The 288,358-nt window shown below is 46.6% G+C and overlaps 2 protein-coding genes and 2 long non-coding RNA genes across 20 annotated transcripts; 3 read left to right on the top strand and 1 right to left on the bottom strand.

Moving 5' to 3' along the window:
* Positions 1 to 52,447: 52,447 nt before the first annotated feature.
* LOC122465427 lies at positions 52,448 to 59,660 on the bottom strand. Its single transcript, XR_006290279.1, has 4 exons — positions 58,633 to 59,660; positions 58,418 to 58,467; positions 58,134 to 58,302; positions 52,448 to 52,500 (listed from the first exon to the last, which is right to left on the bottom strand). It is a non-coding gene; the product is annotated as an uncharacterized LOC122465427 (long non-coding RNA).
* A 568-nt stretch (positions 59,661 to 60,228) lies between these two features.
* Positions 60,229 to 193,680, top strand: ALMS1 (ALMS1 centrosome and basal body associated protein). 13 transcript variants are annotated; one of them, XM_043544932.1, is made up of 21 exons: positions 60,246 to 60,503; positions 96,382 to 96,516; positions 101,535 to 101,730; positions 117,463 to 117,583; positions 122,699 to 124,994; positions 128,277 to 128,436; positions 129,556 to 130,821; positions 132,502 to 132,632; positions 149,423 to 151,184; positions 152,621 to 152,746; positions 154,892 to 155,062; positions 160,087 to 161,276; positions 164,013 to 164,096; positions 165,968 to 166,085; positions 167,823 to 167,873; positions 169,354 to 169,517; positions 170,760 to 170,940; positions 172,383 to 172,446; positions 179,161 to 179,247; positions 184,822 to 184,921; positions 193,180 to 193,680. In XM_043544932.1, exons 1-21 carry the CDS (start codon positions 60,456 to 60,458, stop codon positions 193,222 to 193,224), a joined length of 8,496 nt encoding a protein of 2,831 aa, XP_043400867.1. In that variant the 5' UTR covers positions 60,246 to 60,455; the 3' UTR covers positions 193,225 to 193,680. The 13 variants fall into 13 exon arrangements, with proteins under 13 accessions (XP_037754305.1, XP_043400867.1, XP_037754300.1 ...); XM_037898377.2 differs by lacking the exon at positions 164,013 to 164,096 and having other exon boundaries at positions 60,229 to 60,503; positions 167,823 to 167,939; XM_037898372.2 differs by lacking the exon at positions 164,013 to 164,096 and having other exon boundaries at positions 167,823 to 168,071.
* Positions 60,812 to 75,657, top strand: LOC122465428. The gene is made up of 3 exons (XR_006290280.1): positions 60,812 to 61,664; positions 68,794 to 69,598; positions 70,685 to 75,657. It is a non-coding gene; the product is annotated as an uncharacterized LOC122465428 (long non-coding RNA).
* A 10,470-nt stretch (positions 193,681 to 204,150) lies between the features above and the next one.
* ADAM33 (ADAM metallopeptidase domain 33) lies at positions 204,151 to 280,801 on the top strand. 5 transcript variants are annotated; one of them, XM_037898363.2, is made up of 23 exons: positions 204,151 to 204,539; positions 209,197 to 209,279; positions 226,208 to 226,284; positions 242,701 to 242,779; positions 247,780 to 247,856; positions 250,483 to 250,669; positions 251,292 to 251,357; positions 260,533 to 260,604; positions 261,198 to 261,364; positions 261,481 to 261,565; positions 262,325 to 262,467; positions 264,307 to 264,484; positions 265,072 to 265,161; positions 265,725 to 265,920; positions 267,316 to 267,424; positions 270,089 to 270,293; positions 271,183 to 271,260; positions 272,280 to 272,388; positions 273,062 to 273,209; positions 274,128 to 274,230; positions 276,552 to 276,785; positions 277,471 to 277,625; positions 279,645 to 280,801. In XM_037898363.2, the coding sequence occupies exons 1-23, from the start codon at positions 204,419 to 204,421 to the stop codon at positions 279,694 to 279,696; spliced, it is 2,814 nt and encodes a 937-aa protein (XP_037754291.1). In that variant the 5' UTR covers positions 204,151 to 204,418; the 3' UTR covers positions 279,697 to 280,801. The 5 variants fall into 5 exon arrangements, with proteins under 5 accessions (XP_037754291.1, XP_037754292.1, XP_043400863.1 ...); XM_037898364.2 differs by having other exon boundaries at positions 204,372 to 204,539; positions 242,704 to 242,779; XM_043544928.1 differs by lacking the exons at positions 204,151 to 204,539; positions 226,208 to 226,284 and having other exon boundaries at positions 209,262 to 209,279.
* Positions 280,802 to 288,358: the final 7,557 nt, after the last annotated feature.

The raw sequence follows: 288,358 nt of genomic DNA, 5'->3' as shown, positions 1-288,358 counted from the left end.
TGAAGAAGCAGGAAGGCTTAGCAGTCTGAGAGCTTGATCAGTCTCTGCAGACGCTCTGTCACATCCTGAATTCTAGCTCCAGGCAAGCAGCACACTTCTCGAGTTTCCCGGTGTGGGTGATAGATGGATGACTCTGTCCCCCTTAGGAGGGAGTCTCCGACCACCATCACCCATCTCCTCCTCCTAGGAGTGGTGGTCGTGGAACCCCCATCCCTAGGACAATGCATCCCATGCCTTCCGGTCAATGGGGTCTCCTTCTGATCCCTTCCCTAAGATGGCTCTTCCAAATCATTCTCCACAGTAGTACCTGTGCAGAGAGCCTGAAAATGGTTTCTAACCTTTATCTGTATAATGTATGTAGATCTTTCAGGATGGAGGAGGCTAGAGAAACTAAGGGCTAAACCTTGCGCATTCTAAAACCCAGCTGTGATAAGGGAAATTTGGTGGCTTACTTCTAAAACCGAAGTCCTCCAACCTTCTCAGCCTGTGGAGTATTGCATAGATTGTATCCTCACACAGAATCTCCTCCCTGAGCATTCACCGCATCTCCTTTATTGTGTTTTCTCTCTATTCATTGATGGTCTTGTGGTCCAATAGCATGGACTCCCTGGGTGTCAGTAGACCATGTTTTGAGAACCACTGTTCTAGGAGTTTAATCCTAAGACATTCAAGAGCGTAGTGACTATCTGGTTTACCCACTTTGTTGTTGTTGGGGCATTTGAGGAAGTACATCACATGTTGTGATAAGGATGTGTAGGATCCACAGATCTTGAAAGGTGTATTGTGAGTGGTATTTATCATCGTATCAAGGTTCTCGATTTGCCAAATATTCCAAGAAAATTCGCTTCAGATTGACTTGAAACAAATTTCTTTTTCTGTGTGTGTTTTTTTTTTGAACTGCCAGAGAGATGAAAGATCGGTTATTTGCACAGCTCTATTCCAAAAGTCAGTTGGAACATTTCGAATGTTTTCAATGGGTTTTGGATTCAGACCACTGAGACAACCCATATTCTCATGCAAACGAAGAGCCTGGAGTCTGAACAACTGCTTTCCTTTCTCACTCTATTTTCCTGTTTTAAAAACATCAGGGATCCAGTCATGGAGCAGAAACAATAACACGTAACTGAGGCTATGTCCACACTTAAAACATTACAGTGGCCCAGCTGTGCCGCTGTCGCACTCCAGTGTAGACACTCAGCGAAGGGAGGAGTTCTCACGTTGCTGTAGATAATCCACCTCCCCGAGAGGCAGTAGCTAAGTTGACGGAATAATTCTTTCACAGACCTAGCACTGTCTACATGGGGCCGGGGGTTAGTTTGGCTTATCTACACCCCTGAGACGTAGTTTTTTCACACCCACGAGAGAGGTAGCTATGCTGCTGTAACTTTTCAGTGTAGCCCAGCCCCTAGGTAGGCCTTGACTGCATGGAAAATGTTACCAGACATACAGGTATAGTTACACAGGTGTAGTCATACCATGTGGACCACTTCCTAAGCAACCTAAATTATAGCAAGGCCCTCTTATGCCAGAAGACTATACCAGTGAGGGGTAGCCATGTCAGTCTGTAGCCACAAAAACAACGAGGAGTCCGGTGGCACCTTAAAGACTAACAGATTTATTTTTGTATAAGCTTTCGTGGGTAAAAAACCCACTTCTTCAGATGCATGGAGTGAAAATTACAGATACAGGCATAAATATATATTGGCACATGAAGAGAAGGGAGTTACCTCACAAGTGGAGACAAACTTTCCCATGTAGACAAAGTCCTAGGTGATGATATGCGGTAAATCTGCCACTTTCAAACCCACTTGCAGGGTCTCCATAGTGCTATTCATTTCACAGCTTTAGAATAGAGATTAGTTTAGTGGCTGAATGAGTCACCCAGATAAGGGGGTCTGTGCTTGTTTCAGTTTAGAAATCGTGACCCTTCCTTCTCCTAGGGACTCAGCACAGATTAACGCAATGATCTCCCAGCCTGGCTAGAAATCTCTGTCATCGGCTTCTGCCGGAGAGCAAAGGGAGAGGGAGGGAGGGAGCAGCCTTCAGCAGACTGGAAGCCTGGAAGAGGCTTGCTAAAAGAGACAATCAGAGCCACCTGATGCAGGGAAGGAGCCTCAAGCTGCTGGTTCCTTATAAGAGAGCTGAAGTGGGTCCAGGGGGGTGGGGAAGGGGCTGGTTCCGAGAAGCTGTAAGGGAGTTAGCTTGAGGGAAGGCACCTGCAAGCTGCCAAGAGAGGGTCTGTGGAGGGACTTTTTTCAGCTTCCCCCAGGGTCTGAGGTCTGAGCCAGGCCCTGGGACTGATTTTTGGGAACTCTGGGTGATGGAAGTTCCTTCTTTGGAACTTTGTAAATGAAGACAAGCAGATGCCAAGAAGGGCTGTGGTTGAAGGAGAAAGGCTGTGGGGTTTGTGTAAGGAGCCCCGAAGAACGGGGAAAACAGGGGTGGGGTGCTGCAAAGGCCCCCCATGCCATGTGGGGGTGCTTGGGTGATAGCCACCCCGTTACAGTTGCCCCTGCGTTACCAGGAGCATGGACAAAGGATGGGTTCTGGTTCCTGTGGGTCACATTGTTTTAGCCATTTGTAGCAACCTGTGTGAGGTAGTCGGAAGAAAACGTGGACAGGAAGTTTCCTGTTGATCACAGCCAGGCTCTGCTGTAGCTCAGTGGTGCAGGTTCTCACCAAGGGCACTTGGCTTACTAATGCCTGGGGTATCCTTCCAAGGGCCAAACAGGTCCTAAAAATAAGAGAGAAACTTGTACTCAGGGCTGGATTCTGCCCCCTGTGAGCCCACGCAACCCTAGAGACGCCCAGGATTTTGCCCTGGGTTTTTTGTACTCTCCTGGCCTGTCCTTAGAACACTGCAGTATCTCTGTCTGTCACCTTTAAAGTCCAAATATGGAAATATATCTACATGAAGAGACGGCCTGGAAAACCCTCAGTAAAGCTCTAGGCATTTCTAATGTGCCAGGCCAGAAAACAGATGCACTAGTGAGCACCTGGGATTTCATAGATTCTGATGCCGGAAACAACCTTTGTGATCATTTAGTCTGACCTCCTATATAACGCAGGCCAGAGAAATTCCCCAAAGGGACTTCCCATGGATGCAGGTCTTCTCACTAGTGCACGTGGGCGTGACTGAGACTCAGACTACACACTGCACTGCAGAGTAAGAACCACCCTCTTATATCCCCAAGTGGGCTACCCAGCCCTTGAATCCAGGAATCAGGCAGGTGACTCACCCACTTAGGCGATGACTGTCTTGCACGCTGCTGGCGGTGGTGCCTAGGGTATGTGTAGCTACATGTGGTGAAAACCAGGCTGTGACCACCACACTACAGTCTGCAGCCGCGCGTGGCAGTGAAAGGCTCTGGCTGGGAGAGGCAGTGTGGAAAGGCACCGGTAGCACCCTGCAGCGGGGAGAAGCACCGGCAGGGTGGAGCTGCTGGAGCCTTTCCCCACTGCTTCCCCCCCGCCAGAGCCTTTCCACACTGCTGGAGCCTTTCCCCACTGCTTCCCCCCCGCCAGAGCCTTTCCACACTGCTGGAGTCTTTCCCGGTGGCAGGGAAAGACTCTGTTGGCAGGACACTGCACTCCTAAAAGCAGTGTTGCAGGGCAGGCACAGCTTGGGTGCACAGGGAGCCGTTTAGGGTACATGCCCTAAAAGTTCAGGTGTGTCTTCACTCACCGAACCCATGCATCAGTATCTACACTGCAATTTATGCCCGTGGGCGGTGCAGTGTATGTACGTTACATGCCGCCGTAAGAAGTGTGCAGTGTAGACACACCCTGAGCCCCTCTCTGGAGCAGGCCTGGGCGCTGGGTTCCCCTATTTGCTGGCCAGAGTAGCTGAACCTGTGGTGGTGGGAAGTAATTTACTGATGTTCTAGGCTAGTAGTAAATTACAGCACTCCAGGAACAAGCAGGGAGCAGAGACAGCCTTGTGAGTTCAAATGGCGTCCCTGAAACCCCTGCCTCCTGGTCCTACCCTTGGGTTGGTGCAGTTTACACACCACCCCTTGCTTGGGCCTGTGCCCAGTGTCACAATCTATCCCTCTGTGTGCAGGACTAGGAGCCAAGACTGTTGCAATCCCGAATCAGTAACCAGGCAGCTGTCATCTGGAATTGGCTCGCAAGATCTCAGCCCCTAGGAGGTTTCCTATTTCCTCCATAAAACACAATCAAGGCATCCTTGTGGCACCTTAGAGACTAACACATTTATTTGGGCATAAGCTTTTGTGGGCTAAAACCCACTTCATCAGATGCATGCAGTGGAAAATACAGTAGGCAGGTGTAAATACACAGCACATAGTAAGCCATGCTGTAGTAAGTGTTCACTTGGTCCACCTACTTTCTGGACACTTGCCAAACTGCCCAGCTGTTCAAATTGCATTGCCAGCAACCTGCCGAAGTGGCTGGAGAAGGGCAGCCCCTGGGAGATGGGGGATTCCCACAAGCTGGGAGAATGCTAGTTAATGCAGCTTATCTTCTCCGTTGAAAGAAAGCATTGCATGAGTTCTGCTCATTGCTTCTTGGGTCTGGGCAACAACTTAAGTGAGACTCAGCTGAGGGGGTTTGTCGCTCTGTCTCTCTCTCTCTGTGGAGATGCTGATGTGACTCCCATTGCTGGACTATCTGAGCACCCCACGAACATTTCTGCCTATACCCTCATGCTCTTACAGGAAAGGTGGGTTTGGGATTAAGGCCCTAGCCTGGGACTCAGGAGGTCTGGGTTCAGCTTTTCTGTCCTGGTGATCAAAACCTTCCCGCAAGGTGATGGGAAATGCTTCAGAAAGGACTCCCTGCCGGTCATGCGAAAATCTTCCAGGAGCCCTCTCACACGCAAGACAGTGGCTACATCTGCTCTGATCTCCCAGGCCTAAATAGTCAAGAAGACACTTCTGTGATTCAAACTCACTTTTAATTGGGGGAAACACTAGCTACAATAGGGAATGCAGTTCTTGATCATCTTGTTTCTTCTGGGAATTTTGCTTCATTGTCTCAGAACATCAGCTTCCGTCCTTGATTTTTCTGCTTGGGGGTCATGTTTACTGCACAGGGCAGTCACTGGAATGTCAGATCAATTGGGACATGTCCATAAATGTCTCAATAGGCAGCACTGGGAATGCTACAGGAAGAAGTGAGTGTGGACAGTAGATACCTGAAGGTCTGATCATCATCCCACTTTGCATTTACACAGCAATTTTCATCCAAAGATCTCAAAGCACTTTGCAAAGGTAGGACATACAGGCATAATTCCATGCCCAAGGGCCCACCGAGTCATGAACAGAGCCAAGCTCCCTGACTCTCAGCCTCTGTCTCCTTAATCACAGTCATTTGCAGAAGGCAAACAGCGTACATCGCAAGAGGCACTAAAGGAGGTTTGTTTGCAGATGTGCAGCTATTCTGCATGTGTATGCGGCTAGACAGGCTCCTGTCTGGCAATCTGCATGTGAACTGGGGATTGGCATGCACACATCTGTTAGTGCATATCTAGCTGGCTCACTGAGTGCCAATGTGCAGAAATCATAGACATGTAGGACTTGAAGGACCCTCAAAGAGGTCCTCTAGCCCAGCCCCCAGGGCTGAGGCAGGCCCCAAGTAAACCTAGACCACCTCTGACTGGTGTTTGTTTAGCCTGTTCTTAACTTCCAAAGACGGGGGTTCCACAACCTCCTTTGGAAGCCTATTCCAGAGTTTAGCTACCCTGAGAGTTAGAAAGTTTTCCCTAATATCCAACGTGCACCTCGCTGCCGATTAAGCCCATTACTTCTTAACTTGTATTCAGTGGACAAAGTGAGAGGTTGATCACCATCCCCCTCATAACAGTCCTTAACATATTTGAAGACTTGTCAGGTCCCCCCGTTGGCCTTCTCTTTGCAAGACGAAATGTGCACCTTTTTTTAACCTTTCCTCAGAGGTGAGGTTGTCTAAAACTTTTATCATGTTTGTTGCTTCCTCAGGACATGAAGAAATTGGAGAGAGTCCATCTTAAAAGATAGCACCCAAAACTTGACACAGTACTCCAGCTGGGGCCTCACCAATGCCAAGCAAGGCATAACACTATGAATAATGATTTTGGCCACTGGAGAACCGGCTGTTTTAAAAGGGCTAGTCAATGAGATGGAGGAGGCCGGAAGAATTTACTTGAGAACTGGTGCTGCAGCAGATGCTTCATAGACCTTTGAAAACACATTCTGTTCAGATCCAAGCTGCTTTTGTGGCTAGACGGGGTAGAAAACAAACCCAGATCCAGTCTGCAAGGGCTTTTCCTCGGAGGCCAGTGCTTGGTGTGAGCTAGGAACGGAAGTTGAGATACTCTGAAGAACTCCCCAGGCTGAGGATCTACTCAAATGAAGGAGCCCATTGTGATAGGACACAGGAAGGAATGTGGTCTCTAAGGTACCTGATCCCAGACTGCTGAGGTCATGACCTGGCCAATCCAGCTAGTTCACCTGGAACTGAATTGAACTGATGAAGAGCCCTGAGTACAGAAGTTACCTTATACAGCATAAGTATAATGATACGCTTTATTTTAGCAGAGCTAGGGGTTAACTCCCGGGATACTGTGAACACTGAGAATTGAGCTGGGAAGACATTAAGACTCCTTTTCCACCTTGACTAGATTACTGTTATTTTAACTCTATTAGTCTCCACCAGCGAACACAGAAGAAATGTATGTATAGGGTTGAATATGAGTAACTGGCAAATCTAAAAGGACACAAGCCAGAAAGAATAAAAGAAATAATCACAAGGATAGGCGTAGTCGGTCCATGATTTAGTTGACGTTGGACCTGCTTTGAGCAGGGGATTGGACTAGATGACCTCCTGAGGTATCTACCAACCCTAATCCTCTATGATTCTACATTGGCTCCAGTTGTTCCTCTCCTGCACAACTCAGAGAGGGGGGATGGGGAACTGCTCCTCTTCTCCAAATGCCCACACCTGTGGGGTCCCCCATACTATCCCTGTCTCTGTACATTTCTCCATAGGACCCCTGGGAGAGATGGTGAGACCCAGGTCAGGGGGCACAGCCTAGGCTAACGAGTTCCTATGGACTCAGCCAGCACTAATCAAACACACCTGCCAGGCTTCCTCTGCTTGGAGGAAGGAAGTGTAGAAAGGAAAAGTCCCCACGCAGGAGTGGGTGGTAACTAGGGTGAGGCTGCTCTACCTGGGAGACAGCAGGCTACAGGGAGAGATCAGCAAAGAGGAACATTGTTGCAGCCCCGATGCCCCGAGACTGTATGGACCAGGTACAGAACGGGGGTTACCAACAGGAGGAGACCTCAAGACACACCCTAATCCTGATCAAGGACACTAAAGCCTGCCGATAAGCAGGGCCCCAACAGGGTCCTCAAGAGACTGCTGAAGAGACTGACCATCTTTGTCTTTTTTTTTTCCTTGACTCTGATTTTCTGTCTCCCAGGAAGGGGAAAGAATCTTTTCTTTTTTTCCTGTTGTTTGGAGAATCCTTTGTGTGCCACAAGCAGGGGAAGGACTCTGCAAGCAGCCCAAATCATGGTCTGGTGGGGACGCAAGACAGTCCCCACCCACTGCAACCCTGCAAGGGCTTATCAACAGGGTGCTGATAACATTCAATTGTATATCTCGTTCTACGACCATGACTACTTGTAGCAAGGTGGAGTGCCCTCCCTCTGACACTGACAGGAAGGAACCACTCCCCGTCCCCAGCGGGCAGAGTCAGGCCCAGCCCGAAGTGCAGGGTCGGAACAGGAAGTATAAGAGGTGGGTGGCGCCTCCAGCTCAGATGAGAGAGAGCCAGGGACAGAGTTAGATGCCGCTGCCTTGCTGCTGGGCCCTGAACCAGGGAATGAGATGCACCAACCCCTGCTTCTTGGAGGAAAAACAACAAGGAGTTCGGTGGCACCTCAAAGACTAATATCCCGAGGAACTGCTGGAACTGCTGGCTGCCGAGTACCCCGAGGAGCCTGAGGGCCTGTGAGCGACAAAGCCCTAGGAACAGGTAGGGGTAGGAAGTAGCCCAGGGAAACCAGACATTAGTCTGATTGTGTTGCTGAAACCACACTCCAAAGTCAGTGTCTACAGGATATTAGCTCTTAGATGAAAAGCAGCTGGCTCAGGCTGGGCCCAGGCAAGACTGAAGTGATGCTGGTTGAAAAGGGGAAACGCTTTGAAGAACTGGCAAAGATGTTTGTCTTCACCTTCTAGCTAAGTCTCACAGCCCTCGTGTGTCAAAGTGGGGTGAAGCCTCAGGGATCTGACTCCTCATTAAGCCTGGATAATTAGGTAGCTTCCATTTTCCAAAATCCCTTTTATCTCCAGCTAATGAAAAAGCTTTGTTCCTTCCTCCTGGATGAGGACCTGGACCCAGTGATCCATGTATTTGTCACCTCCAGGCAGGATTACTGTATTGTATTTGGAAGTTGAATAAGACAATGAACAAGCTCCAGATAGCAAAGAATGCACCTGTCTGCCTTCTCCCTGGTTCAGGCCACTGTGTGCACATGACGTCTGGGCTCAAATCCTTCTACTGGCTCCCAATCAACTTCTGATGCCAGTTTAAGGCCTTGAACCTAATTTTCAAAGCAATTCATGGATCCAGCCCTGGCACACTCTTGACAGCTAAGGTCATGATATTTCACTCTTTCTTCCAGTGGTCCCATGCAGATATTGAAGAGAAGCTGAGCTAGTGGGGATCCCTGTGGGACCCTGTAGATGAGGGTCTTTGGAGAGGAGGAGCAATTACCTATCACCTCTCTCTCTGAGTTCTGCTAGACAGGAATGAATTTTGATCTAGGAACCACTGCAACACTTGCGGTCCTGGAGGGTACTGCAGAGCAGAAAGACCAGGATGAAGCATCTGAAGGTTGGGGGCAAACATTTTCTGTCGACAGGCCCCAGCTACGGAGCGATCTTCCAGAGATCAGGCAAACCCAGAGACTGACCATCTTTAGGAAATGTTGCAAAGCCTTCCTCTTTAAGAAAACTTTTCCACTGTGACAGTTGCAATCCAAGCAATCCTTTTATTCCTACCCACCTCAAACTCCCCTGCCGCCCCACAAAACCCAACCAACCAACAAAAAAGAGCAAAAAAAACCCCCTACCATGACCAGAGTTTTGACCCCCAAAAGAGAGAAGTGCCAGAGACTCCATGAAGTCCACTAGAGAGTTGACTATTGCTATTGACTTGACATGAAAAGCGCCCAGATACCATGGTGATGGGCAGCAGTATAACATTCTAAGGTAGACAGATAACAATTCCATCTCTGATAAAGCCTTTGAAATTGACTCTCAACCCCACAGGTCACTCGCCAGCCTGGGATTTCACTTCAGCTCCCAACAAATGATTCCCCCCACCTGACTGCACAACTCCTCAGGAAAACTTCTAGAATGTACATCCTGTGAGTTGCCATGACAACTGGCATGTGGCCAGCCTAGCATTCTCTGGTGTGTGCTTATTCACAGCATCACAAGGAGAATTCTGATTTCTGGGGGGAGTGAAACAGGAGAAAGCGATAAACAAATAAATTCAGGTTTTTTGTCTGTGTCTCCAGCCCCTGTTAAAGTTAAGGAATGCGACACCCAGAAAACTGATGCCAGGGTAGAATTGTTTCTGAATAGAAGCTTTTCCCAAAGTTGTCCATGAGGTGTCAGCAGATTTAAGAATCACTTGTGTCTAGATGAACTGTCTTTTTAAAAGCTCTGATCTAGTTCAACTACACGTTATTGGACTTGGTGGAAGAATCACTAAGTGAAACTTTATGACCTGTGTTCTGCAAAAGGTCAGACTGTCAGTGGTTCTCAACCTATTTACCATTGTGGGCCACATATGCACCTTTCTATGTGTAATGTGGGCTGCATCCACACAATATACACACTACCTGTATGGCCCTGAGGATGTCACGTGGGCCACAGCTGTGTGCTGATTGGGCTGTGGGTTGAGAACCACTGGACTAGATTTCAGAGTAGCAGCCGTGTTAGTCTGTATTCACAAAAAGAAAAGGAGGACTTGTGGCACCTTAGAGACTAACAAATTTATTTGAGCATAAGCGTTCGTGAGCTACAGCTCACTTCATCGGATGCATTCAGTGGAAAATACAGTGGGGAGATTTATATACATAGAGAACATGAAACAATGGATGTTACCATACCCACTGTAAGGAGAGTAATCACTTAAGATGAGCTATTACCATCAGGAGAGCGGGGGGCGGGGGGGAGGAGGTGGGGGGGAGAAAACCTTTTGTAGTGATAATCAAGGTGGGCCATTTCCAGCAGTTAACGAGAATGTCTGAGGAACAGTGGGGGGTGTGGTGGGGGGAATAAACATGGGGAAATAGTTTTACTTTACTTTGTGTAATGACCCATCCACTCCCAGTCTCTATTCAAACCTAAGTTAATTGTATCCAGTTTGCAAATTAATTCCAATTCAGCAGTCTCTCGTTGGAGTCTGTTTTTAAAGTTTTTTTGTTGAAGAATTGCCACTTTTAGGCCTGTAATCGAGTGACCAGAGAGATTGAAGTGTTCTCTGACTGGTTTTTGAATGTTATAATTCTTGACATCTGATTTGTGTCCATTTATTCTTTTACGTAGAGACTGTCCAGTTTGACCAATGTACATGGCAGAGGGGCATTGCTGGCACATGATGGCATATATCACATTGGTAGATGTGCAGGTGAATGAGACTCTGATAGTGTGGCTGATGTGATTAGGCCTTATGATGGTGTCCCCTGAATAGATATGTGGACACAGTTGGCAAAGGGCTTTGTTGCAAGGATAGGTTCCTGGGTTAGTGGTTCTGTTGTGTGGTTGCTGGTGAGTATTTGCTTCAGGTTGGGGGGCTGTCTGTAAGCAAGGACTGGCCTGTCTCCCAAGATCTGTGAAAGTGATGGGTCGTCCTTCAGGATAGGTTGTAGATCCTTGATGATGTGATGGAGAGGTTTGAGTCGGGGGCTGAAGGTGATGGCTAGTGGCGTTCTGTTATTTTCTTTGTTGGGCCTGTCCTGTAGTAGGTGACTTCTGGGTACTCTTCTGGCTCTGTCAATCTGGACTAGATGATCATCTATTTTAGGGTCAGCTATTTCCACCCATCACCCTAGTATCTCAGTCCTCAGATTATTATAATCGATGGATCTGTTCTTCTGTGTCTCTTTTCTACCCCAGATGGCAGCATGAGTCATATGCTATTCAGGGAGGAGTAAAATACACTGGATTCACACTCACCCTCATGCTCATGCTCTGGTCCTTTGGCTACTAACTGTAATTTAGCCAAGGAAAACGGCCGTCTGAAAGCCATTGCATAATAGGATGGAAGTCAGGCTTGCCTCACATCCTGGCTTGTGTGACCATATTGAACCCTAAAAATAGGCCCAACCGGAAATCTATTTCTGGGCTCTTTTCTCTCCCTTCCCACAATAATCAAATCAATAATAAAGACAAAGTGCTAATGTAACAAGGGCTCAGAGGAGCCAACAGAGGACAGAAGAAGCATTTCTATTCCCCCCTTAATTACCACCTCTGTTCTCAACATTCTTAGCATGTACTTTTTGCATTTAATGGGCAGAGGCAGAAAAATTAATCGGGGCCATTATAAGCATAGACTCAGCACACAATTACCAGTAACGAAATTGTTCTGTGGTGCAGCGTGTGGGCATTTTTTCCTTAACGAGCTGGGCGGAGAGGTTGGTCTCCAGGGGCAGTGTGGTAGATTTCGTTTTAAAATAATATTTTTTTTAAGGGCTATATTTTGAAAGATTACATTTTATTTAAAGGGACAGAGCCGACGGTACCCTCTGGCATCTCAGAGCCGGCAATAACTTGGCTTAACCAGCCTGTTACACTGAGTTGATGGGTGCTTTGCATTGCCAGAGTGCCACAAAGCAGCTGGAATGGACTGGTGAATCTGGCCCAATGTGCAGGGAGCCCGAAGTCACTGGGGACTTTCAATGGACCCTTAGGCTGCGTGTATTCTGCAATTAACCAACTCACGGCACCAATTCTCAGAACCCAGGGCAGCTGACTTGGGCTCGCGGGGCTTGGGCTCCAGGGCTATCAAATTGCAGTGTAGACATATGGACGTGGGCTGGAGCCCGGGGTTTGAGACCCTCCCCGCCCTCAGGATCTCAGAGCCTGAATGTCTACATTGAAATTTGTTAGCCCTGCAGCCTGAGCCCTGAGAGCCCGAGTCAGCTGCCCTGGGCCAGCCCCAGCTTGTCGCAGTTCTTTTATTGAAATGTAGACATAACCTTAGACTCTGAATGTGTCTCCGCAAGAATGGCATCATTGGGCTCCATAAAAAGAACAGGAGTATTTGTGGCATCTTAGAGACTAACAAATTTATTAGAGCATAAGCTTTCGTGGGTTACAGCCCACTTCATCGGATGCATAGAATGGAACATATAGTAAGAAGATATATATATATACATACAGAGAAGGTGGAAGTTGCCATACAAACTGTAACTGTAACTGTAATTAAGATGAGCTATTATCAGCAGGAGAAAAAAACTTTAGTACTGATAATCAAGATGGACCATTTAGACAGTTGACAAGAAGGTGTCAGGATACTTAACATAGGGAAATAGATTCAATACATGTAATGACCCAGCCTCTCCCAGTCTCTATTCAAACCCAAGTTAATGGTATCTAGTTTGCATATTAATTCAAGCTCAGCAGTTTCTCGTTGGACTCTGTTTTTGAAGCTTTTCTGTTGCAAAATTGCCACCCTTAAATCTTTTACTGGGTGGCCGAAAAGGTTGAAGTGTTCTCCTACCGGTTTTTGAATGTTATGATTCCTGATGTCAGATTTGTGTCCATTTATTCTTTTGCGTAGAGACTGTCCAGTTTGGCCAATGTACATGGCAGAGGGGCATTGCTGGCACATGATGGCATATATCACATTGGTAGATGTGCAGGTGAACGAGCCCCTGATGGCGTGGCTAATGTGATTAGGGTGGCAATTTTTAAAAAATTTAAAAAAATTTTTAGCACCTGTTTTGCTAAAAACCAGTACCTTAGAAAGAATAAGCAGGCTCGCGGGGATGGGGACCTTGACCATAATTGATATCAAGCAGGGTTCCCTTGGTAAAACTCTTGTCCTAGCCTATATGAATATGTCAAACTCAGCACCAGGCAAGGGGAGAAGGCCGACCTGGTGCCATCACATTGTGCTTTGGCTAGACTCACCTCTTGTTTTCATTGGGCACCAGAGGGTCGTTATCTGCCAACTTCCATTAATGGCAGCAAAGCCTAAGAGCTTGATCCTATGCCAGGCAGGTGCGGAGAGCTGCACGATAAATTCCAGATGCAACCTGATAGGCAAGGGAACTAGGTCCTGCACTAGTGAGGCTCTGCTGGGCAGACACCGAGCGCTCTGGCCATATGGCAGGAATGAAGGCTAAGAAGAGAGCATGGAGGTGTTTAATCATCTCATCAGCATAAAGATAACTGTCTGAAATCCCATACACCCTGAGACACACCCATGCTCCAATCCTTTGTTACCCTGTGAATTTGCAAATAACAGTGCAGGTGTATAAGTGGCCGGAGACTTACTACTCAGTGTATGTAAATAGCGACTCCTCTTACTAAATCTAAGGTACTTATCTGGTGCCCCTCATTGTAGTGTCTGAGCGCCTCACAATCTTTAATGCATTTATTCTCACAGTGCCTTTGTGAGATGGGGCGGTTCTATTATCCCCATTGTGCAGATGGGGGACTGAGGCATAGAGGGCTGCATGCTCGGAAGGAGTTAGGCCCCTAACGACTATCGAAATCCTGCTGAGCATTCAGCCCAGAGAGACTAAGGCCCAGAGACCCAAAGATGAAATCAGTGGAAGTTAAGAGCCTAAATAATTCTGAGCATAGGCGCCGACTTCCCCTCTGCCCGGTGGATGCTCAACTCACCCTCTGCCACTGGCCCAGTCCCTGCCCCGCCTCGTCCCGCCCCTGCACCGTCCTCGCCCCACTCCCATTCCATCCCTTCCCCAAAGTCTCCGCCCCACCCCACCTTTTCCTACCCCAGTCCCGCTCCCTTCCCACCCCCTTTCCTCAAGTCCCTGCCCCTGCCCTGCCTCTTCTCCGCCTCCACCCCTGAGCGCGCCGCGTCCTTGCTCTGCCCCCTCCTTCCTGGAAAGTCCTAAGCACCACCAAACAGCTGTTAGGCGGAGTGGGGGTGGGAAGCACTGGGAGGGAGGGGCAGGAGCAGGGACGCGGTGCGCTGCGGGGGGCGGAGAAGGAGGCGAGGAGCGGGAGCTTGGCTGCTGGTGGGTGCAGAGCACCCACTAATTTTTCCCCGTGGGTGCTCCAGCCCCGGAGCACCCATGGAATCGGCGCCTATGCTTCTGAGGACCTTGGCATAATGCCTTTTCCTAGGTAGCACAGTAAGCCTGTTGGAAAGCAGCGAATTGAACCAGGTTCACCCATGTCTTAAGCCAGTGGCCTAACCGCTGAACCATCTTTCCTCTGCAGTCCCATGCCTCTTCTCCACTTGTACTTGCCCACAGCAACTTCACCCTGCTGCTGCAGAGGTCTCAGGGAAGGGGACTTGCAAGATCGAGGCATTGACCAACACCTGATCCCAGATAAAGGTTATCAGTCGACTGAGTTCTGAGCATCCCGTGCTTCCTTTCCCAGCTTACTGCTCCTTTTCAGGCGTGCTTCCAAGATTCTGGAGAGACGCTCTCCAGAGCCATTCATCAGAAGAGCATGAAGATTTATTCACTCTCCTTTCACAGAAATAAAACCATCAGCCTCCAAAGTTCATTTCTATGCTATCAATTCTTCCTCCCCAGTAAATGTAAAGGCTATCATTGTTAGCTGCTACCTGAGACAAATCCATCCATCAAGTTCTGATTTGTTCCATATAGTAACAGTAGTCAAGATTCAGATCTAAAAATAAAATTTAAATTATAGTTATTAATGCTTGTCATTAGTATTAATTATATTAATAAAAGATAAGCATATTCCTGCCTCTGGTGCTTTCACCAGAGGGCTAAAGTGCATGGGAATTCATGGATCTCTTCTGGTTAAGTAGTCTGTTTCCTTTGCACACGGTGAGACAAAAAGTTTGATTTTAATCTAATAAGGCTGTGTCTACACTACGGGGTAAGTCAACCTAAGTTACGCTACTCCAGTTACGTGAATAACGTAGCTGGAGTTGACATAGCTTAGGTAGACTTACTGCAGTGTACTTGCCTTCATCTTGATGTGCCAGTGAAGTACCGGAGTTGACCGGAGAGTGCTCCGAGGTCAATTTAGCGGGTCTTCACTAGATCCACTAAATCGACCCCCGCTGCATTGGATCACAGCAGTGTCAATCTCCAGTAAGTGTAGACATGGCCTAAGGTGTAATTTAATTATGGTCCCTTTAATTCCAGACTTAGAATAGCAAAATTCAAATGCTCAAGGTTATGTGCTGCCCTAGCCTCTCCCCGAAAGCCATACTTGTAAATTCAGCGGCTTACCCTTTTTATAACCCGCCTTCTCTCTCTCCCCATAGCATGCCCGGTGGTCCAAGGTATTGGGCTAACGGGAGCCAGGGCCTCTAGCCTGAGTGCCCCGCCGTGCTGTGTGCGGGAAGGAGGGGTGCCTGGGCCCTTCTTTGAAGAGTGTGGGGGAGTGTTGGGGTATGTAAGGGTTAAGTAGAGACCTAGGAAACCGCTGGTGTGCTGGCATGGTATTAGGGACTAAAAGCAGTTTTTGTGCTTGATAAATAAAGTGCTACCCCTCTCCCTTCCCTTCTCCTTGTTAAGGATTGATAAGCATTGCCGCTGCATAAGGAATGTGGGGATCTTTGTGTAGAGCAGTGTTATCTCCCCCTCCCTTCCTTTCCCAGCTACATAAACGAGCTCGGGATCATGGCCCCTTCCTCCCTCCCCTGAGAATTGCTGATTAAGGGAACTTGAGTCAACGATTACTGCAAAGAAATGTATTTTCAAGGTAAAAATGTGTGTATAATATGTGTAATGCTGTAATCAGTCAATAGAAGTGGGTATAATCATAGTGTGGGTGTTTGTATTACTTAATAAGGGTTTTGGGGGTGTTGTAGCGGATGTAGGCATTTACATACTAACTTAGATAAAAGGAGTGTGCTGAAACTAATCCAGTGCTTACTTGACAATGGGGTCGAGGGGAACAAGAAGCCCGTTTATGCAATCCATCTCTGGGTCCCCCTGCTCCTCTGCTAACAGGCTCCCTAGCCGGACTACATCTCTCATAGCGTGTCCAATGTTTTCTTTTGACAATTGTGGAACTTTTTGTTCTATGAAAAATGCTGAGATTTCAACTTTTCATCCCTAATCAAGAGGAAAACACAGGTTTTCAAGAGAAAATATTGGAAGTGGAATTGGAAAACAGGTTTTCAAGAGGAAATATTGGAATTTCCCATAGAATGGAAATTCTGATTTGTGCAATTCTGTTTTTTTACTCTGTGTGTGTGCGTAAACCTGCTAGAGCTGGTTGGGAAATTCCTGTTGGAATGATTTTCTGATGCAATATGCTGTTTTCACATAATTGAAATTTTCTGCAGGAAAATTTTGATTTTGTCATACATTTTTGATTTTCCATTGAGAAAATCAAGATTCTTTTTGGGTCAGTTCAACCCAAATTGGAATATTTCGTTTTTTGAACTGACCTGAAACTTTTAGTTTCTAATCAGTTTAAACAAAACAGTAAACTGCTTTTGTTATAAGCACATTGCCTTATGGGAGTTGTAGTTTGGGTCCCCAGTCCCTCCTATGGATGGGGCTCCCTGGAGGACTACATCTTCCTAAAATGCAATGCAGCTTGCCCTTTGACCTAGCTACTTGGGTGCATCATGGAAATCAGATGGCTCTGGGTGCATTATGGGAGATGTAGTCAGGCCAGGGAGCCTGGCCCATGAGGGAGAATGGAGGCGTCAGGTTCCTGAACTACAGCTCCCATGAGACAATGCAGTTATGGAAAAATGCAGTTTGATATTGAACTGACTCAAAACAAAGATATGCCTTCCTCTGAAGCATCTGGTGCTGGCCAATGTCATAGAGAGAACTCTTAATCCAGCCTGACGGTGTTATGTTTTGCCACACACAAAGAGCCACCATATATACTTCCAGTCAGAATGACCTTTGTTTCACACTACAAGAAAGACGAGACAAATCTTATGGAGAGAAAACTCAGTGTGTTTCTCTTCTGTAACAGGCTGCATCAATCTCAGGGCAGCTGTTTCCAGTTAAACAGGAGATCTCTGGAAATGGAAAGGTACAGCACACAGAAAACAAAGTCTCACCAGCTCCAGGCAGCTCACTCTCTGGGTCTGTGGGATCACAGCTTTACGGGGATTAACTAGAGATGGGAGCAGATACTACGGTGACAGGTGGGATTTAAAAAAACTTAAAATAGATGGGATTGAGTTGCAAAGGGAGGATAGGGATCTAAACTTTCAAGGATGTTCAGATACCCATCTTTGGTTTTGGCTCATCTCTAAAGTTAACCAAGTTTTCATCCCTCTGCGTCTGCTCAATCAGGCGTCTTATTCTATCAGGACTGGGTGACGTGTCCCTCAAAAGGCACGTGTTTGCAGGATGGTAACTTCACAATGAACCTCTTGCAAATTCACCTGAATCCTGCAGTCCAGGTATTGCTTGCTAGGGGACTAGTCTCTTCCCTGACTCCTGGGGATTCTATTCATTATGGCTCCACCCTGACTCCAGTGCTCATGTCCGCCCTGGCCTCTTTTCTTGTCTCTCTGGCCTGGCAGGTTTTTTCAGACTTTTCAGTTGTCAGCAGCAGAGGGATCTGGAGGAGGAAGGCAGCTGTCAGTAATGCACTCCCAGCGTTCGGCTAGTAAATATCAGTGTGGCTCCTACTGGGATGCTGGCATGAGCAGTCCTGCAATTTATTCTCTCTCCACCTTAAGCAGACCCAGTACTGCAGATTTGCATGGTAAATGATCCTATGTTGGTACTCTGCAGTGCTAGCTTTTTGCTCTAGCCTCCGGATTATGATTATATTGCACTTCTCAGCTGTGTCAAGGCAATTTGCTCTCACATACCCTTGGTCTACTCCCCATCCTCTGTATTTTCCTCTGTCTCAAGCTGGGCTGATACCTTCAGGTCTCTGGGTTTCCTCTGCTTCCTGTCTCACCTGACCTGCCGATATGTACAGTAGCTTCTCTGCCCGCGAGCACTCTCTACTCTTTATTCTCCTTTCTTCCAACCATCATCCATTACCTTCTCTCCAGTTTCCCAAAGCTTCCCCACCATCATATAGCTTTTCCTGCTCCTAGATCTCATAGAATCATAGAGTCATAGAAGAATAGGGTTGGAAGGGACCTCAGGAGGTCATCTAGTCCAACCCCCTGCTCAAAGCAGGACCAACAGCAACTAAATCATCCCCACCAGGGTTTTGTCAAGCCAGGCCTTAAAAACCTCTAAGGATGCAGATTCCACCACCGCCCTAGGTAACCCATTCCAGTGCTTCACTACCTTCCTAATGAAATAGTGCCTCCTAATATCCAACCTAGACCTCCCCCACTGCAACTTGAGACCATTGCTTCTTGTTCTGTCATCTGCCATCACTGAGAATCATAGAATATCAGGGTTGGAAGGGACCTCAGGAGGTCATCTAGTCCAACCCCCTGCTCAAAGCAGGACCAATCCCCAACTAAATCATCCCAGCCAGGGCTTTGTCAAGCCTGACCTTAAAAACTTCAAGGGAAGGAGATTCCACCACCTCCCTAGGTAACGCATTCCAGTGCTTTTCCACCCTCCTAGTGAAAAAGTTTTTCCTAATATCCAAGCTAAACCTCCCCCACTGCAACTTGAGAGCATTACTCCTTGTTCTGTCATCTGCTACCACTGAGAACAGTCAAGATCCATCCTCTTTGGAACCCCCTTTCAGGTAGTTGAAAGCAGCTATCAAATCCCCCCTCATTCATCTCTTCCGCAGACTAAACAATCCCAGTTCCCTCAGCCTCTCCTCATAAGTCATGTGTTCCAGTCCCCTAATCATTTTTGTTGCCCTCTGCTGGACACTTTCCAATTTTTTCACATCCTTCTTGTAGTGTGGGGCCCAAAACTGGACACAGTACTCCAGATGAGGCCTCACCAATGTCGAATAGAGGGGAACAATCACGTCCCTCAATCTGCTGGCAATGCCCCTACTTATACATCCCAAAATGCCATTGGCCTTCTTGGCAACAAGGGCACACTGTTGACTCATATCCAGCTTCTCATCCACTGTAACCCCAGGTCCTTCTCTGCAGAACTGCTGCCTAGCCATTCGGTCCCTAGTCTGTAGCAGTGCATGGGATTCTTCCGTCCTAAGCGGAAGACTCTGCACAAGTCCTTGTTGAACCTCATCAGATTTCTTTTGGCCCAATCCTCTAATTGTCTAGGGCCCTCTGTATCCTATCCCTACCCTCCAGCGTACCTACCTCCCCTCCCAGTTTAGTGTCATCTGCAAACTTGCTGAGGGTGCAATCCACACCATCCTCCAGATCATTAATGAAGAAATTGAACAAAACCGGCCCCAGGACCGACCCCTGGGGCACTCCACTTGATACCGCCTGCCAATTAGACATGGAGCCATTGATCACTACCAGTTGAGCCCGACAATCTAGCCAGCTTTCTATCCACCTGATAGTCCATTCATCCAGCCCATACTTCTGTAACTTGCTGGCAAGAATACTGTAGGAGACCGTGTCAAAAGCTTTGCTCAAGTCAAGGAATAACACGTCCACTTCTTTCCCCTCATCCACAGAGCCAGTTATCTCATCATAGAAGGCAATTAGATTAATCAGGCACGACTTGCCCTTGGTGAATCCATGCTGACTGTTCCTGATCACTTTCCTCTCCGCTAAGTGCTTCAGAATTGATTCCTTGAGGACCTGCTCCATGATTTTTCCAGGGACTGAGGTGAGGCTGACTGGCCTGTAGTTCCCCGGATCCTCCTCCTTCCCTTTTTTAAAGATGGGCAATACATTAGCGTTTTTCCAGTCATCCGGGACCTCCCCCGATCGCCATGAGTTTTCAAAGATAATGGCCAATAGCTCTGCAACCGCATCCGCCAACTCCTGTAGCACTCTCGGATGCAGCACATCTGGCCCCATGGACTTGTACTCGTCCAGCTTTATTAAATAGTCCCGAACCACTTCTTTCTCCACCGAGGGCTGGTCACCTCCTCCCCATGCTGTGCTGCCCAGTGCAGTAGTCTGGGAGCTGACCTTGTTCGTGAAGACAGAGGCAAAAAAACCATTGAGTACATGAGCTTTTTCCATATCCTCTGTCACTAGGTTGCCTCCCTCATTCAGTAAGGGGCCCACACTTTCCTTGACTTTCTTCTTGTTGCTAACATACCTGAAGAAACCCTTCTTGTTACTCTTAACATCTCTTGCTAGCTGCAATCCAAGTGTGATTTGGCCTTCCTGATTTCACTCCTGCATCCCCGAGCAATATTTTTATACTCTTCCCTGGTCATTTGTCCAATCTTCCACTTCTTGAACACTTCTTTTTTGTGTTGAAGATCAGCAAGGATTTCACTGTTAAGCCAAGCTGGTCGCCTGCCATATTTACTATTCTTTCTATACATCCGGATGGTTTGTCCCTGTAACCTCAATAAGGATTCTTTAAAATACAGCCAGCTCTCCTGGACTCTTTTCCCCCTCATGTTATTCTCCCAGGGGATCCTGCCCATCAGTTCCCTGGGGGAGTCAAAGTCTGCTTTTCTGAAGTCCAGGGTCCGTATTCTGCTGCTCTCCTTTCTTCCCTGTGTCAGGATCCTGAACTCAACCAACTCATGGTCACTGCCTCCCAGGTTCCCATCCACTTTTGCTTCCCCTACTAATTCTTCCCAGTTTGTGAGCAGCAGGTCAAGAAGAGCTCTGCCCCTAGTTGGTTCCTCCAGCACTTGCCCCAGGAAATTGTCCCCTACACTTTCCAAAAACTTCCTGGATTTTCTGTGCACCGCTGTATTGCTCTCCCAGCAGATATCAGGGTGATTGAAGTCTCCCATGAGAACCGGGGCCTGCGATCTAGTAACTTCCGTGAGTTGCCAGAAGAAAGCCTCGTCCACCTCATCCCCCTGGTCCGGTGGTCTATAGCAGACTCCCACCATGACATCACCCTTGTTGCTCATGCTTCTAAACTTAATCCAGAGACACTCAGGTTTTTCTGCAGTTTCATACCGGAGCTCTGAGCAGTCATACTGCTCCCTTACATACAATGCAACTCCCCCACCTTTTCTGCCCTGCCTGTCCTTTCTGAACAGTTTATATCCATCCATGACAGTACTCCAGTCATGTGAGTTATCCCACCAGGTCTCTGTTATTCCAATCACATCATAATTCCTTGACTGTGCCAGGACTTCCAGTTCTCCCTGCTTGTTTCCCAGGCTTCTTGCATTTGTGTATAAGCACTTGAGATAACTCGCTGATTGTCCCCCTTTCTCAGTCTAGATCCATCTTCTTTGGAACCCCCTTTCAGATAGTTGAAAGCAGCTATCTCCCCTTGATCTGTTGGTGCTGTAGCTGGCTGACTGTAGTTCTTTGTAGACGTCAACCCCCAATTAATGACTTGGGGCGATAGCGTAAGTTACTTGGCTTAAACACAGGTATAAAGAAGTATGATAGTTTAGAAATTAATAATAATATAATCTTAGGCACATAACAGTGTGGTCTGCAGGCTCCTACTGGGAATGCATAGCACTTTGCATCAGTAGATCCCAAAGTACCTCACAAAGGGGAGAATGGATCAGCGTCCTCTTTGGAAAGATGGGGAAACTGAGGCACTGGTGCTTACCCAAACTCATAGAGCGAGTCAGTGGCGGCGTGAGAAACAGAATCCAGGTCTCATGATCCCCAAGTCTATGAACTACACACGTGGCCACGCTCCCGTCGTGATTTACAGCCCTGCGGTGGGTTGCTCAACATGTTTTGGCCTCCTGCGTGTCGTTGTCAAAGGCTGCTTGTGCAGCCATCTCATAGCAGAGAGAATCCTAACAGTGGGGAAAAGTTGCCTGGAGCTTACAGAGAGTTAAACAAAACCCTGGTGCTCGCTGATGCAGCACGAATAGGAAACTGAAGAGCACCCCTTCCTCTATGCCCATACCTGGTTTTGAGGCAGAAACAGCAGGCCAGGGGGGTCAATGGGATTCCAGATTTGCACCAAAGCATAATTTGGCCCACTGTGTCTCAATGAAATATTAAAAAAAAAAAAAAACTGGCATAAAGGATAAACCACCTGCCAGGAGAGTGCACTGTTTCCATAGAAACCCCTGACAATAGAATCTGACGCTAATCTAACAATCACTGGAATAATTCTGTAGCCTCTGTGTTATAAATGGGCTCAGCCTCTCTTTCTCTTTCTCTTTCTCTTTTTAAAGAGTAGAATGTAATAGCCTGAGACAATGCAGAACCCAAGGGCCAGGGATGGATGGCTGTCTCGTCACAGGCTGTATGAGAGCCAGCGATGACAGATGCATGTTTGGCTTTCACAGGTCTCTCCTTCACTGCTCCACTTCAGGACTAAAAATAAACAGAAAACTGAGCTTAGGCTGGTTCAAGGCTTCCTGGGGAAAAATTGTTTGTTCCTGAACTCAGATAGTTCCAAAATTAGTTAAACTCTTTCTGCCCTAGCCTTTTAAAATTCCTCCTGCCCTGCATAGGGACTTCCACTGAAATAACACAGCTCCTGCTAAAAAATGAACTCTCCCTTCCGGTATGGGCAGGAGGAATTGAAAAGGGCAAGGACAAAACCCATATTACCAATCCCAAGTGTTTAAAAATCCTATAATGAGACCCCCAAAAATCACGAGATTGGCTTAAACATCACTCCATTTTTATAAACAATTTTTAGTTGCCTTCTGCTTTTTGAGCTGTTAGGATTCATATTTCACTCTGCAGCCATGAGAGCTAGAAAGTTACCTTTAAAATGAAAGCTGATATTATCCTGTAATCACAGGATTCCAGGAGTTTGGACTTTATGAAAAACAAATATAGTGAGACTCACCATAAAAATCACAGGAGTTGACAAGAAGGAACTGGGTGATTCTCAGGAGTGGGAAGGGGCTAGAGAGCCCTTCATACCTGGGTGATCACTCAAACCCAGGCCACGGCAGTAGGCCCTCCGCTATTGCAGTGTTGGGTGTGGTATAAAAGCCTATACAGATAGTGACTGAAAGTTATGACCATCCATGACTGTTCAGTGCATAGACACCGACTCCGTGGGTGCTCTGGGGCTGAAGCACCCACGGAAAAAAAAACAGTGGGTGCTCAGCACCCACCGGCAGCCTCCCCCCACCCAGCACCTCCTGCCTGCTGGCGGGCCGCACCAATCAGCTCCTCCCGCTCCTTCCCAGCACCTCCCTCCCACCGCAATCAGCTGTTCAGCGGTGTGCCGAAGGGGGAGGAGCGAGGGCGGGATGCTCGGGGGAGGGGTGGAACGGGGAGGAGCAGGGGTGGGAAGAGGCACGGCAGAGGCAGAGTGGGGGCGAGAAGAGGCGGGGTGGGGGGTAGGGAGAATAAGTGGAGTGGGGGCGGGGCCTGGGGCAGAGCAGGGGTCGAGCACCCCCCAGCAACTCAGAAAGATGGCGCTTCTGGTTCAGTGAGCCCCTGTATGCCGTGAGTTTGGTGATCTCAGTCCATTTCCAAATGGACAGGTAGCCAGGTTCCTGGAGACAAAGGCTGACCATAAGTTAAGGCACTTGACTGGGATGCAGGACAGCCAGGTTCACTTCCCATTTTAGCCAGAGGCTCCCTACCAGCCTCTGAGCAAGTCATTTAATCTCTCTGTGCTTTAGCTCCCCCTCTCCCACCCTATGTTGTCTCGGCTGTGTAGGCTCCAAACTCTTCTGGGCAGGGGCTGTCTCTACAGCACTCAGCACGTCGGTGCCCTGATCTTGGTTCAGGCCTCTAGCTGCTACTGTAATACAGACAATAACGGTAGCGCCCAAGGACCAACTGAGAATGGGCCCCATTGTGTGGAAGCCCACGGCTGAATAGTTATGGCAATAACTAAGTGGCTGTCTTCTGCCCTAAAACAGGAGGGATTATAGCCCTTATTTTTTTTAAAGAAAAACGTAATGTAATGTGACTCTGGATGGTCTCGTTATCTACATCAACATCTAATCGTTTTCTGAGTCCTCCAAAGCTCTGTGACATCCTGTGGCAATGAATTCCATGGCTTAATAATGTACTGAATATAAAAAAGTGTTTTCAGGGTATCAGTTGGAACTGTGATGCCTTTCAGTGTGCCCTTGTTCTCATATATTGGGGAGGAACAACAGGGCCATCCCACAACATTTTGGCACCTGAGGCAGGGAGCTCAAATGACGCCCCCATGCCCCCTCACTTGAGTCAAAACTTTGAAAGGTCTCAATTCTGCCTTCTTCCTGTTCTGCTCCTCTCATGGTACTGCTCTGCTACCTACCCCAATAAAGGTGAACTAATAACTTAAAATGCCTTGTTCAAAAATTTTAAGTAACACTTAACTTTCAAACATCCGAACAGCAAATGTAACTTTTCTTGTCTGCATGGTAAACACTGGCATTTTTATCTGTTTGAATAATCAAAGTGGTGCTTTCCATGCCTTCTTGGTTGCAAAGATTGAACTGCTTCCTGAAGGTCCACAGTCTGGGCCAGCTCATGCTCTACTGAGGTGGTTGCAAGGCTGACCAGCCTCTCCTGTGTCATTGTGGAGCATAGATGTGTTTTTATTAACTTCAGCTTGGAGAAGCTGCGTTCTCCACTGGCAACTGTTACAGGAAGCATTAGACATGCGCAGAGCAACAAAAGCATTTGGAAAGAGGGTGGTCATCTTATTTGTGCACATATATTCCAGAACAGCCTTTGGAGTTGATCCTGCTAAAATGTTTCTTGAAAGGGCTTTCAGTTCATCACCTAAATCACTCCCATCAATATTGCGCATGTCATCATGTGTCAGCACTGTCTCTAGTGCCCTGCATTGCTGGTGTAGGTCTTCTTCAGGTATAGTGAGGAGTTTTGGAATAATCATACAACAACCCGAATATACTGCTGTGTTCCTTGAGCTGCATGAAACGTTCTTCAGCTGACTGTATTGCACAATCTAGCACCTAAATCTAGCAATCTAGAATTCAACTTTGAATTGTTGTTTGGGGTCTCTTATGGGATTATCCTGTGCCTCGTAATCAAAATGTCTTCTTCTTTGGTGACTGTTGTATTCTTGAATGGGTGGGAAAATAGCTTCAGTGTGAAGTTCCTCTGCCAACTTCTATGCACTCTTCAGAACATTTTGAAATCCCTCATCTGACCGGTAAGACTGTAAGTATGACTTCGCTTTGTCCAGTTGTTCCATTGCTCCAGATATATCACCTTGGAGTCTCTTGCTTACAACATTTATTTCAGACAGTGCGTCATGCCACAACACTAAGCCACACAGAAATTTGAAGTTATGTATGGTTCTGGTGATTCCATTTCCCTCTGCCACTGTTCTCCCATGAACAGTTCCTGTCATAGCATTATCCTCCATAATGGCAACTATGGCATCATCTATCTTCCCAATTTGGTGTTTGATAGGCTTTATCGCCTCCACTCGACTTTCCCATCATGTGGCACTCAGTGGTTTCAGTGTCAGAGAGGATGTTCCCAGATGTTGCTTCAGAATTTGCCATCGATGAGTTGATGCAGAGAAAAATACATAGATGCTTTGAATTACATTAAAAAATTCAGCAGCCTCACTAGAAGCTGATGTTGCATCACTGACCACCAAGTTCAATGAATGAGAACTGCATGGGACAAAAAAAGCTCGAGGGTTTAACTCTCAGATCCGTGTCTGCACTCCTCTGTTTTTTCCCCTCATGTTGGCACCATCATCGTAGCCCTGACCTCTTATGTCAGCTATCGTGATTCCCGTATCTTCCAGCTTTTTAAGAAGCACATTTGTCATACCAGCTCCTGTAGTATCATCAATGTCAATAAATTCTAGAAAATGCTCTGACAGTCACCATTGCAGGGACATTTTCACTAGGTTCTGTTGTTGTTACAAAATGCACCATTAAAGTCATTTGTTCCGTATGGCTGATGTCAGGTGTGCAGTCCAGATAACAGAGTAATATCTTGCTGACTTCCGATCTGCCACAATCTTCTGTTTGACTTTTGTTGCCAGGAACTGTATGATCTCATTTTGAATTGTTTTTCCAAGGGAGTGGTGTGTGTACATTTCTTGGGTGGTGACTCTTCTTAGATGCTCCTGGAGCACAGCATCAAAGTCAGGCATCAGCTCCACAGTTTTAAGGAAGTTTCCACTGTCTGGCACATACAGCTGATCTGAAGTGCCACGCAGTGCTAGGTTTTGGGTAGCAAGCATTCTCACCATGGCCATGAGCCTTTTCAGAACATTTTGCCAGTAAAGAGACTCTGATGCAATCTTCTCTTGATGCTGATCCTCTATGGTGGCCTTTAACCTTAGTCTCATCTCAAGCTCTTTCCACCTATGGAAAGCTCTCTGGTGATTTGCTACTTCTCATGGCATGCCAGATTTCTAGCCAGATTTTTCCAGTCCTTTGTTCCTGTAGAACCCAATGTGGTGGGAACATTAGACTGGAAGAGTTTGCAACAAAAACAGTATGCAGCATTCTGGGTTTTTGAGTACATAAGCCATGGCCTCTGCACTTTGTCCCCATTGGGGAATTTCACACCAGTAACGTGTTGGATGGAAACTTCTATTTTCATTGTCTTTTTGGGAACATGAAGTTTTTCACTTGCTGTGGCCCATGCAGTACAAGGAAGTCCCTCAGGCTACTGCTCAAGTGGGTCCACAGTCCTGGATCATCTAGACTTAAGGAACTAAACTCAGCAGCAGCTGTTTCTTCCGCCTCCACCACACTCGTCTCTGATCTACACTTTTCTTCAGGAATGTGCCTGGTTACATCCATTGGAGATGGAGATACGGATGCTGCAGTAGCTGCCAGGTCACCTGCCCTCTGACTGACTGGAAGATCAGGCATCGGGGGGGAGGGATAGCTCAGTTATTTGAGCTTTGGCCTGCTAAACCCAGGGTTGTGAGTTCAATCCTTGAGGGGGCCATTTAGGGATCCAGGGCAAAAATTGGGGATTGGTCCTGCTTTGAGCAGGGGGTTGGACTAGATGACCTCCTCAGGTCCCTTCCAACCCTGGTATTCTATGATTCTATGATCCACTCACATCCTCACTGGGGCCAGAAGGCTTACTGTGAACATTTGTGTCTATGTATCTTGGGAGAGCTCCTTCCTGCTTAGATAGAAAAGCTTCCTTTGCTTGCTTTCTTTTTCTGAATGCTGCCCCAGAGGGGCGTTTTCTTCTTTCACTCACGGCTGCTGTTCTGTGCCCGCTAGAGTGGCTCTCAACACTCAGTTCAAATAAGCAGGCTGGTAGCAGGGCCTGAGTGAGGGAAGAGATCAGCGTCCTAAGGGCCTGACTGGCTCCTACTACTTCAATTGACGGCCTGCTCTCCTCAAGTGGGTTCCGGGAAGCAGCAGGAAACAGGAAGCTCCCTGTGAAGCAGGCTCCTGGGGGTGCTAAAGGGGTACATAAGAGGCTCCTCCTCTCTCTCTCTCCCTGCAGCTCCTACTGCTTTCTGTGATTCCCTCTCCCCTTTTCTCCTGCCTGCCTGTTAGGTCTCTTGTGCCCTCCTTCCTCCAGCACAGCACTCCCCCGTCTCTGTGCGTCTAGAGCAGAGAGGATACAGATGCACCAGCAGCAGACACAATTTTCTACACTCTGGGTCCTAGTGGCGCCCCCCCCCGCCCCCCAACAGTCTGGCGCCTGAGGCGGCCGCCTCAGTTCGCCTCATGGTAAGGCCAGCCCTGAGGAACAAACAGGTGTCCGTTGTCCCTTCTCTGGCCTGTTCATTATTTTGTAGGCCTCTATCAGTCCTCTCCTCTCTAAACAGGTTCAGTCTTTTTCAGCCTCTCAGCACTTGGTCGTTTTTCCAGGCTCACTTTGACGGGCCCATTCTGAATTCCTTCCACATCTGCTATATCTTTTTCGCAGCAGGGTGAACAGACCTGCACACAGTGTTCGGGGGGAGGCACCCTCGGGAGTTATATTTTAGGTATTGTTTCCAACACGCCTTTCTTTAGACGCCTCGTCGGACACACTTTGGCTTCCCGGAGGATCACAGCAAGCAGCAGGGTTTTGAGCGGAGCGCTCGGCTGCCCGTCTGTCTTCCTTCGTACAGAAAGGAGGCTGTGGTGGCTCTGAGGTCCTGCCATGAGTTCGGCATGGGCAAATCTATGCACAGCCCCCCCCACCCCGCCCTGGTTTTTTTAGTGTGCCCAAACGGAGCTCCTGGCAGGATTGGGACCTTTGTGGGGGGCCAAGCACGGAGAAAGTGGCCGATCAAGCAGCTCCCAGGTTGGCAGCAGGAGTCAGTCGTTGCGGCAGCAGGGCACCCGTTGGAAGTTAGATACGTGGCGCGTCTTGTGTATGGGTTGGCAGAACAGCCAGGTCTGTCAGTTACCGCCAATGGAATCCTCTGGTTAGCGTGTTACAGCACCTGCTCCACAGAGGACGGGAGTCGGTTACAGCCTCAGCTAGGAAACACTGGAGCTTTAGCAGCTCCTGCTTTTAGCTCTGGAGGCCCCTGGTTCAATTCCTGGTGGACATCTGGTACATATTTACAGGCCACTGGAGCAAGGACTGTATGGCGTGGTGTGCATTACGGTTTTTATGCACCTTTCCCTTATTGAGTCAATGGTGGGTGGTTATAGTTGGCTTTATGAGGTCTTGAAGTGACAGGGAGGATGTGTCATTGGCCAAGTCTCCAGCCTCTTTCTCTGGGCGTGTTGGGTGTTCTTGCTCTATTAGACAGTGGCGGGATTGTGCTGTTAATAGATGGCGTTATGTGCAGAAGAACCTCAGAGTTACGAACACTTCGGGAATGGAGGTTGTTCATGAATCTGAACAACGTGTTCTGGTGGTTCTTTCAAAAGCTTACAACTGAACATTGACTTACTACGGCTTTGAAACTTTGCAGAACAAAAACGCTGCTTTTAACCATCTTAACTGAAATGAAACTAGCAGAGAAGCAGTTTCCTTACCTTGTGAAAACTTTTTTTTAAAAGCTTTCCCTTTATTTTTTAATACTTTTCGTTTAACACAGCGCTGTACTGTATTTGCTGTTTTGTGTGTGTGTGTGTGTGTGTGTGTGTCTGCTGCTGCCTGATTGCGTACTTCCACTTCCAAATGAGGTGTGTGGTTGACTGGTCAGTTTATAACTCTGGTGTTCGTAACTCTTGTTAGGATATAGATATTCAGGCCTGTCTGTAAAGGCCTGTACTTTAAGAATTTAGGGGTATTCTTATTACTTGGCTAGTTAGAGGTATAAAAGAAAGAATCAAAATCACTGTCTGCCAGTGTAAGGTCCTTCTTTTACTGTGACCGTCTGAGGCCCTGTTCTTAGGCTAAGGCCTTTGGCTAAGCGCCAGAGACAGCCATAAGCTAGGAAGCGAACAGTCACATCCTCACATTCCAAACTAGTCACATTGAAAGAAGGTGCTATTGGGCTGTCAGGCACTATCAGGACAGGATTGTATTCCTATCACCTCCAGAGAAAGGGAAGTGCCTAGAAAATGTAAAAGGAAACTTAGTGTGATAGCATCCTGTCTGGCAAGAACTCACTTATCAATAGCTGGGATGTGAAATCCTCACTTCTGTATTGTTTTGTCATTAGAGTTCCCACTTTGCTCATGCTCAAATAAACTGGTTAGTCTCTAAGGTGCCACAAGTACTCCTTTTCTTTTTACGAATACAGACTAACACGGCTGTTACTCTGAAACCTGTCACTTTGCTATTGTTTGTCTGTATAATCTCTGTCTGGTTCTGTGATTGTTTCTGTCTGCTGTATAATTAATTTTGCTGGGTGTAATCTAATTATTGTGGTGGGATATAATTGGTTAGCTAATCATGTTACAATATGTTAGGATTGGTTAGTTAAATTTCAGTAGAATGATTGGTTAAGGTATAGCTAAGAATATTACTATATAAATTAGGGGCAAACAGGAAGTAAGTTGGGATTCGAAAATAAGGAAAAAGGAACTTGTATTTAAGCTTGCTGGAAGTTCACCCCAATAAACATCGAATTGTTTGCACCTTTGGACTTCGGGTATTGTTGCTCTCTGTTCATGCGAGAAGGACCAGGGAAGTGGGAGAGTGAAGGAATAAGCTCTCTAACAACTCTGAGGTTCTATTGTACCTGCAAACTTACGGGGGTCAAGGAAGGTCTTGTGGCTAAACCGCTAAACAGGGAACTCAGCGACCTTTATCCTCTTCCTGGCTTTCCCAGTGACTTCCTGTGCGACCTTTTAACTGCTGTGTGCTCCAGTTTCCCTACTGGCGCAAAGGGATAGTTACACAGCAACGCAATTGCATATGGAGCTTGATCCAAAGCTCACTGAAGTCAATGAAAAGACTCTCGTTGGCTTCAATGGCCTGTAGAGCAGGCCCATGGGTATTTAGGGACCAATACCGCAGCGTGCTGAGAGCTCTGGCTCAGCTTCAGCAAAGCACCTAAGCATGGGCTTAAAACCCTAAAGGGACTTGGCATATGCTTTAGTGCTTTGCTGGAGCCCTCAGCACCTTGCAGGAGCAAGCCCATACACAGCAAATGAAGGACACAGTCCCTTCACTGAAGAACTAACCAAAGTTTAGACATACACACTGACCACAGAGAGGATGGAGAAAGGGAGGGCAACAGACTGGAAGTGTTCTTCTAGGAACCCATCCTGTTGTCAGGCTTGGCCAGTCCTGTGAGGAGATGCTAAATGAGTCTTGGTGACTCACTGTTTGCAGCTGGGGCTCACTAACCCCACCAGAGCTACAACAGAAGTGAAAGTAATCCTTGAGCTGGAGAGATCTTGGATCGGAGGCAGAGAGGACCCCAAGTCTGGTCCTGAGTAAACCGGAGGAGGGAACTCTAAAAGCCACCAAGACCACAGAGAAGGTTTGGGCTGACCGTTGTCTGCTTGTTAATTTCTTTGTTAATAAAGCCAAACCCCACGAAGAGAGTGGGCCAGGGCTTGGGCTTGGCACAGTGTTTTAAACTGGGTTGGGAAAAGCACCTGCTCATACTAACGAAAATAAAACGATGTGATTGGTTGGGTTTGCTAGGTAAGCACCTTGAGGCTGGGGTTAGATCTGGTATTAGCGTAATACTGACCCGCTCCAGAGAGACACTGTGTGGTTTAATTCATTAATGGTGGAGAAGCACTGTGAGGTGAAGTGGCTTGGCCGAGGTCACACACACGGTTAGGGCTTGTCTACACCAGCATTAAGCTTGCAGCAAGCTGGGGTGTGAATCTACCCTGCCACAGACAAACGTATGGACCCTGCTGGTGTATGTTAACAGTCTATTAATGCGCTTTGATCTAGTCCTCTTTGAAACATGACTGAATCAAAGCGCATAACTAGCTGTTAATGCACATCAGTAGGGTGCAGGCTGGTGGGGGGTAGATTCACTAGCACCCAAGCTTGCTGCCAACTAAATGTTCCTGTAGACAAGCCCTTAGTCATCTCCAGAGCTGACAATACAACCTAGAGGTGAAATCCTGCCTCCGCTGAAGTCAATGGGAGCTTTAATATTGATTTTAACGGGGTCAGGATTTCACCCCAGGTCTCCTGTGTCCCACTGTTGTACATGGTTGTTGTGTAAAGCTACTGTGTGGTTATTTTGATAACTACCTGGTCTGATAGTAATAATCTTTATGCATCTACCTATATCGCTATCATCTAGAAGGCTACAAAAGAGCTTTGCAGGTTATAGGTTACATTCTGTGCTGCTATGGACCCAGCGTGACCTGATTCATGACTGCCTTTCAGCCTCTGGGGGGGGGTGTGTGTGTGTGTGCAACCAGCTCTATTGTGGAGCATGTTAGGTTTTCTTCAATCTAAACAGTGCACAGTGATTTTTTTTTCTTTTGTGAAGATCTATTCAATTGGTTATAATATAAGTTGTAATAAACATACACACACAAAATCTCTGCAACTGTGCATTTCAGAGCACAATGACATTTATTGGAGGGAGGGAATCGGTAAATTTTTGAAAAGCGTCTGAAAGGAGATTACGTTTTGCTGCTGTTGTTGTGACTTTTCAGGGTGATAATTCAGGCAATGCCCAGAACATACATTGCATCAGCAAATGTGGCTCCCCGCCTTCTTTTTATTCTTCTCTGTGATTATAACCTCTCATTGGAACTGCTCCAGCTTCCTTGGTATTCATTGTACACGGTGATTAATATTATTTGATACTTTTCTGATGTGTGAAAAAACAATCCATTTTGTAAATGCCAAACTCTTGCCTGAGCTGAGTTGGGAATATTTTCCTCCATTTGTCAGATTTCACCATATACATTATCATGATCGCCACAGAATAATTTTCTTTCCTTCTGCAACCATGAATTAAACTCTGGAGCCATGAAGTAAACTGCATTTCATTTGCACCTTTGACTTCCTCACTTGCACTTTGACTATTAAACCAGATCTGCTGGACTATTTTTTTCCTTGTAAAATGTTACCCCACAAAAATATGTCCTACTTAATCCCCAGAGTATGGAATCCTCCCACCCTGTTTCTGAAAATTATATTGGCCCAAGGTCTAGGGCTGACAAATTTCAACCCTAGATACTGACCTGATTTAAGATCCTGTAGCCCACAAACCAGACATTTTTGTTTTATCCTACTAGAGAGCTGGGATTCCATTTTTTCTAGGGGTTTTGTGTTTAGCTGCGACATCCTGCAGTACCAAACCTTAAAATCTTGATACGTTAATATACAGAGACGCTATTTCAGATCAATCTAGAGGTTTTAAAATATCAGTATGATGTGCAGGCCTCTGGGTGACATCTTTGAACCAAGGGAATCCTGCTTCACCAGGTAGAGGGATACAAGAAATAGTGCTGTTCAAATGACTTAAAATTCTAAGGGCAAAGTCCAAGTTAATGGAAAGGCTCCTACTGGCATCAGTGGGGTTTGAATCAAGCCCCCTAAAACACGGGCAAATATGGGCTATCATTTTTCAGCTGCATGGTAATCCCGTAGCCAGCAAATGTACCTGGAAAAGCTGTCTCTTGCTACAACCTCAGAGGAGGCAAACCCTTCATATAACTTTGAATCGAAAAATAATGAAGTGTGTCAGCACCATAGATATGTGCTGAATCAGCCAAAATGACTCAGAACCGTTGGCAAAAGGGAGGTGTTAGTTACTATGAAAGATCGAGAAGTGAATGTTGTCATACTGTGGGCATGTCAAGGAGAAATGGAGACCACCTAAGGAAGAGGGTGATGCCATAGAAGAGCAGCAAAGAAGGGGGCGGAAGTGAATGGAGAAGCTGCTTAGATAATGATAAAGTAGAGTCTGGACTATACATGATTGCAGGCAACACAAACAAGTCACTGGTACTGGCAGATCAGGGCGTGACATTGTCTCTGCTCAGAGGACAGGGGCAGGTGACAAGGACATGCTGGCTAACAAGGATGCATGCTCCTATGTGTCACAGGGCCCCTACAGGGGTCTTACTCTATGAGAACTGAACCCGGGACTTCGGGATCTAAAAGCCTGAGCATCTCACTGCTTGACTTAAAAGAACAGCTGTGGTAGCTTTGGAGACGGTAGCACTCTCAGGCCTGGTCTACACTGAGGGGGAATCGATCTAAGATACTAAACTTCAGCTGCGTGAATAACGTCGCTGAAGTCAACGTACTTAGATCTACTCACCGCGGTGTCTTCACTGCGGTGAGTCGACTGCTGCCACTCCCCCGTCGACTCAGCCTGTGCCTCTTGCCCTGGTGGAGTACCGGAGTCGGTGGGAGAGCTCTCGGCAGTCGATTTATTGCGTCTAGACTAAATCGACCCCCACTGGGTCAATCACTGCCCATTGATCCCGCGCATAATGTAGACAAGTCCTAAACCTCTGTATCCTAGCCACTAGAGGGGGACAAAGAACCACACGGCATTAGCGTGGATCACATTTGCACACCACACTCGTTGACTTTTCTACTTAGTAGGGTGAGTTGATTGCTGTGCAGAGGGCCAGCACTTGGCCAAATGGACCCCTTAAGTCCTGTTTGAAGACTTAAGTGCTGCACAGGTATTGCCCTCTACATGGGGATGAATTTTACCTTCTAGACACTTCTACCTAATAAAGAAAAACACTCAGTGGATGGCTTGGGGGACTGCCAGGACAGCTGTCACTTTTAGGTTGCTGATTCATATCCAGTCCATATTGAGAGTGACCTGTAGGGCACGTGTCATAATCAAGACTGGTACATTTGTGAAAAGATTTCTCTTTCGTGGACTACGGCCATGACTATGTGTTGGGGGTGGGGGAAGGCCTGGCAACAACAAAATACTAATGAGTTGACAATAAAATGTACTTTTACTTACTCATCTTGTTGTATTTTTTCTGTAATAGAAAGAGGAGGGGAAATGGGGGAGGAAGCAAAGCGGTTAAGAAGAAAAAAGAAAACAAAAATGAATCACTCCCCAAATGTGTGTCATTAGCTGGGGGTGGGCTCCACCTTTGCTCCTGAACTTCTCCTGACATTTTACCCAGCACCTGGCTGGGATTCTGGGGATGGCATCGTTAAGTAGCCAACCATCTTCTGGCACTTCTGGATGCTACAGCCACAAAGGCTATGTTGTGGGGTTTTATTTTGTTCTGGCAACCAAAAACTCCGTAATGATTCAGCTTTAAAACAATCAACATCAACAACATTTGAGAACAAACAGATTAGAGATATTTGGCACAGCAAATAGAACAGATGAGCTGGGTTTTTTCAAAGACATAACTGCGCCAGGTTCTGTGCTGATGTAAATTGGCAAAGTTCCATTAAAGTCAATAGAAGTGTCACCAAAACACGATCAGAGAATTTGGACCAGAATTTTTTAAAGGCCTGATCTTGCAAACACTCCTTGTTGTATAGCTTCATAGATAGAGCGGTAAGCACTATGGCCAGAAGCCAGCATGCACAGGGTGTAGCCCCGAATTGGTAGCAGTTAACTCTGAAATGATGGCTCAAGCCAGCTGCGTACTATGATCCATGCGGTGTAAAGCTATTTAATATTTTATTTGGAGGGCTTTGCAAGTCCTGTGCAAGGGAGAAGTGGTAAATTGCAAAAGCTGAAGAGAAGGATGGTCTTGGGGTTAACTGTTAAAGCCTGGGCAGCTGTGTTAGAGGACTGGGTTCTCTTCCTGGTGATGTTGCAGATTTGCTGTGTGGCCTTAGACAAGTCATTTCACCTCTGTTGCTCCATCTCTGAAAAGGTGATGAGGCTAGTAATAGTCTATCTAAGTTCTTACCTGCCTCACGGGGCTGTTAGGTTTAATTTATTCATATTTGTAAAGATCCACAGATGGAAGGTGCTAGACATGTGAAATTATTATATCATATTATATAATATGAGTCAACAGTGTGCCCTTGTTGCCAAGAAGGCTAACGGCATTTTGGGATGTATAAGTAGGAGCATTGCCAGCAGATCGAGGGATGTGATCATTCCCCTCTATTCGGCATTGGTGAGGCCTCATCTGGAGTACTGTGTCCAGTTTTGGGCCCCCCACTACAAGAAGAATGTGGAAAAATTAGAAAGAGTCCAGCGGAGGGCAACAAAAATGATTAGGGGTCTGGAACACATGACTTATGAGTAGAGGCTGAGGGAACTGGGATTGTTTAGTCTGCGGAAGAGAAGAGTGAGGGGGGATTTGATAGCTGCTTTCAACTACCTGAAAGGGGGTTCCAAAGAGGTTGGATCTAGACTGTTCTCAGTGGTAGCAGATGGCAGAGCAAGGTCTCAAGTTGCAGTGTGGGAGGTTTAGCTTGGATATTAGGAAAAACTTTTTCACTCAGAGGGTGGTGAAGCACTGGAATGGGTTACCTAGGGAAGTGGTGGAATCTCCTTCCTTAGAGGTTTTTAAGGTCAGGCTTGACAAAGCCCTGCCTGGGAAGATTTAGCTGGTGTTGGTCCTGCTTTGAGCAGGGGGTTGGACTAGATGACCTCCTGAGGTCTCTTTCAACCCTGATATTCTATGATTCTATGATTATTTTTATTAAAAGATTTCAAGAGGGTTACTGGGTGGCACAAGAGATTGTTAACGGGCTATAGCATATTTTACTTCTTGTGTGGTAGTCTTACTCCAGCCCTAATGGATAACATATCTGAAGGGTATATCATCCGATGGCTATCAGTGACCTAAGAAGGGGACAAAGTTTGATGGTCTCTGTCCAGACAAGCATCCATATTGCAAAACCTACCAGAACTCATTGATGACCTGGAGTGAAGAGGACTGGCTGATTTAGGACTGAATGTAAATGGAGTCTGCTTCCCATTAGTGAATGTGTTCACATCAGGGGTTAGGCGCTTTGGTGAGGCAACATGTGGAAAGCTTGCATGGCAGCGCTGCCTATGACTGGACTTGTTGTGGAGAGCTCTAGTCTTCAGGGCTGTCACTTGGCACCTAAAATCACCTAATGTTTTTACAGAAAATGAGAGGCAAACTGCATGCAAGTTTCTCTGGGAAAAAGACCCCAAAGTTGTCATGCTGGGGATTCAACAGGAAGCCCTCTTCCCTGGGTCAGTGCTAAGCCAATGCCTCAGCCTATGGCTGGTGATCAGTAGTGCCCCAATGACACTGTTTGCAAGGGAAGGCATGTCCCAGCCAAACTGCAACATGGATAATTATATTTTGCCTCCTTTAGACTGTAATGCCCTCAGGGCAGGTGATGTCTCTTTTCTGTGTTTATACAGCATCAAGCATACTGGGCCCTAGATCCTGACTGGGTCTTTGAGCGTTACCAAAGTTACTGTTACTGCTAAAATCCCCTCCTGTGTGTTTCAGCTGGATAAAGTGTTCTTTTCACTCCCTGCCATAAACTGTCCTGTCATGTTTCTGTGCTCTGTTAAAAGGCTGCTACACTGCACTCCAGAGGTGGCTGCATTTCTGCGGTGGGGCGGAGTGATTATCTAGTACTTGAAAAGAACTTTGGGATATATACAGGAGTAGAATGAAAGGATTTGCATAGAAAGCACCCATTGATAATAAAACAATCACAACCTCTCTTCAAGGAGAGTCCATTTTTCTGCTTAATAATGTGGAACTGACCAACAAGGAGAGTGGGATGCTACAAAAAAATACACCTGCTTTTGATAGTCATCTGTTGCTTTGACAATATCCTTCAAATCTCGTTGAAATTCTTCAGATGTCTGTTATTTGTTACACACTTCAATTTAATTGCTCTGTTTAATTTATTATGCTATTCCATTCTAAAATAGATAACCTGTTTGGCAGAATTTATTCTTAAAATAATCAGGGTTGGTAACATGATTAAGAGCAAAATCAATTAATGCTTCTGCTACTAGACAGTCAACTGAAGAATGTGTGTTTAAATAGACAGCTTCTCCTGTGTCTCTGATTTTTGCAAAGCATTAAAACAGATCATTTAAATAAATCCATCCAAATATAGGAATGTTTATAAAAAAAACTTCCATAAAATAGGAAGAAACAGAACATAAGAAACGCAAATTCATAGATATTCATTATGTGACTAATGCAGTAGTGATCAATTAGTCTGTTCAGAAGCCAAATATCAAGGATTCTATGTAATATCAGACTATTGGTGATCATGCAATAAACATGAGTGATGGTTATGATGAGTAGGATTTTGCTAAGATGTTAAACTTATATTACTAAGTTTAGATCTTTCCTTTCTTAAAATACAAAAATTGCTCTGTCCAATTAACACAGTTACCTAGCCAACTCTGAAAATGGGCTACCCTGCTATGTCATTAATCTAAGTTTGGAGCTTTTTAATTGTACCTATAAATCATATAAGGATGCTCAGCCAATTAAAATTGAGAATACCGGTATGGATTTTAAACCTCCCACCACCTAGTGAAAAAGGCTTTGCGAATGGTTTTAGAATAATTATCACGATTAACACTTGCATAAGGCCCATTCACATTCTCATTGATGTCAATGGCCAGACTTTCAATGACGTCAGTGGTGCAGGATTGGGCCTTAGTGGTTTACATCTTCAGAGTGCTTTACACTAAAGCCTCGATCCTGAAACAGGATCCGTGCAGGGGGATCCTTGCACCTGCATGGAGTCCCATAGATTTTCATAGATTTCAAGGCCAGAAGGGACCATTGTGATCCTCTAGTCTGAGCTCCTGTCTAACACAGGCCAGAGAACTGCCCCGCAATAATTCCTAGAGCAGAGCTTTTAGAACAATGTCCAATCTTGATTTAAACATTGCCCGTGATGGAGAATCCACCACCAACCTTGGCAAATTCTTCCAGTGGTTATTTACTCTCACCGTGAAAAATTGACATCTTATTTCCAGTATGAATTTGTCTAGCTTCAACTTCCAGCCATTGGATCATGTTATACCTTTCTCCACTAAATTGAAGAGCCCATTGTTAATTGTTTGTTCTCTATGTAGATACTTACAGACAGTGATCAAGTCACCTCTTAACCTTCTCTTTGTTAAGATAAATAGATTGAGCTCTTTAAGCCTATCACTATAAGGCATGTTTCAGAGTAGCAGCCGTGTTAGTCTGTATCTGCAAAAAGAAAAGGAGTACTTGTGGCACCTTAGAGACTAACAAATTTATTTGAGCATAAGCTTTCGTGAGCTACAGCTCACTTCATCGGATGTTTTCCAATCCTTTAATGATTCTCGTGGCTCTTCTCTGAACCCTCTCCAATTTGTTAGCATGTTTCAAGAATTATGAGCACCAGAACTGGACATAGTATTCCAGCGGCAGTTGCACCAATGCCAAATATTGAGATAAAACAATCTCTCTTTTCTTACTTGAGATTCCCCTGTTTATAAATCCCAGGATCACATCAGCTCAGGGGTTCTCAAACTGGGGGTTGTGACCCCTCAGGAGGTTGCAAGATGATTATATGGGGGGGTCGCGAGCTGTCAGCCTGCACCCCAAACCCTGCTTTGCAGCCAGCATTTATAATGGTATTAAATGTATAAAAAAAGTGTTTTTAATTTATAAGGGGGAGTTGCACTCAGAGGCTTGCTGTGTGAAAGGAGTCACCAGTACAAAAGTTTGAGAACCACTGCATTAGCTCTTTTGGCCACAGAGTCACACTGGGAGCTCATAAGAATGGCTATATTGGGTCAGACCAATGGTCCATCGAGCCCAATATCTGCGGAAAGTGGCCAATGCCAGACGCTTCAGAGGGAATGAACAGAACAGGGCAATTATCAAGTGATCAGTCCCCTGTCATTCAGTCCCAGGTTCTGGCAGTCAGAGGTTTAGGGACTTTTGGGGACACCCAGAGCATAAGGTTGCATTCCTGACTATCTTGGCTAATAACCATTGATGGACCTATCCTCTATGAACTTATCTAATTCTTTTTGGAACCCAGTTATACTTTTGACCTTCACAACATCTCCTACATAAGAACATAAAAACATAAGAACAACCATACTGGGTCAAACCAAAGGTCCATCTAGCCCAGTATCCTGTCTTCTGACAGTGGCCAGTGCCAGGTGCCCCAGAGGGAATGAACAGAACAGGTTATCATCAAGTGATCCATCCCCTGTCTCCCATTCCCAGCTTCTGTCAAACAGAGGTTAGGGACACCATCCCTGCCCATCCTGGCTAATAGCCATTGATGAATTCCACAGGTCGACAGTGTGTTGTGTGAAGAAGTACTTTCTTATGTTTGTTTTCAAACATGCTGTCTATAAATTTTATTGGGTGACCCCTGGTTCTTGTGTTATGTGAAGGGATAAATAACGCTTCCTTATTTACTTTCTCCACACCAGTCATGATTGCATAGACCTCTATCATATCCCCACTTAGTTATCTCTTTTTTAAGCTGAAAATCCAGGTCTTTTTAATCTCTTCTCATATGGAAACTGTTCCATATGCCTCATCACTTTTGTTGCCCTTTTCTGTACCTTTTCCAATTCTTTTATGTAAAATAATATATATATATATTATTCCCCCATCTCAAATATATATATGTATCTTTTGTTGCCCTATATATATACTGTACTTTTTCTGTACTTTTTCCAATTCTTTTCTATCTATCTATCTATCTATCTATCTATCTATCTATCTATCTATCTATCCACAAAAGAATTGGAAAAAGTACAGAAAAGGGCAACAAGAGATAGATAGATAGATAGATAGATATATTTGAGATGGGGGACCAGAACTATATGCAGTAGGCAGAGTATGGGCATACAATGGATTTATGTAGTGGATCTATGATATGTTCGGCTGATTACCCACCACAACCCCAAAATCTTTTTCGGTATCACTGCTTCCCAGGATAAAGTCCCCCATCAAATAAGTATGGCCAATATTCTTTGTTCTTAGACATATATATTTACATTAGCTATATTAAAAACATTGTTTGCTCATGTCCAGTTTACTAAGCAATCCAGATCACACTGAACCAGTGACCTGTCCTCTTCATTATTTACCACTCCCCTAATTTGTGTCATCTGCAAACTTTATCAGTGATAGTTTTATGTTTTCTGCCAGATCATAGATAACATTAAATGGTGTAGATCCAAGAGCCAATCCTTATGGGACCCCCTGAGAAACATACTGTTTGATAATGATTCCCTATTTACAATTACACTGTGAAGCCTATCAGTTAGCCAGTTTTTAATCCAGTTAATGTGTGACTTCTTAATTTTATATCTGTCTAGTGTTTTAATCAAAATGTTCTGTTGTACCAAGTCAAATGCCTTAGAGAAGTCTAAGTATGTAACATCAACACTATTATGTTTATTCCCCACCCCACCCCCCACCAAACTTGTAGTCTCATCAGAAAAAAATATCAAATTAGTTTTACAGGTTCTATTTTCCATACATCCATGTTGGTTTGCATTAATTACATTACCCTCCTTCAATTCTTTATTAATCAAGTATCAGCACCTCCATTATCTTGTCTGAGCTCAATGTCAGTCTGACAGGCCTATAATTATCCAGGTGTACCCGTTTGCCCATTTTAATAATTGGCACATTAGTTTTCTTCCAGTCTTCTGAAACTTCCCTAGTGCTCTAAGACTTATTGAAAATCAGCATTAATGGTCCAGTGAGCTTCTCAGCCAGCTCTTTAAAACTCTCTGATGCAAGTTATTTGGACCTGCTGATTTAAAAATATCTAACTTTAGTAGCTTCTGTTTTCCATTCCACTAGTATCTCTGGAATATGTTAGAGTGTTATCATAATCATAGGATGAGACTATAACATCTGTTTTTTCCTCAGATACAGAAAAGAAATATTTATTTCACACTTCTGCTTTTTCTGCATTATTATCGATAATTCTACCAATTTCATCTAGTAAAGGACCAATGCCATTGTCAGAACTCTTTTTGTTCCTAATATACTTTAAAAACTCCTTCTTATTGTCCTTAACTCTGCTGGCCATAGATTTTTCCTTGTGTCCCTTTGCTTCTCTTATCAATTTTCTACAATTCCTATCAACTTCCCCTTTCTTCCATTTGTTATATATATTCTTTTTTACAGGTGCCATCACTTCCCGTCTAAATCAGGTCAATGCAAGGTAGATTGATATAAATCAAAGTGATTTTAATCATAATTTAAATTAGCAAGGAGGAAAGCTTGATTTAAATAATTGCTTTTAATCTCATTCTTTGGTAACCATTAAAACATGTTAATTTGCAACTAAATACAGGTTTTACACTAAATTTCATTCTTTTTGCTAAGCAGGAGGATTCACTGTATCTATACACATTTATTTAAGCAATTATATAGATTAACATACACTTATCCAGACTATTTTTTCTACATTTTGTATTATGTTAGAAAATGGCGAATGATACGTTTCTTATTTACTAGATGATTAATTTTTTACTCATGATTTGTGTCAGACTGTTTGTATGGAAATTGGAATTCAATTAAAACTGCACAAAACAGCATTTTAAAATTGTTTTTTATTAGTTAAATAACTCTACTTGAAATGTGTTGGAAGCATAAGGAAAACATTTGTCAACCCTGATTTGCATTTAAAACAAATTGATTTATCAGGCAAAGAAAGTAGTATCTGAGTTAGTGAATTGAGCTGTTGTTTCTGGTCACCATGTCCTTCAAGATATTGGAACCTGTAGATCTCATGCTCTTTCACCTAGTTTTATTGATAGATTTGGAAGAAGAAAACAAGCGTTTCCTATTCCCAATTGATTTCTTAACTTTGAACTAGTCATTGAACTGAACTAGTTGAATAAACTGAACTGAACCTGCAGAATATGCTACTGCTGTCAAAAGCTAGTTTAACACTTCAACAAAGGCCATGTCTACACTTACTGAGGATTGACGCTGCTGCGATCGATGCAGCGGGTTCGATGCAGCGGGGTTGATTTAGCGGGTCTAGTGAAGACCCACTAAATCAATGGCAGAGCGCTCTCCAGTCAACTCTGGTACTCCACCAGAACAAAAAGAGTAAGGTAAGTTGACGGGAGCGCATCTCCCATCAACGCAGCGCAGTATAGACACCGCAGTAAGTCTACCTAAGCTACGTTGACTCCAGCTATGTTATTCAAGTAGCTGGAGTAGCGTAACTTAGATTGACTTACCGCGGTAGTGCAGACAAGGCCAAACTCTGGTTGCAAGTGCTTACCTAGTGACTTCCAGCAGGTCAGTAGCTTGACTTTCTTTAAAATTTTGGCAGCAAACACTTACTGCTTAATATTATTTTTTTATTTAATTCAAATTAAATTTAGGCATTATCATAGGTTGTCATAAACCTATTTAAAATTAAATTTGAAATTATTTTTAACAAGAAATATGTATTTCATTTCAATTTAAAAACATTCAAATTAAATAAAAATATGATTTTTTAAATGATTTTTTTTATCCATCATGCTTCAAGGCCTGCAAAGCTTGAAAACTGTTATCATGTCCCCTCTCAGTCTTCTCTTCTCCAGACTAAACAAACCCAATTTTTTCAATCTTCCCTCATAGGTCATGTTTTCTAGACCTATAATCATTTTTGTTGCTCTTCTATGGATTTTCTCCAATTTGTCCACATCCTTCCTAAAATGTGGCTCCCAGAACTGGACACAATACTCCAGCTGAGGCCTAATCAGAGCGGAGTGGAGCAGAAGAATTACTTCTCGTGTCTTGCTTACAACACTCCTCCTAATACATCCCAGAATGATGTTCGCTTTTTTTGCAACAGCATTACACTGTTGACTCATATTTAGCTTGTGATCCACTATGAACCTCAGATCCCTTTCCACAGTACTCCTTCCTAGGCAATCATTTCCCGTTTTGTATGTGTGCAACTGATTGTTCCTTCCTAAGTGGCGGACTTTGCATTTGTCCTTATTGAATTTCATCCTATTTACTTCAGACCATTTCTCCATTCAGACCATTTCTCCAGTTCCAGATCATTTTGAATTTTAATCCTATCATCCAAAGCACTTGCAGTCCCTCCCAGCTTGGTATCATCTGCAAACTTTATAAGTGTACTCTCTATGCCATTATCTAAATCATTGATGAAGATATTGAACAAAACCGGACTCAGAACTGATCCCTGTGGGACCTCACTCATTATTGCCTTCCAGCATGACTGTGAACCACTGATCACTACTCTCTGGGAACAGTTTTCCAACCAGCTTTGCACCCACCTTATAGGAGCTCCATCCAAGTTGCATTTCCTTAGTTTGTTTATGAGAAGGTCATGCGAGACAGTATCAAAACCTTTACTAAAGTCAAGATATACCACATCTACCGCTTCCCCCCATCCACAAGGCTTGTTACCCTGTCAAAGAAAACTATCAGGTTGGTTTGACGTGATTTGTTTTTGACAAATCCATGCTGACTGTCACTTATCACCTTATTATCTTCTAGATGTTTGCAAATTGATTGTTTAATTATTTGCTCCATTATCTTTCTGGGGAAAAAGTAGTTAAGCTGACTGGTAGATCATGGCAGATGCTTGCACTGCTGTTGCTATCCTTATTCTCTGGGTAAAGGAATGACTTCATCTTCCAGACCTGCCAATCAGACAGCTTTCACCTCCACTAAATTCACTTATTTTTTCTTTTTTTAAACTTAGTGCATAACCCAAAGAATACCATGTTTTAGCTTGACAGGAGGTTTAGTAAGGCAACTGATTTACCAATTCACAGGCTATTCCCTAGAGACGCTTGCCAGAAATGTCAGTTTTGAGTTGTGAACCTCTGATTTCATTCCGGAAAAACTTATATCTTTAAATATTATCTCAGCAGGAAAATCCACAATTAGTTTTACATTTTCTATACAGAACTTTCTCCAATTCATGTGAAATCTGGAGAAAAGCTCTATAAATCTATCATAATTTCCTAACACTTTCTGCTTAAGCATTAGACATGTTGTGTGGGCAGATTTAATAGGCTCTTACTAGCATCCTGCTGAGGATAAAGATTGCATAATGTGTGACTCAAGATATCTGGCTTGAATCTGTCATTGGAACAGTCACTGGAGCTGTGTTATCAGATGTTGGTTTAATGTCAATGAAGAAATAGCAAGCCTTTGGAGCCAGGATATTGGCATGCATATTTGGTCACCGGGAAAAACCTCTATAGAATCTCTTTTGCACGCAATCAGGGGTCAACATTTTCAATTCTAAGTATTATGCCAGCATTCATGATCATGGCCTGAGAATTCATCCCTCCAGTCATGAAGAAATCCAAAGCTTTGCAAATGTTAATTCTCATAGTATGAATGTGAGGGAGAGATTAGTCCTCCCTACATACAGGGAACTGAGACACAGATTCATGAAGTGAATTACTTAATTCCCCATAGTGAATCATGAATAAATCTCAGAATAGAGCCTAGGAGTTTTGGCCCCTGCCCTGTGCTGTGATCGCTAGACTACACTACTGCAGTACAGTTTCACTTATACTGGACAATCCTTTTTTGTACGTGTCTGAGAATAAAGGAAAACTCTTCAGAGAGCAAATTGTCTGCCATGATTTGTAAATACAGGAGATGCTTTGACCAATTTTGAGATGGAAGGTAACTTTACTTCTAAGAAATTCTGCTAAATTCCCACGTGAGGTTTTTATTTTATTTTTTTATGAGCACAATAAAAGCAAGAAAATGTGTGAGAATCAAGTGTCCAGCATTCAAGCCCTCCCTTTTGTCTTGACAGGTATCTTTGACCACTGTTAAAACAGGTTTCAGAGTAGCAGCTGTGTTAGTCTGTATTTGCAAAAAGAAAAGGAGTACTTGTGGCACCTTAGAGACTAACAAATTTATTTGTTAAAACAGTAAGTCAGTATTCTATGGTAATGTCCCAAAACAATTACCTCTTGGTTGCATACCTCACATGAATTAACAAGGCCTTTGTCACCTTCTGACTGGATTGCTGCAGTGTGTTCAAGATTATTCAGAAACTTCATCTTGTGCTCACTAAGGCTGTCTGCTTGCTTAGCATGTTTTTTCTCATATGGAGCAAATTGTGCCTGTGCTCTGTTGATTGCATTGGCTTCCAATTTGTTTATAGCTGTAATTTCAGTTGTTGACATTGCTCTATTAAGCCCTATATGGGCTTTGGGTCTGGCTATCTTGTGCATTGAGCGCCATCTTTCATAGATTCAAGGCCATTGTGATCGTCTAGTCTGACCTGCTGTATAACACAGACCATAGAAGTTCACCAAAATAATTCCTAGAGCAGATCTTTTAGAATGACAATCAATCTTGATTTGTAAATTGTCCGTAATGGAGACTTCACCTCGACCCTTGGTAAATTGTTCCAATGGTTAATTGTTCTCACCATTAAAAATATATGCCATAGTTCTAGTCTGATTTGTCTAGATTCAGCTTCCAGCCACTGGATTGTGTTATACCTGTCTCTGCTAGATTGAAGAGCCTTTTATTAAATATTTGTTCTCCATGTAGGGGTACTTATAGACTGTGATCAAGTCACATCTTAACCTTCTCTTTAAATTAAATAGATTGAGCTCCTTGAGTCTATCACTATAAGGCATGTTTTCTAATCTTCTAATCATTCTCATGGACTTTTCTTGAACACTCTCCAATTTATCAACATCCTTCTTGAATTGTGGACACCAGAACTGGACACAGTATTCCAGCAGTGGTCACACTGGTGACAAATACAGAGGTAAAACAGCCTCTCTGCTCCTACTTGAGATTCCCCTTGTTACATACTATACCTTGGGGGAGCATCTTGTCACCCCCATATTCCTCATTTGTATATAATTGTGATATTGCATATAAAGCATGCCATGTGAGATATCAGAGAAAAGATTATGATCAGCTGAAAGTCACTGTTCTTTCTAAATATGTATATCATTAATGCACATGAAGTTATGAGAATTTTGTTGTTTGGTTGTCACCAAAACATGCTGTAAATTGGGGAATTAGCCAGATATTAGCTCCCCAGAGGCAACAACAAGGAAAGTAACCAACACCCAGGTGGGGTGTCAAACAACCCATCCACAGCCATTGTCCAGCAAGGGAGTTACAACTTAATGACTCACCTGCATAAGGCCACACCAGGGGAATTGCTCAACCTTGCCTTGGGATTCAGCAATGCCCACCAGACCTGCCTAGACATGTGTTCTCCAAGCACATGGGACTGAGGATATAAAACAGAACACGGGGCCCAACCTTGGCCTTTCTCATGCCTCCACCTATGCTGCAAGCAACAAGGACACTGAGAAGACTTAAGACTCCAACAGATGGTATTGGCCCAGATTTCAAGGGTGAAACCTGTATACTATGAACTGCAATTTCCAGTGGGGTGAGAAAAACTGCTTAATCTAGATATTGCCCAGTCTAATAGGGTTGAAAATTTAGACTGCATGCTTTATGTTTTCTTTTGGTAACTAACGCTGACTTTTTGCCTATCACTTAAAATCTATCTTTTGTAGTCGATAAATTTGTTTAACTGTTTATCTTTACCAGTGAGTTTGCCAGAAGCGTGTGGTAAATCTGCTCAGGTTTGCAAAGGCTGCTGTATATCCACTTTCCATTGATGAAGTGGTGAACCAATTAATTAATTTGTGCAAGATGGTATATTCCTAAGGTACAGCGATAGAAAGTGGGGGGATTTGGCTGGTGCCCTTCTCTATGTGATTCATGAGTGGCTCTGGGAGCATTCATGCAAACTAGCTGGGCGTGGGGCTCAACATGCTGTGGTGCTGAATGATCACAAGGCCTGGATGGGTTTGCTGCTTGTCACTAGCAAGGCATTGTGAGAGACAGCCCAGGCAGGAGAGAGTTAAGGGGAAACAGTGGTCCCATGGTCCCACACTGCACCCTTGGGATCCCGTCACACCCCTGTTTTTGCATATAAGGATTGTGTTAGACCTTTTGGCTACACTGTTGCACTAGGAGCTCATATTCAGCTGATTATCCACCACAATCCCCAAATCTTTTTCAGAGTCACTTCTTTCCCATAGAAGGTGGTCCAATGTTCCATGAAAAGATGAAACCAAAACTCTCCACCACTTACCTAGCCAGCAGTTCACTTCCAGAATCTTCTGCCTTCTGTCTTCCTTTGCTTGTGGGATAGGAGGATCTCAGAGAAGGTCGCTTAGACATTCTTCTTCTTCAGCACACTTCAAAATTCTCTGAAGTCCGCTACTAGCTGTGAGATATCCCACAATGTAGCATCTTAAGTGTCGATATGAACCATCACCCCTGGCTCCTTTTGCATCAACTTCAAAAGCCTATCCAATCTTTGAATGATGTCTCATGTCTTGGTTCCGGGGGTGAGTGGAGAGTTGAGATGAGATGGCATTGTTCTTGCTGGCAGTCCACAGATTAGTATCGTCAGGGACAGGGTCAGGGGCTTCAGTTCTGGAATATGCGTCCTCTGTTTTTTCCTGCAGGCTCTTTTTTTCTTCTTCTTTTTCTTCCTCTCTAGGACACATTGGAGAGCACTCGGATCACTCAGGCTCTCTCCCAAATGGCTAGATTGCAGGGGAAGATTTAGTGACTGCTGTGGGTTGGGGAATTCGTTTTGCTTACTCGCTCCTTTGCAAACTTCAGTACAGTAAAAGCTGTGTTATCTGGCACTTTACTAACCGGAAAGCTCTATAAACTGGCATTTCTGATTGTCACCATGCATCCCATGCGTCACCTAATTCAGGACAAACTGCTGAGAAACTGGCGGTTATTCTCCCATAAGATATACCAAACCAGCAACAAAAGTAAACTTCTATTTCACCACACTGCCTAACAAGAAGTCAGAAAAGCAGTCTCCTTAGGCATTCCACTCTTGTATCACCACCAAAAAACACTAGACTTAATGATGAGTGGTTATTTAAAACCAATTTAATCAAATAAAAGGGTTCTTCTGATCAGCCACATACCCAGGTCAGTATATAACTCAGGTCTTACTCAATAATCAGGCTGTTGCCAATCCTTTAGTATCTAAAATCTAAAGGTTTATTTGTAAAAAGAAAGAAAGAAAGGTGAAAGTTAAAATTGGTTAAAGGAATCAAATACATACAACAATTGCAAAGTTCTTGGTTCAGACTTGTAGCAGTGATGGAATAAACTGCTGGCTTGTTAAGTCTTTGGTTGCTTCCAAATCATTGGAAGGTCCTCAGTCCCTTGGTTCGAATGCTCCCATTAGTGTAAGTCCATAGTCCAGAGGTTTGAGCAGGAAAGAGGCAAAATGGAGATGTTTCAAGGGCCTTTTATAGCTTCTGCCAAGTGAAGGGAATCCCACTGTTCTCACTGTGGAAAATTACAGGTAACAAGGTGGTGTTTGAAGTCACATGGGCAAGTCACATGTCCATGCATGATTTTGCTTAGTCATAGCAGAAGCCATTACCCGTACTCCAATTAGAACGTTCATAGGAAAGTCAATTAAGTGTAGATAGGCGTCTTCCATGGTCCCCTGAGAGTCAAGTGTTTTTTGATGGGCCATTCAACTTGCATAGTTCCTTCACAATGTGCTGGCTAAACACCTTGTTGGTGTTTCCACATGAGCAAACATTTGAAATACAGGTACATAGTTAATACTCATAACTTCAGATACAAAAATGGTACAGGCATAGAAATAGCATAAACATATTCAGCAAATCATAACCTTTCCATAGACACCTTACGTGACACACTTTGTATAAGATTTGTTGCAATTATATAACAGGGGTAGCAACAGTGATCTACATGGCCATATTTTAATCAGATAATGTCATAATGATCTTCGCTGAAAGTCCAGTTTAAAGTCTGGGTGCCGCGGGGCTGGCAGGCTGCCTACCTGGTTCCGTGTGGCTCCCGGGAAGCGGCGACATGTCCCTGCTGCTCCTAGGTGGCAGAGCGGACACCAGGGTTTTGGAATGCGGGAGTGGGTGTGGGGCATGGGCTCTGGGAGAGAGTTTGGGTGTGGGAGGGGGCTCAGGGCAGGGGGTTGGGGTGCAGGAGCCGGTGTGGGATGCCGGATCCGGGCGGCACTCACCACGGGATTTGAAATAGGTTATTTAATTTACCATGGAAACTTAGTAATTTGCACTAATCACGTCAATGAAAAGTTCTGCTTCAAAATCAATGGCACAGTAAGGAGACGCATTTCAAATGACAGTAAAAGCTTTCTTATTTGGCATGTTGGGGAAATGTGGGGTGCCGATTAATAAAAAAATTCTGATTTACTAAGAGGGAGTGAGTTTGGGTGCGGGAGAGGACTCAGGGCTGGGCCACGGGAGGGGGAGCAGGCTCTGGGAGGGAGTTTAGGAGCAAAGTGGGCTCAGTGAATGATCCCAATGAAATATATGTTGGCGTCTCCTGGAGACAGAGGCTGGTTCCCAACGCCTGTGATGACTTTGCCCGTCTCTTGCACCCAGCAGCAGAGCCCCTGGGTCCCCGCAGGATCAAGCCCTTAATACAGTGCATGACCTATTGTGCCACATTTATTAAGCATGACCTCAAAAATTAGATTTTACCCTGATTCTTTCTTTATATACAAAGGGCAGGGGGCCAATGCCCCCTGTGCTCCTGCTGCGGGTTACCCCCCAATGCTGCAGATGATCTGGCACCCATGTCCCCAGGCCATACTCACCATGCCGGGTACAGCAAGCTGGCTCAATGAATACCTTGTATAAATGTTCTGCCTTGTACTTCAGTGGAGTAAGGGGAGTGATTTTTATATATCAACTGTGCACTAGACCTTGGTTATGCACTGACAATGATTGCTTTGTGCTTTCCATGTTTTATAGCTGACAGTGTGGCCTTCACCTCATCCTCCACATCAGTGGAGAGGCTGTCCCAGATTAGAAGAAGACAAAGGAGAACATGTGATGACACGTTTAATGAGATTATGAAGGCCTCCGGGACAGCCAACACCAAGCAGAGAGTGTGAAGGATTTCTCTCTCTGAAAAACTGGACATGGATACTGCAAGCAGGAGAGAAGCCCAGGAGCAGGAGCATGGCCTGCAGCAGGAGATGCTGGGGATCCTGAAGGAACAAACAAGACATGTTGAGGCGTCTGGTCAACCTTCAGGAGAAACCACTTGAGACTAGACTCCCTCTGCAGCCCCTCAACAACAGCTTTCCTGCATCACCATATTCCCCCTCTGAAGGAGGTATTTTGCTTTGAATGTTTTGAGATACCTTAATAGAGGCTCACAGAAAAACCTCACACAGCAGTGTGACTACCTGACAGATCAGAAGGACCACAGATGAAACAAAAACTGAGTGCGAGTGGTAGATATAATTTTCTATCCATTACAGGGTGCCTGAGTTTGTTTGTAAATAAAGCTTGATGCCTGTATTTGAGTGAGATCCACCCCACACATCCTACAACCGCTCGGCCAGCGTTTACAGGATGTTAAATACTGAGTGTTTGATATTAAATGTTAATTGTGTGATGGTTTTGGGGATGATGTGTATAAACAGGGACTAGGATAGGATGGACCAGCAAATTTATTTTCACTTGTTAAAAGAAACAGGTTCAACTGTAAAGATGAAATGTCATGTCAGCTAGTTCTATCTTTGTAATTCTTTTAAGGAATGTTGTCCTGTATAAAACTTGGTGTTTTTGGTCTACCCACTGTAGAATAATAGTAATGTCCAACTTATTCTAGGACATACATAAATAAAATGGACACATATTGCATTGGCAGGCATATCATATACTCAGATGCCAACACATACCAAGGGGAAATGAGATGACTCAGAAGACAGGAAGTGGGACTGGGAGCCTTTCACCTTTAAACTTTCTAGTTTAAGTCCAGTTTCTAGTGGACAGTTGCACACGTCACTTACATCAACATCACAGCCGGCTGCATAGGAAAAAAAGGCATGAATGCAATTATCTTGGAGAGTATGAACCTGATTCACAGCTCATTGAAGTCAATGGAAAGACTCCCATTACATTCAACAGGCTTTGAATCAGGCCTAAACTACAGCCCCATACCTAGAAGAGATCCCTAGATCAGAGCTGAAGCACATTGGCAGAGTAGTACGAGCAAAGCATGCATTGCTATTTCCTGTGATGTACAAGCTCTATGGATAAAAAGAGGACTTAATTCTCCAGGGCTGTCAGGATAGAATCATAGGACTGGAAGGGACCTTGAGAGGTCATCTAGTCCAGTCCCCTGCACTCATGGCAGGACTAAGTATTATCTAGACCATCCCTGACAGGTGTTTGTCTAACCCACTCTGAAAAATCTCCAATGGTGAAGATTCCAAAACCTCGCTAGGCAATTTATTCCAGTGCTTAACCACCCTGACAGTTAGGAAGTTTTTCCTAATGTCCAACCTAAACTGCCCTTGCTGCAATTTAAGCCCATTGCTTCTTGTCCTATCCTCAGAGGTTAGGGAGAACAATTTTTCTCCCTCCTCCTTGTAACAACCTTTTACGTAATTGAAAACTCTTATCATGTCCCCCCTCAGTCTTTTCTTTTCCAGACTAAACAAACCCAGTTTTTTCAATCTTCCCTCATAGGTCATGTTTTCTAGACCTTTAATCATTTTTGTTGCTCTTCTCTGGATTCTCTCCAATTTGTCCACATCCTTCCTGAAATGTGATGCCCAGAACTGGACACAATACTCCAGCTGAGGCCTAATCAGAGCGGAGTGGAACAGAAGAATTACTTCTCGTGTCTTGCTTACAACACGCCTGTTAGTACATCCCAGAATGATGTTTGGTTTTTTTGCTACAGCGTTACACTGTTGACTCATATTTAGCTTGTGGTCCATGAAGGACATAAATCCACACCGTGTAGAGGTCAAGCACAGGAGTTTATTACGTACAGCGCTGACGGAGTGTCACCTTGCTTATTAGGCTCAGAGACACTGTCAATCAATTGATTACAATGGAACATATGGATTTTCCATGGGTGGGGGAAAGTGATGGGGTAGGCAGTCCCACAACCCCGGATAGGTCTACCAGCAAGACATGATAGCACAGTAGCCAATGGTCAAAGGTTACATAATGTCTCCGTCCATGGTCTCAAGTTGACAATTTAACATTTAACTAGTACTTTAATAAATGTATTAGTATAACATATATATGTTGAATTCTGATTTGGGGTCCATAGGAATGAAGTAGCTCCTTTGATTGTCCAACAGATACATATCTAGGGGTAAAAGCAAAGAAACAGTAAAAGTATATGGCAATAAAGATTGTCTTTCAAGTTGTTCATTTGTGTTTTAAGGCATGCATTGGTCTCTGGGAAAGGGAGATGGGAGGAGGTCATATCTTATACTGACATGCTTGAACCTTTCATAAACTCAAGGTTGGATGTGTGGGAAGAACATCTCCTTACAGAAGAAACTAACACAACAGAAACAGGGCTTCTTTGTTCTATTTGCAACTTTGAATAAGGCACAATTATTGCCCCCAACATCTGGTGTTTTGCTGACCAGCCATATTTTAGCAAAAGCAAAATTATCTTTGTTTATTCTGCTTTCTCTTAGCTATTGCTAGTCTTCTGACCTCTTGCCCAAACTCTGGACTTTGGGCCTGTACACAAATCCATATACCAGGTTATTACATCAGCAATGGATTTTAACCCTTCAGTCCACTATGACACCCAGATCCCTTTCCGCTATGTCTTCCTAGGCAGTCATTTCCCATTTTGTATATGTGCAACTGATTGTTCCTTCCTAAGTGGAAGACTTTGCATTTGTCCTTATTGAATTTCATCCTATTTACTTCAGACCATTTCTCCAGTTTGTCCAGATCATTTTGAATTTTAATCCTATCCTCCAAAGCACTTGCAGTCCCTCCCAGCTTGGTATCATCTGCAAACTTTATAAGTGTACTCTGTATGCCATTATCTGAATCATTGATGAAGATATTGAACAGAACCAGACCCAGAACTGATCCCTGCGGGACCTCACTCATTATTGCCTTCCAGCATGACTGTGAACCACTGATAACTACCCTCTGAGAATGGTTTTCCAACCAGTTTTGCACCCACCTTATAGTAGCTCCATCCAAGTTGCATTTCCCTTGTTTGTTTATAAGATCATGCGAGACAGTATTAAAAGCTTTACTAAAGTAAAGATATACCATGTCTACTGCTTCCCCCTATCCACAAGGCTTGTTACTCTATCAAAGAAAGCTATCAGGTTGGTATGACACGATTTGTTTTTGACAAATCCATGCTGTCACTTATCACCTTATTATCTTCTAGATGTTTGCAAATTGATTGCTTAATTATTTGCTCCATTATCTTTCCAGGTACAGAAGTTAAACTGACTGGTCTGTAATTCCAGGGGTTGTTCTTATTTCCCTTTTTATAGATTGGCACTCTATTTGCCTTTTTCCAGTCTTCTGGAATCTCTCCAGTTTTCCATGACTTTTCAAAGATAATCACTAATGACTCAGATATCTCCTCAGTCAGCTCCTTGAATATTCTAGGATGCATTTAATCAGGCCCTGGTGACTTGAAGACATCTAATTTGTCTAAGTAATTTTTAACTTGTTCTTTCCCTATTTTAGCCTCTTTCGATCCTATCTCATTTTCACTGGTATTCACTATGTTAGATGTCCAGTCACCACCAACCTTCTTGGTGAAAACCAAAGGAAAGAAGTCATTAAGCACCTCTGTCATTTCCACATTTTCTGTTGTTATTTCCCCCCACCCCCTCATTGAGTAGCAGGTCTACCCTGTCCTTGGTCTTCCTCTTGCTTCTAATGTATTTGTAGAATGTTTTCTTGTTACTCTTTATGTCTCTAGCTAGTTTGATCTCATTTTGTGCCTTGGCTTTTCTAATTTTGTCCATACATACTTGTGTTAGTTGTGTATATTCATCCTTTGTAATTTGACCTAATTTCTACTTTTTGTAGGACTCTTTTTTTTGATTTTTAGATCATTGAAGATCTCCTGGTTAAGTCAGGGTGGTCTCTTTCCATACTTCCTATCATTCCTACGCAGTGGAATAGTTTGTTCTTGTGCTCTTAATAATGTCTCTTTGGAAAACTGCCAACTGTCTTCATTTGTTTTTCCCCTTGGACTTGCTTCCCATGGGATCTTACCTACCAACTCCCTGAGTTTGCTAAAGTCTGCCTTCTTAAAATCCATTGTCTTTATTTTGCTGTTCTCCCTTCTACCATTCCTTAGAATCAGGAACTCTATCATTTCATGATCACTTTCACCCAAACTGCCTTCCACTTTCAAATTCTCAACCAGTTCCTTCCTATTTGTCAAAATCAAATCTAGAAAAGCCTCTCCCCCAGTAACTTTCTCCACCTTCTGAAACAAAAAATGGTCTCCAACACATTCCAAGAACTTGTTGGATAATTTGTGCCCTGCTGTGTTATTTTCCCAACAGATGTCTGACTAGTTAAAGTCCCCCATCACCACCAAGTCGTGTGCTTTGGATGATTTTGTAGTTGTTTAAAAAAAGCCTCATCCACCTCTTCTTCCTGGTTAGGTGGTCTGTAGTAGACCCCCTACCATTACATCACACTTGTTTTTTACCCCTTTTATCCTTACCCAGAGACTTTCAACAAGTCTATCTCCTATTTCCATCTCAATCTCAGTCCAAGTGTATACATTTTTAATAAATAAGGCAACACTTCCTTCCTTTTTCCCCCGCCTGACTTTCCTGAGCAAGCTGTACCCTTCTATATCAATATTCCAGTCATGCATATTATCCTACCAAGTGTCTGTGATGCCAACTATGTCATAGTTGTGTTTATTTACTAGCATTTTGAGTTCTTCCTGCTTATTCCCCATACTTCTCACATTAGTATACAGACATCTAAGATACTGATTTGATTCCCCCCCCCAACAAGTTCTGTCTTGTCTCTCCTTTTTACCTGCTATAACAGCCTATGCTCCCCTCAAATTCTGAAATTTCTCCCAGGTTTCCATGTTCTTAACTTACCAGTGGGCTTTGGTCACCTGCCCCCTTCTAACCTAGTTTAAAGCCCTCCTCACTACATTAGCCAGTCTGTATCCAAATACGCTCTTCCCCTTCCTAAATAGGTGGACCCCATCTCTATTTAGCAATCCTTCTTCCTGGAACAGCATCCCCTGGTCCAGGAAGCTGAAGCCCTCCTGGTGACACCATCTTCACAGCCAGGCATTCACCTCCAGGATGCATCTGTCTCTGCCTGGGCCCCTACCCTTGACTGGAAGGATTGAAGAGAACACCACCTGTGCTTCCAACTCCGTCACCCTTAGTCCCAGAGCTTTGTAGTCACTTCTGATCTGCTGGGGGTCATACCTCACATGATCATTAGTGGACATGTGGATCAGTAGCATGGGGTAGTAGTCAGAGGGCCAGATGATCCTCGACAATCCCTCCGTAATGTCTTGGATACGGGCCCCTGGCAGGCAGCATACCTCCTGGGATGCCATGTCAGGGTGACAGATTGATGCCTCCGTCCCCCTCAGGAGACAGTCACCAACCACCACTACCTTACATTTCCTCCTGGGAGTGGTGGCTGTGATCCTCCCAGCCTTGGGGGTACATGACTTCTCCTTCTCCACCTTTGGGGGTGATTCCATATTGCTTGTCACCAGGGCAGTATATCAGTTTTCCACCATCATGGTGGGTGGGTTGGGAGTAGGGGTGGAGCACTGTCTGCTGCCAGAAGTAACCAGCTGCCAGTGTCCTCCGTGTGACAGAGCTATATCCTCCTCCCCGGTGCTGTGACTGCAATCCTCTGCAGCTGGATAGATTCCTCAGCCTTGGACGTCTCCATATGAATATTCTTGAGGAATTCCTCATGGGCACGGATGCTCCTCAGCCGAGCCACCTCCTCCTGTAGCTCTCCCACCTGCTTCCTGAGAGATTCCACCAGCAGGCACCTTTCACACTGGATGGTCCCCCCAGCCTGGCTTTCTGTGAGTGGGAATTATAGGCCACAGTCTCTGCAAATACATACCAGGGTAGAGGCATCCATGGTTATGTTGTCTGTCTGGATACAGGTGCAGGTGGAGGAGACAGGAGCAGTGCTGGCACGGGCAATGCTGCCCTTCCTAACCAGAGCGATTATATTATGTCTCCCTTCCACAAGCTCCCCTGTTTCTGGTCCCCTATTCGCTAGCTCCCCTTGGTCACTTAGCCTCTGGCTTTTAAGGCCTTCTCTCTTAGGTCAGCCCTACCCCCTCATTAATCACACAGGGGTAGAGTGATCACTAGGCTGATTGAGGCTGATCAAAGATGATGGAGGATTATCCAGGGAACAAAGGCTCAAACAGTCCCTAGGCACACATTCCCAACTGACCAGTAACTGAAATAACTGAAAATAACTAAAATAACCTGAAAGAGAAGGAAAAACACAAACAGTCAAACAAACTCATTCACATGTCACTGTTCACTAAGTTCACCTCTACTTTTTTTTAAAAGGTTATTAATAGGGATATTTGGAAGGAAAAACAGGGACTCCACTAAGGTTTGACAGGTTTCAGAGTAACAGCCGTGTTAGTCTGTATTCGCAAAAAGAAAAGGAGGACTTGTGGCACCTTAGAGACTAACCAATTTATTTGAGCATGAGCTCACGAAAGCTCACGCTCAAATAAATTGGTTAGTCTCTAAGGTGCCACAAGTCCTCCTTTTCTTTTTACTAAGGTTTGAGTTTGCTTAGAGGGGCATTCCCATGTTTTTCACCCAATATTGGTATATCACAACGAAGTGCGACTTTTTAGTGCAACATTGTCATGTAATGTCAGAACACCCCACAGAGATGTAACATGTGGGCTTCCTGGCAGAATTTTGCCACACTGCATCCTGGCATTATCTTGTTACATGATAGTAGTACAAAATGAATGAGTTATATCAAAACATCATCAGATAGCATGAGGTAGTGTCTCTGGGGGCAATGAACTGTTATTTACTGTATCTTTGTACAGTGTCTAGCACACCAGGGCACCAATCCATGTTTCTGATTCTGAAACATCACCACAAAGCAATAATAGCAGTATGAGAAGACCATGTTGGCAATGCCAATATGCAAAGTGTTGCCAAAAATTGTGATTTTATCATTGTGACAATCAGGATCGAGACACCCCAAGGGGAGAACAGGAGATCTGAATCCTAAAGAATAAGCAATTGACTCTCAACTGGTTTTATACAATGTTATCATGTATAATTATGTCAGGTAAGGTCTTTTATGAAAGCTTGTAATGTTCTGATAGGTTATGTTTATGAATGTATGTGTAGAAAATTGTAATTGTAACTGTGGTGCAACTACAGCATCACCTCTCAACTGGGAGGAGGAGCGAGTGAAGTAATCAGGCAGGGAGGGGCACCGCTCAGGCTAGCTGTTTGCAGGAAACTAACTGCAAGCAACTAGCATTGTAACCTAAGGAAAGACCATGGTGGACCATTAAAGATAATGAAAAGATGTTAAAACAGAAAAGAAAACCCCAGTCTTGGAGAATTAAGACTGCGTAACCATGAATTACCAGTGTGAGAAAAAGGGGAGGGGGAAACAAACTGGAAACCGTGTTAAAAGGGAAGAGGGTTTGTTGCATGTTTTTTTGTTCATTTCATGCTCAATATAGTCCTTATGATGTTTATCACAATGTTCTATGCACTTTTAGCTGTTTGTTATTACATTTACTGTTATTAGTACATTTTAGACAGGTTACCGCATTTTCCAAAACGGAGTTCAGGTGTCCATCATGGCATCCGAGGCAAAGGATAACTCAGATGCCACACTGGGGAAGCTTCTTTATGGAACTTTGGCATGAAAGAAGCCAATGGACATTTGGAATTAGTTCCAACTGGCTCCTGTAGAGCTACTTACCTCAGAATGATCTAGGCGTGTGCGTCTTTAAAAAAATTAAATTAGTCTGAGCACCCGTTGCTAGGGAGCTATCTGTTATAGAGACAGTCAAGGTGCAGTCTTTTTGTGCGGTGTCGGATCTCCGGATCAAGACCACTGGATGAGGCAATCGAATCAAGATCACCAGCAGCTGTAAAGACATTTAAGACTGTTAACAGCTAGTCACTTACCTTAAACATCGTGGTGTTCCTGAGTTCCAACATCTTCCCTTTGGGACCAGTCGCCAGGATCCTGAGGGCTCTCACCTTCGGGCCCCACTACTTCAGCTTCTAGATCCTGTGAGCCCGTGGATCACCTGTGAAGACAAATGCATCTTAACCTCATTCCTGCTGGTTAAGAAAACCTAGAGACAGGAAAGTATCTTGGGGTATTCTTTTATTCTCTTTTGTTTAGTTGTTGCCACAGTTTGGGTTAGTTGGGACCTGAGTTTTATACTCACCTCCGTTAAACCACAACTCACTTGTTATCTGGTTATAGTTCATGATTCTTCCCTGTTCCTGGTGTTACTTCTCTTAAATAAATCTTCTGTTTTTGTTTTGGAAAAATCCTCTATCTCTTTTGTCCACTACACACACAAGGGAGGTGGGAGGCACACCAACTTCTATCTAACCCCAGATGATAGATCCTGAGGGATGAAAAGATCCTGCTGCTGAAACCAGAATTGTAGCTGGCCTATTTACTCTGAGTTTCAGGTTAACAGGTTTGGAGTGATGGCTGTCTAGAAACTGAGGGCCAGCATCTACGCAGACTGCTGTTTGTGAAACACTGGATCCCCCTTAAGGACAGAGGGCACACAGGGAAACTGTTCAGAGGCAATAGGCAACTTGTATTAGAAAAGAGAATTTAGCTACTATAGAAATGTGAAGCTGAGATTGCATCTTTGTTTATTTTCTGTGTATCTTGTATGTTTGCTCTTCCTTACTATTTCGTCTTTGAATCTGTGATTTTTTCATTAAATTTTTTATTTTTTCCCTAAGCAGGCCACTGGTGTGCAAACTGTGGGAGTGTGTCCTCCAAAGTGAATTGATAATTGGTGCCAGGTTTTACTCCTTCGGGGGTGAGGATCCAGAAAGAAAAATTCTGTATCTGGCAGTTGAGAACTCAGGGTGATGGATTTTGGGGGGGGACTCAGGACCAAAGGGGCTGTGGGGTCACCCTGCAAGGAGCAACTAGGCTGCTGGAAGTTAGGGTTGAGAGACATTTATGCTTGTAGGCTGGCTACAAGGATGTGAACATCAGGACATCCAAAGTTACAAGGCAGATGGTGCCAGAACCTCTTAGTGGTCTGGGTGATCCCAAAAATGTCAGTCACGAGTCTCACGCTATTTACTGCTTTTCTTAAAGGTCAAGCACCTAGCGCTGAGAATTTCAGCTATTGCTTTTTGGAGTAATATTTTAGTTCTAACACTTCTGGAACAAGGCCTGCCCATGTGACCTGAGAGCACCCTAACGGCTCAGAAACCAAAGACTCCAACAGTTACTCTTATTATTAAAATCTTATCATTTTTCTGCTGGCTCTCATGATTTTTTGAAGGTGTGGGGTTAGCCCGGCTGCACAGAATGTCGACAACCCCAAATTAGCCGGAGCTTGGGTGGAAAACGGTGACGTTCCTTTGTGATTTTTTTTTTTTTTAAATTTCTGTGGAGAAAAAAATAGTTGACATTTCAAATTTTGTTGGCCTCCTTGGAGTCGCCCCATGGCGCCAGGTTAAGAAGCGCCACCATATGGCACCCTCATAACCCAGGGCGAGGGCAGGCCGTGTCGCTGCCAGGGCGGCACTGGGCACGACACGCAGTCCCCAGGCTGGGTGCCCCAGGGCTTTGCGAAGGGGACAGATGCTCATTGGCAAGCAGCTGGAGAGGCCGACGGGGCGAGCGCCCTTGTGTCAGCAGGGCCATGGGCCCTGCCACTGCGCGCGGCCGCCACTGACATCCGGGCATTTCAACAGCAGCGCCAGCCACCGCCGCCTCCGCACCTCGACCCTCTCAGCGGCGCGCGCACGCTCAGTCCACTGCAGGGACGGAACCCTCGCGCGCGCCCAACGGCTCTTCCTCGCGCTGTTGACGGAATCGCGCGCTCTTCTCTCTCTCTCTCTCTCTCTCTTCAACTGCTCCCGCGCTGACGCCGGCGCTCGCGCCGGTCGTCCCCGCTCTCCCCTTTTGCTTTGAGCGAGTCCCTAACAACGGGCTGGGGAGGTGGCCGCGCATGCGCAGCTGGTTGCCGCCTGCTTGCCTGTGTGTGGCCCGAGTAGCGGGCCGCTGCGTGAGGGAGCACGGAGCAGCATGGAGCCGGGCGAGGAGGAGGGGACGGAGCGGCCGGGCCAGGCTCCTGTGAGTACACGGCGAGCCAGGCTCGGCCCTGCTGGCCTGGGGGCAGGGCAGTGGTCTCTGGGCTGCGGGTCATGGCTTGGGTGGGTGGGGGGTGCACACAACACACAACACAACAACCAGCGTCGCTGCCAACCGTCCCCTGCAAACGCTTGGGGCTCCTGTGTAACAGGGCAGCCTACAGCACTGACCCATGGCCTGAGCACTGGCCTCATGCTGCCCCTGCGAGGTGCCCCCCTGCTCGGCGAGGCTGCTGGGATCTGGGCCGCTGTGGTGGTGTGGAGCCTCCTGGCCCAGCACGAGGTGGCGGGCTCCCGGGTGGTGCCCAGACGCCGTGAGGATGGGCCTGTGGGAAGTGCGGCACCTGCAGCCTCAAGGCGGGTGGATCTGGGAGGCCGTCCTTGCAACAGCATTTTAACCAGCGGCTGCAGCGTGGCCAAAATGCGGCTGCTGGTTTGGGGCGCCTCCGTCTTTGGGCACCCAACTTGCGACATCTGAGGCCTGGTTTCCAGAGGTGCAGAGCACCCACGACTCAAGCTGAAGTCAGTGGGGTTCAGAACCACAGCAAATCGGGCCCAAGGTGTCTCAGATTGGGCACCCATAATCCATAGCTGCTGTTGGAAACGTCAGCATCTGTGTTTGTGGATGGGTATATCCACATTTATTACTGTATGGGATTGTTATTGTACAGAAACTTAGCCTGCAAAGAAGAGATTTAAATGACACCTTAGGTTGCTACAATCCAAGGAACTTTTAAAAATCTAATTTACTTTTCACTGTCATGGTGTTTTACTTTTGATGTTCCTTTCAGCTTGGCCAGTGCAAATAGATATGTGAATTTCACTTTCTGTCTCTCATGCACATAAGAGGATCACATAGGGCCCTGTTCTGCAAAAACTTCAAACATTTATGCACCTGAGTAGTTGCATGCTTTTGCAGGCTCAAGAACCCTCAGTGTTTGGGCTGCAGATTCTGCAGGGTGATGTTTAAATCCTGAAGAAAACATTTTCTCTTAATGTTTGGTTTTGTAACTTTTTAAAAACAAAATCTAAATTTGGGTCCTAAGGTATCTGACCAATGTTCCTTTAATTTTAATCCCAGTGTAAACTTTGGGTCTGGGGGAGAGAGGAATGAGCATTTGCCCAAAGGAAGAGGGCAACTAGGGTAGGATGACCAGCATTATTTTTTAGTTTAAGTGTGAGTGATATAAATAAACTAAAGAAGTTATAGGCTTGTTTCATTATGTAAAAAGGACAATGAACTCCAAGCATGTCGGTATTTGTTGTTGGAGTTTGTTGTTGTTGGAGTTGTGATCTGAAGGACAAGCAATTAGAGGCTCTCTGAATGGGAGTAAAAATAACCAGCTATATCTGTCTGTCTGAAACAGGTAGTTTTAAAGTCCTAGGCAGTTTCTTTTGTTAAGTTTGCTTGTATCTGGAACAAGCAGAGATAAAAATAGGTAAACAGTTGGTTCTGGTTACCCACTGTTATACTATAGGATTGTGGCAGTTATGCCAGTGATGAGCAGTAGGGTTTCTAGAAAACTGTAGTAGATCTTCTAAAAGTGGAGAAAAGAATGCTTGGGCTTGGATTAGTACAGCAGCAATCCATGCTCTAGACTGAGAGCTCAGTGCTAAACACCTATGGTTCATTTATTCAGAACTCCTTATTCAGTCAACTTTTTTTTTTTTTTTTTTTTTAAGGTAGAGCGTTTTGAAATCGGTGAGTATGGAGCATTGAATAAAGCTTCTGGTCATACTTTGAGCATCAGGGCATATTACAGCAGTCAGCCATAGACAACCACAGAGTGAAGTAGACCAGGGATCTGGCAAAGAACAGAGGCCAGTAAAGATAGGTAAAATTGTTGTGGGGCAGAAATATGTAGCTTTTCGCCTGTTACTTTGGGAGCTTTCCCTAAACTATTCCTCCTAGAATGGATAGTGGGTTGTAATCTTAACTGTAGAAGCTAAGGCTGCTGCATATTTTTCTTTTAAGGTATGAAATGATGCTCTTACAGCAGTTAGAATGTCAGTGTATATTGAATAACTATATGGATCTCTTTTCTGGCACTGAATAAATATTTGGTATATGTGTTAAGCTGTTGGGGGCATGCTGACTATGGCTTAATACATTATGAATTATCTTTTGTTTCACTTGAGACATGATACAGGGACCTTGGGTTAACTGATTAATTGACAGCTCTAATAGTAATATTTCACAATTTATGTAATGCTTAATCCACTTGTTGGCCATAGTCTTCATGCCATAAGCAAAGGTGAAGGGGAACGAACTCATATACATAAATACTTAATAATAATAATAAATAATAATTAATAAAAAAAAACTTGCTTAAGCAGTGTCTCCTAACATCTCTGAGTAGTAAAGAACAGAGTTCACTATGATTCTGTTTGCGGCTTTATGAAGTTACTGTATCAAGAGGTTAGAGGCTGTGGTGATGGGTTATTTAGAGCAGCAGTTCTCAAATTGTGGGGCGGGCAATGCAAGGAAGGTGCAGGAATGTGTCAAGGAGGCGTGAGCTTTGTGCTTTTTTTTTTTTTATTTAAAAGCTCTGGTTGTCAGCCCTGGATCACTGGGACTCGCGCAGAGTGGCTGTGCACACCCAGGAGGTGAGCATAAAGGCGACAGCCAGAGCCCCACTTCCCTGGGGCTGACAGCCGGAGCCCCGCCACCCAGGCTCCCCACTCTTCCCCCAGTCCATCACCTGGAGGCAGCAGGGCTCTGGCTGTTAGCCCCGGGTGGCAGCAGCAGCACAGAAGTAAGGATGGCAATGGGGCACTAAATCTTCTGTGAAAAGTGATATTGACAAATACCACTTTTCACATTGCCACCCTTATTTCTGTACTGCTGCGTTACACTGCAGTGCAGCCATTTAGGTGGAAGCAAAGTGATTTCTCTGCATATGTATAATCTGCATAATGTTTTTGGGTGAAAGGTATCCCTAAGAAACTGACTGCTAGCAGGCCTTTAGCACCTATAACAAGACGGGATAGGAAGAAAAGGAGTACTTGTGGCACCTTAGAGACTAACAAATTTATCCAATGAAGTGAGCTGTAGCTCACGAAAGCTTATGCGCAAATAAATTTGTTAGTCTTTAAGGTGCCACAAGTCCTCCTTTTCTTTTTGTAGACACAGATTAACACAGCTGTTGCTCTGAAGACAGGATAGGTAAAGCACTGTTGTAAAGATTTGATTTAAACATTTATTTTAAGTTTAATTATAAATATATATACATTCATAAAATATCTATAATAAATTTTTAAAAAGTAAGCTATTTTCAGTAATAAATGTTATAAAAAGGTGCAACTAACTTCTTCTGTTACCCCAAAGGACAGTTATTACCATCTTTCATACCATCTAAGAGACTGCCAAACAAGGTTTCCCCCCCCCTCTAAATAGTCTCTCCAGCTAAAGGGAAAGACTAACTTCTTCTGGAAAAGGAGGGATGATTCCGGAGGGATTGCCTGCAACCTGATGAGGGCCCTCATCCTTCCTCAATCTTCTGAGGCCTGTTTGCCAGTCCTAAATTTTCTTGAGAGTTAACAGCTGCCTGCTCCTTCATGTTCGTTCTTCAGAAAGGGGCTGTTCTCCCATATCCACAAAGATCTTTTTCCTGTGGCAGTGGGATTCTGACCTAGTCTATTACTTAAATTAGATCCATGCTCAGGGGTGTGAAAACTTTCGCACCCTGAGTGTTGTGGTTAGGTCGACCTAACCCCTGGTGTAGGTGCAGCTTCTATTGATCTAGCTCAGGGGTCGGCAACCTATGGCACGCGTGCCAATTTTTAATGGCACTCTGCTGTCTGCTGGACCCGGGCAGACAGCAGCGTGCCACTAAAAATCCTGCCTGGCCCGGCCCGCTTTTTTCCGCCCCCCGCCCACTGCTCTCTCCTTGCAGGGCAGGCAAGCTTCCCCCTCCCCCCGCCTCTTCCCCCAGCATGCTGGGTTCCTGCCCCTCCTCCGCTCCCTCCCTGTGGTCGATCAGCTGACGACCCTTGATACGGAGGGGGAGAGGTAAGAGCGGAGCCGCAGCGTGCTCTCTGCTCCGGGGACCTTGGGGAAGGGGCTGGAATCAGGCATATCCCCTCCAGTCCCCTGCTGTGAGCCGCTCAGGGCAGGGGGCTTGGAGCACCCCCACAACCCCCGCCCTCTGCCCTGACCCCTGCACCGCCTCACACAGCCCCGGCCCTCTGCCCTCACCCCTGCAGTCCCCTCACACGTCCTCAGCCCTCACCCCTGAACCCTTCTCACACACCCCCTGCCCTGACTCCTGCACCCCCCACACATACCCAGCCCCCCCCACACCCCATGCCCTGACTCTTGCACCCCCCACATCCCCACTCCCACCCTGAGCACCAAACGGGAGCTCCTGCACATCTTCCCCCTCCCCACACGCATTCCCACCTGCACCCCTCGCACCAAATGGGAGCTGCCCAGGTAAGCGCTCCACACCCAAACCTCCTGCCCCAACCCTGAGTCCCCTCCCTCATTCTAGCTCCTGGCCAGACCCTGCACCCCAACCCCCAGCCTGCTCCTTCACCCCCAGCCCTGTTCTCAGCACACTCCCACCCTCACCTCAGTGCAGAGAGAGGAAGAGAATGGCTAGAACCAGGGAGAAGGTAGGTACCTACTCTATGTGGAAAGGGCCGGGACTCCAGACCGGCAGCGGGCTGAGCGGGGCCGGCAGCCGGGACCCTGGCTGGCAGGAGCCGGCAGACGGAATCCCAGACCGACAGCGGGCTGAGCCGCTCAGCTCGCTGCCAGTCTGGGGTCCCGGCCGCCGGCCCTGCTCAGCCTACTGCCAGTCTGGGGTTCTGGCTGCCTGCCCCTTGCCAGCCGGGGTCCCGGCCACAGGCCCTGCTCAGCCCGCTGCCGGCCTAGGTGAACGGAACCCCAGGCTGGCAACGGGCTGAGCGGGCCGGCGGCGTAAGATCAGCATTTTAATTTAATTTTAAATGAAGCTTCTTAAACATTTTGAAAACCTTGTTTACATGCGACAATAGTTTAGTTATATAATATATAGACTTATAGAGAGAGACCTTCTAAAAAACGTTAAAATGTATGACTGGCACGCGAAACCTTAAAGTGAGTAAATGAAGACTCAGCACACCACTTCTAAAAGGTTGCCAACCCCTGATCTAGCTACTGCCTCCTGGAGAAGTGAGTTTACTAAAGTGACAGAAAAATCCCTTTCATTGATGTAGGATGTCTCTCCAGTATGGCACTGTGGTAGCACAGATGCACCGCTGTGCTGTAGTGTAGACATACCCTCTGCCTCGAAGTGATGTGAGTTCTGTATTTCACTTCTATATATATGCCGGTTTTCCCAGAACACTGCCAATCAGCTCTTCCCTATTCAGCAGGATTTTCCACAGCCGAGCTGAAGCACTGTCATATTTAGAAAGTTTAATAAAATTTTTGAGTATGGCAACTTTTGTTTTTTTTTTTTTAAAGCCTTAAATAGAGTAGCAGTTAAGAAAAGTTCTGTTTTATGCTCAGATATAAATGGGCTTCTTTTTAAACTGCAGACTTCTGATAGGTTCAGTCCTCATTGAGGACAAGTGTCTGATGTACTGTAAATTGAAATCAGGTAAATGGAAATGAATCACATTCACTCAGTGATCTCACATTCAAAAACATACATGCTGGGTGTCTGTTTGAATTGAATTAAACATGAAAAGATATGTGCATATGCACGGCTTGCAAGATTGGTCCCTCCCTGTATCTGTGTTCAAATCTGACATTCCACATACATATATTTGCAGTAAATGCTCAAAATTTGCATTTATCTGAATGTGATTGTGATGTCACAATTAATATGTCCTTACATAGTACATGAATTCATTCTCCTCTCCCTCCCCCACGCCTAAGGAAATAAAACACAAAATATTACGTGAATGCATATTTCATTATAATAAAGCATAAAATTAACCCCATCTCAGTAATGCAATAAAATCAAGGGACATAATTCCATATTTTATAGGAATGATAACTTTGGATTTCTAGATGTGGTTTTAAAATCCAACCATAGCACTATGCATTTCATAAAGACAAACTAAATTGAGTTCTTTTAGAGTCTTTCCTGATTTTTGATGTTCTGGGAGATGCACTTGTTTACTGTTTGAAATTTGAACACTTCACCTGGGAACTGTATTCTGGCTAGGTCCCTCTAGCTTTCTCTCTTTGTTGTGCTCTTTTCTGTTTACTTTTCTGTTTGTGATTCATTCAGTAGACTCTGGTTCAGAACAAGGATATATACAATTTGTTTTATTACCTAACCAAATTGAAATAGTTTCCTTGGTGCCATTTTTCCTTTTACAAAATATAGCAGACACTACAGATTTCCAACAGAAGTTGGTATATAAATCTCCCCACTGTATTTTCCACTGAATGCATCCAATGAAGTGAGGTGTAGCTCATGAAAGCGTATGCTCAAATAAATTTGTTAGTCTCTCAGGTGCCACAAGTCCTCGTTTTCTTTCAACAGAAGTTACTCTCCCTAGCAAACAAATCATCACAGATGTGATGCGTTAGTTCAGTTACTGAGCCCTTTCTTTTTTTTTTTCAATGTGGAGAGAAAGAAAAATCATGAAAACTTGGCAATTTTTCTCCTCCACCCTTGATCTGAACAAACCCTCAGATAACTATTCTAGTCTAAATTTATTTTCTGCTTGTAATTGTTTTGTGCATCACAGCTAAGATGACATTAGCTTTACACATAACTGGTATCAAATGGTAGAGCTTCTTGATCGCTTTATTGTTGCTCTCTGGTATCTGGTATTTTTTGAAACAACCAGAATGTTATCTTGCCTGTTTCTTTTGATTTCTCCAGCTGCTACCCTATGAGACTATTTAATTAGCCTACTAGGCTGGGAGGCTTCTCAGGAAAAGCCTAATGCTGCAGGAAGTAGTAGTGATCAGTAGGCGGCGCTCTTCTCTGAGTCAGTATTAATTCAATTCCCCAAATCTGATGACTCTATTTTTTTAAAGGTTTCAGAGTAGCAGCCGTGTTAGTCTGTATTCGCAAAAAGAAAAGGAGTACTTGTGGCACCTTAGAGACTAACAAATCTATTTTTTAAAGCGTCCCTGTCTCAGTGTGATGTGGCTTTATTCTCTTCTCATTGAAGTCCTTCCTTAAAGCACATTTTTCAAGAAGAGCTGTGGTTTATGGGCCTTCTGCAGAAAAGTGTTACCAAACAGGTAACTGGAAATCATAAACATTGAAATTAAAGTGGAAGGGGATCGGAGCAGGAAATCCAAACAGAAACTGTGGAATTAGCAAGATGGGTGGAGGATGCCATTGTACTGTCAATTTTTTTTTTTTTTTTTTTTTTGCTGCTCCCTTCCCTCCCCCTCCTCCTTTTTGTATGTTTTGTATTTAAATTGGGAATTTTCAAATTGTTTCACAATGTGGATCATATCTTAATAGAGAATCATAGAGTCACAGAATCACAGAACTAGAAGGGACTTTGAGAGGTCATCTAGACCAGTCCCCTGCACAGATGGCAGGATTAAGTATTATCTGTAGTTCCCCAGGCTGTCCTTATTTCCCTTTTTATAGATTGGCACTATATTTTCCAGTCCTATGGAATCTCTCCCATCTTCCATGAGTTTTCGAAGATAATCGCTAATGGCTCAGATATCTCCTCAGTCAGCTCCTTGAGTATTCTAGGATGTATTTCATCAGGCCCTGGTGACTTGAAGACATCTAACTTGTTTAAGTAATTTTTAACGTGTTCTTTCCCTATTTTAACCTCTAATCTTACCTCATTTTCACTGCCATTCACTATGTTTGACATCCAGTGAAAGTTTGACTTGTGAACACCTTTTCTCCTATTCATCATTGAGAAGACCACTTCTCCTCCCATTCATAATCGCATAACATCATGGTTACATATACAGTTATATATACAGCAATTGGGACATGCAATATTAAAGTTAAGGAACTGTTTTGTACACTTCAGCTATCTTTAATTCAATAAGTATTTTGTTCTTTTTGGAAAAAAAATAATCACATTGTCTTCTGCTCATTTGATCTCCTCTTCCCATCTTATCCTTTCATCTCTTTTTGCCTGCTCCCAGGCTTCTCTACTGGCTTGTCCCCCTCTCCTGGACACCTAAGGCAAAAGGACAGACCACTTTTTAGAAATGCAAATAAGGAATACAGTACTATCTAATAGTTAGACCAGGGTACTGAAAGTCAAGAGAACTAGTTTCTAATACTGGCTCACATAGTGTCACATTAGGCAAGTCATTTACCTCCTTTGTGCCTCAGTTTCCTGATCCGTAAGATGAGGATGATAATACTCATATACCCCACAAAGTGTATTGTGAAGCCTAATGTCTGTGAAACCCTTTGAGATCCTTGGATGTAAGGCTCCGTGTAAGTATTCTTTATTATTAATGTCTTGTCTTAATGTATTACTAATCTCATTCCTCAAGTTAAAGTTTCTAAAATTATCGCCTTCCTTAGTTTTGGGCCCAGTTGTGACTCTTATAGGCTACTATGGGTATTTGTAGTAAGCAAATAATAATTCACTGAGCTTTCTCCTCTATTTCCACTTCCATGAGGAAGCAGCATGTATAAATTTTGAGTATCAAAGTAAACAATATGATATCTGATATTAGCTGACAAACATGTCAGTTTTCCATGGTGCATCTATCTCTGATTCAGCTTCACTCTATTTTTCCCCACTGTACAGGATCAGACTAACCTATTCCAAGTTCCATACCATTCATTTGAGATTAGTATGTCTCAGGGGAATAATGTACCTTGGGAATAAAAATTTCAGGTACTTTGGTTTTTGCTCCAAATGGAGAACTCGGATATGCTTCATCTTTCTATATTCTCTTTGTTTTTTATGTTGTTTTTGCATTATTTTGGGGCTGTCACAGTTTTGGGGTAATTGTACCTTTGACCCTCCTATTGTCTCCCTATTTGGTCTGTGCAAAGAATGCCCTTTCAGGCCTCCTACCCACATCCCTCTCCCTCCTGACCACAAGTTTAGGCTTGAAGTCCCTTTGCATGTTGCTGTGATTCTCCCAGCAGGTCTGACTAAGGCCTGGTCTACACTAACAAGGTAAGTGGATCTAAGTTACCCTAGTTAAGTTACATAAAATACATAACTTAAGTCGATGTAGCTTAGATTGACTGACAGCGGTGTCTGCACTGCGCTATGTCGACGGGAGACGCTCTCCCATCGACTTACTGCGTCTTCACCAGACCCGCTAAATCGATGCCTGCTGCATTGATTGCAGCAGGGCTGATTTAGCCCGTAGTGAAGACAAGCCCCAAAGTCCAGCACCTGTGCTTTGTTTTCTGTCCCTGGGCTATGAACAGTGTATGCCAACAATTACAAATAACCAAACACCTCTTTCAAAACAGAATACATTTATATTAGGATAAAAGCCTTACAGAGAAAACATATAAAAAAATAAAAAGGTCTAATCGTGTATTTGAACTTACCAGTGGCATACGTTGCCAGGGTTAATTGATTTAAATTGTGATTGAAATCACAAAGTGGAAAACCTCGATTTTTAATGAACTTTTCCATTAGTACTTCAGTTATTTTCTCTGAAAGATGCATTCTCATTGGTTCATCTAATCATTAAAACTTGTTGATTTACTAAATATAGCCTTTATACAAGATTTGGTAATCTTTTTGCTACATAGGTGGGCACACTGTAACTATATATATTTATATAAGCAATTATATAGCTTAATATTTTCAGATTCTTGTACATTTTTAGTGGGTTAGAAAATGGTGAATGATACATTGCTTATTTATTACATTTGTGTCAAGCTACATTAGGATAGTTACTGAAATTTAATTAAACACAAAACAACATGTAACGTTTATTTATATAAAGCAAAACCTTAAATGTTTTGAATACATAAACATCTCTTATCAAAACATTTTTCATATTCACAACTAAATAATTTATTAAAGAAACAGAGTAGTCAATTGTAGTCAGTGAATTAAACTGATTTCAGGTCAGCGTGGAAAAATATTCAAATATGCCTAAGTGAAAGTGACTGGAGCTTACTATGGTCCTACTCACCTCAGTCTCTTGAAAATGAGACAGTATTCTAAGTTACTTAGGCTGTTCTTCAAATTTTTAAACCTAGTAGATCTCATCCCCTCCTTCCTCCTTTTTATTCATAGACTGGAAGAGAGAGACAAGTTCTTCTTTGAGTGCTGGTCCCTATGTGTATTACACTGTGGGTACACGTGTGCTCCACGCACCTGGAGTGAAAGAATTCCTGAAAGCCGTGTATGTTGGTCTGCACATGTGCCCCTGCTCTCCTCATGCCTGCAATTGAGGAAATAAAGGGTGGAGTGGACCGACCACCTGTCCAGTTCCTTCTTACCACAGCTTGACCTGTGTCAGAGCTTTGTCTTAATTTATTCTTCTGTCTGTAAATACATGTGTACATATTTTGTAAATAGTTTTAGAATTTTATCTGATAATTTTTAGCTAAGTTTTTCTGGTTGGATGGATAGATAAATAGTTTTCCTATCCAGGGGAATCCCTGTGTTCTCCTCCTCCTCCTCCTCCTCCTCCCCGGTACACTGTTATGGTTATTGGACTATGCCCAGGACTAGGCTTCAAAATCTGTGCTTCTTGTCCATGCTCCTTGGTCAGCGACCATCAGCGCTATCTGTACTGCCTCTGGAAAGTGCATGTCATGCCAAGGTGCATGTTCTTTACCCAGCCATATCTGTGAAGGGTGGGAACTTTGCCTCAAGAAGCACTTGATAAGACTATGAATCTGCATTTGGCTTCAGGCCAGGGGATGACACCTCCCTTCCCCTTCCCTCCTTTACCCCCTGCCCCTAGCTCCAGTATGTCAGCCTGACTCAGGAGTGCATCTCCTGCCATGCGGTCCAACTTAAGAGTGAGGGAACCTACCCCCCACAAATCCCCCTTTGGGGTTTTGTTGGGAGGGTAGGGAGCATTTTCATAAACATGATAGCAAATCCTCCTCTAAATCCACTTCAAAAAAGTTGTATTTAGCCCTGCCTAAGTCAAACAAGTCTTCCTGCTCAGCCCATGAGCACTTGGAATGTCCCAAGTCTCAGGGTCACAACAAGAAAACCCACAGGGCTCTGTCAGTACTATACTGTGCTCTGGTTGCAGCACTACCTCTGGCACCCACTGAGCCTAAGCTCCGAGAACCAACAGCACTGACAAAAAGGCAACCATCAAGAGCCTCAGCCATTGATGGTACTGGGTCTGCCTTGCCCTAGTGTGGTACAAACAGTAACTGATCCACTCCCTTCCGTTCAGGCAGACAGGATCTCTTGCACTCCATGGAGAACAGAATGTGATGCTCCACCTGATGACATTTTTGTTCTCCTGGATCCCCAATCTCCACTTTCATCCGTTCCGTCCCTTACAAGAGAGCTCCTGACCACACTAGAAGATTCAACTTTTGGAAGGAGTCTGGCTCCTAGTCAATTATTGAGCATTGGTTTCCCTCCAGTGTGACTATTGGTAATGTCGATGGATACAGCATTGGGGACTATGGGACCCGTACCACCTTGCAGAGTTGGCATGATCTACTAGGGGGTCAGCCCACCTTTCCTCTCCAAGAGGACAGCCAGAGCTTCCTCCTGACCCCATGGAAGGTGAAGAGTATGAGTCAGATCTGGCAGTTTTGCTAGTACTGGTGAGAGTGTCTTTGTCATCTCCTGATGAAGCAGTTGCCCCAGTGTCTCCATCTCCCCCTGATCACCCAAGACAATTCCAGGAACTGTTACATGGGATTGCAGAGGAGCTACAGATCCCCCTTGAGGAAGTTCAGGATCCCAAACACAAACACACAGATGTCCTCCATTCCTGTGTTTCCAGCCAAGTAGCACTTCTTGTTAGTGATGCCATTTTGGAACAAGCTAGAACAGTCTGACATTCCCCTGCTGCTTGTGCCACTACCCATAAGGGGGTGAAAAAATGCTATTTTGTCTCAGCCAAAGGGGTGGAATTTCTTTTTTTTTTTTTTCCATCTTGCTCTGAATTTTTTGGTCATCCAGGCTGCTGTTGAGAGATTTAGACACCAGCACCCTAGTTCTGCTCAGTCAATAAAGAAGGTAAATGACTTGACTTATTGAGGAGGAAAATACTCACTTTTACTTGCCTTCAGTTTTGAATAGCCAGTCACCAAGCACTGATGGCTAAATATGACTGCCTGAACTATTCTAAATTAACAGACTTTGTTCCACAAGAGGATAGAGCCCAGTTTCAGGCTCTCATTGAGGAAGGCAAGTTGGCTGCCAAGACGGCTTTTCTATCAGTGGTGGATGCAGCAGATACATCTTCTAGGGCAATGTCTACTGCTATTGTGCTGTGAATCATCTCTTTATCCTTCAGGGTTTATCAGGGAGGTCAAGAACCACTCTGGAGGACCTGCCTTTCGATGAAACTCATCTGTTCAACCAGAAGACAGAGAGAATCTGTACATACTTTAAAAGACTCCAGGGCTACTCTCTGCTCCCTGGGAATATATACACCTTCCCTGAAGAGAGTTCCACAGGCAATTATACAAAGCTAGGCTAATGGCTCAACAATTTTTACCACAAATGATCTTATGAGGCACCTGTAAAAGGCAAATGGTTCAGAAGTCCCATTTCCCTGTACCTTCTGTGGCAACATTATCATCCTGATCCCAGCCTCCATCAAAATGATGATGTCAGTGCCTTCTGATTTGTGCATATCCTTTGAGAGTCATCTAGCACTCTTTCCACCTCTGGAAGTAACAATAGTCAAGTGGGTACTAATCATCATCTATTCTGGCTATGCAATTGAATTACCTCCCTGGCTCCTCTAAATTCCCAACTCCACTCCTTTTCAGGGGCTATTCTCATGAGGAAATTCTCAAACAAGAAGTAGAATCCCTCTTGCAGGAAGGAACAATAGAACAGATACCTCTTCAGTGCTAACCTTCGATATGAAGGATGAGTATTTTTCATGTGGACATTCATCTCACTCATAAACACTTCTTCAGATTCATGGTGGGCCCAGACCATTTTCAATACAGAGTGCTCCCATTCAGCCCCCCCCAGGGTCTTTGCAGTAGTAGCAGCTTGTATCAGACATGGTGGCTTCACAGTCTTTCCCTATCTTGGTGACTGGCTTCTTGTTGCCAGGACATATCAAGAAGCTCACAAAGCCATTTCGTCAGCACTCCAAGTCCTCTCTTCCCTAGGAATCAGCATAAATTTGGAAAAGTCTGTACTCCAGTGCAGACTTTAGAATTCATGGTGTATCCCTAAATTAAATCATGGCAGGGGCCTATCTGCCCAGGAACAGATTCCACATGATGAACGCCTTCATAGATCAGATCATGAGTCCTCGAACTCCAATTAGAATTTCTCTCTCTCCTGGGACATATGGCTTCAAGTACTTATGTCATGCTATTTGCCAGACTGTCTTTGTTGTCTGGAAGCATGGCTTCAGGCAGTGTACTCACCAAGCAAACAGTCCAGGAATGCTATAGTAACTGTGTCCAGCAAAGTAACCTCATCTGTACTATGGTATGCAATCTTTATGGATTCGTCCCGTTTAGCACAGGGCATTTGGACTTCCTGAGAGACCAGGATGCACATCAACATTCTGGAATGATAGTCTGGGAAGCTTGCAAAGCCTTTCTCCCATTAATTCAAGGTCACCATGTCTTCATCATGTTGGACAGTGTGACGACAGTCTTTTACATCAACATGGATGGAGAAGCGAGATCCATTTCCCTTTGTGCAGAAGCAGTCACCCTGTGGAATTGGTGCATCAGCAATTAAATCACCCTGTTGGAAACTTATCTTCCAGGGAATCAGAAAATGCTGTCCGACTCTCAGCAGACGCTTTGCTATTGACTACGAGTGGGAGTTGCACAATTCAGTAGTATAGACAGTATTTTTGCTCTCTGGGGAACCCCCACAAGAGATTTGTTTGCCTCTCCAAAGAACAAAGTGCAACATATCCTGCTCCAGAAGGACTCTAAGTCTTCACTCTCAGGGCAACACTTTCCTCCTCCTGTGGTCAGACCATCTGAACTATATCTTCCCTCCCTTACCACTCCTACCTCGGGTCTTACGAAAATTTGTCAAGATAAGGCATGAGTCATTCTCATCACCCCCAACTGTCCCAGGTAGTTTTGGCACCCAGATCTTCTTCTCATGTCATCATGGTTGCCAATCAACATGCAGTCCTTTTTTCAATCTCCTGACTCAGTGGAAAGACAGATTCAAGCATCCCAAATACTCCATCTCAGCACTTGGTTTTTGGATGTGCATCAACTCTAGAATATACTTGTTCTGAATTTGTGCAAAACGTTGTTACTAATAGTAGAAAAAACTCTACTAGAAAATGCTGTGCAGCCAAGTGGAAGCATTTCTCTATCTGGGCACAACAAAAACTTAGTCCAGCATGCAGCCTCTGGAGATGTCGTCTTTCACTCAGAACAGTGGGTCTTTCCATCAGCTCTTTATGGGTTCACATGGCAGAAATCAGTGCATACCACCCATTTTCACGTGGTTACCCTGTTTTCACTCACCCACAGAGTAGCAGATTCTGGAAGGCCCTAATCAGAACCTTTCTGCCGGTAAGGAAACCTATTCCTCAATGGGACTTAAACCTTTTTCTTCTGGTGTTCACCCAGCTTCCCTTTGAACCACTGGTTATATGTCTTTCCTATCTATGAATGTTGCATTCCTGGTGGCCATTACCTCAGACAGGAAGGAGGGTGAGTTTGGAGCACTGATGGCAAATGTACTTTACACTGTATTCCATAGAGACAAAGTCTCATTGTGTTGACACCCGAAATTCACCCCCAGAATAGTTTTTCAGAACTAGTGAATTAAATTACTTGTGATTTTTCCAAAAAGTCCACACATCTGAAGAAGAAAGGGGATTTCATTCCCTTGAAATGCAATGAGCCCTAGCCTTTTGCCTGCAAAGGATGAAGCCAATCTGAAAGTCTGATTGTTTATTGCCATAGCAGAAAGAGTTTGAGGTCAAGCGGTATTCTCTCAGAGGATCTCTAAATGGATATTGACAGATTTCAGAGTAGCAGCCGTGTTAGTCTGTATTCGCAAAAAGAAAAGGAGGACTTGTGGCACCTTAGAGACTAAAATTTATTTGAGCATAAGCTTTCATGAGCTGCAGCTCACTTCATCGGATGTGATGAAGTGAGCTGTAGCTCACGAAAGCTTACGCTCAAATAAATTTTAGTCTCTAAGGTGTCACAAGTACTTCTTTTCTTTCAATAGATATTGGACTGAATACTCTGCTGTAAGCTGTCTGACGTTCTTCCCCCACATGGAGCCAAGGGCTCATTCTCAAGGGCACCAGCGATGTCAGTGGCATCTCTCTAAGAAGTACTTTTGATTGACATTTGCAGAGGAGCTACGTGGTTGTCCATCCACACATTTTGGAAGGCATTGTGCTTTAGTGAAGGCTACTTTGCTGATGCCTGCTTTGGGGTGGCAGTCCTTCAAATGGCTCTGCCACCTGCATCCTCGCATCTACCTCCTACTTGACTATAGCTTGTTGGTCACCCCTAGTGGAATACAAATAGGGACCAGCACTTGAGGAGGAGGAGGAAGAAGAGAAAGTTACTTACCTTTGTAAATGGGGGCAATTCAAGATGTGTGGTCCCTATCTGCATTCCACTCCCCACCCTCCTTCCCCTCTGCTTTGGACAGTTCTTTGTGGTATAGAAGGAAATGGAGAAGTGGTCAGTCCACTCCGCCCTTTGTCTCCTCTGTTAGAAGTACAAAGAAACCAGACCAATGGACACTGCTTTCAAGAATTCTCCAACTCTGGGTGCATGGAGTGCATGCATATCTACAGTAAAATTCCAATAGGGATCGCACATCTCAAAGAACCTCCAGTTACAAAGTAAGTAACTTCTATTTTCCTATTTTTTCAACTCTCAATCGATTTCTCAACTTTAATGAATTAGTCCACGTGAAGAAAATGTTCTTTTTGTGCCTGCAGAAGAGGCTACTGCTGTCAAAAGCTGGTTTAGCACTTCAACAAATTCTGGTTCTAGGTGCTTAGTTAGTGACTTCCACCAATTCAGTGGTGTGACTTTCTTTAAAACGTCATCAGTAAATGTACTGCTTGAATGGTTCACCTCTAGCCTTGAAATTTATTATGGTTGGCATGATTTAGATGTCCATTAGTCATAGCAGCAGCATCTTCTTTAGCAATTGGGTATCTACCCTGGTACCTTGGGTTGGACATATTGGCAAAAATATGGGGTGGTGTAAGTGCTTCTTTTCTGCCTGCAATTTACCTTTGTTGTTGGGCATTTCGTTCTTCAATATCTCTTGAAGTTCTTTCCAAATTTCAGTGGTATCAGCAGTACAGCAGCAATCTCTCTGCAGTTTGTCCAAGGCTATGGAAATAAGTTTTGGTATATTCAGCATATCTTCTACATTTCTCTTCAGTCCCATGTTGACTACTTTGGCAATGATAGTTCATCTGTTTTCTCATGGTTTTCTTCAAAAATTGTGATCAGAATAGGCCAGTTCTTCATAAATATCAAAACAGTCAACCGCTGAATTCCATCGTACATCTTGGGGGAGAAATAGTTTGGATCCTCCTGCTTTCTTCAGTGATGCTGAAGCAAAGTGATTGTTTATGGAAGTTTTAACAATTTCAACATTTTCCTTGATTTCGGGAGTTTTACTTAAGCCTTTAATTAAAAGATGCATCAAATGAGCAAACATAAGTTTTAGGTTCCCTCCATTATCATCGTCTAGATTTTCTCTTTGCTACATTTGCAGTATTGTGTGTGACAAAGCTATGCACTTGTCACTTGAATTTTGCTCACAGTTTGTTCGAGCTTTTATTGCTACTTTTAAGTATTCTGCTGTATAGGCATTTCCTGATTTATCAGAGGTTTCTGTATGATTGACAACCCGATCTTCTGTCACACTAGCATCCATTACTGGACTGGATCATTGTGTACATTGGATGTGCTCCATCTATCAAGATTCAGATTAACAAATTTCCCCTTGTGTGTTTTGCACTGTCGCAGGGTAGGCCCACTCTGTCAGGGGGTTTTGAGTTGTGGAGGAATTGAAGTAGAACTGGGGTGGCCCAAATAGCTTAGTCTTCCCAGCCACCACAGCAGCCCTGGCTCCTAAGGCAGTGTGGCCTAATGGTGAGGGTCAATGTGTAGTAGCCCTTTGATGAGGGTTCATGGGCTGATGGCCTGAGTCACTAGGGCTACCCTTGTAGGTATGGCAGTGCAGCCTAACAGCTGAAATCAGTAGAACTACCTTTTGCGGCAGGGCAGTGCGGCCTCGTGGCCAGAGTCAATAAAGCCACCTTTGCAGCAGGGCAGTGTGATCTAGTGGCTAGAGCGGGGTGGGCAGCAGCTGGGGCAGGGATATCTGCTACCAACTCAGTGTGCTTCGGAAGGATCCCCACTGAGTCAAGCCCGGTACCTCAACTAGAGCAGTGCTTAGTCCCCCTGGCTACTTCTTACCCCTTCTTCTGTGGCTGGTAGTCTCGGAGGTTCTGCAGTCTCTCCTCCATCTGTGGCATTGGGTGGCTGGGGTTCAACTGGAGCCGCAGCCTGGATGGCCTCTATGTCCTAGAGTGCCAGCAGTCTCTCTGCAGGAGCCTGCAATGCACCTCAGCTTCCTTCGGTGGTCAGCCCAGACTGAGCTGAGCTGCTCCATTTATATCCTGGTTCCAGCTGGAGTATGCCCAGCAGGCACGAGGGGATATGGCCTCCTTGGTCCACAGAATGTGATTAACCCCGGCTGAACCAGTGCGTAGTAGGTACGCCCGATCACATGCACACTGTTCAGTTTCCTTCTCATACACTGTATCCAGCACTCTTCCAGCAGTGTGTGATCTGTCAGATGGAGTGTAGCCTGGTTGTAACGATTGAACTACAGTAACTCCTCACTTACTGTTGTAGTTATGTTCCTGAAAAATTGGTTTCAGAGTAGCAGCCGTGTTAGTCTGTATTCGCAAAAAGAGGAGGAGGACTTGTGGCACCGTAGAGACTAACCAATTTATTTGAGCATAAGCTTTCGTGAGCTACAGCTCACTTCATCGGATACTTTCCACAGTATACATCCGATGAAGTGAGCTGTAACTCACGAAAGCTTATGCTCAAATAAATTGGTTAGTCTCTAAGGTGCCACAAGTACTCCTTTTCTTTTTCCTGAAAAATGTGACTTTAAGCGAAACGATGTTAAGCAAATCCAATTTCCCCATAAGAATTAGTGTAAATAGGGGGGGTTAGGTTCCAGGGAAGTCTTTTGTCTGGTGAAAAAAATTACCTTGTATGTACAGGTTTCAGAGTAACAGCCGTGTTAGTCTGTATTCGCAAAAAGAAAAGGAGGACTTGTGGCACCTTAGAGACTAACCAATTTATTTGAGCATGAGCTTTCGTGAGCTACAGCTCACTTCATCGGATGCATACTGTGGAAATTGCAGAAGACATTATATACACAGACACCATGAAACAATACCTCCTCCCACCCCACTCTCCTGCTGGTAATAGCTTATCTAAAGTGATCATCAAGTTGGGCCATTTCCAGCACAAATCCAGGTTTTCTCACCCTCCGCCCCCCCACAGACAAACTCACTCTCTTGCTGGTAATAGCCCATCCAAAGTGACCACTGTCTTCACAATGTGTATGATAATCAAGGTGGGCCATTTCCTGCAGAAATCCAGGTTCTCTCACTTGCCCCATAACCTCAGCCGTGCAGAACACAATGCCATCCACAGCCTCAGAAACAACTCTGACATCATAATCAAAAAGGCTGACAAAGGAGGTGCTGTTGTCATCATGAATAGGTCGGAATATGAACAAGAGGCTGCTCGGCAGCTCTCCAACACCACTTTCTACAAGCCATTACCCTATGATCCCACTGAGAGTTACCAAAAGCAATTACAGCATTTGCTCAAGAAACTTCCTGAAAAAGCACAAGATCAAATCCGCACAGACACACCCCTGGAACCCCGACCTGGGATATTCTATCTACTACCCAAGATCCATAAAGCTGGAAATCCTGGATGCCCCATCATCTCAGGCATTGGCACCCTGACAGCAGGATTGTCTGGCTATGTAGACTCCCTCCTCAGGCCCTACGCTACCAGCACTCCCAGCTACCTTCGAGATACCACTGACTTCCTGAGGAAACTACAATCCATCGGTGATCTTCCTGATAACACCATCCTGGCCACAATGGATGTAGAAGCCCTCTACACCAACATTCCACACAAAGATGGACTACAAGCCGTCAAGAACACTATCCCCGATAATGTCACGGCTAACCTGGTGGCTGAACTTTGTGACTTTGTCCTTACCCATAACTATTTTACATTTGGGGACAATGTATACCTTCAGATCAGCGGCACTGCTATGGGTACCCGCATGGCCCCACAGTATGCCAACATTTTTATGGCTGATTTAGAACAACGCTTCCTCAGCTCTCGTCCCCTAACGCCCCTACTCTACTTGCGCTATATTGATGACATCTTCATCATCTGGACCCATGGAAAAGAAGCCCTTGAGGAATTCCACCATGATTTCAACAATTTCCATCCCACCATCAATCTCAGCTTGGTCCAGTCCACACAAGAGATCCACTTCCTGGACACTACAGTGCTAATAAACAATGGTCACATAAACACCACCCTATACCGGAAACCTACTGACCGCTATTCCTACCTACATGCCTCCAGCTTTCACCCTGACCACACCACACGATCCATCGTCTACAGCCAAGCTCTGCGATACAACCACATTTGCTCCAATCCCTCAGACAGAGACAAACACCTACAAGATCTCTATCAAGCATTCTTACAACTACAATACCCACCTGCGGAAGTGAAGAAACAGATTGATAGAGCCAGAAGAGTTCCCAGAAGTCACCTACTACAGGACAGGCCTAACAAAGAAAATAACAGAACGCCACTAGCCGTCACCTTCAGCCCCCAACTAAAACCCCTCCAATGCATTATTAAGGATCTACAACCTATCCTGAAGGATGACCCAACACTCTCACAAATCTTGGGAGACAGGCCAGTCCTTGCCTACAGACAACCCCCCAACCTGAAGCGAATACTCACCAACAACCACATACCACACAACAGAACCACTAACCCAGGAACCTATCCTTGCAACAAAGCCCGTTGCCAACTGTGCCCACATATCTATTCAGGGGACACCATCACAGGGCCTAATAACATCAGCCACACTATCAGAGGCTCGTTCACCTGCACATCCACTAATGTGATATATGCCATCATGTGCCAGCAATGCCCCTCTGCCATGTACATTGGTCAAACTGGACAGTCTCTACGTAAAAGAATAAATGGACACAAATCAGATGTCAAGAATTATAACATTCATAAACCAGTCGGAGAACACTTCAATCTCTCTGGTCACGCAATCAGAGACATGAAGGTCGCTATCTTACAACAAAAAAACTTCAAATCCAGAGTCCAGCGAGAAACTGCTGAATTGGAATTCATTTGCAAATTGGATACTATTAATTTAGGCTTAAATAGAGACTGGGAGTGGCTAAGTCATTATGCAAGGTAGCCTATTTCCCCTTGTTTGCCCCCCCCCCCCCCCCCCGGACGTTCTGGTTAAACTTGGATTTATGCTGGAAGTGGCCCACCTTGATTGTCATGCACAGTGTGGGGAGAGTGGTCAGTTTGGATGAGCTATTGCCAGCAGGAGAGTGAGTTTGTATGTGTGTGTGTGTGGGGGGGGGGGGGGGTGAGAAAACCTGGATTTGTGCTGGAAATGGCCCACTTTGATTTTCATGCAGGTTGTAAGGAGAGTGGTCACTTTGGATAGGCTGTTACCAGCAGGAGAGTGAGTTTGTGTGTGTGGTTTTTGGAGGGGGGTGAGGGGGTGAGAGAACCTGGATTTCTGCAGGAAATGGCCCACCTTGATTATCATACACACTGTGAAGAGAGTGGTCACTTTGGATGGGCTATTACCAGCAAGAGAGTGAGTTTGTCTGTGGGGGGGGCAGAGGGTGAGAAAACCTGGATTTGTGCTGGAAATGGCCCAACTTGATGATCACTTTAGATAAGCTATTACCAGCAGGAGAGTGGTGTGGGAGGAGGTATTGTTTCATGGTGTCTGTGTATATAATGTCTTCTGCAATTTCCACAGTATGCATCCGATGAAGTGAGCTGTAGCTCACGAAAGCTCATGCTCAAATAAATTGGTTAGTCTCTAAGGTGCCACAAGTCCTCCTTTTCTTCTTGTATGTACAGTATAAGTATTAAACAATTTAATACTGTACACAGCAATGATGATTGTGAAGCTTGGTTGAGGTGGTGGAGTCAGAGGGTGGGGGATTTCCTGGGGAATGCCTTAGTGCTAAATGATGAACTAGCACTGGGCTGAGCCCTCAAGGGTTAAGACACTGTTGTTAATGTATTTTCACATTCTACAAAGCAGCACAAATGGAGGGAGGGGAGAAAGCATGGCAGTCAGAGACACACATCCTGTGTGTGGGAGAGAGAGAGAAAAAGATGCGCATTGCCCCTTTAAGTATACCAACCACACTCTATGTACCTTGCCTTTTTAAGTAGATCAGGAAGTTGAGACAGCAGCTGCTACTAGCAAGCTCCCTCTGCCCTGAGCCCTGTCCTGTTGTCCGGTCCTGTCCCCCTCTATGGAGATGGGGTAAGCAGGGTGCAGGAGCAGGGGGACACCCTGACATTAGCCTCCCCCCCCTTCCCCCCCCAGCAAGCAGGAGGCTCCCGGGAGCAGCTCCAAGGCAGAGGGCAGGAACAGCACATGGCAGTTGGGGGAGGGACAGCTGAACTGCTGGCAATTGATAGCTTGCTGGGCGGCTGCCGCATAGGGAACTTAGGGGAGCAGGGAGTTTATAGGGGGCTGCTGGTCCACCCTGGTTCCAAGCCCCCACCAGCTAGCTCCGACAGGCTGCTCTTTCTGCAAGCAGTGGACAAAGCAGGCGGCTGCCAAACAATGTTATAAGGGAGCATTGCACAGCTTTAAGGGAGCATGTTCTCTAATTGATCAGCAACGAAACAAACAACGTTAACTGGGACGACTTTAAGTGAGGAGTTACTGTATATCAATGAAATGTTTGTTCTGAACAAGATGAAAGGGAGAATTTTTTGCATAAATGAACCGAGCAATCTGTTTGTTTATGGAATCTTGCTGGAATTTACTGGTTCTGATTACGAACTCATCCATGGCTTGATTGGATGATGATGATGAAGAAAGTCTTTTTTTTTTTTTTTTTTTTTTTGGTATAGGTAATTTAATGTCTGATGTATATTAGTTGCAGCATTGCTGGTGGTACCAGCAGAAGACTCTGAAGTTGTAGACATTGCAGATGTTGGACGTTGATAAAATCCCTTATGTCTAAGCTTGATTCTGAAACAAAATGGTGGTAAAAAGTCATGGTGTCACTGAATATTATTCAGTGCACTGCTTTGAAAAAACTGAGACTGTAAGTGAAAGATTCCTTTTACTTCAGCTGTTTGTACCACTGTTTAAATGATGTAATTTATTCTTGACCCAGTTTTATAGGGAAAATAATAAATCGTAAGGATTGTTCAAATCTATTTAAATCCTTATCTCTAGCAACATACCATACAACTTGAAAAAAATTTAAATGATTAAATTCATAAATACCTAATAAAATATTACTTTTTAACAGGAAATCTTGACCTAGGATGTTTGTTTTATTGTTCAATATAATCATTCATTTCAGAAGTCCAGGAGTAACAGTAAAAATGCAATTGATAAATACTCCTACAACAAACTAATAGCTCCAGGGCTGACAGCTGACAGCATTTTTCACAATGTCGTTTCAGTACGACAACCAGGGCTTACCTCTGTTTGTTGCACTGCGTACATTTGGCACGTGTTCCCTTTTTACCCAGAGGCACAAGAATTTCTTAAAAATATTCCCAAATAAGGCCCTTTTTACGGCCTGCGGCCATGATTGTTTTCCCTCCAGCTCCCATGTGTTGATAGAGGCTTCACTCTGAAGAAAGTTATCCCTTCCTTTTCCCCATGGTGTCCTGTTATGACTCCAGAGTTGCTCCTTTTTGGTTGCACATGTTTGTCTTTTTTCCTTGTTACATAGCTCCCCCACCCCCAGAAAAAAAAAGCACTAACAACAATCAAAGAGTTCTGCTCGTATAACTCACCTGCCTTTTTCACTGCAGTATTTTATTTGTTGAGAGACAGAGAGGGACTCTAATGAGAAATTAGTGGGTTTCTGTTTATATTTCTGCCTGTACACGTGCAAGTAGAAAGAGCAAGGTCATTTACTTGGAGGCCTCAGAACCATCCAGAAGCATGTACTTGTAGTTACTGGGCCAAAAAGCGTTTTCCTCATCATCTGGAATGTCAGTTTCCATAGTAGGTAGAGTCAGAAATATTCATAATTTGAGAACTGAACCAATCAGAGCTCAGGTAGGGAGAAGCTATAACAGCAGTTCAAACTTCATTGTACCATGACTCCCTTCTGACAACAAAAATTACTACACAACCCAGAAGGGGGGAGTGAAGCTTGAGCCCTCCAGACCCCCACTGCCCCGGGCAGGTGGGGTCAAAGTCAAAGACCAAAGGCTTCAGCCTCAGATGGGGATGGCTGTAACCTGAGCCCCACTGTCCAGGGCTGAAGCCCTTGTGCTTCGGCCCTGGGTGGCGGAGCTCGGGCTTCGGCTTCAGCCCCGGGCCCCAGCAAGTCTAACACCAGCCCTTGCAATCCCATTAAAATGGCGTCACGACTCACTTTGGGGTCATGAGCCACAGTTTGACATCCGCAGAACTTTAAAATAGGAGTATGAGACTACCAAAGTGGGCTCAGTGGATGGTCCCAATATTATACATAACCAATTTATGAGAGCATAAGCTTTCGTGAGCTACAGCTCACTTCATCGGATGCATACTGTGGAAACTGCAGAAGACATTATATACACAGAGACCATGAAACAATACCTCCCCCCACCCCTCTCTCCTGCTGGTAATAGCTTATCTAAAGTGATCACACTTTAGATAAGCTATTACCAGCAGGAGAGAGGGGTGGGGGGAGGTATTGTTTCATGGTCTCTGTGTATATAATGTCTTCTGCAGTTTCCACAGTATGCATCCGATGAAGTGAGCTGTAGCTCACGAAAGCTTATGCTCAAATAAATTTGTTAGTCTCTGAGGCGCCACAAGTACTCCTTTTCTTTTTGCGAATACAGACTAACACGGCTGTTACTCTGAAACCTAATATTATACATGTTGGTGTCTCCTGGAGTCAGAGGCATGGTGCCAATGTCTATGCTGACTTTGCCAGTCTCTTGCACCCAGCAGCACAGTCCCTCGATCCCCCACAGGATCAAGCCCTTAATACAGTGCATGACCTATTATAATTTTTATAAAGCTTGACCTCAAAAGTAAGATGTTTTCCCCCTGATTCTTTCTTTATATAGAATAGCAGCCTTTCACTCAAGGTTTTTGATAGAGGCTCATGGATTCAGCATATGTATTTTTTTTATTTAAGTATTTTAAGGGATTATAACAAGTTTAGTCTCAACATATTTTGTATTAAATTCAGATTTGACTTGAAACAGATATGTTTTTAAAAAGAAAAATGTATAATCATTTAAATAACAATTTAAAAATCTGATTTAAATAAGAAATCGTAAGTTTTTAACCACTCTGCTTTAGTCATGTTGAATTGGAATGTTCCCCTTTTCAAAACTTTTCCCAGGGGCATGGTTGAAAAAATGAGTTGATGATCTTGGTCCAATTCTTAACGGACAGTTCTCCCCAAAGGTGAGGGGTGGGGGAAAGGGGCACTTACTCCCACTTATTCAAAGAGGGCAATGAATGAGTGGGCTTTGGAGACTCCTACCTTACATTGATTTTAATGGAAGTTAGGATTCTAACTATCTTTGTGGATCTGGCCCTGAATTCTCCCCCCACCCACCCACTGTTGATTCCTCCCTGGTTATGTGTGGGAGAATGTGGAGGAAGGAAATCTGCAATTCCACAACTTGATCTATAGACAAAGTCTTCAAGGCTGCCAGGCTGACATATTTATAAATAATAAAATAACTTCAAAAAGTAACAGATTTCACCATAGACATAGGAGGTTTAAATTAAACAGAGAATCACAACCACTGCTCTTTTGTTTCATCTTACTCTATTCATTACATGTATCTTTAACACATGCCCTTGTTACTGATCTGTTCTAGTACCATTCAGAACACCCAGCCAATTAGCCATACTTAACATATCTAAATAAAATCAATATCTATCACATTTAATGCTTCGTTAATTATTTGTACTATTTTGCTCATGTCTCATTACACTTTTTTTATTAGCCTCCTAAGGGCAGTATGTGTCCCATACTCAAGACTATTCATTTCCAGTGGGATTAATAAAAACTCCCCTGTATTGAAGATGTGTATTATAATACCAAATTGTAACCTTTTCAAAATCTAAATTTTAAATAAAAGACCCCTTATTTAATTATCAAACAGCTGCTGGAATGTGTTTTTATTCAAAACCATTGTCAAGTACCCTAGTGTTGCTTCTTCTAATGACTGATTAATATGAATAATGGAACATATGCATACAGGATAAAATTAATTTCCTCTGCCCTAGCACAAATCCCAAGCAAACTGCCATGTAGGGGTGTTTGGAATGGACTTCAGCCCCAACCAGTAGCCAAAGCATGGAGCAGCTTCTCATTTTATCTGTTGCTGTGCTTCCGGCATCTGGACTGAACAGAGCGGTGACCGTTGCACACACTGCCGTGCAGAGGTTCATGGCCACTGGTCTATTTAATTGCGGATTCAGTGGCCTTGTCCTGGCCTATCTCAAAGTTCCTATGCATGGGTTACACAGAATAATCATTCCACTGGTTTCAGAGGGTAGAGAGTCACCCTGTTCACCTACTGTGTTCGCTGCCCTTCCCCAGTGCAGCAGAACAGCTGCTGCAACAGCTCTTCTGCTGTTACCAGTTTTAAGCGGCCCCTGTTGTTGTGGGTGAATTTCATCCATGCTTAAATACTGCTTTAGAGAATGATTTTATTGCATAGATTGCCTGCTGTCAGTTGAGCATATGAAAGTTTGATTTTAAAAAATTATTCAGTAATGTCTATGAATGCTTAAAAGTTTAAATAAACATTTAGATCTTGTTTTGAGTGACATGAATAATTTTCTTAGAAGCTGTTTGCCTTTATCTTAGCAACATTGTTCCATGCACAAGCACTAGGTAGCACAGCGCAGGTTTTAAAAATGATGCCATTAGCCTTTTACAAATACTGATGCTTTTAAACTGGTTTCAATGGACAGCTTTGGAACAGCTATTTTCAAGGAAGAGACCCCCTGTGTTGTACATCCACAGTTGTTCAATACCAAAGAACAGCCACATCATGTATATATTTCAGTGATCTGATTTCCTGGAAGACTTGAGGAAGGCAAACTGAGCAATAGACCAAATTTTGGTTCTATTGTTACGCCTCCAGAGCTAAGATTTCTGAAATTAATTCATGAAGTGGCTTTTTTTTAACTGGTGCTGAAGAAATGTGGGTGTATGGTGCTGGTGGCATCTCTCTTTAAAATCAGCCATTTGGGCAGGCCGGCTTTTCTTAAAGGGGCCATTGAGCACTCAAAGCCCCAAATTAAATTTGCCATTCTTAAAATTGAAGTGGGTTGTGATTTACATCCCAGGAGAGTGACCTCTTCCATTTATTCACAGATGGGATGTGCGGTGTAGATGATCAGGTTTCCCAATGCTGTTTGCCATTGTGTCCCAAATGCTAACCTGGGGAGAACACCATTAAGGGTGAGAGGGGAATTCACTCTTTATGATCCATTCAAACTTCATTATGTCAGTTGAAACTGGCTTTTGTGATGTAGACCTCTGTCCATTGGGAGCTAGTTTGAGACCCTAAACTCATTTCTTATAGGCCAGCAGTCAGCCATTGGATGGCAACAAATTTCAATTTGTTAGCAGTTTGAGGCATATCTGGAAGTGTGACCTACAATTGAAAAAAGAAAAGGAGGACTTGTGGCACCTTAGAGACTAACCAATTTATTTGAGCATGAGCTTTCGTGAGCTACAGCTCACTTCATCGGATGCATACTGTGGAAATTGCAGAAGACATTATATACACAGACACCATGAAACAATAGGGTGGGAGGAGGTATTGTTTCATGGTGTCTGTGTATATAATGTCTTCTGCAATTTCCACAGTATGCATCCGATGAAGTGAGCTGTAGCTCACGAAAGCTCATGCTCAGATAAATTGGTTAGTCTCTAAGGTGCCACAAGTCCTCCTTTTCTTTTTGCGAATACAGACTAACACGGCTGTTACTCTGAAACCTACAATTGAAAGGATCTTTATGCCATTATTGATCCCTGAATGCCTCTTTCATCAAGGTTGCCTCATCTTTATGCTTGAATTGATGGCTTGCCAGGAGCATGAGAAATACATAACTTGTGTATGCACTTATGTATTTTTATTATTAAAAATAAACAACCATCAAATGTGCTTGAACTTAAAATTCTTTGTTAGATATATTGAAAATACTTGTTATAAGTGCCAGTATGAGAGAAATTAAAATATAAACAAACAACGTAAGGGAAAAGTAGATTCCACTTTTAAGTTTTTCAGATCTAATAAATATAAGATGCAATTAGTTACATAGGTAAGAAAATGTTTATTTAATGAGTTACAACATAAGTTTCCTTTTAAGCTTGATTTTTGTTTTACTGCATTTATTACATTAAATTTTTTAAAAGTTTTTTTTAATTTTTTAATTTTTATTTTAAGCATCAGTTAGGGTAAATTCTCAACCTTTGTATTAGACTGACTCTTACTTTATACTTACAGAATCTAAATAACTGAATTTCATGTATTTGTTTTTGACATCAAATCTTCATTCTGGAGTGGGGTCTGCCAAGATTGAATGGCTTACCTCTCATGTTGGGGTACAGAGACTCTCTATGAAATTGCCATAGCATTTTTTTCGATTCATATAAAGGTAAATGGAAAATACCCCACAATGTATGCAGATCTATGCAACTAAGTACAACTTTCCAAGTGAAGACCAGGAATAGGTTATGTATGACTATAGAAATGTCTATAAAAATGATTCACTGGAAGATTTTTAGCTATATTGTGCCCCTAAAAAACTATTGTAATTCATCTCAAGGAAGGATCTCATACGTAGTAGGTTTCATGTCTTGTTGGTTCTACTCCTTTACCAATCCATTCCCTATTTTAGTAGAACCTGTTACGAACACCTCGAATGGAGGTTGTTTGTAACTCTGAACAAAATGTTATGGTGGGTCTTTCAAAAGATTAAAATTGAACATAGACTTAAATGTGAAGCAGACTAGAAAAGCTGTATGTAAGCAGGCCTGGCAGTGCCGCTCCCCAGGCAGTTTCAGACAGAGGTACTCCTTTATCTGTCGTGTGCCAACACGTCATGTAGTAGTTGGGTGGGAGAGAGAGGACTTCTCCCTGAAGCTGCTTGAGGAATGGAGCTATGAGACCAGCTCTACAGCTATCTTCTTTAAACAGCAAAGCACAGGTTTGCTATACTTTCCACAGTATGCATCCGATGAAGTGAGCTGTAGCTCACGAAAGCTTATGCTCAAATAAATTGGTTAGTCTCTAAGGTGCCACAAGTACTCCTTTTCTTTTCAGGTGGAGAGAATAAGCATAGACCTGACAAGCCAAAGATGGCTTGAGGGCAGGGCAATCCTTAGGCATACGTGGCTGCATAGGGCACCTGAAAATTTGGGGCACCCCGGGTCTTCGTAACCACCCCCCCCTCCCCCCCGCCTCTTCCTATCCCTGTTCTGACCCTTCCTGCAGGCTCCCATCACAGCTGGCTGCTGCAGCCTGGTGAGTCTTCCTCCAGAGGGGATCTAGTACTGAAAAGTGAAAAAGCCACCAGCTTGCCAGACCTATTAGCATAACATTGAAACTGTTAAAGAGCCATTCAAGTGATGATAAAAGGAGTACTTGTGGCACCTTAGAAACTAACAAATTTATTAGAGCTGTAGCTCCCGAAAGCTTATGCTCTAATAAATTTGTTAATCTCTAAGGTACCACAAGTACTCCTTTTCTTTTTGCGGATACAGACTAACACGGCTGCTACTCTGAAACCTGTCAAGTGATAATGAAGCCATTTAACAGGCATTTGCCAACCCCCAGGTGTACATGGTCAGTTTCTGAATTTACTGACGAAAACAGTTGTGCATTACTGTAATATTTACTCAGAACATGTTAGTCTACAGGACCTTAGTTTAAAACTTGCTTTAAAAATATTTCATTAGTGTATTACTGAAGATTATAAAATCACATCTCTAAAAAATCCTTGCATAGATTTTTAGATGCACAGTCTGAGTATTCACCTTTAGCCTTAAATGCTTGGCTCTTCAGACACATAGTTTTTTAAATAAATCCTTCAAAAGACCACCTTTGTCTAAAATACACATGCGAGCCTGGGCTGCCATTGGGCATAGGGGCACCAGTTTAATAATACTGCATAGGGCCTCATAAATCCTAAGGATGGCCCTGCTTGAGGGTGTGGGGGTATGGCATAATTACAAGAGGATTATAGTTGGGGGTGGGGTGATAGGCAGAGATGACCTCCTTGATATACTCTTGTTATACTTGATACACTTTTTGAGAATACAGACTAAGACTGCTGCTACTCTGAAACTTGATATACTCTGTGGTGGTGTGAAATATGGAATGAACAGTGATTGGTGGTTAAGGAGGATGGAGATGCCATGCACAATTCCCTATTGCTGTAGTCCCTCAGACCTCAAGTAGTACTCCTAACACTCAGTTGGTGTGCTCCATGCCATGCTGAAGATGTGAAACATTGGTTCTCTCTTTTTTGAAGATCATTTCCTGGTGCCTAGGTGGCCTGTATCTGATGGAGCTGAGGAGTTACGTTACTGAAGTCTGAGAGTGAGGAGATGGGAATGGCTGTGGCAGACTATGGAGGAGAGAAATGGGGGAATATTGGGAATTTGGAAAGACATCCTTTCATTGATCCCGAGTGTGGATAGGGGACAGGTTTCATCTTCCACAAGCAGGAATCTCATTCCTGCAAGTTTTGTTGAAGCTGTTATTCCTCAGAAAACAACCAAAGAGGGTGGTTAGCAGGAAAATCTGCTTCAATAGTGGAGCTCATGGTGTCACTCTAGAGTTGTGTCCAGTTGCTGTTGTGCCCATCTCTGCAGTTACAGTAAAAGGAGCCAGGGAGAAGAGAACAGCATCTGAATATGGCTCCAGAGCAGAGCTGTGAACTCCACTGCAGAGTCAGTTACAAGCTTTTTCTCCTTGGTTATAATTGATTGTCTTAGTGTGGAGGTGTTTATCCTCCTCATCCTCCTCCCCCCGCAACCCATTTCCCATAAATCTCAATGAAGAGACTAGGTCAGTTTCATCCCTGGAATAATTCTTTACTTGAGTTACACCAGAGGTGAATTTGGTCCTGAATGTTTACATAACATATAAGTTTCTGTAGGAATTGCAATTTTCCCCATCTTTCTGGCACTTTCTTTAGACATTTTCTCACAAGGGCACTTTATAAGATTCCACAAGGTCATTGAGAGCTTGTGTTTGCGTTTTTATCTTACCAGCATCTGCTCTGCTGTCCCCTGGTATATCAGGTGACTTTTTTTCTTCCTACTGTAGGGTGCAGAGAAAAGTCAGGCTTGCTCGACCGGGAAAAAGTTAGTAAATGCTACTACAGAGCTTCACTGTCCCTCCCTACCTTTCAGCTGAAATGTTATGTGGCAGACTCACTTATCTCTTCAGAAGCAAAGAAAATCACTTTGGGTATTGAAAGAGAAATTAAGCCACAAAAGAGCATGTAAGCCATCCCTGTCCATATGACCAGTAGCTCTAAATTAACATTGTTTTTGAGAACTGTTTCACAGACATTTAATGTAAATGAACTGCTCTCAGAATCGGTGTAACACGTCTCCATTACCTTTACCAGGACTTAGGTCAGCCATAACTCTTGCTTTGGGATTAAGCCTATGTGACGTTATTGACAGAATCTCTAACCATATAGATCACTGTTGCAACCACTGTTATATATTTGCAGCAAATATTGTACAAAGGTTGTTGTGTGAGGTGTCTATGGGAAGGTTATGATTTGCTGTTTATGATTATGCTATCTGAGTATGTGTATCTTTTTTGTAGTTGAAGTTATGAATATTGGCTCTAAACTGTCTGTATTTCAAACTTATTCTATGCTTCTGGGTGACACTCCAGACAAGTTGGTGTCAGCTCTGCCTAGCCTGCTTGATGGCCCATTAAGGACCATCAGCTATACAATTGACCCATTGAGAGAAGGCAGATACACCTTGTGACTCAGCAAGGTATGCAGGGACATGCCTGTGGACAGAACTCTAAGGTATTTTTTTGCCATGTGCTGGAATGATTGTCTTTGGAACAAAGAAAGAAAGGCCACATGACAAGAGACTATAAAAAGCTGCTGCAGCTCCTCCATCCTGTCTTCAATCCTGCTTCTTTCCTCTGGAGGGACTTTGCTACAAATGGAAGCTCTACACAAAGGACTGATGACCCATCCCAGCTGTGGATGTACTCCAGAGATTTGATTTGAACCTGCAATTTATTCTATCACTGCTACAAGCCTGAACCAAGAACTTTGCCATTACTGTATGTAATTGATTCCATTTAACCAATTCTAGCTCTCATCTATATCTTTTTTCCTTGTATGAATAAACCTTTAGATTTTAGATTCTAAAGGATTGGCAACAGCGTGATTTGTGGGTAAGATCTGATTAATATATTGACCTGGGTCTGGGGCTTGGTCCTTTGGGATAGGGAGAACCTTTTTTCTTTTATGGGGGTATTGGTTTTCATAACCATTTGTCCCCATAACGAATGGCACTTGTGGTGATACTGGGAAACTGGAGTGTCTAAAGGAATTGCTTGTGTGACTTATGGTTAGCCAGTGGAGTAAAACCAAAGTCCTCTCTGTCTGGCTCATTTGATTTGCCTTGGTGTGCAAAGGAACCTCAGCCTTGAGCTGTAACTGCCCTGCTCTAAACAATTTGTCCTGAATTGGCACTCTCAGTTGGGTTCCACCAGAACCAGCATCGTTACAGCCTACTAGGGAGAGAATCAAATTCAAACAGTGTTATTTTCTTTTTGTTTTTGGAATGTAGTCTAAATGGCGTCCTGATGCAGCATGCCATTTATCTTGCATCTTTTCATGGTAGCTCAGTCCTATTGATGTTTTGCTCACACTCATTCAGCTAGTACCAGGGGTTTGGTGGCATGGTGCTGTTGGACAGTTTCTTCTCCTACTCTTGAGGATGGGATGAATTCTTTTTTCACTGCTAAGCCATGAAATGACCACTTAGCCTTTTTCAGCCTCTTTGCAGCCTTGGGTACCAGTTGTCACTCATCTGGCAACCCTATTACTCAAGCCCTGGCTTAGCCTGAATGTCACACATTTGGCTAAATCCAGTGGTTCTCAAGCTGTGGGTCAGGACTATGTTTTAATGGGATCGCCAGTACAGGCATTAGACTTGCTGAGGCCTGGGGCCAAAGCCCAAGCCCTACTGCCCAGGGCCAAAGTCCGAGCCCCACCGCCTGGGGCCAAAGCCTGGAGGCTTCAGCCCTGGGCAGCAAGGCTCAGTTTACAGTCCCACCGCGTGGGGCTGAAGCCCTTGAGGTACGGCTTTGGCCCCCGCCTGCCCAGGGCTGTGGGGCTCCGGAGGGCTCAAACTTTGGTACCCCCTCCTGGACTTGTGCAGTAAATTTTTGTTGTCAGAAGGGGATCACTGTGCAATGAAGTCTGAGAACTGTTGGGCTAAGCAATGGGCAGGACCTGCAGTTGTGCATTCTGGAAACTAGAGACCACCGTGACATATGGTTTTTGGACACCCTTGGATGCCAGTGTGCGCTTCCTCTCTGGTTACTGACACTGACGGATTGAAGCATCAGCGGCAACAAAAGGAGTTGCTGGCAGTGTCTGGTGAGGACAGTAGGTGAGGGGTCTCAGTACTATCCCCAAATTTGTCTCCCAGCTGAACCTCAGATCCCTTATCTTAGTCCCAGAGAGACCTCAGCCAGACCCTCAGTAAACCCCCAGAGACATGCCCCGCTCCTCCACTGGGAGTGCCTCCTTCCAATCTCCAGTCCTTCAGAGATCCCAGCTGGACTCCAAACAACTGCCCTTTTGGCAGAACCTTGCTTCCCAGACAGACCCTAGCTCCCCTCCCAGATGGCTTCTATCAACCTACACTAGCTCTCCCAGATGTCTCAGCCCCTCCCTAACCCAGAAAGAACCCAGCAACACCTAGACAGCAGACATGCACTTCAGCTACCCCAGACACTCTCCAACAGCACTCCCCCTACGCTACCCCAGCACCCCAATACACTCTGTCTAGATCGGCTTGAGTTTGATGCTTCTCTTCTGGACTAGTGCTTTTCTTGTCTTAGGGAGTAATTTTGTTTCAGTTGAATCTCTGTATAATACATTACAGATTTCATTTTACACTTTCATGCTGGTGTGATTGGAACTGGCTGCCTCGCCTGTGAAGCTGGCTCCAGGATTACTAAGAGCTTAGACAACTACACGGATTCCCTCCTTATACTTGGTGTACTATAGAGAAGAAATGTGACTCCAACCACAAAATAGCTTCATCTGGTGTCTCATGAAGGCAAAAGCCCTGAGACAGGTGTTTTTTGCAGGCGCAAGGCAAACTTATTTTTTCCCCAGGAAATACCCTAAACATTTTTCAGGGTCCTAAACTTACATATATAAACTTCAAAAAGAACAGGAATATTTGTGGCACCTTAGAAACTAACAAATTTATAAGAGCATAAGATTTCGTGGGCTACAGCCCACTTCACTGGAGGTACAGAATGGAACATATAGTAAGAAAATACACACACGCGCACACACAGAAGGTGGAAATTGCCATACAGAATGTAAGAGGCTAGTTAATTAAGATGAGCTATTATCAGCAGGAGAAAAAAACTTTAGTACTGATAATCAAGATGGCCCATTTAGACAATTGACAAGAAAGTGTCAGGATGCTTAACATGGAGAAATAGATTCAATATGTGTAATGACCCAGCCACTCCCAGTCTCTATTCAAACCCAAGTTAATGGTATCTAGTTTGCATATTAATTCAAGCTCAACAGTTTCTCGTTGGAGTCTGTTTTTGAAGCTTTTCTGATGCAAAATTGCCACCCTTAAATCTTTTACTGAGTAGCCAAAGAGGTTGAAGTGTTCTACCGGTTTTTGAATGTTATGATTCCTGATGTCAGATTTGTGTCCATTTATTCTTTTGCGTGGAGATTGTCCGGTATGGCCAATGTACATGGCAGAGGGGCACTGCTGGCACATGATGGCATATATCACATTGGTAGATGTGCAGGTGAACGAGCCCCGATGGCATGGCTAATGTGATTAGGTCCTATGATGGTGTCACTTGAATAAATATGTGGACAGAGTTGGCATCGGATTTTGTTGCAAGGATAGGTTCCTGGGTTAGCGTTTGTGTTGTGTGGGGTGTAGTTGCTGGTGAGTATTTGCTTCAGGTTGGGGGGCTCTCTGTAAGCGTGTACTGGTCTGTCTCCCAAGATCTGAGAGAGTGAGGGATCATTTTTCAGGATAGGTTGTAAATCTTTGATAATGCACTGGAGAGGTTTTGGTTGGGGGCTGAAGGTGACAGCTAGTGGCGTTCTGTTATTTTCTTTGTTGGGCCTGTCCTGTAGTTGGTGACTTCTGGGTACTCTTCTGGCTCTGTCAGTCTGTTTTTTCACTTTAGCAGGTGGTTATTATAGTTTTAAGAATGCTTGATAGAGATCTTGTAGGTGTTTGTCTCTGTCTGAGGGATTGGAGCAAATGCGGTTGTATCTTAGAGCTTGGCTGTAGACAATGGATTGTGTGGTGTGTCCTGGATGGAAGCTGGAGGTATGTAGGTAAGTATAGCGGTCAGTAGGTTTCCGGTATAAGGTGGTGTTTATGTGACCATCGCTTATTAGCACAGTAGTATCCAGGAAATGGACCGCTTGTGTGGATTGGTCTCGGCTGAGGTTGATGGTGGGATGGAAATTGTTGAAATCATGGTGGAATTCCTCAAGGGCTTCTTTTCCATGGGTCCAGATGATGAAGATGTCATCAATGTAGCGCAAATAGAGTAGGGGCGTTAGGGGACGAGAGCTAAGGAAGCATTGTTCTAAGTTGGCCATAAAAATGTTAGCGTACTGTGGGGCCATGCGGTGTTTTCTGGAAGATCACTGATGGATTGTAGTTTCCTCTACACCAACATTCCACACACAGATGGACTACAAGCCGTCAGGAACAGTATCCCCGATAATGTCACGGCAAACCTGGTGGCTGACCTTTGTGACTTTGTCCTCACCCATAACTATTTCACATTTGGGGACTTTATATACACCTTCAAGTCAGCGGCACTGCTATGGGTACCCGCATGGCCCCACAGTATGCTAACATTTTTATGGCTGACTTAGAACAATGCTTCCTTAGCTCTCTGTGAATTGCACAAGGCTGCATGAATAGGGAAAGATAATTTCCTGACTCATGCAAGTAATCATCTTATGCACAGAAGATGATATTTCATTGCTACTATTTTAGCATGTAAAACTAGAAATGTTATGCACAAATTAACTTTCCCCCTTTGCACCTCCAGCTACAGCATGTGTTTCTTATCTCATTAGTTTGGGCCAGCAACTATCTGCTTTTACTGATATTGCATAATACATTACAACTTAAATGGCTCTGTACCTCGAAGGATCATGAAAATAAATTTTTACTTCTCTCTTTAAAAAAATGATTTTAGCCTATTGCTACAACGCCACCACACCGTGGATGGAAGGAAGAGTTGTTAAGCCAAAGCAGCAGTGGGACCCAGATTTCAACTGCCAGTGGGATCTCCTTGGGAGAAGCAATCCGACAGAGATCTGCCGTTAATCAGGTATTTCAAATACACCTTTAGTAGATCCTTGTTTATCCAAATAGAATCAGACAAGGAGTTCACTTACCTGAAATCCTGTGTATCCAGGTGAGAGATCTGTAATGCAATTGATACATGTTGGGAATACAGCCAAAGACTGTGATCCTGCAAACATTTATGCATGTTCTTAACTTCACATAATGTTAGTGGTCCCATTGAAACTAATGGTCCTCTTCACTGTGTAAAATTTAGCACATGCATAAGTATTTGTAGGATAGAGGCCCATTTTTGGTTATTGGGGGTTTTCTGATGAGAAAATGGTTAATTTTTAGTTTTTAGTTATCTTAAATTAGTTTGTAAGTTCTTCGTGTCAAGCATGATTTTTTTAAGTGTTTGTTGAGTACCAAGTACACTCTTGATTGGTTCCTCTGGGTGTTCCACAATACAAATAATGAGAAAATTAGTTTCCTTACTTACAGCTTTTATTTCTCACAAAGGAGGGCATCCACTGGTCTAAATATGACTTTTGGATTAGACTTACTCATTCTACCACGATGGAATCAACTTCAGCTTTTTCCCCTCTGCTTCTTTCCTTCTTTGAGTTCAGACTTTTGCTGGTGGATTGATGTAGCAGCACACTTTAATGCCATATGATGACTTCCAAAGAACTATGTGAACTAGTAGAAAACAGTTAATAAAACTGTAGTAAATTATAAGATAAATAGAAAGAAAGGAATAACACCAAAAAAACTCCTAATTTTTATCAGGGACATTTTGATTTATAAGGCAAGTCTGTAATTTTACTTTATTAAAATAAATTACTCAATACATTAGCCTAATACTTCTGTTAGAGAAGGTATGGGGAGTATTACATTAAAACACAGCAATGTCTTAAATATCTCTGTCAAGTCCCTATTTTAAATTTAAAAATAAAACACTAATTTTTCAAAAGCAATAATTTTTTCTAATGTTTGCCATTAGAGGTATGATCTAGATAGCCATCCAAAAATATTTTTTCCTACTTTGTTGATTTGTGCATATGTCAGACATGATCCTACAGATGTCAAAAGTGGCTTTGGAGTTTCAGATAGGTCAGGTGATGACCAGCTCGCACAGTTGAGAGATCATGTGGAATTTTTTTTATTACAGAGCTGGTTGTTTGTTTCATGCAACATATTACAATAAAAGCTGTTTTATCTGGCACTTTGCCAACCAGAAAGCTCTATAAACAGGCATTTCTGATCTTCATTGAAATTCCGGTTTATAGTCCGGTTGGTACAGGTCTGGCAGAGTGTTGGGGCACGGGATGGGGTGTGGAGCGCAGGCTCTGGGAGGGAGTTTGGGTGTGGGAGGGAGCTCAGGGCAGCGGGTTTGGGCACAGGAGGGGGTGCAGGCTGTTGGATCTGGGGTGGGGGCGCTGACCTCAGGCGGCTCCCTGCAAGTGGCAACCTGTCCCAGCTGCTCATGGGCAGAGGTGTGGCAGGTGGCTCTGCGCGCTGTCTTCGCCCACAGGCGCTGCCCCCACAGCTCCCAAGGCCATGGTTCCCAGCCAATGGGTCCTGTGGAGCTAGTGCTTGGGGCAGGACGGGAGCACTGTGCAGAGCTGCCTGCTACGCCTCCACCTAGGAGCAGCCAGGACAGGTCGCTGCTTGCGGGGAGCTGCCTGAGGTGAGTGCCCACCGCATCTGGCACCCCAGCCCGCTGCCCCGAGCCTCCTTGCACACCCAAACTCCCTCCCAGAGCTGCACCCAAACCCCAAGCCCCGCACTCAAATTCCCTCCCTCTTAATTAACTGGCATTTTTCACTTACTGGCACCCCCCATTTCCCCAACATGCCAGATAAAATAGCTTTTACTGTAGTATGTTTCCTTAGCAAAGCCATAGTGGTATTCAGGTGGGGGAGGTTTTTTTGTTGATTCTGTGACATACCCAGTGTACAATCCAGACTAATGAGTACCTGTGTGTCACCTGCCCTCTAAACTGGGGTGCCCTTTACACGGCTTTGCTGCTGTAGCCTCCAGTCTGGAATGCTCACAAACAGCCTCCCGCATGCAAGTCACTCCCAGCTATGTCAGAGTATGTGCTGTAGCCAGCCAGCCACACCTTGGTTCTTACCAGCTTTGGTTATAATATGGGCTGACCCCAACATACCACCAGTCCTAGATTTCCCCCCAGCAATGTATGTCCTGTATTGCCCAGCCCTCTCCTGGACAATACAAATTCATATAAAGTCTGTATTTCTTTAATAGAAATAATATGCACACTTTGTTACCCCAAATTTAGTTTCCCAGACACTTCCATTCAAACACATTGGATTAGATAAAACACTAAACCAACTTTATGAACTATAAAGAGAGAGATTTTAAGTGAATACAAGTAATAAGGCATAAAAATCAGAATTGGTTACAGGAAAAATTGACGAGCTAGTCTAGTGAAACTTTGAAGTGGATTCTTCTGAAGATTACCTCTCAAAGCAAAGTTCATTCAAACAGTGAGGAAGGCGACATGGAGTATGGTGATCAAGGAGACACCGTGCTCTTTCTCCCCACTTGTTTGCTAAAATGCATATTTGATCTGCTCTGCTTCCCCTGCTGTCTTACTGGCCCTGTTTACTACTTATATGTAAATTGAGGTAAATACACAGTACTTTGTTTAGGACAGATCTGATTAACAACCGTTGGCGATGTAGTGTAGTTGTATCCGTGCAGGGCTGTGTGGTTTTGAACATGTGATAATAACATTATACAGGGGGATTTAATTTTACATATAATGTTGCTATATATATATTTCATCATGATATTATTTACCAGTGAGTTATGAGTTTTCAAGTGGTACCTCACAAGGCCTATTTTGTACAAAGATGATTATGGTAGTCTGTAGGATGTGAATACAGGGGTGTGTTCAATCACAGGGGAACTTTAGCTAGCCTCTAACAAGAAGGAATCCAGGTAGTTCCCCAAGGTGATATAGTCTTCTATCACTTACTGCCGTCCTACCTGATTTACACTGCAAACTTAACGTTGCCTTCCAATAAAATATATCCAAAACTATATACCAGGGTCAAATAACAAATTATTAGAAATTGATGTCTTGAATAAGAACTAAGATTTATAATCCCCCAGTAATATATTTTTTGACCTTTTGCATATATATAGATATAGATATAGATATAGATATAGATATATATTTTTTTTTTTTTCCAAATTTTATTTGGAGGCAGAGTTCAGTTTGGGTGGCTGATATTGAGTGATGAGAGACTTGTGGTAGTGGGGGAAATGACTGGGTGCTTCAACTGTTCATTTGCAGGTTTTGTAACTTTTTTTAAAAGTATTTTTGTGTAGAAAGTGTATTTGAGGGGGAGAGTTAACTGGGCTCCTTTGAAACACATTTTCAACCTTTAATTTTTTGGGGGCAAAAGTTTTTGGTTTACAAAATTCCCTGGATTCTTAAAATAAAAAGTGCCAATGTTTAAAATGGGCTGGCATTCAAGATTTGCTGGAGGGGACCTTTGCTCGGTCAGGTAATATGTGGCCCATCAAAGCAGGGTGCTGTCCTCTAAATGTTTGCAAATCTGTAGGAGGTATGTTGGTGGAGGGAGTTGTTGTACCTTAGTGGAATACGGGGATGCTGGACATTAGAGAGGATTGGAGGCTTTTATCCAGATGGAAAACTTGAAGAAAACTTATTGTTCCTCTCTCCCTTATCTTCAGGTTCCCTGTGTGCACTCAATATTTTGCTCCCCGCACTTACCTCCCATGCCTTTTCTTAAACCGTGGACCTAGCAGTAAGGGGTTGAAGGCTAAGTTCCCTGTAAGCTGTGTGGCCATGCAGCCGGCTATCAAGGGCCATGCAGGCGGGGAGAGGCGCCTTTTCCCCCGGCCCCAGTTCCGGAGCTGCTGGGGCCGGGGAAAGGCACCTCTTCCCCTGGCCCCGGGCTGCTGCAGCGAGAGATGGCTGGGGAGAGTCCTCTCTCCCTGCTGCAGCCCCCAGGCAGCCTGCACCCCAAACTCCTCATCTCCGGCCCCACCCCAGAGCCCCTCACCCCCCCCATCCCAACCTTCTGCCCCAGCTCTGAGCCCCCTCCAGCACCCCAAACCCCTCATCCTCAGCCCTACCCCAGAGCCCACGCCCCAAGCAAGAGCCCTCACCCCCCCTCACACAAGAACCATCTGCCCTAGCCCTGAGCCCCTTCTCGCACCCCCCAAACCCTTTATCCCAGGCCCCTCCCCAGAGCTCACACCCCCAGCCAGAGCCATCACCCCCCTGCACCTCAACCCTCTGCCCCAGCCGTGAGCCCCCTCCCACACTCCGAACCTCTTGACCCCACCCCTGCCACACATCAACTCCATATTGGTGCACATAACAAAATTCATTCGCACATGGATGTAAAAAATTAGAGGGAACATTGGTTGAAGGCCTTTCTTAACCCCTTTCCCTCCTCTGCAATTCATGTTGCCTTCTGTCTTAGCCCTATGGAGGGTCTGTCTTCTACCAAGTACAATGCTCACTGCACGCTTTAGTAGTTATGAATGAACATTGTTGGTGACTTTTTGTCAGATTTCTGGTGCCTTCTGTTACCCACACTTGAAGGGTAGGACATTCACCTTGTAATTCTTGATTGTGCAGTTGGGAGATCCTTTTGAAAATGTGACATCCCAAAAGGGCTTTCCTTCTCTTAAAGAATCATCCTGCAAGGAAACTGACCAGCGTTGACTGGTACAAGGGCCATATTTGTAATGCTGTTGAGTCACATTCAAAGTTTATATCGGAGTGAAGTCTGTTTTTAATGCACCAGTGATATTGCATGCTTCTCTTTACCACATTTGGATTTAACTGTCTTACTTTGGTTGGGGCCTTTATTTATACCTGAGTAGATAGGAATATATTCAAGACATTTAAATAGAAGAACAGTCTGTTTATACTATAAAATACATTTTAATGCAATAATAATACAAATAGCTTATTATTAAACTTTTGATTTTGGAAGCAAAAGTAAGACTAATTAAAAATTAAAGAATTTTTCTTCCAAATTGTTGTAGGGAATGGAGTCATGGTATCAGCTTCCAGCAGAAATGGATGTCAGCCATCTAGCGGCAACATCAGGGATGAGGTTGGGCCTGACTGGTGGTGGAAATGACTTGACAGAGTTCCCTACTCTGGAGGAAGGCTTGTTGACTCCGACAGAAGAGCTTGGAAGGCAGCATACAGGCGACATGGCACACACTCCGCTATTGGGTATATTGAATAATCTTTTAACAAGATAAACTTAGTTGCTTACTGAGCATTCACAATCCTTAGCATGGATTTAATTTACTACAGCTCTGATCAATGGTTTTTCAAAATAAATCCTATGTAGTTTTGTTGTCAAGGTCCATCTTTGGAATGAGGAACCTGACCACTTGTATCTTACTTTAGCAAGAGAACCTGTTATCTTTAGTGTTTGAACAAAATTCCAGTCTTGGTAACTATAATTAGAAAGGCAAGGATGAGTGAACTCAGAGGTGGGGGTTCCTAACTAGATGATATAATGGTTCCTGCAGGCCTTAAAAATGTATGAGTTGTAATCCTGCTTCTGCAAGTGGCTTGCACTGTGACCTTGGGCAAGTCACTTAACCTCTTTTGCCTCACTGTCTCCACTTGCAAAGGGGGAGTAATCCTTAGCAAGGTTGAAGATGAAGTAGTCCAATTTGTATAGTGTTTTGATAAGGTAAACCACTAAGCGATAAGCGTATATAATTCCCTATGTAAAAAATCGTTCTCTTCTGAAGTGGGTAAAGTATTCTTCATTTTCTCTGCAGTCGTTGTGCAGTGTTGTAATACATTTCACTGGTGGGAAAAATAATCTACATTTATAGTGTTTTGAAACTTTTGTTGAAAGGTGCTGTATAAACGTAAGTTGTTATGCTTCAGCTAGGTCAATGACTTAATGTTGCATAAGATTTTTATTTTCAGTTACAAAAGGCATCTGAATAATAATTATTTCTGAAGAATTTTAGCTAGAAATACCTTATCATGATAAGACTTATACAAATCTTTTTATCTGAATGTATCAGATTCCTCTTGGATATACAGTAAAAGCTTTGTTATCCGGCATGTTAGAGGAGTGGGGGGTGCCAGTAAGTCAAAAATTCCAATTAACTAAGAGAGAGGGAGTTTGAGTATGGGAGGGGGCTCAGGGCTGGGCGTTGGGGCACACGAGGGGGTGTGGAGCGTGGGCTCTGGGAGGGACTTTGGGTGCGGGAGGAGGCTCGGGGCAGGGGTTTGGGACACGGGAAGGGTTTTGGGATACCGGATCCAGGCGGTGCTCACCTCAAGGCATATCCTATTGCTAGTAACTCAGTCATTGCACGCATGCAATCAAAGAGGCTGCTATGGTAGAAGAATGCATTCAAATGAATTCCTTAAATGATTTAAAAAGAAAAGGAGTACTTCTGGCACCTCAGAGACGAACAGATTTGTTTGAGCATAAGCTTTCGTGAGCTACAGCTCACTTCATCGGATGCATTCAGTGGAAAATGCAGTGGGGATATTTATATACATAGAGAACATGAAACAATGGGTGTTTCCATACACACTGTAAGGAGAAGTTTCAGAGTAGCAGCCGTGTTAGTCTGTATTCGCAAAAAGAAAGGGAGGACTTGTGGCACCTTAGAGACTAACCAATTGCCACAAGTGCTCCTTTTCTTTTTACTGTAAGGAGAGTGATCACTTAAGGTGGGCCATTTCCAGCAGTTGACAAGAACGTCTGAGGAACGGGGTGGGGGGGAAGGGGAGGAAATAGTTTTACTTTGTGTAATGACCCATCCACTCCCAGTCTTTATTCAAGCCTAAGTTAATTGTATCCAGTTTGAAAATTAATTCCAATTCAGCAGTCCCTCGTTGGAGTCTGTTTTCCAAGTTTTTTTGTTGAAGAATTGCAACTTTTAGGTCTGACCAAAGAGTGACCAAAGAGATTGAAGTGTTCTCCAATTGGTTTTTGAATGTTATAATTCTTGATATCTGATTTGTGTCCATTTATTCTTTTACATAGAGACTGTCCAGTTTGACCAATGTACATGGCAGAGGGGCATTGCTGGCACATGATGGCATCTATCACATTGGCAGATGTGCAGGTGAACGAGCCTCTGATAGTGTGGCTGATGTCATTAGGCCCTATGATGGTGTCCCCTGAATAGATATGTGGACACAGTTGGCAACGGGCTTTGTTGCAAGGATAGGTTCCTGGGTTAGTGGTTCTGTTGTGTGGTGTGTGGTTGCTGGTGAGTATTTGCTTCAGGTTGTGGGGCTGTCTGTAAGCAAGGACTGGCCTGTCTCCCAAGATCTGTGACAGTGATGGGTCGTCCTTCAGGATAGGTTGTAGATCCTTAGGTTTGAATAGATCTGGGAGTGGATGGGTCATTGCACAAAGTAAAACTATTTCCCCATGTTTATTCCTTCTTCCCTGCCCTCCCCCCCCCCCCCGCCCCCCTCACTCCTGCTGGTAATAGCTCACCTTAAGTGATCGCTCTCCTTACAGGGTGTATGGTAACACCCATTGTTTCATGTTCTCTATGTATATAAATCTCCCCACTGTATTTTCCACTGAATGCATCCGATGAAGTGAGCTGTAGCTCATGAAAGCTTATGCTCAAATAAATTTGTTAGTCTCTGAGGTGCCACAAGTACTCCTTTTCTTTTTGCGAATACAGACTAACACGACTGCTACCCTGAAACCTGTCATTAAATAACTTACACCTGTTTAGGGGGAAAGCATCTCATCAGAAATCATGCGGTGATTATGAAGGATGTAAAAGAGTACATTCAATGAAAAAATATATTGTGTGCTAGTGGGTAGAGGGACATTTATCATAATTGGATGACATGTTAAAAGAATCCACTTTTGTGATATTCCAGGGATCTAAAAGTGCTTAGTTGAGTAAAATTAGCTCTCATAGTGCAAACTCAGCTTGCCCTTGCCGACACAGAGAGGTGGTCTACACTGAGAAAATACATCATGTTAGAATATGACCTTGAGGAGCAGTGGTAAATAAATGCAATGATGAACACAACTTAGCACTCATTGTCAACAAGTACGGTTTTGTTTAACATTGTGTCAGTTGGTCTGGCTTAACTCTAGGGTATTCAGTATACCCAAGTTTTCCATTAAATGGATATAAGGTAGAGACTATCTGCTACTGACAAATAAAACTTAGCACTATGTTAACTTCAGTAGCTGTAACACTTCTGGTAAAGCAAATTTAAAAATGATGGCTGCCTCTTTATCCTTCGTAGAAAGAAGAACCAATATTTTGTTTGGTCTTCTTCAGCTGAGGCAGGAGAAGAGCCTTGGAAATTGTCTGAGGGTAATTTGTTTGTTCAGTATATTACTGATGTGCCTTAGGGTTAACTATGATCAGTTGTCAAGATGTTAAACATGGCATTTGGTGTCCACACTGTGTAGTAAGCCCTGTTCAACTTCTTGTTAGTGACCGTGACGCCTTAGGATGGTATTCTAGTGCAATGTAATTTCCTAGGGTAAGTAAGCCCTTACGTCTCGGCATTGATGCAGCTATAATGATTACTGAACATGGACTTTCAGTGGTTTCAGAGTAGCAGCCGTGTTAATCTGTATTCGCAAAAAGAAAAGGAGTACTATTGGCACCTTAGAGATTAAGCCCTGGTCTACACTAGGACTTTAGGTCGAATTTAGCAGCGTTAAATCGATGTAAACCTGCACCTGTCCACACGATGAAGCCCTTTATTTCGACTTAAAGGGCTCTTAAAATCGATTTCCATACTCCACCCCTGACAAGTGGATTAGCGCTTAAATCGGCCTTGCCGGGTCGAATTTGGGGTACTGTGGACACAATTCGACGGTATTGGCCTCCGGGAGCTATCCCAGAGTGCTCCATTGTGACCGCTCTGGACAGCACTCTCAACTCAGATGCACTGGTCAGGTAGACAGGAAAAGAACTGCGAACTTTTGAATCTCATTTCCTGTTTGGCCAGCATGGCAAGCTGCAGGTGACCATGCAGAGCTCATCAGCAGAGGTGACCATGATAGAGTCCCAGAATCGCAAAAGAGCTCCAGCATGGACTGAATGGGAGGTACGGGATCTGATCGCTGTATGGGGAGAGGAATCCGTGCTATCAGAACTCCGTTCCAGTTTTCGAAATGCCAAAACCTTTGTCAAAATCTCCCAGGGCATGAAGGACAGAGGCCATAACAGAGATCCGAAGCAGTGCCGCGTGAAACTGAAGGAGCTGAGGCAAGCCTACCAGAAAACCAGAGGGGCGAACGGCCGCTTCGGGTCAGAGCCCCAAACATGCCGCTTCTATGATGAGCTGCATGCCATTTTAGGGGGTTCAGCCACCACTACCCCAGCCGTGTTGTTTGACTCCTTCAGTGGAGATGGAGGCAACACGGAAGCAGGTTTTGGGGACGAAGAAGATGATGATGATGATGAGGTTGTAGATAGCTCACAGCAAGCAAGCAGAGAAACTGGTTTTCCCGACAGCCAGGAACTGTTTCTCACCCTGGACCTGGAGCCGGTACCCCCCGAACCCACCCAAGGCTGCCTCCTGGACCCGGCAGGCGGAGAAGGGACCTCCGGTGAGTGTACCTTTTAAAATACTATACATGGTTTAAAAGCAAGCATGTGAAAGGATTAATTTGCCCTGGCATTCGCGCCTCTCCTGGATGTACTCCCAAAGCCTTTGCAAAAGGTTTCTGGGGAGGGCAGCCTTATTGCGTCCTTCATGGTAGGACACTTTACCACTCCAGGCCAGTAACACGTACTCGGGAATCATTTTACAACAAAGCATTGCAGTGTATGTTTGCTGGCGTTCAAACAACATCCGTTCTTTATCTCTCTGTGTTATCCTCAGGAGAGGTGAGATATCATTCATGGTCTCCTGGTTGAAATAGGGTGCTTTTCTTAAGGGGACATTCAGAGGAGCCCGTTCCTGCTGAGCTGTTTGCCTGCGGCTGAACAGAAATGTTCCCCGCTATTAGCCACGGGGAGGGTTGAGGGGGTAGCCACGCGGCAGGGGGGAGGCAAAATGTGACCTTGTAACGACAGCACATGTGCTATGTATGTAATGTTAACAGCAAGGTTTACCCTGAAAGAGTGTAGCCAGTGTTTTATAAAATGTGTCTTTTTAAATACCGCTGTCCCTTTTTTTTTCTCCACCAGCTGCATGTGTTTCAATGATCACAGGATCTTCTCCTTCCCAGAGGCTAGTGAAGATTAGAAAGAAAAAAAAAACGCACTCGTGATGAAATGTTCTCTGAGCTCATGCTGTCCTCCCACACTGACAGAGCACAGACGAATGCGTGGAGGCAAATAATGTCAGAGTGCAGGAAAGCACAAAATGACGGGGAGGAGAGGTGGCGGGCTGAAGAGAGTAAGTGGCGGGCTGAAGACAGGGCTGAAGCTGAAAGGTGGCGGCAGAGTGATGAGAGGAGGCAGGATTCAATGCTGAGGCTGCTGGAGGACCAAACCAGTATGCTCCAGTGGATGGTTGAGCTGCAAGCAAAGGCAGCTGGAGCACAGACTGCCACTACAGCCCCTGTGTAACCAACTGCCCTCCTCCCCAAGTTCCATAGCCTCCTGACTCAGATGCCCAAGAACGCGGTGGGGGGGCCACCGGCCAACCAGCCACTCCGCCACAGAGGATTGATTGCCCAAAAAAAAGAAGGCTGGCATTCAATAAATTTTAAAGTTGTAAACTTTTAAAGTGCTGTGTGGCATTTTCCTTCCCTCCTCCACCATCCCTCCTGGGCTACCTTGGTAGTCGTCCCCCTATTTGTGTGATGAATGAATAAAGAATGCATGAATGTGAAGCAACAACGACTTTATTGCCTCTGCAAGCAATGATTAAAGGGAGGAGGGGAGGGTGGTTAGCTTGCAGGGAAGTAGAGTGAACCAAGGGGTGGGGGGTTTCATCAAGGAGAAACAAACAGAACCTTCACACCGTAGCCTGGCCAGTCATGAAACTGGTTTTCAAAGCTTCTCTGATGCGTACCGCGCCCTCCTGTGCTCTTCTAACCGCCCTGGTGTCTGGCTGCGCGTAACCAGCAGCCAGGCGATTTGCCTCAACCTCCCACCCCGCCATAAACGTCTCCCCCTTACTCTCACAGATATTGTGGAGCACACAGCAAGCAGTAATAAGAGTGGGAATATTGGTTTTGCTGAGGTCTAAGCGAGTCAGTAAACTGCGCCAGCGCGCCTTTAAACGTCCAAATGCACATTCTACCACCATTCTGCACTTGCTCAGCCTGTAGTTGAACAGCTCCTGACTACTGTCCAGGCTGCCTGTGTACGGCTTCATGAGCCATGGCATTAAGGGGTAGGCTGGGTCCCCAAGAATAACTATAGGCATTTCAGCACCCCCAACAGTTATTTTCTGGTCTGGGAATAAAGTCCCTTCCTGCAGCTTTTGAAACAGACCAGAGTTCCTGAAGATGCGAGCGTCATGTACCTTTCCCGGCCATCCCACGTTGATGTTGGTGAAACGTCCCTTGTGATCCACCAGAGCTTGCAGCACTATTGAAAAGTACCCCTTGCGGTTTATGTACTTGGCGGCTTGGTGCTGCGGTGCCAAGATAGGGATATGGGTTCCGTCTGTGGCCCCACCACAGTTAGGGAATCCCATTGCAGCAAAGCCATCCACTATGACCTGCACATTTCCCAGGGTCACTACCCTTGATATCAGCAGATCTTTGATTGCGTGGGCTACTTGCATCACAGCAGCCCCAACAGTAGATTTGCCCACTCCAAATTGATTCCCAACTGACCGGTAGCTGTCTGGCGTTGCAAGCTTCCACAGGGCTATTGCCACTCGCTTCTCAACTGTGAGGGCTGCTCTCATCTTGGTATTCATGCGCTTCAGGGCAGGGGAAAGCAAGTCACAAAGTTCCATGAAAGTGCCCTTACGCATGCGAAAGTTTCGCAGCCACTGGGAATCGTCCCAGACCTGCAACACTATGAGGTCCCACCAGTCTGTGCTTGTTTCCCGAGCCCAGAATCGGCGTTCCACAGCATGAACCTGCCCCATTAGCACCATGATGCATGCATTGGCAGGGCCCATGCTTTCAGAGAAATCTGTGTCCATGTCCTGATCACTCACGTGACCACGCTGACGTCGCCTCCTCGCCCGGTATCGCTCTGCCAGGTTCTGGTGCTGCATATACTGCTGGATAATGCGTGTGGTGTTTAATGTGCTCCTAATTGCCAAAGTGATCTGAGCGGCCTCCATGCTTGCCTTGGTATGGCGTCCGCACAGAAAAAAGGCGCGGAACGATTGTCTGCCGTTGCTCTGACGGAGGGAGGGGCGACTGACGACATGGCTTACAGGGTTGGCTTCAGGGAGCTAAAATCAACAAAGAGGGTGGCTTTACATCAAGGAGTATTTCAAGCAGGACTTCACGGAGGGTTCCAATAAGAAATGGTGCACCTAAGTTATTGTTCTTATTGGAACAAGGGGGTTAGCCTGGCCTCTGATTGATACATGGCTAGATTTACCTCGCTGCACCTTCTCTGTGAGTGACTGCAGTGTGACCTAGAGGAATGAGTCCCCTAGACAGGAGGGGGGGGAAGCAAATGAGTACAAAACAAATCTGGTCTATTGTTTTGATCCACTCCATCTATGTTTTACATCTTTGGCTGGCAGCAGACAGTGCAGAAGGACTGCATGCCATCCACATCTCATGGCTGCTTGGCAGAAGATGGTGCAATACGACTGCTAGCCATCCTCATCTCTTGCCTGCCCAGCAGAAGATGGTACAGTACGACTGCTAGCAATCTGTATCGCCTGCCTCCTCAGCATAAGACGGTTCAATAGGACTGACTGCAGGACTAAAGAGAATGACCTGGTCAAGTCACTCCAAATTTAGTCCCTGCGCCCATGTCTGCCCAGGCGCTCCTGGCCGATGTGGCCAGGAGCACCTCGGACATGACGATGACAGCTACCAGTCATATTGCACTGTCTGCTGCCAGAAGGCAATGGGTTGCTGTTACTGTGTAGCAATGCAGTACCGCGTCTGCCAGCACCTAGGAGACATACGGTGACGGTTACCTGAGCGGGCTCCATGCTTGCCGTGGTATGGCGTCTGCACAGGTAACTCAGGAAAAAAGGCGCGAAACGATTGTCTGCCCTTGCTTTCACGGAGGGAGGGAGGGAACGGGGGCCTGACGATATGTACCCAGAACCACCCGCGACAATGTTTTAGCCCCATCAGGCATTGGGATCTCAACCCAGAATTCCAATGGGCAGTGGAGACTGCGGCAACTGTGGGATAGCTACCCACAGTGCAACACTCCGGAAGTCGATGCTGGCCTCGGTACTGTGGAAGCACTCCGCCCAGTTAATGCACTTAATGCACTTAGAGCATTTTCTGTGGGGACACACACACTCGAATATATAAAACCGATTTCTAAAAAACCGACTTCTATAAATTCGATCTAATTCCGTAGTGTAGACATACCCTAAGCAATTTATTTGAGCATAAGCTTTCGTGAGCTACAGCTCACTTCAAATAAATTGGTTAGTCTCTAAGGTGCCACTAGTACTCCTTTTCTTTTTGGACTTTCTGAGTGAAGACCAGACCTGAATTTCTTTGCCTCAGTTTTTTCTTCTGTAAAGAAAACTCTTCTCTACCTTGCAAGGTGGTGTGAGGCTTAATTAAATGTTTGAGCAGCCTTACAATGAAAAGTGCTATATGTTTTCAGCGTTATTACTGGTTCACTATAACCAAAGTTGCATCTTAATGTATTGAATAAATATAGGTTTCCGAGTAGCAGCCATGTTAGTCTTCGATTCTATTTTGCTGTATATGGAGTTTCATTGTAAAGTCATAGAAGTTAGGGAAGGACGAGACCCATTAGCTTATATTATCCAATTCATTTCCCTTCCAATTCATCTTTCCAATGCAACATTTCCCTCTTGGTACTTTTCTAGAGCTTTGTCCAGTATAAATGTCCAATATAAATGTCCAAAGATTCTGCTACCTTTGGGGACTATTGCATCGTGAAGAAAACCTCCTGATACTTGGCTAAATTTTCTCTTTCTAAATTTCATCCTGTTACTTCTATTTACACTGTCCATAAGAGAGTGCAGAGCTTGATTTTGATGTGATATTGAAGACTCTCGAGGTACTTTAGGAAGCAGTGACTAAAAAACTGCATGTGTAGAGAGTGCATAGGTTGATACAGTACACGTTAAGCAGTAGCTCAACACACAAGCTTGAATTTTCAAAATTGTTTTATTGAGGGGGAAATATTGGTTCTAACAACATTGACTTTCTCTTTTTTTAAAAGTGTTTTGAATTTCTAACTCTGCCTTGCAGCTTCCTTTTAAATGCCATTATGAAATTTGTATTGAGGTCACCTGATCTACATATAGAGCAAACTGACAAAGCCAAGAAAGTTCTGTTTTGTTTTTGCCTTTCTCTTTAATCTTCCATGAACAGCAATTTGATTCTGGCATTCAGATTTGTCAGTAGACTGTAAGATAAAGTAGCATGCCCATGTTTGCTTGCTCGGTAATTCAACTGTGAGAAGGCTTTTGACCTTTAGAGTGACAGCAGGAAGAATTACTGTTTTGACACAAGATGCTCAAAGAGTGTTGCGCTGACGTCACTTGCTGCTTTGAGCATCATGCACCTGCTTTTCTGCCCACAAAACCTAGGGTACGTCTTGGTGTAATGAACTCTTAAATCATCATAAGCAGCCAGAATATGATATTGATGATCTTTCTGTTCCTGATGTAAATGAGTGATCAAAAATGTGATGATTCAGGCAGCATAAAATTAGAAAACCTTAAAAAATACTGAGGGGAGAGGAAAGTGCATTTTTTAAAACTGATAGGACTGTGTTTGTGTAAGGAATTAGTTCTGTAGCCTTAAACCCTTAGAACACTGGCTTAGTGCAAGGTATTTAACCCCTTGGGGCGTGTTTAACCAGCCAGCTTCCTTGGTTTCCAGTTAGCCTCTAGGGGGCACTGTATTGAGGAAGGAAGGGTTCAGGGTGCTGGAAGATGGGTCTAAGATCAGACTATACTAAATTTGACCAGCTCCTCTTCCTCTTTGCTGAGAATTTCTCCTTCCTTTGCCACTTTTTCTCCAGCTTGCCTCCCTGACCCACTCAGTTGTTCGCTGCTGGTCACTGACCACTGCCGTCAGTCCCCTAAGGCTGGACACCTATGGGGGAAATGAGATGCATTGGTCATCCAGCCCAGGAAAGAACTGACATGGAGCGAAGAGTCACTCCATGCAGGGAGCAGGCCAGTAGCTCAGAGGTGGCCAGCTGCTTTAAGGCAGGGGGTGGGGAGGTAGGAAGCAGAGAGAGAGGGAAGTTGAGGACTTAGAGGTAGGGAGAACAAGACAGAGTTTACTTTTCTGTTTAAAACAACTGTTTGGGTAGAGTAGTTCATTTTCTCCACTGCAGATCTCTTGCTCCTCTCATAGTAATAAATTGAGATGCCTCAATGCAAGGCCAATTTAAAGAAAATGAAAGTTTATTCCAGCTTGTAGACTTAATAATTAGTCACAATAACTTTAAAGCCAGGGAAACAGACATGTACGGTGAGATGTTTTGGGACATTTCTGGTGATCCCCCACACACGGATTCTTTGCTGTCATTACATGCCCTTTGCCTTTTTCACTGCCATTTATTCCATATCACCTCTCCCTTCTCACACACTGGTCTTGCCTTCTTTCAAGCTGCCTTCTGCACCTGGCATTCTGTGCTATCAAAGAGCACCAAGCGCATACCCACTGTACTTCCAGATGCTATCTCAAAAGTTCCTACAGTCACACACAGAAAACCATGATAGAAAAATTGGTATTTCTTAACATTATACTGAAAATTAGGGTGAGAGAGAGAATGGAGGGGGCAAAGGACAGAACTTTTCTGTGGGTGTCCCAGTCTAATCTATTTAGACTGTAAGCTTTGAGGCATGGACTGAGGTGTTTAGTGTCTTGTACCATGGTAGAAACAGCAGCTGAGATAGAATGAATTATTTGAAATTGCTTTGTGATCACATTATTATTATGGATGGGGGGAATGACCCATATTCTGGGCCGCCTTTGGTCTATGATTTTGTGGCTGTGGAATTATCTCAGTCCGTATAATCATCTCCTCACTGCATAATGGAGCCCCCCCCCCCCCAAAAAAAAAAAAAATTAAAATCCCCTACATCAATTCTAAAATGTATTGTGATGGGTTGTCACCCCCAAGGTCCAGTCTGTGGGAACCACTGTGGGCTCTAACCCTCCAGTTGTGCTGGCCCTTTTCTCACACTGGTGGAGATTCAGACAGCCTCACCATGCCCTTTTATCGTAAGTACATAAGAACGGCCATACTGGGTCAGACTAAAGGTCCATCTAGCCCAGTATCCTGTCTTCCGACAGTGGCCAGTGCCAGATGCCCCAGAGGGAATGAACAGAACAGGTGGTCATCAAATGATCCATCTCCTGTCGCCCATTCCCAGCTTCTTGCAAAAAATCAACACAACAGCAGGTGGCGCCACACACCCAACTGAGCTACCTCAGGTTTCAGAGTAGCAGCAGTGTTAGTCTGTATTCGCAAAAAGAAAAGGAGGACTTGTGGCACCTGAGAGACTAACAAATTTATTTGAGTATAAGCTTTCGTGAGCTACAGCTCACTTCATCAGATGTATTCAGTGGAAAATACAGTGGGGCGATTTATATACACAGAGAACGTGAAACAATGGGTGTTACCATACACGCTGTAAGGAGAGTGATCAGGTAAGGTGAGCTATTACCAGTAGGAGAGCCGGGGAGGGGGGGAACCTTTTGCAGTGATAATCAAGGTGGGCCATTTCCAGCAGTTGACAAGAACGTCTGAGGAACAGTGGGAGGTGTCGGGGGGGCGGGGGGTGGAAATAAACATGGGGAAATAGTTTTACTTTGTGTAATGACCCATCCACTCCCAGTCTCTATTCAAACCTAAGTTAATTGTATCAAGTAAATTAATTCCAATTCAGCAGTCTCTCGTTGGAGTCTGTTTTTGAAGTTTTTTGTTGAAGAATTGCAACTTTTAGGTCTGTAATCGAGTGACCAAAGAGATTGAAGTGTTCTCCAATTGATTTTTGAATGTAATAATTCTTGACGTCTGATTTGTGTCCATTTATTCTTTTATGTAGAGACTGTCCAGTTTGACCAATGTACATGGCAGAGGGGCATTGCTGGCACATGATGGCATCTATCACATTGGTAGATGTGCAGGTGAACGAGCCTCTGATAGTGTGGCTGATATGATTAGGCCCTGTGATGGTGTCCCCTGAATAGATATGTGGACACAGTTGGCAACGGGCTTTGTTGCAAGGATAGGTTCCTGGGTTAGTGGTTCTGTTGTGTGGTGTGTGGTTGCTGGTGAGTATTTGCTTCAGGTTGTGGGGCTGTCTGTAAGCAAGGATTGGCTTGTCTCCCAAGACCTGTGAGAGTGATGGGTCGTCCTTCAGGATAGGTTGTAGATCCTTAGGTTTGAATAGAGACTGGGAGTGGATGGGTCATTACACAAAGTAAAACTATTTCCCCATGTATATTCCCCCCTCCTCTCTCCCATTCCTCAGACGTTGTCAGCTGCTGGAAATGGCCCACGTTGATTATCACTACAAAAGGTCGTTCCCCTCCTCCCCCCCCACTCTCCTGCTGGTAATAGCTCACCGTAGCTGATCACTCTCCTTACAGTGCGTATGGTAACACCCATTGTTTCATGTTCTCTATGTATATAAATCTCCCCACGGTATTTTCCACTGAATGCATCCAATGAAGTGAGCTGTAGCTCATGAAAGCTTATGCTCAAATAAATTTGTTAGTCTCTCAGGTGCCACAAGTCCTCCTTTTCTTTGAGCTACCTCAGTTTTTTACCTAAGCCACTCAAAGACAGACAGCCAGTTTCCCAGCTCCCCAGGCTTGCACCCCCTGCTATAGTATAAACCCAGAATTATATTGTCTTACACTGCACAGGAATCTATACAATGTAAGCTCATTAATATAGTTCACCTTCCTCTCTCTGTGAGAAAGATATGCACAACAAGCTTGTATTAACCAAGCTGAGATTTCTCCCAGACACTTCACTCAAAATACACTGGTTAAAATAAAGCATGAAACAAGTTTATTAACGACAGAAAGATTTTAAGTGATAAGTGATAACAAACAGATCAAAGCAGATTATCTAGCAAATAAACAAAACCACAAACTAAGCCTAAAATACTAGATAGGATTTGAATCAGTAATCTCTCACCCTGATTGATGATACAATGTGTTCTTAATGGTTTTTTTTTTCCAGGTGGATTTTTATAATTTAATACTTTGGAAATGCCAGAGATCTGCTCACCTATCATATTAGATGGGAGATATTACCTGTATCAAAATGGGTGTGTGTTTTTTAAAAGGCCTCTGCTGGTCTACGGTATAAATAAGTAACTTTTGTAAAATGCTGTTTTGCTTCTTGTGATATAAAACATCCATATCTGCTTTTGTTGATAATTAATGAAAAATAATGTATAAGTGCAAAGTTTTTTTCATACTGGGTAAACTGACCATTGGCATATAAAACAAGCAAATGTGCCAGAGAATCAAACACTTACTGCTACAGAATATAACAGTGCTTGACATAGTAATCGATGTTAACGCTAGCACATTCTGTGGGCTTTGGTTATTTTATGCTATTACGGTAGAGGTTTAGAGATCCCATGTCTTATACAAAGACATCAAGATGCAAATAAGTCTAAAACCCAACATCATAAAAGTTAGAGATGGAAAAGATCTACTAGGTCACTTGGCCCTTTCTGCTTTAAATACAAGTAGAGAGACAACTAACCAAGATAGCACTCTTTGGCCAGATATGTTCTGATTGAGTGGGGAAGGGAAACCACCTGTCTAGTAAATCCATCTAAAAAATATGTGATTTGGTACTACTTTTTATAAACTCACCATTGTGCAAGTCCAAGGAGTTGCCTTTACTCATGGTGAAGTCTACGCTGCAGGTGGGAGGTGTGATTCGCAGCCTGGGTAGACAGACTCAGCTAGAGCTAGTGCACTAAAAATAGCAGTGTGGACATTGCAGCGCTGGCGGTGACTCATGCTAGCTGCCCGAGCTCCGACCCAGGTAGCTAGTCTGAACTCCTGTCAGTGGCATAACGTCCATGCTGCTGTTTTTAGCACATTGGTTTGAGCTGAGCTACCACAAGTCTGTCTACCTGTGCTGGGAATCCACTTCCCAGTTGCTGTGGAAACATCGCCTCAGTGGCTCTCTTCCCGTTAAGTCAATATTGGGGTAACTGGACTGATGTAGCTACTGCCTCTATTTAATGTTTATAATTTATTTACAGTAGCTACTTTGATGTACTAGGTACTTTCCAAACACTTAAGGGATGGTCCCAACTTTACAGAGCTCGTAGTCTAAGGACAGACAGGGATTAGGGAAAGGGGAATAAATGGTAATTTACATACAAGTCAGCTCAGTTCACTAAGTGGTGTGGCAGAAGTGGATATTTAAAAAGGATTCAGATGTGGATTGTACAGGGTCTTTGTAGATGAGCTATGGGAATTCATACCATGGGGCTTCCTGGAAGTGATTATATGAGAAGCTGGCAAATGGGTGGACAAGGCTGGGAAGTATTGGAGCAGAGGTGGTGGGGGAAACATGAAGCTTAACAATGGAGGACAAGTAGGAGAAGTCAAAATATATAGCACTTTGAACTTGGTGACAAAAAGCTTAAATTTGATGCAAGAGTGGACTGGTACCACTAGAAGGATTCAGACGGGGGTGATCATGTGGTCAAATCAACAGTCAAGGAAGATGACTTTTTGAATTAGGTGTACAGTCTGGGTCCACTTGTGATCATTGACAATCCCATGGCACTTTTACAACTGTAAGAGCTTTAGCTCTGCTGTTTGAGCCAAATTCCAATTTGAGTAATTATACTCTTGTCTAACTAAAAGAAAAGGAGGACTTGTGGCACCTTAGAGACTAACAAATTTATTTGAGCATAAGCTTTCGTAAGTTTCAGAGTAACAGCCGTGTTAGTCTGTATATCGTATACTGCATCCGATGAAGTGAGCTGTAGCTCACGAAAGCTTATGCTCAAATAAATTGGTTAGTCTCTAAGGTGCCACAAGTCCTCCTTTTCTTCTTTCGTAAGTTACAGCTCACTTATACTAAGTTCCCCCTGTAGTTGTAGTAGCTATTGTTTACTTTCCTTTGCAAAAATGTATTGTGGTGGTGTGCTCTGTCAAGCCGGAGTGTCTCCAGAAGTGGGTGCATATTAGTTTTGGGTGAGTGATCTGATCCTTTGTGCAATTTTTAGAGCATTTTGAAATCATTCAAAGTGCAGACTGTATCAATAGAAGTTTAAATATTGTTTGTCAAACTTGGTATTTTCTTGTAATTTAGATCCTAAAACAGAGACATAGGTGCTATTTTTTTGAAGATTAGTGGGATCTTGACTGTCCTTTGTTGCTCAGTAAAGCAAAGCATCAGCCTACTATAGGGACAGATCTGGTAAAGTGCTGAGCCCTTTCACTGGGAATTGAGGGGGCTTGGCATTTAGCTGGATTGGATCTTTGACCAGGATATTGAAGCTGCATTGACAATTGGGCATGCTGGGTGGGTGGGTGGGTAGATTGATTTATGAGTACTTTTCTAGCTCTACTTTCTAAGATTCTAAACATCTAATTTCTGAAATTCCATCATCTATATAATTGGATGTCTGTATAAAGAATCATAATGTGATCTTCCATACCAACTTCTTTGAAATGTGTATTATTTCTTTTTGATTCACCTACTTCAGTCACTAGCATTGCTGGATTATGTAATTTTTTTTTACCATAATTGTCATTTTTTAGCCTTGCAAGCTATGCCAGATGGCAGGGCAGTTGGATTAGTAAGGGGTTGCTTAGCAAGCCATGACTATTGCATTATTACCACATCATCATGATATTTTTACTCTTAACAGAAATTCAGGACAGTCGCTTCTCTCCCTGTCTCCCACTACTGATGACATATTCAGTGCAAGGTCAGAAGTTTTTGGATGATACCCTGTTTCAGCAAACTGAGCTGGATTTTGCTCCTCTAAGGTGGGATGAAGTTACTGTGTGTTGTTTGAATTCTCTGCATTATATGTTCTCTATGTGCCTGTGATTCAAAGAATTTCCAGATACAGTAGAATCTACTTATTAGCAACCCCTCTGTTGCTAGCAAAAAAGATACCATTGTCTGGGGATTGCTAATAAGTGGAAGGCAGGTTTGCGAGGTTGCAGCTAGGGAAGGAAGTGCTGGGCTGTGCCATCCCTGCCTGCTTGCCGGGCAGTGGCAGGGTAAGAGGCTTCAGCCCAGATGTTAGGGCTTTCTACAGGACGTGGGGGTGCTAGGGGCCCCACGAAGCAGGGTGTGGGAGGGGGGGCACTTTAACCGTGATTCCAGGGCTACTTAGGCACCTGAAAACTCTTTTTTTTTTTTTTTTTTTTTTTTTTTGCAGATAATAACTTAAAAGTTATTATCTGACAGGAGAACTGTATCTAATTCCTATGTAAAGAAATTTAAATAAATATTAGACTCTAAAACTAACATATTCTGACATCTTGTCAACTCACTTAAGGGACATTGGTTAGGTTTAAAATTTTAATATATATTCTTACTTTGTTACTAACTCTTGAATACAACAATTATAGAAAAATCTAGCTTACTTTCTATCACTTTTTTGAAGTTCACCAAGCTTGGAATAGATCATTTAACTTTTGGAAACATCCTACTAGGGCAGGGCCCCGTGAGTTTAAACTGCACCTGCCTGGGGCTCTAGGGGTGTTATGCTACTATAAATAATATACTAGAAACTGACTTTAAACAGGAGTGAAGCTGATATTTTCACATAAACACTATTGCCAATCCCAAATGTTCAAAAATCATGAATCAGGCTCACCAAAAATCATGAGATTAGCTTTAAAATCATCATATCATGTAAAAATAATAGATTTGGTGTTATTTTTATTTGCCTTCTGCTTTTTGAGCCTTTTGAGTGCACTGCGGTCATATTTTGAAGCTTTCTCCACAGCCACGAGGGCTAGAAACTTCATTTTTCTTTAAGAGTGACGGCTGAAATCATCACATATCCACTCGACTCCGGGAGCTGGGGCTTCAAGGAAAATAATAATTGTAATGGAACTCATAACAAAATCATGAGAGTTGGCAACACTGCTTTCACTTCTGTTTAAAGGTTAGTTACTTTCCAGAAGGCTCTTAAACACAACACTATAATGATTTAGTTGCAGTTCTCACAGGAGAATATTTAAAACCAAACCCTAAGAAAATTCCACGTTTTAAAGTTGAGAAAAAAATTGAGACTTCTGAGGTATGTCAGGGACACTGCAGACAGGAAAGGAAAATAAATAGGCACAGGTGCTCTGGGCAGCTCTTCCTCTTGAAAGAAAGTTGGATGGTCAAATCTTCTAGTCCTTAATCAAGTAAAATTTCAATTGCCATCAGCGCCACCACTCATAGATGTTAACATCACAGTGAACATGTGATAACGTGGTCAATAACTATACACTTCGTAATTAAATATCTGAGCCATCTTATCCAGAGTTACACATCCTATACGCATTTACTCAGAGACTACATTTTCTGGCATATTCTGTACAGTGCTGAGCACACAGATGGTGCCCAGTGAATAATACAAATAATGACAATAATCGTCGACTTTATGGACTCCGTGGATGCAATTTCTGTTTTTTGTTCTGGAATTGGCCTGGATACAGCTGAAACCCTAAGAATTTGAGGCATAAACACATCTGATACTCATACGACACTTTCTCATTCCTTTCTTTTCTCGAACTTAGAACAAAAAATGACAAAACAAAATAGTTTTCAGTTAAAATCTAAAATTGCACAGCAGGCATTGCTCTACAACCCAGCATGGGGGAGAACCTGTCCCCCCTTGGCACGTAAGTGCTCTCCTCTCATCTGACTCTCATTCTCTCTTTTCTTCATCCTTCCTGACCGCTGTGCTACTTTTCATACTGTCAACCATGACATCCTTCCCAATTGCTGGAGTCTTGGAGAACTGTCCTCCTTGGTTTCGCTCCCATCTATCAGAGTCCTCTTTTTTGCAGCATGAAGCCGAGAGATAGGCTGGTCAGTGGATAGGGAGTTAGCCCTGAGAGACCTGGGTTCTACTCCCCCAATGGAGTTCCTGTATGACCTCAGGCCAGTGCCTTATGCACAGAGTTCCAAAGATTTTTAGGAACCCAAAGATGCATCTAGTGGGTTTACAAAGCACCAAGCCTCCTAGGTGCTTTTGAAAATCCCACTAGGTGCCTAAATACCTTTGAAAATCTGGCCTTTAGTCTCTCTGTGCCTTGGTGCCCCATCTGTGCAATGGGAATAACAGCACTACTCTACCTCACTGAAGGGCTGTGATGTGAGGCTCTCAGATATTATAGTGATGGGGCCACATAAGTACCATAGGTAGAGTGGGAACTTCTCTATACCACTGCTAGCCCTTCCCTGGGTTTTGGTCCCTTCTTTTCACCTACGCCCCTCACATCTCCCTCTTTTCTGAATGTAAACTTGGCTCAGAGGGCTTGGCTGTATTTCTTCTGAGTCCCCTGCAGACTCAGGGGGTGGGGGGATTTCTTCAACATCCCCCATCCCCTGCAGTGGGATTCCTGTTTCACAGGTTCATCTAAAGACTTCCAGATCTTTAATTTAATTACCAGCCCTTTCTTATCTTAATCACCCTGCCTCTGTTTGGCTTCTTGCCCCAGGGGCACAGGCTGGGAGAAACACCTCTCTGCAGAACTCACATTCCACACTAATGCTGTGCAGTTAAGAGCTCTGCCTGGGAGCATACCTCCTGTACAAAACTCAGAGGGGGGCAGGAGCACCCCCTTGTTCCAACCTAAATGGCGCCCCTACCATGGAGCTACCTGGTACCTCTCCCTGGACTCTCCAGGGGTCAGGAGTCAGCTCGACACAGTGCTTCCTTCCCTGTGTAAAGTCCTCCGGCAGGGTGGAACCTGGAGAAGGCAGGGAGAGATACGGTGCAACTCTGGCACCTGGGCTGCAGCCCTACTCCCACCATTGTCTTGCCCACAGTGTCTCCTTGCAGCCCACAGCTCCTTACCTCCTATGTGGTCCTTTGCACAGGCAGGTTTGCAGGGCTGCAGCACCAGAAGGAAGCTCCAGGAGTTGCTGAGCACTGGCTGCAGGCAAGGGAGGCACATCCCAGCACTTCTTTTGCTGGGTGCAGCCTTGCAAATCTGCCTGTAGTTGCGGCCTTTCTTCCACAAGGTGTTCTTAATAAATGCATGCTGTTGCCAATATCCGAATCCATTAACATTAAAGTCATTGGGACAGGACTAGTTGTTAGTATCCAGGTTGCTATTAAGTAGAATCTGCTGCAGATAGTTTGTATTAATGGCGCAATGAATTAAAGTGATCACATTAGTAGATGGACAGGACAGAAACTGGATAAAATCTGATTAGATATCCTTGAGTTCTGTTTAGGGAAAAGCCTGTCCGTTATACTGGTCCTTCCATTTTCTCCTCATTTTAACCCCTTTCTTGAGGATGACTGGCCAAAACCCCTTTTGAGTCATTCTGTGTCTCCTTAATCATTTGAGAGAAATCACAGTTGAATGGCATGAGGCACTCTCTCGTTCCCCAGGGCCCTGTCTGATATTCCAGCCCCATGGACAATAATATGGATTGATCAATCTTTATGAATAGAGCTGGTTGTGAATTTTTCAATAAGACATTTTTTGTCAGAAAATGTTAATTCTTGAAAATTGACATTGGGAATATTTCTTGGGTCCAGGATGTGATTTCTGGTGAGTGTGTGAGACCTTAGTTCCTTAGTAAACTAGTGACTAGGGCACTCACCTGGGTTGTGAGAGATCCAGATTCAAATCTCTGCTCTACCTGAGTTCCATGCATGGATTTGAACCTGGGTCTCCCACATCCCAGGTGAGTGCCCTGGCCACTAGGCTACTGGCTATGGTGGAATGGAGATGTCTTTCATGTTTTTTGTATTAAAGTGTAGAAAGGTCTTGTTCTTGTTCTAATGTGAAACAAAACATTTTGAAACTTTGAATTTTTTTCTAAAACTGAATGAATGGTTTTGGCTAGCTCTACTTCTGAGCAGTTATGATTGTGTTGTAGGGATGAGGTCTTAATTCTCTTTTCACTAAGGCCAGTTTACATTGTTCTGGCTATACAAAGGGGCCTTAAAATTTTAGCCTATTGCATTTTACATTTCACTAAAACTCTTGTCCTAGAGAGTCTTTATTCAGAAGGAAGACAAATGATTCTTCTCGTGTGATGTTGGTAAGGAGTGTACTCTGTTTTAAGAAAATGTGCGTTTCAAGACATAGATGCATGCAGTCTCCTTGCAGTGTTGTCAGTATTTAGGTTGCATGACACAAGAATCCAGGCATGAGGAAGGAAAAAAGTATGTTATATCCCAGTGCCAAGTGTCACTGTTTCATTACTGGTTAATAACATGTGATTTAAGACTTTGTGGATTCAACTGGAATTGATCTTCCAATGAATGTTGAAGAACTATTGTATGCGCAGTGGAGTGAAGCTCATAGAAGAATGATTATCAAAAGCAAATAAGGCATTTAATAATTCAGGATGAAGACAAAAATGTAAGAAATCTGTGGCAGTCTCCTAACTATTGCAACCCCTGGTGTTCATTTCAGGCCTGGCCTATTTTATATCCTTGTTGAAAAATATTTGAAGTCCTAACTTGGAAGATTTTTAAAACAAATACTGTGTAGGGTATTCATTTCTAAACAATATATAGTTGTCACATTTTTTAGCTATTAACAAAAATGAGACCTATGAATACAAAGAGAGTTAGAGGGTCCTAACTGGTGGAAAACACTGACATGCTCATTAGAACCATAGTAGTTATATTTCCAAACCATTATTTATAGGGATATAGTAATCATTTTTTTAATGTAAATTACCCTGTTTTTAAGGATTTAAAATATCTGCTTGATCTATTTGGGTAATACCTTCAGATGTATGTGTTGCTAAATCCTAGTTGTTTGCTCTCATGTAGAAGTCCTATCTTTAAGCTTGTTTCTTTTAGGCGGAAAATAAGCTTGTTTCTTTTAGGCAGAAAATGTTGGTGTTGAAAATAAATGTTACCAGAGAAACATTTTCTTTTCTTTTCTTTTTTCTTCCAGAGGAACCCCTGATGTTTCTGATGCTTCTGAGCAGCATTCAAAGCCTTTGCAGATCAGTGAAGCTGTGCAGCTGGCAGCTACTGAAATACCTTCAGACGTAGTCAGTGGCTGCTTGACCCTGTCCGAGCACCCACTTGCAGTCAGCACTGTAGAACCTTGTGATGTCAGCTGCACCAGCTATTTGTCTCAGCACCCCATTTGTCTTTCTGGACAGATACCTGTGGAGAGGAAGGAGAAGGCTGAAGATCAAAATTGTAAACTTGATATTAACAAGTCTTTCATCCCTAATAGAGATGAAAATTTAACAGACCCAAATAGAAAAATGCTGCTAAACGAGCCAGAAACACTACAGCCTCCAGAAGTATTTGCTGCAAAGGAAGCCACTAGTGGTTTTGTAAATAATAACTTCTTTTTAGACAGCAATGTGCCAGCTCCTCTCCTCCTTGAGCTTCTGGAAAAAGAAATAGGATTATCGAGCCATGGTGGGTTCTCATCTTCAGAAAGCTCTTCATGCAAGAGCATATCGGCTAGGGACCCAGGGAAAAACAAAACAATGCAGCGAGTAGGAAATATTGAGCTTTCTGACAGGGAGTCAGAAGTGTTTGTAAGAGAATCACATCAGAAGCTGGAAGAAGAAAAGCGTGTTCCTGAGCTTGACTCCTCCAATATGTTTTCTGATGTTTTGAGGAGAGAATCTTTTAAAAATTCCAATGCCCCAGATGTGTTTTCTGCAAAGCCTTCAGAAATGTTCATGTTGTCCAAGGGACATAGTTCAAATCTGAATGACTCTGGCAGATTGTGGTTCTCTGGTGTTACTATGGAGCCCCTGGGAACCATTCTAGATGAGCAGCAAAAACAACTGTTTTCTAAAATGTCTGGGAAACGGGAAGAGGAGCCTCTCTCTGCTATGTCCAAAACTAGTGTCAAGAACAGCACATCTGACCAGCCAGTCACAGCTAGTGTAGAATCTGGTGGAACATGCAGTGAGAAGAATACTGTTGTGGAAATCCCGTCTGGAGTTAACAGAAGTGAATTAACTCTTTCAGACTTCACCATAGAAACGGGACATAAAAATACAGGCATTTCACCTTTATTTAATCTTCCTGTAGATGATGGTTCATTCTTTGGACATTTAGCTCAACCAATCTATCAGTCCACCCCGGGGATATTTGTAAGCAGAAGTGAGAAGCAGGAAGTACCTGGTAAGCCCCTTCCTATCAAATCAAATCTTCAGGCTTCTCTTACTTGTTTAAATGAAGAAACTTCTAGGAACTCATCTACAAATACACTTGTTTCTTCTGCTGAGAAGCATCATGCATTCCAGAGTGGACAGGAAATAAACAGTGAAAGTTGTGAGTCCTTAAGAACAGTGTATCCTCGTACTGGAAGAATCCAGTCTCTCCCTACCCTTAATTTCATGGAAAAGGTAGGAGCTTGGAACGTGAACCAGCCAATGGAGAAGATACCTGATACTTTGGCTTTATGTGGCTTGAGTGGAGTTTCTCCAAGGAAGAAAGCCTACAGTGCAATTGCTGATTCCTTAAATTGTATTTTATCAAAGCAGAGCAGCAGCAGTGGTAACCTCAAGAGTGGTTTAGCTGCACCCTTTGGCGGGACGGGTTCAATGACCAGTTTGCATTCCTGTGATAAAAAGTCAGCAGATGCTTCACCACTTCTCAGGTCTCAGTCTGACAACTCAGTACATGTTATCAGCAGAGAGGCTTCACAGATTGAAGTTGTTCAGGCAACAAACCCAGATGAAGTTGTTCAGCCTACAGAAGACAAGAGCAGAGTTTCTGGAATGCCTGAAATTAGAGAAAGTGGTGCTCAGTTAGGAGACTCCACAACCCCACAGTTTACAGCTGTTCTTGTCACTACTGAGTCCAGTGGTGGTGGTGATGATGACGACAATAATAGCATAGGACAAAATTCAGATCAAAATGTCTTCATTTCCAGTGAAAGGGTTGCTCAACTTCTCAGAGAGGAGGAATGCTATCCAAGTGATGGGCAAGAGAAACACAATGGTCTTGAAAATAATACCAGACAGTCACATGGTCCAGAACTCTCTACTACCCAGATCGGTATGGATCATTTCAATGACATTTCTCCAGATAGCTTAAACCTCGTGGCTAGTTCACAGGCAAGTAGCCATGTTTACTTGACCTCTGCAAGTTCTTCTTCAGTAGTTGCCAGGGATTTTTGCACCAGTTTAGAAGGGGATAACGTCATTCCTTTCTTGGCTCCTACTTTGAAAACTCCAGATAAAAAAGACATAAATATTGAAGAAAGAATACCGGTAAGATATTGCTTGTAATTTTGCCACTTCTCTTTAGGTTTAGTCATAGGAAGACTGAGCGGCCTCAACTTGTGTTAAAAGCAATAGGAGTTGAAGGTGCTTGGAACATCACAAGAAAGGGCCCATTGTATGGAGAGACTGGTGTAGTTATAGAAGCTTTTAATATCCCATGTGTGGTAAGAATATTTGGTGCTACAGCTACAGACTTCTTCAGCTTAAATGTTAGCTAATATGATTTAGTTTCTAAATAAGGTAACTGAGCCAAGTAATTTTAAAGGACTCCTTCACTGAAGATAACTTTAAAATATATACAGCTAAAATCTTCTAAACCCACTTTCTCCTACAGTGTTTTCTTACACTCTCTGCAGTCAGAGTAAAATTTATTACTGACTAACATGGCCATGGCACCATTGAAATGGAGTTGTGCCTGTTTATGGCAGTAGTGAATTTGTCCCATAATGTTGAATCAGTATTTTAATTACTCATTGTTCATATGGAAGTAATACACTTTTAGGGTATATTTCAACAAGACAGTGGAAATGCCTGGGCAATGGGTTTAGGGAGGATGGTCCATGTGTAGAGGGTAGCATGGAGGCAGGAGTGGGAAAAGGATATATATGGCGTATTAAGGCTGGTGACAGTGGCTGAATGTAGAAGGTAAGGATAAAAGCAAAAGGAGACAAGGTCAGTGATATAGGTTGGGGTTGAGTGAAGTAGAGCCTTGAAATAAAGGACAAGGTGCTAGAATTTCTGTTTGCAGTGCATCGGCAAGCCATTTATGACCTTCCAGTCTCTTCCACATAAGCAGACTGTGATGTCCCAAATGTCAGGTTTTGATTCCACCACAGACCCTGGGGAAAAGCTAGGATGTAAGAGAGAGAACTTTTCACACACCCACACATCTTCAATAATAGCAAAAGCAACACAGAAAATTCCTGGCGAAGCAGATGGCTTCTTCTATAAATATTATTTCTTTTTTAAGTTTGCCAGTGTAAAAGTCTTAAACAGCTGATGATTAATAAATACACACACACACACACACACACAAAAATGATAGCCATTCTGCCTACAGTTCCTTACATAAAGACCAATGGGATCTTATTTTGCTAATCCAGTCTCCCCTGCCTCTCTTTTCAGAGTCGCTAGATATAGGATGGCTGCCAGATTAGGTAGCAGCCATGTTGACACTTGCCTTTGCTGATAGCTGATGAGTGTTAGTGAAAATTAAATGCAGATGTATGTTACTGATGGACTTTATAATTCAGAATAAGTGGCTCCTCTTCTTGCAAAATGATTTCTATAATAACAATTTAGTCTTTGGAATCAGACTTTTACTCTTATTTTCCTTGAAAATTCCTTGAAATTTACACTGGGAAAATAATCTTAGAACAGCTTCTGTGTGCATATAAAGCTATTCTCAGATGCCTAGGAAGATAAATATTGAAAGAAAGATGTGTGAAATTTATTAAAGGTAAGAATCAGAGACTACAAACTATCGCTGTTATAAATAGAATTAGCATTTCTCCTTTAATATTCATTTTGAGGAATTCTCTTCTCATAAATCACTGACAGGACTCAGGAGGTTTGATCATGCATTTGGCTATTAATATGTATGTCTATAATACAATAATAGAAATAGAGATGGAAAAGATCTATAAAGTCATTTCGTTCATTCCCCAGCCAGTGCAGAATGTATAATACAGATGAGGCGAAATTTAAACCGTTCTTATGAGAAGGAATCAGATAAAGCTTTGCTTAACTGGCAGGTGTCTTCACTGGTGTTGCAGACTTTGTGAGAGAGGGGGAATCATTTTCCTAGCTGATCCGGGGAGGTCCCTTGAATCTATGTTATAGTAGCATATTCAGAATATTTGCTTTTTCTTTTCTCCCTTTATTTGGGGTAGGAGCTGGAGTGACAAGGGAATTTGATTTCTCCTCTAATCTTTAGGTTGATTAGGGAAGAGAATTGGTCAGTTCCTCACCAATTTGAATTCAGTGTGAGAAGGGGAAGAATTATTTAAGGTAAATCTGACTTTTCATGAGTCACTGATCTGATAAAATCACTTAGAATGGTGTAGAGCTGCAGACGAGGGATTAGACAAATGTGAAATATCAAGTCAACAGATTTACAAAAAGTTTTAATAAAAAACCCCAACAGTTTCTTCAAAAAGCTTTTGTATTTTCTAAAGAACAAATCCAAGTGATGATCTTGAAGAAACTTTCCAGCAGTCACAACGGGTATGCTGCTGGTTCGATATAAAAATGGGGTTATCTCAAGTGCTCTCTTTAGAGTCAAACTGTTCTTGTTTAGTAGGGACAGAACATAAGAACATCATAACATAAGAACATCATGAAGAAAGAAAGAGATAATAGGACAGAAAATATCGTATTACCTTTAAATAAATCCATGATACGCCCACATCTTGAATACTGCATGCAGATGTGGTCTCCCCATCTCAAAAAAGATATTTTGGAAAAGGTACAGAAAGGGGCAACAAAAATTATTATGGGTATGGAACTGCTTCCATGTGAGGAGAGATTAATAAGACTAGGACTTTTCAGCTTGGAAAAGAGACGAGTAAGGGGGGTATGATAGAGGTCTATAAAATCATGACTGGTTTGGAGAAAGTAAATGAGGAAGTGTTGTTTACTCCTCACAACACACAAGAACTAGGAGTCACCAAATGAAATTAATAAACAACAGGCTTAAAACAAACAAAAGGAAGTATTTTGTTGCCAGTGCAGGCTTGTACCATGTAATGCTTTCACAACTGCTTTGTCCAATAAGACATTTAAACAGTTCCAGCAATGGGGCTTCCATCACTTTGGAGACTGTCCCATGGTGTAATTGGAATGTTAAGGAATTTTTCCTGATGCCCAGCCCAAGTTTTAAGGTATTTTTTGGACAGGAGGAGGGTATGTTCCCTTGTGCCATGTTCTCATTTTGATAGAAAGGGCTATTAAACCAAAGCCTCATTTTTTCCTTCCAGATTTTAATTAGTAACCATTTTAAAGGAATACTATCAAGGGAAGGAGGCCTAAAATTAAGACCAAGTGGAGGGATGGCTTGATGTGTAATAAATCCAATGGTCTTGGTTTGTTGTTGGTACATCTGCTGGAGAACAGGTTGAAACAAACTTTTCAAGGGCAGGGGGATGTTGAAAATAGAAACTTTGTGTGTTTTGGAGATGGTGGTTGGGGTAGGTTAAAATCTGAGTTCCTTTATAATAGGACCATATATATTTATTGCTTTCTTTGTTCTATGTCCCCCCTTTGTGTCAGATGTATCTTCGTAATCTTGGCATTGATCAGTCACCTTCAGCTATACTGACTCCATTTGTACCCAGAGGACCAATCAGGGAGGTTGAATTTTCCCCCTCAGAGCTCAGAACATTGAAGGAATCCACTGACACCTTAACAAAGCATGTCCAGCTATCTGAAGGTATGGGGAAAGGTAGAGGCATGCTACAAAAATCTTAGAGAACAGAACACTTCATGCACTTGGTTATTTCTCCTCAGTGAGGGGTGTTTCCATGCCAATTAGCAGCTTTCTGCCTCCAGTAGTTTTGAAAGTAGAGCTGTTCGCAAAAGTGTTACAAGGATATTTTCATAATGGGAAAAGTATATCTTTGTTTCTCTCTTTCTTTAGTTTCTCTGGTGCAATATGTGACTAGGGTACAGGTAGACAGTCATACCCAGTTATCTAAATACAGCCAATCCAGAGGCCCAAAATTGGAGATATAGCCAGGAGTGAGTCCACCTCAAAACAAAAATTGTTCAGGACTAATAAATACATGATTCTATGACCTAGTAGGTGGGGCAAATGAAAGCACATTCAACTAGATCTATGGCAACTTCCATAGCATGCCTTCACAGTGAATTGTTTGTTGAAATATACATTGGTGCTGGTTAGAGAACTGCATAAGTCTTTATGCAACATTTCCTCCTTGATCTGGCATCCAGATCTCGTACCCAATTCAGGAGAACAGTCTTGCAATCTCTTTACAGCTAACACTTTTCAGACCAACTCCTTGAAGGTCACTACTGCTTGTCTTCCCAGGAGTCTCTGCATTGAGTTGATTTGCCTTTCTGAGCCAAGGTGGCTGGATGCAACTCTCTCCCATGCATATATCAGTCAGGCACTCTGTTTTTATTTTACTTTATTATTTTTTAAAGTATCATGAGTGTTTCTCTACATATCCTTAGGATTTCAGATTTGATGAGTACTCTCATTTTATTGCTCTGCAAAGAATACACATCGAATTAGAATATCTCAGCACTTAGACATTTAGGTTCATAATGTTTCTAGTTATTTGAAAGTTTCCTTAGCGTACATAAATCCTAGAAGTTTGTACCAAATGATCAAAAGGCTTTATTTCAGTAAACCGTGATCATAAACAGTTTTAGTAGAAGCCATATTCTTGTATATTTTCTTATATAGGTTCTTATATATTTTCTAGAATAATCATTTTTTAGGAGGCCTTTGGAACAAGGCAGATATTCTACACTGAGGTGAATGTTTCCCATAACCCTTAATTAATCTTTTTTTCCCCCTCCCCAGGTTCTCTGTCTGCATTTGACATTACGCAGATAAGCTTTAACTCTGGTGCTTCTACACTCGGCATGTCTATACCAATGGGTTCAGAAGCTGGCCCTGATACTCCATTACCCACTGAGCTCTCACTTCAGTTCTCAAGATCTTCCAAAGACAAACCACTGAGTCAATGCAGTATTGCCTACCATCAACTGGAGCTACCTGCCGCACAGTCCACCAAAGGCGGCTCAGAATCTTCTGTTTCAAAATCTGTTGAACTGAGCCAGAGACTTCATACAGTTCCAGCTGGCTCTGACTTTGAAGAGGGTCGCACTCTTGTTTCAAAACATGTTCAAAAGCTGATAGATAAATTTGAGTCTAGGGATATTGGCCTCAGCCTAGAGAAGTTGTCTGCTAGTCCTTTGGCTGGAGATGCAGATGAAATGGATGTCAGTGGAGAACCACTGTCTTCAAATGTAGATGCCTCAGTTAATGATTTAAATAAGGATCAAGGAAATGATTCCTTCATTGGATGCAACACATTGAAAGAGATCCAGAAACTTTTAGCAGAGGCAGAAAATATAGCTCTGACTCAGTTTGATCCTGTCCCTTCCGTTGCCCCTTTCCAAGAAGTCAGCGACTTTTCATCAGCGCCAATTGAAAAGGATGGTTCTGAAGATTCCAGATTAGCAAAGGAGATCAGTCCAGCACTTCAGAGAATATTATCATGGGATGAGTCCTTGACCAGAAGAAGCATGCAAGAAGATAGTTCACTAATGAAGACCCTGAATCCCCACAGGCGCAGTTTAAAATGGGAAAGCTCTCTTGGTATTGATTTACCCACCAAGGAAGAAATTGTGGAAGAGACGACTAAACCAACACAGCAGGGAGCTATGGAAGCTTGTGGGGTAGCAAAATCCATAGGGAGGTCAGAACCGGAGGGTTGCAGTAGTGCAACAGTAGATAAAAACCTGCCTGCTCTCATGGCTCTTACAAAGAGTAGTACAAGTAGTAAATCAAGCATTGAAAGGGTTTCAGAACTGCAGAATCCTTCTGCCACGGAGCCCTTAGGCAGCATCACCAGTGACCTTGGGGATTTTCAGCATGCCTTGGCTAAAACTAAAACTAGTGTGGCTGGCAGCGAAGAGGGAGATGGCATTCGAGAGAGCGATGATAGTAGCAGTGTAGATTCACTAGCTGCCCGTGTCAAAAGTCTTCTGAAAAATGAATCTCCTGTGCTACATGCAACACAAATACTAAAAAGTGCGGAGGAAGAGGAGAGAAAAGCTCGTGGTAAGAAGCAAATTACTATCTAAAATGACTTGAGGGGTTTTACGCAAGACATGAGAACACTGAATCCTACTTTGATGAATATAATAGAGGCTGCTTTAAAAATTCTTTTGGGATGCAGCAGATTGGTAATGGGATATATGGAGCTTTCCATTTTGGTGTCACCATTTTGAATTAGGCATTGGTGATGGTGACCGAATCTTTACCCTCTGAGATTCAGGTATCCTTATCACAATTTGCACTAATTGGCACCCTTGTTGGCTGTCTGGTCAGAGAGGCGAAGTACTGAATGGCTATGAAGACTATTACTTTTTCACACCTAGAAAGGCCATTCCAGATCAGGATTGAGTTATACTGGCACAGTGATGTGGGGAAGCTTGCATCAACTCTGCCCTGTGGGTACGTGAGGCTTGTGTCCAGAGTTTTTGATCTGCAGTCTTCTTACAGATTAATAGCTTTGCACTCTGTCCCAGCTTAGAATAAACTATAGTATTACATAGATTTAAAATTATATGCAAAACTCCATGGAATTAAAACACTGAATTTGCCAGGTAAAAATGCCATATTAGTAAACTATAGAGGAAGGTGGTCTTCCAAAACCAGTTGAAAATAGTCATGCATTTGCTATTGAGGTTACTTTTCATGTAGTTTAAAGTTAGAGACTTCCCCTTCCCTTGCTCCTTCCTGGAAATTGAGATAATTACCCTTGAATACGTAAGTGTCAAAATATTTCATAGACAGCACCAAATTGTTGATACTAGACCATTGGGCTGGATCAACTTACTTGTGATTTGAACTCTTAACATGGTTGTTGATTCTGTATATCTTTAAAGGAAGCTATTTCATATGTCTGTTTTCTGTTTGTGTAGATAGATATTCTTGCTGTCCTAGGTTAAAAGACATTTGGTAGGAAAATGTACTTGACTCTGGATCGAGAGATGATTGTGTTATGAGGATTAGGCAGTGGGTACATGAGAAAGTGTATGGGAAAAAGGTTGATATCCCTTAAAGGGATAGACAGGAGCCTGCAGCCTGGGGATAAATAACAAGACCCTGCCTTGGCCTAGGGGCTGAGTTATATAAACAGGAAGTAGAGCTGGGGCGAAAGAGGGGAGAAGAAGCCAGGAAGGCTGCACTGGGTGGTAATTGTTCCTTGAGGCGCCTGGAGCCAAACTTGGCCCAATTCTGAGACTTGGGTGTGTACTGTGAGATTGGGAGCCCTGAACCTGGGCTTGATGAATTTATTGTTGTGGTGATTCCTGGACTGAGAACTGTTTGATGTAATGATACCTGCCCTGAAGCCTTATTAAAATGTACTTAATGTATGTTGGCTTCTCCTTGCTCTGGGTTGTTAAAGTGGAAGCTATTGCTGCTCCACTTGGGAAAATTACAGGTGGGGCCCCGCTGCAGCAACACATTAGGTTGCAAGGGAGTGCTCAGACAGTACCTGCACCTTTACAGTGCATCATTCAGGTATGTTCTCACTTACTGTCATTAGAAGGTGTCATAATAGTCAATTTAAATTTAGTCCTATTCCTAGTCATTCTATCTTGTATGGTATTTCTGATACTAATGTATGTTCCCACCCAATCCTGATAATTAGTGTATAGCACACTTCTCTCTGTAAAATTAAAATGGCATCATAAAGGGATTGGCTCTCTGTTTTCTGTTTTCTGTTCACAGCATGGGTGAAGCTGAAGCTGACTAGCCAGCCTCAGGGTTCTGTGTCAGATCTGAATGAAGAGGACAGGCAGAGAATAGACGAGATCAAGACAGAGCTGCTTCTGAGTGCCAGGAAGTCTGTGTTAGCCAAGGTATAAAGGAGATGATAAAGCTAATTTAGGGGAAATTTTGGAAGGGGACAAATGCTACAGATTTTTTATTTTGGTGTGGTGATTGTCTTATATCCACTGACTCAGTGTATTTTACAGTGATATCTCACCACCATTGATGATTTACCATATAAGTGTTGATGACATTTAATGAAATGTAATTCTCCATGTAGCTTGAAATGTAGAGGAAATAGTGTGATAAATTTGATGATAACTTGCCATTTACTGAACTGTCACTGCTGTATATTCTGTTCAGAACATTTCTGATTCATATATTTCCGTATGCTGCATCCTGAGTGGAATTGATGAGTAAGCTTGACAGAGTATATTGTCTCCAATCTGCCCTTGAATTTCTATTTGTTTTCAGCGTTTGTCTGAACTAGTGTTAGCTATGCCATGAGGAACTTGGAACTATGAGTGGCTGCCTCTGTGTCTGAAATCTTGATGGATCATTTAACGGAAAGTTTGCAAGCAAAAAGGGCAGAATGGGTGAAAGTATGGAGATGTTTGTCTGAAAAGCTAACAAATGGGTTGGTGAGGTTTGCTTGTTGGCAGAATGGAGAAGGCCAGGTTGATATGGGAATTGACAATAAATGACAAGTAGGGAGGGGCAGAATTGGCGACAGCCTTTAAGGTGAGCACAAGAAACTTTAATTTGAATCTGTGCTGATGACTTGTCCCTCACCTGCTGTCTCCCCAAGAAAAGCTCACATCTTTTAGTAGTCCACAAAGGTGTAGCGACAGTTACCTTATTCTGCTTTCTGATAAATTTTCCTGGGCCTGAGATCTCCAGTAGAAAAGGGAGCTGTGGGGGGCAAAAAATCACACAGCTGATATAAAAATAATTGATTGTGTCCTGAACTAAAGAATGTCATTGGTAATATTATCTGTGTGTTCTATGGTTCATTAACTATTAACAGTGGGGATAATGCAGGGAACATTAACCTGGAAACGCTTGTTTTTCTGGTAACTCTCGAAGTTTTTCTGATTTTGATATAAACCTTATATGGAGATCCTGACAAAATAAAATTCCAGACTTTCTCATAAATACAGAGGAAAGAGACCTCTGTGTCTCAAACTAAAGGTTAAGAGGGGAATCATGCAGACGTCCAAACTATGAGAGGGAGCAAATGGATGGATGATAAAAGATCTGTTTACTACCATACATAGGTCCAAAACTAGAAGTATTACGTTGATTTCTTCAAGGTGCTGATTCAGCAAAGTACTTAAGTAAGAAAGTGCTTTGCTCAAATGTGGCCTAAAACACTGGCATAGAAAAACAGTGTAGTTTTTTTTTTTTTTTTTTAAATCACAATTCTCCCTGAAAATTATCTGGCATTTCAATTAACACTTAAGCCTACTGTAACTGACAGATCCGAAAGACCAGATATTTTCTGTACTTTTTACTTGATGCATTTGGCTGCACTCTGTACAATCAGTTTCTGTGCTTTCACTTATATTCAATCAACTTGTTTCCCCTATCGTTTGTGTGGATCCTTCATACAGCAACAGATGAGAGAGAAATAGTTTGTTTAAAAAAAAAAAAAAGACAGTATGATTGTAAACTACAAAAATAGTCATGGAGAGTCAGGTAGGTGTCACGCCTGGAACTTTCAGCTTACTTTGTGAAATTTACTAGATTTCATATTAACAGTGTTCTCACTGGATATTTGCATACCTCCATAAGGTCATGAGTAATCTATTGTGGGAGGGAATGTGCAATGATTTTCCCTCTTATATTTTCTTCAGACTCTCATCTCGCCAGGATGTAACTCTGACTGGGCAAGGGGGCTCACAAGCAGTTTTTAAGTGTGAAAATGTTGGGGAAAATAGCAGGTTTTGGGGTTAGTGTTTTTTTTTTTTTTTTTGCTTTCTGCAATTCTAGAGCAGTGATGTTTCCTCACTGGCTTCAACAATGCTGCAGTTTGTGTGTGGGAGGGGTGTGTGGGTGTTTTTTTTTTTTTTACACAGCTATACATTTGATCTATACATCTAATAATGTCATATTCACTCCAATGACACTACTGGAAGTAGGCACCTCGTTCCCTGAACTCTGAACCTCTGCTACTTTGTCATAGGTACTGTTGCTCTTTTTTACACTGAGAAATACATTCAGGTTGATTTTGAAATAGAGAAACCAGTCTAGAGAGAAGGTTGCGAAAGAGATGTAGAAATGGGTTCTTTAAAAAGATAATGGTTATAGGAAAAACTGACGGTTTGCAGGAAGGGTATATGGAACCTAGAAAGCATAAAATATCTAGAGATAGAAGAATGTACCTGTTCTGAATTTCTTCTTCTAGATTTACTTTCATTATATGAATATTCCCATTGCAAAGCTCTGTAAGTGGATGTTTACAATTTGGCAATAAATATTCACTGTCTAAAACTCCTGTTGCTAAGCCAGATTGTGCTTTAAAAGCAAGGGCCTGAGATGAGGATGGTACAGAGCTTCCCTGTCCTAGGGAGAGCTCAGAGAGTCATAAAGCAACCTGGAGCTCCCCAGCATGCTGGGAGAATGTACATTCTTGTACCATCCTTTAAGAGTATTATGTGCATCCAACTCCGACCAAGGCGGGGAGAGACTCAAGAAGGGAGACCATGGCTTTGCATCCTCCCAAACGCTTTGCTGTGGCTTGTGCCCCAAGTGATGGTAATAGGAAACAGTCTCTGTGTTTAGGAAAAGGCAGGCACTGCAATTGTTGCTGGCTCCTGTGAGGGTACGCAGGGTTTTGAGGCATCTTGTTACCACCTGCCTTTAGAGTGAGGAAGCCTTGCCCATGCCTTCTGGGGTCAGCTCCCCAACTCCATGGGCAACACAAGCACTTCACCCTAGGTCTCCAAAGGTCCCACTGCTTCTCTACAGGTTAGCACACTTAACAAACCACTGAGCCTTGCAAGCATCTCCCTTGAATGTCCAGCCCCTGTTGCACTGGACACTCTCAGTATTCACACATCTGCTGCTTCCAAAGAAACACCAGGTACACCTCAGATCACTGCTCTGCTTAACACACACCAGTTATATATGTTTACAGAGAAATGAAGTATAAGCTTATGTAACAGATCAGAGATTCAAGTATTATCAAGAAATAGTATTGGAAACAAATGGCTACATATGAAATAAAATCATAACATGCATTCTAGAACCTAGACTTAATTAACAAGCTACTTTCATGTCTAAAGTATTGCTCACCAGTGCTTTACAGCTAGGCTGGCTGTGACCCTTCTTCCATGAGATGCAATATGCTGTCACCTCCACAAGTGAAGGATCCTGTGTTTCTTTGCATTCCCTGACATACCAGCCTAATCCTTTGATTTCAGTCATAAACAGGACACCCATTCTCCCCCTCACCAACTGATATATATATATTTTATTCCCTGTAGATTTTTCTCTCATAGATTTCACAATCTTTTGACTGATATCTGGTTCAGTATGCAAATAGGCATCTTTTTTTGAGGCATACAGTATACAATACTCTCGTGTCTAAACAGAGATAGAAGCATCTGTTACCTCCTGTTGGAAAAGAACATGTAATGCCAGGTGGTGACATGCCTCAGAGAGGTTCTGTTCAGGCATCTGTTCAGGTAGAGGCTTGTCTCTCTGTGTGGTCATTGTGTGTTGCACAAGGTGTGTCTGTTTGCATACGGAGTCATTAGCTAACCAAGACTGCAAAATCGGCAAGCGATGGTGAAATCTACAGGAAGGAACACACTGCAGGAGTCTGTCCAGCTTATGAATGAAGATCAGAGACTGTTTTGATATCTGAGGTTTTGAAGAGATGCGCAGTATTCTTTACCTACGTGAAAAGCTGGAAGCATGTTCTCTCATATGAAAAAAGGATCATAGCCAGGCCGGGCTGAAAAATGTTGGAAGGACTTTAGAGTTAAGTTTGCTTGATACGACATAAAAGTATCTAGTTAAATAAGTCTAGGTTATAGAATGCATGTTACGATTTTATTTTATATGTAATCATTGGATATTAGGAAAAACTTTTTCACTAGGAGGGTGGTAAAGCACTGGAATGCGTTACATAGGGAAGTGGTGGAATCTCCATCCTTAGAGGTTTTAAGGTCAGGCTTGACAAAGCCCTGGCTGGGATGATTTATTTGGTGATTGGTCCTGCTTTGAGCAGGGGGTTGGACTAGATGTCATCCTGAGGTCCCTTCCAACCCTGATATCCTATGTTTGTAATATATTCTATGATTTGTTTTCAATATTTTTATATGCTATCATTTGAATCTCTTCTCTTTGTTGAATAAATTTTTCCTTGTTTTCACTATAAACACACCTAAGTGCTGTGTGTAAAATGGAGTGGTGATCTGATATGAAGCTGGTAAGCTGGAGTTGTACTGCTTCTCTGGAAGCAGTGAATCTGTGAATACTGTGAGTGTCCAGTGGAGCAGGGTCCGGATACTCCAGGGAGATGTTCGGGGATTGGAGTGTGCCTATCGCTAACCTGCAGAGGGATATTGGAGCCTGTATATGTTGGGAGTGGAGTATATGTGTTTCCCATGGTTGGTGGAGTCAGGGAGCTGATCTCCAGTAGGCACAAACAAGACTTTCTCACTCTGAGGGCAGGTGGTAGCAAGGTGCCTTACAATCCTGGGTACCCTGGGAAATGTCACAACAATGGATTCCACTTTCAACAGATTCTGACAAACTTGGCCCCATCCTATGCAATGACCAAGGTAAGGGACTTCGGCTGCTCTTATGTTACATTTTGACTGCAAGATCTGCATCTTTGATCTTCTTCAGGACAATCCCAAGTGGTTTTTATGATCTGTCCAGAAGATGGCAATGTCATCTATGTAGGCTAAAGCAAAATCCTGGACCCAGCTAACATCTGGTTAATGAGCCTCTGAAATTTGGCTTTTGCATTAATTAACCCAAAGGGCAACACTTGGGACTTTTTGAGTTCAGAATTGATCATGGAGGCATTTTTATTTTCTGCCCTTCACTGTGTAAGGGAATATTCCAGTACTCTTTTGTTAAATCCATGGTGCTCAGGAACTTTGCCTTGTGTAACACAGGGGTGGGCAAACTTTTTGGCCTGAGAGCCCCATCTGGGAATAGAAATTGTATGGCCAGCCATGAATGCTCACAAAATTGGGGTTAGGATGCAGGAGGGGGTGAGGACTCTGGTTGGGGATATGGGCTCTGGGGTGGGGCTGGGGAGGAGGAGTTTGGGGTGTAGGAGGGTGCTCCAGGCTGGGACTGAGGGGTTTGGTGGGAGGGAGGGGGATCAGGGCTGGGGCATAGGGTTGGGGTGTGGGAAGGGGTGTGGGCTCTGGGGTGGGGCTGGTAATGAGGGGTTTGGGGTCCAGGAGGGTGCTCCGGGCTGGGATTGAGGAGTTCAGAGGGCAAGAGGGGGATTGGGCTGGGGCAAGGGGTTGGGGTGCGGGGAGAGACTCAGGGATGCAGGCTCTGGGTAGTGCTTACCTCAAGCGGTTTCCAGAAGCATCGGCATGTCACTTCTCCAGCTCCTACGTGGAGGAGCGGACAGGTGGCTCTGCACGCTGCCCCATCCGCAGGCACCGCCCCCGCAGCTCCTATTGGCTGCGGTTCCCGGCCAATGGGAGCTGCGGGGGCGGCGCTTGGGTGGGGGCAGTGTGCAGAGTGGAGCCCCCTGGCTGCCTCTACGCATAGGAGCCGGAGAGGGGCCATGCCGCTGCTTCCGGGAGCCGCGTGGAGCGGTCCCCGACCCTGCTCCCTGGCTGGAGCGCAGGAGCAGGGACATGCCTCTGCTTCCAGTAGCTATGTGGAGCATTCTCCGACCCCGCTCCCTGGCTGGAGCGTTGGAGTGGGGCAAGCCCCAGACCCCACTCCCTAGCAGGAGCTCGAGGACCAGATTAAAATGGCTGACAGGCCAGATTCGGCCCGCAGGCTGTAGTTTGCCCACCCCTGGTCTAGCATGTCATTGATTCTGGGCATAGAATGTGCATTAGGAACAGTGTCAACATGAAGCTTTCTATAACCAACAAAAATCTTAGACCCATTATTTTTGGGAACCATAACAACTGGAGATGCCCAGGGATTGTTTGACTCTGCAATTATTCCTGTTTCCAGCGTGCTTGTTATCTCCTTACGTACCTGCTCCTGCCTTTTACCAGTCATCCGCTATGCTCCACTGAGTTCAGGCTCTGCTCCTACAGTGTTAAATTTATGGACCATTTTGTGACTCAGGACTGGCCTGCTTTAAAATACCTGTTGGTGACTTTGCTGCACAGCCTTAATCTCTTGATTTTTCAGTCCAAGTTAACCCTTTATATATATCAGTGCTCTCTAGTGCGGTGTCACTGTGGCATTCAGTCACCAAATCAATAAGTGGAGCTGTCTTCAAGTCCTCCTCTACATTGCATATCACGTTTATAATGGCTTCATATTTGTGATACACATTTAACTGGTTTATATGCACAGTTTGAGGTGCAACGCTGCTTTGGGGCCTTTCTATGTTGTAAGTAACATCTTTAACTCTTTATACCACCTCACGTCTGCAATTTGTCTTTTATTACAAGGAGTAACACCAGTAACAAATCCCCCACATGAAATGACATGAACACAGGTATTGCGATCGTAGCATTCTTTCTGACCTGCCTGTCTTTTTGTGAGGTTTTGCTGCACTATCCCCTTCATGGATTTTAAATCTTCCCATAACCACTGCATACACTGAGCCACCAGTTTCCCTTCTGTTTCCGTGCTATCTTCCTAGGAGTCTCTAATTCGACCCAGGGCACCTCTGACATTTCTTCCCCACTGGAGGTCAAATGGGGCGAACACTGTGGATTCTTGGGGCACCTCCTGGTAAGCAAACAGGGTAGCATTGTAGCCCAGTCACTTGCCCTTTTGTTTACATACATTCTCAGCCTAGATTTTAAGGTCCTGTTGAACCTCTCAACTAAACAACTCTATTCTGGGCGATATGGGGCAGATGTCAGCTGTTTTACCCCTCCATAATTCACCAAGTAGCTGGGACATGAATTTTAATGCCTGATCTGATAAGTTCTGTTTTGGGAAACCCACCCTACTGAATATGAAGAACAGTGCTTCAGCAGCTGTTCATAGATTCTAAAGCCAGAAAGGACCATTATGAGCATCTAGTCTAACCTGTATAATGCAGGCAATAGACCTTAACCAAAATAATTCCTAGAGCATACCTTTTAGAAAAACATCCAATCCTGATTTAAAAATTGTCAGTGATGGAGAATCCACCATGACCCTTGGTGTAAATTGTTCCAGTGATTAATTATTCTCACTGTTTCAGCTTCCAAGTTAGACAGAGAAACTGCTTCTGGATACCAGGTGGCAAAATCAACAACCACTAATGTCAGGGTTCTCCTCCTCCCCCAAACTCTGGGGTACAGATGTGGGGACCTGCATGAAAGACTCCCTAAATTTATATTCTACCAGATTAGGTTAAAACTTCCCCAAGGCACAAATTCCTTGGGAGGTATTGTTGCCACCACCAAGTGACTTACACAAAAATTCAGGGAAGGGTCACTTGGAATCCCTATCCCCCCAAAAATATCCCCTTTCCTGGGGAGGCTTGAGAATAATATATCAACCAGTTGCCTTAGCAATGTGAGCACAGACCAGACCCTTTGTCTTCAGGACACTGAAATCAATCAGGTTCTTAAAAGAATAACTTTATTATAAAGAAAAAAGTAAAAGAATCACACCTGCGAAATCAGGATGGAAGGTAACTTTGCAGGGTAATAAAAAGATTTAAAACAGAGAGGATTTCCCTCTGGGCTTAGCTTCACAGTTACAAAAACAGGAATAAAACTACTGTAGCATAGGAAAATTCACAAACTAAAACAAAAGATGATCTAATGCATTTCCTTGCCCTGCTTACAATTTCTGTGGATTTAGATGGATTATTCCAGGTATATTTTCAGGAGCTGTTATACCTGCTTGGCTTCTCCCTCTATACCAAAAAAGAACAACAAGCAAATCCTTCCCCTCCAGGTTTGAAAGTATCTTCTTTCCTCATTGGTCCTGCTGGTCAGGTACCAACTAGGTTATTTGAACTGTTTAACCCCTTACAGTTTAGGCAATTTAGTACAGCTGCCATGGAGGGATTTTATGCTACTCTTCCCTCTATATTTATGACAACTAATATCAATCTTTTTCCATTATGGGTTGGCCTGGGTCTGGGCCCTATGTTATCCATAGCAACTCTGTGAAATGCTGCTTTGATCACAGGTAAAGGATGCGAAGGAGCCTTGCAGAGACCTACAGGCTTTTTCCACTTGTGACATAAGTCTTGCAGTATTCCCTCATCTCATTTTGAATATTGGGCCAATAGAAATTTTTCTTTTGTCTTTCATATGTCCTCTCCATTCCCAAGTGACCTGTGGGCTGGGAGTCATGAGCTAATAGCATTGATTTCACACGATGCTTTGAAGGTCTGATCAATTGTCCTGGGGAGCCCTACAAACTTCTCTTTTTTTGCCTCCCTATAAATCCTCCCCTCTTCTATAAAGAACCTCACCCTGTTGTCTTTTTCTGAGGCATTGCTGAGGATGGCCTCCCTTATGCTGTCCATGGAGGTGTCTGCACTTTGTTCTGCAGCAAACTCCATTTGTTTTTTTTCTTGCACAGAGAGCTGTTTTAGGCAAGGGGGGGAGTGACTCCTTCCTCCGTTCCCCTGGAGAGACATCGCTATTTTCTGCTAATAAAGGTGTTGAAGACTCCTCTCCCCTCTCAGCTACCTATTCTTCCCCAGGCTTACCTTTGGAAATTTAGGGACATATTCCTCTTGCTACGGGTCACAATATTAACAGCTTTGGGTAGTGATAGTATGTCATTTCCCATCAATAAATCAGCTGGTAAAATTTTAAGAACCCCCATAGTCAAAGTACCTTGTAAGCCTTCCTACTATAATTCAATGCAAGCTAAAGGCACCGTGGTTCTAAATTGCCCTAAGGCAAGGAGTTTTACCTCCTCCCCTGGGGGCATATCAACCTACTTAATCTCATCCCTCCTGACTAGAGAGATCTGGCCACCAGTGTCTCCTTCAAGCATGCTTTACTGTTTGCTTTGGTCTCTTTAATGAACTCATTGTCTACCACTAGGAGGTCAGATCAGATAAAATTACTAGAACCTCCCCTGAGACCACTGAAGTCTCTGACTCTCGAGGATAGCTGGATTAACCTGCATGGACTGGGCATTGTCTTTGGACTCCCAAGCCTTGGGGCATTGTTTCTTCTTGTGTTCAAGGGACCCACATAAGAAGCACTTTCTTGGGCCAGCACCTTGGGCTGGGGTCCAATAATTAGGGCTACCAGGATTGGACCCATGGTGGGGTGATGTGTGTTTAGTGCCCTCATCTCCCTCCTTTTCCTCTTGAACAAACCAGGGACCCCCTTTTATGCCAGGCTTTTCCCCTTCCGTTTGGGACTTGTCTTCTGTGAATGGTCTTGTATGCAAAAGTCAGCTGCTCTGGCTGCCTCTTCCACAGTTGTTGGGGATTTTTCCCATACCGTTGCCGTCATCTCATCAGAGCAGTTTTCAAATAACTGTTCCTGAGCAAACAGATCTACCAATTTGTGATTAGTTTCTTCCCCTTTATACATTTTCTCAAATAATCACCTATTTATGAAACGCATTCCCTGTGACTTAATTTATCAAATTTTTGATGTTTGTAAACTTTAGGCGATATGCCTCTGTAGTAATCTGAAACCTTTTTAAACACAGGGCCTTTAAACAAATTGTACAGCATAGTTTCATTTACATCATTATATCGTTAACCACTTTTAAGGCTTTACCAGTCAGTCTGGGAAGTAAGATGGTCATTCTGTGAGGTCATCAGGGATTTTGTGTGTCCTGTGTATCCTTTTGAAGGCGGTTCAATAGTATTCAATGCTATCCGTCTCCCTGTTGTTCGGGCACAGTTTCTCCCAGTTGTGTGATCCCTTGGGAGGAATACCTGTGGGCTGAGGGTTCAGTCCTTGTATTTCCAGCTTTTTGAACTTGTGCTGCCTTTTCATCTCCCTTTCTTGTGCAGCTGCTACCTGCCGTAGTTTGTCTGCTACCCCTGTTGCTTTACTCGGGCACTGTGCTTACGGTCTTCCAGTTGCAGTAGTCTCTGATGGGACTCCTCTGGTGCTGCTTTCTCTGCCTCATGCTACTGCTTCTCTGCTAGTATCTCCCTTTCCTGGGCTCTCTCTCCTTTGCTTCCTGCTCTCTGCCATTTCCAGTTTTTGGAGCTCTGTTCTGGGCAGCTCTAACTTTGAGGCTGCCGCCCAACTGGGAACTGTGCGAGGCTAGTTTCCTGAGCCTGCACCCTGCTCAGGATCAGGCACTTTCAATGGATTAAACAGTTCTACCTGATGCTTATCATATTCCATGAGTAAAGTTCTCATCCCCTGTCCTGTTTTCCCTGTAGTTTCCAAGCCATGGTCTGCACAGAGTTTTTCCGTCTGCAAATTGGTATGTTTAGCATATGTCTCTGGCTTACTCATCCTGTCCTTCCCTTTGTTCTATTTTCCGTACCCAAATAAAACAAATGGAAAATAACAATCTATAATCTTTTTCTTTACCTGTTTCCAACCTTCTCAGTATTTATATAATCTGATATATAAGTGCCTGGAGTGTGACCTTTGGCTAAACAGCAAATGGGTTGTAGATCCTGTGACTCCGCCACTGTGATGCTTCCCAGAGGCACCCAGAATTGAGGCACCTCACTACCACCTGCCCTTAGCGTGATGAGGCCATGTCTGTGCCTGCTGGGGGTCAGCAAGCACCTCAGCCCCATCGGCCACAGGCAACACAAGCACTCCCCTCTAGATGTTCGCAGGCCCTGCTGTCTCTCTACAGGTTAGCAATAGGCACGTCCCAATCTCCGAGCGTCTCCCTGGAGATTCCAGCATCTGTTCCACTGGACACTCACAGTATTCAGATCCGCTACTTCCAAAGAAACGGTACACCTCCAAGAAACCTGTATCTGAGGGTTAGCTGTGTTAGTCTGTATCCACAAAAGCAGTGAGGAGCCCAGTGGCACCTTAAAGGCTAACAGATAAGCTTTTGTGGGTAAAAACCCACCATGCATCTGAAGAAGTGGGTTTTTTACCCACGAAAGCTTATGCCCAAATAAATGTTAGTCTTTAAGGTGCCACTGGACTCCTCATTGTTTTTGTGGATACAGACTAACACGGCTAACCCTCTGATACGGTACACCTCAGCTCATCACTTCCACCACAGATCACCGCTCCCCTTAAAACACCACACTTACTTGGTTTCTCTATAAACATATATGTAGTTTATTTTATAAAGCACAGAGATTGAAGGATTAGTACGTAGAAGTCATGGAAACAAATGATTATGAATAATATAAAATCATAACATGCATTCTAGAACCTAGCCTTAATTAACTAGATATTCTCATGTCTGATAAAATATTGCTCACCAGTGCATTACAGCCAGGCTGACTATGGTGACCCCTCTTTCAACACGTTGTCAGCTTGCCTCTGCAGTGAAGGGTCCTGAGTGTTTCTTTGCATCCTGATATATCAGGCTAATCCTTTGATCTTAGTTATAAAGAGGACACTCCTTCTGGTTCCCATCACCCCCATAGATTTTTCTCTTGTAGATTTTGCAATCTTTTGACTGTTATCTGGCTCAATATGCAAATAAGCATCCCTTGTGAGGCATGCAATACTCTTGTGGCCAGACAGAGAGAGATGCCTGTTATGAGGGACATGTTCCTTTCAGAGAGGAGGTATGTCATGTCCTAGGGACCTGCCTTAACTCCCGAACTTTAAGAACGTACTTTTTAGTATACGTACGTAATTCCTTAAATATTATCCATGCGTACATTTCACAGTGATTATGATGACCAATGGACTCTTGGCTCTCACTAGATACCTCACACGCCACCCTTTGGTGAACTATTACACATATATCTGACCCAGGGGATCTCTCTGAAACCCTGTGCATCCTCTGTGTCCTCTGCCAGTTGGCACCAAGGCATCCCTGGGTCACACCACCCTTGTGCACCCACAATCTGGTTTATAGTGTGAGAGATTATTTTATAATTTAAAAAAATCAATATAGCAGTTTTAGATTTATATTAGAAGAGTTTCTGAAACAGTTTTCAAAATTTGTCACCATTAGAAAGGTTTGAAAGACACTTACGAAAATGTGATTTAAGGTCCTGATTCTGTAAAGCACTTAAGCATGTACTTAAGTATCATTCTCTTCTGTGGGACTTAAGAATGTACTTAAGCCCTTTGCTAAATCTAAGCCTATATCTTCTCTGTTTTTCAAAATACACAGTCATTGAGATTTAGTTTTGAAAAGTGGCTGTTTCCTTTACATGACATTTTATATGGATTTTTATAGTGTATGTTTGTGTATCCTATAGGAATATGCATTTTGTTTAGGAACCAATCCTGCTGTCCTTACTTGGGCAAAAGTTCCCCTTGGGCATTTAAAACAATCAAATTCCAGGGCATTTAGAGATAAGGTAGAAATTCTGGGTTGTGGAGTAAATTCAAATTTTGCTTTCCTCTGAGGTTAGGTTTGGTATGGTATGTAAGTTTACTCACGGCTCAGATTTTTGGATACTTAGGCACAGTGGGGAAGAGTTTATGCATTTCTGCTTTTAACTATTTTCTTGCCTTTACTAGTTTAATTTGGGCAGTCATGGTGATTTAATGTATTTTTAAAGGAATATCATTAAAATAAAATTTAAAAAAACATTTATTTGTTACTAACAGCACTTCAAATTACTAAAATGGAAAATTTTAAAAATCTGATTTATATTTGGGATTGTTTGTTGTAGTACTGTGTTAATCACCATGGTATATGAGTGCCTATTTTTCACCATTTTTGCATTTTGCTTAATTTGGGCAATGAAACTATACTGCTAGTCAGTCTATTTCTGGTTCTCATGCTCTAGCATATATTTGGCTTCACAGTACTGCAAGATGTTATCTAAATTGGAGATAAAAAAACCTTTGTTAACTTAAAATACTTCTATGAAAAGATTTTAAAAAAAATTTGTATTAATATTAGATTATACATTGTGTAAATGAAGAGAGCAAGATAAATTTTGGGCTGAATTAGTTCACACTATCTTTTATTTATTCATTGGGAAAGCATGTATGCACTCTAACATGTTCTTAGATTTTGTCTTTTATTAGTCAGTTAAAAATAACAGCAAAAACGTACTGTGGTTAACTTGATTAATTTTTCTGATAAGTAAGATGATTTGCCATGTAGGAAAAACCTGTCCAGACATGCCGCCTTATAATTGTATTTTTATTAAGGACAGTAAGAGGAAATTTAAAATGGTTCAGATGGGTTTTTGGTGCCTGGAGCTGTAGCAGAACCTTGGCATTCCTGTTCAAGGGGGGAGTCGGGAGTCTAAGACCTCCTCTCTTCTAGAAAAGTGCACTAGTTTAACTAAACAGATTTTTAAATTTCTCTGGTTAAACTGGTGTAAACCCTTTTAATATGACACACTTAAATCGATTTATTCCTTGCTTAAGTAGGTTTAGTCTTGGTAAATTACTGACTGAAGCTAAATTGATATAGGTAAAGGTTAAACGAATTTAAATGCATCTGTTAGGGCTTTTTATCAGTTTAACTTGACTGACTTCTAAATCAATGTTAGTTAATTGCTTGTACTTTTCTAGCATAGATAATGCCTCAAAAGGTGTGGTTTGGAAGAATGAACCTAATGCTTATCTTGAAGGTTTTCTTGATCAAACGATCCAAGTATTTAATTTCCAATGACATTTTGGACGTCAAACAGATTGTCCAGGATTATCTGTTTAACTCATGGTTTACACAAGACCATTTCCAGTTCTACTGTGGCTGGTTTTATTTGCTCATTCCTTTACTCTAGCTGTTGGAACAGTACGTGTTCAGACGTCCACATCGCCTTCTACTAATGAAATGTAAGATTACATTTTCCCCAGTTGTACAGATCAGAAGATAAATTAACAAACTACATAGATTTTCTAGGCAAAAACAGGACTATCTAAACTTTGTCCAGGTCAATATAATTTATTTCACGTTAGCTATTCATAGCATCAGTGGAAAGTCCGTCAATTTTGAATGAATCTAAATTAAAGGAATGCAAATACTGGTATCTTAAAAATAATACACTTTTGTCCCTGTCAATGAAATTCTCTATTTCTAAAGAAATTGGACAGGGATTGAGGTTTTATGGAGCAAATGTGGGCTCTAATGAGATTGATGTAAAATTTACTGATCAAAAATGTTTCTTGTCTATTTCCAGTACGTGGTGATCATGGCACTGCTTCTGATGCTAATTTGTAACTAAAGGTGATGGGATGAAGTGATGTAAGAGAGAGCAGTTTTCTAGCATGTTGTGTGGAGTGTGGTTGATGCATCTCAGTGCTGTCTGCAATGGGGTTAAACAGTGTGGCCTCTCTTTAGTTAGCATACCTCTTTGACTTAGGGAATTTTAGACTGCTGGTTGAGAATTTTCTGCATGCATCTGGGAGTCTGGTGTTTGTTTACTTACCTATCGACTTGTTTGCAGTGTGATCTGCTCTGTAGAGGTGTATTTTATTTCTAGTTTTTCTTTTAAAGATGCCACCTGTTAGATCTATCAGGTAAGCTGCTGCAGAGAGAAGCTGTTTGTTTGGTGCTCCTTCCCTAATAAAGATATTCTTGGGAACCTAGGTTTTATTCTCTTCTATTAAACAAAACAAATCAACAAACCTGCAAGAGACATATCTAAAAACAAAAAGCCTTGTTTTGAGTGGTGGTTATCCTTGGTAAGTCTGCACATAGGTTCACTACAATATAGGGGTAAATGTAACACCTTAAAATGTCCATTATTTATCATGAAAGCTTGAAAGAGAGCAGAGAGTCTGGTATGTTCAAACCTTATATCGGCATACTTGTATGTGCATTATTTAGTTCTGCATTACAGTAAACAAATTTGGCACAGTAACCAGAGCTGCCTAAAGTATCTTTCAGATCTGTGTCAGCATATTGTGTACTTGTTGGTATGCAACTGTCCGCAAATGACTGTGCAGAGACACCAAGCTTCAGTTTGTTGTTTAGAAATTAAAGAGCAGAATATAGAGGAAGATATAGTCTATACCCAAAGGAGTTAACAATTGAAGGGCAAACTCCTGCCATTTAAATTAATGGGAATTTTGCCATTTACTTCAGCTGCCCATGTTAGCAAGATAGCACACTAATAGATGAAAGACAAGAGATCTGACAAACAGAACATCATGTGACCAGGAGAAAGAATCATCAGAAAGTAGGGCAGCACTTATTTTCTGATTAATTGATGGGCTATACCATGTTTTATTTAGTTTTTGTTTTATTCGCCTGCCAAGGCAAATCTGTTTTTATCTCTGTGTCCTAAATTATTGTGCAGTTGCACATTTCATACCAGAGGTGCCTGTGTTTCAGTGGTGGATTAAGTAATTCCTGTGTATAGTTTCAATGTTAATTTTACGTTTGTAAAGTGCTTTGGGATTAAAGGTGTTCTATAATTGTAGGATCATTATCGCAATTAACATCAACTTTTATACGTGATTGAAAACATTAAAAATGCTGACTGAGTTTTTTACCTGGTGGCTTTACTGGTAAGTAACTGGTCTGGTTTTAGAAATCTAAAGATTTCTCCCCTACCCCTCCACTCTTACTTCCAGTACAGTTGCAAGCAGTCTTACCAGTTTTTGTAAAACAAAAGAATGTTCTTATGGAATACATGTATATTTTAATAGGAAAAAAGATGACATATGTCTGGAGAGTGAAAAGTTATTGCTAACTAATAGTGGCTTCTTAAGCTCTGGATATTTTTTGAATTCTGTTTTAATTTTCTTGTCAGTTTGACATTGGCTTGCAGAAAGAGCACTATTGCAGATCTCATGCTTAGACTGCTGTTGGAAAGATTTGTTTCTTAGTCGAAAAAAAGGAACTATTAAATGTGAGAATTAAAATCACCAAACTTTAATTGAAGACTTTTCTCATGTATCAGTTTCAAGAATAGCTTTTTGCTTTGCTTTTATCAGTAATTGAAGCTTTCTTTGATTTGTGTGTGAAGCATACGTGCACTTGGCTTCTTAAACTCTGTTGGAGTGGAACAAGGGAGAATTTTTATGTGCCCTGTTTTATTTCTTACAGTGACAGCTATGGAATGCAAGATGTCTGACAGCAGTAGTGTCCCATAGTATTCAGTCAGGTCCTCTCCGAAGTAGCTAATGGCCTAACCATATCAATATTTGTCATTTCTTAATGTCTAGAGGCCCCAGTTGGGGATCTGAGTCCTGCTGTGCTAGACACAGTACAAATGAGAAGTAAGAAGACAGTCTCTGTTCCAAACACTTTATAATAACAAGATGGGACAGGATGGATTAAACAAACAGCTGGTGGGGTAGCGAAGTGGGAGAGCAAGATCCCAGTGAATGAAGTGAGCAAGTTTTGTTCAGTAAGAAGTACTTACAGCTTGCCTCCTCCCTATCTCAAGAAAATCTATATATTGTCTATTTTATTACAATAAAACCAAATCCTGAAGAATACTGTTAGAAAGGTAAATTATAGTGATGGTGTTGTATATTGTGGCATTGAAACTGACTGCTTTTCTGGCATACATGAAGGCCAGTCTTGTTATGTTTACAGTCATATTAGCAGTTGTGTTCCAAAATGTTTGTATTTTCTGTGTGATGGCAAAAATAGGGTTATTGCCAACTTTAGTCCTTACTTGAATTGTTAAATTCTCATTGCACAATTTATTTTTTTTTTTTCAAGAATCTTTCTGGTTTTTTTGCATTTACAGGATCCATGGGGAAACAATTCAGAGGCTATAATGAGTCACAGCCATAGTCAGAGGCAGAACACAGGACACTTCAAATCTCCAGCTGGCAAACAGTTGCAAATTGACAGCCAGACACAAGATTTCAAACTTAATGAGTCTCCAGAGTCAAACACAAGACCGGTCACAACAATATATAGAAGTGACCCTGCTGATTATTCACCACTAGATGATGCACAGTTTAAAGCTTTGAATACCATCCAAAAACATATCTACCATCAGCTTCAGACGCTCAGACCTAATCCCTTTGATGCTAGCATTGAGCTCCACACACCCTTGTGTAAAGATATGGATAAATTTTCATTGGGATTGGTGGATGGCTCCTGTGCACCAACAGAAGAGGATGTGATTCTTTCATCTCAGAAGAGGCAGTCTACAGAAAAGCCTTCTGTAGAAGTTGCGAAGCAGATTACTTCCATCACTTTTGCATCCTGTAAACGTTCCCAGTCTCCATTAGCTTCCACTGTCCCTAGTGCCAGTCTCAGTGAAGATACTCTTCATGGTATAATGCCTTTTGAAATTGTATCTGTTAGTGCTAAAGACCAGAGACCTAGCAAGCAACAAGTGGAAAGTCCTAAATCATGTCCTTCGTCAAGCCCAACAGCCACTCACTCACATGATAATGATTTTAAGTTTAGTGCAGATAAAGACAGGTTTCAACATGTGCCCATTGCTGTTGGCAAACTTGGAACTTCTCAAGAAAAAGAAATTTTATCAGGTCAAGGTTCTAAAACCACATACAATGACCAAGTACTGACCCTGGTTGCAGATAGTGTGGAGGAAGCTGAATCTTCCACTCACGATACTCTTGGGTTGGGCAGACATAGTTCCAAATTTTCTGGGGTTGATCATGATATGAAATTTGATCAAGAAGTAAATATGTTTTATCAACCTCTTTCCATGAGTCCTCATCAGCAGGGAAAGATGAATCTGTACAACCAGGTTCCATTTGCAGATAGCTCAGAACGTCCAGTTCGTAGCCTACGGACCCTTTTGCTTAAAGACCATGGTAATTTGTTGGAAAAGGAGGATAAACTTTCTTCTGATATGTTCTCTGTCAGCCAGACAAATGTTGAGACTGGATATGCCAATGTGATACATTGTTCTTCCCCAGATAAAACTTTAACCGCCATGCCTGAATCTCCTTCATCTCCAACCAGGAAAGCACTGTCTTGTGTCCACATAACTCTCTCCCCAAAACGTAATAATTCAGAACTGTTCAGTATATTGGATGCTGAAGCTGAAACAAGATCTAATGACAGACTTAAGACTGATGCTCAACAAATGCTTTCAAGCTCTCCCCCCAAAATTTTGTTAGAATCTGCCTCTAAATTATTAACTGCTGAATCTATCCCAAAGGATCAAAGTTCTTCACACTTCCCAAAACCAATATCTTCACAAGATTTAAGATATATGCCTCTGGAAAGTAGCCAGAGGGTACCATTCTCAAGTCAGGCTCACACCAGAGGTTTGGATTCATGTGGACATAATCTGCAGGATAATTTCAAGATCACAGTTTCTGCACAAACTGGAAAGACAACATCTGATGCCATAACTCAGATAACAACAGAAAGTCCTGAGAAGACAACATTTTCAGCAGAGATATATGTTAGCACTGAAGATGGTGAAACCAGTTCCTTTGGGTCCTCTCACCAAAGGGCATGTGAAATCGCTAACCTAGCTACTTCATCTCTGAACCACATTTCGCCTTCCCACAGGCCAGCTGGTGAGAAAATCAAAGTGTCTTCCATGAATCTACAATCTTTCCTCTTCCACACAACCTGTCAAGTCAAATGTTTTGATTCTTGTGCACTTAGTGGGAGAAACAAAGGTTTTTGTTTTTTTTTAAAATGAACTTATTTTTAAAATTGTTATTTAAAATGATGCATATTAGAAATTATGAGGGTGCTCACAGACCTTTGAGTTGGCAGGTAACTAATCGTAAATTACTCTGTGGGCAAAATAATTTATTTACACAGCTACTGAGAGAGAGAATGTGGTAGTGATGATATATACCCCAATAAAATCTGAACTCACGTGGCAGATTAACTCACATTGGTGCAGGCAGTGCAAATTGTACCTCTTTACACCAGTGATTGCTGCTGCACAATGCAAGTGTATGTAGACTCATTCAGTTTCTATAATATTTCCTCTGTTCCAAACTCTGGGTCTCTCTCCTCTTTGAGGTGTTGTGTAAAGCAACATCAGTCAGTTGTGTGCATATGGGGTGAGAGGAGATCAGATGCCTTCAATATGTGAAGACCTCCAGCTCTGTTTAAATGGGAATACAAAGATATCCTTTCAGCTACTTGAACAATTATTTATCTTCACTATTAAGAAGCACTAAGTGCTCCAGCCCTTGCCACCTGCAGCAAACAGAATCTTCCAGTGGAGTTGCACCATAGTTGCACGTTATATTTGTTGACCTAAACACAGGCAGGTGATTTCATTAGTTATTACTCACAGTGAGCAATGTTGGTATGTGAATGAGCTTTTTAAATTTATTACAGGTCTCACTAGTCACACATTTTATTAATCTTTAAGGAATGTTATAAATGATTAAGCCATCCTTTCTAGCTATAAGCGGGTCAGCTTTCTAACTAGCAGGTAGACTCCTTTCTGATCATTCTTTTTAATGAGTGTATTCTCTAGGGCAGGGGTTCTCAACCTTTTTCTTTCTGAGGCCCCCCCTACATGCTATAAAAACTCCACAGCCCACCTGTGCCACAACAACTGTTTTTCTGCATATAAAAGCCAGGGGCAGTGTTAGGGGGTAGCAAGCAGAGCAATTAGCTGGGGTCCCAAACCACAGGGGGCCCCACGAAGCTAAGTTGCTTAGGTTTTGGCTTCAGCCCTGGGTGATGGGGTTTGGGGCCCCAGGCTTCAGCACTGTGAGGCATGGCTTTGGCTTTCTGCCCTGGGCTCCACAGCGTCTAACACCGGCCCTTGGTGGACCCCCTGAAAGCTGCTCGCGGTCCCCCAGGGGAGCCCCGGGCCCCTAGTTGAGAACTGCTGCTCTAGGGAAATAGTAAACTGCAAACTGAACACAATCTATGCAGCACATCTTCCACGATCTCTTTGGGTTCTTATCTGTGACCTCCACTTATTACAGTTTTAGGCTTTGCTGATTTCTGTTAATTGCACTGCTCTCCATTCCTGCAGATCAGCCTCTGTTGTTGCCATATAAGCCTTCTGGAAGTTCCGAGATGTACTATGTTCCCCATCCGATGAAAGGACCCAAAATATCTCCTGTCAGGTCAGAGACCACTGTTGAGAGCTCTCACTCAGGTATTTACATTTCTAAAAACTTTTACAAAACTAAGCCAAATTCTATCCTGAGTCTGAATGCATAGTTCTAAGCTCTTGCTATAGTCAATAGGGCTATGTATGCATAATCCAACTGCAGAATGTTCTAATGAGTTAAATTCAGCTGTTACAACAAGCAGATCTTGAGTAACTCCACTGATTTTTAATAGTTACTTTATCTGGATTTACTCTGGGTAACTATGAGTAGAACCAGTATATTTATGCCACTTATGTTTTTTAGCTTTGTAACATAAAGATGTGACATCCTGGATTTGAAAGATGTGGTCTAGACTTCTCTAGTCAGACACTTCATTACCTCTGTCTGTTGGGACTGAAAGGAGAAATGTGTATGTTTTTCACACAACCTGGCAGATTTTCCTTTAGTTCTTCTCTTTCCACTTGGAATTGCTTCTTCATTTGGGCCTGTTTCATTTCTTCAGCGGTCCTCCCATCCATCCTGATCTAGTTCCCTGCTTTAAATCTCCTCTTAAAATGTTCCTTTTCTGTTTAGCTTGTTATGGATGCATTCTGAAGTGTAATATGATACCATGTATTAAGGAAGGTATATCAGAGTTTTTAAGGTAGCCCCAAGTTAGGTGATTTCAGATTAGAAACTTGTTTTTTCTTAAAGTGGTTTATAGTTGTGTTTCAAAAAGTGCTAGCGGAGTGGAAGAAAGAGAATGATTCATCAGCATATTCTGCCCTGCTTCTGTCTAAATATGGTTGCTATGTACAGCATATGCTGCTCATAACAGACATTATAGGCCTGATTTTCAGGTATACTTCAACCTGGTCTCCCTTTTGGCACCCACAGAAATTTGCAGCCACAGTTAATGTTATGAAGATGTTGTCTTAACTCCCTGGTATACAGGTACACTGGATAATAATTACAGCTACAACTGTGTCCACAGTAATCTTATCTGAAAAATTACAGAAGTAAAAGCAAAGGTCAGGCTTCCAAATCTGTCTCCACATGTTTCCTAATCTTCACCCATTCTGTCTGCTGTAATGTAAGGGAGAAGAGAGAGGTAGATGTGATGCGTGGGCTTTTTAGGAACCAGGGTGCTAACAGTGCAAATGCAATGTAGACATGATGCAGCTCAGGTTCTAGAAAACACACACCAGTATTTTTAAAAATCTGATTTTAAATTCCCTGCTGCGGTTAGGACTCGTAGTTCATGAGAACAATCTGAAGAAAATGGAGTTGAATAAGGCCACTGAATGTAACTGGATAGTGTTGCCAAAGAATAGAAATCCGTTAACTGTCTCTTTAGGCTTTCAGACTCGTAGGACACAGAAATGTGGTGCTGTGGGAGCTCTGCTGGGAAAATGTATTGTTGTTGTTGTCTTGAGCTATTGTTTAGAGGCTGTGCAGACCTAGTTATGTAGCTAAAGAAGCATTCAGTAGGACTAGAAAAAAAAATCCCTCTAACTGCTGTTTCATACATCTGTCAGCTTGCTTCATCCCTTCCCTGTACAGATCCCAGAAAATAACTGTTTGCATCAGTCAATGAAAATATCTAAAATTGAATATGAAGATCAGCAGGAGGGAGTCTGGACCTCTGAGTGTGTGACCTTTAACCTCTATGTGCCTGTCTGTAGTAAAATGGGTATAATATTTGCCTACCTCAGAGGGAAGCATCTTTTGATCGTGGGATCAGAGGCGCTATAGAAAAACTACGTACTATAGAAAAACTAAGCTGCTGGTATTATTTCACTAGAACTATGTTGTTCATTAGTTGAATGCACTACTAATAATGCCTTACTAAGGCAATAAATTAAACTACCTATGTTAGCTGCCTTTCAGTGATTTGCTGTGACATGAAAGCTCTAGGTCAGTGGTGAGCAACCTGTGGCCCATCAGGGTAATCCGCTTGTGAGCCGGGAGACAGTTTGTTTACATTGACTGTCGGCCGCCCACAGCTCCCAGTGGCCGGGGTTTGCCGTTCCCAGCCAATGGGAGCTGTGGGAAAACAGTGGCTTGCACATCCCTACGGCCCACCACTGCTCTAGGTTGTGGCCTGGTTTGGCCTGTTCTTAAAACTGTACCTTCTCTGTGCTGCTTCGCTTTAACCTTTTATTCGTTATCATAAACCTCTGTGACCATGTTGCTTGCTTTCTTTATAGGATCAAATGATGCTATTCCTCCAAATTTTCCAGCAAAGGTACTTGGCTCCATGGATGAGAATCCTCTAGACATTGTAGCTATTAAACATAAAGAGGGTGTCTACAGTAAGAGATCTGAGCCTAAGGTAGCCTGGGCAAAAGAAAAAAAGACATCACTGGAAGCTACTACAGGTAATTAGATTATCCATGTGCATTTTTCTTTTCTATATCTCTTACAGGTATAGCCTTTTATTTTATTTAAAGTGAATTTAGTGATGTTGTATTATACCACCAGGGGTTTGGCTCTGGTTGCTACAGTTTCAGATTTAGAGCCTTTAGGAACACATGAAGACCAAGGATAGTGACCACACATACATTCACAAGTACAGGATCTAATCTGTTTTACAAGTTGCATTAAAGTAATAAGTAAAGTTACAATCACCTATGCATATAGAAATCCTATAACAAACTATGCAATAATTATAACTGTTGTCATACTCACATCCTCAACGATATTCTGAGGGTCTGATGGATGGCTTGCCAATTGATCCACAGGAGAGAGGTGGCTTCTGCTGGAGTTTTCCTATAGGTAACTCATTTTACCCAATCCAGACACCCTCTCTTATCATGTGATTCTGTCTACACCTAATACTGTGTGCATATGCATGAAGGTGTCAACACTCATTTTCCTTATCTGTATTGTGCCCCCCAAGAATATTGGGGTAACCCATTTTTCATAGGTTGTTTTATTCTCATTAGCATCTACACACAACATATACCCTGATGGCAGGACATATTTTGGAAGAGAACAGGGTATCAATACCTCATGGTTTTAAACAGTACCTTGCAGTCAATTTTTGTAACACCATCTGTTGGCACATCTTTCTCATGATTCTGTGGCATAGGGTCAGTCTTTGGTCACTTACTTATGTCAAGCACTTCTTAAACATATATGGTCTAGTATGACTAAGCTTAAAATCTTACAGGCCTCGGCCTTCAGCCCTGTTATACTTAGATACCTAATGCATACTTATCACTTCTAAATATTTATCAGTCTTATACTTCTATAATTCTACAACTTAAATCTATTAATTATATGTAACATAGCATATGAGTTAATCATAACATCATACAGTACAACAATATATGGATAAAATGAACTAATTGGCTACACAGGAGAGTGTGTGGTTAGAGCACAGGACTAGGAGTTGTACTCTCACGATCATGTTATTTGTGTCTCTCTGTCCCTCAGCTTCCCCAATAGCACAATAGATATAATTACAGTTAACAACATGCAGGGGGTGCTGAAGCTCAGTTAAGGTTTAGTAAAATGCTTTGAGGTCATCCAATAAAAGGCACACTTAGTGCAAAGTATTCTCAGTCAGGTGTGGAAAATTATCATGAGGTCATTGAATAGCAATTTCTTGGTAACTAAAATGTGACAGGATGGCTCCATAGACTCATTAGACCTTTTGTTCATGTCCAGGGATACCTGACGTCACATTGCCAGGTACTGATTCATCTCTATAAGTATTGAATATTAATATCTGTTGGGTTTACTGTATCTTTACTCCTTCCCGCTCATAGCTTGGGTTGGCTGATATTAAAACTAGAAACTGATTTCTAGAGGCAGAAGCTCAAGTTTATCATTGCAGCACTCTGCTAGAGGGGACACTGCACCATTGGAAACATTACTCTTTGATGAAATTAAGTGCATTTTTTTATATTGAGATAATGTATGAAGTGTCAATTATCCCATGGCAGTAGCTAAAATTAGTCTTGATTGACATTCCAGATCTTGGTTCTATTTGAGTTGTTGGGAGTTTACCAACAGTACGAGTAGGATCAGGGCTTTCGTTGACATCAGTGGAAGCTGCTCCCTCTTATTCCTGGGCAAAATTTGTCCTATGCTTTTTACTCTCAGTGAAAAAATTGCTGCGTGACTGCCATCTCTACTGCATGCAGATATCCATTCCATTAGGGAAAAAAACGAGGCATACTTGTGGCACCTTAGAGACTAACACATTTATTTGAGCATAAGCTTTCATGTGCTAAAACCCACTTCATCGGATGCATGCAGTGGAAAATACAGTAGGAAGATATATATATATATATAGATATAGATATAGATATAGATATAGATATATATATATATATATATATATATATATATATATATATATACACACACACACAGAGAACATGAAAAAATGGGTGTTGCCATACCAACTGTAACGAGACCAATCAATTAAGGTGGACTATTATCAGCAGGAGAAAAAGAACGTTTGTAGTGATAATCAGGATGGCCCATTTCCAACAGTTAACAAGAAGGTGTGAGTAACAGTAGGGGAAAAAATTAGCATGGGGAAATAGTTTTTACTTTGTTTAATGATCCATCCACTCCCAGTCTCTATTCAAGCCTAATTTAATGGTGTCCAGTTTGCAAATTAATTCCATTTCTGCAGTTTCTCTTTTGGAGTCTGTTTTTGAAGTTTTTGTTGTTGGAGAATTGTGACTTTTAGGTCTGAAATTGAGTGACCAGGGATGTCGAAGTGTTCTCCGACTAGTTTTTGAATGTTATAATTCTTGATGTCTGATTTGTGTCTATTCCATTAGAGTTACACTTAGTGCTCTGTACAGCATTATGAAATACTCTTTGTACCAAACAAGAACTGAAAAAGTTACAATGAGATAATGTAATTATGTCCACTAATGATTGATGAGCGCAAAGTGGGTTCTGAATTAAGTGTCTGATTTCTCTGGAGCCCATTTTTTCTTCTTAATATCACATAAACTTGTTAAATGAAGATCTTCAATGCAATGAATGTTTATGGAGTACTTCAGTGTAATTATTGTATTCCTGAGCTAGTAGACAGTCCAACCTGACTGGGGTGAGGTCATTCCAGGAGACCAGGCTAGCACATCAGTGGACGTTCCTCTTGATCACTTTCACCTGGGGAGAAATCTTCCTTGAAGCCTTGAGTGGAGACTGTTTTGAGTTTTAAATATCCACGTGTATGTTGTAGTAAAATATCCTCTCATGTTTACCTTGCTTGTTTGGTAAGCGCACCTGGGAGCTACAGCTCCCATACATTGAATTTGTGTAGTGTTTCCCTTCACTCCTACAACATATCATCCTCTCCTTAAAAAAAAAGTAATAGCTGGCCTCCCAGTCTGTTTTCTGTGTGGTGTTCTTCGTAAAATGCTAGGCTACAGGAGTAAAAAAGTGAGATAAGGGAATGACCCTTTCTCTCTTGGGGAAGAACAATACTAGACAAAAAGACCAGTCTTTGAGGAAAGCCAGAAGTAAACCAACCCTGTTCAAACCAATGGTTCTACTTTCAGCAAAACCTGTTAGTCTCCCATTTGGCCACTTCCTTAATCACCTTACAATTATTGTACTAATCCCCACCTTCTCCAGTTGAACTAGTAATTTCCCATGTGGTACCATATCAAATGTTTTACTGGTTTCAGAGTAGCAGCCGTGTTAGTCTGTATTCGCAAAAAGAAAAGGAGTACTTGTGGCACCTTAGAGACTAACTAATTTATATTATTATAAATTTATAAATTGGTTAGTCTCTAAGGTGCCACAAGTACTCCTTTTCTTTTTGCAAATGGTTTACTGAAATCCAGATAGACTACATCTACTGCATTTTCCTTGTCTAAAAAATCAGTTATCTTATCAAAGAAAGATATCTAGTCAGTGGCATGATCTACCTTTAATACACTCATGTTGCATTTTATCCCATTTTCCTTTTACTTCCATGTCTTTAATGATTCTTTCCTTTGAACTCTGTTCTAAAGCTTTGCATATCATTGAGGTCAGACTAATGGATCTGTAGTTTCTGGATCGCTTTCCCCTCCCATTTCCTAAATATAGGTACTACGTTTGCTATTCACCAATCATACAGTACCACCCCCACTTCGATAGGTTTATGAAAAATCCTTGCTATCAGACTAACAATTTCATGTGTCAGTTTCCCCTCCTCCTTGACTCCCCCATCTCCCCAGACCCAAGTATATTAAGCTCTTTGAGTTTTGTTTCCACCCCAGATGTAGTAGTTTCTGTTTCAGTATGCTCATTCCCATTAACCATCCTGCCTTTCCCCCCCATGTTCTACATCATCTTCTTATTGAAAACAGGCAAAACAAACATTTAGTTTTGGGGCCACGCTCTTAGATTATCCTTAGTTTCTACTCCACCCTCACTACACATCATTTCTTTTTTTTCCTTGCTCCTTTTTATTTATACGGCTAAAGAATCTTTTACTCTTTGTTTTAATTTACTTTGCAAAGTCTAACTCAGGTTGACTTTGGGCAGTTTTCACTTTAACCCTATATTTTCTGACCTCCAAGATGTAGCTTTCTTTGCTGATCCATCCCCTATTTAATTCCTGTAGGCTCTCTACATACTCATAAATATCCTTTTAGAGATGATTATTCATCCAGTTAAGTCTGGAGCATTTCCTTACAAGCATTTTCTCTTTTGACTTGGGATGCATATTCCTACTGCAGTGCATGCATACAAAATACATTCATATTAATTAAAATCTCATTCATAATACATTGTGTAGTTATTTGAAAACACAGGTCATTCTACATACATCATCTTTTGGTGGGATTTCCTTGCAGCCGTTCTACTTTGGACTGAGTAATCCCATCAGATTTTACAAGCTAAGACTTCGTCAATACTTCTGTGGGATATCTCCAAGACATATACAGGGTGATTCAGGAAGTAGCATCACTTATAAGTGGCATTCTTTTAAGTTAGTAGCATGGCACTGTATATTAGGGGTTTCATCCTTTGGAAGAGAGGTAAAACTGAGTTTCTGGCTGCTTGTCATTGAAGATCTTATGGCACTTTTTGAAAGAGTAAATGTTAACCTCAGCATCCTGTCCATATGCCAGTTTGGGAAATTACATACTGCATGTTTAATTCCTCCTGCAGTTTTAATTGGTATGGTATTCCCTTTCATTTCTGAGCCTTAATGTCTGTATAAAACTGCTGTGCACTGTTAATAACTTTCAGATTCCATCCTAGAGGTTGCATTTCAGCATTGTGTGAAGTGACTCATATATACCTGCAATTGGTAAACTGCTTTGGGAGTCCTGTGGAATGAGAGTTGCCCTATTTATAGGAGACTGTTTCTGAAGAAGCCAGTAGCCATCATTTGTGTGTGTGGGGAAATAAAACAGCAGTTTTCTTTCTGTTTCAGAGTCTGTGAATCATTTGGAATCTGTAAAAACAACTCATTCAGTTTTCAAGACAGCCCAGTTTTACCTTCACCATCCAGTGCCCCTGCAACATGAGAGTTACTTCCTCTCTAATGATGAGCCTTCAGAGGAGTGCACTGATATTGGACACACTGGACCTTCTTCAAGAGATTTCTTCCAAAACTGGAGAGCTGCCAAGAAAGATCAACACTCCTCCTCTGTTTATCCTCAAGAGGGTGAGGAGGATGAATTCTCCCCACTAACTGCAGAAATGGATTATAGCAAGGTTGAGGACTTGAGATTCAATGCATTTTTGGGGAAAGAAGCTTCAGGGAAAGAGCTTGTACAAGAGGACCAAAAGAAGGTCAGAGATTATCTGCTATCAAGCAGCCAAAGGACTGACTTAAGCAGGAGACAGAAGATGGATCTGCCACTAAAACAGAGTACCTATTCCACTGGCAGTTTGGATGAGCTTTGGACTAAGTTTTTAGAGCGTCAAAAGAAGCACCACCTTCATAATCTTAAGATCAGCAATGAGCTGTCCCTAGTGGAACGCCTTGATCGACTGGCCCGAGTCCTCCAGAATCCTGTTAGGCATTCACTAATGCCTACAGAGAATGGCAAGAGCAATATTGGAGAGAAAACTAGGGGAAGAGAGCAGAAGAAAATAAGACATCAGGACAAGAAGGTATATGAAAGTAACCTAGACTCTTATAGAAATGTATTGAACGCTGAAGAAAGATCAGATACCAGTTATGATGAAAAAAGACGAGTTGAGTCTAGACAACAAAGGGCAGGAGAGAGAACTATCAATCACATGAAGAGATTCTTGAAACAAAAATATTTAGATCCTCTGAGTGACACCTCTTTAGAGACCATGCCTACTAAAGACCACGTTGTGGTGACAGATTCTACTGCCTCTGAATCAGACATGGTGACCCAAACAGAGATGGAAACAACTTCTCCGACTGAGGTCAGCAGTTCCATTTCCACCATTGACACTGCCAGGCTGATCAGGGCTTTTGGGCATGAAAGAGTACGCTTGTCACCAAGACTGTCCAAATTGTATTGCACCATCAGTCAGCAGAAAAGTCGCTCTGAAAAGTGGGACAAGGGAAGAAGTAAAGTAGTGGGCTTGAAATATCCTAACATGACTTCTGCTGAGCGACATAAAAAAAGAAGAGATACCCAGGTATGTGATCAGTTAAATCAAGAGGCAACCTAACAGGTTTTTTTTTAATAGCTTTGTTGATGCTGTATCATAAACAGAGTGGAAAACATAGTAATCATTCCTTATTTGGAGAATGGTTGATACTGGCCTAGAGAGAGGGTTGTTATAGGATAGGCTTCCCTCACCAGTGAGAAAAGTAGCCCACAAAACAAATCAAGTTCTTCTCCCTTTTTCCAGGGCAGCAAAATCAAGTTCTGTTTTCTCTCTCCCCTTGTCAAGGTGCGTCCTTGCCTCTAGGTACACCTTTCTTCCTGGACACAGCATTGCAGGGGTCTTAGCCTCTTGTACCCCACGTGGTGGCGGCTACTTTCTCTGACACAGTGATCACTCCCATTTAGACCTCCAGCCAAGTCATATAATAGTTCAGTCCTGTTGTGTGGTTTGGCTTCACAAACAAAAGGTCCTTTGCCTCTCCTGGGCTCAACTTCAGTTCTTTCCCCTAGTCAGCTTACTGGCCCCCCCAACAGGCTTTTCTCTGCTGGGAGTCCAAATACCATTTAAGCTGGCCTTCTACCCCCTCCCCCGTCCCCAAGCTGAGGACTTCTCTACACTCGAGGGCCCCACCACAGGAATTAAGCCTACTTCTGTAGCTCTGCTTCCTGGCCCTAGCCACTCCCAAACTACTGGACCTTCTTCCAGATACTTCCCAGGAAGAGAGAACTCTCCCTAGCTTCTCTCTCTTCGGTCTCTTCCTCTCTATTGAGCTGTCTCAGCTCCTTATACAGCTTAGCTTCACCTCCTCTGGCTAGGAGGCAATTAGTTAATCACTTCCCAGGTATGGAGCATAACTAATTAGGTTCTTTCCCTTGTTTTACAGGCAGTGGGGAATTAAGCCCCATCACACCCCTTCGTTCACTTCCTTCCTTTGCCTCCTATTTATGTCTGTCAGAGACCCTGTAGAGCAACAAGCTCCAAATATATCTGCTCTCCAAACACTTAAATATTCCCTGCCTACCTCCATATTTCAGCAGATGAAACTGGGAAAGCAGGGTTGTGGAATTTTTATGCTCTTAAGACTAAGCTCCTTCCATTACAGTTGTCCACTGCTTGGGAGTCATCATTAGTGGAGTATGCATATGTATGTTTGCTTGAAGAAGAAAGGAAAATTACTTAGCTGTACTGTAATTGGAGTTCTTTGAGCATTTGTTGTACATATAGACATCCCTCAACCTGCTCTCCATCCCCTCTACCTCAGAGTCCTTTACCAACCAGGATTCTGCAGTGGAGAGGAAACAGAGGCAGTTGGTGTGCTCTATCCTTTTATGCCCTTGACTAAGGGCGCAAGGGTGCTCCGAACACAAGCGTGTCCACACTGACACTTCTGGCCAAAGATTTAGAACTCAAATGGATGGGATGTGTGCACATCATTAGTAGAATGTACATATGGACAACAGATCTTTAAGAACTCCAGTTACTGTACAGGTAAGTAACTTTCCTTTTTACTTATAGAAACCACTACTCCAAGAGAAAGTACTGCACAATATTTAAATTATTATAGAATAAATATGTTATATAAGAGAGTGGCACCCTTTTTATAGTCAGTGTTTATTATATCTGTGTTTTATCTGAGTAATATTGTCAACTCTTCTTCCACAGAACCCTGTTTTGGATAATTTTTTTTATTTATTAATCATTTCAATGCCAATTTTATGCTGAACAGCCTACAAACTCTGGACCCTTTCTCAGGGTGTTTGCTATCTAATATAATTTATCTCGTTCCTAAGGCACCCCTCAAAGCTATATCTGGCGCCAGCTGCAAAACCAAGGTTTGCACTGAAGTTGGTCTGAATGGAAATAAGCATGTATATATTCATTGCTGAATGACTGAATATATCTAATCCTTCTTGAATGCTGAAATGCTTGTTTGGATGGGAGGGAAATCACGTTGTTCTGCATATAGAATAAGGATTCTGTTTTCCCAGAATGTGTATCTGCATTTTGATTCTGTTCTCTGATATGCAGGTGTGTATCTGCCACATCTGTCTTGTAAAATCTGCCAGAGCAGTAATTGATTTTACAAGATGCAAAGTGACGCATTCCTGTATGTGTGAGAATAAAAACCAGGCCTTTTAAATGTGGCGATTGAAATTATGCATTGTCGATTTGATGACAATGAAGGTACAATAGTTCCTGAGCAATAAAATATAGCTCCTGTCGTTCCCATCATATTTAGTATTATGAGTTATAAATAGAATACTGATTACTGTGATAGGTGAGAAAAATCTGTTTCCTAATTAAAAATGAAGCACAACTAACTTCATTGTAACAGCTGTTTGACGCCACATGGTCAGAATTGACGGCTGTAGAAGCATTGTCAATAACTGCTGTGTTATTTAAGCACCAACATATCCCCATTTAGATAATCCGAATACAAAGCTTGCGTAACTAGGTGCATTATATTCACAGACAAAAGACCCTACATTTTAAAGGGCAATAAGATCATTATACAAACTTACAAAGCCATCTCATTCAGTGTTAGACTCTGTGAGTGCAGCTAGTTCTATTTTAATATTGAACTAAAAGGTACTAGTGCCTGTGCAATCTCACAGGTACTTAGCTCCTTGTTTCTTATAAATTACTATTTTCTGGACAGGTTTCACCTCAGTAAAGAACACTGATTTTGGGGGGTACAAAAATGTGGGGGAACCTTCACTGATACCTTTTTGAAAGTCCTTTGCTTTCTCTCTGGTACTGTAGAACCAGAAAACATTACTGAGCAGCAAGAAAACACATCAGAATTCCAGGCTAGTCCCTTCCCCTAACAGGCTCTGCAGCATTCAGGTACCCTTGGCCCAAAGGGTGGGAATGTGTGGCTCACTTTAGAGCAGGGGTTCTAGCAACAAATTTTTTGGTGGCCTCAGAGTGCGGCCACCAACTCTTGCTGGTGGCCACACTGATACTTTTTTTCCTAAAATTATTTATTTTTCCTAAAGTTAATAAAGTAATGTGCACATATACACATCCAAATCCTTGTAATTTATTTATGTAAGGTCTTGGGGTTTTTTTGCAGACTCAATAATAAAAATAGGTTTCAGAGTAACAGCCGTGTTAGTCTGTATTCGCAAAAAGAAAAGGAGTACTTGTGGCACCTTAGAGACTAACCAATTTATTTGAGCATAAGCTTTCGTGAGCTACAGCTCACTTCATCGGATGCATCCGATGAAGTGAGCCGTAGCGCACAAAAGCTTATGCTCAAATAAATTGGTTAGTCTCTAAGGTGCCACAAGTACTCCTTTTCTTTTTGCGAATAATAAAAATGATGCAGTTATCGCTATTCTTTACTGGACCTAACACAATAGAAATACAAATTAGGTGCTGTGCATGTTCTTGTCTTTTTTTTAATATTCTTTTGCTTTTTTGGTAAGTGGTTGTCTGTACAATTCTGAAGTAAATTTAAAAATGATTTGACATAATAGAAGTCCAAATAATAATGAAAAACATATGTGGGTGGCTTGGGTCTAGGGAGGGGAGGCACGGCTGTGATTGGCCCGGGGCTCCTCCAGGCAGGTGTGGGGCGGGGGGCTCAGAGCTTTGGCGGGCCCAGAGCTCCTATGGCTGCGGGGTGGGGGGACTCCTCTGGGCAGGTGTGTGTGTTGGGTGTGGGGTGGGGTCTTGGGGCTTCAGCCAGCCCGGGAGTCCTCTGGCCGGAGGGGGTGGCAGGGGACGCTCGGGGCTTCTCCCGGTGGGGGGCTTGTGACTTCAGCCGCAGGGAGGGTAGGGGGTCTCAGTGCTCCAGCTTCCGGGGGTTGCAGGCGGAACAGTTACAGTTGGGGGCTAGCCCCCCCAAAGGGGGGCTCCACCCACTGCCCATCCGCCTGCCACTCACCTCAGTCCCTCACCTGCCGCTCGCCTCCTCTCACCCCCACACCTGCCGCTCACCTCCTCACTCCCCCGCTCGCAGCCAGAACCCCCCTGCCCGCCTCCTCAACCTTCTGCTGGCTTGCTGCTTGCCTCCTTACTCCCCTGCCACTCACCTCACCGCTTGTCTCCTCACCCCCTGAAATGTTAGTACAATAATTATATTCCATTTGATTTTTTTTATAATTGTATGATAAAAATGAGAAACTCAGCAATTTTTCAGTAATAGTGTGCTGTGACACTTTTTTTTGTATTTTTATGTCTGATTTTGTAAGCAAGTAGTTTTTAAGTGAGATGAAACTTAAGACAAATCAAACTCCTGAAAGAGGTACGGTAGTCTGGAAAGGTTGAGAACCACTGTGCTAGTGTATGAAGTTAAAGCTTTAAAAAATGTCATTTCTAAAACAGTTTTTATTTTAAGAAAGCAAACAATTATATATGTGAATGGATGTGCATTAGGATTTCGTGGCTGATTTTGTTAGTTACTGGTGGCAGAGCTGTTAAAGCATTGCCATTTTCTCACCTGAAAAATTGGCAGAGTGACGCTCCTAGTTAATCAGGTTTGATGCCAGCAATGTATGTCCGTTCTTCTAAACAAAAGGAAGCCAAGGTTAGAGGAATTGTGTAGAATGTTGTGGAAAGATGTTTGTAGGCCTGTGCTCGATTGTTAATTGAATCATTTTAAGAACTGAACTTGTGACTATTGCTCCTTTGCAGCTTGACCCCTCACCCCTGCCCCCATGCTGACTTGAGTCAAATAGAGATCCCCAAGAACCTGTTATGTTTTTTTCTAGATGTCAGACTCTGTTATTTCATCAGATTCTGTTGCTACAATCAACAGTTCCTGTGGACCAAGTTCTGCCCTCAGTAACAAGCGACACATACGGATGTTAAACAAGGGCATCCAAGCAGGTGAGTTTCTTAAGTCCGAACTTCACCTCTGCTTATTTACTTCTGACTTTCATCTCTTCAAAACCATCGTAGAGGGCTGCTTCAGAGTCTAATGCATGTCTTTGCAGACTGGTATGTACACTGGACATTCACTGCCCACAAACTGTACTGCTTAGATGCTTTCACAATGAAGTATTGTGTTAAGATCAGACACTTCCATTTGCTGGCTCCCACTATGCTACTGGCCAATGTCATTGCTCATCTGAGTTCTGCTAACCCAGACCTTTAATCCATCTCAGTATCCAATAAAAAGAACAGGAGTACTTGTGGAACCTTAGAGACTAACAAATTTATTGGAGCATAAGCTTTCGTGGGCTACAGCGCACTTCATCGTTGCATCTGATGAAGTGAGCTGTAGCCCACGAAAGCTTATGCTCTAATAAATTTGTTAGTCTCTAAGGTGCCACAAGTACTCCTGTTCTTTCTGCGGATACAGACTAACACGGCTGCTACTCTGAAAAGTATCAAATAAGTGACTTAGCTCTAGCTTCCATGTTATTTTTCTCTTGCAAGAGTTCTAAAGTTCCTGAGGTCCTTTGTCTGTATGTAAGTCACTGAATGTCTTTCTAAGCACTTGCTATTTTATCAGTGTAGTCAGCATGCCAACAGTACCCTTTATCCCTGTTCGCAGTATTGTCCCTTTGAACATCTCTTGTCCTCTGCTTAAGATATGATGTATCCATTGACTGGTATAATTCCTGTGTTCAGGCTCTCCCTCCCCTCCCCCCCAACGGCAATTTTCAATTACACCATTCCCTGAAAGCAGGCTTGCAAAATCCTCCTTTAAGGGATGAGTGACTGTTTTTGATGGGCAAACAAAATACCTGTTTTTCATTATCATTATTTTGTGAGTAAACTTTGCATCTGGGATGGTAAATGTTCATGACATTTTTCCAAGGTTTCTTACAGTTTCTTAAGCCTTGGTTAACACCTTCAGTTTTACACATTTTTAGTTCTCCCTTTCATCCCAACTGTTTAAAAATCTTTACAAATAAAATTCAGCATCCGTGGAAAGTGCTGGACTGATCACCCTGAGCAAAGGATTCTGTTTATCCAGTAAAATGTAAGCAGCACAAGCATATGCTGACTTAGCTTTGTGCCTTAACCTGGATACAGGAATCTTCCTCTAGCAGAGAGGTGGTAGTTCACTCTCTCATCCCCTTCAGTGCTTGGCCTTTGCTGTAACTGCCAACAAGAGAACCAGTTAGTCCCAGTTGTATTAATGGTGTTGTGATGTAGACACCTTTTTCCCTGGGAGCCAGAATGATGGCACTAAACTAACTTCACATGGATCATCATATAGTAACAACCGTTGGTCACTGAACTTGAGCTGGATTTGGAGTGATAACTTAAAAGGCATGAGTCTGTTTTTACCAACCCTTAGAGTCCTCCAGCCCCATATTTAAGATTACAGTAAAATGGCAAAAAAACTCTGACAAAACCTGCACAAGTACCACCTTCTGAATCACTAACACCACATTCTGCAGCTTGTAGATCCTCGGAAGTCTTCCATCAATCTTCTGGTCTGGTTCAACCCAGCTTAGTTTATGAGATCTGACATGGTTAGAATACACGGGGGTATGGCAGTAGGCCACTTACTTAGTTTGAAGGACCAGGGAGGGCTTTCCAACATCTTAGCGTATTGAGTCACTGCTGCTCCCGAGTAATGTGTTCCTTTTTCTTTCTTTTGAACTACAGGAGATTTGGAGATTGTGAACAGTGCAACTAAGAAAAACACTCGAGATGTTGGTATGACTTTCCCCACCCCAAGATCTAGCCAAGTGAGGCCACAGAAGCCCTCAAGTTGTGCCGATGGTGGGTTTGGGCAGTTGGATGGTGGGTTTTCAGATTTTCAAAACCCACCAGGCAAGGAGAAACTGAAGGGACAGCCCAGCAATTTTCTCATGGACAAAAAGACAGGAAGCAACAGGCCACAGCTACCACAAGGTCAGATCCAGTATTGCACCTTTGTGAATGGGGAAGTGCTCACATTTCACATCAGCCAGCATATATTACCAGTACACAATGTATATATTCATGAGATCTCTAGCTGGCCCTGTAAGAACAGTTTCTAACAATGGCACAATTATATTTTTTTAAAAGGCAATGGAATCACTAACTTTTATCAAGTGTTTATAGTTGATTATTTTTAGTGCCCCGAAGTGTTAGAGCTCACAATCTAAATTTCAGACATGATATATCAAATGATGGTGACAAATATAGGGAGTGAATGTGGCAAGAAGAGACAAATCAAGTATATGCTCACGTGGATACTTTGTTTAGGTATGTGAACATCTTAGCATTTCTGTGAAGCTGCATATATTAAAATGATGATATTCAGTATTTCGTAACTTTACTGATTCATTTATTGAGGGCTTCATGGAATAAGTGAGTTTTCAGGTGAAGAGAAGGTCATAATGTTGGAAGGAAGTGTTCTTGTCTCCCTCCTCAGCTGTGGTTGTATCTTGGGGAAGGACAGGGTCCAGCCTCCTAATTTGAATTTCCCATCAACACTCAGCTACCTGGCTGCTGAAATGTTCTAAAATATGTTAGTTTCCATCCCTTGATGCAATTTTTTATCATCTTTTGGTTAGGAACAGATAATCCTACTCATCACAGACTTGTATATGCTTCACTTGAAAACTTCTAAAGGGTATCTTCTAGTTGTATTTAAATTCCAGAAGGCTGTAAATTCAGGAGGGCCTAGCACGTGAACATAATGGCGTTGGAAGATGAAAAGCATGTGCCTTCAGAAACATCTTTAAGAGCCATAGGACTCTTTGGGATTACAGGTGCTTTAGAAATGTGAAATTATTAGTAATTGAGTGTATAAGTAAAGAGAAATTTCTTAGCTGAGCCATTTCAAAGAGTGTTTTATCCATGTTCGTTGATAGAGACTCGAGGACTTTCTCTAGTGTTTGGCAAATGCAGTTGTTTGAAACAGCCCTGGTGTTAACATGAATAGTCTCATTGAAATCAGTGGAACTATTGACGTGAGCAAGTACTGTAGGATCAGGCCTCTAATTGTGTTTAGTGACACTGTGTATACATAGACGCTCAAAGGGAGATGGAAAATGAGAAATTGTATATTCTTCAAAATAAATTTCTCTAATTTTTCCTTTTTGGCTCTAAAAAATATTTTCAGTAGGAGTTTCCTGGTTTGTTCCTGCTGAGGGTTTAAAGTCTGACTCTAGGAAGGAGAACAAATCTAGCTCCTTTTCTGGTCCAGGTCCATCCTGGTTTGAGCCACTGACCAACACAAAGCCATGGAGAGATCCACTCCGAGAGAGGAACTGGCAAGAGCAGCAAGGCAGCATCAAGATTCAACCGGTAGTCCCAGTAAGAGATGTTGAGAACAAGCCCCCAAGGCCATTTGTGAAAATGACGTTGCAGGTAAGAACACTCCACTGTAGGGGTTCTTGTTTTACTGTAAGTTTTGGAGGAGAGAGGTGAAAAGATGGAGAAGATTAAGCCATGTTTAGGTGCTCATAGAAACAAAACTTGTGGCCCTGATTTTCACCACTTTGCTTTCACTGCTGTAGGTAGTTAACAACACAACCTATAATACAACACTGTTGCTGTTTTTGAAAAAAGGATTGGATAATTGTATACATTTTATAACACCTATGCCTATACAAGCTAAATTAATCAGGATGATCAAATCTCATGTTTTTGGGCTTCAGAAGGAATGTAGCAGCAGCAGTAGCAAGTTGGTTTTTTAATTGCTGCCCTGCAGAAGTATTCATGGATGCTTAGTAATAAAGATTAAAGAGCGTGATACATTTTAAACAGTGAATACAATAAAAACAGGGAACTTACCTATGAAATGGAAACTAAAATGGGGATTTCAAGTACCCACACAGCAAATTATATAGACACTCAAGGCCAAGTATGAAAAATACAGTTTTATGGTGATGATCAAAAGTGAGGAGGGTTGAACAGAAGTTGATGTCAAGGGGCAGTGAGTTTCACACCTACTTCAGCAAGGGCATAATCGCCTGCTGCCTTGAGATACAGGAGTAGAGCAGAGTGAAGGCAGTTGTGTCAGCACAAGCACGCATCAGGAAGAAGTTCAAGGAAGGTGTCTCAGATGCAGCCAAGTCATAGTACTCATTGGCTTTGCGTATTGAAAGCTTCTTATTACCACTAAACCTTGGGGTTAAAATGCAAGTGAAATGCTGAGACCCCATTTAAAAACTTTCCTTAGAAGCCAACATAATGTGGACACTAATGAACATATGCTATTTAAAAAGATAGCTATAATGGACTTTAGTTTTATTTTGATGGAGGTGTCTAATTCTGTGGTTACCAGTATCTTGTCCTATGTGTGTGGCTGCCTGATCTTTGGCCTGCTTGTTTAAACTGAAGTTTACATCCTTTTTGCAAATTATTTCAGCTACTCTTTTCCTCAGCCAGTTAGCTTTTACGTTGTTTAAAACCAAAGTATTTGCTGACAAGATCCCCAGAGAATTGCTCAGCATTATGGATGCAGCATTCTGTGCCATGTGAGGATGACTCTTTGAAAGGAATGCTTGCCATGGTTCACTCATGGGGTTAGATATTTTGATCATCCCCTCCCAGGTTGGAGGAACGTCCTGAAACTACTTTACTCTGAGGGTTTTTTTACCTTCTTAGGAGGCTCTTGCATTGCACCGCCCTGATTTCATCTCCCGCTCTGGGGAGCGTGTGAAGCGCCTGAAGCTCGTCATGGAAGAAAGGAAGCTACAGAATGTGTTGCAGAGTGAGCGAGAGGAGCTGTTCAATCCCCCTGAGAAGAAGGGTTATAAGAATGCTAGTTACCTGCTCTATAACAGAGGTGCCTCATGTTTATGCCTTTTCATGCTCTATAGGAAATACTGAATGTACACTGTTTGCCTACAGAGCATTATTCTAAGTGTACATATTTCTAATTAGATTCTTTAACATTCTTACTCATTTTATATAAATTCATTTTATATATGCATTCTTATAATAGGATAATTATCCATTTTATATGAATAATGAGATTGTGACGGGTTGGGGTCACAGAAACCCCCTTGGGACTGCCAACTGATGTGCTGAGACTACCTCTGAGCCTGTTTTCCCTGGCAGCTTGGGACTTCAGTACCCTGTCTTGTTGAGCCAGACATGCTAGCCTGTTGCAAACACGGACCCAGCTCTGAACCATGTCCCCCAAAAGCTACAGGCTTAACAGAAAACAGCTTAAGAAGTGTTCCTGTCTCCAGAACCCAGATACCCAGTTCCCAATGGGGTCCAAACCCCAAATAAATCCATTTTACTCTGTATAAAGCTTATACAGGGTAAACTCATAAATTGTCTGCCCTTTATAACACTGATAGAGAGAGATGCACAGCTGTTTGCTCCCCCAGGTGTTAATACTTGCTCTGAGTTAGTTAATAAGCAAAAAGTGATTTTATTAAATATAAAAAGTAGGATTTAAGTGGTTCCAAGTAATAACAGGCAGAACAAAGTAAATTACCAAGCAAAAGAAAACAAAAACATGCAAGTCTAAGCCAAATACAGTGAGAAACTGATTACAGATGAAACCTCACCCTCAGAGATGTTCCAAAAAGCTTCTTTCACAGACTAGACTCCTTTCTAGTCTGGGCCCAATCCTTTCCCCGGTACAGTCCTCCTTCCAGCTCAGGTGGTAGCTAGGGGATTTCTCATGATTGCAGCTCCCTTTGTTCTGTTCCACCCCCTTATATATCTTTTGCACAAGGTGGGAATCCTTTGTCCCTCTGTGGGTTCACACCCCTCCTCCTAAATGGAAAAGCACCAGGTTAAAGATGGATTTCAGTTCAGGTGACATGATCACATGTCATGTAAGATTTCATTACCCACTTGCCAGCACACACGTATACAGGAAGACTTACAAGTAAACAGAGCCATTTACAACCAATTGTCCTGGTTAATGGGAGCCATCAAGATTCCAAGCCACCATTAATAGCCCCCACTTTGCATAATTATAATAGGACCTCAGAGTTATATTTCATATTTCTAGTTTCAGATACAAGAATGATACATTTATACTAATTGGATGACCACACTCAGTAGATTATAGGCTTTGTAATGATACCTTACAAGAGACCTTTTGCATGAAGCATATTCCAGTTATATTATCTTCACACTCATTAGCATATTTCCATAAAATCATATAGAGTGCATTAGAACAGTTCTCTGATCTAAACAAACTTGTTCACTGTTTTTGTAAGCTTTAAAGTTTTATCAGGCTCAAAACTTTGCCTTTCCATTTAGACTGCCTGGTTAAACAGAAGAGAAGGACAATTCTAAAAGGTGAAATGGTTCAGAGATCAAAACGGTAAGGCTGAGAAAGACTTATTTCAAATAGACTGTAAATCAGGTGACCTCAATGGGGTGGTGAGAATAGATAAATCACTCTTGCAAGTGAAGGTTTTGGACGTTTGGGAAACATCAGGTGGTTTAGGTACCAAATGGAAGGTTTTCTGTCAGAAGGTGAGCATGACTTGTTAATAGAAGTTTCCATGTTTTTTTTAATTTTGAGAAATTTGTTTCTTTTAGCTACCTCTGAACATTTCACTGCAATGTTTGCAAGTCAAACATTGCAGAATTGTGTAGGTGAGCACTAGAACTGAAATGGTCTAGGAACATAAGCCTTTGGTCAGTGAATAGCCTAGCCATTGGACAAACTGAGTGAAATGCAAAAAGTAATCAAGCACCACAAATAGTGAAAAGTAAATCAGAGTTCTTCATCGAGTAGTGTCCCTATGGGTGCTCCACTTTAGATGTCTGTGTGCGGAGATTTTTGGTAGCAGTGTCACGTTGAGTCCGCGCATGTGCTCTCCCTCCCTCGTGGTCTGCCTTGAGGCTATTTAGCACTGCACGGACGAACCCCCCTCCCTTCCTTCTCTACCGCCTTTGGCCTGTGACAGAACGAGCAGTTGTTCCTTCCTTATGTGTGTCATGAGCATATGTAGTGTTTGTTTTGTTACCTTTGTTCTCCCTAAAAGTACTCAGGCTAGTGTGTTTTGTTTTTATTTTAATTTAATTTAATTTTATTTTATTCCTTTGGTTTAAAAATAAAAGAGAAAAAGGAAAAGAACTTCACTTTCCTTCCCTGTCTGGGGGCATTCTCCCCTCTCCCCAGGCATCTAGTAGACTCATAATTATTTTCGTTTTCAGTTAAAAAAAAAAAAAAAAAAAAAAAAAAAAAAAAAAAACCCACACACCTGAAGAGGAAGCTGCCTCTGCAGCACACTTCTCCTCATCTCTCCCAGATGAGACTGTGCTGCCCACCCCTCATCACTAGGTGAAGATTTAAGAACTTTCTGGATCTTACCAAGAGGGTGGCAGATGAGCTGCAGATTCCCTTACAGGAGGTGGCAGATACACATCACAAGTTGGTGGAAATTCTGCACGCTACCTTCTCATCTAGAACTGTTCTCCCAATTAATGAGCTGATTCTAGATCCTTCCAAAATCATCTGGCAGAGCCAGCCTCCATTGCACCAACCCGCAACAGAGTGTAAACAAAAACAACCCTACATCTCTACCCAAAGAGGCAGACTTTGTTTTCAACATCTGCAACCCAACTTCATCATAGTGGATGTGGTTAATGCATGAAGCAAGCAACATAATGCCAAGTCAACTCCATATGATCAGGCTTCGCAAGATGTCGTATGCATCGACAGCATTACTGTTTAGAGTCATAAATTACCAAACTTTCATGGCTAAAACAATTTTGTTAATCTTGGGAAACCCAGGAAGTTTCTGAAACATTACTGGAAACACAAAAAGAACAGATTCAGACCATTCTTAGAGAAGGTCAGTTAATAGCCAGACCGGTCCTAGAGACACGACCAGATGTAGGTGTTACAGCGCCTGCCCAGTCTCCATGACAGTGGTACTGAGGTGGGTTGTGGGGTGTTTTTTCTTTTTGTTCGCTACACCTCTCTAGACTGCCCAAAGAGCTACAGACTTCCAATTTGAAGGGCCAAACTCTTTGCGGAGAAGACAGATTTTCTCTCCACATCCTGAAGGATTCTCGGACCGCACTACACTCCTTAGGAATCTATACTGTGGAACAGAGGAGAAGATATACCTCTCAACCAGACCACAGATCACTGTCTTCTCAATACTCACCATCTCTGTGCTGTTATAAGCCACAGTGTAAGAGACCCAGGGCTCAAAAGTGAGAACAGTCTGCACCCCAGTTCATGACCTCTCAAACTGCCTCTTATAAGCACTTTGATGAACTGGTCAGGGGCCTGAACAATGATACCTTACAGCATCAGCTGCCATCTATACACCTGTCACGCCACTCAGAAGTCACCTTACCTTACCTTCACAGCAGTTAGGACCAGCTCTAGAGCAAAGAGATTGATTTCTAGCCCTGAACCTACAGAGTGCCTACTTCCATATCTCAATACAACCATCATACAGGAGATTTCCTATTGCTTACCTTTGGGGCAGGATCATTATAGGTACAGACTGCTCCACACAGGGTAGTCTCCAAGGTTCACTTCATTGCAGTGGTATATTAACCCCGGTACAGTGACTGGACTTTATCAGCACCAACCTGATGCAGTACAAGCAAGAGCGCTCCTCTCACTACCCACATTCATCACCCTGGGACACAAGTCTCCCTAATATGCTGGGGAGCTCACCTACACAACAACAAGGTTCAGGACAAATGGCCTTCCACCGAAATGACCTTCTATATCACTCTTTTGGGACTAGGGGCTGTCAGGAGTGCCTGTGCACAAGCTCTGCCTTTCATCAAAAACAACACACAAAGGTTATGATGGACTTAATGTGACCTGTATGTTTTGTATAAACTGCCAAGGAGCTGCCAGATCTCCCTCCCTCTGCAAGACAGCATTCAAACTTTGGAATTGATGCACCCATCACAATGTGCTCATCTCAGCTGTCTGTCTACAAGGGATACAGAATGGGATAACCAACAGTCTCAGTTGGAATTTTCTCACGAGAATGAGTGTATACTGAATTCACAGGTACTTCAAGATATAGCCACCCTTTGGGGAAACATTCACTGGCAGTTGCCCTCATCTTCCCAGGGGAGAGGGCCCACTTGTATGTCTTTTCCCAGTTTCCTACCCTGTCCCAAGATTCTGTTGAAAATTCAAAGAAACAAAGCGAGAGTTATTGTGATTGCCCCTCTTGACTAAGACAAGTCTGGCTGCCTTACCTGATGCAGATGGCAATATGCCCTCTTGTTCCTCTGATGTCAGCCCATTCCTCACCTGCTCTCTCAAAACAATGGGCTGACCCTTCATCCCAGCCCATGGGTCCACCGCCTCCAGTTTTGGATCTTTCTTTGTTCCAAGGCTAAGAAACAGAATGCTCTGACAAGCTGAAACACATGTTGCAACACAACCACAAGTTGACCACTCCACATACCTATCTACAAAATGGAAAAGACTCCAAGTTCGTACCATTCGAAGCGGACAGACCCAACCTCATCTTTCCTCCCTCTGATTTTGCACTATATTTTAAACTCACTCAGGTCCCTTTAAGGTACATCTCACGGTGAAAATGGCTTCCCACTTGGAGTTTGCTCAACCACTAATGCGTAGACTCTTTAAGGGCATTGGGACTCTCTTCCCCCATGTGACACCACTCGCTCCAGCCTGGGACTTTAATCTAGTTCTCAGGGCTTGGACTAGACCTCCCTCCGAGTCCAGAGCAACTTGTTCTCTCTTACACCTGTCCATGACGACAGCATTTCTAATTGTCATCACCTCAGCTAGGCACATAGGAGAAATAGCGGCCCTGATGGCACACCCATCATTCACGGCCTTTGTCTTTAAAAAAATAAAATAATAAAATAATAAATAATAATAACTCTAAGGCCATATCCCAAGTTTCTCCCTACTTTTTCTGCACTTTCCATATGAATCAACAGCTCCATCTCCCTGTTTTTTTCCCAAAACCACATTGTGACAACTGGGAGACAATTGTGCATATGCTAGATATTAGAAGGACATTAGCATTGTACTTGGACAGGACTAAGGACTTCAGGAAATCCCCTAAACTCTTCCTTTCGTCCACAGAAAGATCCAAAAGCTCTGTGATTTCTCCTCAAAGACTATCCAAATGGGTCTCTAGTTGCATTAATCACTTAGCAAGGGCGCAACTTGCTTCTGTCCATATGCACTCCATGAGATCAATTCCTACCTCAATCACATTCCATAGGGATACCCCTATCTCCCCAATCTATAGAGCAATGACTGGGGCCTCTGTCCATACTTTTGCAGAACATTATGCGATCACTGAAGATTTGGCCGCTGACACCATCTTCGACTCCACAGTACTCTCTGTAGTAAAAGACTCCGCTCCAAAGTCCCAGCCTCCAGTGGTGGGTACTGCTCCGGAGTCACCTAAAGTGGAGCACCCATAAGGACACTACTCGAAGAAGAGGAGGAGGAAGTTACTCACCTTATGCAGTAACTATGGTTCTTCGAGATGTGTGTCCCTATGGGTGCTCCACAACCCGCCCTCCTCCCCTCTACTTCGGAGTTCTCTATAGGGCTCTATGGTAGAGAAGGAAATGAGGGGGGTTCGCGCGAGGCAGATCATGAGGGGAGGGAGAGCACATGCGCGGGCTCAACGGGACACTGCTACCAAAAATCTCCGATTAGAGGTGCAGGGGCACACAGACACCTAAAGTGGGGCACCCATAGGGGGACACATCTCGAAGAACCATCGTTACTGCACAAGGTGAGTAACTTCCTCATCTAAAACTTTTACGGGTGTGGAATGTAGCAGATGTCTAACAGCACATACCGCTACATGATCATTTGGGACAAGTATTTATATATAGGATATGAAATTGGGTAGATATTGCAGGGGGAGTGCATAATATTTGGATAGTGAATTAAGAATACACAAATAAATGGTGAGATAGGGACAATAAGTGAAAGGTAGATATGAAAAATGTGATAACTTTCAGTTGGGTCTTGAAATGGTGTAGGAGGAAAGAGGAGAGAAAAGAAGGGATGGGTATTATATCTACATGATAGTCTGTAAAATATTTAAAGTCTTTTGACATGAAAAGTGCTACAGAAGCATAAGATACTTAAAGAATCAAAACAGCAGCCACAGAGATATTGGAGTCAATGGGACTTAAACATATGGCTAATTACTTTGCTGAAGTGGGACTTTAGAGTGTAAGACTATATATAGGGCAAATATATGCCAGAAAGATTAGGTAATGTGCAAAATAAACCCTGTGATTTAATATAAAGGCTGGAGGAGAGTGAGCAAGATGATAAATTTGATTTCAGTGCTGTTTGGCATTTCAAAAATTGTTTTAAAGGCCATACATTGAAAGTTTATAGTAACTTTGAAAGTTGCCACTTGCCCCGGGAATGCAGATGCCAAAATCTTAAAATACTCATTACTTTGGGGAAAACTCTAATCACAGGTCAGTAGTACTCCTTGATCTGTGCCATTAACTGCAGCATCTTCATGAACTCAGAGTTCATATATATCTGAATTCATAGCATGTCTGCTGATTCACCCAACCTGGATCCAGTTGTGATATTTTTATTGCCATTTACTTGTTCATGCTGCACTTGTAACTTTTCTCTCAGTTGAAGTTGGAAAGTAATTTATCACTTTCACTGGCCTTTTAAAATCTGCCCACTTAATGAGCACAGTTTTTTGTGGGTCATTCCCATGAGGTGACTATTCTATTTCTCCTTACACCTTGTTAGAATTATAAATCAGCTATGGAACAGGGTGCTAAATTTAGCTACAGTCGTGTATTCCCTACGTAAGTTAAATGTCTCCATGAATGGGTGAGCCAATGGCCTAATACCTGAACAGCAGATTACTTTCTAGTTAATGAGGCACCTCCAACCATCCTGGAAGGAGCCTTGGAGAGTAAGTGGGATGGTAGTCTGAGGGAGTCCTGGTAGACCTTCCCACCCCCATCCAGTAGATCATTTGTAGGTCTGAAGAGGCTTTGATCCCCTTTCCAGTGGAGAACTTGTATGGCCTGAGGTAGAAACTTCAAAATGGAGTATGTGCTAATGTCTAATAGGGGATCATGGATGGTGATAACTCTCATGCCTTGAACTGATTGTTTTACACAGAAAAGCTCCCTCAGATGAAATACATGTTGTTACAGAATAGTAAGATGAATACGAAATCTAGGCAGTAGGTCTTAGTAGGCGAATGCTTCTGGTCTTCCTGAAAATACATGGCAGTTTTGTCTCTGGGTGAATGTTTCAGTGTGCAGTGGGGAACTGAGCACATTGGCCAGAGGTAAGGCAGTTTTGCTGGCAAGTGCTCTGCAATGTCTTCATGAGGCTGAGCCATTGCACCTCAGCTCTGACCTGCAGCACAGTCCTCTACAGTTTTGGACCCCTCGTCAGCAAAGGCAGCTAGTTGTGCTGTTATAAACCAGATTGGGCCATGGTTTTATGGGGTGGGATTTTCAAAAGTGTTCAGCATCAGCCTCATTCTACTTCCTCTGAAATCGTATGGAAGTCTTACCTTTGACTTCAGTGGAAGCAGGGTTTGGCCTGTGCTGAAAGCTTTTGAAAACCCCATCCATGATGATAGTACCTTTCTGTTGTACACCACTTTTGATTGGTAATTCTCAAAGCGTGTCACAATATTTAATGTCTTTAATGTATTTATCCTCACAACAGCCCTGTGAAGTAGGTTGGTGCTATTATCCCCATTTTCTAGATGATGAACTGAGGCACAGAGAAGCTAACTGACTTGCCCAAGGTCACACAGGAAGTTGGTGTCAGAGTAGAGAATCAAACCCAGATCTCCCCAAGTAGTAGGCTAATGCCCTAACCACTTCAGGCCACCCTTCCTGATGAAGTGGATAAAGCATCCACCCAGAGAATGAAACCCCCAGTAGCCTTTTCACTTATGAATGGATGCAATTCTATACCTGTGACTTCAGAGGTGAAAGACCAGTGTATTAATCCAAGTACTGCCTAACTCCTTCAGTTTAAGTCTTAGTAGAAGTAAAATTGAGAATCCAAATGTTACTCATTTTGTCTTCTCTGTAGAGGTAATGCTGCTAGTGAAGTTTTTAGAAATGTTGGGCGTCTGGGAGCAGCCACAAACAGAGTAGGAAAACAGGGACAAAAGAGAAGGTATGTCTGTGAGAAGGTAGTAGCAAAGAGCTCTACGTTAAGGGAACTGTTAATACTGTAGTGGCCGTGTTCTTATTTTTATAATGGAGTTCTTTCTTTAAGTACCCTATTTTAATTTGTATATGCCTACTCCCACAAGAATCAGCCTCATCGGGTATATCTACTCTAGAGTTTAACTCAGGTTAACTGATTACTAATTCAACATATTAACTGACATGTTTGTACATCATAGTCTGGACTCTCTGCAAATGTGTGTGGTTTAATCGTAGTTTGAGCTTTAGGATATTGCATAGGAATCAGGTACAGCATTGGTCAAATTCATTCCCTGGGACCGTTGGGGATGGTGGAAGGGTAATTTAAAGTAGGGAGAGTCTGCTTTATCTAGTACCCTCCCATTTCTTTTCCTGCTAACTTCCCTCACTTCCATACCCTGTGATGTATTTTACAGACCTGCTAAATGTCAAATTGGTGCAAGTTACACAACTTGGCACTTGCCCCTGTTTTTTGACCATCTTATGTCCTTGCTGAAATTAGCACAGAGACTTCCATGGGAGATGCACCCACTTACTCTCAGCTACATTTGATCCTATTGTGACAAAGCTCTGTCCTTGCCTCTGGGGGTCCCGTGTTTCCTTGCGGATTTTGCTATCCTCAGAGGCTCACTGTGACCCTCCACGTAACCCTTCTCTCTCTAGAGACAAGGGTCACAGTCTACTGAGCCATTTTCATCATAAGCCAGCGAGGGAGGTGAGGAGAAGTTATCCTTCCTTGCACAGTCTCTGTTGTCTCCCAGTCTCAGAGATTAATCAGGGGGCAAAGGTCGGGGGGGGGGGAGCCCGGGCCCACCCTCTACTCCGGGCTCCAGCCCAGGGACCCTAATAGTATCAGCTATGGTAGCTGACCTTTTAGAAACATGACATGTACAATTCCCTGGGCTACTTCCCCCACAGCAGCCCTCACTTCCTCAAGCTCCACTTCACCCTTACCTCAGGGTCTCCTTCCTTGTGCCTGATATGGTGTGTAGTGCTCAGCCTCTCCAACAGCGCAGCTTCCTCCCACAGCTCCTGACGTGCACCCCCACCTGACTAACTGGGAGGCTTTTAACTAGTTTCAGCCAGCCCCTGATTGGCTTCAGGTGTCCCAATCAACCTAGCCTTCTCCGTGCCTTCTGGAAAGTTCTTAATTGGCTACACTCAGGTCCGCGTTTTCCGCCTCCAGGCCCTGCAGAGGCTCCTTTACAGTGCAGGTAGTTCGACGTGGAGCATATTGGCGCACGCCTTCCTGCGCCGCTTCCACGGGCTCTGATACGACCGGCAGCTCTTTTATCTTTGTCCGAGAGGTTTTCCGCGAGACCTCTCCGAGCTGCCGGTCTTCTACCAGGACCTCCTCCGGACCTGGAAACTGTTTCTCACGACCAGGTCCGTGGCGGCCACTGTGGGAGCAGATCTCCTCACGGAGCCCCTGCTACACAACCCCCAACTCTGTGTGCAGGTGGCGGAGTCCCGCTCGGTGCGCCAGAGGCTGGTCCTGGCGGAGGTCACGAGGGTCGGAGACCTCCTGGACTACGACCGGAGAGACTGGCTGGATCCCCTGACGCTCGCTCGGCGCATGGGGCTCTCCAGCCCCCGTACTCCCTGTCGCGTACTTCAGGAGGTGAGGGCTGCCTTGATCCCCGCTGCTCAGACTTATGTTAACCGCGCCTTGTGCGAGGGCGCACCCCGCCCATCCTCTACCCCAGGCCCACCGGACCTTTCCATTGGGCCCCTACCCTGCCGATCCCGACAAACCCCTCACCCTTTCACAGCGAGCCGGCTGCATGAACTGCAGCCGGTCAGTTTTCAACTTGCATCACGGAAATATTTGTATACACTCACGCTTCACACCCTTCACGCCCACACCCTGGTGTCCCGTCCCGACACAAAGTGGCGGGACCTCCTGCTACCTTTGGAGGGTGAGCAACCTCGGTGGGCCAGCCTGTACTCCACCCTGGTCCCAAGGCCCGTCGGGGACATCAGTTGGCGGCTCCTTCACGGAGCTGTGAGCACGGGCGTGTTTTTTACACGGTTTACTTCCATCCCGGATACTTGTCCTTTTTGTAATGTGAGGGAAACCCTGGCGCATGTCTATTTAGAGTGTGCCAGATTGCAGCCCCTTTTTCGGCTCCTCACAAATCTTTTATTGCGCTTCTGGCTTCATTTTTCTCCCCACCTCTTTATCTATACACTCCCCATCCATGGCCCCACAAAATCGCGGGATCTCCTGGTTAACCTCCTCCTAGCCTTGGCTAAAACAGCCATTTACAAAACCAGAGAGAAGAGGTTGGCCCATGAAACGTCCTGCGATTGTAGGGCCTTTTTCCGATCCTCAGTACATTCACGTATCCGAGCGGAGTTTCTCTGGGCGGCGTCCACTGACTCCCTTGACACCTTCGAAGAGCGGTGGGCGCTGTCCGGGGCTCTCTGCTCGGTGACCCCGTCCGGTTCCCTCCGTCTGACCTTTGATTGAGGGGAAGAGCGAGAGACACCAGCCCCAGCCATTGCCGCTGTGGACACCATCGTCACTGTCATCTAGGAGGGGTCCTATAATACGTGGGTGTCCCCCCCACCCCCAAACCACCCACCCCGCAGCCGTGCCCATCTTGCCAGGCACTCTCGGGGGGGGATAATCGGTGATACCGGGCGCGGCACTAGGTAACTCGAGGGGGTGGAAGACCACGAGTGTCGAGGAAGCCCCCCCGCTCTGGGCCCAGGCTAGCCTGAACACTTCTCCCTCCTGAAAGCTGCTGTGTTATACCTTCTGTTTGCGTTGTTTTGTTGCATACTTTGATTTGGTTCTTTGGTAATTCTTGTAATTGTCACAATAAAATTTTTTTTTCTGTTTCCAAAAAAAAAAAAAAAAAAGTTCTTAATTGGCCCCAGGTGTCTTAATTGACCTGGAGCAGCTGCCATTTCACTTATCCTGGTACCAGGGATTTGTTTAGCCTGGAGTTAATATATCTATCTCCCACTACTTTTCCATAGCCATCTGGCCTTGCCACGTCACACTGTGTATCCCTTATCCTCAAAACAGAATAAACTGAAGCCATTTCAAATGATTACCAGTTGAAGGAATAAATGTGTTTAAAAGAAAATCTGCTTCCAGTTCCCTCTGGCATTGTAGGCCGTGATCTGATGAAATCTATTGCATAAAAGAGCAAAGCAATCAATCTCTTAAAACAATACATTTTAGGTACAACATGGTGTGTGTAGAAAGTTTCTACTGTATTCACTCGATCTCGAATCTGTGTGAGAAAAGAAGCAAGGTACGGTTTCTCCTGTTTAAGTATTATACAAGGCTGACCATTTAGAATATGGTAGTGTCTCTGCTCCAATTATTTTTTTTATTAGTGGAGGCATTCAGTCCTATGTGAACTTGGCAGCCATTTTCGTAGAATCATAGAATATCAGGCTTGGAAGGGACCTCAGGAGGTCATCTAGTCCAACCCCCTGCTCAAAGCAGGACCAATCCCCAATCAAATCATCCCAGCCAAGGCTTTGTCAAGCCTGACCTTAAAAACTTCCAAGGAAGGAGATTCTACCACCTCCCTAGGTAACGCATTCCAGTGTTTCACCACCCTCTTAGTGAAAAAGTTTTTCCTAATATCCAACCTAAACCTCCCCCACTGCAACTTGAGACCATTACTCCTTGTCCTGTCCTCTTCTACCACTGAGAATAGTCTAGAACCATCCTCTCTGGAACCACCTCTCAGGTAGTTGAAAGCAGCTATCAAATCCCCCCTCATTCTTCTCTTCCGCAGACTAAACAATCCCAGCTCCCTCAGCCTCTCCTCATAAGTCATGTGTTCCAGACCCCTAATCATTTTTGTTGCCCTTCGCTGGACTCTCTCCAATTTATCCACGTCCTTCTTGTAGTGTGGGGCCCAAAACTGGACACAGTACTCCAGATGAGGCCTCACCAATGTCGAATAGAGGGGAACGATCACGTCCCTCGATCTGCTCGCTATGCCCCTACTTATACATCCCAAAATGCCATTGGCCTTCTTGGCAACAAGGGCACACTGCTGACTCATATCCAGCTTCTCGTCCACTGTAACCCGTAGGTCCTTTTCCGCAGAACTGCTGCCTAGCCATTCGGCCCCTAGTCTGTAGCTATGCATTGGGTTCTTCTGTCCTAAGTGCAGGACCCTGCACTTATCCTTATTGAACCGCATCAGGTTTCTTTTGGCCCAATCCTCCAATTTGTCTAGGTCCCTCTGTATCCTATCCCTGCCCTCCAGCGTATCTACCACTCCTCCCAGTTTAGTATCATCCGCAAATTTGCTGAGAGTGCAATCCACACCATCCTCCAGATCATTTATGAAGATATTAAACAAAACCGGCCCCAGGACCGACCCCTGGGGCACTCCACTTGACACCGGCTGCCAACTAGACATGGAGCCATTGATCACTACCCGTTGAGCCCGACAATCTAGCCAACTTTCTACCCACCTTATAGTGCATTCATCCAGCCCATACTTCTTTAACTTGCTGACAAGAATACTGTGGGAGACCGTGTCAAAAGCTTTGCTAAAGTCAAGAAACAATACATCCACTGCTTTCCCTTCATCCACAGAATCAGTAATCTCATCATAGAAGGCTATTAGATTAGTCAGGCATGACCTACCCTTGGTGAATACATGCTGACTGTTCCTGATCACTTTCCTCTCGTGTAAGTGCTTCAGGATTGATTCCTTGAGGACCTGCTCCATGATTTTTCTGGGGACTGAGGTGAGGCTGACTGGCCTGTAGTTCCCAGGATCCTCCTTCTTCCCTTTTTTAAAGATTGCCATGAAATTAGCGGTTTCCAGTCTTAAAGCAGACACAAGCTTTGTGGGAGTGTGGGCTGAGCACAGCTCCTGTGCCAACCCTAGGAAGAGGGTACAGTGTCTGTTGCCTTCTGTGCCTAGCCAGTGTGTAGAAGGGAGACTAAGATCCTGATCACTGTACAGAACTGGCAACAGCAGCACTGGCCTTGCAGAGGTCCTAGTCCTTATGCTTTCTGAGTTCAAGGCTTCCCATTATTCCTGGCTCCTGCCTGGGGGAGGCTCAACAGGAGGAGAGGGCAAAATCTGGCCCTAGATCTTTGGATATCACAGATGATTCTGCCAAATTTGACCCATTTCAAGTGCTTTCTCGCCACAAAAATATGTACCATTTACAGATAAACTTGGTATTTGGAACCCAACCTGCCTATCCACTGGTGGCACCATTCTCTGCTGGTGATCCTGAAAATTGCACTTTTTGGAGAGTGCTGCCATATCATTGACATTACTCCCAAAAATACTCTTTTAGGGGGTGATACTTCAGTGAATGGCATTGTGGGATGTGGAAACTTCCAGTATCATGGCTGGCTGTGATCGTGTATTCCACGTTTGGCCTCCATGACACTAGCTACCCCAAAAGATAATCTTTCTCTGCTATATTTGGCCAGAAGCCTTTGAGAGAACGTTAGTGAAAAAAAACATCCTGCTTTTTATCTTCAAGGTCCTTTATTCCCAAGTAACTTTTTTTGTCTTTATGTTGTATTTACACTAAGAATCTATGAACAGCTGCCTGAGGTGCAGAAGAGGCGAGAGGAAGAGAAAAGAAAATCTGAATATACTTCATACCGACTGAAAGCACAGCTTTACAAAACGGTAGGTGTTCTGTCTCACAAGCCGGCCTTCTACAGGTCATCAGGGAAAAGAGAATTCCAGGCAAACAAGTTAGACTAGGATATTCAAGATCTCTTACTTTGGGTCAAATTAATTTACTCTAGATTAAATCACTATAAAGTGAATGCAAAACTGGTTGAAAAACTATTTTTCAGAGTAATTATCAATGATTCACGGTCAACCTGGAACGTTATATCTAGTGGGGTCCTGCATGATTCTGTACTGTTCAATATTTTCATTAATGTCTTAGATAATGGAGTGGAGAGTATGCTTATAAAATTTGCAGATGACACCAAGCTGGGAGGGGTTGCAAGCACTTTGGAGGACAGGATTTGAATTCAAAATGACCTTGACAAATAGGAGAATTAGTCTGAAAACAACAAGATAAAATCCAGTAAAGACAAGTGCAAAGTACTACACTTAGAAAGGAAAAAATAAAATGTCCAGCTACAGCTTGAGGAATAACTGACTAGACAGTAGTACTGCAGAAAAGGATCTGGGGGTTACAATAGATCACAGATTGAATATGAGTCAACAATGTGATGCACTTGCAAAAAAGACGGGGATATTAACAGGATGTTGTATGTAAGACACAGGAGGTAATTGTTTTGCTCTACTCAGCACTGGAGTAGTGTTCCAGTTATGGGAACCACATTTTAGGAAAGATGTGGATAAATTGGAGAGAGTTCAGAGGAAAGCAACAAAAATGATAGAAGGTTTAGAAAACCTGACATAAGAGGAAGGATTTTTTTTAAAAATAGAGCATGTTTAGTTTAGAGAAGATTGAGGAGGGGGACCTGATAAGTCTTCAAATATGTTAAGGACAGTTGTAAAGAAGGTGGTGATCAGTCGTTCTCCATGTAATCAGCTTAGTTTGCAGCAGGGGAGATTTAGGTCAGATATTAAGAAAAACTTTATAAGGATAGTTAAATACTGGGATAGGTTACCAAGGGAGGTTGGGGAATCCCTGTCGTAGGTTTTTAAGAACGAGTTAAACAAACATCTGTCAGGGATGATCTAGGTTTACTTGGTCCTGCCTCAGCATCAGGGGGATGGACTAGATGACTTCTCAAAGTCCCTTCCTAGCCCTACATTTCTATGATTCTATTATATTTATATATTTTCTACAGTATGCATTTCTGTGTGTGGATGCTGAACAGAATATATATACAACACTTAAACCAAGCTGCAGTGACCCAACTTAGCCACACTTCAACAGACCAACCTCTGCCCAATGTGCACACTCAATACATAAAAATGAAAAAGAAAATCTGTTGAAAAGGGAGGAAAAATGGTCCCAAATAAATAAATATGACTAGAAAGGCCTTGCCCCAATCCCTGAAGACAGAACAGAGAGATTCTGGTGGGCATACTGAAAGTGTTCCATTGATGACGTCTTTGAACTCTGGTGTTTAGCCCTGGTTTATATTATAAACACAAGAGCTTTCAGAATTCACAGTGGGATTTGCAAAGCATGTTTGACAAGTTTAATAATGAATCACTGTCCTTGTTATAGCTTTGGTTGTATGATTTGGGAGGACTTTGAAAAAATGACTTGTTAACCCTCTGGAGACTGGACAGTAGATTCTTGAGTGTTCATTTAGCTGGCAGGTTGGCTAATGTTAATGTACTAAAGATTAATACTCAGAATTCCATATGCAGTTAAGTTGTGATTTAGAGGCAGCTATAGTAAAAGATACATCATGCACAGTTCCCTAGATACATCTATGTTAATGCACCTCCCTTTTATTCTGTGCAGCAGTCTTACCATTCCAATACCAGTGATCTTTCTCTTTAGCAGAGATTGGTGGTGGTTTTATGGAGTGGACCAATATGCTCTAGAGACTAATCTGAGTTCATTGTGACATGGTACATGGTAACTACATTGTATTCAGTGGAGAGAAGGTGTTTTTCTGGGTCATGGCATCTGGTGATCTATAACAAGGAGGTTGCAATTATATATAATGTACTGTGACATGATTTAAAAATATTTATACCACAGAAGTGCTCCATAAATTCTCTTAATAAACGTATCTCTGAGACTGGCAATTTATCACTTTTATGATATCAGTGTTCTAGACATCCATATATGTAGTTCTTACATTGTGACTTAATAAAAAATAGAAATTACTGCTTGTGACCTTCATTGATGTCACAACACTGAAGTCCCAGACTTTATCAAAACTGGCTCAGCTTCTCACTTCCGTTACACCCCCATCCCCGACCCTATAAATCAGTCTTCAGAGAACACTAGATTCAGGGAATAATCCACCGTATGTAGAGACAAAGTCGGTGAGGTAATAGCTTTCACTGGACCAACTTCTGTTAGTGAGAGAGAGACGCTTTTGAGCTTACATAGAGCTCCTCCTCAGATCTGGGAAATGTACCCAGTGTCGCAGATAAATAGAGGTGGAACAGATTGTTTAGCATAAGTAGTTAACACATATTTCAAGGGACCATTCAAGGTGAAGTGGCTTGTTAACACTTCTCCAGTCATGGGTGGGCGGGGAGCTGAGGGAATGTTTAGTGGATTATAGATTGTTGTAATAAACGTTAAATCCAGTAAAAAGAACGAGGAGTACTTGTGGCACCTTAGAGACTAACAAATTTATTTGAGCATAAGCTTTTATGGGTTAAAACCCACTTCATCGGATGCATGCAGTGGAAAATACAGTAGGAAGATGTGTATATATACACAGAGAACATGAAAAAAATGTGTGTTGCCATACCCACTATAATGAGAGTGATCAATTAAGGTGAGCTATTATCAGCAGGAGAAGAAAAACCTTTTGTAGTGATAATCAGGATGGCCCATTTCCAACAGTTGACAAGAAGGTGTGCGTAACAGCAGGGGGAAAAAATAAGCATGGGGAAATAGTTTTACTTTGTGTAATGACCCATCCACTCGCAGACTTTATTCAAGCCTGATTTAATGGTGTCCAGTTTGCAAATTAATTCCAATTAAATCCAGTGTCTCTGTTCAGTCCATGATTTTTAGTGTCTAGTAAAGTTATGAATGTAACGTCCCAGGCTTGTCTTTTGAAGGTTTTGTGCTGGTTTCCTTTGAGGATGAGGACTGAGAGATCAGACGGTTTCCCACAGTATTCTCACCAGCACGTTAAAGTAGTATGGGCTGGATGAATGGACTATAAGGTGGATAGAAAGCTGGCTAGATCATCAGGCTCAGCGGGTAGTGATCAGTGGCTCCATGTCTAGTTGGCAGCTGGTATCAAGCAGAGTGCCCCAAGGGTTGGTCCTGGGGCAGGTTTTGTTCAATATCTTCATTACTGATCTGGAGGATGGCGTGGATTGCACCCTCTGCAAGTTTGCAGATGACACTAAACTGGGAGGAGTGGTAGATACGCTGGAGGGTAGGGATAGGACACAGATGGACCTAGACAAATTAGAGGATTGAGCCAAAAGAAATCTCATGAGGCTCAACAAGGACAAGTGCAGAGTCCTGCACCTAGGACGGAAGAATCCCATGCACCGCTACAGACTAGGGACCGAGTGGCTAGGCAGCAGTTCTGCAGAAAAGGACCTAGGGGTTACAGTGGACGAGAAGCTGGATATGAGTCAACAGTGTGCCCTTGTTGTCAAGAAGGCTAACGGCATTTTGGGCTGTATAAGTAGGGGCATTGCCAGCAGATCGAGGGACATGAACGTTCCCCTCTGTTCAGCATTCGTGAGGCCTCATCTGGAGTACTGTGTCCAAATTTGGGCCCCGCACTACAAGAAGGATGTGGAAAAATTAGAAAGAGTCCAGCGGAGGGCAACAAAAAGGATTAGGGGACTGGAACACATGACTTATGAGGAGAGGCTGAGGGAACTGGGATTGTTTAGTCTGCAGAAGAGAAGAATGAGGGGGGATTTGACAGCTGCTTTCAACTACCTGAAAGGGGGTTCCAAAGAGGATGGATCTAGACTGTTCTCAGTGGTAGCAGATGACAGAACAAGGAGTAATGGTCTCAAGTTGCAGTGGGGGAGGTTTAGGTTGGATATTAGGAAAAACGTTTTCACTAGGAGGATCGTGAAGCACTGGAATGGGTTACCTAGGGAGGTGGTGGAATCTCCTTCCTTTGAGGTTCTTCAGGTCAGGCTTGACAAAGCGCTGGCTGGGATGATTTAATTGGGATTGGTCCTGCTTTGAGCAGGGGGTTGGACTAGATGACCTCCTGAGGTCCCTTCCAACCCTGATATTCTATGATTGCTCTGTGAAAAGTGTTCACCCACAGGGAATATGGTATTTATCTTTTATTGTTTTTCTGTGAGAGTTCATGTGAGAGCGCAGTGATTGGTTTCACCCACTTAGTTATTATTGGGGCATTTAGTGCATTAGATGAAGTACACCACATGTAGTGATAGGCATATATAGGACCCACTGATCTTGAAAGGTGTGTTGTGGAGGGTGTTGATCATCATAGCAGGGGAGGTATGTCTGCAGGTTTCGCACCTGTTGTTTTAGCAGGGTCAGGTGCCACTTTGAGTTGATGTGTCCCTCGCCTGTGAGGAGCTTGCTTCTGATGATGATGTTGGGGCGTTGTCTGAAGGCGAGACGAGTGGGTCCAGGAAAGATTTCTTTCAGGATGTGGTCCCAATCTGGGACCAACACTGTCACAGCAACGCTGCATACACTATATAGTAAACAGTCCCTCTGGATGTACACCTAAATTGCAAACTGGGCTCCTGTCTCCATACTTCCAACATGTTCCAAGTTTTGGTGTAATGGCCCATTGCATGCTGGGGCATCCCACCAAAGCAGGAGCTGGCCGGCCACAACAGAGATTAATGTCTAAAAATAAGGTTATGGTTAAGGTTTGTTTATTTGTTTAAATGTGGTACCATTCTGAATGCCCTCTTAACCTGCCTGATGGATCCATGTTGTTTAAGTTACTGGAATTTGGTACTATCCTTTTGCTGACTACCTTCAGAATATTTTACCAGTCTGAAAAGTGCTTCATAAAGAATATTTTGGATATGTTTCTTTGATTTTCTGTCTTAGGATGGTAAATACTGAACCATAATAATGATCCAATTTATATGACTACAACAAGATTCTGTATATAAATATTATTTTTATTAATGTCTTAAATGTACACCTTGCTGTGCAATTGGTAAATGGCCAAGAGCTTACACTCTTAAGGGCTAACGTCAGCACAGAACAGAATGCCACAATTCAAAGAGAGAGGGGTGTGGTTTTTATTAATGGTCATAGCCATTGCTGGATCTAAAGTACAGTTAAGTCTTACAATGTTAATGAATACTTTCTGGAGTTGAGATTGAAGTAGTATAGTTAGCAGGAGACATGAGAGAGAGAGATGAATGGTGCAAAGCAGGACATTTCAGACCTGCATGTGTCCTTGGTTCAGAGGAAGGGTGATTCATTGCAATAAATAGAGTATGTCTTTATTTTCTTCTGTGGCTGCACAGAATAACTGCAAACGGAATTGTTTAGCTGTTGTTGTTAACATGCTATTGATATAAGTTCATAATGTAAGGGGATTCGACCATACATAAAGAAACTAATTCCATGGAGTGGCTCTGGAAATGGCATAAACCATTAGGATTGCAAGACTCAGGTGATTTTTCATGTCCCCTTAATATGAAAGATGGATTAACTACTTTATGTATATGTGCATAAATTATATATCATGTATGTTGTTGTAGCCATGTTGGTCCCAGGATATGAGAGAGAAAAGGTAAATGAGGTAATATCTTTGACTGGACAAATATCCTGGGACCTTCCCAGCTCCTACAACACTTTAAACACTGATGGAAGATATTGAATTTTGCCATTTAAAATGGAAACTTCCCATTTGAAGAAGGAAGCCAGACTGTACAGCCTGTGGCTGAGCAAGAATTTCCCTGCATTGCAGCTCTGAGCTGCTGTAGACTCTGTCAGAGCTGGGTTGTGGGCACAATAACTGGGAGCAGGGACCCTATCTGTTGTGTTCTCAATGATGACTGCCTTCCCGGCCGAGAAAGCGTGGAGGAGGAAGGTCTCGGATTTGAATGCAGACAGGACACGTGCCTGACCTGCTGGGTCAGTAGGTTGGAACAAGGAGCAGTGTGTGTGTAGAGGGAGACTAGAACTGGAGGCTGGCACAGGGAGAAAGAGAAAATGGGAGTTGGGTTAGGTGAGACTGGGAGGGGCTGGGCAGGGGGACTGGAACTGGGGCGGAATTCCAGGTTGACTGTGTAACCTTAATTGGACCCTCTTGTGTGTATGAGTTATGATACAGTCTTTAATTACATGATCACTTACTGTTTTTTTTCCCACGGGCCTCCTGTCTCATTCAGGGCACAGGATGGATGTTGCTCTGTTGGTGACTCAGAGTTGGGTAGCATAGGAAGAAAATCCCACAGGTGTTGGACAAATTAATTTGATTACATATTTTCCCTTTTAAAGATCTGAGCGTCCATGCATGCATTAAAAATCAGAAACAATGAGCCAGTTTTTGAGATTAGATGTCACTTTAAGGGTGAGGAGGTGGTGGGGGAGGGAGGCTGTAAGTAAGATATTGGCCAGTAGGTGTCATTACACCAGCTGGAAAGGAAGAATGTTGTTTCCAGAGGCATATAGGCATATAATAATCTTCTTAGAGCTGTGAGTCCCACTTGCTGCTTTAGTGAATCTGTTCATCTGATTTTTGACCTTCTTGTTGCCTCCCACCAGCGACTTTTAAACAGTTTTTTTAATTGTTAAGGGAGAGGTTGTTAAAGTTCTTATCTTCCATCTTTGGGACCAGAGTTCAGTTCAGTCTGGGGCAACTTTCTGAGTCCAGAGTAGTCAACATTTCTACAAAACTGCCAGTTAGAAAACAGCAAGGCATAACCACTGGCACCAGTGCCATGTACTGTGCAGCTGCACATGGCAAATGTAATTTGTTCCAGTCAGGGCTGTTCTTCAGTAGCTGTGCAAGTATCTTGAGATCGCAGGATGGAATAGGGCAGTATGTGTGCAGTATTGAGGGGCAGATTTCATACCGAGATGGATGATGATTTTTCTGTTGCTTACAAAGTTTTCCATTATACTGTAATGAATATACAGTATAATTATTATACTTTAATAAATTGGATCATTTGTTTGTGTGCATCTGCGTCCTCTGTCGTGCAATAGATCAGATCTGCTAATGAGCATATCAGTTCTCTCTATTAGTAGATTATATAGATAATCCTGTGTGTTTACACTGCACTTTACAAAGCAGAGTAAGACTTCTCCGTGCTTCAGAGATACCACAACCTGCTGACTGAATCAGCACAAAGGTGTGGTGCTTTTATATCTGAAGTTTGTTCACTTAATATCAGAGATCATAAACTGGGAGACACAAGGCCACTGGATGCTCAAAGAGAAGAGACTTAGTATCCAGAGAGAGATGTGGAAAGTAAGAGAGACTTGAACTTTCAGAAATAGAAGTTTTTCCACTAAAATGTGGGGAAGAAATTCTGTGCACTTCCTTGGGCAAAGGGTAAGAGTTGTCGAAACAGCCTCACAATAAGGGACAGCCTGTCACTGAATCAGAAAAGAATAATAATACAGAACAGATATTTAATAAAACCCCATCATCAGTGGAAAACCTGTTCGTACACACAATTACTTGATTTATTAACTGTCTTGTCTACCTTGTCATGACAATACAATTACAGAAATTGAAAAAAGAGAGTTCTGTTCCCAAAGCCACATGTTTTGCCAGTGGTCCTGGTGTCTTTGTGTATGTGCAGCCACAAAGCATTGTTAGGCAAGAGGAGTAAGGGAGTTTTATCTTATTCAGTGATAGACAGCTAAGTCTCTGATCTAGCCTTCTGGAAGGCCGCCTGCTTAATTTTCTTTGTTTACTCAAAGGCAACTAAAACAGTGGAGTAAGAACTGTTGCTTTCATCACACAGTAAGTCCATTATGTCAGTCAAAGCAAGTTTGTGAGTTCATAATTGAAATATCAACCATTATTTGGAAGATGATAGTTGCACATTAATCCTCCATTTGCTTGTGCGATAACAATAGGCACTTGCTCCCTCTCTTGATCTCTGTTTGTGCCATTCCACCAGTGGGAAGTGTGTCAACATTCTTGTCTCCTTATACCTCTACGGGGGAAAGCACAGTTGGTGCAAGATATATGTTAAGGGATTTATCGGTATTTACTTATTGGTGACAGTGTTTTGAACAGTTAAATGCTAGGTAGTAGCATTGTTAGAGAAATAATACTAATTAATCTGTCATTTATCTTCATATTTCCCCACAGAAAATCACCAATCACATCTTAGGGAGAAAAGTACCTTGGAACTGATCGGAAAAACAATCTTCTGTTTCGATAAGGTGTATTGCATGTAGTGAATTTTCATGCGTCTTTCCTATGTACATTAATTTATGACGTGAGAATAGAATACACAGTAAATATTCCAATGTGCAGAGTATGTTTGGTGTAATTCAGTAATGTCGTATTCTCTTCACATATTGAAAGTTTGGATGTATTTATAATTGAGGATCAGTGATTTTATGTGGATGGCAGGTTTTTAATTTTTAAAAAAATAAATTACTGGTTTCAGTAATGTTGTTACACCCTTCCCAGATTAATTTAGTTTTGTAGTATTTATAAATAAGAATCAATGATCTCATGTGGACAACAGATTTTAAATATTTATTTTTAATAACTATTTTAACAATGATTTTTTAATTTTTATTTCATAGCTCACTGTTTGTAATTATTTTGTACTGCTGAAAAAATTAAATAGCTTCAGATTGATTTGCAGTAACTGTCACTTTACTGTAGTCCTTTTTCTAGGGTTTTGGTATGTATGGCATCTGCAAAAGTGAGTTAATTAAACAGCCATGAAAAGTTTCTATTGGGTAGGATAAGCCTGCAGACTGTAACTGATTTCATCTTTAAGGTGGGGCAATTTTAGCACTCTGTGGAGTGGTTTAGATTTGTTCCTTCCATTAATAATGACTCTACAGTTGTACAATCCTGTTGTACTCACCAGTAGAGGCCAATGGAAAATGTATTTTTCCATTTTTGGGGGGAATTCACTGTTTCCATTCCCAAAGTGTTATCCCATTCCCAAACTATATCCAGAGAGAACAATAGTTTTAATTTTTTTGGCACTCAAACCTTGAAGGCCTAAAATGCCTCAACTCAAAAAAAGTCAAGGTTCCAGTTACAAATAAATGCTAACCAGTGTCGTCACACGTCACCTGTGTGCTACTCTGTTCAATGTTGATAACAGTTGGCTGCGTGCATGTGTGCTGTCCCAGCTCTGCGCAGATCGCTGGCACAGCAGATCTTGAGCTAACCACCCAATGACCACAGACTCCAATAAGGTATGAAGGCACCCGGCCAGGTTTATTGCCAAACGAAACACAGTTTCTAGCTCCCTGGATCAGATGTCTACAGTTCTGCTAGTACAGACAAAGACATCCACTCAGGGATGCATTCTTATACACAGGTACAAACAAGTTACACATCACTCCTGACACATCAAGTACAACCCCTCTATGTGTTAGGGTGCTACCTCTCTCCTGGTACATGTTGGTTTGAACAAACAAGTCTATCCATCATGTTATCCTTTTGACCCTTTCTTTAGGATGGGTCATCCTGTTCCTTATCTCTGTGGAATGTGTTCATACCAGAATGTTCTGGTGCCATCCTGGCACCTATTCATCCTACTAGTACTTGATACCTTTTAACTATGTGTATAGATGCAATTAGCAGCCTTCTTCTTGCCAACTTCTGTGAGCAAGGCCTGCCTCTGGCTCAGCTTAACTTTGCTTTATGTTAACAAAGTCTTGACCATTACTTTAGCTCAGGCCTTAGGTCTCATACTGGGCCTCTGATACAAGGGTTTATGTTTCAGGGCCTCATCTACCACATTCAGCATGAAAAAAAATCCCTGTCCCCACCACCCCAACAATGTTGAATTTTCATTAATGAGCACAAATTATACACATCAATTGTGGAGATGATTTTTTTAGACTCATGCCCTTTGAAGAGAATGCCCTGCCCTCCCATCCACTAGGGAGTCTATCTTGGGATGATCAGCAAGTCCATTCTCAAGTGTCATAAGAGCAGGTAAGGCAGCAAACTGTCCCCATGGTACATTGGACTTGTGTTACAGGAAGATGATGATGATAAAGAAGTCTAATTTGGTAAGTGTTCAGTGGACAGAAAATTGTTGATGCAAAATTTTCAACCAGTTCTGGTTGAACTGATCTTTCTTTCTGTCTCTAATCCACCTTTCGTTAGCTAGATGCCCTCTCCCGGATGTTTGGTTATACACATAACTGATGTTCCAGTGATAGAATACAAATTGTAAAGGCTGTGGTTCTCAGTGTGCAGCTGCTTTTTTGTAGGCTTTTTTCCTTACCGCAAAGGAGGCTGTATGAATGTATAAACAGGAAAGGCATCTGAGTAAAACAGGTACATGCAAACTGTGAGTTGTTATAATTGCAATATTTCCTGCTTCACTGTAGTTAAGGTGGAGATATTATTTATTAATTACAAAGAATGCTCTTGGGTATAAAGCTTTACTGTATATTTCTGTATTCATTTACTCTAGAAGGGTGAAATATAAAAGGGGGACCTCTTGTGATCATTAAAAATTTCACAGCACTTTTCATAAAAGTTAGAGATGAAAGCCCCAGTGTCCTGATTAATTACAGTCTGCCCAGCTAAATTCCCCCTGAGGCTTCCATTGCATATGATGGACCAGATCCTCAGCTGATGTAAATTGGTGTAGTTTCAGTGAAGTCAGTGGAGCTACACTGAATTATCCCACACGAGGATCCAGTTCAATATTTTTCACCTCTGCTAAACTAGTGGTACCATGTGCTTTAAGCAGCTGTCATGTCCTACCCCAGAGTCAAGAGGAAATGGGACAGAGTGAAATCATCTCTGTATGTAGTTTTAGAAAGGGCTTTTATTATTACTTGTTTGTCACAATAGCATCCAAAGTGTGGTAAACGCTGTGAAGAGTTTACAGTCTTAAAAACTGTAGACAAAGGATGGGGAATGTGAAATAGCATGCAAGGATGCAGCGTCAAGGTGGTGACTAGCAATCTCTCTAGGCCCTTCTATGTTACTAGAAAGAAAAGGAGGACTTGTGGCACCTTAGAGACTAACCAATTTATTTGAGCATAAGCTTTCGTGAGCTACAGCTCACTTCATCGGATGCATTCAGTGGAAAATACAGTGAGGAGACTTATGTACACACAGAACATGAAAAAAATGGGTGTTGTTATACACACTATAAGGAGAGTGATCACTTAAGATGAGCTATTACCAGCAGGAGAGAGGGCGGGGGGAGGAACCTTTTGTAGTGATAATCAAGGTGGGCCATTTCCAGCAGTTAACAAGAAAGTCTGAGGAACAGTGTGTGTGTTGGGAGGGTGGGGGGGAATAAACATGGGGAAATAGTTTTACTTTGTGTAATGACTCATCCACTCCCAGGACACAAATCAGATGTCAAGAATTATAACATTCATAAACCAATCAGAGAACACTTCAATCTCTCTGGTCACTCGATTACAGACCTAAAAGTCGCAATATTACAACGAAAAGACTTCAAAAACAGACTCCAACGAGAGACTGCTGAATTGGAATTAATTTGCAAACTGGATACAATTAACTTAGGCTTGAATAGAGACTGGGAGTGGATGAGTCATTACACAAAGTAAAACTATTTCCCCATGTTTATTCCCCCCCACATACACACACTGTTCCTCAGAGGTTCTTGTTAAGTGCTGGAAATGGCCCACCTTGATTATCACTACAAAAGGTTTTCTTCTCTCTTCCCCTCCCCCCCCCCCCCCCCCGCCCGCTCTCCTGCTGGTAATAGCTCATCTTAAGTGACCACTCTCCTTACAGTGCGTATGGTAACACCCATTGTTTCATGTTCTGTGTGTATATAAATCTCCTCACTGTATTTTCCACTGAATGCATCCGATGAAGTGAGCTGTAGCTCACGAAAGCTTATGCTCAAATAAATTGGTTAGTCTCTAAGGTGCCACAAGTACTCCTTTTCTTTTTGTGGATACAGACTAACACGGCTGCTACTCTGAAACCTATGTTACTAGACTATATCCCTTCTGCCCACCTGACTAATTATTACTGCTTGGGATCCTCTGGGATGAAAGTTGCTGTAAATGACTTTCCAAGTGTCCATTTGGAGTCATGTAATCACCTCCAAATGCTGCAGAAGAGTCTACAAGTGCTTGCTGTAGCTTTTGCCTTATTTATTGGACCCATTCCTATGGTATAAATGTGGGTGACCTTTTCCCCCATGAAAACAAATATAGCTCTATGGAATCTTCTTGGTTTTATGTTCTCTCGCCATAGATGCTAATAGCTTCATTGTTCGAGTTTTTTTTAAATTTTCAGCTGATGAAAAGCATATGTCCACAGTGACCTTTAATAGTCTGTTAATGCCCAATGGTAAACTTTAGGAACCTTCCTGTTTTCAGTTAGTTCTTCTTGGTTTGATTATATTTAGATTTCTACATTATACCTGTCTAGCTGCCCAAGAAACTACAAGCATCATAAGAACATAAGAATGTCCAAACTGGGTCAGACCAAAGGTCCATCCAGCCCAGTATCCTGTCTACCAACAGTGGCCAATGCCAGGTGCCCCAGAGGGAGTGAACCTAACGGGTTATGATCAAGTGGTCTCTCTCCTGCCATCCATCTCCACCCTGTGACAAACAGAGGCTAGGGACACTATTCCTTACCCATCCTGGCTAATAGCCATTGATGGACCGATCCTCCATGAATTTATCCAGTTCTCTTTTAAACCCTGTTATAGTCCTAGCCTTCTCAGCCTGCTCAGGCAAGGAGTTCCACAGGTTGACTGTGCGCTTTGTGAAGAAGAACTTCCTTTTATTTATTTTAAACCTGCTGCCCATTAATTTCATTTGGTGGCCCCTAGTTCTTATAATATGGGAACAAGTAAATAACTTTCCTTATTTACTTTCTCCACACCACTCGTTTTATATACCTCTATCATATCCCCCCTTAGTCTCCTGTTTTCCAAGCTGAAAAGTCCTAGCCTCTTTAATTTCTCCTCATCAATCAAATTTATTGCAAGTCAAAAGGACATTAGAGGCTGTCCGTTAAACTGTTTGAGGCTTTCCTAGGTGCTACCACAATAGAAATAAGAAATAACGAGCAGCTAGCTACATGTTGCACCACCTGTAAAGAAATGGATGACTTAGACATGATCTCTTTCTGAAAGAAACACTCACAGTCTGATTCTTAAATGATCATAGCTGACATTGCCACTTGGGCTTCCAGAAGCTGCTGGAGCTGCAGGTTTGAAGCCTTAGCAACAAACAGCCATAACCCCATAATTGGTGGTCTAATCTGATGAACAACTGAAAAACAATTCTGCTGGTGGAACTACTTAATGTTCAAGGAGTCTACAATACAGTTTGTGTGGCATCTGGAATTTATGCTTGGTCCTTTTACAGCATCATTCATCAAGGAACTTGAGCTGCTTAACCATTGTTTAATATTTACAATACTGCAGGGAGAAAAAGGAATATTATCTCTCTCTTCCAGATGAAAAAATGAGATGTGGAGAGGGTAAAGGCATGATTTACAGAGGTTCTGAGAACTTCACCTGAAGTCAACATAAACTGCAAGTTCTCAGCACCTATGGAAATTGGGTCCGAGTGATTTGTAAGTCACACAGCAAGTTTGTAGTTAGAATATAGGTCTTTTGTCTCCCCGATCCTGTGGCTTTAACAACAAGACCATCCATCTTTCCTCGTGCTTCTTCATGGAGAGCAGTGGTGTATTCAACACATACTTCACTATTCTGTTCCATATTGTCACAAATAAGGTGGAACTCATGCTTGCTGCAGAGCATCTGAGGTTCGTAGTTCTTTACAATAGTCTTGTTCCAATTTTGTAAACACATATAGGGAATTGGAACCCACAACTCCCAGCCTCCAAAACACATGCGTTTCCCAAGAATTTGTTTTAATTATCAGTCCTTGTGTGAGATCCATGTTCCTCTTTTTTTCTATCTTGTTTTATTTGCGTGGTAAATAATTACTCTTAATGATTTGTACAGCACCCTGATGGGAAAGGCAGGCACTCTAGTAGATAAAATAATTACTCAGTGAGGTAGAGGAGCAACTCCTTTGGTTTGAGCAGTAGGTGGAATTTATGATCAAGAGTCGGGCCCAAACTGCAAAGTTCAGATCCAGACTTTCGAAACACTCTGATCTGTTTGAATTCAGGATTTTACTGGGCTCACCTCTCTTATGAACCTTCTTTCTGCTCTTTGTACTTTCTTCTGTGCTGCCCCCTACACCTGGAACTCCCTTCCTCCTCCCAATCCACCTGGCCTCTCTCCTCTCCGATCCTTGGAGCAGAGATAATATCTCCCCCATGCTTTGTACAGAACCAAGTACACTGAACAATCAATGAATACTAATGGACTGTCTTGTCTCCAGCTAAGGGGGAAAATGCTGAAGGGCCAGGAAACCCCATGAGTCCCACTGTGCAGTGTCCTTCAGATCATTTCCTCAGGGAAATTGTAATTGCCTGTGAAAACAGCAGGGGACATGATTTTCCTAACTCCCTGCCATGCGGCATTATGAGAGGAATTCCCACAGATTTCTGGACATCTGTGGAAGGCAGAGGCATTTGTGTGGAGGCCCAAAGACTGTGCACAATTTCTCCGATCTCTTATTTTGTCTGAGATGCTTTGCTGTCTGCTTTTTTTGGAAGATCATGAATAGTGTGGAGAAAGTGAATAAGGAAGTGTTATTTACCCCTTTCCATAACACAAGAACCAGGGGCCACCCGATGAAATTAATAGGCAGCAGGTTTAAAATAAATGAAAGGAAGTACTTCACACAACGCACGGTCAACCAGTGGGTTCAAAAAAGAATTAGGTAAGTTCCTGGAGGATAGATCCATCAATGGCTATTAGCCAAGATGGTCAGAGATACAACCCCATGCTTTGGGCGTCCCAAACCTCTGAATGCCAGGAGCTGGGACTGGATGACAGAGGATGGATCACTTGATAATTGCCCTGTTCTGTTAATTCCTTCTAAAGCATTTAGCACTGGCCACTGTCTGAAGAAAGGATACTGGGCTAGATGAACCATTGGTCTGACCCAGTATGGCCGTTCTTATGTTTTGCCACAACTGCTACTACCAATGTGCAGAGAGGGAATGTGTTTAAACATCACTGAGACCCTGGGTATCATAGTCACCTATCTCAATTTGCTGAGCGGAAGCACTGTCTTGTGATTTAGAATCCTGTCACTAGAGTCTGAGAGAAGCCTCGAGCTTTTACTGTTATCACGTAGTGTATATTTGCTACCATATGCTTTGCTGAGGGGATAGTATGGGAACTGGCATCCTGCCATAGATACCTAGCAAACCCAATTCAAATTTGCTGTCTTATCCCCCTTTGGAGGATAAAACATGTACAAGGCTGGAATAGAGGTGATAGGAAACTACATGTGGTGCATGTTGGGGAAATGATTGTTTGGGGGTGGGAAGCAGGTTTATAGGAAGGCACTTACGCTTGGAAGGGTGCCCTTTTCCTGTACCAAACAGCTTTCTTTTCCTTCATTTCCTCCATGTAGTCTTCAATGCTGATCTTCTCCTAGTTACCACCACTTCTAGAAACACCATCACATGGGGGCTCTTAAGCCTGTGGTGTCAAATTCTGCCCTTGGTATAGATGATTTCCCTGGCCTAAGATATACCAGGGCCAGGCAGTGCCCTGCACAGCTCGAGATTCGACCCACGGCCTAGCCACAGCTGGCTCAGGCTGCGGGGCTAAAAATTGCTGTGTAAATGATAGGGCTTGAGCTGGAGCCCTAGCTCTGGGACCCTCCACCCTCACCAGGTCCCAAAAAATCTACAAAGATTTTTTTTTTTCAGCCTCTAACCTGAGCCCCGTGACTCCCGTGAGCCTGACTCAGCTGATCCGGGCCAGCCGTGGGTATTTTATCCCAGTGTAAACACAGCTAAAGCCATCTTTGCCCTTTGCTGTCCCTGCCCCAAGTGCTGGAGCAGAGTAACTGAAAATTGGGCCTGTTAAGTTGCAGGAGTGGTAGAGGCACTTAAGGAGGAAGCCAAGGAATGAGAGAGAACTGAAACTCAAGTGGGTATTGCAGTGGTGTAGCCAGGTGTATCACCGTGGCTTGGCAGGCGATGTGCATGAACACGCTTAGGAAACTTGCCGCTTCCCAAGTGGTTAATTCCTGGGTGCAGGCTGCTTCTGAGGCTTTGTGATCCTCTCCTAGAGGCTGCTGGAGACTGGAGTGGGAAGTCAGAGAGGCTTTGCAGCAGTGTGGCAAATGCCTGCAGTGAGTCTTGGGTCCCCCGCCCTCCACCTCTGGCCTGTGATCCTCATTTATCTAAACTCCACCTCATTAAGAGTCCCCAGAGCCATCCAGTCCCTTCGCTGAGTGGGAACCTCTTGAGTTTGTAAGGCCTAGCCTCCCCACACCAATCTTGACCATGGACTCTGCCGTTTCTTGTGTGTGTGTTTGTGTATATATGCAACGACAGGAGGAGTGTGTGTGTGTGTGTGTGTGTATATACACACTCTCTCTCTCTCTCTCCCTCCTCTCCTCCTGTCATTGTTATATTGTGTGTTTCTCCAGTGGGTGGAATGGGAAAACCCTTCTCATCTGTTTGAAACAGTGACTTATTGCTGATTTATAGCAGCATTATATTGGATTTTCCATGCCTGTGTCCGGGAATTAATTATGTGAGATGGAAAGCTATTTTCCGTCTTGTTCTGAGAAGACTCCCATGACGTTTACACAGGTTTATTACTTAGGGTAACTTTTAAGCCAATGAACTGGTGGGGGTGGGTGGTGAGTGTGTGTGTGTTCACATCACTGCCCCATATTGGAGAGGATTTGAACGGCACAGCTTTGTTTTATGGTCCCTATACTGTAAAGTGCTAATGAAGATTTTCCTTTAGCTAAAGTGATAAGGCTTGTGCTTTTTAGAGTAGCGGATTCTGAGTTCCATCCCTGACATGACTGTGACAGCTATGTGCTGCTAAGTGGCATCCCATTTATCAAATGAGAATCTCAAATAAATTGACTGTCTTAATCCTCCAGAATTATTAGACCCAATTTACAGATGGGGAAATGGAGGCACAGAGATGACGTGAATTTCCAAAGGTCACCTAGCGAGTAGCAGATTGAGGACTGGAACCCAGGAGTCCTGGCTCCCCGTTCCTTCCTCCAACTTCTAGAGCATATTGTCTTTTGTGGAGGCAAGGGTGCTGGAACAATATGTATAGTGGGGGTGCTGATAGCCATTGAACCAAACCGTAAACGCTGTATATGATAGAAACCATTTCAAGCCAGGGAGGGAGGCAGCACCCCTAGTTCCAGCACGTGTGGAGGTAGTTACATTGATTCCCAAGAAGGAGGTCACCGTTGCTGACATACTGCTTGTGTATCCTCTCTCTGAATGTGACGGGGTACCTCAGCCTGGTTTTATTTGTAAAGGTTGGGAACACTTTAAAAATGAGGATTGGAATTAACAGTTGATTTAAACTCTCCACCTTCTGTCAAGAGGCCAGAGGGTCCTCAGAGAGCAGGATGTGGTGGGGATTGGGGATGACATTTTCTAGAGCAGGCCATTGCTTCCCTTAGACTCTTCTTTACTCTGAGGGCCGGTTTGCGTACTGATTTATCTAAATCTATGCAGCCCTCTGCTACAGCACAGATTTAAACAAAAAATAGCGTTCTGAAAGTGCCAGGGGATCTCTCTGTTTTTACATCTCAGCAATGTGTAGGGGACGTTGCTCCGTCTTGCTCTGCTAATACCCAACTGGGGCATTAAGTTCAAGAAAGGAAGGTGGGGGGGCCAGGAAGCTAAAGAAAAATATATTCCCTTCATCCTGAGAAAAGTCCTGACATCAGCTGACCCCCATGGGAGGAATATCTGTGACCTTTCAAAAGCGGTCAAGTCATTTGTGGCGGTGAACAAGACTCATGTGTATTTTTTTTGGCAGGCACATTTGGAAAGGAAAGCGAGAGGCACCCAGTTTGAATGGTTGCTGCAAGCCATCCATGCTTTTGCTCCACCCTGGAGAAGAGCTGTAAACTAGTCAAAGGCAGGAAAAGGAGTACTATGTATACAATGGGAACTGTGTGTGTAGAGCAGGGGTGGGCAAACTTTTTGGCTCGAGGGCCATATCTGGGTATGGAAATTGTATGGTGGGCCATGAATGCTCACAAATTTGGGGTTGGGGTGCGGGCTCTGGGGTGGGGCCAGAAATGAGGAGTTTAGGATGCAAGAGGGGGCTCTGGGTTGGGGCGGGGGGGAAGGGCTCATTTGGGGTGTAGGAAGGTGCTCCTGGCTGGGAGGGCTCTGGGGTGGGGCCAGAAATGTGGAGTTCAGGGTATGGGGGGGCTGGGGCAGGGGTGCGGGAGGGGGTCAGGGGTGCAGGCTCTGGGCGGCACTTGCGTCAAGCAGCTCCTGGAAGCAGCGGCATGCCCCCCTCCGGCTCCTATGTGGAGGTAAGGTCAGGCGGCTTACGGGCTGCCCCATCTGCAGGTACCGCCCCTGCAGCTCCCATTAGCCGTAGTTCCTGGCCAATGGGAGCTGCAGGGGTGATGCTTGGGGCAGGAGCTGTGTGCTGATCCCCCTGGCTGCCCCTAAGCATAGGAGCCAGAGGGGGGACATGCTGCTGTTTCTGGGAGCCTCTGCACAAGCGTGCGGAGCGGCTTCCGACCCCACTCCCTGGCTGGAGTGTGGAAGCAGGGCAAGTCCCAGACCCCACTCCCCAGCAGGAGCTGGAGGGCCGGATTGGAGCGCCTGGAGGCTCCCATAGTTTGCCCACCCCCGTGTAGAGAGAAAATCTATGGCAATACATCTACCCCTCTAAACCTGTGACGACCTGAAACGGACCCCTCCCTTTAGTGTAAAAAGTGAGACTAAAGGGAGACCCTCTCGGATCCCTCCTGGCTTAGCTTCAGAAGTTCCCCAGAGGAGATGAACCCTTTTATTTTTATTTTTTCCTTTTTTGGAGGTTGAAATTTGCAGCAAAAGAAAGTCGCAGCTGTTCGCTTTGTGCCCCAGCCAAACCCTATCGCACCTGGGCCATTTGGAGCAAGACAAAAGGGCGGGGTCGGGGGGGCAATGTATGGTAGATGGGTGTGTGTGTGTGTGTGCGGGTGCATGCTGGGGCCTTTGTGTTCCTGGCCCGGCCTCGGGGCCTGGGCTGCTGAGCCTGCCTGTATCACAGAGACCAGGCCGAGCAGCTGCAGCCAAGGGGGGCGCTTAGCGGAGCGTCTGCTTCTCATTATGCAGCCGGGCCAAGCGCTAAACCCGGACCGTGCCGCGGCCCGCCGCCTACAAGCCCCAGGCTGCAGCGGGGCGCCCGGGACCGGCCCCAGCGGCCGGCGAGGAGGTGGGGCATGGGGAGGCAGGGCTGTATAAGACCCGAGGCAGGGCAGCGGGCGTGCCGGGCAGAGGGCAGCGCGCCGCGGGGATGGAGGCGGGCGGTCCCCGCACGCCCCGCTGCCGGAGGACGCGCACGGGGCCCTTTGCGGAGCGTTTCTTCCTCCTGCTGCTCCTGCTCCCCGGCCCCGCGGCTGCCTCCGAGGCACCAGGTAAGGGAGAGCGGGGAGGTCGCAAGGGCAGAGCCCCCGAGGGGCCCGGGCCACGCCGGGGGGGATGTTCCCATAGGGGCCCCCCGGGTCTGGCTGGCGGGGACGGGAGGAGGGTGCACATGGGGTGCAGCCCCCCCTGGGTGTGGCTGGGACGGGGGGGCTGCCCCCGGGCGAGGGGTGCAGCCCCCCGGGTCTGGCTGGCGGGGTGGGGAAGGGAGGGGGGTGCAGCCCCCCGGGTCTGGCTGGGAGGGGGGGCTGCCCCCGGGCGAGGGGTGAGCCCCCCGGGTCTGGCTGGCGGGGAGGGGGATGCGCCCGGGTGCACATGGGCGAGCCCGGTAGGTTGACTGGAGCCGGCAGACAGCTGGGCAGGAGCGGGGACTGCGGCTGGCGATGTGACCGGAGCGGGGGTCCGCTGCACTATCGTCCTCCTGGTAACCCAGCCGGGCTGGCGGCTGCCCCAGCAGAGCGGCTCCCGCTTTGCGGCCCCAGGCCAGGCGGGCTCCGCTCCATGCCTCTATATGGTCTTGCTGGGGGATCAGGAGGCGGCTTGCTGCTTCCAGCCAACTTCCCTCTGCCCTGGGCTGGGCTAGCGAGCCCTCGCCCTGCAGACATCGGCTCCGGGGGCCCCTCCATCGGGGGCCCCTGTCGGACATCGCAGCCAGTGGCCCCTTGCGCTTCTACGGGGTCCCCACCCCAGTGACCATCAGTAGCTTGCGGTGGAGGGGCTCACAGCCTTCACTCGATCCACAGCTACCCTAGCCACCACTCCCAGGGGGCAGGAGCTAGGTCTCCTTGTGCCCCCTCTTTAAGATGAAAACCAGCTTTTTGGAAGGACAGGAACATTTTCTGGGAAAATTTTTGTTACCTTGAAAGTTTTCTGCTATTGACCAAACCAGAATGTTTGTCTCTATTTCTGGCATGGGGGGAGGGTTCTCTCCAGAAAAATGAAATTAGATTTTTCTGCTTGAAATGAAACAAAAACAATTTTGTATCCTTTGGATTTTTTGTTTTCTTTCTGAAAACACACCACATGGTTTTGAGCAGCTGCATGTGAAAAGGACCCTCAGAACTGGGTGCATGGCGGGATCCTGGCTTGGCAAAAATAACTGATCAAGTTTCGGGGCAGGCGGGAGCTGTGAAGGGGGAGCGGAAAGCTTACTTCGAGCGGGGCAGGGACTGCCTTTAAGTGTTTGTACAACACCTCGCAGGGGGCCCTGTTCTGTTACTGGAGATTTTAGGCACTCCCCCAATGCAAATAAATAATGACAGCTCTATCAAATGCAGGAAAGGTGCGCTCCTGGAGAGCATGTTTGCAGAAGAGGGTGGGGCGTGTATGTAATTCCCTGAAAAACAGGGAGATGGATGGAAAAAACATCCCATTGTAATTTATTTGATTTAGATTTTAACAAGGTCCCATGTCAGGGTCTAAGCCCCTCCCATTCACTGCCAGGACAGTTTTCAGCACAGCTAGGATCCTAGCATAATAAGGAACTGCCATTATGATATGACTACAGGCCCCCCAAGTAATCACTGTAAACAACTCCCCGTGTCCCATCCTATCTCCAAACACCCCTGTAGAAAGGTGGGCTTTGCAGCATATCCAGCAAGGTTCGTACCCCTGCTCAGTTGGATGAATGGAAAGGCCCCGATCCTCAAAAGGTAATCAATTTGAAATCAATCAAATATTCTTGAGGATCTGGGCCTCAGAGCCTTTCTGTAGGTTCCTGGAAGCTTCCCTGAACAGCTGGAGGTTTCAAACCTGGGTATTGAACTTGTTCGTTCTTTACATTGTTGTTTGGCCTTTTCAGTGTAATGATTATTTCTGCCTCCATCAAAAATCTGAAGCCACAGATTGCCCCCAGTTGTGACAGGAATCCGGATCTTCTGAGCAAGGGCAGGAGCAGTATAGAAACAGTTCTGCTTTTCCCCTTCCTTCCCTTTTTGGGTATCCTGTAATGAGACCTTAGAAAACCACAAAGGGAAATGATTCCTAGGGGTTGGGATGCTGGCCTGTAGTTCCAATTCGAGCTCTGGCGGCATCTCCTTTTGTAATTTGAGAGTAAATCACTTCACCGCTCTGTGCCTCAGTTTTTCTGCCTGGGAAATAGAGAGAGTCATTTACCTCCAGAGGCTTGAGGCTTAATTAGTGTTTGTAAAAACGCTGAGATTCTCCCACGAAAGCTGCTCATAAATTTGCCGCCTTATTTTAGCTCTTCATGCAATCTATTAAGCTGCCGTTTGAGAAACCAAAAAATCTCAGACCCACCCGGGGTCATATTCATGTTACAGAACAAGACTTCAGGGCTCTTCAGTCTAGGTCCTGGCTTACACTTAAAAGTTCAGTCAACATAGGTATGGCGTTTGGGGGTATGAAAAATTCATACCCCTGAGTGCCGTAGCCATTCTGATCGAAACCCAGTGTAGGCATGGCTAGGTTGATGGAATAATGCATCCATCAACCTAGCTACCACTGCTCGGGGTGGGGGGGGGGTGGATTACCTACAGCGACAGGAAAAACCCCTTTTGTCGCTGTAGGAAGCGACTACACTATGGCACGATGGTGGCATAGGTAGGGCATCATAGCTGTGCCATTGTAATGCCTGTAGTGTAGTCCCTTCCTACAGCAACGGAGACAACGATCGAGCAAGATCCATTGGTCTAGCTTCAGCTTCCCAACCAATTCAGACTAGAAATAAGGTGCAAATTTTTAACAGTGGGGATAACTAACCAACAGAACAATTTACCAAGGGTTCGGGGTGGATTCTCCACCGCTGGCAATCAAGATTGGATGTTTCGCTAAACGATCTGCTCTAGTTCAAACAGGAGTTCGCTCAGGGAAGTTCTGTGGTCTGTATGATGGGGGAGGCCGGGCAAGATGGCCTAATAAACTGTGAGTCTGTGCAACATTGACACAGCTACGCTTTTGATAATCTTGTTATTGTAGCCTTGGTTTTAATGTGTGTGTAGTTTCTGACCAAATCTTTAGCTGGTTTTAGACCAAACCCTGGTTTTCAAATACTCCACCCTTCACATCTCCCCCAGCCCAGTCTGCTTTCAGATATTCACACTGAGGAACTGAAACAAGCAGGTGGGACCCTGAAATAAGGAGCCCTGCTGTTCGGATCCTAAACCCTCCCCTCTGGGCTGTGACTAAATCCAATCTTTGACTGAAAGTGTGTTCGTTTGTACAGCGTGCCCGTCACTTGAGGTTTTGCAAGATCTTGTGCTGTTCTGCAAGTTTCACGTGTTTCTTCAGCAACAACAGATTTGTTTGTGTTTAAAATTGAGTCATCAGTCGCTATTCTGCAGTCAAATGCAGTGGAATTTTTATGAAAACTCGGGGTACTTGCATGTCTCTAATCGGGTAGGGGGGCTACATGCATTGCCTTGTCTTGGGGAGTTGGGATGGGTCAGAGGAAGTGGTAATGGGTTGCAGGTCCTTTCACCGCTAGGCTGCAGGCTCTAATACAAGTTGGAAATCAGTGAAAGTTGTTACTTTCGGCTGTTTGGTGACCGGTGTGAAATGAAGTGGAGAGACTCGTTCCATGGGCCAAATTCCTTGCTGGTGTATAGAAGCCAAGGATTGCACTGGGTCATGGTGAATGCTCTCCCCTCTGGCCTCTAGATGTGGCCCCAGGATAGCAAACTGATGCAGCGGGGTCAGCGTGCGTTCCCTGCTTCTGCCAGTGCTGTGCCTGCTGGGTGATTTCAGTAGAGCATTGTGGTCTCCAGGTGGGCAGTCTGGCATCTTTCACGAGCAATACGTTTGTATTCAGGGTGCAGGCTTTGTGCTGGCACTAGGTACAAGCTGTGAGTTTGGATCCGGCACAGAGCTCCACCAGATTATTATAATGTACTGATTGTTACATTCATGTAGCACTTTTTGCGGGGTGGGGGGTGCTCTGCCTGAGAGAAAGGATGGGCCAGTGGCTAGAATGGTAGCTTGGGAATTGAAGGATCTGTGTTCAATCCCCTTTTTCATGATATTTTTCCCATGTGACTTCAGGCAAGTCACTTTAGTCTCTATGTGCCTCAGTTCCTGTAATCTATAGAATAGCACTTCCCTATTTCACAGGGGGAATAAATACACACATTTGTGGGTCCCAAGGCCAGAAGGGACCACTGTGATCATTTAATGTGACCTCCCGAATAATACCCGCTAGAGACCCTTGCCGAAGTAATTCCTGTTTGAAGCAGAGCAGATCTTTTAGAAAAACACCCAGCCTTGATTTTAAAATTGCCAGGGATGGAGAAACCACCAGGACCCGTTAAATATTGTGAGACACTCAGACATTAGGGCCTGTGTTATCACTCGGGTGACCAGATGTCCTGATTTTATACGGACAGTCCCGATATTTGGGGCTTTTTCTTATATAGGGTCCAATTACCACCCCTCCCCCCCCATCCCGATTTTTCACACTTGCTGTCTGGTCACCCTAGTTGTCATATAAGAGCCTGAAATAGATGAGAGAGTTCTCAAAGGGCTTTGCCAGGCTGGATTCCTCAGCCACATTCTGCCAGTGCAGTCGGAGGGGAGTCCTACCGTCAGCACATGAATGAGAAATGTTCCTCTCTCTTGATTTTGTTCTCTTGCGGGGAGGGGAGAACCCCTGCCTGTGTTCTCTGCACCTGTTCACCGTGACGTTTTCGCTTGCAGGGCTGCCACCGCACGGAGAACTGGTCACCCCTCACTGGCTTCTGAGAGGACGCAGCAGGCGAGCAGTCAGCGTGGCCGAAAAGGTGGGTGAGATTCAAAGCATGCGTGTTTCTTGGTTTCCCCCTCCACCCTGATTGGCCTGAGACATGAAGGATTAAGCCAGGGCTTGAGCAACATGCTCTTGTATTGTGAGTGGCAAGCTCTCCTTCCCCAGTGTCCATGTGTGGGGCTAAGAAGTCAATATCTGCACAATCTGAGCTGTGAGATATATTTTTTTTGAACAGATCTTTTGGCCCTGTAGGTTGCTGAAATAACCTTCTCCCCACGGTGCAGTGTAAGGCTGTCCTCCTGCCCTTACAGATCGGCAGCCCCAGCGCCTCGGCTGCTGCTCAGAGCTTTGGCCAAGGCCAGTTTTTATTTAGGATGTGAATTTCCTGCTGGCAGTAGGTAGCAGCTGTGAGTTTGGATCTGGAACAGAGCTCCACCAGATTATTGGGTCAGTTTTCGCAGCTGCTGTTCAGCCAGGAAACTGACGAGATTTCTGTGTAGTTCAGGCTGCTGCTGCTCCTTGCGGAAAAGGGCTACTCTGAGGAGACGGGCACCTCAAACACGAGAGGCTGGGTAAGGGGCAGAGTAGCAGACTCCTGGCTGTCTGTGGATTTTGCAGTGGCAGGGGGAAAAGACTTCTATCCTGTTCCAGCAGGCAAGTGGTAATGAAGATCTGGCTCTCGTGCAGTTGTCTCTCTGGTGGGGAAACCCCTAGAAAGCATCAGTTGTCTCAGCAAGATTGCTTCTGTCGTGTTACTAGAACCTTTGTGGCTAAGCTGCCCGCTGCTCCTGCCATACAAGGAGCAGTTGTGAGGAGGAGGCCTTGGGTTTCAGACGGATGTGCACGTAACCTGGAGGGGCTGGGTGAGGCCGCAATTGTGTAAATAGCCTCCTTAATATAGGGCCTTTCATCCCGAAGGATCCCAAAGCACTAGAGACCCTGTGTGCGGGGATAAGTAGCATGCAGCTGTTGGATGAGGGGCACATGGGATCTGTTCTGTAGTGGCTACGTGGTAGTCTGTAGGTGGGAAGGGGGAGGTGACATCTTTGAATGCAATCCCAGGCGGACTCAGGAGGATGGAATTTAACTTTTGATTGGAGTTAGGCCAGGACACACAGGGAGACCCTTAAAGACCACGGTGGTTCAGGTGACCTTGGAGAGGTGGACACAGTGCCGAGCAGTGCCTGGGGCAGCCCCAGCTGGCTGGCACGTGCTGCTTGCGTGGCAGGTGCAGCCTTCATTTGCAAGGCTGCCTTTGCAGTCACCAATTCTTTCCTTTATTTAAAAAAACGTGTTTTGTGTGATGTTGCTCTGTGACCTTCCCTGGTCCTGCCAGGGCATGGATCCCGGATCTCGGGTGCTGCCACTCTTCTCAAACAACTGGCCTCTCAGCTGCTTGGTATGCTCTTGTGCTCACCATCTTGGTTTCTCCCCTCCCCCACCCCCCCTCACCCCCCGGCTCCCTGGTACAGGGGTCAATTGTCTCATGTCCCTGCCACGTGCCTCAGTTTCCCCCCCTGTAAAATGGGGGCAATGTTACTGACTCACCTCCCTGGCGAGGCTGTGAGGCCTGACTGATGTCTCGTAAAGCACTCTGAGGCCTTGGGGTGATATCACCCGGCTGGAACACTGAGCTTGTTAGTGGCTATTGAATTCCATGGTGAGACGCCTTCATCCAGCAGCTGCGTTCCATGACCGGCTCCTCGCTCTGCCTGTAGCAAGGGGGATCAGCACCAGGCGCCCTCCCACCTTAGCCCGCGGGGTTGCTATGGCTCCTGTGGTCCATTCCTAGAAAGGGATCACTCCATTCCCAGTGAGTTACAGCAGCGAGGGGGAGAGGGCCCAGGTCTATATATAGGCCAGAGGGCGGTCAAGGCGGGGAATGCGGGATAGCCGGGAAGTTTATTTATATTGCTACTTACATTCCTCTGCCCGGAATTCACTCAGAAGATGCTGGGAGAGACCGAATCTGAATCGGGGGGTGTGTACAGGCGCAGGCTGGGGCCCTGGCTTTGCACAGGGCATCAGCGGCAATGTTAAAACATCACTTACCAGCGGGATTACAAGGAGGGAGGGGCGAGACCCCCGTTCATTTCCTGGCATCTGTTCTGCCTCAAGTGACTCCAGGCAGCTCAAGACAAGAAGGCGGCTGTCCTGGCGGGGAGGGACAGGAAGGGTGTGTGGAGGCAGGGGGGTGGACTGTGGGAACCAGGCTGGGGCTGGGGGAGGGCAGATCTGCATTCTTGGCGATCTCAGGGGATCAGAATTTCCAGGCGCTAGATCTGAAGTGGACTTCAGTACTGTGCCCATCACCGTGGGATCTTGGTGGTGAATGGCAGTTGTTTCGAGGCAACCCCCTGCTTACACCAAGGACAGGGCTCTGCATATGCTCTCCTATCCCCCCACCCCCCCCAAAATCAAACAGTCTGCTTCGACTCAATGAGGCCAAGTGAATGGTCAGAACCCACCTGTTTTATGAAGGACCCCTTTGGAGCCGGTATGGCCCCACCCCGCAGGCTGGCGCTGTGAGCGGCTGCTCGGGCAGTCAGTGCCAGCCTGGCTCCATTCGGCAGCCAGGAGAGCATAGGCCCAGTTGCCTGGGTGAGCTGCGGGGTACCCACTATGTTGCACAGCACCCCTCGCTCTGAGCACCCCAGTTCTTGGCCCTGTGCTATTTAACACCTGCATTGATGACCTGGAAGGAGAGAGAGAGACCCATCGCTGATCAGGTTTGCCGAGGAGATGCAGACTGGGGGAGTGGTGGTGAATAATGAAGAGGACAGGCCACTGCTGCCAAGCAATGCAGATTGCGCGGTAAGCGGGGTGCCAGCCAGCACTGTGCTAAATGTAGACATCTGGGAACCCAGAATGCAGGTTATCCCTACAGGATGGGAGACTCCGTCGTAGACAGCAAGGACTGAGAGAAGGACTTGGGGTCGCTGCAGGTAATGGCCTCCACGTGAGCTCTCCGCACAATGCTGCAGCCAAAAGGGCTAACGTCATCCTTGGATGTGTGAACAGGGCCATATCCCAGAGGAGTAGGGAAGTGACCTTGCCTCTACAAGCTGTATTGACAAGACTGCCACGGGGATGCTGGGTCCTGATCTGGTTCCCATGTGTCAAGAAGGCTGTGGGAACACAGCAGAGAGTTCAAAGGAGGGCCATGAAAATGATGCAGGGGCTGGCAAACAAGCTTGTGACGCGTAAGGGACTTGACCTATTCAGCTTCTCGAGGTGAAGGTGGACTTGGTCGCTGTGTATAGGCCTGTGTGCATGGCAAAGATATCTGTTGCGGGGGCTGATTGAGGCATAACAAGATCCAATGGCTGGAAGTTGAGGACACCCAAATTTTAACCTTGAAATAAGATGTAGTTTCCTAGCAGCGAGGGTGATTAGACATTGGAACAGCTTCCCTGGCCGGTGGGGGACTCACCATGGCTTGGAGTCATTCAGATCGGTTTCTAGGGGCAACTCCGCAGCCCGTGTGCGTGTGGGAAGAGGGGTGTCGGACTGGATGGTCAGGGTGGTCCCGTCTGTCAATCTGTGAATCCCCCTGTTCGTCCCCTTCCTTCCTGGGCCATGGGGAGAACAGGTCGCCTGCCTGTCCTCAACCTGCTCATCTTGACAATTGCAATTCTGCATTAACACTGTGCCTATAACCAAATCTCCATCTTCAGCCGGTCACCTGAAGGGGTCAGGAAGGAATAGTTTTTTCCCCCCGATGCACAAATGATCCGATTTATTGTCTCCCCCGTCATCCTATCCCCAGCCTCAGGGGCTTCTGAAGCATCCGAGATTAGCTCGGCTGGAGACAGGGCACCAGAACCGGTGGACCCGCTGCTCTGAGGTGGGAAGAGAATCCACTTATTAGATGCTGGCTGCTGTGTGTTGCTCATGTGCTCAGGGTCACGCTGGTGGCCAGATGTGGGGCTGGGAAGGGATTTCTCCCCAGGGACCTTGGGGTGGATCATCTGGCCACAGCTCACCTCATCAGTTCCCTGCCATGGTACTGGTGGCACCTCCGTCTCCCCTGGTCTCTCCCCGTGGCTCGCAGCACCAGTCTCCTAGGACTGAAATGCTTTGGGCTAACTAGCCTCACTGGGCTCAATCCAGGGGTGTCTGGGTGACATTTAACGGCCTGGCAGGCACAGGAGGTCAGACCAGAGGAGCCAACCCCCCCTTGAACCAGCTTGCCGAGGCTTGTGGTGATCCCCCGTTGCTGGGGATCGGATGATCTAGGCAGGAAGATCCACTCTCATTCAGCCAGAGCGAGTGGCCTTGGGAATTAATTCAGGGGAGGGCCGTGGCCTGTGCTGTGCTGGGAGGTCAGGCCGGATGATCACAGCGCTCCCCTCCGGCCTTAAGCTCCATCCTAGGAGCACAGTGACGGGATCTGCCCAAGGCCAGGAGGGTTTGCTCTGTTCCCCATGTAGCAGCTTGTGCAGGATCCTGGGGGTTGGGGAGAGTCGAGGCAGGGAGAAGCACTAACCCTGCCACCGTTTTGCTGGGGGCCCCGCCCTGGAGCATGTATGTAGGTGGCCTCGTGTTCGCTGTGGTCTCGCCCCCACAGACAGCAGGGCGGACGTCTCTTGTATCCTGTTTCCTTTCTCTCCCCCTTGCTCTGCGTGCATCACAGAGCCGGCTAACCCGCTGGCTGCTCTTGCCAGCTGCCACCCCTCTGCTGTGGGGGTGACACATGGAGAGGGGCCGTACATTGCCGGAGGGTGGGCTCTGGGACTGGCCGTCCCGGTGACTCTGATCAGATACCTCTGTGTCAGCCACCACCCTCTCCCTAGACCCATGAGTGCTCTGTGCTCCCACCGTGACTTGGGGGAGAGTGCGGCAGGCTGGGGCGGGGAGAGCCCTGGCAGGAGGAGCGTGGGGCAGTGATTCTGCATCTTGGGGCAGGTGGGGGCTGCATGTGAGTGGCAGAACAGGGAGGGAGGGAGGAGCTAAGAGGCAGCGTGGCCCTGTAGATGAGGCACTGGGCTGGGACTCCGGAGACCTTGGTTCAGTTCCCTGCTTAGCTACTGCTGTGCTGTGGGCCTTGGGCAAGTCCTTTCCTCTCTCTATGCCTCAGTTTCCCTCTCACCCTTTGACTGTGCAGACGGTAAGCTCTGTGGGGCAGGGACTCTCTTGCTGCGGGGCCCCAATCTCAGCTGGGGCCTCTGGGTGCTACTCCTGATGACAGTGGTATCCCAGGCTATGTGGTTTTGCAGGAACCAGCCTGGATCTCCTCTTGCTGACAGTATAAAGCGAGAGCAGCCTGTGTGATCGTCCTGGCCTGCGCCCTAGTATTAACAGCATAGGCAGAGCTGGGTGCTGGGTCAGCGTGTGCGAATGTCTCTCAGCAAACCAGACCCGGCTTCGTTCTGAATCATCGCACAGTCGTTAGGCTGACGAAGCTAGAAGTGGCTGGGATCTTGCCCGTGGCTCTAGGTACTCTGCCTCAGTTTCCCCATCTATACAATATGGAGAGAGAATCCCTTCCTGAAGTAGGGGTGGGGAGGATTAGTTAGTGCCTCTAAAGTTCTTTGAATAGGAAAGCCCTCTAGAAGGGCTAAAGGTCACGAAGACCTGTGGCCTGAACTGGATTTTAGAGCCAAGTCCTAGTTCATTTGAACTTTGGGGGCCAAAAACCCCGAGGAGAAATCTAAGGTGGTGAAAGTTATCCTGTTGGAGGGAGGGTATAAATCACATCATTCTAGACTGTTAGATCCCCTTCGACCGACACCCTCTTTCCTGTTATGTGTACTCCAGCACCACCCAGAGGCCCTGATCAGAATCAGGCCTCGTTCTGTGGGGTGCCGGACAACCCTTTAGTAAGAGATGGCCCTGCCTTGAAGGACTCATTGCTGGTTCTGAGTCATTTTAAAAGGTGCTGGGCTCTTTCCCCCAAACACAACAGCAGGATCGGCCCTCCTCTATCCCAGCAGCCCTGCTCTCTCCCGGCCCCTCGGGCCGAATGCTGCACCAGCCAAGACACCTGTCAACGCAATGAGACGACATCCAGAAACATTGTGTAAGGGAGGACGTCAATTGCATGTCAGCCCATCTGAGGCTGGTGGATTTTATAGGTAGCCTTTTCCAGATCTTCCATGGGTGGGTTCGCTTGGTACAGGCTGCTGAGCCCCGTCTACCCTGTGCCCGGCACTGCTTGGAAGGCTGGCACGCAGCGGGCGGGACATGCTGCCATTCTGACTGGGAAGGGGTTTATTCCCACTTTGCACTCGCTCTGTGCTGGTGTCCATGTCTGTTCTAGGCACAGGGCAATGCACAATCAGACCCCGGAGTTTTGTCCTGCTTCTGTCTTAGATCTAGGTACTTACATGGCCCCCGCACAGCGCCGCAGTATCTGAGCACCTCCCAATTCTTAAGGTGTTTACCCTCCCCATGCCCTTGTGATGTAGGGCAGTGCCATTGTCCCCATGGTACGGGGAGGCTAACACCCAGATCATCCGAGGTATTTAGGCTCCTAACTTGCATTGAAATCGATGAAATACCTCCATGACTTGGAGGATCGGGGCCTTAATGACTTGCTGCCTGTGGGACCGTGGGCCTGCGGTCGAGCAGGGAATTGAGTGTGGGTCTCCTGGACTAGTGCCCCAATCGCTGGACTGTCCTTTCTGGGTGGGGAGGTGGGTCCATGTCATGGGGAACCATACAACGATCTCTCTCAGCTGAGTGACGTTCCAGCTGAGAATTCCAGCGTGCAACCAGCGAGATTGTCTCTGCGGAGCTTGCCTTGATCTCTCTCTGAGTTCCAGGCCGCAGAGGGGCCCCAGGAGCTAGACCCACCCATCTTGCCATGCGTTAACGCTTCCATGTACCCTCCATGTGGGCAGAAGGGTGTTGATTCCTCCATCGCGCCCATGGCAGCCTCGGTGCCTAGGTTAAGGCACCCAGCAGCCGCTGATTTCACTGGTGCTTTGGCACTGCCTGAGCTGGTGCCTCTGGGCAGGGTCGACGGTTGCTCTTGGGTTTGGCGTCATGAGCCATGCAGCGAGGGTGCAGGTGGCCTGGGCGAGGCCGCGGGCTGCGGAGAACCAAAGATCATTTCCCCTCCAAAAGAAAACAAAAGGCTTTGGTCTTGGCTCCTCCATCAACAGCTCTGCGGTTTTTCTCATCAGCAGATTGAAAAAGAAAAATACTCTTGAATTTCACCCGCCGGGGCTGGGTCTCCGACACCGCGGCTCCTTCCCCAGCTGCTGTTAACTTGGCCGCCACTGATGGATTTTGGACGTGCTCTTGGAGCCTGGAGCTGGAGTCTTGTGCAGAGCGTGCCCCCAAACAAGACCCCTTGCCTGCCCTCTCTGCAGGCGCCACGGGGAGAGAGGATTCCCCAGTTTGCTTCTAGCCCCGGCAGTGGTGGAAACGCCAGCGTCTGCTTAAGCCCCCCGGGCTGGATGGCTGGGAAGTGTCTTGCGGCAGATGACAGCTGGCGGGTGGGGCTCACTGCTGCAAGGAGGCGAAGGGCTTTGTCGTGATGCAGAGGAGCATCCACCTGCCACTAGCTGAGATACGGGCTGTCAATCCTCATGCTCCAGGGCATGTGCCCAGTTCAGCGAGGAATTCCCAGTATGGCGCAATTATGCCCATTCTGGATGGGAGTCTTAGAGCTCCCTCGGTCTCCGAGCTTTGACCCCTGTTGGAGAAGCCCCAGGACTAGAGACCTAGCAGGGGAGACTCGTTCTGTCTGCTGCTGGGGGAGGGTCTGTGGCCTGTTACACTCTGGCACCATGAAGGGGGTGGCAATTAGACCCCAGACACAGCCGCCCCCCGGCTCTCCACCAGCCAGGCCCCCAGTGTCGGGGGTGTGCTAGGAGCGGGAGTGGCTGGCTGGTGTGCAGGGCACTTGGGCTATTTCTCTGCCTCCAGGGGGAGTGGGGCTTAAAGCCACCTTTGCTCCCCCTGCCCCCCCGGTCTGTGCCAGGTGCAGGAGCTGAGAATTGGGCGAGGACTCCAGCTCCGGGCTGTTGCGGGCGGCAGCTTCCTGTGTCTGACTCAGCCCGACCGGATGCGGGGCGGTGACCTCGGCTGGCTGCTTAAAGGCAGGTGCTGGCTCTATGTCCCCTGGATAAGCCGGTGCACCGGGTTGTGGGGCTCTGGGGCTGCAGGCACAGCCCGCCACTCCCTTCTCTCTGCTAGGCCATGCTGGCCACCCAGGAGCCCTCGCCAGCCGGCCCTGCGACACGGGGACAGACCCCGCTGCCACCTCCACCGACGCTCAGTCCCGTCCCCTTCATTTCCACGGGCATCTTGGGATAACCCATCTCCCAGGTGAACTAAACATCCTGGGGGGGAGTCGACATCTGCTTGGCTTGAAGCTCAGTCGTCTCCCCCAGGGACCTGCAAGTCCATATGGCTTCCCGGGGGCCTGCCTGGGTCCTCTCCTCACTCCACACCGGAAGTGCAGGGGCAGCTGGCTTTAAAGGGGCCACCCCAATGTTGGAGGGTTCCCTGCTGACCCCCCGTATTCTTTCCCAATATCTCTATTCAGCAAGGATTTGGGGAAGCCCTGTGAAGGCCGTTGGACAGTCGGGGCTGGCTGGCTGTGGCGTGCAGCAGATAAGGGCCCAATCCTGCTCCACTGAGGGCAATGGGAGCTCTTCTGTTGGTTTCACGGGAACAGACTCCAGCCCCACATGACTAGATGGACGGAGCAGGCGGAGAGCGGTTCCCTGTGCGTGGCCAGAGGAGACGGTAATCTTCCTTTGTGAGTGACCCTCGGCCCTTCTCATCCGAGCCCCAAGGCACAGAAGGGGAAACTGAGGCCCAGAGTGGGGAACTCTGGCAGCACCAGCATGCTAGTTCCAGGCCTTAATCACCTTCTCTGCCAAGGGCTTTGAGTCTAGTGTGTGGGGGGGGGGTGGAGGGGGGGGCATTTTTAGGAAGGGGAGCAGCAGCTTTGTGAGCATGGCCCTTTAAGAATTCAGTTTGACAAGAGCATCCTGCCAACAATGCGCTTATGCAAACACACAATGTAATTGCTGGGGAATTTGAAGGAGCCAAACTCCACTGAGGAAGAGACCAAGAGGGCGCTGGGGAAGGGGAAAGCAGAGGGGGATTTGAGAGGGAGAGAGGCAGGAAGAATGAGGGGGAAGAACTGGGACCCAACGGGGGGATAGAAGGGAATTGAACAGAGGAACGCACAGACCATGTTTGGCCAAGGCAGCGCTGTTTGTATAAGATCATGTTCTAAAAATACAGCCCATTCCCAGCATCGCCCAGGGAGAGACCCTCTGCTTCCCTGCCTCCCTCCCCCTGTGAAATCACCGCAGCGCTGCGCCTGGCTGGCGCGGGGAGCTGAGTGGCCATGTTTTGGGAATGACTAAGGGACTCCCAGGGAAATCGTGGATTTTTTTTTCCCTGTGCTCTGGTCTCCTTTTTTGGAGCTGGGAAGATCTTCTGGTGGCGGAAGTGGGGCTGGTGCAATATCCCGCCTGGCAGTTTCAACGCTCCCCATGTCCCACGCTGCCACCATGCGGCCGTGAGTCTGGCATAGATGTATATAGAGGCTAAGCCCCTCTGTCTTTAATTTATTTCTTCTGCCGGCTCCCCTGTGAGACAGGGCAGTGCTGGGATCCCCACTGTGCGGACGGGGACGGAGGCGGGGAGAAGCCAGGGGCACCATTTTCACAAGCATGGGGGCCCAGATCCTCAATGGCTTCCGAGTTCTGTGGGGGTTCGGCACCTAAATGCCTTGGCCGCCTCATTTTCACAAGGAATTCCGGCACTTGGGGGACGGGTTTTTCAGAGGTACAAATGGCAGCTGGGCACCCAACTGCCCCTGGCGTTCAGGTGGAGTCTGGCTTGTGCCTTTGGAAGTTCCCCCTTGGCAGCCTGAGTGCCTCTGACTCGCAGTGAGACGAGGCAGGAGAGGGCGTCTCTCTTATTGGACTAACTTCTGGTGATGAAAGAGACAAGCTTTTGAGCCACACAGAGTGCACGAGGCTCCTAAACCACTTAGGCCTTGAGGAAAGGAAAGGGGATAATTGTACCAGAGCTCAGCCCACCCCCCACCCCCAAATTGTACGTGGGGGCCCAAATTTCTCCTGATGAATCCCAGTCCCTGGAGTGCCTGAGTGCCACATCTTCTTCCCTTAGTGTTTTGTCTCTGGATTGGGCTACTCCGTGCAGATTTGCGCCTTCCTTGAGGAGAGCCCTGCCTCTGCCCAGTTGGCCTGGAGCCCTGCAGGCGACACCAAAAGTTGCACAATAAGGAACAAACTCCAGCCTCGCTAGGGAGATGGAGCCTGTGGATCCCACTGCTGCCTCTTGGGTGTGTGGCCTACACGTTTAGCATTGCTGGTCTGGCAGCCTGGAGCCCTCTGATGTGGCGGCGCCCGCTTCCTTGACCTGGCATACAGACCACGGCCAGGTCGCTCCGTTACTTCCCTGTAGGGGCTGCCCATAATTAGCCCCACCTGTGGGCGTGGCTTTTTCACCTCCCGGGCCACCAAAGAGCTAGTCACTGCTGGCCGGGATTTGAACCCATGGCCTGTCCCGGGGGCTCACGATGAAGGCCTGTACGCTGAGGCCTCGTAGCCGCCACCACAGCGGGCCTTGTGGAGCTGCCTTGGCCAAGCAGGGCTTTGCAGGTTCCCGAGTCAGAGTCTGAAGTCTCAGGCTCCAGAGCAGCACCTGTGGGCTGCCCAGAGCCATCTGCTGGGACTTGGGCTTCCCCAAATGCCAGGCTGGGGGTATGCTTTATCCCGGGAGCTGGGGCTGTCTTTGATTGGGAAGTGCTGGCTGATTAAAGAGGGGGAAGGTTGCCACTGGATGTGCGTGGGCCTTTGAATTGGGGTGGAGACATGGCAGTTCCTCTGGCTTGTCTTGCCTCCTGAGTTTTAACCAGCGTCCGTGGCGATCAAAGAGATGGGGAGGCGAAGCCCTGCATCGGGAGTGGATTTCGCTCTGATGGCTGATTCTTCCTTGTACAGGCAAAGTCCCTCCTGGCCTGCGTTTTGAGCGTAAGGTGGGACCCGTTATGAGCAAAGCAGGGGTGGGAACGGCCCCGTGCCAGTGGGGCGATTCTCGGAGGGATACGCGGTGCCGAGGGAGAGCCGTATTTGCTTGTCTAAGTCTTAATCTCCGCAAGAGCCTCCCCAAACCAAGTGTCACTGCAGTCCCAGCACATGCAGTCCGGCCCGGCAGCCAGCTCTGAGCAGCGGCCGTTCTATGGGGACGGAAGCTATGTAGATCTCTAAAGTCCCCATCACAATGCTTGGCACCCAGGGCTTCATTGCAAATGTTCTTTAGACTGCCTAGGAAGGAGTCCTGCACAAAGGGATCTGGGGGTCACAGTGGATCACAAGCTAAATATGAGGCAACAGTGTAACGCTGTTGCAAAAAAAGCGAACGTCATTCTGGGATGTATTAGCGGGAGTGTTGTAAGCAAGACACGAGAAGTAATTCTTCCTCTCTAGTCTGCGCTAATAAGGCCTCAACTGGAGTATTGTGTCCAGTTCTGGGCGCCACATTTCAGGAAAGATGTGGACAAATTGGAGAAAGTCCAGAGAAGAGCAATAAAAGTGATTAAAGGTCTAGAAAACATGACCTATGAGGGAAGATTGAAAAAATTGGGTTTGTTTAGTCTGGAGAAGAGAAGACTGAGGGGGGACATGATAACCGTTTTCAAGTACATAAAAGGTTGTTACAAGGAGGAGGGAGAAAAATTGTTGTTTTTAACCTCTGAGGATAGGACAAGAAGTGATGGGCTTAAATTGCAGCAAGGGTGGCTTAGGTTGGACATTAGGAAAAACTTCCTAACTGTCAGGGTGGTTAAGCACTGGACTAAATTGCCAAGGGAAGTTGTGGAATCTCCATCATTGGAGATTTTTAAGAGCAAGTTAGACAAACACCTGTCAGGGATGGTCTAGAAAATACTTAGTCCTGCCTTGAGTGCAGGGGACTGGACTAGATGACCTCTTGAGGTCCCTTCCAGTCCTACACTTCTGTGATTCTCCACCAACAGGCAGTTCTCCCAAAAGAAACAAAGCTTCTCTCCTCCCCCTTTGCGAGGACCTCTCACTGGAAGGGTCAGAGGCCAAGGGACCCTGCCCGTCCCGGTAGAGTAGAGGAATCTAGAAGTGGCCGCCCCTCATAGAATCATAGAATATCAGGGTTGGAAGGGACCCCAGAAGGTCATCTAGTCCAACCCCCTGCTCGAAGCAGGACCAAGTCCCAGTTAAATCATCCCAGCCAGGGCTTTGTCAAGCCTGACCTTAAAAACCTCTAAGGAAGGAGATTCTACCACCTCCCTAGGTAACGCATTCCAGTGTTTCACCACCCTCTTAGTGAAAAAGTTTTTCCTAATATCCAATCTAAACCTCCCCCATTGCAACTTGAGACCATTGAGAACAGTCTAGAGCCATCCTCTTTGGAACCCCCTTTCAGGTAGTTGAAAGCAGCTATCAAATCCCCCCTCATTCTTCTCTTCTGCAGACTAAACAATCCCAGCTCCCTCAGCCTCTCCTCATAAGTCATGTGCTCTAGACCCCTAATCATTTTTGTTGCCCTTCGCTGGACTCTCTCCAATTTATCCACATCCTTCTTGTAGTGTGGGGCCCAAAACTGGACACAGTACTCCAGATGAGGCCTCACCAGTGTCGAATAGAGGGGAACGATCACGTCCCTCGATCTGCTCGCTATGCCCCTACTTATACATCCCAAAATGCCATTGGCCTCAATAGGTGGTGGGCTGTAGCTGAGTTCCTCGTGCACAGGTGCTCCAGTGAGCTCTGCTACTCGGGAGCAGTCTCAACAGAGGCCAGAGATGGAATGAGCCATGGAGACTGAGGTGGGCCAAAAGCTTTGTTACCTTTGCAAACTCCAGAAACTCCTTCCCATGAAGCAGCTGGCTGGGAACCCTCCGGGCTGGGATCACTGGGTGCCTTTCTCAGGCCTGGCTTGTGAGGGAGGTCACACCAGATGATCCGGATGGTCACGTTAATCCATGTGTCTACAGAATGGCAAAGCACCAAGCCCTCGCAATGAGCCCTGGAAGGGTGTTCTGGCTCGGGGAGTCTGGCAGCCCCCCCGGGGGCTCTCCTTCTGCTCTGCCTTTAAGCACATGGCTCTGGAATGACAACAGTCGTGCTGGGAAACCGGAGCCTGACTCAATGTGTCGTTTGGCTTGCGAGGGCCTTGTTTACCGAAGGGAAATGTTAAACCGTTGTCTGGGGGGAGAAGTGGAGAGGAGGGGCAGATTGCAAGAGAGATATAAACCAAGTCAGTAACATCAGGGAGAGACATAAACAGAGATTGAGACACACGCCCAGAGAGAGAGAGAGAAAGGATCCAGCCTTCCGGCCCTTGTGTACACACAGCGCAGCTCGGGCTGATGTAATCCCCTGTTAGATGCACTTGGTGCCCAGGTAGGGTGACCAGCTGGACCTTAGCCCCCCCTTGCCATGAGGCCCCACCCCTGCTCCTCCTCTTCCCCCGAGGCCTCACCGCCAGCCTGGAAGCCAAAGCCGGGAAGTGGTAAGAGCTGCCCGGGGAGCCCCAGACCCTCCGCCTGCCCTGGGTGGCGGGCCATGGGGCGCAGGGACGTGGGCTGGGGGCTGTTTTCAGGCACCCTGCTCCCACCCCACCCAGGGCAGATGGAGGGTATGGACCTCGACAGTGGCCTGGGCTCCCTGGGCGGCTTTTACCCTGGCCCCACTCTGGTTTCAGGGGGGGGCGGGGCCTCAGGGGTAAGAGACGGAGTAGAGGGAGGGGCTTCAGGGGAAGAGGAGGAGTCAAGGGTGGGGCCAACACGGGAGCGGGGTATGCATCCTGCTTTTACCTTTTGAAAAGGTGGTCGCCCTATGCCAGCGACCAGTTCCCGGTTCCCCTCTGGCAGCGTAGAGGAGGCTTGGAGAAATACTGCACTCCTCTCTGTTACTTGCTGTCACCAGGAAGATGAGTGCTTTAGAGCTGAGACAGAATTTGGGAGCCCCCAACAGGGCCCCCCCGGTGCCTCTGCCCCGGCACAGGTGGTGGGAGTTTTTGGAGTCACTTCAGCACCTGAAGATGGCGTCTGCACTGATATTTCGTTCAGATCTGTCCTGTGATCAACTCCACTTGGCAGAACGCAGGCCAATCATCAGACAAATACACAACGCAGGGGCACCCCGGGCGAATGCAAGCTCTTTGTTCCCGCCCCGGTTCTGGGTCAGAGCCTCTGCGTTGGGCTGCTTTTCCCAGCTGATGAGCTGAATCTTATTGTCTGGCCACTTTCCTGCAGCACTGGGATCCTGGGGCCTTGGTGTATAGGCAGGAATTGCTGGTTCTAGCAAGATGTGGGAGCCGTATGGGCAGCTTGAAATCCCAGGCACTGCTCCAGTTGGAGTCCAAGGCGCTATGTTGAAGTATGGATCCCACGGGGTGGGGTCCTGGACACAAGTCAGAGAGAGAGTTTTGGTTTTAGCCAGTGGCCCCAGCCCACAGAGCATGGGTCTGTGGGGGGAAGGGCTGCTCCTAGCCAGGCAGAGCTGCTGTTAGGTCAAGGATTTGTACCCTGGTGCCAAGCCCCTGTGGAGATGGGGCACCCTGGTGTGAAGCAGGGTTGGCTCCTATGGGATCTGTGCCAGACAAGGCCCTGGACTGTGGGCCCAGCCTAGAAGCCTGTAGCGTCCTGGGGAAGCTGAGTCAATCATTTCCTCCCCTTGCACCCGGTATTTTTACCAGCCGTGTGTTAGGCAGTGCCCGGAAGCTGACATTTCTATTTATTCCCCTGCCCTGGCATGACAAACCCTGCAGTCACCCGACTGCACCGCTCGGATCCCAGCCTGCGGAGACAGGGATGCTGGGCCCTGCCTGGACAGCTGGCAAACCAGCTGGAGGTAGCTGTCAGGGTGCAGAGGACGGGGAGGAAATGAACAGCAAGGGCCCAGTTCTCCATTGTCTCATGCAGCCGTTTACTCCAGTGCAAAGCGCCGGGGGGCTGTTTCGCGCTTGCTTTGCACTGGTGTCAGTGGCTGTGCAATGCAGAATCGAGCCGCAAGGTGTGGGAGGCTGAGCTGGTGGGGAGGAGAAGGGGGAGGAGGGAAGTGGCATTGAGAGGAAGAGCTCTTTGTGGAGGGGGGGAAGGGAGGTTGTCCTCCTTGCTCTCCAGCTGTAGTAGGGCCCAGGGAGCAGAGCTGCTGGCTCCCACGCTGGCTGCAGGGAGCCTCCGCTGGCATGAGCTTGCCACTTGGATTCCTCTCTTGCTCCTCCAAATTGCCACGGTCCCCTGGGTTCTTACCCTGTGGGCTGACAGTCGCTTGCCAGCGTGGGTTGGAATGGGGCCAGCCCCAAGGCGTTGCTGGTCTGGGGGTGCTGGCAGGGTTGCTGTAGCTGTGATGTCTTGTCCCACCCCAGGATGGGGGTCTTAGCTCCTGGGGACAGGAGACTTTCTACTCAGGGCTGGAATTCAATTTTCAGGGAGGAAGGCTGGCCTAGTGGTTAGGGAGTTGGACTGTGACTTTTAGAGACAGGGGTCAATTCACTGCTCTGCAACAGGCTCCCTGTGCGTTCTTGGACAGGCCCCTAGTATCTCTGCCTCAGGTCCCCATCTGCCTGGCGGGGTAATAAGCCTGGCCGCTTTCAGTTCAGTTCTTTGGGGCAGGGACGGGTCCCTTCCTAGCACAGCTGGGCCTGGATCGTGGTTGGTGTTACTGCAGAGCAAACACTAGGAACTACTTTTGTCCCTGGGGAAGAGATGTCCCATTTCTGATCTGGGGCGGGGATCCCGTCTCGTCCCTCTGTGTATTCTCTGGGATGTTTCCAATTCATTCTTGCACGCATGCGTGTCTCTGCAGAGAGTGGTCATGCATCCACATCTCAGAAGTTCTTTGTCTCTCGTTTTCCTCCGGTGGGTGAGGCGAATCCATGACGGGGGTGGTTGAGCTGGATCCAGGCTGGGGGAGGAGCCCAGCGACGGTGACAGAGGCAGTGGTCACAGCGTCCGGGAAGCGGAGAACAGGCTGCCCTGGCCTAACAGCGCAGGGGCTGGAGAGCAACCTTGGGGTGGGGGTTGCAGGTGTCCAGGTGGGAAGCGGCGAGGACCCAAGCGGGGATTTCAGGGGAGCCAGAGCCCAGATCCTGGCAGCGTTACGGAGGCAGAGCTGCGTTAAGGACGAGTTCGGCGTCTGGGCTGGGGTGAGAAGCAGCGTCACCGAGACGGAGGCACGGGGAGGGTATCTCAGCCTTTCCCTTGCTTTCTGGAGGCCCTGGCATGCGGCCCGTCCGGAAGCTGGACCCGGGGGTGGGGAGGACCCAGCAGAGGCAGAGCGTGCAGGCAGTCGGACAGCGTGAGCTGCCGAACACAAGAGCGGGGCCAGCACAGCCTGGGGGTTCAGCAGCATGGGGGGAAGGCCTGTGAAGTCAGCCAGCCAGCCCATCACCTGGGAATGCAGGATGGCCTTTCCACACCGTCTGCCCACGTGCCAACCGATAAAAACGGGGGGCGGTCGTGACCCCCTGACACTTGGTCGTGCCCCCTGGGCTGAGACCCTATCCCTTCTCCAGTGCTCTTAACGCTCCCGGCAACAGAGCCTCCGCCGCTTCCCGGGAGAGGCCATGCCACTCTCTAGGGACCCCGGCGACTGGATCTGCTCTGGGAGGAACCCACGTTAGACAGCAGCGTATGTGGTCACATCCCTCTCTTGGGATACCCCCCGAGAGGCTACTCCTGGTGCCAGCGCTCCGCCTAGGGGAGATCTGTTAGCTCGGGTGGGCAGGGCCTGCCTTTTTGCAGCAGCTGGAGCAGGGTTCTAGTCCCGGCTGCCCAGGTGCGGGGCGGATCTGTTCATTGGCTGCATCAGGAGGGTTTGTTACACAGGGGAGCTGGGCATGGCCCGTTCCCAGATTCCCCACCCTGCAGATCTCCTGGCCTGGGGGGAGCTGGTAACGGAGGCAGAGCTGTGCAGCAGTTTGCCCTGTCTCCCCGGCTTTCCCTTGTGACCCGATTCCTCCCTTGCTCTCCTTTCACAGGTGCCAGCGCCCGCCAGGGGGGATGTGGCCGTGACTGCTGAGGGCAGGGAGCTCATCCTGGCGCTGGAAAGGAACCAGTAAGTATCCACCTTGGGACACGCGGGGGCTCTGCAGGACTCTAGCTGCAGGGTTGGCCTTGGATGTGTGCAGCAGGTGTCCGGATTGGGGGTGTCTGCATGGACCACCTGGCTGTGCAAGGAATCGTCTCAGTGTTGCCCCAACCATGACCATGTCTCGTAGATTGTCACGCCCTTGTGTCGCCGCTCAGCCACCAACGCTGTCGACTGTCCGCTCCCTGGTTCACCTGCCCATCGGCTCCCTCCTTCTTTCCCCTGCCCAGTCTCCTGCCAGCCTGGAACGTGCCTCTCACCTGGCACGCTCCCTCCCTGCAGTGCTGGTGCAAACACATGCCGGAGGCGTCATTGCCCTGCCCCGGTGCAGTCATTCGCACAGCGGGAAGCCGGCGTGAGCTGGATTCAGTGGCATGTTATGCTCCGTTGGCACGGGGTGTGAACGACGACACACGCTGCCAGGGGGCTGGGCATTCCTATACGCCCCCGCTCAGACACGTGGGCACGTGCCTGCTCTCAGGCAAGCTGCACTCGCCCTGTAGACGGGGCGACTTGCGAGTGCTGGGAGAGTGAGCCGCGGCTGGCTCGCCGTGGTTTCTCAGTGACTCACAGCCAGAACGCAGCAGCTCCTAAGCTGCGGGTTGCTTTGGTATTGTCGGGGGGCGCGCCAGGGCTGGCCTGTTGGTTCTTCTCAGGGGGTTTGTGGGGGCTGGGCTGTGTGCCGTCCGTTGTTCCTGCAGGGCTGTTCATCCGTCCACACTGGTTTGTTTTTACAGGCTTGCTCGCAGGGACGGGGCTGAGCTCCATGGCTTGTTATTGTAGGGTCTCTCAGAACTCATCTGCTTTGATTGATTTCCTTCCCCCTGCCGTTTTGGAATTCAAAAAAGCTGTGAAACCGTTAACCTCTTGATCTCCGTGGTGCGCCCAGCGCTGTAGTGTCTGCGGGCCCTGCTCATATCAGTGAAGTTAGCCTTCCAGTGGGGCAGGGCAGTGCTGGTAACCCTATTGCACCACTGGGGGAACTGAGGCACAGAGAGGCTAAGTGACTTGCCAAAGGGGCACAGGGACCGCTCTGCGGCAGAGCAAGGACTTGAACTGAGGTCTCTGGAGTCCCAGTCAGTTCTGTAACCACATGCCCCCTCTTCCTCCCATGCAGAGCTGGCTTCCCCCGCCGGTCTGTGGAAATGCCTGGCCCTGTGAGCATCCCAGTGACTCCGTTCCCTGTCCCCCCTCTGACCCTGTGCTGGCTGAGTAACTGGTGCGGAGCGGTCCTGACGAGTTGCCCGCTGATGGAAGCTGAGCTCTTTGGATTCTGCATGGAGCTCGGTGGAGGAGAGCCCGCCAGACTGTTTTGGTTTCTGCAGCCGGAGGCTGCCAGCCTCCTGGGGCTCTCGCTGGCAGGCAGGGGGGTCAGCGGTGCCGGGGGCCCCACTGGGACAGGGATTTGTTTGCAGATGGGCTGTGCCCTGGCAGGGAGTGAAACCATTGAAAGTTCAGGCCAGAGAGAGCGTTTTCAGCTTCCCTCCTAAATGCAACAGCAAAGGGGCAAAGCTCCCGTTGGATCAAGCTGTGAAAGATGCCCAGGGAGAGGGGTCTGGGGTTAGAGAAGCCCCGAGAGAAGGATGTTGGGGAGCAGGGTCTGGTGAGCAGGAGGGGAGTGGTGAAGGGAGCAGAGAAGCAGTAAGAACTGCTGTGCTGAACTGGGCCATCTGGTTCCATATCCCACCGCCTGGCGCACGAACCGGGCTCGGCCTGCCGCCTCTTGGTGCACGAACCGGGCTGGCCCTGGGCCAAGGATTCTTGTTCTCTCTCTGCCCCATCCTGAGCCCTAACATAGTATCCAACTGCCTTCCATACTGACCGTTCGTCCATCTAGCCTCCCTCTTACCGCCAACCTGGTCCAGACCCTCCATCCACCTGCCCGGGTCCAGGATCCCACCTACAGCAGTGGCCAGTACCTATGGCTTCAGTGGAGGGCACACTGTTCCCCTGTCAAATTGGTTGCTCTACTGGAGTAGGGTGGGCCGAGGGAGGCATTCCTTCCTGACCCCGCAGGCCATCGGCCTGCGCCCTGAAGCATGACGTTTGCTGATGCTCGGTGGTATCTTGGCCTGGGAAGAGGGCAAGGGACGCACTGCGGCAGCAGAAGTAGCCCATGTGGGGAGGGAAGCTGGAATAAGAGGAGAGTAAGACATAACCTTAGGGATGGGGAGAGGGATGTCATGAAAAATTGTGGTCCAGTGGTTAGAGACCACGGGCCTGGGAAGCCAGGGGTCTGGAGTCTCACCCTGGCAGGAATCCAGCTGGCGCGGGCACAGGAGCCGTCAAAGCAGCACAGCTCAGGTTTCCGAGTGGGTAGCTCTGCCCTGGCCCAGGCCCCGAGTATGTACTCGGCTCGCTAGCCCACTCTGGCTTCGCTGCTGCTGCCCGTGCTAGCTGGCATCCAGCTCCCTCGGGCCGGCGAGCCATTCACGGCTTGGAGATACCGGGTGATCTGAGCTTCAGCCTTTCCCTAGCTGGAGGCGGGGACGGTGAGCCAGTTACTCCCTGCAGTGGCCTCTGGTCAAAAGCTCAAGTGCTGATTTTCACTAGCGAGTATCAGAGCAGTAGGGAGGATAAGGCCCCGATGGGGGTCCGATGAGCACCTAAATCGCCAGGTTGCCTGGGCACTTTCCTTGGCAGCTCTCCGGCTGCTCCTGGGGACTTGGGGGTGGCTGCAGTGCATGCCGAGAGGCGTGAGCTGGGGCATTGCTTGGGGTCGTAATTAACCAGAGGAAGCTCTAACCTCGTGTGTAATGCCGGCTCGTGGCAGATCTGAGCGCGCCGGGAGAGCACGTTCCACCCCAGCACCACAAAGCACTTGACTGCTAGGCTGGGAGGCAGCCGGCCCAAGGGCCGTGACAGACGCTCCATCGCTGGGGGCGTTGAAAACTGGACCAGCCAAACACGGGAAGCCAGGCTGTGAGGAATCACCTGCTTTGCTGGGGGGAACAGGCTCCACAGCCTGACCGGGGCTTTCCCTTCTATGGTTTCCACCATGCGCTGCTCTCAGGACTGGGCCGATGTCTCTCCTGCCTCCCTGACACCCAGAGTGGGGCAAGTCACCGCCTGCGTCCCCACCACTGGGCTGAGATGCTCCCGAGGCGTCACCCCGCCGTAGGATTCCTGTCGCCCCTGGGTCCCCTGCAGGACGTTGGCCCTAGGCCTCCCTCCCGATCGCCGAGCAGCAAGTGGAATGTTCTCCCTGAAGAGCGCGTCGGCCCCCGTTTGGGCTGTGGGAGCGAGGCGGGCGTTTCCCGGGGCGGGGTCCCCTGCCGGCCGCGGTGCTGTCGTGTCCTGGGCCCTGTGCGTGTGAACGGGGTGATTTCACCTTCCCCTACTGAGTCAATAGTACGATTTCTGTCCTGCAAGGGAAGTACCAACCCTGTGAGCTTCCTGCCGATAGCAACCTCCCTGAGCCAGCTGGGGAATTGTGCATCTCGTGGTAGGAGTTAATCTCTCTCTTTTCCATGTCCCACACCCACCCCTCCCTCTCTCCCTCCCTTGGCCCCCACCCCTTAGCTAATGCACGACTCTCCATCACCCTCTGGTCTTAAACAGGGATGGACAAAGATCTGGAGGGTCCTTGCGGCTAAACACCCAGGAATCTGTGCAGCATGTGAAGTGTATTGCATTGATGTGCAGACATTTCCCCAGCATCTCTGAGCGTTAGCTCAGACTGTTAGGTCTGGATATTGGACTAGAAATCTCCCAGGAAAAGGCTTTTCCTCTGGGATTCCTGGCTCTCTTTGGAAATGCTGCCGCAGTAGCCTTTCCTGTGCAGCATCTCTTTCCTCTGCCCTGGATCCCAGCTGGAACGGGCAGGCGCAGGGAGCATAATGAGGGGACCAGACTCAGGATGTTTTGGGCACGTTCAGAAGGACCAGAAGGGAAGGGTGGAGTTCGTGGCTTGTGGCAGCATGGACTGGTCTCCGCATGGGACTGTCGGACGGCCATGAGGCCAGCTCACCAGAGTGGCAGCGTGCAGGCCCCGGGTAGCGTTTCAAGATGCCAAGGGGTAGGATTTTCAAAAGTGCCTCGCTGGGCCCCCGGTGGAGCGGGACTGTTAGACCCGTGCTGGGGGCTTCAAAGCCTCCCGGCACCGTTCTGCGGGCCCCTCCTGGTCCGGGTGAGATCGCACCAGCAAAGGCAGGACCACGCGGGGAAAATCCTGATGGCTCTACCAGCAGCCAGCGTCCGCCTGACCTGACGTGACTCTCCCGTGTGCTTGTTTGCACCCAGCTCCAGCATTAACGAGCCTGGTCCGTCGGTGTCGCTGACTCTCCTCCGCTCGGAGCTGGTTTGGATTTGTGCTGATGTTGGCAGCATCCTTTCTCCGTAGCCTGTGGCCTGAAACCCTCCTCGGGCCGGGGATCTGGAATGTTGTTTCTTCTACAGGCTGCGTCCGCGCCGATCAAAAAAATCGCAGGAGACGACACTACGGCCCATTCCTGCCAGCAGCCCTGCTCGACATCATATTTAGCTTGGAGCCTGGCCTAGGCAGGAAGTATTTGGAAGGGTAGACTTGATTTTGGAAACCAAATGAAATGAAGAAACGCGCGCTCTCCAAAGTAACCAAGAAGAGAGGGACGGGGGAGAGAGAGAATGTTTCAGGCACCATAATCCTAGCAGGGGCCTGTGCTCATTCCTTTGTCTTTTCCTAACCTCTGGGTGGGATCTGGGCAAGGACTCCTGGGATGGCATCTTCTCCAGGCTGGGGCGGGCGCAGGACACATTCATGCCCCAGCACCTCGTCACAGTCTGGGCATGTCGGTGTTGTCGCCGCCCAGGAAGGCACAATGTCGTGCCAAGGTCTGTACCTCCCCTCACGCAATGCAACAAGCCAGGTGCCCAGCTGGTGTGAATCGGTCTGTCTGTCTGTCCATCTTCGGGTTCTACGCGGCTGCCCATCATGGTAGTATCCGAGCTCCTTCCATGTTAAATCAATAGCAACATCCCTAGTGGATTTCAGGGAGTCTCTGGCTCTTCTCCCTTTGCTCTGGTGTCAGTGGATCTTTGCTGATTCACACCAGCGGAGAGTCTGGCTGATGCTTAGCCCTGATTCTCCTCTCTCTCTGGTTCTGCTCTTCCACCGGCGTGTATCTTCTGACCTCAGCGGAGCTGCTCCGGATTTACACTGATGTCAGCGGCAGGAGGAGCAGGCCCAGTTCCTACGTAGCAGTGTTTGTCTGGGTCGCCTCCTCTCACTTCCAGCTGGACCTGCTGTCACCTTACATCTACCTGCCTGGGCAAAAGTTAGTGAAAGCCATTTGCAGGCCCATTCATGAAATCTGACCCCGGCCCGGCTGGGCCCTTTGTTCTGTGGCCCCTTCCTTGGTGTGTTGGATCCGCAGGGCTGGCTGGGATTCCAAGGGCCCCTTGTGATCCACTCACCCGACCTGCGTTACCCAGACTCATCGGCCTTTGATTGGTGCTGACGTGGGTAGCCAGGTTCGAACAGGTGAGAGCATAAGCTGAAGTGCTCTCCCGGCATCCCTGCCTGTGCTGGCTCCGGGCCCAGGGGAGGGAGGGTCACGAAGGGCAACAAATGAAGAGGAGAGAGCGAGCCCCACGGACCCATACAGCCCATAGCTCACTCAGCGCCCAGAGGAAAGCCCAGCTCAGGAGCTGAAAGTCCTAGGCCAGTGCTAGCGCTGTTACGGGGTAGGGAGAGTTAACCACAGAAATACCGACTGAAGGGGCCTTGGGGATGACCTAGCTGGTTGAGAAAGGTCACGTGTCCTCCCCCTCCCAGGCACCGGTTCCAATCGTGCATGGTCTGTAGCTAGACAGGGCTTGAATCTGCAGGGTTTTCACTAGCACCACGTGCTGCCTGGCTCTTCTCTCTCTCCACACTCTGCCGCGGCGGGGACTCCCAGCATAGCCATGCGGCTGCCTTGGGTTTCTCTCTGTCCGCTCCCGAACAGCCTGATGCTGGCCTGGGGTTTGCTGCGAGTGCACCCTTGTTGGCAAGTCACCGCCCCTGGGAAGCAGCGGGGCCTTGAGCCAGCCTGCGGGGCCCCCGCTGATCGAGGGTTCTCGCCTGCAGGGCGATGCCTTCTGGGGCAGCGAGCGCAGGGGGAGTTGGCAGCAGCGTAAAAAAGTTTAGTATTCGTTCTATGCGGAGTGCCGTCCCCATGTCTCCCCCCCGACCCCGCATCCAATACTGGTTTCTGGGTTTAACTCAGGCTTTGCACCTCAGCACCCTGTTGCTTGCAGGCCATGCCCTATCCCGGGTCAGGCGCTCTGCCCAAGAGGTTAGAGGGGGGACAGTGGGGAAGGAGGGCATGGCCCCAAGAAGGGGAGGCCCCTGGGAAACTGAGCAATTGTGGAGCATTGTGCAAACTGCATTTGGTTATTTGGATGTTAAGATCAGTAAAACCCCAGTTTTAACACAGGTCCCTACTCCCGTAGCCCGATGCAATACAAGGCGAGTGACACACACCAGGGTACATTCATGTACTGTGACATGGCAAGGCCAGATGGCTATGGAAAAGTAGTGGGAGATAGATATATTAGCTCCAGGCTAAACAAATCCCTGGTACCAGGATAAGTGAAATGGCAGCTGCTCCAGGTCAATTAAGACACCTGGGGCCAATTAAGAACTTTCCAGAAGGCAGGGAGAAGGCTAGGTTGATTGGGACACCTGAAGCCAATCAGGGGCTGGCTGAAACTAGTTAAAAGCCTCCCAGTTAGTCAGGTGGGGTGCACGTCAGGAGCCGTGGAAGGAAGCTGCGCTGTTGGAGAGACTGAGCAGTACACACCATATCAGGCACAAGGAAGGAGGCCCTGAGGTAAGAGTGAAGTGGAGCTTGAGGAAGTGAGGGCTGCTGTGGGGGAAGTAGCCCAGGGAATTGTACATGTCATGTTTCTAAAAGGTCAGCTACCATAGCTGATACTATTAGGGTCCCTGGGCTGGAGCCCGGAGTAGAGGGTGGGCCCGGGCTCCCCCCCGACCTTTGCCCCCTGATTAATCTCTGAGACTGGAAGACAACAGAGACTGTGCAAGGAAGGATAACTTCTCCTCACCTCCCTCGCTGGCTTATGATGAAAATGGCTCAGTAGACTGTGACCCTTGTCTCTAGAGAGAGAAGGGTTATGTGGAGGGTCACAGTGAGCCTCTGAGGCTAGCAAAATCCGCTAGGAAACACGGGACCCCCAGAGGCAAGGACAGAGCTTTGTCACAGTACATAACTGGAGTGCTGGGAAGCAGTGGGTACTGGCCTTGGTCTTGAGATGGGGTATAACCTTTATAGCCCTGACCAATGTCTGTGATGGGGTATGGGGTAAAAATCAGTCTCTTCCCAACCCTCCCATGTATCTCCTCCACTCCTCTTACTACAACATGCACAATTCATAGACAGAGAGAGAGCAGTGTGTGGAGACCGCTTTAAATTTCATTCTGGCTTAATTTGATGCGCCCTGTTTGCCAGCCCTTGGATGGAACCCCAGTCCTCCTGTTCTTCCCTTGTTAGCATCAGGGCATAAACGTTTGGAAGCCAGGCTCGTTTGCGGCCATCTGGCTGCTTTGGGTAACGAGGGACAAGCCAGAAGGAAACCAGAGCTCACTCTTGTTGAAAAATGCTGACCACTGAAGAAGTCTGATGAGTACTGATGCCGGCTCTGAGCAGAGAACAGCGGAGTTTCCCAGCAGGGGAGAAAGCATGGCTGTGCATGCAAGGAGGTGGATGTGCAAGAAAGTATGTGCTCATGCATGTAAGGTGTGTGCAAAGGTTCTGGTGTCCCTGGGAGCAGGGAGGGAGGAGCACAAGACTATGCATGTGTTTGCATTCATGAAGGGACAATGGCACAACACTCTGGGAAGGTGTGTGTCACTTCTCCCTCTACCACTGGTCCCGTAGGTGATAACAGCTTACTACTGCTGCTGGCTAAAGGGACTATTCCTGTAGCTCAAGTGATGGAGGTCTGTGCTGTGGTGGTGAATGTCCCAGGTTCAGACCTTGCTGATAATGTATGAAGGCTGCTGTTCCAGAGAGTTGTGAGCATGCGGGTGAGGGGTTTGTCTATCCGATACACTACAAGGATATATGTGCGTGCACGCGCCCGTCTCTCCCCCCCTTAAGGGCTTCTAATAACACTATGGGAACCATGGGTCTGATCGGAAGTCAGTGGAGAGGCTCCTATTGACTTCCAAGTGCTTTGGATCAGACCCGGTAAGAGCGAGGATGAGCTGGCTTGGAGCTGTTGACCTGTAACGTGTGTAGCCTCATTTTCCCCCATCCAGCCCCCTGTTTTCTATATCCAGAGATAGTAAAGGTGGCACTGAGGCTTTCTTCTTGTCTTGAGTTCCTGGAGCTGCATCTCTGCTCCCAAACCTGCCAGCTTCCTTCGCTCTTAAAACCACAGAGGAAGCTGTAGACGTTTGTGATCTCGTCGGCAAGCGAAAGGGAGGCGCTGAGCCCTGAACACAGCCCTGGCGGGGGAAGTAGAAGATGGACGGACTTCGCCAGCTTGTTTTAAACGCGTGTGCAGTTCTTTGGCCCTGCAGGTTTAAATCAACACAGCGGCATTGACTTTGGTGGGGCAAGGTCAATTTACACCAGCTGGGGATCTGGCCCCCGTCTATCTACCATGTACGCATTCATGATCAGGAATTGTAAACCTTTTAATTAATACTTTTTTTAAAAATCATGTTTGTGATTCTCCTTGAGCAAGGGAAAAGAAGGGGATTGAATCCTGTCCTAAATAGCCCTCTCACCTTTCATTTTTCTAAGATGCTGTTTGCCAGAAAAACATGAGGGAAAGCTCACGGGAGACTTCTTCAGGCTTTTTTTGGTTGAAGTTTCCCATTTTGATTGCAATGGGAAAAGGTCTTTTTGCAGAGGTAGGACCCTGACTGAGGTAATTCAGCCAGTCCTCTGGCAGCCCACTTTGCATACGGCAACCCAGTGGCTAAACACTGTGAAAGTTGTGGAAACAATATCTCATTTGCACCAGTGCAGTACCTCCACGCCCCTCCTTCATGAGGTCAAATCCTCTCAGGAGCTGGCCTCAGATGAATTACTTCACTGTAAACAGGCCACCAATCCCTTCCCTCTCAGGGCTGCCAGGCCATAGGGAGAGATGGATGCATATAGTGCATCGACTTTTCAAAGCAGCTTTCGTAGCGTTTGCCCATTAGCATTATACTAGGTGAATGAATGAAAGCATGTTAGTGATTTACGCACATTGTGTAACGCACTTGCTCAGTGTCCTAACAGCCTTCTACTGCTGCTGGCTAATGGAGTTACTCCTTTAGCTCCGGAGGGCTAGGCCTCAGGTGCTGAAGGCCCTAGATTCGGTGTCTAGTGCGGACCTGGGGTAGGGGCTGTTGCAATCCCAGGCAGTATTGTCTGGTGGCTAGAGCAGAGCACTGGGAAATGAGAATTCTGAGTACTGTTCCTGGCCTTTGCCATTGAATCGCTTTATGGCCTTAGCGTCATGTGTTTTCATGTCTCTGCGCCTCGGCTCGCCAGTCTATGCGGTGGATAACCATGCTACCTCCGAGACCCCGAGCCTTCATTCGTTGTACCGTGGCTTGAGAGCTTCGCATGACGGGTGCTGTCGGAGGACACAGGATAATTACCCCGTAGAGCTTGAACGGCCTTTCAAGGATCATGTGTCCAGGGGAAAGAGCTCAAGCGACGTTTCTCATGATCAAAGTGGCTTGGACTGTCTGATGCATAGGTGCTGACTTTTGCTGCCACCGGTGGGTGCTCGACCCCTCTCTGCCCCAGGCCCTGCCCCAGCTCCGCCCCTGCCCTACCCCATTCCAACCCCTTCCCCAAAACCCCGCCCTGGCCCCACCTCCTCCCCTGAGCGCGCTACGTTCCCTCTCCTCCTCCTCCTTCCAAGCATGCCGCCAAACAGCCGTTTAGCGTCGGCCAGGCGGGAAGCGCTGGGAGGTAGGCAGAGGAGCGGGGGTGCGGCGCACTCAGGGGAGGAGGCGGAAGAGGAGGTGGGGTGGGGGTGGGAGGGGAGAGCTTGGCTGCTGATGGGTGCAGAGCACCCACTGATTTTTCCCCGTGGGTGCTCCAGCCCTGGAGCTCCCACGGAGTCGGCGCCTATGGTCTGATGGGACAATGGGTGACTGGTGGCAGCTGTAGCTATGGAGTTCTTACTGGGAACTTCAGAGCGAAGCACTGTCCAGCCGTGGTCACTCGGGCTGCTTTCCCCGTGCTAGGACAAGGGATCGCCAGACATCTAGGGATCTCCAGCCCTGTGCAGAGGTGCTGTGGAGTGGGATCATGACAGTGGTGGTTCTTAATTCTCTCCCTGCCGAACGGGATTGTGACCCTGAGCGGTGTTGGTATCGGGAGCTTTGCTTTAAATGCCAGGCACCCACTGAGCACTGAATGTACTAGCTCGTTCCCTCTGGAGTGATTAGTGCTGACAGCATTGTGATATCCAGCACAAATCTGGGACTGTTTCATTGTCCTGTGAGTCAGAGAGACAGGAAGTGGGATGGATCCAAGGAGATCGGAGGTACCCATGATTTTGGGGCTGGCCACTAGTCCCAGTGGTGAAAGGGGAGGGAGAGTAAAGGTCATAAAGAATATCAAGCAGGTCCACGGGCGGGCTAAAGTCTTGTTTGTCTTTGTGGGCATTAAAGATCTCAAGGAACTTTCATAACCATAGGGGTTTGCTTTGCTGTACTCGGCCAAAATGTCCCCTGTCTCTGCTGCCCTCCACCCCAGAGGTGGCTGAATTTTGGTGGGGCTCTCGTGGACGGTTTGTGAAGAACATCGCGTCCTTTTTGATGGCAGACGTTCCTGTCGCCAGGAAATCGTCTCTGTTCAAATCTCGCCCCCAAGCTCTGGACTGCACTTGGCTCTAGTTACACTGGGGTAAAGCTGCAGTAACCGAAGCCGGTGGAGTTACTCCCATGCTCCCCCAACGAGAACAGAGCACGGCCCCCGCTCTTGACACGTGGGGCACTAAAGGTCACACTGCCCGATTTTGGCTCCCTTTTAATTGCCAGGCGGTGCATGAGGTGGGAAGCCACAGCTTGGTCAATGCCAGCTGATTGGCCCAGGCAGGGGCGGGGCGGGCGAGGAGTGGGCGGTCCCAGAATCCACGGAAGAATCCACAAGTACGTGTTACAACTCAGCTGGTTGCAAAATAAAAAACCGGGAGCGAGGGAAAAGGTTGGCTGCTATTTTTTGCTGTTGTTTGTTTTTTTTCTCTTTCTGCTTTTCCCTCTTTTACTGTGGTATAAAATAGACCAGGTGGGGCCCAAGGGCATGGAAGTAACCTACGGATTTAGGGCGAGGTCTTCAGCCGATGTAAATCAGTGCAGCTCCGTTGACTTCGGTGGAACCACGCTGATTTACACCCGCTGGGGATCTAGCCCTCAGGGTCTGATCCTGCAAGGTGCTGAGTCCCCTCAGCTACCACTGAACTCACTCTGTGGGATCGGGCCCTTAAATAGCATCATCCTCTTTAGGATGTGTCCCAGGTGCCCAGCACCATGGTAGAGGGTCTGGATGGGAACTCCTCATGGATCGCCCTTTGTTTGGGGATGTGGCCTTGTGGCTGTGACTCGTGAGAGCTTAGCTCTCTGCCATCCTTGGAGAGCGCCGGTGCGTTGGGTCCAGCCTGTCAGAGCAGAGGGAAGGGCCCAGCACAAAGGTGGAAGAGGCAGGAGGAAGGTGGGGGAGGGCAGAAGTGAAGGAGAGGAGTGGCTGCTACAGGGGGAGGGGGATGAATGGAAGCAGGCCAGGAGACGCATGCGCTCTGGGTTCACGTCTCCTGCCACAACGTGATGGTTGCCCTTGTCTCCCGTCCCCTGTTACTGTGCAGTGGTCACTGTTCATAGCGCTGCCCGATGGCGGTCACCACACACAGGCAGGGCCCCGCCAGGAGGGCCTGGAAAGGACCACTTGGGCCAGAGCCCGGCGCTGCGGAGTGCTGTTCCTTGCATCTCCCCCTGCTCTCCAGCCTCCGCTGCCTCCCCTGAGGGCCCTGCCCAATACCCAATTGCTCTTGCATGTTGGAGACTTTTCCTAGCACCCACCTCAATTCCTGCCTGCTGCCCGAGAGGGTGAGTCACTGCCACCCTGGAGGAGTCTCCAGACCACGTCCTCCCCCATCTTCTGGGTGGGTGCAGCGAGCCGCCTCCTGCCAGCGCGCCTAGGGGAGGATGGGCGTCCGTCGGCATCTTCTATCTGAATCCCAGAGATGGGGAGGGGTCTCGGGAGCTCTCTAGTCTCTCCCCCATTCCAGCCAGTGCATGAAAATTATCTCTGAGCCCGAGGGAATTACTCAGTGGCCTAAGCAGGAGATTCCAGCTCCATGGATTCCTGGGAAACAAACATTCAGCCCCCTGCAGAGCCATCTCCGACCTCCTAGGCGAGTCTGGTTCTGTGCCAACTGCTCTGCATGGCTCTTTCAGAGGAGATCTTAACCATGGCTGTTCTCTCTGCACGCTAGAAATCCTGCGGGGCTTCTGGCGAGCTGCCCGCTGTCTTTGAGTAGTGTGGATGCACCCTGGCTGACCACGTCACAGCTCCCCCAGAGGTGGCTGCATTTCAGTGGTGGTGAACGTAATTTATGTGTTTGGGGCCAGGCCAAGGCCCCATGTACTCAGCAACAAGCTGAATTCTGTGGCAAGAGCCCTTGGTTCTGCAGTAGTTTTGTTTTCATTCAAATCCAGATGTTTGAGGTACAAAAATTCATATTGTGAGATCAGCACAGCAGCTCCTGGGTCGTTTATCCTGTTGCTGAATTCAGCTCACTCATTGTCCCCACAGCTGCAGTTTTGGATGCCAAAGACTTTTCCATGGACCATGTGTGGCTGCATCCCAGAAATGGCTGGAGGGATGCTGGAGGTTTGGGTCGCTAGGTGAGAGGCAGATGGGGCTTTTGGCACCTGGAGAGGCAGTTTGGGATTGTGGGCATAGCACAGTAGCTGGATGTTTCTGTCAAACTGATCGGTGGTGAAATAGCTCACAGGGTTAATATTCAGACTGCCCTCTTCGGCTCTCAGTTCAAACCTCTTTGATGGTTTCAGGCTCTCTGCACAGTCAGGCAGGCATCTCTGCATTGGGTCACATTGCCAAGGTTTCCTTCGAAGCCAGGAGGGCTAGAGGGTGTTTCTGAAATGGAAGTGGAGACTGTGGCGCACAAGGGGCGGATTCCACTGCTAGAGTATGTGGGTCCATGTGCGCAGAGCTTGTGCAGCCCTTGGGGGTCCTGCAGGATGACAGTGCTGCGGCCAGAGCAGCGTGGCACATCAGAGCGTATTCTGCAGCCTCGTCTAAGTGCCCCATGAGATGGGGCCTCCATGTCCTGGAGAGACGATTCCCCAGGCTAACAGGCCGGGCCATTAGCAATTTTGCTCAAGCTCATCCCATCCCACCATGCTCCCTCCCGCTTGGACCACCCTGGCTGGCTCCTGTCCAGGCTTGGAGCTCCTCCGAGGAGCTCTGGCCTGTAGGCTGCAAGGGGAGGAACTTGGCCATCTTTGCTCTCCCACCTCCAGTGGGGTCATTCCTGTCTGACCCCCTTCACTTCGCTCCCGGAGACGCCCGTCCTCCCCCGCGCAGGAGCCCCCCGAAAGAGGCAAACGCCGCCTTCGCTCGGGGTTTTAACACGTTCTGTCTCTGTTCCCGAGTCTTGTCGTCCGTTCAAACAGCAGGAAGCCATTTGTCAGCGCGGGGCTGGGTGTGTGGCAGTTGCAGGGCTGCTGAGAGATCGCAGGCAGCTGTGGGAAAGTGACTCACTGGGAGGGGTGTATGGGGGGGGAGTTTTGCTGCTTCTCAGAACCAGCTTCTTCTGGCTCAGGGGCGTAGAAAGCTGCTGTCAGTGTCTCAGTGCCTCGCAGTCTTTATGGGCTTTCGCCTCACGCCTCCCTTTGCAGGTGAGGCGAGGTGACTTGCCCAGGGTCACCCGGGAGGTCTGTGGCAAAGCAGGGCAATGAACCCAGGTCTCCCAAGGCCTAGCTAGTGCCCTAAGCACTGGACCCTCCTTCTGCTTTGAAACATGCCACTTCTGCAGACTGCTTGTCAGCGGGGGGCTGGGTCCTGCACACAGGCCCCTCCCTCTGCCCTGGCGGTAACACAGAGACGGGGAGTGAGCCGACCCCCCAGGCCCCCTCCCCCACCCAAAACTCGGATCCTGGTTTTGTTCTGAAAAGTTTGCTTCTCTACCCCAGTGATATGTAAATGTTTGGCTCCCTCTGCACGTTGGGGGTTGTTTTCTTGTTTGATTCCCACCCTCCCGCCCCTCTGCTGTGCAGAGCGCATTCACAGGGACAAACGCACCGTGATGCCCTACTGCAAACCTTGCCGGCTGCTGCTGCTGCCTCAGTGATATTTCATGCCTGGCAGCGGCGGATCCATGGCAATCAAGGGGTTAACTCCAGCTCAGCTTCTCCCTTCTGCTCCTTGGCAGGGCTGTAAATTTGGCTGTTTGTGTCAGAGGCCTGGGCTGCATATCCCGCCCCCCATCCCCCTCCGCAGGTAGAGGGTAATAGCCTACTTCTGCTGCCAGCTAAGGGCATTGTTCCTGTAACTTAAGTGGTAGAGGTTTGTGCTTTGGTGCTGGGTTCAAACTCCGCCCGGGCCCTGTGGTGGAGATCGTGCCCCTGGGGAGACTAATGGAGGCATGAAAATTGGGGGAGGGGTGAGCTTCACGCCCCAGGCCATGGCATCGGGGAGTTTTCTTGTTGGGACCTCTTGCTCTAAATGCTATGCCTCAGGGAAGAGACCTCACTGACTCTGACTGTGTTTTGTTTTATTTCTCCTGACTCATCCCACGTGGCCCCCGGCATAAGCCTACCTGAGTCTGTCGTGCCCCAGGTCCGGCAGCTCCCAAAGAAGGGGGGCAGGCAGATTTGGATTTGGGCATCCTTGACAATCTTCAGCCCCGGCCTGCATTGGTCAGGGACGGGTGGCGGGTATGTGGGTGGGTGGGGGAATTGTAGGAAGTCCAGCTTCCCTGGAGTTAGTTCTGAAATCCCCTCTGGCTTTAGGAGTTAAAACCCAGACAGCCCCTTCTCTGCAGCTCCCTCTGAGTTCCTGCCCCGTTTCTCCAGCTCTGGGGGGGGGATCACCCCCTACTGCTGGAGCAGCAGGACCCTGCCACTTCCCCACTGCCCTCCTGCCTCAGATCTGGCCCAGCGGCCCGGATCTCCGTTCCCCTTGCCTCCATCCCCCTAAGGACGTTACGGGAGTGTCCCATCAGCAGACAGCCTGTGCTGAGATGGGAACCCGAGGGGAGGCCAGAAGGGGGCAAAGCACTTCTGGCTCAGAGGCCTTTGGAAAGAAGCCAGAGGTTGTGATCCATGCTCAGCGTATGTCTCCTAATCCCAGAGCCAGAGAGGCAGGGGAGCGGGGTCCAGTCAGCGGCCAACCCTGGGGCCGAGCCGCGCTCCTCTCCACACCAGGCATGTCTGTGAGCAGGCCCTGAGTCCGCGCCCCATTCTGGGCTAACGATGATTGGGGCGGGGGGGAGACAGGGAAGCCCACAGCCTTGGTTTTGAATGGCTCCCTCTGTGCGGCTGCCTCAGTTTCCAAGACAACAGCACTGGGGCAGGGGCTCAGGGTTTGGCTTATGCGCTCTAGGCTCCCCTAGCCCTCTCCCCTTCCCCAGGCCCGGCTCTCCTCTACCGGCCTACCCCTGCCCACCCCCCTACTCCCCGATTGACCCCTCCCAGCTCCAGCTCCCCTCCCGTTTGCCTGGGTGTCTAGTTGTGCGAACACATAGTGAGGTGAGCGCACGCACAGAGGCGTGTGTCTGCGCATATGGATGCGGTTGTGGCAGTGTTTGTGTGGCCTCGGTGTGTTGTGTGGATCTTCACGTGTGGGGGGTGTGCGTGTTTGCACGTGTGTGTGTGTCTGGGGACGTGTCTGTGTGCAGTCCATTGGGGCGCCTGCCTGGAGGGACGGCCGACGTCGGCGCTGGGATTCAGCGGGAGGGGCGCGATGCCAACGCCACGTGCCTAGCGGGAGGGGCCTGCAGGGAAGGAATCTGTGTTGCGGCTCTCGGTAGAGCCACAGGACCGGTGCAGCCAGAGCAGCGGCCGGACAACCCTCCACTGAAGCGGCCCTGCTCCCGCGGCCCAGCCTGTGCCAGGGGCGGCCACTACCAGGCCGAGGCGGGAGCGTCCAGCCCAGTCTGACTGGCCAGGCGGCCATCAGTGCCAGCAACGGCCGTGTTTTCTGTGCCGTGGACGCAAGTTGGCCGCCAAGCAGCCATCAGGTGGCCCTGGGTGTCGGTCACTACTGACCTGGTCTGCACTCGCCGGGAGCGGAAAGGCCCCAGATCTGATCCTCCAGCCCCCACCTCTTACTGGCTAGTCCTTGCCCCTCTTAGGCAGTAAAATAAGGAGGGGCTAGGAAGACCTGGGCCTGCTCACCGGGTTCTCTTGTTCTCTCCCAGCAGGCTGCTGTCGCCGGACTACACCGAGACTCACTACTCAGCCGGCGGGCAGCCGGTGACGCTGTCTCCCAACGACACCGTGAGTAGGGTGCCCAGCATTGCCAACGGCAGAGATTTTGCAGTGGTGCTGGTGACTCTCTTCCCTCTGAGTCAGCGCTGGCCCAGTGCCTAGCTCGGGGTGATGTGCTCCTGGCGGCGCCGTCCCTTGAATGACCTGTAAAGCTCAGGATCTGTCCCGTTGTGGGCGTTAAGGGTCCGGTGGCTCTTTTTGCAAGCCTGGGCGTGTTTGTCCCAAGCAAATTCCATCCAGCTCGGGTTATTACATTCTACCTGTCTCTAGCCCCCCTGTACAATATGGCATTCTTCACTTCCTGTCCCAAACTATCGTGTGGTGCTACCGTTAAACAGCTGCCGTGATCCACCCCAGAGGTGGCTGCATTTCTATGGTGGTCAAAGTGATACCTGTGTAGCGCTTGTACCTAATCTGGGGAAGGGGGTGGAAAAGAGAGATTTTTATGGTGTGTGCCTAGATGGCCCATCTGGACTCGGGGAATGTTGTGGGGTGGTCAGATATTATGATGAGTATCTAGAGAGCTAGCTGGACAGCTTCATGGTTGTACAGCGCTTTGGGGTCTTGTGGGATGAGAGGAGCTGGGCAAATGTAGAGGTCAGGTAGTTGTCGTGTCTGCCCAGTCACTAATGGAAGAGACTGTCCTTAGCAGGTGTAAATCAGGATCATTCCATTGAAATCACTGGAGCTTGCTGATTTACACCAGCTGAGAATCTGGCCTCTATCTCTCTAGACTCCCTGCCACCAGCCTCTTTCACCAGCACTGCACTAATCTGTGACACTCCACCTCTCACACCTCCTCCCTCTCACCAGCTTGTATCCTATCGCCTCCAGATGGGATCTGGTGACCCTCCAGGGGTGCAGGCTGGTAAGAATGGAGGACAGCACTGGCTGTGAGGGTCACCCCTTCACTGTAAGTCACAATACAAGTCAAACCACAGAGAAGAAGGATGGTCCAATGGCCAGAGCTCTAACCCGGCACTTGGGAGACAGGGGTTCAGTTCCTTGCTCTCCAACAGCCTTCACCTTGGGTGACTCACTTAGCCTCTCTGTGCCTCAGTTTCCCCCCCTCTACCATGGGGATAATAGTACTGCCACCCAGGGGTGTTTGGGAGGGCTAGATAAGTCCCATAGATGCATACTCAGGCTTCCATCAGGGCCACAGTGCAGGATGTGTATGGTTTGTGGAGATTTCTGCGGGACGTGACTGTCGCTATTTGCTTGCGCGCTCTCTGAGAAGCCGCTGTATTACTCTGGTTTCGGGAGTCCTGCTTTATTGGGGGTTGCTTATGGCAACCAGAGACTAGGGATCCCCTAAAGTAATAGTATAAACCCCTCCCAGCTGGGTTCTTGGGCATTGAACGGTCATTAATGACTTCAGTTCGGCTCACTGTCCCCATCTGACTCTGTTCGTGTCGGGGAGCTGCTCGGCTCCTGCCCTGAGGCAGTGCCCATGGAAACACCCATAAACCAACACGTGCTGTGGGAATGGAAACAGGCACTCAGCGACTGAGCGACTTGAAGCAAAGCTGGCGAGTGTAGCGGCGGGAATAGAACCCAGGAGTCCTGACTCCCAGACACCTACTGTGACCACCGGACAGCACACCCTGCCCGTGTAGTTGCACAAGGCTGACATGGCTGTTCTCTTGGGGGGGCCTCCTCTTCGGGAGCCTCCGAGGGCTGTGGCTGGTTTACGGCACAGATTCTCAAAGGGTGTGAGTGCTCCAGCTGACTTCACCACCGCACTGGGGTGTTGTGAGGATACGTGCATTAAAGATTGTCAGATCCGACTGTCACAGGGGCCATCCAAGCCCCTTAGACCAACAGTCTCCTTACCCAGAGCTGCTCTTTTCATGTCTTGTCTGCGTAGTGCTGGGAACTCTGCTCTCCTGGCTAGATTCCCTTTTCATTCTGTCTGCCTAACCCCCAGACCTTAGGCGCTATATTCTTCTGCAGATGGCTGACGATGGCTTTCGAACCTAAAACGTCTCCTCAGCATTTCAAACTTTGCAATTCACACAACGCAGGGAAAACACTTACAAATTTTGTGACATCTCCCCCTGAGTTTTTAACCAACTCTAAAAGTAAGAAAGAAAGAAAGAAACACGCCACATTTTGTAAAACAGAGGAAACATTGGGGGGGAAAAATTTCACCAAATTCCCTCTCCTGTTTGTTTTGCTTTTTGACCAGCTCTCTGCTTTTCAGATCCTGTCCTAAATTTCTGGGCTCTGTTGATTAGCAGCCCCATTCCACCCCAGAGGTGGGCACAGTGCCCTTTGCCATGTATCCCTTACCTGCACTCTGGCATGGCACTGTGAGGGTCGCCTGTCAGCTAACCTCGCCCAAACTGGGGAAGAGGTGGGTGTAGGAAAGACAGCTTGATTTAACAGACGGGGTCCCTCTCTTTAGGCTCCCACCAGACAGGCTGGGCAAACAGCCCTGAAGTGAAGCTGTCATAGTGAAAGGAAGCGGGTGGATGGATGGAGCCAGGGGGAAATTCAATCCCTCGCAGAAAGCCTGCTGCACCGATTCTGCAAGTTGCCTGGTGTTATGGGCACAGATTCCAGGGCAGGGGACCTCAGTCTAAATACCTCAATAGCCAGACCACAGCGCTGTTGCTGGATGCCTGCTGGGCAGCCAGCCTTGTGCTGACCAAAGAACCAGGCTTAAAAACTTGGTTTATTATTACTGGTATGACAGGAAAGCCCAGGGGGCATAACTGGGATCAGGGTCTCATTGTGCTAGGTGTTGTACAAACCCGGAGCGAGAGAGAGTCTCTGCCCCAAAGGCAAGCCAGACAAAGGGTGGGGGGGGGAACTGAGGCACAGAGAGGGGGAAGTGACTTGCTCAGGGCCACACAGAAGGTCAGTGGCAGAGCCAGGAAGAGAAACCAGGACTCCGGCCTCCCAGACCTTCCCCCAGGACCACACTGCCATCTAAAAACAAAACTGGATTCTGTTACAAGCCTGGATCCTGCTGTCTGGTTTCAAGCCCCATTGATTTCAGTGGCGAGCTTCGTTTAGCAGCCGGTGGCACAAAGCCATTGCTTTCTGGCCAGGCAGCGTTAGTAGGGGCCAGGCTAGACTAAAGATATTTAAAAACCACGCTGGAGCCCCAGTGCACCTCACGTCCAACGCATTCAGGTCCATTTCTCTACGGGCGGAGGTGATCGTAAATCACACCCACACACTCCTACCGGCCAAACGGGGTGTTGGAAACCAGCTTGTCTGGCACCAGGCTTGAACTGTGGTTACAGCCACGGTTCTGTGGCCAGGGGAGATGGGGCTACAGGCTTCAGAGGAGCCAGCGAGTCTGCCCCATCCACCACGCCCTTGCTGTCATTTAGGCTTTTGTTCTTTCAGCCTACCCATCTATCGGAATCGAATCTATCGCCCCGGGAGGTTAGAGCCTCAATATTAAGCCTTTTTTCTTTTTCTTTTTCTCTCTCTTTTTTTCTCCAGTGATCCCACAACCCCACTTTAAGATATTCTGTCACCAGGGCACCATCCCTCCATCTCTAACGTGTGATAGTCTAAGCAGCCTGTCCTCAGGGTATCTGTCTCCCACTCATCTCCCACACCCCAAATCACAAAGCTGGCCCAGAGCATGGTTTCTCCAGACCCATGGAACCCTGCTTCTCCTCCCTTCCCTGGGCCAGGCTGCTGGGGGCAGGCTCCTCCAGGCTCGGGCTGTGGTCTGAGGACATCGGGATGCCAGGTCAGCGGAAAGCGTGTTCCCCGAAGCTCAGGTTTGCTTTGCCGGGCCCGTGCAGATCCCGCGGAGCTAGTTTTCCCTCCACTGTGGGTGCAGCTCTCTCAGGGGCAGCTCTGCCCCGTCTCCCCAAGTCCCCCGCGAGTGGGCACAGTTCAGCCCCCAGACAGCTTTGCACTGAGGGTGCCAGCTTTGAAATGGTGGGCCCCGATGTGCAGACATAGGCCCCCTGAGGCTGATAACTGGACACCTTCCCCTCCCAACGTGGCTCGCCATGGGCCTGCTTGTGTGAGGAGCTGGGGTGACCTGTTTTCCCTGGCAGTGGGGCTGACGCATGTATCGTTAGGAATGTGAGCCGCACACGGCTGCCCGTGTCTCTTGGATGGGATACGGCACCTCCCATCCCAGGGAAAGAGAAACATGCATCAGAAGGCAGCTGCTTTCCTCCTGCCCCCGTTCTCCTCCCGCCTCCCCCATCTGGTCTCCCCACACAGCCCACCTCAGGCCTTCCTGCCCTTCCGATGGTGTCTCATTCCATCCCTCCGCCTCGTGGGTATCCGCCTTCCCTGTACTGCACGGCAGCTGGCCTTCAAATTGTCCTCACTGGCTGCACCGCAGCTTGGTGGGAGATGGTAGTTAAAGCAAGGGACAGGAGTCGGAAGCCCCTGGTTCTGTTCCCGACTCTGTCACTGACCTGCTTCGTGACCTTGGGCAGGTCACTGCCCCGCGCCTCAGTTTCCCCATCGGTAGAGTGGGCATAATGATACTTATCCACTTTCGTAAAGTGAAGTGAGAATTTAGTCCGGGACTCCCGAGTCCAGTGAACTTTGGGATCCAGACTCATGGTCAGTCTGGCTTTGTTCTAGCAGCTGTGTGGGGTTTATTCTCTGGGGCGGGGATTATTTCCCCTATTGGCTGCCTGATGTATGGCCCAGAGCTACAGGAGCAGGGTGCTCTAAGTGAGAGAGCTCTGATCACCTGGGCCCCCGGTCCAGCTCACATGGAAGTCATGGCGAAACGCTCATTGCCTTTGGGAGTGCGATCGGGCCTGGACAGGACAAGTGGCTGAATTTGGTACAGTCCCTCACACAGCCTACGGGTGGTGCAGAGAAGGTGTGTTGAATTCCCTGCCCTTAGATGGAGTGGTTGGCGGGTGACATGATTTAGTTTTGATTTAGTCGGGGCCACAGCAGGGTCGGTTTGTCACCGAGCAGTGGGTGGGAGTAGCAAGCAGCAGGGTCTGTCTGTCTGATGGCCAGTGGTAGCCAACCGCTGCTGTCTGTTTCCCTTTCCCCAGGATCACTGTTATTACCACGGCCACGTGCGAGGGTACCAGGGCTCCTGGGTGGTTCTCAGCACCTGCTCGGGGATCAGGTAAGGAGGAGAGTTTGGCATGCGGGTGGGGGGGGAACTGGGGACAGGGTGTGGGCTCGGAGTGTGACACACAATGGAGGCGGAAACTCCTGGCAGGGAAAGCACAGTTCATACATCATAGTCAAGGCCCTTGTTCATCCTGGCCAAGCCGCTGAATATCCACATGGCCTGCAAAGCCTGGACCCCGCTGCCCGCCGACTAGACCACTGCTCTTCGCGTTCACACAGGGAGCTTCTCTGGCCTGTGTTGTGCAGCACATCACACTCCCAGCGGTCCCTTCTGACTGTGAAACTAGAAAACATCCTGCTTCCAAACTCCTTTCGACCAGGGGCCCAATCAACCCCCCAACTCACAGCAGCCATAACAAAACCAACAAGGAGAACTCCAGGTGAAGCCAACGCACCTACCGTGCCAAGTGCGTTCTCCACTGTTTGTCTGTGGCAGATGCAGAGCTCGGGAAGCAAGCGAGGCGCTTCGTTGCACTTGATCTTTCATCGCTTCCCTTCCCCAGTCACGTGCACTGGTGCAAAGGACGCCGCTGTAGACAAGACCGTCAGATCATCTGGACGCAGTTGCCCTGATGCCTCAGTGATGGGCACAGCATAAGAAAATGGATGGCTAGATAGAGACTTTGGGCCCATTTCTCCATTGCCTTGTGCCTTCATGCGCCGTTCTGACCTGGGAGTCTGTTACCAGCGCCCCACCCTGACGTAATTGATGACGCAAAATGCAGGGCGGTGGAGCACTGGGCTCTTTGTCTGTAAAATGCCAGACACACTATAAACGATCTCCTCCAGCAGCAGCTGGTAGGATGGGTCTGGAATCGCCTGTGGAACTGGCTCGCTTTGCGATTTAACTCCCTCTGCTATTTTGATGTAAAAGGCCAACGCGCCAGGCACGGCCCCGAATGGCAGAGCCCATGTAATTGGCTAGAGGTAAGGACGGAGCTGTCTCCCAAAGCTGGAGTCCTGTGGCAATTTACCAGCAGATCAAATAGCAATGGCTGATGCTGGTAGCATTTTAGATAAAGTGAGGAGGGTTGAGGGGGAGGCTGTCTAAACAGTCGGTCTGTCTGTCCAGGTCTTTGCCTCTCACTCGACACTGGGAGCATGAAGGCAATGTGGCCTAATGGATAGAGCACTGGACTGGGGCTTAGGAGACCTGGCTATTCCTATGACCTATTTCCATTGCTGGCTCTGCCACTGGCCTATAGGGTGACCCTGGACGAGTCACTTTCCCACTCTGTGCCTCAGTTTCCCTATCGGTACAATGGAGCTAATAATACTGACCTCCTTTGAAAGTGCTATGGAAGAGCTGGGGATCAGCGTCCAAATGCCTAGGTGGTTAAATAATGAAATCTGGCAGGGCTGCCAGCTCGGGAGGAGGAGGAGAAACTGTACCCTATTGTTCAGCGCGGTCCTTAGCTCTTTGGTGACAGCAGGAGGATTAAGGGTATGGCAGATTCTGAGCCACATGTTAAACAATCCAAGCAGGTGAAGTAATCGCCCAGCTATGCGCACATGTGATTTCGATTTGATGGGGGAATGTTATGGATGTTGGGGCCAGCCCCTCAGCTGGACGGCCTGGGTGTCGGCTTTCATCTGACACAGGATTCCTGCCAGAGGCTGCAACTGACCGAGACAGCGGTGGAGGATTCGTCAGCTGGGGGTTTCATTTGATGTTTGTTCTCCTTTGTGCCATAAAGATGCCAAGATCTCTGGTGTCTGCAGGGGTCTGTTTTCCAGCACTCTGGGCCCGCTCTCCTGCTCAGGCATGCGCCCTGGCTTGCTGTGGTTGCTTGGGGAAAATGGCTTTGCATGAGCACCAGATTCCTGGTTCAGGCCCTGCATTGCCAGCAGCTCGGAGTTTGCATGATCCAGCTGGGTGTGCAGGCTCCATGGTGGGGAGTGCTGGGGCAGGGCTGGGGATGAGCTAGCGTGAGAGACCTTTGTTACTGCCGGTGGGCCAAAACGGTTCGGATCAAATCCATAAGGAGCGAGCTAGGCCCCTAGCTACAGAGTGAGCTGATCCTTTCCAAGGCATGAAATTGCTGGATCCATTTATTCACAGCTGTTTATTCATTTGCTGGTCCATCGGCATCTCTTCCCCCATCTCTCTGTCTGTCTGTCCCACCTCTCCAAATGCCTGCCCTTCACCCTAACCCTCCATCTGAATTTCTCTCGCATTGTCTCCCTCACCCACTTCTGACTTGTGCCACCCTTTCCCCTAGGAACAGGCCCAGGGAACGCTTGCCAAGCAACTCCTGCCTTCCCTCTCAAAGTCTACCCTGACGCCCCCCCTTTCCTGTAGCAGCTGTAAAGTGCTCACGCTGCTCTGTGCCTGGTCCGTACTAATCCAGCGAGTGCCTTCAGACTGCACGCCAACAGGCTGTTATGCTGGGCCCCGATCTAGCATCGCCTTTCAGCGACATGCAGACGTTAACGTGTAATTGGAAGTCAATGGAACTGCTTATCTTCTACAGCTAGGCCCATGAATAAGTGCTTCGCTGGGTCAGGGCGTCTGTCTCTGCTCTGCTCCCCTGGTTAGCTTGGTCAGAGTTGCCCTTTAATTCCTCGTGTGCATGAAGTTCCCTTTCCATTCATGGCTCTCCTCTCTTTATTGCCAGCGGCCTGATCGTGCTGAATGTCAATGACAGCTACTACTTGAAACCCCTGGGGACCCCGGAACCTGAGCATCACATCCTCTTTCGGGCAGAGCACTTGCCAGTCGAAGGCGGGACTTGTGGGCCTAGCGGCCTGTTAGGAAGCAGCGTAGCTGACGTTGCCAGACTCGTCAAGCCGGTGCATCAGCGGGTAAGTCTTTGCTTTCCTTTCACTGTCCTATTAAAGGGTCCTTACCTGTGTGGAGGCAGGTGAGAGCTGTGGGCAGCTCCCCACGTGTGTCCGTATAAAGCAGGGTGTGATAACAGCTCCCTCCTGCAGTCATGCCACCCTGGGCGGTGAGCTTGTAGGAGCTAACCGTGGTCAGACCTGGCGTGTGCTCAGATGGGAGCTCTCCAAGGGAGAAACCAGTGTCGCAGGAGCAGTGCTTGTGGCTCAGCAGGCGGTGGTCTTCCCTCTGGGCTGGGATGGAGCCTGGTGCCCTAGCACGGTGTTGAAGGTTGCCCTGGTTTGGACGAAACGTGAAACTGAGTATTGGTCCAGAAAGATACCATAGCGGGTTCCGCGAGGTACGGGGGGGCTAACGTTGGTGTCACAGTCCTGTTCCAGATCAGCAAATTGCATCTGAGCCGCCAAGATTTTTTTGGCTGCTCCGTGCCTCAGTTTCCCTTTCTCTGACCGTTTCCCCATTGCCATTCAATGCACGTGATCTTGAATGTCAAGATTGGGGTTGCTGAGAATTTGGGCTGATTCCTGTCTGTTGCACTGGCTTCCTTTTCCTCCTTTCTGGTGACGCTTGTGATTTGTTGTGCAGGCAAAGAGAGACACCTGGAGGACCCTGAAGTACATGGAGCTGTTCATTGTCGCTGATTACACCCTGGTGAGCACTTAACTCAGAAACTGGCTCCAATTGACCGTCAGCTGGAGGAACACGGACGACTGTCAGGGAGGGAGGCTGGATGCTGGGACAGCGTGGTCTTTGTCTGTCATTCAGAAGAGCCAGGATCCCTGTCTTTCTGTCAGGTTTTTATTTTTTATCTGTTCTTCGGAATGGCCAAGATCAATCATATCCATCCATCCATCATAATTATATCCACTCTTAATCTTCCAGTGGTACCCAGAAGGTACCCGTCATTATTACTTTATAGGGCCCACAGGTGTGCTGGGTGACATGCAGAGAAAACAGCTCTCTGCCCCCAAGGAGTTGGTCTGTAACCAAAATGTCTGACGGATGAGTGGGGCAAAGGCATAGTGCTGGGATAGGAGTGGGGCTGCAGAGGAAACGGGAGCCCTTTGTATTAAAGTTTCCTTTTATAAAGGGTTAATAAATGCTTAATGGATATTGTAATAAATGGTTAATTGTTACAGAGGTTTACAGAGTCCAGCAGGTCAATAGGTTGCTAATGACCAGGGCTTACAACCATGTATAACACATACGCAGGCACAGATAATGCAGACTCAGTTAGAACAATGGAAAAACAAAATAGGGAACTGGAAAAAAGAGTGATGGCTTGGAAAAAAAATTAAAGCAGACAAAGATAAACTTAGACCATCAAGTCATAGAAATGAAACAGTTAATTTGGGATTTGACTAAGGAAAAGGAAGAGAAAATCGCAAGCGTTTCTCACAGTTGGTGCCAGAAAACTCTAGCAACATTAAAAAAGCAAGTGAAAATACAGGAGCTGCAAGTTGTGTCTGTGTCAAAAAGAAAAAATTTTTGATTTGGATTTGGATTCCAAAATGCTATTTGGTGTGAAGAAAATCTGCGAGGGGGGTCAAGAGAGAAGGGAATTTGGCCAACCTCCAGAGGGGCTTTGTGCTAAGTTAAGAAAAGAGATCAGAAACTGGCTGGAAGAGCCTAAGCCAGAGAAGCCTGTAGCAGCAACAGACCAGAGATCGACCGTTAAGGATGCAGCCGGGGAGATACGGTCAGAGCAGACCCAGATAATTCCTGCGAGTTCGTCAGACTTACAGTCGGTGGTCAAGTCACTGGGCCCAGTGAATATAAAAAATTTAGCTACATGGCTGGTACAGTGGTCCGAATTAGGAGAAACAAAGAATTTAAATATGAATTAATCTTATAGGTTCATCGTGGCAGCTACAGGCAGTAAATCAAGTGAAAACTGCCTTGGACAGGCAGCCAGAAGCACACCAACTGATACCGCGATTTATGATGCTGTTTAAAAAAAAAAAAAAAAGAGAGGTCAAAGACCCATGAAGGTGTTGTCCAGTGCAGATTACGTGAAGCCTGGAAAGTCACCCAGGGATTACCTGTTAAGGAAAATAACGCTGGGATTATGGGTTGAAGAAATGCAACCGGTGACTAATCCCAGGGCAGAGGTCACCAGACATGTCACAGCTGATTCTTTGATGGCAGCTGATTTGAGTCCGAGGGAATTTTGAAATAATGTGTTGAAAGGACTGAACAAAAATGTATTTGCTCTGTCTACTAATCTGGTGAGCCAAGCAGCCCAGGACAAGGGGTTACCTGTTATGGATGCACTGGAGCACTGGGTCGTTTGCCAACGAATGATGACGGGGAAAGCCAGGTAAAAGAATGGAAACCCAGAGTACCTTTTGTTAAAGCAATAACATATGCAGATAAGAGTGCTTAGAAATCAGGATACCGAAAAAAACAACCCCCCCAAACTCGTGGTAAAGAACAAAACACCCCATCCCAAGGAGGGAGAGGGTGAAATAATCAAAATGAGCCCCCAAAAGGAGTAAATGTGATTCAAAATATCGCTTGGAGGTATTTAAAATTAAGGAAAGTAAAATGGAAAACGGACGCATGAATTAATTAAAAAAAAAAAAAAAGGCAAAGAATAAAAAAAATTTTAAGGAGCAAAAAAAAGGTCGCAGCTCTGGAAGCCAAGGGTTCAGAAACGCCTGCTCTGTAGGGAAGCCCCGATGACCAGTTGCTCCCACCGGAAACGGGTCCTCAGGAGTGGGAAATGGTCACTAAATTAAAATGGATTCAAACGGGAGGCCTAGGACAACTGTCCTTGTCAAAAAAATAATGAACCCAAAGATGCCCGATTGAATAGTGGGGCTGGTGTAAATTATTGTAAATAAAGGCTGTAATTTAACTTGATATGTGTCAGAAATTATTACAGCAGCCTTCTTTCCTGGGGAAGGCGTGACAAAAAAAAGTATCCTTCAGTAAAAATAGCTCTCCCCAGAGAGAGAGTGGGGGATTTTTTTGTAGAAAACAAATGCTTCAGACAGATCAGGCGGCTGAGCCAGCAACATTGGGAACTCCTTTTTAAAAAATAAATTGGTTAGTTTTGAATTTAACTAATAAAGTTCTGTGGCGTGTGCCGGGCTGGACTGAAAGCGTCCTGACAGCGGGGTACGTTCCCAGCATATGTGCTGCAGAAGCAGTGTAAAAGACTATACTGGATCGCCTTCCTCTGCAGCGTGGGGCACGGGTCACTTGCTGGAGGATTCTCTGCTCCTTGAGGTCTTTAAACCACCATTTGAGGCCTTCAATAGCTCAGACATAGGTGAGAGGTTTTTCGCAGGAGTGCGTGGGTGAGATTCTGTTGCCTGCGTTGTGCAGGAGGTCGGACGAGATGATCATAGTGGTCCCTTCTGACCTTAATATCTATGAATCTATGAAAAACGGCATGTGAGGGTAAAGGGGTTTCCTGATGTATACATGAAAAATAAAGCAAAATGTGGTAAAATCAAAGCATGTGTTAAAATCATGGGGAATAAAGGGCCACCACAGAAACAATATAAATATCGTGTGCAAGCAGAGGCAGGAATTAAAAAATAATAATAATAAAGTCATTAGAAGAACAGGAATTAATTAAAAAGGGAAATTCCGCATACAGTAGCCCAATTTGGCCCGTATTAAAAGCCTCAAACAATTAAAAATTGATCGTGGATTTTAGACAAATTAATAAAGCTTCCCCCGCCGCTCCCCCCCATGGCACCAATAGTAGCAGATCTACCTCAAGGAATGGCAAAAATACAGGGGGGCCCTAAATGGTTCTCTGTCATAAATATGGCGCATTGTTTTTTCGCCATCCTGTTGCATCCCGATTGTTGGGCCCGCTTTGCGTTTACTTTTAAGGAACAACCGTGCTTATGAAAACCATTCCCCAGGACCTACGCTGCGCTCCGGCTATTGCGCTCCAACATGTGGTGCGACTACTGGATCAATTCTTCGAAAAGAATTAAAAGTCTCCTCCTAGGTAAATAACATAGTGTGTGTGTGTGGGGGGGGGGAACACACGAAAGAGGAGGTGACTGAGCGAACTGAAAAGGTGTTAAAACTCCTTCAGAAAACGGGTTTCAAGGCTAAGGGGAAAAAAAAAAAGCCCAACTAGTGCAAAAAAAAAATTATTTGGGGGTGACCCTAGGGAAACAAAAAATTCAGGTGAATCAACAAAAGGTAAAATCATTATTAAATGTACCCAGGCCAAAGAATTCTCATGCGTTAAGGGTGATGTTAGGCGGGTTTAACTATTTAAAAAAAACACATCTGGAATTTTGCCGCAATCACTGGACCCTGGTGGCATTTACTAAAAAACGTTTAGGGAGGGGGGGCCCTCAGCAACAACAACAAAAGAAGCTTTCTGTCATTTAAAACAAGCCTTAATGCAAGCTCCAGCATTGAAATTCCCAGAGATAAACAAGCCGTTTGTCAGTAGGTTGGCAGCAACCCAGCACAGTCTAGCAGTGGTATTGATGCAAAAACTAATAAAAAGTTAATACCGGTCGCATACAAGTCTAAAAAATTAACTCCTACGAAGCACCAGTTTGGAGTCTGGGGGTGCGGAAAAATGGTTAATTGCTGTGTGGGCCATTGAAGCTTTTGCTTTGACAACCGGCACAGCCCCTACAAACACCTCACTCTCCCCTGAGGTATGTTTTTATCAGAAAAACGGCAGGGAAAAAATATCAAATACCAGAAGGGCCCAATGGACCTTAATGTTAACTAGCAAAAAAGTTACTTGTAAAAATAACAAACAAGCCATAATGTTACCATATGCCCTCCTGATGGAAGGAAAGAAGCATAAATGCCCACTTTCAAAAACTGAACCAAAGTTCGTTAAAAAAGCACCCCCGGTAAATAAAGTGTTAAGCCTCGGGACAAAAGGGGAAGAAAAAAAGGGTTGGTTTACAAGTGGCAGTTCATACCATAAGAACTCTAAAAAATGTACCGGGTTCTGCAGCTGCACAAACCGATGGGGAAGCTATTTCTGGTTCTGTAAGTAGAACTTCAGCTCAGGGAGCAAAGGTCAAAGCTCTTAGTGATCTGCTTGAAAAAAAAATTATGTTGCAGACTTTCTTTATGTCTATATACATTCAAACTTTGTGGTGCAAGACCCTGTTATATTCCACTGAAAGTTAAAAAGAAAAAACATTGGGAAACAGCTGAGGAAACAAATGTGGTCCAAATTTCTTTTTTTTTTTTTTTTGAAAATCTATCTATAATTGGTTTTAAAAAAAACCCAGAGAAATTAAAAGTAAAACGTATTAAAGGGCATCAAAATCAATAATAATAATAATTAATAAAGCGGATGCTTTAGCTAAATTAGCAGCAAAAAACCTTTAAAAGTTATGATAGTTACTAAAGCTCAAGCTATAAAACAGGAGGTTAAACCTAGTGTGTGTGTGTGTGTGTATACACACACATACATGGTGGCTCTGCGGTAAATAAAAAAACGGAAAAGGTAAAGTGGGTACCTAACAAATTTCCAAAAAATAATAAAAATTATTAACCTGTGTCACTCTATGGCCTAAGGTGCAAAAGAACGTAAAAAACTTTGTTAAAACCTGCATAAGGTGAGCAGCAAACAAAAATAAACCACCGAATTCGGGACCCTTGTGAGGTAAACTTTAAAACAGGGCAAAAACATGGCGAAAATGTAACATGGGAATATCTCAAGCCAAAAAATTTTAAAAAGCAATACGTACTAATTTAGTTATCATAAAAACAATCTAGATACAAGTACTCTAAGCTACCTTTTAAAGTTTAAAATTTAATGTAGTCACCTTAAATGTAATTAATAAACAAAAATTGGCTAATACTCATGTAAAATAAAATGTCAATGGCTCTTAAATGATCAAAATATGGTGTAATAGCAAATCCTTCCGTAATAATAAAATTAAGTTGCTTTAAAAAAATTAATAGGGAAATATATTTTCAAAAATATGGTCAGTTTTTTATGTTTATTAATCGAATACCAGTAAACCAAATTGCTCCAAAAATCATGGCAAACAAGCACCTATATATAAATGTAATCAAAGCCCCAACTATTGTAAATCAAACAATCCGGTTAAAAAAAGCGCAAGCAAACATGAGTGCACAACATCCGGCGTGTACGCCCTCTGCCTCTAGTACAAGCATGGCAACAACAATAAAAAACCAGAACTATACAAAATAAAAAGTGTATAAAAATATAGCATAGGCAGTATTGAAGCTGAAGCTAAAGTTTTAATCTCATTTAATATTAAAACGTTACCAAAAACAAGTCAGCTTTGGGTAAAATTTTGGGGGCTATACAAACACGTGTCAAAATTGTGATACATTATCGGAACAAAAAAGGTGTAAAACTCCAGTTAAAACAAGCCCAAGCCTTAGAAATGTCTCTGAATGCAAATCTTTTTGGTCTGTCTAAAATTAACAGTAAAATGGTACTAGGAATACAATGTGTACAAATGCAAACTTATAAAACACAGTGCATAAAAAAAAAATGGTTACTCTGTTAAGTAATGGGCAATGGCCTTTTAAAGGGTTCAAAAATCCTCATATATAAAATCAACAAATTACAAAATTAAAAAAAAAAATATAACGTAAAAAGGCAAAATGCTGTTACACAACACAAAAACCAGCAGCAGTCGCCCGGGTGTTGCCAGAAATTATTAATAAAAAGTTATGGCAAATAAAAATAAGTAAAACACACTTAATTCAAAAGAAAATGATAAATTAGTAAAATTTAACAAAACATTGTAAAAAGTAAAAACAAAGCAAACGGGTGTGCCCACAACGAACTTGGTCCCTGAAAAAAAAAAATTTAAACCATTCAAGCAAACACTGTACCATGCAGCCGTGTTTAATTTAGGCAATGGGTGTATGTGTGTTTTTAAAAAAGGATAACAAAAGAAGACCCAATTAAGTCATGTAAATGTAACGTAACAAAGATCGTTATTCAGAAAATTATTTACCAACGTCCTCTCTTTTTTTTTTTTTTTTTTTTTTTTAAAAATTGTTTAAAAACCAAAAAATGTAAACTGGTCCTTTAATTTAAAAATACATTAAAAACAATAAAAATATCAGGAAATATGCAAAAAATGTATCTATCTGCTCAGCTAAAAAAATAACATTTTAACTCCCGGTGGTCAAATTTTAACATTAAAAAAAAATTGGTAATTTCTCATTGGTATAATGTTTAAAAAATGGTCTCCCAGTGTCCCAGCTCTTCTAAATTGAATGCTACATCCTATTGTTTCATTATTTGCATTAATAATTTTGTTAACCTATGTTTATACTGCCAAATAGAAAGTTTTAATGCAAGTCATATATACAATTAAATTGCTTGCAAAATTATAAAGTGATGCAATAATTAATAAAAAGAAAAGGAGTACTTGTGGCACCTTAGAGACTAACCAATTGATTTGAGCATAAGGTTTCGTGAGCTACAGCCCACTTCATCGGATGCTCACGAAAGCTTATGCTCAAATCAATTGGTTAGTCTCTAAGGTGCCACAAGTCCTCCTGTTCTTTTTGCGGATCCACACTAACACGGCTGCTACTCTGAAACCTGCAATAATTAATGGCATTAATCATGTATCAAGAAGGGGGAATGTTGGGAGATATATAATGTAAAACTCAATATACGTTGTGATTCATATATAGCCATGTAATATGTTATAGGTCATTGAGGCTTGGTATGAATGACGTGTGTTTGGCATGAATGCGTGCGTTGCAAGTTAGCAACTGAAGCAAGGACTTAAGGTCAAGGACTATTAGAAATCTTTGTGTAAAAACAATCTTATGTTCCGAGAAAAATACGGGGAAAAAAAGCATTTAAAGTGTTGTATACCAACACTGTCCAGTATCTGCTTGCTCCCCATCCCGTAGAAACACCTCTATTGCGGGTTTAACACTCCAATGATTAGGCTCACAAATTGGTCCTGGGAGAGATGGGATGACTGCGGGGGTATGTAAAAGTCAGCGTGAAAGGACGGGCACGTGGCTCGATGAAGCACGGCTGCCGGTGCCCTGTTCCTGAGTCGCTGCCTTGGAAGAGCTCAGAGTGGTGGTTTTTATATAGGACTTTCCATATACAAAGCACGTGACAGATATGAGCAAATGAATCCTCACTCCAAGGTGAGGCTTTAATCACAGGTGGGGAAACAGAGGCACAGAACGGGCCAGTGACTGCCCAAGGGCACAAGGCATGTCAGTGTCTGAGCTCAGGAGTTCCTAGCCCCCAGTTCTGAGGTGCTGAGAGCACAGGACCTCATCTCCCTCTCCCTCTTTGTGAGGAATCCTGCTCACCCACCTCAGCAGCTGCAACAGATCAAGTCCTGGGAACCCCGTTTCCTTTGCACTACTTCTGCCCTCGTGTTTGTCCTTCTCAGCTCGGCCGCTGAAACTCACCGAGGTCACTTTCCCTTTGACTTGCACTCAGTTTCACACTGAGGTTCCCAGGGCCAGAGGGCTTGGGCTGCAGCTGCCACCGGCGACTGCCTGCTTGCCAGGCAAAAACACCCTTTTATTTGAAATTGAAAAAAGGAGTCGTCGCAGCGTGCCTATCGCTGTGTGGTTCTGTAAGACCTCGTTTATGCCAGGTCCCTATTTCAGGCCACACGTATGCTGGTGCCGCTAACCCCCCCGCCACGCCCCCTTTGCATGGGAGCTGAGAATGGGACACCCAGCGCCTGATTCTTGCCTGGCTGTGAGTGGCCACTAGGGAATTCCCCTGGCTTCTGTAGGGGGCACGGTGGGGAGGGGTTTTGGCAGAGCAGGCCTCTGTCCTCCGCTGGCTTAGGGTCCGTTAGAGACCCAGTGCCAGTAGCGTATTAGGGCAGCTCCTTGGGTACTCAAGCCTTCGCCAGGCCCGGGCAGACTAGTCCTTGGGATCAGGGAGCTGTAACCAGTTCTCTTCCCCTCCCCTCTCCGCTCACCCTCAGCTGAGAATTGGGCCCAGAGATTTAGATCGCAGGTTGTCAAGCTGCACTGTGCAGAGGTCAGCTGGCCCTGTGGTTCTGGATCCTCCCGCTGGCTTTCCATTGCTAAGTCCCGTGGCAAGCCAGCTAAAACGCACGGACTCCTGTCCTGGCATTGCGTCGCCAGCCTGAGCAATGGGCGGTAGCGTCGCCCGGCAGTTACGGGAGCGGAAGTGGGCAGCCGGTGCCCAGCGTGGTCCCCGAGACGCTAATCTGAGGCCTCTGCTGTGCAATAGATCCAGACGCTGACCTGGGTGAAGCACAGGAGGAAATCTCCCGGCAGTTCAGCTCTCCACAAAGGAGAGGCCTGTGAACACTCATCCCTTGTCTGTCGGACGCTTTGGCGCAGCTAGGGTCCTGCTGCAGTGTCGTGTGTCTGGGTGGGGCACCGAATAACAGGACGCTCCGCTAACAGACAGGAACCCTTCCCTTCCGGCTGCACGAGCTGGAGGTACTAGCGTGGCAGGAAGTCGTCGAGGAAGATCCGCTCCTGCGGGTAGCTAATCTAACCTAATGATTTCTCACACGTGCACCGACGGCGTCGGTCTAAGCTCATTGCCACTGCTGCGGTCAGAGTTCATTTGGGCCAGCGGCTGCTGAGGTCGATAGAAGTAGCTGCAGCCCCCTGTTGCTCCATGCGCCGAGCCCCTCAAGCCTGAATGCTCGGCATGGCCACCCCAGACGCCCCATCGTGGGTGATGGAAATGGGCACCATCTCTTTCGACCATGGCTGAAGTTATTGTGAGATCCACCCCCACCAGTCCCGTGTGGTTGTCGAGCAAGGTCCCTCAGTAGCTTTGCTTAAGACGGGACTTAAATATGTCCTCCCGCCTAGCCTAATCCCTCTTTTGTTCCCCTCTCTCCAGTTCCTCAAACAGAATCGCAACCTGGGCCAAACAAAGCAGCGGATTCTGGAGATTGCCAACTACGTGGACAAGGTAACGCCCGGGTGCCCTTGGCAGAGCAGGTTGCTCTCTGCGTGGCATCGCATTTGTACAGCACCTTGCGTCCCCGGGCCCAGGCTCACGGTGCTGAGACTTGAGCTGAGGCCCCCGCTCCGGACAGGCAAACCTTTGTCTTAGACAGCGCCCCTGGCCTATCCCCAAGGTTCCCAGCATTGTTGTGTCTCGATTAAGTCACAGGGCCACTGAGCCTGAATCCTTCCTGCGCCATCCAGCGTGGCTCAGGGCAGGAGCGGGGTAAGCAGAGTGGCCAGCGGCCTGATCTTCATCTGGTCCCTGCCCTTTGGCCTGTCCAGTTTGGGTGGCTCCCACTGGCACAAGCCTTGCCACCGTGTCGAGGGTGGAGACTACTAGGGGGCTAAGGTTCAGCCCTTCCCTTAGGGGATCACTGCAGATAGGACTCACAGTACCAGTGTGTCCTCGAGCAGCGTGAGACCTGAACGCATGACGGCCTCTGCCCCATGGGGTGGGGAGGGAAGCGTGGCAGAGGTGATCTGAATCCAGAGGAGTCCACCGGAGGCCCAGCTGTGAAGCACTGTTTGGTCGTCTTCCCCCCGCCCCCTGCTCAGTTTTACAGGTCTCTGAATATCAAAGTGGCCCTCGTCGGCCTGGAGGTGTGGACGGAGAGGGACCAGTGCATGGTCACCAGCGACGCCAATGCCACCCTGTGGTCCTTCCTGCAGTGGAAGAAGATGCTGAGGTCTCGGAAGAAGCATGACAACGCCCAGCTGCTGACGTGAGTCCCCTGGCTTCTCTGTGGGTGTCTCCCCAGGCGAGCGCTCTGCCGCCAGGGCACACTAACATGAGCCCCCCCACCCCGTCCCTTCTCGTTTCCGGTGCGTGTCTGGACAGCGGCAGGACCTTCCGAGGGACGACCATCGGGATGGCCCCGCTGGAGGGGATGTGCAGCGCAGAGAACTCGGGAGGTGTGAGTGCGGTAAGGAGAAGGGGGTTCCCATGATCCCCTCGCTCTCTGGGGCACCCTCCTCCCCCCCGTGGCTCCCTCCCACCTGCTGGGGTTATGTCATTGCAGCTCCCTCTTCTCCTGGGCCAAGTTAGCAGCCTCCTAGCCTACAGATTCCACGGGCACCGGCTCTGAACTGCCTGGCCTTGTGTTTCCTGAGCTGCTCGCTCCTCTGCCGGCCCAGGCCTTCTTGAGCAGCGTCAGTAGCTGTAGGAGCTTAGCGGACCTTGCTCCTCTGTCAGCCGGAGCCCTTTCCCTCTGTGGTCCAAGGCCTTGGTGCTTGTTCACAGGGTGGCCAGATCCTGGGGTCCCCCTTGAGCTGTGCGACACAATCCCACCATTGGAGCCTGAGCCCTGCACCCAAACGCCCCGGAACTTGGGGGAACTCAGAGCTGGGGTTGCATTTCATAGGGGGCTGAATCCCGATTCCAGGTCTGACACCACGTCACGGGAAGCTCTGGGTCCAAATCTCGACACAGGAGCACAGGCCCTGATCTCTGACTCTGGCTCCGTTCCACATCTCGGTTCCCCGTGCCCCTCGGAGCTGGGATCCCAGGCGGAGACCAGCCTTGAGGTGCCACGGGCATCCTCTGCTTTCCTCACCATCGGGGACACGATCCCAGCCCTTCTGAGCCAAGTGGCACCAGCTCCTTTACCAGGCTGAGCTGCTCTCCCCAGCCTGGACGGCGGAGGCCCTGATGCTGTCTTCGTCCCTCCCCTTCTCTGCACCAGGACCACTCGGACCTGCCGATCGGAGCCGCCGCCACCATGGCTCACGAAATCGGGCACAACTTCGGCATGAGCCACGACAGCGAGGGCTGCTGCGTGGAGGCCACCCCGGCTCAAGGAGGCTGCGTCATGGCCGCTGCCACTGGGTGAGAGGGTGTCGGCGGAGGAAGTGGCTGCCCGCGGCTGCCCCGCGTGCATGGTTCATTGCAGGCCCCAGGGGTGCTGCCCTTACCAGAGCCCGGCGTAGCGATGAGCGCCGTGTCTGAGTTATCACGGCGCGGCTGGTGCGTGTTTTACCGCTACCCTCCATTCAGGCCTGCGCACACGTGTGGTCACGTCTCTTTCCAGTGGCTGGAGGGTGTTTAACGGGAGCGCTGCTGTTCTGCAGAGCCGGAGTCTGTGTTCGCTCGTGTGGCCGAGGCCTGTGTCTCTGTGGTGAGGCGGGGCACGCTCTCCCCACACCTATCTCGGGTGCTCTCGCTGGCGCCGGCGGTTTCTGTACGGACCCAGCCACAGAGTCACCGAACGGGCAAACTCACTAGCCGTTCCCCTCTGAAGACCCAAGTTCCTGCTTGACGGGTCTCCTCTGAAAGGGGTTTCTATCGCTCTGCTGCTCCTGAGGCAATTCTGCACCAAAAAATTAAGAATTCTACGCACAATATTTGCTTGTCAAAATAGCACAATACAATCACATCGTTTTCAGTTACGTAGGTCAGCGTTTCTCAAACTGGGCTCCGTAGACCCCTAGGGGTCTGCGAGGTCACTCCAAGGGGTCCGTGGGCCCCTCTGATCAACTCCCCTTCCTCCCTCCCAGTGCCTCCTGCATGCTGGGGAACAGCTGTTCAGTGGCATTCAGGAGGTGCTGGGAGGGAGGGGGAGGAGTGAGGGTGGGAAGAGGTGTGGTGGGGGTGGGGCCTTGGGGGAAGGGGTGCAGTGGGGGTAGGGCCTGGGGCTGAGCGGAGGCTTTGGGGGCTCTGCAAAATTTTTTAAATCAAAATGGGGGTCCTCAGGTTGCTAAAGTTTGAGAACCGCTGATTTAGGGACTCTGCAGGGGATCCAGGTGAAGGTGGTTGGGGCTCGGGGGGGGGGGGGGGGGGTCCTGGGTGCTGGGGGAGTGAGGCTGAGTGGGGTGGGGTTCTAGCTGCAGCTGGTTGGGGTTCAGTGGGGTGATCCAGGTGCAGGGAGGGTGGAGCTCAGCGTCGGGGTTCTGAGTGTGGGGTGGTCCAGATGCATGGGGGTTGGGCAGTTCCTCGTACAGTGACCCCCTCCCCCCACAGCTGGGGAGCGATTGGTGCGGGAAGCTGGGGGTCCTTGGGGAACTTCCTGCAGCCGGGGCACATTTCCTGAGGCAGGTCTGATTTTGACCTGGCCCTGGCCCCGAGGCGCACAGTAGGAGCCGCCAGCCATGGCATCCCTAGCCCTGCCCCTCCCCAGCTCCGGCCTCGCCGCGAGAGGGACAGAGAGAGCCCATCCCCATCCCCTGAGGTGGCAATTTATGTCTCTCCCGGCTGCTCCCGATGCTCAAACCAGACCCACCCCCCGCTGCCCAGGAGGGACGTGTGAACCAATTTTTCTGTGGGGAAAGAGTAAAATCTGCAGAAGACATTAATTCTGCGCTGGTGCAGTGGCGCAGAATTCCCCCAGGAGTAATCTGCCTTAGGAACTTTTCTGGCTCCCATCACTGTAATACCTGAGCACCTCACAGGCTGCTTGCCCGCGTGACCCTGCTCTGGAGGACGCTTTGGTCATTACTCTCCAGTACTATGAAGTCTGGATACAGGGCCTGTTTCAAAACAGGGATTAAGTGGGGCCTAGGGGTGGATATCACCACATGTGCATTGAAGACCCTGTGCTCTCTAATTCCCAGGCATTTGGGCTGCCAGGCTCAGATGTGTTGGTGTCTTCCCTTCTCCCCTCAGAACTGGTTGCTCCGATTTAAATATCTCCCTGTCTTTTTCTCTCTCTCTCTCTCCCCCCCTCCGCAGCCACCCGTTCCCTCGCGTGTTCAGCTTCTGCAGCAAGAGACAGCTGGAGAGTTACTTCCACAAGGGAGGCGGGATGTGTCTCTTCAACATGCCCAGCACCAAAGACCTGGTGGTGGGCAAGAAGTGTGGAAATGGCTTCCTGGAGGACGGGGAGGAGTGTGACTGTGGGGAGCTAGGGGTAGGTGCCCTGGCTCCGCAAGGAGAACTGAGCCATGCTCTTGCAGGCACCTGGCGCCCCATTATCTGCTGTGCCCAATGCGGGGCAGCGCAGGGGCAGAACACCTCGTGGATGGAGGGGGAGTGAACAGGGGACAGAAGGGGGGGATTCAGTTCAATTCAGTGGGCTTTAGATCAGACCTTCTGACTCTGAGCGCTTACAATGTGTTTGTGCGGAACCTAGCACAGTGGGACGCTGATCTGGACAAGGCCTCTGGGCGCTACCTGGCGTCAGTGAGAAATCAGTGTGAACCATGGCGAGGTTCTGGCCAAAGGCTGTTAACCCGGGGGTCCTCCCGCTCGCTAGGTAGGGCAAGTTGCGCCCCACCTCGTGCCTCAGTTTCCCCATCTGCAAAATAGGGGTAATCATACTGACCTCAGTGAAGTGCTTCCTCCCCTAAGGAGGACTGAAGAGCTATCTCGGAGAGGGGGAGGGTCCCCAGAAGCCAGCCCTGGGGTGGTGGTGGTGGAGGGAAAGGAAATGACCAGGGTCAGCTTGAGAAAGGCCAAGTAGCCAACTGATCCCCGGGGCTGGCTCTCCCTGTACAGGAGTGCACCAACCCCTGCTGCAACGCGCACAACTGCACGCTGAAGGCCGGAGCCCAGTGCGCCCACGGGGACTGCTGTCAGAGCTGCCAGGTAACCTCGGCCGGGGGCTGGCCGGACTCGGTGCTGGGGGAGGGGGTGGGAGCAGACGGCTCTGTGTAGGATCGGGTTTGAGGAAGAGAGCCCCCCTCTGGGCCTGATCCTCAGCAAGGGGCTGCGGATCCCAGCGTAATCCTCTAGCTCAGCCTGTTCTTGTGTTGGCTCTGGAGGGCCTGGGTTCAGTCCCCTTGGCTGCCACGATGGTGGCTCTTGCCCATTAGCCCGCCGATGGCCAGGCTCCCTCGGGAATCCCTGCTGACTGATCCTGTGGCTACCGCATGGGGCTGGGAGTCAGGAGGCCTGGATTTCCTGTCCTCGTCTGGCCCTGAACATGTTACCGCGGCTGGGCCCCAGGGGAGAGGATCAGGAGGGAGTAGATCTAATCCCAGTGCTGATGGAGTGGCCAGTCCAGCTGCCAGTCAGCCTCCAACCCACCCCACTGGGGGCTCAGGGGACCAGGCTACCTGGTGTGGCTACGAGGCGGGCATGGCTAAAGGGCTTTTTGTGGCTGATGGGACCGAGGTGCAAATGTCTCTCTTCTCCTCTGGCTCTGGCAGCTGAAGACAGCTGGGACCATGTGCAGAGAGCCGGCTGGATCCTGCGACCTCCCTGAATACTGCACGGGGGCCTCGCCCTACTGCCCCGGCAACGTGTACCTGCTGGATGGCTCGGCCTGCGCCAGCGGGGACGCGTACTGCAGCAACGGCATGTGCCTGACTCATCACCAGCAATGCGTGCAGCTCTGGGGCCCAGGTGAGCCCGGCTCCCTCCCATTCCATTCCTCGCTCTGTGTACAGGTCTCACACCTGGCTTTGGCGGGTGGGAGGGACACACCGAACGGCTCCGAGCTTGCCCAGCCGTTGGCCTCTCTGTTGCCAGCCCTCGGGCCCAGCCGGTGCATCCGCCGACGTTCCCCTGCAGTCGGGACGAGCCTGTGATGTTCAGGCCCAAGGGGCAGCATGTTTCCAGGCTGGGTCCGCTGCTCCCCAGGGCAGGTCTGGCCGCATTATGCCTGGGGTGGGTGTTTGGGCAGCCCCCTCCTGCCGTATGCAGGTTCTTTAGCTCCTGTGTCACTGGGATGGGCGTTAAACCCGCTCAGCCATGGCGCCAGCCGCTTCCAGAAACACTGCGTGTGCGCTTCTACTTGCACGGCATCCGTATCCCGGTGGTCCCTAAACTTTTTACTTCCTCCCCCCCGCCAGCAGGGGCCGAGAGTGAGGCCACAGCTCCGGGGGGGAGGGGAGACTGTGGGCAGGGGTAAGGGGGCCACAGCTGGAGCCGGGGGTGGGAGCGGAACACTGGACACAGGGCTGGCAGCTGGGGCCAGGAGGTGGCGCTCTCTCCCCGCCCTCTGGGGCGTCTGGCCCAGGCCCCAGTCGCATCCCCCAGGGGAGCGTGCCCCACAGTGCGGGGAGCTCTGCTGTATTCCCCTCCCCTCTTTCGCCAGCCCTCAGTGCACACACGGCACCCCCCAGGCAAGACCCACGGCACACAAGACACCCGCTGCCCACCCACCCTTCAATCCCAGTGCACGCTGCATCCCCCCGCACACGCGCGCTGCCCATGCGCACCGGCTCCGCACGCCAGTTCAGACACGCTCGCCATAGGCAGCCAGGGCACCCTGGTCATCTAGGTCCGGGCGGAGCGGTGAGCCTTGGGGGAGCCTGGCTCATAGGCTACAGATTAGCAGGTGTGAGACTTCGCGCGTGGCCTGTCCCGTTTTCCCATACCGATGGAGAATCTTCCCGTTAGTGTGGTGTTAGTGCCACCTACTGGACTGGGCTGTGTACTGCGCAGTGCAGCAGGGGAAATGGCCCTGGAGACTGAATTCCTCCGCGAAGCCACAGGGCAAAAATGGCTCCTTTTTCTTCCCCCGAGTCTCCCTGCCACCTCTGTGCAGCCTGGGTGCAAGCGCGGCCTGACGCTGGAGCTGCACGCGTCTCCCGGGCATTTCTAGCCCCGCATCGCAAACCCAAGGGTCTGTGTGAGCAGCTGAACCTCCAGAGGCTGCTCCACACGGCTGCAACCTCTGAGCCTCCCACCCTCGCTCTGGCTTTCCACCCCCACCCCCACCAGTCTCCGCCATCCCCACGGCGTGGGGTCTGCACGCAGGGTTGCTCAGGGCGCGTTGATTCTTCTCCCCTGCAGGCGCCTGGCCGGCTCCCGACGCCTGTTTCCAAGATGTCAACACAGCCGGCGACACGTATGGGAACTGCGGCAAGGACAGCCAGGGGCATTACGTGAAATGTGACCGGAGGTGGGCGCTGGGGATTCACACCCACATATGTAACACACCAGCTTAGTGAGTGTGATCACAGCTCCCCCAAGCAGCTGGCCTCCTGTGGTAACAGCCTGCTGCTCACTCCTAGCTCCTGGAGATCCCCAGCAGCGCAGGGGGAGGCTCCCGGTGCCGAAGATATTGAGTTCGATCCTCACACCAGCAGCGTCAGTGTCTGGGCTTCCCTTAGCCAGAACCTCGTTTCTCCTTCCCTCCCTCCTGAAGGCCAGACTCAATTCCTCCTCCTAGCAGGTAGCACAGTGTCCGATTTCCACTTAGGAAGGAACAATCCGTTGCACACATACAAAATGGGAAATGACTGCCTAGGAAGAAGTACTGCAGAAAGGGATCTGGGGTCATAGTTGACCACAAGCTAAATATGAGTCAACAGGGTAACGCTGTGGCAAAAAAAAAGCAAACATCATTCTGGGATGTATTAGCAGGAGTGTTGTAAGCAAGACACGAGAAGTAATTCTTCCTCTCTAGTCTGCGCTAAAAAGGCCTCAACTGGAGTATTTTGTTCAGTTCTGGGCACCACATTTCAGGAAAGATGTGGACAAATTGGAGAAAGTCCAGAGAAGAGCAACAAAAATGATTAAAGGTCTAGAAAACATAACCTATGAGGGAAGATTGAAAAAATTGGGTTTGTTTAATCTGGAGAAGAGAAGACTGAGAAGGGACATAACAGTTTTCAAGTACATAAAAGGTTGTTACAAGGAGGAGGGAGAAAAATTGTTCTTATCCTCTGAGGGTAGGACAAGAAGCAATCGGCTTAAATTGCAGCAAGGGCAGTTTAGGTTGCACATTAGGAAAAACTTCCTAACTGTCAGGGTGGTTGAGCACTGGAATAAATTGCCTAGGGAGGTTGTGGAATCTCCATCACTGGAGATTTTTAAGAGCAGGTGGGACAGACACCTGTCAGGGATGGTCTAGATCAGCTCTTCTCAAGCTATCTGATGTGGGGGACCGGCAGTTTTTTTTCCCAATGTGCGCACAGACCGGCAGCCGATGGCTCGGTCCGCGGACCACCACTTTGAGTAGCACTGGTCTAGATAATTAGTCCTGCCCCAAGAGCAGGGGACTGGACTAGATGACCTCTCGAGGTCCCTTCCAGTCCTACGATTCTGTGATTTAGCAGCTGTAGGTTTGTCACCCTCATGTACCTGCTGGTCAGTGGGCGAGAGGCAAGTGATAGTATCGGAGTGTGAAACGGGTGACTGGAGAGGAACTGTTCTGCATTGATCCATTGGTAGCATGTGTTAGGGGGCTTATTCCTTCACCCACTTACTTCCCTGGTCCTTCTCGCATGAACAGAGAGCAACAATACCCGAAGTCCAAAGGTGCAAACAATTCGATGTTTATTGGGGTGAACTTCCAGCAAGCATGATTCCAGTTTCCTTCCTTAGTGTCCCCCTTCCTAGCTCTGACACCACAGAGCCTTACCTGTGTCCCTGTTCCCATTCCTGCCCTTAGCTAAACATGATTCCAATTTCCCCACCCCCATTCCCTGTTCCCATTCCCCCCCCCACCCATCCACACACACACACTTCCTGATTGACAGCAGACTATATAGTAAAACTTGAGTTCTGCTTAGCTATACCTTAACCAATCATTTTCCTGAAATTTAACTAACCAATCCTAACATATTGTAACTTGATTATTTAACCAATTATATCCCACAACTTTAATTAGTTTACACCAGCAAAATTAATTATACAGCAGACAGAAACAATCACAGAACCAGATGGAGATTATACAGACAAACAATAGGGAAATAGGGAGTGACAGAAGTGAGGATTTCACACCTCAGCTATTGATAAGTGAGTTCTTGCCAGACAGGATGCTATCAAACTAAGTTTTCTTTTACATCTTCTAGGCACTTCCCTTTCTCTGGAGGCGATAGGCATTATCAGGACAGGCTTGTATCCTAGCAGCCCAATAGCACCTTATTTCAATGTGACTAGTTTGGAATGTGAGGATGTGACCGGTCGCTTCCCAGCTTATGGCTGCCTCTGCTGCTTAGCCAAAGATCTTAGCCTAAGCACAGGGCCTCAGACTGTCACAGTAAGAGAAGGCCCTTAGACCGGCAGACAGTGATTTTGATTCTTTCTTTTATACCTCTAACTGGCCAAGTGATAAGAATACACCTAAATTCTTAGAGTATAGGCCTTCACAGACAGGCCTGAATATCTATATCCTAACAGCATGCAACCTCTCCGTGAAGACATTCATGCCGCCCTGGGGCTGTGTCTGGTGCAGAGAGAGAATCGTTTGTGGTCCATGCCCTCAGCTCCCTGGCAGACAGGTACTAGAGGTGGCACTTAGGCAAGTGAGGGGGTCTCACAACACTGCAGGGAGAGGGGTCCAAATGAAAACGCTCTGGGGCCTGAGCGTTTCTGGGGAATGGGCAATTGACTTGTCTGGAATTGGGCCCTGGGCCTAGCAGGCGGTGTCATGTGAGACAACAGCCGCCACATGCTGAAGCAGACAACTCATGAATTACCCAGAATCCCTTGCTTTGTTAAGCTCCTCCTACAGCACGTCCCGATCCTCTCTGATACCGGGGTGGGGGGGCCAATAACGCGACGAGTTCAGCTCGACCGGCGACGGCCCGTTAGGTAACCTTGGTGCCTCTCTTCCTAGAGACGCCAAGTGCGGCAAGATCCAGTGCCAGAGCTCGGCCAGGAAACCCAAGGGGACCAACACAGTCTCCATGGACACCACCATCCGCTTCAACGGGCGGGAGGTGAAATGCAGAGGCACCTTCATGTACGCCACCAAGGACGACGAGGGGGACCTGTCGGACCCCGGCCTGGTGATGACGGGGACCAAGTGTGGGGACGGGATGGTAAGCGCCCCCTCCCGCCCCCCCACTTCCTGAGCGGTTGGAGGACGCTGTGGTCTTTGGTTCCTGGAGACTCACCCAGCAGAGCCTTGGGCAGGACGATGCAGGACACAGAGGGGCTCCTGACCCCCTTCGCCCCTGCAGCTGAAGGGAATTGGCCTGATTACGGGCTTCAGAGATACGGTGCCCGCACCGCCACAGGGGGCATGAGTGAGCCTCCTGCTTGGCAGGCAGGACTGGCTGGGCCATGGGGCTGAGCTCCCTCCAGACCCAGATTGATGGTCCCTGCAGGTCAGGGTGGAGGCACGGTGGTGGGAAAGATCAAGGCTGGCGGGGGGCCCTAGCCAGAGAGGACTCCAGTCTCTGGGCTGTCAATGTGATCCCGTCCCTCCCTTGCTGAATTCACCTCAGAACATCCCAGCACAACCCACGTGTCTGTACATGCGGGGACGGGGATATGAGGGGCGAAAGGGCATTGCTGGCCCTTGTGCAGCGTTGCTCACCCCACATCTCCACACGCTTCACGAAGGAAGTCAGCCAGGTCAGTTAGACTAGGAATGAGTTTCCAAAGTGGAGCAGTGGATCTGTGCTGCTGGTGTACCGGGAATATTGCCTCGACTGAACCCATGGGAAGGCGCTCTGGGGTCCCAGCTGACGCTTGCGGGGAAGGGAGGAGGCAGGGTGGAAGGGACTGGATTCACTATTCGGGTCTGAAGTGTCTGAGATGATATTGGGGTTTGCACATTACAACTGCGGAGTGACGGGTTGGAGGCTCCATCTCCCAAGTTGTCTAGGTGCCCAGGGGTCTTAGCTGAGGAATGCAAGGTTACATTTTCCTATCTGAACTCCTAGGTCTTTCCTCACTAACTCCCCCCTCGCTCATTTCACTCAGGTCTGCAAGGATCGCAGGTGCCAGAATGCTTCCTTCTTTGAGCTGGAGAAGTGCATTTCGCAGTGCCATGGCCACGGGGTGAGTAACCATCCCAGAGCTTTTGTGGAGTCCTGAGGTTGGCTCAGGTTCTCCAGTGAGGTGAGCGTCTCACAGCCAAGTGGTCACCTGCCCTTTGCATCCATGTCGAGTAGAGATGGGGCTGAGTTGGTCTGTTTGAGTCTGGGGTCGAATTCAAGGGGGGACAGGTTGGATCACCAGGGTTCTAAGGGCCTGGGTTCTAGATCTGAACTTCGCCTCAGTTTGGGAGTGGTCAGAGCGTGGTTCAGATGCCTGTCAGCTTAGCATCCAGCTATGCTCAGAAGCCCAGCTAAGACCTTCATGCAGGAGGGAGAGTCATAGGCCAGAAGGAGCCATTCTGATGAAAAGTTTAAAGGGGATGAAGTTTTGGTCTCCAGAGGCAGGGCTCCCTGCGATATGAATCCAGAGCTTCTGGCATCGTAGGTCAGTGTCTTCCCAACAGGTCCCCAAGGGCTCCTTGGTGAGTAGAGAGTGAGTGAACTTGGAGCAGTTTGGGTGGAGTGCAAAGTTCTTCAGGAGAAAATCCCCCCTCCAGAGCATGAGTGGAGAAAAGGGCTTCCAGAGCACAGTTGGTTTAACGATGCGATGTCAGAGCATTGCCTTGCCCAAGTCCACGGAACTGGATCTGCAGATGTCCGGGTGGGCCGCTAGATGGCTCAAGCACTTCACCCCGCTGGGAGGGGGAAAGGGACAGCCAACAAGGACGTTGGTTTGATTAGACTGGCCTGGCCAGAACCGTGGGTGCTCCAAGGTGGCTGTGAGAGAGGCACCTAGACGGATGGTCCGGAGCTCTTCCAGTGCTGCTGTCACTGCTCTGAGAGCTCTCCTGGGGAGGCGGAGCCTGGGAAGGCTGAAACTAACCATGGCTATGCCTCCTTCCCCAGTTGGGCCCTCTCCGGTGTTGGTTGCCTGTGGGAGCTCGTCACCGGCTTTTCATCTCCTTGTGCTTTGTCCTCTTACCAGACTGCTATTGACCATTACCCTGCCCTGGCCCTGACCCCCTCTCCCTGCACCTGTAGGTTTGTAACAGCAACAAGAACTGCCACTGCAGTGCCGGCTGGGCCCCCCCGTACTGCGAGAAGCCGGGCCTGGGGGGCAGCGTGGACAGCGGCCCCGTGCAGCACGACAGTGAGTTCTGATGTCAGGCTGGTGGCCCGAGGTGGAGGGGGGCGGGGCAGTGGCCCCAGGGCTTCCATACACCCCCCCTCAGCTCAAAGCCGGGCCACTCCCTGGGATGGGAGGTGGGAGTGAAGCATGGAGCTGCTCTCTCTGTTAACATGCCAGAGGCTCAAGAACGGCGAGGCGGAGAGAGAAAGCAGCTGATGGGACAGTTCCCAAGTGGGGAGGTTCATTAGGCATCTCCCCATACATAGGGAGAGCTGTTGGCAATACTTCCCCACAGCTGCCTCTCTAGCAGCTTCTCGGGTCCCCGGTGGCTGGGCAGGAGCTACAGGCCGTTTGCAGAGATGTGCCTGCAACTCCAGCTTGCCCTGTGTGGGGGCATACATTGGGCACGCCATTTTGCGTGTGCAGGTTCGGCCCACGCCAAAGGTGTCGGGGTCTGGGTTTGCAGCACTGGCGGTCGGAGAAGGTGGCTCTGTCCTGGTTTGCTGTGAACCCCTACGAGGTGCAGTGGAAGGGGATGGACACAGATCGCTGTTTTCTACGCAGCCGCGCTGCAGAGCCGAACTGCTCTGACGTCTGCCTGTCAAATGGGAGGGGGTGTTTTCCACCCCCAATGTAAGGGGCTGATGCAACTTCAAGCCCCCTCCTCATTTCTCCATTCCCCCCCCCTCCCCAGACCATGAAGCCATCTTGATAGCCCTGCTGCTCGTCTTCCTGCTGATCCTCCCTGCCACAGCTTTGGGGATCTACTGGTGCTACAGACGGAAGAACTCGCTCCTGAGCAAATGGATAAAGAGCACGAGGAAGAGCCAGGAGACGCGCAGGTGAGCGACTGATGGAGCCAGAGACCATCTCCCCCTTGAGGATCCAGCGACACCCACAGTTATTTGATTCTGCGCCTCGACTCACTGGGGGAGAGAATGGGTGGGTTAGAGGTATAGGGCATAGGGCCCAAATTGTTAAAGGCATTTAGGCACTGCTGCGCTCAGCATTGCAATGCCTACCTGATTTAGGAGCCTAAATCTCATTGTCAGAAGGGATTTAGACACTTAGGAGCCAAAATCCCATTGACAGTCACCTGCAACTCCTAAATATCTTTAAAAATTTGGGTCTACCTCTGATCTGATCTAATGCCAGTTTGACATGGTGTCACTTCAGTGGAGTTACTTGCAATATACACTAATGTGAGATCAGAATGTGTGATTCTTGCTTGCATGCATGGGGTTAAACTGATAGCCAGATTTGAGGTTGGGAAGGGATTTTCCCCTGGCTAAATTGGAGTTTGCGTCTCTCCTCCAAAGCACTGAGCAGGAATGATCCACTAGACTCAGGTGTATCCTACATGAACACTGCCTACCTCCATCCATGTGTCATCTTCTGTTCCTAGGGGACTGCAAACGTTTTCGGTGTCAGACCAGAACTAGATCAGTTCAGCATTTCATGTGTTCTGTCTGGTCCCCATCCTCTCCTCTCTGAGCCACACCCAAATATTTAAAAACACGGTTAACAGCAAAGGAAACCAGCCCCCTCTGTCGATTTAAATCCCGGGCACATTCAGAATATGCCTCAGTGAAAATGCTACCTTCCCTTGGGTATTAAAAGCAGCCGTGTAACCGTACTCTCTTCCCCTTATGGCTCACTTGTCCATTCCGGGGTCTGACAGCCAACACCCGTAAGGGCAGCTATTGCAAAGCATTTGATTTTCTTTTTAGCTTGTGTTTTCTGTTTGTGATTGGGGGCAGGAACGGAGCCATCCATCAGAAGGGAACCGGGGGCCATTCGAACGCGGCTTTCACCTTGCAGGATGTTTCCTCCTCTAGTAAAGCTGCCAACAGCACTAACAAAGTAAGTGGGGGCTTCAGATCTTTGCATGACCGATTACTCCAAGTTTACGTCTCCTCTTCCTAGAGTGGTGCTCTAGCTTCCTGTGTTTGTGCTCACGTCTCTCTCTAGCGGCTGGCTCCAGCACCTCCAAATCTGCTACCCAGCAGAACCTAGTAATGTGATTCCTGGAGCTCAATAGGCAGGGCTTTTAGTTTTATTGGTGCTGGAGGTCCTGGGTTCTACACCCGCTAATAACCTTGGTGGCTGGGTGTATGTGGCCATGGTTTATTTCATTAGTATCGTGGCCAAATTTCACTGCTCTGCATTTTACTGCTCTAAATCCAGAATAACTTCCACCGAAGCCAAGAGTCACTCCAGATTTACCCCACAGACTCCAGGCCAGAAGGGACCGTTGTGATCTTCTAGTCTGGCCTCCTGTGTAACGCAGGCTGGGGAACTGCCCCACAATAATTCCTAGAGCAGAGCTTTTAGAAAAAAGCAGCGTAACGGAGACCAGAACTGGGCCAAGAATCTGCAACTTGGCTGGTGCTTGACTGACTATTACATTAAATGAAGGCTTCCAGTCACTCATAACCCAGCTAAAACACGTTATGCTCTCATAAATAATGACAAGACCCTTATAATCCAGTCACATGGCTCCTTTTCCCACCAAGGCCTCTTCCTCCAATACTGATTTGCTTTTCACCCCTGCCCTTCAAACAGTGGTTTACTTTTTGAACCATTCCCCTAAGTCCCATCTTCTCCGGGACAACCTGGCAAAGGGCCGGGGTGGGGTGGGGAGGGTGGACAGTTGTAGCAGGTTCGAACTACATCCCGAAGGTGCAGCTTAGCAGAGGTTGCAAATGACTCTCCTTTAATGGCTCAAGGCCAGGAGTTGACACTGAATCTCAGTGACTGTGGACAGCTTCGCTGCTTGTCGTTCTGTTCCAGCGCTGGAAGGAAGGCTTGGAAGAAAGCCTTGGGTTTAGTGAGCGTGTCCGCTCTGGCTGGAGGGCTGCACTGAGTCCGCAACTCTCCTGTCCTCTGTCCCCTCTAAGCTGCGCAGCTGGGCGGCCGCCCAGGAGAGATTCAAGTGCCACGCAGCTGATTAGCAGAGTGCACACATCTGGCAGCGTGTGTTCAGGTGCCCCTCCTCCCGCTGCTTGGCAGCCATGTTGCTCCTGCAGCTGCTCCCGGGACCCTCCTGCTGGCTGTGCAGAGTGCGGGGGGAGGGAGATGCCAACATCAGGGTGTCCCCCCTCCCTCCCACCCCTGTACCGCATCTCCGCAGAGCGGGGGAGAGGGGACAGCCTGGCTCAGGACTTGGAGCTGCGGCAGTCTGAGGTCTGAACTAGGGTGAGTGTGCATTTCTTAAAGAGACAGTGCATGGTCTCTAAGCCTTCCCCAGCAGCCAGCTTATCACATAGTCTCTCTCCCTTCCCCTCCCCCTGCCCATGTACCCCATCTCCGCAGAGCCGGGAGGGGAGACAGGGCTCAGAGTCAGGACAGAGCAGGAGAGCTTTTAGTGAGTGCCTCAAAGAGAGAGCGCGTGGGGTCTCTCAGAAACTTCCCCAGCAGCCCCTCTCCCCACACACTGTCTCTGGGTCGGTCGGGGTCTCTCTCTCACACACACACACACACACACAGTCTCTTTCACACTCACCTCCTAACACACTTGTGTCATTGTTGTTGTTACTTCTTGGTACTTCCTACAATGCACATATATTCTCTGTAATTTTATTCTTTCAAGGTGTGTTATTTTAGTGTTTTGACTGGTCTATGCATTTCATAATTTTTATTTCTCTTACACTTAAATTTAATTCTTTAAGTAGTGAGTTCTATAAAGCCTAACCTGTCCTGGCTGGAGTAATTATCCCTATGATATAATTTTTAAAAATATATATATTATATCTAGGTTTTTTGTTTCTCCTAGTGGCGCATGCCCACACATACCTTGGTGTGCATAACAAAATTTATTCTGCACATGGATGGAAAAAATTAGAGGGAACATTGGTCCTGTCCTGTCCCAGAATGCACTGGGTCTGGTGGAAAATCTGGGCTGGATACTTCCAAGGTAGTCGCTATTCCTAGTCCCTCTCCTGGGGTGACAGTCCCAAGGCACTGTGTTCCACTCCACTTGCAAAGAGTGAGCGTGGCCTTCGGTCACGTGAGGGAGAAGGGAAGGCGAAGAGGCAGGAACAGTTGAGCACCAACCCGCACAGAAGCAGAGGAACACATAGGTCACTGGACTCCTGTGTGCCCTCTGAGGATAGTCCCCTCCCAGTGACCGGGGACCTGGGCCTCAGGTTTGACTCCATTTGTTTGTTCTTCCGGCCTTGCAGGCAGCCAGGAGCATCTTGCCCCTCAAGCTGAACGGTTCCCAGCCCATCAGCATTGTCCACCCCCTTCGCCAGGCTCCCAGCCCAGCCGCTCAGCCCCACCGAGACCTCAAGCCGTCCAGGCCGCCTCCTCCTGGTGGCAAATCCCCCGTCGTTCCGGCCAAAACGATCGGCTCCCAACCCAAGCTGCTGCCTCCAAAGAAGCCTCTTCCCAGCAGCCCCGTGAGGACTCCTGTGGTGAGTTTCCCTGGTCGCTCCCCAATGCACAAGGGTTCAGTTACTGTGTCGGTCCCTCCTGGAGTACAATGAGGTGTCCTGTCTCACCTCTGTCAGCCAGGCCTCATTCAATGCTGCTAGGACCCAGGCTACTGCTGGGTCTCTTTGTCCCGCTCTCGGGGTGAGGCCATGCATAGCAGCTTATCTGCCTCTGAGCTGACACTAGCTCCAGCGGTAGAGGCTCATGCTTTTAGATACCAAGGTCCTGGGTTCAGACCCCGCCTGGTGCACACGGGGCTGGTGGCTGGCAGCCTCAGAGGCTGCCGTGCTGACGGCCTGTTTGTCTGCAGAACAGGACTCTGCCCCGGGGCCTCCACCCCGCTCCTAGCCGCCTCGAGAAGGGATTTCTGCCTCCGTGGCTCTTTCCAATGAGGTGCTGGGCTGAGCTGAACAGCCGCTGGGTCCCCTGCAAGAGGTGGCTGTGTTGCAGTGGTGGGCAGAGCTAGCCATGTCCGGCAGCAAGAGAGGGTTTGAAGTTCGCCTGGGTCCCCTGGGCACAGCATGTACAACAATGCCCCATTTCTAGTCTCCAGTAGCCCCAGCTCTGTCCTGCAGCTGGAGAGGCCGTGTTGTGGGCAGCTGGGGACTGTTCCTGGGACAGAGAATCTGCTGGATTGACACCTGCTTGTACCATGGTCTCCTCTAGATCGTCTCAAAGCACGGACCCCCTCGCCGGCCTCTGCCTGGGAGCCCTCTCCTGGCCAAAACACCTCCCTCGGCACAGGGACGGACCCTGCTGGTCACGGTCCCTCCCACCAACTTTAAGGCGGCAGGGGCCAGCTCTGCCAGGTACCTAACCAAGTAAGTCCAGAGTAAAGCTCGAAGTTCGGCTGCCCCCTTGCCTGGTGCGTCCTGGCAGGATCCGGTGGTACAGCACGCTGGGGCTGAGGCCACTAGGAGAGGTCCCCCCCTTCCCTGCAGCTGTCGAGAGCAGGGTCCCATTCCCTTGCTACAGCAGTAATGGAGGAGCTGCAGGCGAGTGTGTAACAACAGTGAGCATGCGGCCAGCACCTCCTGGGCCCAGGCAAATGGTCCGTGGGGCTTGAGAGGGCCCGTGTCAGCAAGTCTCCCGTCCTGAGTGGTGCCAGGTGACTGGCCCAGGAGGCTGCACTTGGTGGAGATGGGGGAAGTCTGGGCAAAGGCAGCCTGATGGAGTGCCCGAGGGGACAGTCAGTGTGCTGGGGGGGGGCGGGGCTGGGGCTGAGCAGGGGCCAGGGGAATGGTCCGGGGGGCAGTCTCGGGGAGGGAGCTGGATGGCTTGAGGAAGCACTGTGGAGGTTAGTAAATGCTCTGTGTGGCTGGAGGGGCACCATGGGGCAAGGGTGAGCAAGTTCTCGCTGCCTGAGAGGCCCCTGGTGGGGAAGGGCCCATTTGGGGCTGCGCTCAGAGGCCTGTGCAAAGGGGCTGTGGCATGGGAAGTTTCTGTACAGTCAGATGGCATCTTCCTTCAGACTCAGCTGCCCGCAACCTGCCAGGCTCTGCCCAAAGGCCTGGGGTGTGGGGGTTAGGGGGGCATGCAGGGTTTCCCTGCAGGGTTGGGGCCTGTTCCCTGCCATGTGCCCAGAGCACAGCGAGCAGTAACAAGGGGACCGGGCTGTTTCTCCTTTTCCTCCCTCCCCACGCCCTTCCCCCTTCCAGCTATCCCGCTGACACTGCACTCTGTGGCAGGAGCTTGCCTTGCCAGCAGGAAGAACGGCCTTGTGGTTAACAGGCCGGATTGGGGAGCGGGGAACTGCAGGTTCAATCCTTTGCTCTGCCACAGACTCCCTCTGTGACCTTGGGCACATCACTTTCCATATGTCTCCACTCCACGCTATGGGCATGTCTGCACTTGAAAGGCTACTGCTGTAGTGACAGGAGGGGGTCTCCCGTTAGCGTAGGTAATCCACCTCCCCAGGAGCCAGTAGCTCGATCGGAAGAATTCTTCCATCATTGCCCCAGAGCTGTCTGTACTGGGGGGTCAGGTTGGCTTAACTATGTCACTCAGGGGTGTGGGTTTTTCATGCCCCTGAGCGATGTGGTTGGGTCGCCTTCACTTTTGAGTATAGACCTGGCCTAAGCCTGGGCTCTGATTCAGGTTTCAGCCAAGCCCCCCTTCTATCCACACACAAATCAGTCTGACTCGGGTCAACAAGCGCTCAGGCTCCAGGTCCCAGGACGCTGCTAGAGGGGTGAGTCAGAGACTGAGTCCACCTGTGGCGTGGGTCCAAGCCCGGTCATTGTGCAGTGCGGATGCAGTGCAATGTGGACACACTAGCATGGCCGTGAGACCTGGGTCCACCCATTGTAAGCCCAAGTTTCCAATGCAGCGTGGACGCTCAAGCGTGGGCTTGGAAACACTGAGTTCACAAGCCCGGGTCCCACAGACCCAGGTTTACAAAGTAGTGTAGACATCCCCTTAGTCACTCTGGGCCTCGTTCCCATGTGGTACGTAAAATGGGACCTCAGTAATATTGCCCTTCCTGGCAAGGCCATAGTGATCTCTCAGCCCCTGTGACTACGGGCCCATATCAGAGAGCTGGCGTCTCACTGGTAATCATATTTATTACGGCAGTTCCTAAGGGTCAGCCAGGAATGTGTGCATGCTGCTAGGCATTGCACAAACACAAGGGGGCGCCCCGGAGAGCTTACGGTCTCAATAGACAAGCCAGACCCCGGCGCCCGCAGGACTGGGGTGGTGCCTGGGCCGTGAGCTGTCTTTCTGCACAGGTGTGAATTTGAGCTCGATGTTTATGAAGCCCATTCAGTGCCGAGAGCTGCACAATTGCCGGTTGGTTTCTGCTCTCTCGAACATGGCATTTTTCTCTTTCTCTCCATTAGGCCCGTCCCAGGGTTCAAAGTCCAGTCCGCCTCCTTCCCCTTTAAGAAATGACAAACGTGGAAAAAGCAAGAGGAATCCTCGCACATGCTCCCCGAACTGGTTCTCCTCATTTGCACTATTGCGGGCGACGGGGCTCTTTTGGATACCAAAGGACTATTTTTATATGAGGGGAAATGTTTCTGCACATAAAAGAGGGAGGGTGTGGGGGAGGGGAAAGTGGTACGGAGCTATATCATTGGGGTGGGGTGGGGTGGGCAGGGCAGCTTGTGGGGTTAACCATGACGCATCATCTGCCTGCCAGGGGCATCATCCAGACTCTGCTCCTTCCCAGCCATGCCTGCTGGGCTGGGAAGCAGCAGATCTGGGTGCCCTAAGCAGCCAGCACTGATGGAAGAGGCTGGTGACCAGTCCCGAGGCAGGGCCTAGCTACCTTTGCCTCTCTCGCCAGCAGAATCCAATGCTGGACGTTGTTACCACAGCTGGCACCGGCGATCCACGCGGCCCGGGGGACAATGCAATTGCCGACTCAAACGGTGCCACCTAGCGGTGGGGTGTCTGACTGGCGTGTCCCTGGAGGATCCTTGTTGTCACCCTCCCCGGCTTCCTCCTGGTCTGAAAGGCCGTGACAATTGTGGAGAGCCCAGCAGAAAAAGGTGCTCTGAAGAGGAGCCAGCTGGGAGCGCTTCTCTCGTGCGGCATGTGTGGCAACGGGGTTTCAGCTGCTCGGCTATTTCAGGGAACGGGGGGTTCCCCAGCCACGTGCTTTGTTCCCGTCATATGGTGTAAGCCATGTGGTTGCTTTCTGAGCTGCTAATGTTTTATTATGAAAAGGGGGAAGAAGTGTGGACCAGTGGTGAGAGCAGGGGGCTGGGGAGACCCACTCCCAACTCTGCCACTGACTCACTGCGTGGCCTTGGCCAACTCACTGCACCACTCTGTGCCTCAGTTTCCCCATCTGTAAAATGGGGGTAATAATACCTACCTCACAAGGGTGTTGTGAGGTTTGACAAACTGATGTCTCTCAAGGGCTTTACGATCCTCAGATGGAAGGTGCTGCGAAGTATTACGATGTGTTTAATGTCTGAGTCACTTTCCTATGACATGACACCTGACGTCGTCAGGGTCTCTGAAGTGAGAACAATGCCTTTCTCCAGTCTCCTTGCGTTCTTTCGTTTTGCTCGATCTGAATCACCGCCGTCCCTCAGGCATTTCAGGCACAAAGTGCAGTTGTCAAGGCTCTCGTTTCTCAACCCGCTCAAAGATTCCTAGGCCAGAAGGGACCACTGTGATCAGCTACTCTGACTTCCTGTATATCACAAGCCAGGGAACTATATCCTGTCCTTCAGAAAAACATCCCATTTGATTTTAAAGATGGTCAGTGATGGAGAATCCACCCCAACCAGGTCTATTAGCCAGAGGTAATTACAGACTGTGATCCAGTCACCCCTTAACCTTCTCTTTGTTAAGCTAAATGGATTAAGCCCTTTCAGTCTATCACTATAAGGCAGGTTTAATCATTCTCGTGGCTCTTCTCTGAACCCTCTCCAATTTAGCAACATCCTCCTTGAATTGTGAGCACCAGACCTGGGGATAGTGTTTCAGCAGCAGTCACACCAGTGCCAAATACAGAAGTGAAATGACCTTTCTGCTCCTATTTGAGACTTTCCTGTTTGTATAGCCAAGGATCACACTAACCCTTGTGGCCACAGCATCTCCGTGGGAGCTCATGTTCAGCCAATCATCCACCATGACCCCCTAAGTCTTCAGAGACAAGTGGAAATCTGTAGGAGAGCATCTGCAACAGAGCAGGGCTGAGCTGGGGAGCGGACCCCAGGGGAGATGGCAGGGAGCAGCTGGAGTGTGAGGACAGTACAATCTTTACTGTTGAAATATTGTAACGAAGAAGAGTTGAATGACTGTGGGGACTAGAGGGCAGGGGTTGGCAGAGAGAAGCTGAGTTTATGAGAACAACCAGCAGTGTGTGATGAGCTAACGTGTGTATTTGCACCACTGCTCTCTCTTAGTGTTCCTCAGGCCCCACGGGTGGCCCAGCTCTGCGCACAGTAGACAGCTTCCACCCTTCTGTACCACAGACAACTGGCAACTGTCGGCTGTGCTCATGAGCCACCCGGGTGTAGCGGACGAGAGGATTGTCTCCTGGTAGGCCAGGATGGGCTGGGTTCCTGTGACTCGGGAACATAAGAACATAACATGAGAACAGCCACACTGGGTCAGACCAAAGGTCCATCTAGCCCAGTCTCCTGTCTTCAGACAGTGGCCAATGCCAGGTGCCCCAGAGAGAATGAACAGAACAGGGAATCATCAAGTGATCCATCCCCTGTCGCCCATTCCCAGCATCTGGCAAACAGAGGCTAGGGACACCACCCTGCCCATCCTGGTTAATAGCCATTGATGGACCTATCCTCCATGAATTTATCTAGTTCTTTTTTGAACCCTGTTACAGTCTTGGCCTTCACAACATCCTCTGGCAAAGAGTTCCACACGTTGACTGTGCGTTGTGTGAAGAAATACTTCCATTTGTTTGTTTTAAACCTGCTGCCTATTAATTTCATTGGGTGATCCCTAGTTCTTGTGTTCTGAGAAGGAGCAAATAACACCTCCTTATTTACTTTCTCCACACCGGTCATGATTTTATAGACCTCTGTCATATCCCCCGATTGATGCAAAGACTCTTGCAGCCATTTGTGGACAGGTGTTTGCTCCTTTAGTCTGAAGACACAAACCCAACTCATTCTCCTCAAACAAAAGTCACAAAGCAATGAAGGGCCTTCCCACCCCCAGCTGTTTAAAACTGGATCACCAAATTGATTTGATTTTTCTGGGGAACGGGTACGATCACCTGCATGGGGCAGAGCCCCTGTGCCCGGATCCCCCAGCATCTGAGGGTCAGGTCCAAAACCCACTCTGCTTTCCCTGCACACAGTCACCTCTGCCTCTCAGCACGTGAGGCATTGAACCTCCAGCCAAGGCTCGGGCTGCTGCTGCTCGTCATGGGCAGGAAGAAGAATCTACCCGAGAAAGGCAGGACAAGGTCCAACAGCTGGATGTTAAAGCCAGATGAATCCAGGCATAGGTTTGAGCAAGGAGAGTAGTTGGCCGTTAATGACTCGGGGAAGTGGTGGACTCTCCATTTTTTGGTGGCTTCAGATCCAGGCTTTCTGGGAGATGCTTTAGTCAAACCCAAGTAACGGGGCTCATTAAAGGGGTGTGCCGGGGAAATGTCAGGGCCAGTGAGCTCCAGGCAGGCAGGCTACATGGTCTAAGGGTACTTTCTGGCCTTAAAATTGAGGAAGCAGCTCCAAGATAACTGGAGAGAAAAAAGTGTGACCAGTCACAGGCTGCTCAGAGAGCAAGGTCCAGGCTCCAGAAGGTGGCTCAGTGGTCTTGACGCCCCATACGAGCTTCCTGGTAGCACGGGTTCAAATCCACTCCATCTTCTTCAGTGCTGGTGGGTGAGGGGGATGGGCTGCATTCTGTTCTTCAGCTGGCTTCCCGCCGCTCCGGAGCTGCCCACTCTGAGCAGAGAATAAATGAGCTTGTCTGCAAGGCCCCCGTCAAGGTTCCTTCCCCACTCTGAACTCTAGGGTACAGATGTGAGGACCCGCATGAAAACCCCCTAAGCTTATTCTTACCAGCTGAGGTTAAAAACTTCCCCAAGGTACAAACTTTGCCTTGTCCTTGAACCCTATGCTGCCACCACCAAGCGTTTTAAACAAAGAACAGGGAAAGAGCCCACTTGGAGACGTCTTCCCCCCAAATATCCCTTCCCAAGCCCTAGTCCCCCTTTCCTGGGGAAGGCTTGATAAGAATCCTCACCAATTAGCACAGGTGAACACAGACCCAAACCCTTGGATCTTAAGAACGATGAAAAAGCAATCTGGTTCTTAAAAGAAGAATTTTATTGAAAGAAAAGGTAAAAGAATCACCTCTGTAAAATCAGGATGGTAAATACCTTACAGGGTAATCAGATTCAAAACATAGAGAATTCCTCTAGGCAAAACCTTAAGTTACAAAAAGACACAAAAACAGGAATATACATTCCCTCCAGCACAGCTTATTTTACAAGCCATTAAACAAAGAACCTAAGGTATTTTCTAGCTAGATTACTTACTAACTTTACAGGAGTTGTAAGGCTTGCATTCCTGATCTGTTCCCGGCAAAAGCATCACACAGACAGACAGACCCTTTGTTCCCCCCCCGCCCCAGCTTTGAAAGTAACTTGTCTCCTCATTGGTCATTTTGGTCAGGTGCCAGCAAGGTTACCTTAGCTTCTTAAACCTTTACAGGTGAAAGGGTTTTGCCTCTGGCCAGGAGGGATTTTATAGCACTGTATACCGAAAGGTGGTTACCCTTCCCTTTATATTTATGACAGCCCCCGTTACCCATCTGGCTTCTTCCAGTTCCTCCCTACCTCAGCCAAGGACAGAGCAAGTGGCTGCCCTCTCCGAAGGGAAGGCAGCTCAGCCCAATCTTCCAGCAAATGACACCTTCGGCCAGGTAGGTGCGGCTGGAGGAGCCAGTCTCCATCTGAGTAAGCTGCAACGCCTCTCGCTCCGGCTGAACTGAGTTCCAGCCAACGTGTGGATCTTTGAAGCTTGACGTTCCAAGCTGAGCCCAGGGGCTGATTCTCTCCTGCATCGGGAGGGAGGGGAGTGGAGGGATCGTAGGGAGCTGGCTCCAGCTTCCTGATTCTGTGGCCTGATCTGTGCTGGTCCCAGGATGAGCTAGAAAAGCCTAATAGCGTCTCTCATTGATGCTAAGTGAGGATTGGATTGGTGTGAGCTCTGCCCTCCCTCCTCAACCGTGGTGGATTAGCCCTGGCCAATTGGGGGCGGGCCCAGAAAAATGGGTGCCTCTGGATCCTGACCCCGCTCCCCAGCAGGAGGAGGAAGCAGGGGCGCGACTGCACTTGCTCTGGTCCAGGGCCCCACAATCCACCTCTGCTCCTCTGACACACCCCATCTGCCAGGCTGGGGAAGGGGCAATCAGCACAGGAGCCAGCTCTGCCAACGTTATACCAACTGAGCTCTCACCTCCCTCCCCAGAGGATTCTAGCTAGCCAGGATCCAGCTCCTTTGTGCCCCCCCGAGCAATGCAAAGGGGCTGGGCTGCCCTTGAGAACCTGGCCCACTTCAGTCCTGATGGAGCAGGACTGAACGTTTTCTGCCCTCTGCTGCTTATAAATCCTGGTCAATATCGGTGTTTAGCAGTAGGTCAAAGAGCTAAATGTTTGCTGCTGTGCTTAAGTCTTAATTACAAAGGCTGAGGTGTTGGAGACAGACAAACCCTACTGGGTTCTCCAGCAGCCAGGGGCTGTATCTCCTTGCCAAAGCTCTTTTTGTCAGCATGAACTATTATAACTCTGGCTATGGTTATTATCCAGATAAATATTCAATCCTTTTTAAGTCTTGCTAAGTTCTTGGCCTCAATGACACCTTGTGGCAGTGAGTTCCACAGGCCAATGATGCCTTGCATGGAAAGTGTTTCCTTGGGTCGGTTGTGAATTTGCCACCTTTCGCTTTCCTTGAATATCCCCTTGATCCTATGTGATGATACAGGGAGAACAGCAGCTCCAAATATCCCTTCTCTGGGCCATTCAGTTCTGGGTTAAATGTCCCAAACAATGACTCTTCCACTTCTTCCTCTGGGAGAGCATTCCTCAGCTGGATGGATCTCTGTGCTGGGTGAGCTGCCATGCCCCAAACAGTGCTGCAACCATCAGATTTATCTTTCCTTGCTGTGCAATGGGGCAGAATAGCAACTTCTTCCTGGGGAGCTTGGTACACTGCTCTGCTTTTCTGTCCTGTGCTGGAAACCTCTCTCACTCTGTTCTTCATCACTTGATGGAAAATATCTGTAAACAGGGGAGCCACATTGAACCCTGAATGGGGGTAGTGCATTCCCAGGTGCTGCTTTAGGAGCTCCTCCCAAATCCAGTATAACACAGCCCCGAAGTTTAGCCCCCAGAGGCCCCTATTCAGAACAGTTCTTAAGTGGGGGCTTAATTGGAATCACATGCTTAAGCACCTGCCAGTGAAAGGATTTAACTCGGGTTCCATAAACTGGGTCGTTTTCACAAACTATCCACCTGGTGGCGGCAGATGACTGCAAAAGGAAACATTCTGCCGGCAGCCAGCTACACATTGTGTCTGAAGAGCAGCTAGAATTCTGCAGGGACCATCCTAAGTAGCTTTTCCCTCCCATCTCTCATCCTATTCTGCATGTAGGTGGTCATGAAGCACGCTGAACATCTGTGATGACTGGCTGAGACTGAAGTACTCTCCATCCAAGTTCTCCCTTTCATAAGGGGGTCTGCTGCAAGCTCTGGTACCTCAGAAGCTTGTGGTGAAAGCTCCAAAAAGCACAGCACTTCCCTGGACAGTGGACCAAGATTCAAAGGAGCCTCCCGGGTTGATGAAATCTCTGCCGAGCAGCACATGCTCAGCTGAGTGTAAAGAGGAGGTGCCCCTGGTTTACTCACTTAAACTCCCATGAATGTAAAGCAGGAAGCCATGTGACACACGAGAACTTGTTCTGCTGATCAAACTTTGAACGTCCCAAAGGGTTACAGATCTGGGGGTTTGGCAAAGGTTCTCTTCCCAGCCAATCCAGTTTCCCCTCTGTGCCTCCTTTCCCCCCATGTGTGAAATGAGACTGGTACTCACCCCACAGGAGGCTTACTTACGGTTTTCAGAGCCCTTTGAGATGTCCAGAGGAAAGTCTCTATGTACAGGAAATTCAACTGAGTCTCCCATCCATCACACAGATTTGATGACGATGGCTCTTCTTTGCAGTCAATGATGTTCCACCAGCATGGCATGAAGGAAATAAACTGGCCCATAGATCCCAATAGTGCCTTGGAAAGGCAGGACATACTGGAGTAGGCATTGCTAGACGGGATCAGACCCATGGGCAATCGACCCCAGCATCCTGTCTCAGATGGGGGTCAGCACCAGAGGCTTCAGAGGAAGGAGCAAGAACCCTAAAATAGGCAGCTATGGGATAATCTACTCGTGAAGAAGATCTCCTAATCCCTTATGGAGATTGGTTTAAACCCTGAACCTCATATCTGCCTTCCAAACTTTTTTGTCAGCACTCATAACTCTGACCATTCTTGTAATCCATAGAAATGTCCTGTTCCCTCTGAATCTTGCTAAATACTTGGTCTCAGAAACATTCGGTAGCAGTGCATTCTGCACACTAACCCCCACTTTGCATGAAAAAAACATTCCTTTGATTAGTTTTGAATTTGCCACCTTTCCATTCCATTGAATGTCCCTTCTTTCTTGTGTTATGAGAGAGGGAGAACAGAAGCTCCCAATCTCCCTTCTCTAGACTATTTGGTATCTTCTATAATTGGCCTTAAAATTGGGGATTCTATCTTAGGGTTTTAGCCTGCTGCCCATCACCATGGTATCTGGGCCCCTTCCACATAATATCAAGAGCAACAGCCAAGTCCCTAGTGGTCTCCATGGAATCTCTGTCCCATCTTCCTTTTTGGGGTCAGAACTCCGTTTGGGGGTTTGGGGGGAAATAGAGGGGCTTGGAAGAGATCTGGGAATAGAAGGAGGCGTCATCGATGGTGGAAAGGCCTTTTCAAAGAAGAGCTTTGCAGCATTTCCTAAAGCTGGTCAAACTCTGGATTCACCTGATCTCCTTGGGAAGTTGGATCCACTGGTGGATCCCCTTGACAGAGATTGCTTTGTCCCCTGCTCTCAGTGCTTTGGGGTCTGCATTATCCACTAGTTGCCAGTGCATGCAGATAAGGTAGATATTGTGGCATGAGCCAAACAGGAGAAGGATGGAGCAGCTGAGGGGACGGGGAGGATAACGGAATAGCTTTAGAGGGACCGACCAGGTGAAGATAAGAGACACCAAGCACAGGGTGGTCTGGGATCAGAGGAAAGGTGATCAAAGCTCTCTAAAGGAGCTGGAGAGGAAATGTTGTGGACAGTGCTCGCTGAGCAGTCATGTTTTGATGATAAATGGGGGTTTTCAACCAGACTGACACTCTCCAGAGAAAAATATAGTTTGGGTTGAGCTTTTTCATCTTTTTTCACTTAAAATTGTTTCTTTTGGGGTTTTTTTTTCCTGGAAGTTTTGGATTTTTTCCTTCTTTTCTTTCCTGTTTTACTCCTTCCTCCTTTATCCACTGGAAAGAGTGGGTGTGACGTTCCCCTCTGGTGTTATCCGGACCGGTGATCTGCTCGGCCACTCCAATCCTTGACTCTGGGAGCCAGCCTGACCCTGCTGTGCTGAGAGAGCCCCCGCTCCCGGGCTGGTCACGCACGGCCTCTGGCATGGAAGCTGCTCCTTGGGTGTGCAACTGAATGACACTAGCCAATCTCTCTGACACAACCCTAGGCGCCCCCGTCTTGCAGTGCCCCTGCTGGACGCTGCAAGCTTCTATGAGTTTGTCAGTTTAACAAAGAAATCGTTATGCGCCAGGCTTGTTATCCCAAGGGGAGCCTCCGACACGTTTCAAACCAACCGCACTGCTTCAGGTAGAATAAACAAACACATGTATTAGCTATAAAGATAGATTTTAAGTTATTATAAGTCAAAGCATAACAAAGTGGTTATCAAAATAAAGTAAAATATAAGCGCGCGGTCTAAACTCTCAACCCTATTAGACTGGGCAGCAACTAGATGAAGCAGGTTTTCTCTCCCCACTGGATATTGCAGTCCTTAA

The sequence above is a fragment of the Chelonia mydas genome, chromosome 4 (genome assembly GCF_015237465.2).
Source record: "Chelonia mydas isolate rCheMyd1 chromosome 4, rCheMyd1.pri.v2, whole genome shotgun sequence".
NCBI classification, from domain to species: Eukaryota; Metazoa; Chordata; order Testudines; family Cheloniidae; genus Chelonia; species Chelonia mydas.
The sequence above is the reverse complement of the archived record's forward strand: the minus strand, read 5'-3'. Positions and strand labels throughout refer to the sequence as shown.

Bases quoted from the DNA above. Each gene is read 5' to 3' on its own strand.
- ADAM33 (XM_037898363.2), top strand. From the start codon at position 204,419: ATGGAGGCGGGCGGTCCCCGCACGCCCCGCTGCCGGAGGACGCGCACG. The intron at 242,780-247,779 runs GTGAGTAGGGTG...CCCTTTCCCCAG, and splicing joins CGCTGTCTCCCAACGACACC to GATCACTGTTATTACCACGG. The intron at 277,626-279,644 runs GTAAGTCCAGAG...TCTCTCCATTAG, and splicing joins TCTGCCAGGTACCTAACCAA to GCCCGTCCCAGGGTTCAAAG.
- ALMS1 (XM_037898369.2), top strand. From the start codon at position 60,456: ATGGAGCCGGGCGAGGAGGAGGGGACGGAGCGGCCGGGCCAGGCTCCT. The intron at 124,995-128,276 runs GTAAGATATTGC...CCTTTGTGTCAG, and splicing joins ATATTGAAGAAAGAATACCG to ATGTATCTTCGTAATCTTGG. The intron at 151,185-152,620 runs GTGAGAAAATCA...CCATTCCTGCAG, and splicing joins GCCTTCCCACAGGCCAGCTG to ATCAGCCTCTGTTGTTGCCA.